This window comes from Diabrotica virgifera, chromosome 1 (genome assembly GCF_917563875.1).
Source record: "Diabrotica virgifera virgifera chromosome 1, PGI_DIABVI_V3a".
NCBI lineage: Eukaryota > Metazoa > Arthropoda > Insecta > Coleoptera > Chrysomelidae > Diabrotica > Diabrotica virgifera.
Window position 1 is genome coordinate 160,023,583 of NC_065443.1, and position 288,358 is coordinate 160,311,940.

The window sequence follows — 288,358 nt, forward strand, 5'->3', positions numbered from 1 at the left end:
TCATTTTTAGGTAAAATTGTGGCTTATTTCCCATTTGAATATACTTGATTATAAAAATGCCACAAGAAAATAGCTTCAGAACAACATTAAGTAATAATAGTTAAATTCTGATAATTTCATATTTATTTCGGTTTACGAGTACACTCTCGTGTACTCTTGGTAGGGATCTATGCAGTGAGTAACATCGAGACGCAAGCTCCTATCTCTTGTCGTAGGTACTGCTCATCTCATCCATAAGTAGATTTACCAGCATATTCTAGTCTACGTAATATATCCATTTAGAGTTTTAAACTAATACGTTAGCTGTTTTCTGACCAGGGCCTTAAGCATCGATCACCAGATCATTCAGAATGAATGCGATGGCTCGCTTAGCTATCTTGCCGACATGATAATTGATCAATAATTCTAAATGACATTTGCAAACACGTTAAACATTTACAATATACCAACCATCTGCAAAATAAACATCAGCAATAATGCGAAGAAACTTTACTTCAAGGAAATTCTACCCATTGTCAGTATTTAAGAGTAAACATTTCAAGAAATCACGTAGCAATTCTCACGGAAAAAAGTTAATTTATAGTCATATGCATTTTAATTATAAAAAAGTTTTCAAGAAAATGGATACCAATTTAAATAAATAAAGTTGAGGAAAATCCGAAAATTCGTCATCTACCAGCAGATGTTTCATCCTAATGAAGGGGGAGTTTATATCATTAGAAGTACCACAGTCAGCATAGTCTACGCCACTGTAATGTGCAGGTCTCTCGTATAAAAATAGTGTGTCTAAAAGTTATATGTTCCATATTACAGATCAAACGAGGGCAATATTACTTATTGTCGGAATAGTTCACGCCATTATCATGTGCAGGTCTCTCAATGTTGTGTTTACAGAGTACATGTTCCATAGTCCAGGCCAATCAAGGATATTGTTACTTTGATCCATTTATATTTTATTCATATTTCATATAATATAGTTATAGTAATATATTAGTAAAAAGTATGTATTCCAATCGATTAGGTGTATTTTTTTCTTTTTTTATATTAAACGGCATATTTGGTATTTGCAACCATGGCATACAACATAAATTTGTCCCAGCGAAAGTAATATACAGAAAATCTAACGTTTCCAAAAAAGGTACTAAGGAATATCGTTTCTTCGTATATTATAGTATGTTGGTGCTCCCTGCAACTGCTCCAATCGATACGGCATGCGCTTTTCTACATATAAACCGCCACCGATTGGAGAACCGAGGCAAAGCGTGCACTGTTGCATCGAGGGGGAAAGCCAACGTATCCACTATGTGGAGCAGTTGCAGGAGCGCGGAGCTCCATTATAGTGGATACGTGCATTTAGACAGACAATACCTAAAAACGCTCGAAACCACGCAGCTAAAGCCCTGTTGAGCTGCCCCCCACCGCATTTGCAGAAATTAAAAGACAAAGAGCGCTGATTTACGAGCTATTTACAAGCTTTCATATCACACAAATTAAAAATTTTACATACATAATGACTTAATATTACCTATTGACCCACTTACCACGTGTGGGAATCATATGTTGCCCTAGGGCCGTAGTCATAGGAATTTTATCCATCCTTTGGATTTTGCCAAGTTGGCATCTATATAAGACTTTTAGTCTGGTTTTGAAAGGCTTTGACCTTTGTATTTTGTGGATGGCTCACCATGTTCTTGTAACACTGATGATGCTCTTGTTACAGAGCGAAAACGTTTTGTTTCTATGTTTGTAGCCACATAGGGGCTTTTTAAACTAATATACCTTTTACCAAGCCAAAATTTTTTATTAAATTTTACTTGTAATTCTAAAATGTTTTTCAAAGCTTCAACTTTGGTAATGATAACTTTTTTGTAAAAACTTACAGTTTTTGAGTTATTTATGAAAAACAGCTTTAGAACATGCATTTTTTCCACGAAAAATTAAAATCTGTGATCTTTAATATCTAAAAAAGTATTGGTTTATTTTAATAAATTTACGTTTTTAAAACCTGTCCCTCTATCGCTTCCTGGGGTTATTTTTAATAAAATAATTTTCACCCCCGAGACGGGGTGGTATCCATTCCCAGAGTAAAATCGCAAGGTGGCACTATGTCTCTTTTGATTCTTGAGGTATCCCCTAACCACTCACCAATTTATGTGAAAATCTATGCAGGTTCACCGAAATCAAAGGTAATAGTTGATTTTTACCTTCCGTGACTGCACTATACAAAAGAAATTGTAATTCAATGATCGAAATGAGCGTATTTTGCGAGCTCATAAATTTTTAAATGATACGTAGTAGCAGAATAGTTCATTTGATTCATTTTATTCTCTCTTAAGCCGGGAAGGTGGGACCGTTTTCTTGCGAAGGGGTTGTAGCTCAATAATCGAAATGCGCGTGTTTTAGCAGTTTATTCTTATAATTTATACGCCAGAGCTAGTCGAATTATATCCGCAATACGATATATTTTAATTTTCCTCATCATTTTTCTCTTAAGTTGTGTCAATTAATGTGTTGTTTTGGGGTGAAGGGGATGAGCTCAACAATCTAAACTACCTATATCACTTACAAAGCTCATTAATAGCTCGTAATTATGCTGCAAAGAAGCAAGCAAGCAAGCAATTTGATTCAACCCGACCTGTGGGAGATGTTCACCATATCGAAAAAGTATATTCGGGTGTAACAATTCATTGGGACGAGGTGTTTTGACCCCAGTAAAAACAGGGATCCCCACCTCGCTCCAATGTCCCAGTCCATCCCTTTCCCCCCATAGCACGCTGATGCGCGATGGGGGCACAACTATCGTAGCCAAATGCTCTTCACAATGGAATCCTGGGTAATAATATTCCAATGTGGTGCCCTAATCGAATTCAAAACTAGGCCAGCTTGAAGCGCTCTATGCCTTTATTTTCTAATTACTTATCCGCGGAACTAAAAATTGCTTGCTTGAGCCCCAAGTCATTGTACCAAGCCCCACTGAGCTCAGTCCAATGGCTTGGTGCTAAAGTATTTTTTTGTTTTTATGTTTTTTTTGTGGCTTGCGTCTTTTTTTGTCTTTTGTATTTTTTTTGGTGGCTTGCGCCTTTTTCTTCTATTTTTTTATGGGCTGACTTTACCTTATCATGGTGTTGGACCTACGCTTGGGTTACGTGTTTCTTCGACACTTGGTGTTTCGAGCTACGAACTATCTGCTATTTTTTATTTTTACTTCTTTATCACTTTACTTTCACTATATTCTTTGTGTTTTTCTTTATTTACTTTATTTATTTCACTTTATTTCCTAAATGGGGCATCAAGACAGATAACGACGCACTTTGTGAATGTGGGGAAATACAGAGCGTGGAGCATCTGAAACAAGGTGAAATTTTGAAACTATGTATAATTTTCGTCAAGACGTTGAATACAAAAAATTTTGAAATTAATACTTTAAAAGGGTATTATTTTGTAAATTAGCTAAATAACGACATCAATTTTCTAAACTAAGTATCAATATATTGGGTTTTGTATTTTTAATATCTTGACGAAATTTAAAAATAATTTCAAAATTCACCTTTTATATTCATAATATACCCTAATATAGTTTGTTAAGATTAGGTTGTAAAGGAGCTTTTAAAAACAGGAATATACAAGTTGTTTCATTAAAAATAAATATGATGGACTATGCTATACTTGCGTGAATCACCCTGTACATTCAAATTTATGTTTAAAAAGCGACTATTTAAATTTAAAAGTTAACGTGGATCGGCGGTTTTAGTATTTTCTATAACAAGCACACAAAGAATAAAATTTCATAAGTTGTTTTCACAGTGTATAATTTCAAAATTTCACCCTGTAATATTCATAATGATATAATGATTCACCCTACATGATATAATTCGTTGAGATCACCTTGTTAAAGAGCTTTAAAAAATATAAAAATATACAGTGTGTTTCATTAAATGGGATATGGGCACAAGTCTCGACGTAATACAACATTTAAATAAAAATATGTATGTCGGTTCGCTAAACATAGACACAACTGGCTAGTGATTTTAGTAAATATTTTTTGTTTTTTGCCAATTTTTCCAAAATTGGCAAAATTACTAACTACTTAGTAATTATTAACTATTTAGTAATTATATTTTTGCCAAATTTATCAAATTGGCAATATTACTTACTAAAATCACTAGCCAGTTATGTCTGAGTTTAGCGAACCGACTATAGGTACAAGCATTGTAAGAAAGTTCTCTATAAAAGTACGCATCCAATACGTGGGTACTCCGTGCTCGGTGTAGCAGCTCCACATAGTGGAGCTCGTCTCCCGGCCACAGCATAATAAACGAGACCAGCAAGGACTCTCCCCGATACCGCCCTTGAAGTTGAAAAGTACAGAGTCGCCATTTTGCGCGTAGTACATCTCAGTGGTGAAGTGATGTGTTCGTTCATCAGTGTTGCCGATGTCACTATATGAAATTATATTAAGCCACTGCTAAAATGATCAGATTTTGCCAAAAATTATGTTAAAATTTTTGATATTGGCAGTTTCTAAGGGTAATAAAAATACATTAAGATAAAAGTTATTTTATTAAACTTGTCAATTCAAAAATACTTGTAACAAAATTATATGTAAGTAATATATAAATTATAAAACTACACCGCTTTCAAATAAAATTTCCTCATACTCATCTTGTGAAAATGAAGACTTTATGTGATTAAAATTATTTAACATTTGTTGTCTGTTTGAAAGGAGTAACATTCTTTTACTCCTTCACTTTTGCTAACACTAATTTAATATTGGCTCACAGATCGCATTTACGTCGACAGACAACGATATCTAAGAAAACGTGATTTTTTTAATTTCTGCATTGCTGCAGTATCAGTTACTGCACTCACTTTATTACACTTGTTTTGAATATTTGAGATTCTTTTTGAATATTTTCTGGAATTTCTGCAAAAGATTAACAATACAATCGCCATTCATCGTCAATATTTTGTGTTATGTCCCAATTATTGACATAATTCCCACAGGCATAGGTATAAAATTATGTTAAAAAATATTTATAATCAGAATGTCGTAAAATTAAGTAAATCTGATAATTATGTACAAATCGGCAACACTGTCGATTTTCTACACTGTCTGGTACTACGCGAAAAATGGCCGACGATCTGCGCAGTAATAGTGCGCGAACTTTTCCCGCCTTCTAGTGTGTCAATGCTGTTGTGTTTTCTATGCTGTGGCCCGGCGCTCACCCTCTTGATTCAACGGGTAACGGGTTTGCGGTTTATATTACATATGTAGCGGAGCGCATGCCATATCCATTTGAGCAGCTACACGGATCCCGGAGCACTAACGTATGGATAGTTGGATACGTACCTTTATTATGTGATCAAGAAAAGTTAGCAAAAATGTGATTGATTATGTGTTAAAAGAAGAAGGAAACCTGTTAAATTTGGAAAAAAAACTTGGATATTCATATTATAATGTCATCAGTACTAATATGAGGAATCATGACTCATCAAGAAGTGAAGATAGTGATTCAGATGCTTTCATGTTTCATGATCTTGGCAAGTACTCTAAAGTGAATTGTGAAGGTACCTACAATTAAAATCATTGGTTAGGTTAGGTTTTCAATAGGCCTTACATGTTTAAAATATTAATATAATGTAAAATTTACGATTTTTCTTAAAATTACAGTGTAATTTAAGTACTTGATTGTATTTATTAAAAATGAAAAAACTGGATTTTAATAATTGTAAATAAATAATTTAATTTTATAATGTTAATTAAAAAAATGTTTTTACAATAATAATGAAAATACAAATTTAAACTAATTTACAAACATAAAAATGTATACCATTTTTATTCAGTTGCAATGCGAAGCCAAAACTGTCTTAATTTTTACTTAGGTTGGAGAGCGCAACCAGCACTCTTATCGACGATTTCACCTCTTGTTAGAGGCTCTTTAGAGAATGCATAGGCTGCTATCAAAGAATACTCCATCCAACAAGAAGCGAAAGCATCGACTATTTCACGATCCAAATTTCTTTGCGCCTTTAAATAAAGAATAAAAACAATTTAAACATAGCTATTTAGTGTTTTATTTAATTTGCAATAGTATTATTTTATTTCCAGTAAACAAACATTTGCTTAATTTTGTTCAGATCAATAAGTATTTGTCTTAGCACCCTATTCAAAATATCTTTTCGTTATCGTACATTTGAAATCTAACAAAATTTAGTGTACGGTTATAGAAATAAAAGTCATTTTGAATTTATGCAAGGCAGGTCAGCTGAGGAAAAAACTTATGAGTGGAAGGGAAAGACTTGCACATAGTGTTTATTAATCTTGAGAAGATATATAGCAAAGTTACCAGAATCCTATTGGTACTAAGTAGGAAAGAGTGCCGGCTGAATATGTGAGAGTGGTACAAGAGATGTATCAGACGGTAACAATTAGAGAGAGCGAATGCAGCTGAAACTGGAAATTTTTGTGTGAAAGCAGAGCTTCATTAGGGTTAGGTTAAGTTCCGTATTAAACCCGTAATTATCAATAACTAGAACTAGCGAATAACTAGAAAAGATAATGTTAGGAATGAGTATATACGAAAAAATTGGGTGTGGATCCTATTGGAAACAAAATAAGAAACAGGTTAAGGGGGCTAGATGCTAGATCTGATGTCTTCTTTCTTTTATATAGGCAGTACTGCCTGTTTTTCTTCAACGGTGCATTTCATTCTGTCCCTAAATTGTCATTCCAGATTTTCCTTGGGCGTCCTATACTTATTCTGACTAACAGTGACTTGTACCTGGCTATTCTTAGTATCCTTGATTCAAACATCCTGCTTATATGTTGATTCCACTCTTCTTTTCTGTTCTTTACCCAGGTATTTATATTGTCTACCCCACATATGCGTCTGATTTCCTCACTTATTACCCTGTCCTGTAGTCCTTTTCCAGCAATCCTTCTTAAGATCTTCATTTCGTGGGTCTCCAGATGTTTCTGTGTTTTGCTTGTATCTGGTCTTGTTTCGGCCGTATCAGTCATAACTGGCCTAATAACTGACTTATATAGTCGGGCCTTTATTTGCACTCTTACGTGTTTGTTTTTCCAAATTGTGTCGTTTAGGCATCCGGCCGTTCTACTGGCTTTAATTATTTGTTCTTTTACCACTTCTTCGAAATCGTTGGCAGCTGATAGATTAATTCCCAGGTATTAGATGCTAGATGTGATGGGATAATTGTTATATATCCAGGCGAATTGAATTTGGTACAGTACAACCAGAGTTTCCAGAAACCTCAGATGTACAGAAAGAAATCGAAGGTGAATAAAGTCATTCTAACCTCAGCCGCAAAGTTTCATCATGCAGCGAGAATATGGTGGTGTTGAAGGTCAATTATTGACATTCAAAGAAATTTCTCAAAAGGAAACAAAAAAGTCATCAACCTAAGACAAAGTTAATAGAAAATTTGAAAGTATAATTCTGTACTAAGTAAAAAGGTCTTGGGTCAAAAATATCTATCTTGACAAGTTTTTTAGTACGAAAAAAAGTAATAGAAATCGATAAAAATTTTCATCTCTGTTTTGAAATTAACTATTAAATTCAACTACAGACGGAAAAATGAAAGATTACCCATAAACGATCATATCAATCACTTATTTTGTATTTGCTGTCTTTTTCTATAAATAACAAACGTTTGTTATAGAAAAAGACAGCAAATACAAAATAAGTGATTGGTATGATCGGTAATAGGTAATCTTCATTTTTCCGACTGTAAGCATTAAAAATCCATCACGTTTACATAGTATAAAAAACTTTCGATATTTTTCTGACATAGTCAAAATCGATATTTTTAACTTAAAACCTTTTTACTTATCAGTACAAAATTGATATATGAGTTATATTAAATTTTACAGAAAAAAATACAATTCGTATTAAATAGATTAACTTACAAACACTATAGTTTTAATTATTACTTTGTTTCTCACTGTAACTCAAATTTCCTACTGTTTTGAACGAATTCCTCATTACTTTTCTTAGTGTAGTGTGCAGTATTACCCCTACCATTCTCCGACCGATATTTCTGTCCCCTGAACATCAAAGGAGCCGACAGGTGCTTTCGCTTCTTGTTGGATGGAGTATTCTTTGCTGCTATCTCTACTCCAGCTAAAAATTTTCGACATTTATTAGTTTCATAGTTTCCCATTGCAACTGACGTGAAGGTAGTTGATTCGTAGCGGCATCTGCTAAATGAAAGTCTAAGTTTTTCAACCTAATAAAAATATTTGTAAAATAAAATACGTTTAAAAGATTTTTAATTGAAAAATTTATTGGACCATTTTCCTGGTGACAACCTCCATGGCTTCTAAAAATTGCAAGCCAGATTGATGCTGCAGTAAAGACAAGAGGGAATTCTAAAAAGTTGCAATTCACAACCCCGTCTACAGCTTGGTAAAGTTCCAACGGAAAATGGACCTAGTTACTCTATAGGAGTAATACTAATATAAAATAAAAATGTATACTATTTTTATTCAGTTACAATGCGAAGCCAAAACTGTCTTAAATTTTACTTAGGTTAGAGAGCGCAACCAGCAATCTTATCGACGATTTCACCTCTTGTTAGAGGCTCTTCTCCAGGTAAAAATTTTCGACATTTATTAGTCCCCCATTGCAACTGATGTGAAGGTAGTAGGTGCGTAGCGGCATCTGCTAAATGAAAGTCTAAGTTTTTCAACCTAATAAAAATATTTGTAAAATAAAATACTTTTATCGCCAACCGTCACTAAAGTCATTCATTATTGTACTCATTTGACGCCATTTGCGGCAGTAAAGTAACACTTTATTGTACTGAAAGAAGAATTTTACTTCACCTGCCGCGATTAATCAAATTAACTGGGATTGAATGTAAGCGGTCGATGGCAGTAATCGATTATTTACTTGAGTGAACTTAAAATTTACTTACTTTAATTACTAAAAATATTGTACAAAATTTAGGTTATTGTTAATTAAATTTATGCCAGAAAATTAAATTCTCTAGTATTTTGCAATTATATTCATAAAACATAAATCGAAATTTTACAGATTTAGTAAATAGGTACTTATTCAATGTTGATTACTTGAATAACTATCGATTAAACATCGAAATCGGCCATCATGCGCATTCTGTCATCGTCGTTACTGTCATACGAAATTTTTATTTCGTCTAAAATTAATAAAATTCTTAAATCTAAGATTTGTACTAATGCAAATAGATTATGAAATGGTGTTTTTGTTAATTCGATTATATATAGGACGGTGACATATATTAATGATATAATTTGTTAGCAAATATATTTATTTAGATTTTCTACTATTCATCAAGGGAAAAGCAAATACGCTGCGGAAGCCTACACTTCATAAACAATAACGTAGCTATTAACGGTATTTTTAATTTTTGGTATTTTATTTTAAATGTTAAAATTGGTTTTATATTTAAATAAAAATAGGTCTAAACTGTTTAAAATATATTTATTTCGTTGAAATTATAATAATAGAAGTATAACGTCTTACGTGCGTACCAAGTACACACACTCTTTTTTCATTAGGATGTAATTAATAAATGTTAATGCTTTTTATGATTGGTGATAAAATTTTGTATGAACCACGTCAGTAAAGACTCTTTATCGAACTCGTCTGTTATTCGCCTCGCTCTCTAACGCTCGCTCTGCTCATAATATCAAACTCGTTCGACAAAGAGTAACTTTTCTGACTTGGTACATAAATAACTATTAAAATATTTTTAATTGAAAAACTTATTGGACCATTATTATGGTCACAACCTCCATGGCTTCTAAAAACTGCGAGCCAGATGGATGCTGCAGTGAAGACAAGAGGGAATTCTAAAAAGTTGCACTTCACAACCTCGTTTACAGCTTGGTAAAGTTCCAACGGAAAATGGACTTAGTTACTCTATAGGAGTAATACTAATATAAAATAAAAATGTATACCATTTTATTCAGTTGCAATGCAAAGCCAAAACTGCAACTGTCTTAATTTTTACTTAGGTTATAGAGCTCAACCAGCACTCTTATTTACTAACATTGGAACTTTACGAAGCTGTAGACGGGGTTGTGAATTGCAACTTTTTAGAGTTTCCTCTGGTCTTCACTGCAGCATCCATCTGGCTTGTAATCTTTAGAAGCCATGGAGGTTGTCACCAGGAAAATGGTCCAATAAGTTTTTCAATTAAAAATCTTTTAAAAGTATTTTATTTTACAAATATTTTTATTAGGTTGAAAAACTTAAACTTTAGTTTACAAAAATTTTACCGGTATACAATATAATACTTAATATAAGACTTATTTAAGAATATCCAAAATCTGAGTTGTAGATTTTAGACTTCAAAATATTAAGATTTAACCCAAATCGCTTAAATAAAATGTGGCTCATTACTGAGTTGCAGGGTTTTTTATTTAAAAATGTTATAACTATTTTTACCCAGTACTTTAAAACTATTTGACATATCCTTGTCATACTTTGCAGACAATGTAATTACCGTAGACCCTAATAAATTATGATAAAAAAAGGTTTCTGGCTACTACTAGAGGCGTACGACAGGGAATAGTGGGTGGTTTACCCTTCCCAAATTCTATGTACGTCACTGACGGAGCGACATTGCTACTTTAGTGCAATTTTTAGATTCTTCAATACTTTCTAAGTAAATAATATATTATTTATTCGTAAAGATAAAGTCATTAGTTTTCGAGATATTTGAAGTTGAAAATGAAACGGCAAAGCTATTTTGATTCATGTATTAATTGCACTCTTTCATTTTTACCTTCAAATATCTCGAAAACTAATGATTTTCACGTTACGAATTAACAGTATATTATTTACATAGAAAGTATTGGAGAATGTGAAAATTATCATAAAATAGCAATTACATCAGTGGCGTTTAACTTGGGAAGGGTCAACCATTCACTTTCCTCCGTACGCCTCTGGTAGGAGCCAGAAACGTTTGGTTAATATAAATTAGTAGGATGTATAGTAACTACACTTTTTGACAGGTACGATAAGGATATTTCAAATACTTTTAAAATATTGAATTGAAATGTGTAAAATTTTAAACAAAACTTCAGTGCAATATACTAAATTTAAATAACAAAAATTTCCGCATATCGTTAAAAAACAGACTCTCTCTTAGGGCAACAGTAGGACAAGTAACTTTTTTTTCAATTATTTTTCACTTTGTTATGAATTAAAATAAATTGTTGTGACGTCTGTAAAGTTATGTACTCAAACAAAATTCCATGTAAATCCATTCAAATATAAAAAAAACTTATTAAGTATTTAAGTTTCGTAAAATTGCGTTTTTCTCGAAACTACATTATTTTACAGGTCCTACTAGTTGCTTTGATACGAGGAAAAGGTCTTTGCCCCGAACATGCGAAAGGCATCTATCTCGACTACCTTCTTCGGTAAGTAAATGATGAGCATCTTACTTAAAACAGATATCAAAGGAGGTAGCCCGTGCCACAGGCATTCCTATCGGCTAGGTCATATACCCAGCGGCAAAGTCGAAATAAAAGGAAAAGAAGTGACAAAGAATCACCCCTGTGATGCGTCAAACACGTTATGAATAACGTGCACGTTATCCTGCATTTACGTTAAATTCTACAAATTGATGTGATGTATGACAAATAACGTTTCTCGAAAAAGTTATCTGGTAATATAACAGGTTCATTTTAACGGGACCTATTTAACCTCTTGTTATAAAATAACGTGTAGTATAAAGAATAAATAAATATAAAAAATGGACAATTTAGTCCAGAATTTTGTCAGATTGTAAACGTCGGGTTATTAAAATAATTAGATGATGCTATTAGAAGGTTTGTTAAAGTTATTTTTTAGAAATAGTGTTATTATTTTTTGAGGTTATGTTATTTGTAAAAAAAACATTTTATTCATATAAATGAAGAAAACATACAGACAATATAGACCGGTTTGGCCAGATTGGGTAAATCCATTTGAATATTCGTTTTGTAGTTTATTTTAATCCTTGTTGAGCCATTTTGTAATATAACAACACGACAAGCAAAAATAAAATAAAATACACAATAGAAAGAACACCTCACGGACTACGGACCGAACCGAGAGCCCGAAATTTCAAATAACATCTTGGTTTTGGTTTTGGTGGCAGTGCCAGCCAGACCAGGATGTGCGAGTGCCATGAAAAGATGCGTACTTCGCTGCACGCTGCATGTTTATGTCTGTCTTCCTCAAACTTATTCAATTTCTGTATACTGTTATTCTTGTCGCACCAGACGATACTTTAACGTTTTGAAAATAAACATGCTGGATAACGTGCACGTTAAAAATATGATACATCATATCTAATTTTGGCCAACACGTTATACAGGCTGTTATAATCAAACGTTATGTTAACATAACGTGTACACGTTATTTATAACGGGTTTGTTACATCACAGGGCTGAATAGCTTTGGCCACAGTGTAATGTGGACGTAGGACGTAGATATTAGCGGTAGTAACTTGGGACTGGGACCAGCCCAGACGAATCCAGGCTGGTCTTAAGATCACAAAATACTAGAGTTCATTACATGACTGAGACAACTCAATTCACTGTATCAAAGTTCAACTCACCAGAATGACAAAATACATTTCTGATTAAATAGGGACGTTAGCTTAGATACGCCACTTTAGTCAACGGTCGTGAGATATATGCAAAAAAGGACCTTATTAACACCGCGGCATATTTGTCCAATGTCTCAGAACTCCAATTCTCAAATGAAATGAGTCATGGCTATTAGTGGATTAAGTATTAATGATTTTTCAGTTCTAGATACCAACTCCCACATTGAGTGTGTGTAGTCGAATACACATGTCGATACAGCACCTGCCTAAATAAGCTATTTAGACGAGACTGGCCTGGAACCTACGTGTATAAAAATAAAAACGTTACAAATATATTTTTTGATAAAATACACAAATTAAAAAATAACACTGCAGCCGCCTCAAAAAATTTATTCGCTTTTCCCAAAAAATTTTTTTTGAGGTTATGTACACTCAACCTAGGATAAAAACATAAATGTTTTGTAAAGTCTCAACCAAGTCTAAAAAATAAAAACTACAAATGACGTTTTTGATGATGGAGGGGGAGGGGAAATGGGGGTGGTGGGTTAAAATTGCGCAGTGTCTTACTTTTTCTTATATTTTAATCATATAGAATGTAAAAATAATAATTCTGGGAACGAGGGCATTTTGCCTATCTTAACGGAGGGTACCTACCCATTAATTTATTTATCTGGTCCATAAGTGGAGAGTTTGATTTTCCACCGTCGACCCATGTGCCACTGAAAATTGACGACATAGTGCTCATACGTTTGCTTTTAGGTTCTATTATTAAAGTTATAGTCTCTTGCAGTGCCTAAAATAATTAGCAATTTTTTCCTATCCGGCTCTTAGTTTATTTGAGTAGCCCGTGCTGTAAATTTACTTACAACTTTAATTAATTACTCGATTTCATCACGATTGCGAAAAGAGTATAGTGATACTGATAATCTAATGCATTTCCAGGTTCGGATTCTTGAATTTCTGTAAAAATAAAGGTATTTTTGATCGACAAACACTTAGTTGACGTATCAAGTCCAGACTTCTGCTTAAAATATTTTTTTCTTTTCTGTTCACTGATATTAATTGTTTGCTCAACATTGTGCCATATATTCAACGAAATGACAGTATTACTCAGAATACGTTTGTGTTGCCTGTTATTTAAAATTTTCTCAGTACCTACTGTTTTTCATTACATTAAAAAAGTAACCTAGTGATGCCAAAAGTAATTCAAATATTTACTTAAATAAAAATTTTAATAAAATACTGCAAAACGTACAAAAGACGTCCCTTGTATCAGGGCCGTAACTACCATTGGGGCAACCGGGGCTGTGCCCCGGGGCCCCTGGCCAAGGGGGGCCCCGCAGGTGCCGCTTTTTTGACGGTTCATAGAGTTTAACGAGGAAAATAAAAATATGTATTTTAAAAGCCGATTCCAACAAAATATTTTCAATTGACACAATTTTAAAAAGACCTTACAGGGGCACCCTAGAACTGAACATAAAGTTTTAATTTTTCACTGGAGAAATTAGTATTTTTGACTAAAATGCAATTGGAATAGAACTCTTAGAAGGGGCCCCTGAGGCCTGAGCTGAGCTGGGGCTCCCGAGACTTTAACATAAAGATTTAAATTTAATACTTTGGAAATTAGTTATTTCGGTGTAATAAAACCTAAAATGCCAGGCCTGAGCTAAACTGGGGCCGTCGAGACCTTTCGTAAAGATATAAATTGTTACTGAGGGAATTAGTTATTTTGATTTAATAAAAATTAAAATGCAACCGGAATAGCGGCCCCCGGTTCCAGCTACTTTGTCTTAACCATCTTACCCCAGACCACATCTTGGTACGTGAACGGAACCTTATGGTACCACATATTGAAAAGAAAGGTAAGGGTAAGATGGAATGAGCACATTGGAATCAGCCCTACCAGTACCACAGCATAATAAATCTAACAGCAGTGACGGTATCCGCCTTCGGGAGTGTCACTGCTGAAGGTACCGGATATCGTTTTCTAATATCTTCGTCAAATAGGATTCTGCTTTCATTAGAGCTGTATACAATTACTTCCCGACGGTCTCCTCCTTTTTGACATTTTCCTATCTCCATCAATGTTTCTTTCACTTTTTCCATATCGATTTTACCGAATTCTTGAATTTTTCTTCCACATTTCAATTTTCTGTATTTCCTCAGCAATCTGAGTTACCTCTTCCTGTATGTTCTTTAAATAAACCTTCATATCTTCATATTTTTCCATTCGGTTTTGAAATTTCAATAAATTTTCATTTCATTGTTTCATTATATTATCTCATTTTGTTTTACTCTCTGTTCATTTTGTTGTTTTTCTTTTAAATTTTTTAAAGCGAATAAAAAATAAGGTGATTTCAAATTTTTTTTGTGTTGGTCAACTAAAATAGCAATATGTAGGTTCAAGAAACTTCAGTCATAGAATCCATTAAAATGCGTTTTCAAAGGGTTAAATATCAAACATTTTCCGGACCCCACCTTCCGCTGGGGGGTAAACTCTCAGACCCTCCGGCATAGGGCCCCCAGACCCCCCGGCATAGGGCCCCCAGATCCCCTTTGCCCCGGCGCCCTTAACATCGTAGTTACGGCCCTGCCTTGTATGCGTGAAAGATATTAGTTGCTTCTGCACAAACAACATAAATAATAAAATTGAATTATCTTAAGATACTGTTGATTTTTAATTTGATTAAAATAACAAATATTGAATATAAGTTTATTCACCCAAATGTGAAGAACATTGTTAACGTTATATGTATATGCATCATGTTCATGTTCGATATAGTAGTGATAGGAATAGTAATTTTTATCTTAGGTTATTTGTGTTTGTTCATAAGACAACGAATGACATTAACTGATCTTCCTGGACCAAAGCCTGATATATTTTTGACACATTTTTTTGACATTAAACTAAGACCCAATCATGGTAAGTACTATATAATTTTAATATGTTATGTAAAAGGTATGGCTTGGAAAAGATATGTTCCAGGTGTAGTTGTTACTATACCTTTTCTGCGGATGAATTTTTATAACGTAGAAATTTGATGGATTTTAGTGGGCTTTATGCCAGTTTGTTACAAATATTACAAGATTAGTTTTTGCATATATTATTAACATGGTTTTTTATTTCGTTCTCTTCCTTTTCTCTCCATGCCGAATTAAAGCGCATTTCATGCAAAAACTAATCTAGTAATATTTGTAACCAATTGACATACAGCCCACTAAAGTCCACCAAATTGCTATGTTTTAATAATGTATTCGCAGAAAAGGTAGATATACAGTGCGTCAATAAAGTAACGCTTAAATTCGTTATTTCGTAAACCGGCGGCTTTGCGTAAAAATCCCGAAGCGTCATAAATATCATACTTTTGACGTCATCCATCTGGGTGTGATGACGTAATCGATACGTAATTTTTTAAATGAGAATAAGGGTCATGTGATAGGGTATTGAATTCTCTATTCACTAATATAAACATTTACATAATTATTTATACAGGGTGTTCAAAAAAACGGTATTTTAATTAAAATAATTAAGACGAAAAGAAGAATTTATGTAATTTATTTAATTCTAAATACATTTAATGCTGTCAGAAAACAGAAAAAAATTTTAGTTGACAAATAAACATCGACTTTCGCCTAAACACAATATTTTAACTGCTAAGAGTCAGGTGGGTGCAGCTTAACATTGAATTTAAGCGAAAAACAATATTTATTTGTCAAATAAACATTTTTTCTCCTGTTTTCTCACAACAGTAAAATGTATTTTAAATTAAATAAATTACATACCTTCTTCTTTTTGTCTTAATTATTTTAATTAAAAAAATGTTTTTTGAATACCCTGAGAATACCCTAGAGTAGAGAATTGAATACTCTTTCAAATGAGCTATCACATGACACCTATTCTCATTTAAAAAAGAAATCATCGATTACGTCATCACGCCCAGATGGATGATGTCACCAGTATGATATATATGCCAAAAATAGGAATTAAAAAAAAAATAAAAATCGACCTCTTTTATGAAACATAATTTTTGGCTATGGGTGTACTTTATACTGTTCTATCTGCAACAGACCATCATTGATCCGGTTCAGTTTAAAGTCTCAAATAATTATTTTAGTGATACAAATTTATTTCAAGTAAGCTTTACCAAAAAAATAAATTACCAAAACTAATAGCTAGATAACTATAAATACCTACTTAGGCCCGCTTGCTCATTCGGAGTTCAACTCTAGTTCAGCGCCATAACCGAGTTCAAGTCAGGAAGTGCTGTGTACGGTGGATACCCACTTCATGCCTTGAACTCGGTAATGGCGCTGAACTAGAGTTGAACTCCGAATGAGCAAGCGGGCCTTAATAGCTTAAATAATGCCGGATTTAAATCTAAATAGATTAGTAGACGGATTGAAATACGACTAAAACATAATGCAAATCACAGTATCAAATATTCTCTTATTTGTGTTATGGAGTGTTTTACAATTGAAATAAATTAAAATCTTATACATCAAAATAATGGATGAATAAAGCTATTATACACAACGTCAATGGTTTTAGACCCCTCTAGGTAATCGTAGAAATATATTTTATTAAAAAATATATAGAGATCTAAAATGCAAAAGCAGTTAAAATGAAGCGGCGTTAAATACAATTTATTTAAAAACAACCTCCAAAACAAAAATATTGATTACTGTGAGAAAAAGTAAAAATACCTACTGTTAACCACTAGTAATCTGTGTTTTCTCCCCTATATCCCATATATTTCCGTTATATATATATATATATATATATATATATATATATATATATATATATATATATATATATATATATATATATATATATATATATATATATATATATATATATATACATCCTACTATCAATTTGGCATCGATACATTATGCATTTACCATCGATTTGGCATCGTCTTGCAAAGTGGCATCTGTATATCGATGCCACTTTACACTACCTTAATAACTTTTTTTCTGCACTTGTTACCAGAAGTCTAATCAACTCGGTAGTTAGAGATTTGATTTCTTGATGTTACTTTAATATATCAGCTTTCTTTGTTTATCCCTTACTAAGTTATATAAGTTTATTCCATAAAATGTTTGAGTCCAAAATGATGGTACAGTGAAAATATTATATACATTTAGTTCAGTGTTTTACCGTTTTGTCGCTGCCGCTATATACATGAAAACGTATATTCCACTTTCATTATCAATCATTTTGGCATCAGAAATTTGGCATCACTGTTGAATATAATATTATCCACACCGAAAAATAGGCAATTTGAAAATGTATATATTATTTCCATCAACAAATCATTCTGGCATCATGTTGTTTTCACCCAATTTTGAAAAAATGTGAAAACTTTGTATTATCCACGTCCGTCTGTCCGTCCGTCTGTCTGTAATCACAACTCCTCCGTCAACATACCAGCTAGAATGACAAATGAGGTGTCAACTGAAAGCTGATAATCCAAGGATGGTACTAAAGATGAGATATTTGACCTTGGCGGTCTGTTTGTCGGTCTGTCCGACCGCGAATATAATTCCTCCATCATTATACCAGGTAGAATGACAAATGAGGTGTCAAATGAAAGCTTATAATCCAAGGATGGTACTAAAGGTGAGATATTTGACCTTGGCGGTCTGTTTGTCGGTCTGTCCGACCGCGAATATAATTCCTCCATCATTATACCAGGTAGAATGACAAATGAGGTGTCAAATGAAAGCTTATAATCCAAGGATGGTACTAAAGGTGAGATATTTGACCTAGGCTGTTTTTCCGTCGGTCCGTACGACCGCGAATATAACTCCTCCGTCATTATACCAGGTAGAATGACAAATGAGGTGTCAAATGAAAGCTTATAATCCAAGGATGGTACTAAAGTTGACATATTTGACTTACGCGGTCTGTGCGTCGGCCCCTCCGACCGCGAATATAACTACCAGCTTGAATGATAAATGAGGTGTCAAATAAAAGATTATAATCCAAGGATGGTACTAAAGGTGAGATATTTGAACTATGCTGTCTTTCCGTCGGTCCGTACGACCGCGAATATAACTTCTCCGTCATTATACCAGATAGAATGACAAATGAGGTGTCAAATGAAAGCTGATAATCCAACGATGGTACTAAAGGTGAGATATTTGACCCAAGCTGTCCTTCCGTCGGTCCGTACGACCGGGAATATAACTCCTCCGTCATTATACCAGGTAGAATGACAAATGAAGTGTCAAATGAAAGCTGATAATCCAAGGATGGTACTAAAGGTGAGATATTTGACCTTGGCTGTCTGTCCGTCGGTCTGTCCGACCGCGAATATAACTCCTCGATCATTATACCAGGTAGAATGACAAATGAGGTGTCAAATGAAAGCTTATAATCCAAGGATGGTACTAAAGGTGAGATATTTGACCTAGGCTGTCTTTCCGTCGGTTCGTACGACCGCGAATATAACTCCTCCATCATTATACCAGCTTGAATGATAAATGAGGTGTCAGATGAAAGCTTATGATCCAAGGATGGTACTAAAGGTGAGATATTTGATCTAGGCTGTCTTTCCTTCGGTCCGTACGACCGCGAATATAACTTCTTTGTCATTATACCAGGTCGAATGACAAATGAGGTGTCAAATGAAAGCTGATAATCCAAGGATGGTACTAAAGGTGAGATATTTGACCTTGGCGGTCTGTCCGACCGCGAATATAACTCCTCCATCATTATACCAGCTTGAATGATAAATGAGGTGTCAGATGAAAGCTTATGATCCAAGGATGGTACTTAAGGTGAGATATTTGACCTAGGCGGTCTGTCCGTCGGTCCGTACGACCGGGAATATAACTCCTCCGTCATTATACCAGGTAGAATGACAAATGAGGTGTCAAATGAAAGCTTATAATTCAAGGATGGTACTAAAGGTGACATATTTTACTTAGGCGGTCTGTGCGTCGGCCCCTCCGACCGCGAATATAACTCCTCCATTATTATATCAGCTTGAATGATAAATGAGGTGTCAAATAAAAGACTATAATCCAAGGATGGTACTAAAGGTGAGATATTTGACCTAGGCTGTCTTTCCGTCGGTCTGTGCGACCGCGAATATAACTCCTCGATCATTATACCAGGTAGAATGACAAATGAGGTGTCAAATGAAAGCTTATAATTCAAGGATGGTACTAAAGGTGACATATTTTACTTAGGCGGTCTGTGCGTCGGCCCCTCCGACCGCGAATATAACTCCTCCATTATTATACCAGCTTGAATGATAAATGAGGTGTCAAATAAAAGATTATAATCCAAGGATGGTACTAAAGGTGAGATATTTGACCTACGCTGTCTTTCCGTCGGTCCGTACGACCGCGAATATAACTTCTCCGTCATTATACCAGGTAGAATGACAAATGAGGTGTCAAATGAAAGCTGATAATCCAAGGATGGTACTAAAGGTGAGATATTTGACCTTGGCGGTCTGTCCGACCGCGAATATAACTCCTCGATCATTATACCAGGTAGAATTACAAATGAGGTGTCAAATGAAAGCTTATAATCCAAGGATGGTACTAAAGGTGACATATTTGACTTAGGCGGTCTGTGCGTCGGCCCCTCCGACCGCGAATATAACTCCTCCTTTATTATACCAGCTTGAATGATAAATGAGGTGTCAAATAAAAGATTATAATCCAAGGATGGTACTAAAGGTGAGATATTTGACCCAGGCTGTCCTTCCGTCGGTCCGTACGACCGGGAATATAACTCCGCCGTCATTATACCAGGTAGAATGACAAATAAGGTGTCAAATGAAAACTGATAATCCAAGGATGGTACTAAAGGTGAGATATTTGACCTTGGCGGTCTGTCCGTCGGTCTGTCCGACCGCGAATATAACTCCTCGATCATTATACCAGGTAGAATGACAAATGAGGTGTCAAATGAAAGCTTATAATCCAAGGATGGTACTAAAGGTGAGATATTTGACCTAGGCAATCTTTCTGTCGGTTCGTACGACCGCCAATATAACTCCTCCGCCATTATACCGGGTAGAATTACAAATGAGGTGACAAATGTCAAAGTTTAGTAAAAATGACTCAAAATTAGTAAATTCGTATATCAATCCACGCAAAGTTACACGTAAAATTCAAATATCGTCTTCCAGTTCTACTTTCGATTACTTTGGGTGAAAACCTAGGACTTACGAAGTCCAATTACTTGTTTTGTTTAAAAATAAGGCATATCATAGACATGCCTTAGGCATCATAGAAGACAATGACACAGAAAAATCAAAACACAGCAGCATGTCAAAAAGGCCTTAGTTATGTATCTTCGGTCCTGTTAGTCCAATCGTGATGTATAGCACCTCAAATGATAGGATTTGACAAACAGAATACAATGACATAGAAAAATCAAATACAACAGCATGTCAAAAGGGCCTTAGTAGCGTATCTTCGGTCCTATTAGTCCAATCGTGACGTACAGCATCTTAAATAATAGGACTTCATAAATAGAATCAAATTTGACACAAACAAATCAAATACAGCAACAAGTCAAAAGGGCCTTTGTTATGTATCTTCGGTCCTATTGGTCCAATCGTGACATACAGCAACTCAAATGATAGGGTTAAACGAACAGAATACAATGGCACAGAATAATCAATTACAGCAACATGCTAAAAGGGCCTTATTTACGTATCTTCGCTCCTATTGGTCCAATCGTGGAGTACAGCACCTCAAATAACTGGATTTGTCAAATAGAATACAATGACATAGAAAAATCAAATACAGCAGCATGTCAAAAGGGCCTTAGTCTTGTATCTACGGTCCTATTGGTCCAATCGTGATGTACAGCACCTCAAATAATAGTATTTGACAAATAATATAAAATGGCACAGAAAAATCAAATACAGCAACATGTTAAAAGGGCCTTAGTCATGCAGCTTCGCTACAATTGATCCAATCGTGACGTACAGCGCCTCAAACGATGGGATTTAACGGGCAGAATGCGACTGTAGACAAATCAAAATGGCGGCATGTAATAGCACCTTAAAATTGTAGAAATAAAATAGATTAACGCACAGAGGTGCATGACATATTATGTGACAGTATTTAACAAATTGAATACGATTACATATAAATGATAAAAATATATTTTTTTATTTAGTACATTCCGTACGTTTTTTAAACATGATCAGGAGAATTTGTTGCCTGAAGTCTATTAAAGAATTTCCTAACAATCCTTGTGTTATGGATAATTTTTGAGAATGTGTTTAAAAGGTAGCTTACATGCTTATTGTTCAATGGTCTTATCACTTTTAAGCGCTTGTCTTTTTGTAGGGCTATTAATTGTGATTTCAACCATTCTTGCGGGACAATGCCTTTTCAGTAAATGAAGTGAATATTGTTATACATTTAATTTTTTTCCTCAATTAATTGGATGCCCCCTACTGGTGTTTGGTCTAAGCTTACAGCTTTTCCCCATTGAAGCTATTTTATAACTAATTATAATTAGGGGTACGGAATTTTCGCAAACAAAAACATGAATTTCGCATTTACTTTTTTTATAATTACAAAATTTCGCATTTATTTTTAACTACGAGTAAAACAACAGAAAACATTAATTAAAAGCTAACATCGTTGTAATTTCGACATTCGACTCTTTAAGAGCTGTTCTTCGATCTGTCACTTCAATATTATATGTGCTGAAGAATCGTTCTGCGTCTACGCTGTTCGTTGGACTCCAAATGCTCTGTAATGCTGCTTTAGCAAATGACGGAAAACTGCACTGTGTAGCAATTGTGTCTTGTGTCACACAGATATAGGTCATCTGTTGCAAATTCTTTGACTCGATCACTCAAAATTGTTTTAGGGCGTCCCATTTTAGGGGATACTTTAAGTAACTTTATGTTACTATGAAAACTTTTTTGATAGACCATGTTCTTAATAAAAATTGACGGAATGAGCACTGATTGTCATGTTTGACTAATTTATATGTTTAGAAAATAAGAATTAGCCGACTTTTATTCCTACTTAGATTTTTACCAATACAAAAGACCGAAATGCAGATAACAACAGTCGGATTATTTATATTTTCTCAAAGAATCAACATTGAAAAATATCATTGAAAAAGCTCTGAAAAATAGTTATTTTTTTCTTCAATTATCTCAGCTGATTTTTTTATTTACGAGTCATTTCTTCAGATTTGGGAACACTTAATAATCGGAGGGGGCCAAGTCAGGAGACTAAGCCGCATGAGAAAGTAATTCGAACCCCAACTCGAATTTTTGCTACTGTGACAACGCTCTTGTGAGTCGATGTATTGTCTTAGGTCTTGAGAACACTTTAAAGAACACTTTTTTCTTCTGCTTATGGAGTCGTTTTTCATTCATCACATACCGGAACTCACCACATAAATTTTGAAGCCCCTGACATCAAAACTGTATTAAATTATATGTGATCTAAGTAAGTTATAGAAAAAGTCAGAATAGATAGAGTAGAACACTTATAAAAAAATTGTAACAAGCAATTGGACATCGTAAGTTCTAATTTTTCACCCAAAGTGACCGGAAGTTGAACCGGCAGTCGATATTTGAACTCTTCGTGTAACTTTTTGTCAGTTGATATGACGGATGAATTTTGTTCACCGACAGACATGGACGAACAGACAGGCATGAAACCGAAAGTATGTATTTGTTCTGGTCTTTCTTAGTCGCGTTGAATAATAGTATGTACTATTTCGACGAATTTAAAACAGTACTTTCGGTTGCAACTCTGGAACCGCCAGTCCGAGGTCAAACTTCTCACATGTAATATCATATTTTGGTTATAGGCTTTCATTTGACACCTTATTTGTCATTCTTTCTGTCCTACTAACAGAGGAGTTGTGTTTATTGACGGACAGACATGGATAATTCTAGGTTTTCACATTTAATAATAAAAACAATAATTATATAATTCAGTTAACCTGACTATGTTATTGTGATAATGACTTCTTATCTAAAAGTGACAACGGCAATCTTTCCATTCACTCACGGTAAAATATCGCAAAACCTCCAGATTTTAAAGAACCGCTTGGATTGACATGAAATTTGGCACACACGTAGCTAAAATGCCAAAGAAAAAAATGAGATTATGCCGATATGTTCTCTTGTCCTGGATGTGACTTTCACCCCTTCTTGGGGGTGAAAAAACATACGTTCAAAATAAGTCCGGGAGTGGATAAACTGACTAATTTTAATTCTAAGCAAATTTTGTTCTATAAAAGTTTTAAACGGCTGAAAATATTATAAGAATTTTTTGCTCTACATTGTGCTTTCTATCTATACCTTTAAGGAACGCACTATTTTCGGGGACACCCTGTATATGATCTGTAAGTTGCATTGGTTAAAAATGCTTATTTTTGAAAGGCGTTTTGTTGAAAGGGTTCGAACGAATCACTAGTCACGAGTATGTATATGCAAATTTTAAACAGCCATATCTTAACCAAGTTTTGTCTTCCAGAAAATCAAAAAATCCCAAATATTTAAAAAAGCAAAACCTACATTTTTTACTCTTTAAGATATTTGGTATCACTAATAATTTTAAAGTTATTTTGAAAAAAGTCTTTTTTTTCAAAATTAAAGATTTAAAATTTACTTTAAAACCAAATTTTTTCACAAATAAGCACTTTGAACTGATGAAACTTACAAACACAAACAATACATAAAGTTACTTGTGAAGTGGTAACGATTAATTCCATTTGGGCTGTTAATTAGAGGGAGATTTTTACGATATTTTTAACCAAAAAATAAGGAACAACTGTATTTTGAGCGTAACTTGCTTACTCTTGCTGCTAGAAACTTTTTAAAAAAATAAAAATAAACGTTTTCTTAAACACTTTAAAAAAGTTGTAATAAGTTTTCCCAGAAAAGTGTTTCATTTTTTTTATTTCACGTTAAAATATTCGATTTGGAATTTGACAAATAAGAGCTTATTTTTCACTATAGTCTGTTTTTAAACCAAGAGGAGTAATTCAAATTTCCCGCGCCGTAAACCTTGTTTGTAATTGGTACAACCTCAGGCAATTTTACTCATATCAAATTTTGACAATAATGACATTTATAAAATTTTAACACTATTGGCATTTCATAGGTTAGTTTATTTATTTTATCAGCGATTTTTGCATTTTCTGCGTTATTCCCTTTATTTTTAGATTTTTAGTCAATATTACCGTCAAAGGCCGATATGATCAACCAAAAAAGAAGATGTATCTGAAGATATTTCTAGTGACTTTCTTGGGTGTGAATCTGTCTTTTTACCCTAATAGCACAAGGACGTCCAATGGACGTCCATAGGACGTCCTTCACGGACTTTAAGGACGTCCGTTTACGTCCGAGGAACGTCCTTTATACGTCCTATTTTGGTCAAAATGTCGCGCTACCGAACGTCCATTGGACGTCCATCTAAGGTCCGAGGGGACGTAAATTGGACTTTAATCGGACGTAAATTGGACCTTAATCGGACGTCCTAGGGGACGTAAATTGGACCTTAACAGGACGTCCTAGTTTGGTCCAAAGCCACATTGCCAAATGTCCAATGGACGTCCACCTAACGTCCGAGGGGACCTAAATTGGACCTTAATCGGACGTAAATTGGACGTTAATCGAACGTAAATTGGACCTTAATCGGACGTAAATTGGACCTTAATCGGACGTCCTAGGGGACGTAAATTGGACCTTAACAGGACGTCCTAGTTTGGTCCAAATGCCTCGTTGCCAAACGTCCAATGGACGTCCATCTAACGTCCAATGGACGTCCACCTAAAGTCCGAGGGGACGTTCGGTGGACGTCAATTGGACCTTCATAGGACGTCCCAGTTTGGTCCAATGTCGTGCTGCCGAACGTCCATCTAACGTCCTGAGAGGACGTTCGGTGGACGTCTAGCGACGATATTTAGACCTGTGGAGAATATATTGTGGGAAATAAAAAATACATTTTTTAAGGAACTTATATTACATCTTATATTAAATTACAATTATTGGATATCACATTATTTACATTAAATTACAATTACACTTCTCCAAGAAATTAACGCACCACCTTAAAATGATGCATTTTTTATGTCTCGAATTTCCTAAACCTGTTGTCCAATCTCAGTGATTTTTTTTATAATATTATAGCCTAGGCTACAGGTTACCTCCTTAAGCTTGTCATGAACGGGGAGCTATACTGTAATATATTATGTATATTATATCATATCACTCCCTATAGAAATGAGTGAGCCTGGAGACACGGAACTAATGGTTCCGTGTGTGCAGGCTCACTCATTACTATAGAGAGCGATGTGATATAATATATATTACAGTATATAGCTCCCCGTGCATGACAAGGTTAAGGAGGTAACCTATAGCCTAGGCTATAATATTATAAAAAAAATCACTTAGATGGGACAACTGGTTTAGGAAATTCGAGACATCAAAAATGCTCAATTTTTAAGGTGGTGCGTAATGGGCTCTATATTATACATATACATATTATTTCAAATCGACACCTTGCTCATTTGGAGATAATGGATAATTTCTTAAAAAGAATATATTCTATCTATGTATACTTATTATACAGAGAGCACGTAAAGGTTGGAATAAATTCATTTTTTTTTGAGAATGGAGGATTTTGGAGAAAAATCCCGAAACAGGTCAATTTTTGTTTTTAAATTACGACTTTTTGGCATATATATCATACTAGTGACGTCACCCATCTGGGCGTTATGACGTCATCGATGATTTTTTTAAATGAGAATAGGAGTCGTGTGATAGCTTATTTGAAAGGTAATTCAATTCTCTATTCAGTAATATAAACATTAACATAATTATTTATACAGGGTGTCCAAAAATTTTTTTTTGATTAAATTAATTGACATGGAAAGAAGAATGTATGTAATTTATTTAATTCAAAATACATTTTACTGCTCTCAGAAAACAAAAAAATGTTTATTTGAAAAATATTCATGGCTTTTCGCTTAAATTAAATATTCAAACTGTCACGAGGCTGGTGGGTGGCTGCTTTAATATTGAATTTAAGCAAAAAACAATATTTATTTGCCAAATAAACATTTTTTGTTGTCTTCTGATAGCAGTAAAATGTATTTTGAATTAAATAAATTACGCACATTCTTCTTTTTATGTCAATTAAATTAATTCAAAAAAATTTTTTTTGGACACCCTGTATAGATAATTATGTTAATGTTTATATTACTGAATAGAGAATTGAATTACCTTTCAAATGAGCTATTATACGATCCCTATTTTCATTTAAAAAATTCATCGATGACGTCATCACGCCCAGATGGGTGACGTCACTAGTATAATATATATGCCAAAAAGTCGTAATTTAAAAATAAAAATTGACATGTTTCAGGATTTTTTTCCAAAATCGTCCATTCTCGAGAAAATGAATTTATTCCAACCTTTACGTGCTCACTGTATAGTGTAATATTATATTATAATATTATAATAATCATTCAACTTTTGTCTAATTTTTTTTCATCCGCCTTCGCTTTCTGTCTTAAGATAATTCAATATTATAAATAGATTATAAAATACTGAGATAAATACTTTTTGCTTACTAGGTACAATAACCAACCCAATCTGTTTGACAAAAGAACTTTATGGGTAGAGGTAATATTAAGACGAACAAAAGGCGACCGCGGTAGCGAAACTTTCCTTTAACAATTGTAATTCAAAATTCAAGGAAGTCTATACTTTATAGAAAATCAAAAAGATTGGCTAGAATACAAATATGTACTTATACAGAGTGTTCGGTAAAGAATAGGCCATAGATTAACCTTAGATTTCGGAGGGTAAAATAGGTCGATTTAAGTTAACTTACGTTAGTACTAAAGTTGATAATAACCGAAATACAAGGTGTCAAATTTAAACTTTTATTTTATTTATTCTTGAATATTTCCTAACAAACATGGGATAATATCACGAAATTTGGTAAGCGGGGTTTTTTTGGGACAAGAAATCTAAATTCAACACCAAAATTGATGTATTGCCCAGGAAATAATCAAGAATAAAATAAAAGTTTAAATTTGACACCCTGTATTTCGGTTATTATCATCTTTCGTACTAAAGTAAGTTAGCTTAAATCGACCTATTTTAAGCTCAGTAATCCAAGGTTAAGCTATGGCCTATTTTTTACCAAACACCCATAATATTGAAAAATGTATGAAAAATATACCAGAAAGAATAAGAAATATATATCAAAGAGCATGAAAAAATATGCAAATGTAATAAAAAACGTAAATAATACCAATGTTTGGATACCAGTTGTCCTGGCTGGTGGTTTTTTCCATCATTCTCGGTGAGTTTGTCCTCTAGGCCATCAGGGATCGATAGGCTATGTCCAGACGGTGGTAGCAGCAGAGTCTGAATGTTTCCTCTTTGGCGTTCACTTACCAAGAAGTGACTGGCTGCAACGTGGAGCTCCAGTAGCTGTCTGGGGTTGATGGCTCCGAAAACTCCTCATCTGATCGAGGAATCAGGAACATAGACTGTTTCGGCACTTCAGAAAAACTCCAGGAGCAGGAATCCTCAGGGTGGTAGATTAAAATGTTGTGCGCCTATGTCAAAGGGGCACATAATAATCCATTGGATGGGCTTATGCATTGATGCTCTAAATGGCCCGATGAGGCGGTCGGACTCTGTGTTATGTTGTGAAACAGCGTCTTCATAGTTTTACGTAATATATAGTATATGTATAAGTATATTATACTTTAATTCATATATAATATAATTTCTTACATTATGAAAATCAGTGGTTAATGAATAAAACTCTACGCGGGAGCCCTAACGACGACAACGACTGAGAGATCAACTCTCCAACTTCGAACTGATATCGGTGGGTGAATCGAAAATCTATCGCCTATCGTTATAGTTTTGTGAACAGAGGAACCAAGTAGTGGGGGTGATTTTCAGACGTCCACAAAAAGTCCGTATTTCGTCCAGTACGGACGTCCAAAGGACGTTCGTATTTATTCCACCATCGGACGTCCACCATCGGAAGTCCGAAGGACGTATATATTTAGTCCACCGTATTCATATTTATTCCACCCGAAGTACGTCCAACGTCGGACGTCCAAAGGACATCCATTTATAGTCCATAGACATTAGGACTAAGACTGGACCTATTTTGGGCACGGCCACGTATATTCAACCTCAAAAAGATGCTCTTAAGATTCATTTTTAGTACAGATACATTGATAAAAATTATATTTTTGCTTACTAGAATTAATTAGCAAACTTATGTCATCTTGGTAACTAGAATAATAAAACATTGTAACAAATAATTTACAAATAAGATTTTCACACTTTACAAAAAAAAGAACAAAAACATGTTTAGAATATTAAACTGTGCAATTTTGAATTAAATATAATTATCTTTTCGATGTAAACTATTTTATTAACATAATTAAGTTAATATTTTATAGAATTATTTTGCTATTTTATCCCGTAATTCGTATAATATGTCGAATATGGACGATCAGCAAACGTCCGTATTTCGTCCAGTACGGACGTCCAAAGGACGTTCATATTTATTCCACCCGAAGAACGTCCAACATCGGACGTCCGAAGGACGTACATATTTAGTCCACCGAAGGACGTCCAACGCCGGACGTCCAAAGAACGTCCATTTATAGTCCATGGACGTTAGGACCAAAAATGGACCTATTTTGGACGTCCAGAGGACGTCGTGTGCTATTAGGGTTAGTTTACCTACTCCTCTTGGTTTTAAAACAAAGCTTAGCAATAACTCTGCTTCTACTGTGTAACACAAAAACAAAATAACACAAAAACGTGTTTTTTTTTGTCGAAAAATGAACATATTCACTCGCAAATATCTCTAAAAGTATTGACTTAGTGAAAAACTCTATAAAATAGAAGTTGCTTAGAATTAGTCAGTTTATCCAATTCCGGACTTATTTGAACGTATTTGTTTTCATCCCCGATAACGGACGAAACTCACCTCCAGATCAAAAGCACATATCGGCACAATATCACTTTTTTTCTTTAACATATTAGCTATGCGTGTCCCAAATTTTATGTCAAACCAAGCGTTTCTTCAAAATTCTGAACAAAAACCGTAAGTAAATTAAATGAAAATGTAAAAGGTACATTCCATGTCAAATCACTCAGGCAAAAAAATTTGGATCTCCGATTTGTCTGAAAATTGGTATATAGCTTCTACGGGACGTAAAAAGAAGATATTTAAGGTCAAAAAATCTTTTTCTTCTTTTTTTCTCAAAATGTTATTTTATGCGATTTTACAGTGATTTGGTGTTTATTTAAACAAATTTGCATTTTCTGTCGTAAAGTATCAATGAAAAACATAATATTTTAATAGAAATGACTCAAAAATGTCATTATATGGCATTATAACAAGTTATTTTGAATCAAAACAAGATTTTGATCAAATTTTATAGTGTAAAAAACGCTAAAATACCGTTTTTTACATTTTCCTCCATTCCCAAAATACATCATCATCGATTTGGCTAAAAATTTGCCCGCAGATAGCTAAAAGATAGGACTTTAAGTGGTTAGAAGGATTTGAATTATATTACAATACCAAAAAAGTTACATGCAGTAATATCATACTCAAAAGTATATATTAGTCCAGTCGGGATAGCATTTGACCTTGAATGCCAAGCTGCACAAAAATTTATTTTTCTGATCTTTAGGGGAGTCAATAGTAGCCTAAATTTAAAATCGCGAATGAATTCCTCCGTTACGTTAGCGGCCATCTTGATTTTAAAGGAGAACCTGTTTTGCTCAATATCTCCGCCATTTTTAACTTTTCGACAAAAATGGAAGGAACTGAAATTGTTCCAAATAAATCGTATTTACAATTATTACAATTTCTTTTTAAAAATTTTTGTCGTGAGGTCGATATTTTCGAGTTAATTTTACTTACAGTAGACGCCTATATTTTTGACTATAATATTGCATGTAACTTTTTGGGTATTGTAATATAATTCAAATCCTTATGACCAGTTAAAGTCCTATGTTTTGTCTATCTGTGGGCAAATTTTCAGCCAAATCGATTATGATGCATTTTGGGAATGGAGAAAAATGTAAAAAAAACGGTATTTTAACGTTTTCTACACTATAAAATTTGATCAAAAGCTTGTTTTGAATCAAAGTAACTTGTTATAATGCCATATAATGACATTTTTGAGTCCCTTATATTAAAATATTATGTTTTCCATTGATACTTTACGAGATAAAATGGAAATTTGTATAAATAAACACCAAATCACTGTAAAATCGAATAAAATAACATTTTGAGAAAAAAAGAAGAAGATTTTTTGACCTTAAATATCTTATTTTTAAGTCCCGCAGAAGCTATATACTAATTTTCAGACAAATCGGAGGTCCAAATTTTTTTTTGCTCCAAAATTGAGCGATTTGAAATGGAATGACACAAAATTAATTTTTCAAACAAATATTTTAAGTCGTTATGAGAAAATTATAATTTAACAGATGAAATAAAATAAACACAATTCAACTCGTAAAATATTTGGACCCTTACCAGCCGAACAGGTAAAGAACCCACCTTTTATATAGTTCATAATATACGTTTTCTACCTGGCCTCAAACGCTCGATATTTTTAACTCGTGGCAACATCGATTGACGGCAAATACACCGCAAATACACATTTTTATGTGGTGGAAGTCAAAATGGCTGTGAAGTGTAAAAATTTTTGTATATAATTTAAATTTTTAAAATCAAAATTTTAGAAAACTGAGAACGATACAGGGCATTAAAAAATGCGCTCAACAAACATACACGAATTAAAATTCGAAAATGATAGTATTTCTTAGTGATGCCAAATGACTGCAACATGAAAAGATGACATAATGATAGCGGAATGTATATATATATATATATATATATATATATATATAACGGATTGATTACGGCTGTCACCGCTTCTCCGCCCCCAATCCATCTTTTTCTGTCATATACAGTGGCCTTTTCTAAGTCTCGTGCCGCCATTGCTTCATCAATATCGTTGCGCCAACTTCTCCGTGGTCGTCCTCTCTTCATTCCAGTACTCTTCTAGGTCATCTGTACTCTGGCATTCTTATAACATGTCCGAACCAGATTTATTGTTTTCTTTCTATGTCATCATTGATATTTCGCTCCATTCTCATTTCGTTTCTTATTTGTTCATTTCTAACTCTCTCCAGTTTCGATCTACCGCAGCTCCGTCTCAGATAATCCATTTCTGTCGTCATAAGTTTGTTTCTATTAGCTTTGGTGACATCCCATACTTCCGAACCGTAAAGTGTAATACTTTGGACTATACTTCCGTAAATGTGTTTTTTGGTTTCTCGTCGAATTGTTTTTTGCCAGAGAAGGGAGTTTAAGGTATTCTCCCCTACTTTTTATTAATCTAGCAACATCTCTGGACATGGAACTTAGAAACCTATCAATTACTGATTGAGCTATTCTGTTCTGCTATTCTACCGCGGCTACACTAGCATATTAAATCGATGTGATTTTGAATGGCGCACACACACAATTCATTAAATTCTCTATCGGAGTCTTACTCTGGGAGTTCGCTTTTCATTCTACTCTGGTGATTTCTTCAGCTTCCTGAACGATTTTAGCTTGATATGACCTGGAATATCATAGCGTAAAGAGCCAGCCCTATTCATATGCGGATCTGCTTGGCTGATATATCCGACGGACAGATCCGTTGTTAGCTATATACAGGCAGATGTGTCTTCAACAAATTCGTTGAGGCTATACATTCACGGACAAATCTCTCGGTTCTACTGATTCCTGTGTTGTGTGTGTTTGTCCATTTTCCAGTGTGCTATGAATAAGAAATAGAAACTAGTAATAATTGAAGGATATATAGTTTTATTTGGTAGAAAAAAAGAAAAGACTATGGTTAAAACGATGGTTATTACAAAGAAGAACGTCCTCCCGTACGAATTTAATTAAAGAACTTGAAACAAGAGAACCGTGTATTTACGTAATTAAACGTAAGACAATTTTTCAACTAATAATTTTTCAGATTACGCTTTTTTCGCAATTGCTTGTTGCAATATTCTTTACTTTTTACATTCCACAAGCACGGCTTCAACCTATACAACAAAATAAAACTTAAACTTCTCTATTAATATACTCTATTATTCACGAATGGTATTTTAATGTAGGTACCTAATTTAATTACACATTTACTACAGTGGTTAAAATAAAAAGTTGGAGAGATCCGCATGTGAATAGGACCCTTAAGACGAAATTCAACTGTATAGCGTTATTAAAGCGTTATTAAAGCGATAAAAAATAGGTCTAATGATATTTTTTGCGTAAATTTCGCTTGTCATAATATGTTGTTGTGTAAGAATTATTGGAATAAACGGGATGACTTCGCAAGTAAAGGCAAGTCGCTGTTGACGTCCATCCTCGTTGACGATTGTCATCAATGGCCAGTCCAAATCGTGTTTCCTCAGAAAAAAGCACCAATTTCCATTGATCTAAAAGCCATTGCCTATGATTTTTCGCCCACTGTTACCCAATCATAATGGAAAATGGAATTCCAAATCCCTTCTGGCTCATAAATTGTAATTATGCGACGGATATCCATTCACAAATTTACAATTTTTTTTTTGTTTTTTGAATAATATAATTGATACAGCTTTTAGAGGGACTAGCAGTAACATTTTCAAGGGCACTGTCAATTCTCATAGAAGCAGTTGTACACCATTTAAATACAAAGTTATTTGTGTATGCGAACACATGAATACGAGTTTTAAATACGTAACATGGTCATTTTTAATGACCATGTTACGAAATAAATACATAACAATACAATATTAATTGTTACTATAAGGAAGAAGGCGTTTGCAACGGCGACACTTCGTAACGGCGACAGTTCGTAACTATACCAAATCGTAACGGACAATTCGTAACGTCCAAATTTAATTATTCTGGTAATTTTTGTTAACGTGGAAACTAACTGTTATTACGGTTACTTATACCTAAATGAAATTATGTTTATCAATTTAACAAATCAATATCAGGATAAACATTGTTAACGCATTTCTTATTTCATTGATTGAATACCCAAAGCTGTAATTAATCACAAGGTTTATTATAATAACAGGTAATTATAATCTTTCCTTTACAAAATGTTTACTTAGAAAGTTGGGAATGTCTAAAGACGGTTGTTGGCTTAAAGATTTCACGAATGACTTCATTATTCCTTTGTCTAGGTCCCAGATACATGCAAATTTAAGGAAAAATAAAAGGGATAAACTTTTAAAAATATTGTTAAAAGTTTATGTCTATTAAATATTTGTTTGCGTTTAAGGAGTTTAAACACAAACTTTGTTTAAATTTAATTTGTTTAAAATATGTAATGTCCTGTAAATTTAAATTTTAAATAGGCTTAGGTAATAAAATTAAAAATAATTGTAAACATATCACACAAAATTGAAAAATGTATTAATGAATATTATAACACACTGTAAATTTAGATTATAAGTAGGCTTAGATGATTAAATTAGTTGTTATTGTAATACCATACAAAAAACAAATAGTCTGGCTAATTGGCTAAGCCAAAACCATTATAAAATAAAAAAAGAGTTTTAATATACCTATTATCAAACACGAAATAAAAAAATTAAATTGATAAATATATTTTCAATTATAACTCTAATAACAGTTAGTTTCGACGTTAACAAAAATAAAAAGAATAATTCAATTTTGACGTTACGAATTCTCCGTGACGAATTTGTATAGTTACGAACTGTCGCCGTTACGAACTGTCGCTGTTACTAGTTGTCCGTTACCACTTGTCCGGTTACGAATTGTCGCGTTACGAGATATCTGGTCACGCAACCAACCACATCTACATCAATCAACTCCATTTCCAACCGAACAACTTATGTCGCTGCCGCACTATACAGACCGCCCGAAACGGGAACAAGCAATTGTGATGCACTCCATTCCAAATACCGTTTTATTTGAATTTATTAAAGCGATTGGTGAAATAGTTTAACCCAAAAATAATTCTTTTGCGTCTCGCATATCGAATAATCGAATATGCATTTTCCTCACATATCGATCGAAATCGTTGATAAACTTCTGAAAACTACTTCTCACGTCACAATTAATTCCAACGTCGTACCTATCCGCAGGCTTATTTCTCCAGCCAAAAGAATTTTCATTTCAAATGTATATCCTTCCATTCCGCATTTACTAATCGAACAGCACCTAAAAGATATTGGCCTACAGCTAGTCGCACCTGTTACTTTTGTAAAACGCGAAACAACGGATGATCAGTATGCACATATCATGAGTTTTCGTAGGGTTACATTTGTTATTCCCGACAAGGAGGACTTTGAAGTGCAATCTTCACTTCTAATAAACCATGAAAATGCTACATCTAGAATATTTTTATCCATCGACAGATTGGAGTGTTTTCTTTTTAACTTACGGGACATACTGCGGAGTCTTGCCCTAAAGTCCCCAGTGAAATAGACCATACACTTATTTCAGCTAATGCTCCTACCAATTCTTTCAGCTGACTTCCTAACTTCAGGAAAAGAACTTCCATCTTCAGAAATTGAGTCCATCTCCGCTAACGACACATCAACCTCGGCTACCTCCTCCAACTAATACTGAGCCCATTTCGACAGTAGGACAAACAAAAGGACACCTTACTGATAGTCCACTTAATACTCCTACCATGCTCTTTCCTTCCATTACTCCGGAGCAATCAACTTCTCAAGACCCGTCGACATTGATGATGCCACCAAAACAGGCCAAAAAAAGGCCAAGTCTGATCCACGACCGAATTATTCAATGGGGCCTAATATTATTTCTGATATAGAATCGGCTTACAAAGAAAATCCGGGTAATTTTACACTCAATTCTACTCAACTCATTGCTTTTCTTGAGAAGTCTTTTGGAATCCCCAACCCTCTACTAGAAGCCCAAAAATTCTCCTCCGACATAAATGGTATTCTGAAGGACTTGTCACAGATTCACACAGGTACTAAGGAAAGGTCACTAAAAAACCCGTATCACCAGAATCTCGAAAAAAAAATAAAACAACAGCCTACTTCCGATGATACACAAGATTATATAAGTGCCTCCTCCGATAACCCCTCTGATGTCGAATCTAATCACAGCACATATTATGAATAGTTCTCTTCGTATATTGTTTCTTTTTTGTATTCAAGTTAATTCAGTGGAATTGCGATGGGTTCTTCCCTCGGCTGGAGAAAATCCAACACTTAATATCACAATTTAGCACATAATGTAACAGTATTGCAAATGATTTAGCATAGGAAATATAATATATCTAATCAAGTTCGCATTACAGCCATAACACAGGTTAGGGCAGTCAGCAACGTTGAGTGTATAACACAAACTCACAATTCCAATTTGCACTACTGCCATATCATAGGTTACAACGAAAAAGATACGTAATATCAATAAAAATGTTAATTCAGACAACAAACGCAATACTTAAAATTTGTCTAATTCTTGGTTTTATTGGAACAAAAAAGTGATGTTCATCAATTCATTATTTTCGTTAGTTGAGCCAATGTATTACGTTTATTGAATGGATGAACATTCATTATGTATACCATAATATCACTTTATTGATATTACGAACTTTGTTCATTGTCAACGAACACTATTCATTGAAACAACAAGGTCGTTAATTGGCCGACGAAGACTATTCGTTGTGTCAATAACAGTGTTATTTCTCCTAACGTATTTCGTTTATTTCTACAATTATGTCCGTTTATTCTTACAATTAATTCCGTTCATTCCCACAATAAATACGGTTATTCTTACAAGCAATTCTATTCATTCTTACAATCAGTTTCGTTCACTCCTACTATGAACGTATTTTATATTAATAATTACTGAATGCATTAGTCCAATGTATAATATTGATTAATAATAATTTTTTAAATCCCCCTCTTTTGTCCTAAACCTAATGGACTTTACACTGTGTGATTTCTCATAATATGAGAAATCATTATGATTTCACTTATACAGTGCGCTGGAATAAGTGTTACACTCCCCCCCCCCTTATTAACTCATTTATTTTTAGCACATAAGCAAAACGCACGAACAGATCGATTTTTAAAATAATTAAAGTATATTATAACATCAATATTTCGAACTTTACACGATCCCTCTTCAGGTGACATGCATAACTTTGATTTTTTTTTAAATGGGAAAGTACATCATGTGACAGCTCATTTAAAAGGGTTTGAAATAGTGATTCCAAAAATGTATACCACTTGAATCCTTTTTGAGAGCGCAGGTGCAAAATGTCGATCGAATTCTTTTTAAACGCATTCATTTTTTTTTAATCCCGAGAAAACTAATAAGTATTTTTGAAAAATTTAAACGCAGAATAAAATATTTCATTATTACAGAGGGCTGAAAGTCCCTTAGAATAAACAAAAAGTTTCTTTTGAATGGTATATTTGAAATTAAAAATCATACTAAATTTTCTCCTTTTCACCACTGTAACTTATTAAAATAATTATAAAAGTTCTCAGGGACTTCAGACCCTCGATAATACTTTTATTCTGCGTTTAAATTTTCAAAAATACTAATTAGTTTTCTCAGGATTCGAAAAAAAATTAAAAAGGATTCGACCGAAGTTTCACGATAATAGACACACGAAAACTTTCTTCTACTACGGACTACACCTGGAAACGAAATGAAATTATTATTCGGCACTTCAGCAGAGGTAACAGCATTGTTTAACAAAGAAATAATTTTTAAACAAAGGTAACACAGAGAAGCTAGGGGTATCACGATAAGGAAAAGCCGTTACATTTCAATTGGTCAAGCAAAACATTTATTGTCTCAACAACTACGTTTATTGTCACCATGAACGCATTGATTGTGGTTATTAATCGCAGTAGTAGATTGATTAATGCATTCGTTGTCACAACAATCAGTTTAGATTTATACAATAATCATATATTACTCTATATTAACAACATTTTTACATTGTTTTAATGAAATCTGTACGTTGTCACGATAAACCAAGGTAATTGCTTGTCATCTACGAAATCGAGAAAATGGGTTGCTACCAGATTCAACATTATTTATTAAATATACGAAACTAAGTTATTGGCTGAATATATTGAGTGTTATTGACTAGTTATTTTACTACGTACTCTAGTTATTTTCACAATTATTATTCAATCATTGTGACAATAACCAAATACATTCGTCAATGTCTAAAAGTTCGTTGAAATAAAAAATTAAATTGTTGTTATAACGAAATACTATTCAATAATCACTGTTAATCAATATTACGAGCTAAATTTTTTTGAGTGTACGGCACTAGAGAAGTTTTATTTGAGTAATTTTTCTTGGTTAACAAATGCATGATCCATGTTAGGGCAATATTGAAAAATGAAAACTACTTACCACACATCTACTCTCGACCACAAGAGTGACCCAAACTGTCTTGTGGCGGGCTTGCTGTCGCTGGGAGCGCCAAAACCGGAAAACGTCATAACGACACAAGCGCAAAATCTTGATTTTAAGATAACTAAATTATATGAAATTATTGCACAATGAACATATTAGGCCAAAAAAACAATTTTCCATTTTTTTAGGGTTAGCTAACACCTAAATGAACATATTAGGCAAAAAAAACAATTTTCCATTTTTTAGGGTTATGGCACTAACGAAGTCGGGGAGCGGAGTGTACCTATAGAGGGTATGGTCTCGTTATGAATTTTTGGTAGAGCATAAAATCTGGGAGCAATTGCGTTGTAAATTTTCAAAGTTTTTCAATCGATTCATCTATATGATTGTTCTTCACCAAATCAGAAACTAATTTGTTAGCCTTTTGTTGCAAAGTGCACACGCGGTTGTTATTTAACTTTTTGTAATATTTAGTGTCTGTGAGTAAATCTTCACATTCTGTATATAATCCCACGTGTACATTGCCACAGTGACAGTGCCTTTATCGCTCTGAACAATCTTAATCTCAGGGTGATTCTTCAAAAAGGTTCTACATTGACAAAATATTTATTTGCAATGATCTGATTAATCTTTGTTAAGATAGCTTGTGACCTTAGAATATTATCGACATTCTCAATTGGTCTTAAAATGTTTTCGATGTCAGTTGAAAAAAGGAAGCTTTGGAATCTTTTTTGTTAGGAAGCAAAGCAAATTTTGGGTCAAAGGCCAATAACTTTTTAACTTCTAAAGGAAATTCCACGTCTGTGAGGTTCTTAAACCAACTCTCCCTGAAATACTATCAAAGCTATATAATCTAAATTTGTGGAACTTATTATTATTCGTTCTTTTGACTTTATAAAAAAGATTGTTGTAAATTACTTGTTGCCTACGTTTAAATTCAACATAAGTGTAATATTTAAGTATAAATTTTGATTTGGCCTGGAGATCTTTTAACTTGTTTTTAAAATGATTAATATTAGCAAAAGTTATCTTAATTTTTATATTAAGTATATTTTTTCCAAACCTTTTACAAGTCCTAGAGCTCGAAAATCTATCTCTCCTCTCCTGTGGTGAAGTAAATTATTAACATTAGTGAGACTGTTCGTGATATAGCTTGGAAAACAATCTGCATTGCGACACTTAATTAAAAAAGTCTTTCTGTTTCTTAACGCTGCCAATTTGGTGTTCACATTCGACCATTCCTTAAGATACGACACAAGTAATAGTAGGTACGTATTGGAGTCTGTCCTTAAAAAAACCCATACTAAAATAGTAAAGAAATTTATTCCAAGTTTTTTGACTAGTTTGGAAAAAATAAAAATACTATTTTCTTTTTGGGTGTGATAGTCAAATGAAAACAGGGGCTTTGCTAAGGCACACTATTTATTCTAATTCCAAGCTTTCGGAGGGGATTGCCTCCTTTTTCAAGGTTCTACAAAGAAATTACTTGCTAAGTATTATGAATGAGGTAGGTACAAAAAGTTTTGAAACTTACCAAAAAGTTAGGTTAAAGCAAAAAACTGGTAAACGTTACAAACGATCTTATAGTGAATATAAGTTAAAACTTATTACCTTCGATTTCGGTGAACTTTGGACACTGGATTTTTAAACTCTAAGATATTCTAGCACTAAAAGATACTCTTGCTTTAAGTCGATATGATTCAACGTTTTCTAGAAAAATCAATCTGAAAATTTTTCGTTTTTTGAATTTAAAACTTAAAAAAGAAGTATTTAGAAAAACGAAAACTGGTACGTTCATTTATCTTCCAGACATAAATCAATTTTATCAATTTCGAATTTCTAGTACCGGTCATAGGCGTACGTTTTGGGTAGGTCAACGGTTATTTTCTCGCTTTATCGGTTTCGTTTTTAATTTTTAAGCATTTTTGATACTAGATTGATAGATACTGAACTTTGAGGTATTCTAGTACTAAAAGCCTTGGAAGTCGATAAAATACACTGTGTTATTTTGAAAATTGTGTTCAAATTTTTTTACAGTTACACATAATTGTAATAAGTGAAAGTTTTTAGCAAGTAGAATAGTAACAACATAAGGGGTCCCATGGGAAATTCTAGTTCCCCGTGATTTGATGGTGTTATTATAGGTTTTTTGGGTCGCTGAACCCAATGAAAGTAGTCTGAAAGCCCAAATATTACCCTGTTAGTTGTTATTAACAAATTATGGTAAAATTAAGTATTTTTCAGGTTTTATTAGAAGCCCTGTAAAAAAATTGATAGTGTTAGGTCTTCTCTGGTGTACTTTTATATGTTCTTATTTTGTTAATAAAAAAATAATGGTTTATTCACCGAAAAGCTTGAAATAATGTGCTATCTACAGCAAGTTTGTAGTCTTTTTTATAGTATTTATACACGTTAAATCATTTGCCACTAGCCGTGATAGCTTAAACTTAGATATATACAAAAGGTATCAAGCAGTAATTAAATTTAAAATAACAGTTCCGTACAATATTTTGTTAAATTATCATAAAATTTGTGCAGGCGCACGCGCTGAAAGGTTAAAGAGGTTTTTCATAAATAACTCAAAAACTATAAGTATTTACACAAAACTTTCCATTACCAAAATTAAAGCTAATAAAAAATAGAATAAATTACTTACTTGAAAAACCTTTAAGTATTAATTTAAAGTGAGATATAGGTAATTGAATATACACTCACAGAAAAAATATTGCATATTTTGAAATTAACTTGTGAAATAAATCTTTTGTGCTGCCCCCAGTGTCATAGGAGTAGGATTTCTTTTCCGAATGTGATGTTTTGAAATATCATATAAATTGTATAATCGGATTTAAATTTAATATGGGCTATTATTGGTGGCCAAGGTAATTTTTAGATTGGACCTCATCAAGGTAAGTATTCACTGTTCTACCGAGATGAAGACCTGCGTCATGGTGCATTAACACGAATTTGTTATCCAATATGGGAGACAACTGGCAAAACATGATCTTCTAAAATGTTTTAATGTGCATGTCAGCTGTCATTCACCCAATCATCTCTTCAATTTCCTATCGAAGAAATACCACTCCATAGAACTATACTGCCACCATCAAAATTAACACTCTGTATGAGGTTAGTCTGGCATAGTATTCATCATATGGAATCAAGATTTATAAAGCTTCGTCTACAGAAGAGTTGGCGAAAATTATGTCAGTTGTAACCTCATACAGAGCGTTAGTTTTGATGGTGGCGGCATAGTGCTACGGAGCGGTGTTGATTTGAAAGGACATACCGAACACGTGGAGATGATTAGGCGAATGCCAACTGATGTGTATGTACATTGAAAACATTTAAGAAGATCATGTTTTGCCATGTGAAAGCCATATTGGAGATGACATATCGGTGTTAATGCACGTCTTCATGTCGCTACCATAGAGAATACTTATCTTAATGAGATTCAATTTAAAAATTATACTGGCCGGCATAAAGCCCAGATCAGATTTAAATCAGATTATAGCATTTATATGATACTTTAAAACATTGCATTCGGAAAAGAAATCCTATTCCTATGATACAGGGGGGCTAAGGATAACAGCACAAAAAATTTCATTCCACATGCATATACAATATTTTTGTCCGTGAGTATATTTTTTTTATCCAGTACTCCAATCTAAGTATTTAAGCTTAAATACCGCTAAATTGATGCATTTTATGACAAATACTTACTAAACAGTTGTCACAGTACTTAGAAATACCTTTTAAACGATCTCCGAAAGAAGTTGATAGCATTAAAATTGATGCTTAAAAATTTTTTCCAAAAAAATGTTATTGGTTTTTTTTAGAATAACTAATATCAAGAGCTATAAAAGTGTATTAAATTTAATCTTTAAAATCCTTTATTTTTTTTTAAGTTAAAGGGTCCCGGTTTCATGATTCTCGCAGTAAAATTTGGGCTTTAAACGTTTCTATCTCGGTTATTTTGTATCCTATAGAAATGTAAAACCTTTGCTTATAAAAAAACTTAAATTTCGTTTTCTATCATTTTTTACGTGTATCTAGTACTTTTGGAATTTTTGGTGTTTACGTGTTTACGTGTATCTAGTATCAAAAGAAAATGTAATTTACGAAAATTTGAAAAATTCTTATTTTTTTGAATCATAAATTTTTTCAAGAATATGTATTCTAAACCGGTCAAAATGTTTAAGGTCATTACTTATGCTAAAGTTAACAAAGTTTCATAGAGATTACTAAGGATTTTAATTTTTGTGGAAATGGCGTATGTTTTATTTTTCACTTTTTCCTAAAAAATTCAAAAGGGTCCTCTTGTTTTCATCATAACTTGCTTATTTTTGCCTCTATCAACTTCTTCCGGAGCTCATTTAATAGGTATTTCTGAGTACTTTGACAAGTGCATTTTAAGTATATTTGATAAAATGCATTGTTTTCCCGTTATTTAAGCTTGAATATTTAGATTTGAGTACTCGCCGAAAAAAATATACATTCAATTACACTGATCTCACTTTGAAATAATGTTTTATGTTAATAAAGGTTTTTCAAGTAAAAAATTTATTCGATGTTTTGTTAGCTTCAATTTTTGTAATGATAATTTTTTTATAAAAACGTACTTGAAAAACTTTTTTTGAGTTATTTATAAACAACCGCTTTAAAACATACATTTTTTCATGAAAAATTAAAAATTTTGATCTTTAATAACTCAAAAAGTATTGATTTATTTTAATAACTTTATCTAACAAATTTGTTTATAATTTGTCCCTCTATCGATTTGGGTTTATTTTTAATAAAGTAATTTTCACCCCTGAAAAAGGAGTGGCATCTACCTCCAGGGTAAAAGTGCCTGTTGGCACCATGTGACTTTTGTTTCTTGAGGTATCCTCCAACCACTTACCAATTTTCGTGAAAATCAATGGAGGTTCACCGAAATTGAAGGTCATTGTTTATTTTTACCTTCAGTGACTGCACTATACAAAAATTGCAACTGAATAATAAGAAATCGGCGTATTTTAATTTGTCTTAACATTTTTCTCTTGAGTTCAATCAATTGCAGGGTTGTTTGGGGGTTAAAGGGATTAGCTCAAAAATCGAGAATGTATAACTTCGAAATCTTATAAACAGCTCGTAATTCTGCTCAATCTATTTAATGGCTCTATTTTTAAGTAGTGGATGGGGGAGGGTTCCTATAATATGAAGTCGCTGCCCAGTGTAACGAGCTCAAAATTTTTAATTTGCGTGTTAGAAGAGCTCATAAATAGCTCGTAAATTAGTGCTTTTTGTGGGTGTTCACAAAGAGGGGAAGAAATTATATAAACTTCTTGCCATACCTAGATATCAGTGCTATTTGTTTTTTAATTTCTGCAAGTGGGAGGGGGGGGGGCAGCGCAACAGGGGTATATTATTTTCTAGTTTCTAAACTAGTATAATTTCTATACCATAATAAAATATATCTACGATTTTAATGTTTATGTTTCTATGAGCAAGAATTAAAAAATGTAAAATGTTATTGCACTTATGTATATAAATCATTCTAGTCTAAATAATGTTTTATCTTTAAGTTTTTTAATTCTATTAATAAGGAAACTTAATAACTATAGTTACAGCTCCAATTTCTTATCTTAATATAAATATCTTTTTTCGCGCATAAAAAATAATACGGGAAATCAATATTATACGAGGCTGTATTGAATAATTGTTAGCCTACCCTTGAAGCTAAGTACATTATTTATTGAAAGCCAATGTATTTCACTATTTAACATAAACTGTTCTTTTATTGCATAGGTATATTTATTGAAACGCACCTGCAACATTTCTAGACCTTAAAAAAAGTTCCATGTTTAGAGAAGCAAAAACGTCTGGATCGTGAATCTACGTAGGTGTATGGGACATGCTATTTATGCGCAGGGACATTTTGATATTCTGATGTAAAAATATTAACTTTGGATAAGTTTCCGCATCTTCCCTCCATATTTTCATTATGTAGAGTGGGCAGTAACATCAAATAGTAATTTAGAGTTATTTGGTGTTTCTATCTTTCTTTCCCCCTTTCCCTAGTTTCGCAACCGTTCTGTGTCAAATTTTGATAGGAACTAGAGGATCATATTATAAGTATTTTCCTATGTTATGTCAAAACGCCTTAGTACCTAGTAGTTTATTTTGTTTTATAATCATCCAGGTTTCTAAGTCGTATGATATTAGTGATTGTTCTACATATTCGGATCGTAGTTGAGTTATGGTGGCGACCAAATTATAACGTTAGGTATAATATATTTTATATTATGTATATAAATTTGTAAGTAGCGAATTTTTAATTAATTATATTAACGTGAACAAACTATTCATCACATTTGTAGCTCCATGATGATGAACATAACCATTAACTATGGCCGAAAGCTTGAAATAAAATTTACAAGAGTGCACGTTTCATTTTTATTGCTGCAAATCCAAAATATAACGTTTATTTCCTGATGTCGCGTCGTCAGCAACAAGTAATAATTATTGTGTAGGAGTGTCCATCATATCGAAGGCTTTTAGTCCGTTCTTTAACGGTAAAATATTGGAAAACCTCTAAATTTTAAAGAACCGCTTGTATTGACATGAAATTTGGCATACACATAGCTAACAAGTCAAAGAAAAAAGTGATATTGTGCCGATATGTGCCTTTGCCCTGAGGGTGGTTTTCACCATATTCTTCCAAAGAAAGTCAGGAAATCAATAAACTGGCTAATTTTAAGTAACTTTTGTTCTATAGAGTTTTTTCACTAAATCAATACTTTTCGAGTTATTTGGCAGAGAATATGTTCATTTTTTCTACAAAATAACCACGCTTTTAGACGGTTTTTCGCAAATAACTCAAATAGTAAATATTTTGTCGAAAAAACATTCTGAGCAAAAATATAGCCAGTAAAAAATTTAAAAAAATGGTGTATATATCACGTCTCTACACCTAGGAGAAGCAGAGTTATGGCTAATGAAAAATAGGTTCATATTCGTCAAATTCCAAATGGAATATTTTAACGTGAAATAACCAAAAATGAAGCATATTTCGGGGAAAACTCATTACAACTTATTTAAAGTGTTTAAAATTTTTTTTTATAAAGAAAAATTCTAGCATCAAAATTAAACAAGTTACGCTCAAAATAAAGTTAGTCCCTTTTGGTTTTGGTAAAAAAATCGAGAAAATCACCCCCTAATTAATATCTTAAATGAACTTAATCGTTACGACTTCACAAGTTTCCTGACTCGTGTATATATTGTTTATATGATCTGTAAGTTTCATCGGTTCAAAGTCCTTATTATTGAAAGGGCTGTAGTTAAAAGGGGTTGAACGAGTCACTGATCACGAATTTATGCAAATTTAGAAACACCAAATCTCAATCAATTGTTGTCTAACAGAAAAACAAAAAAATACATGATATTCAGAAAAGCAAATCTGACTTTTTTTGTTTTTCGAGATTTTTAGTATCTCTAACAATTTTTAAGTTATTTTGAAAAAAAGCATATTTTTCAAAATTTAAATTTTTAAAAATTTTACTTTGAAACCAAATTTTTTCAAAAATAAGCACTTAAAATCGATGAAACTTACAGATCATATAAACACAACATAAGTAAAATAATTTGTGGAGCGGTAACGATTAATTTCATTTAAGTTGCTAATTAGGGGGTGGTCTTCCCGATTTTTTTTTTGCAAAAACAAAAGGGACCAAGTTTATTTTGAGCGTAACTTGCTTAAATTTAAAGCTAGAAACTTTTTGTGAAAACAGAAATAAAGCTTTTTTTAAACACTTTAAACTTTAAAAAAGTTATAATGAGTTTTTCCCAAAAAGTGCTTACTTTTTTGGATATATTTTACGTCGAAATATTCTATTTGAAATTTGGTGAATATGAATCTATTTTTCATTGGCTATAACTCTGATTCTACAAGATCCAGAGACCTAACGCGTACACCATTTTTTTTACTTTTTTATAGGCTATATTTTTGCTAGGAACGTTTTTTTAGACAAGATACTTACTTTTTGAGTTATTTGCGAAAAACCGTCTAAAAATGTGGTTATTTTGTTGAAAAATTAACATATTCACTCGCAAATAACTCCAAAAGTGTTGACTTGGCGAAAAAGCTCTATAGAACAAAAGTTACTTAAAATTAGTCAGTTTACCCATTTCCGGACTTATTTTGGACATATATTTTTTCACCGCCAAGAGGGGTTGAAAGTCACCCCCAGGGCAAAAGCACACATCGGCACAATATTACTTTTTTTCTTTGACATGTAAGCTATACGTATTAGGGTGGGTCGAAAAAAATTTTTATTTTTTTTCTTAATGCTATACCGAAAAAAACTTGTCTCTATTATGGGTTATCAAAATGCAAAAAAGAAAAAAAATATATACCTAACCCCCAGCTAGCGCAACGCATCTGAACTTTCGAAATTTCACTAAATTTGAGTTTTTGTAATTTTTTTTTGAACATCCTAATAACTGCATATTGGGCTGCTATAGTGATATCCCTTTACATTAGAGTTTTAAAAATACAATAAATAATTGGATAAGTATAATTTTATTAATCTGAGGTAGCGCAACGGACACGAAAATGACTCATCTTACAGTCGAGTGCAGATGAGCTGTGCGTTCGGGGAATGGGTTGGCACTGAGCCGAGCTTCCCCCACTTATACTCTCTACACCCACAATGCACTGGAAGCAGCCTCAACGATCATGTTTTTTCATGTTCTCTGTTACTCGGCAGTTTACGTCAGCAGATTCGTTTAAACTTACGTGTATTAGCTGTGAGTTGATAGTGCAAACTGTTTTTATAATTTTTTGAGTGAAGTTTGAGTTTAAATTCACGTGCGTGATGGCTGCCAAGAAAATAACTCGCAGTGATTTTGATTGCCCATTGTTTGGCTACCCGAGGGAATTTCCTGTGAGTAAGCTTCCAACTTTCCAAGATGTCCTTCAGAGCTGTTTCCACGAACAGTACCTTCTAGCATTAGAAAGTAACAAGCCTGTAAGTTTCTCTCAGATATCTAATATTGTCGCTCCAAAAGTAAAAGCCGTCTTTGACAAAGCATCAATACCAACAGTGACGCCCTACAGAATTGTTCAATTAATAAATTCATATCACGTTAGCTACCGTAATCTAATGAAGTCCTTTAAGCGTGACAAGGAAAAAGACAAGTACAAAGAGAAAATTGAGGAATTCAAACAAAAGGCTTTATCACTCTTTGATGTATCTGCATGTAAATGTAAAATAGCATACTCCTGCAACTGCCAAAAGGTCCCGGAGATCTGTGAGTGCCCTATGTCAATTTCATGTAAATGTGAAAAAGATAAAAAAATTCCGGTGCTTGAACTTAAGTTTATGTATTTCCAAAGAAATCTTGGACAAGGAAAAATTGGAAATTTAGACAAGAAGGAGTCGAAAAAAATTACCAAAAGACTGCAACGTAAAGAAAAAAAAATCAGGTTGTGTCGTCTAACATCCCACTAGTTTCACATTCGCAGCCTTCATGCTCTAAGGATGCAACAAAACCAAGAATAGCTTCAGATGGAAGCTCAATGGAAGAGGAAGAGTCTGATAGTTCCGGTGACAACTATATTCCTATTCCGAGCAAACAACCGTGGCAAATGCGGCTACAATTAAAAAATACCGCGTTGGCCAGTGACCGATTTGGTGTTTCGGACAGGGCAACAGCTGCTATTGCCTCCAGTGTAATGCATGACGTTGGTTTTGCAACGAAAGAGGATGATTCCCTCATAATTGATAAGAATAAGGTTAGGAGGGAAAAAAAATTATGCAGATCAAATCTCCAAGATACGATAAAAAAAGAACCAAACTTGATACAAGGGCTATACTTTGATGGTCGAAAGGATAAAACTTTAAAAATTGATGAAGTTAATAACAAGTGTTTCAGAAGAAGTGCAAAAGAGGAACACTTTTCAATTATTAAAGAACCTGGCTCGATTTATGTTGGCCATGTGACGCCATCTACTGGAACTTCGAAGGACATTGCTAGTGCTATATTGGACTACTTGAATGAGCCAAATTTTTCGCTCGATGAGCTTGATGTAATTGGATGCGATGGTACCGTCACAAATACAGGCTGGAAAACCGGTGTAATTCGCACAATCGAGGAAAAAATAAAAAGACCGCTGCAGTGGGGAGTTTGCCTTTTGCATTTGAACGAATTGCCGTTCAGGCACTTGTTTCAAACTTTGGACGGTGAAACGACTGGCCCAAAATCTTTTAGTGGTCCTATTGGCTCACAACTCAGAAATTGTGAAAAACTTCCAGTAGTAAAATTTCAAATCATTGATTGCGAGATTCCAGACATCGATAGCAAAATCTTAAGTAACGACCAACAATATCTCCTGGATGTAAGTTTGGCTATCAAGTCAGGCACCTGCACAATAGACTTCGCAATTCGTGAACCAGGTCCTATCTCCCATTCCCGATGGCTGACAACAGCGAACAGAGTTCTTCGTCTTTATATGAGCGTTGAAAGTCCCTCTGAAGAACATCTTATTTTGGTACAATTTATACTTAAATCTTACATGCCTGTATGGTTTAAGATAAAAAAAGTAAGTACCTTACAGATGGACCAAAACATGTTTTTAATTTAATAAAATCTTCACGATTCCTTCCAGAAAACTTGATAAAGGTGGTTGATCCAGTAATTGAAAGGAATGCGTTTTTCGCGCATCCAGAAAACTTGCTCCTCAGTATGATTGTTGATGAAAGGGCCCATATCAGAGAGTTGGGACTTAGAAGAATCATAAAATCAAGGACCGTAGCTTCCAATAAAAAGCTAGTCCGAACTTTTAAACCCCCAAAACTCAACTTCCAGGCAAACGAATATTATGAAATTATTTATTGGACTACTACTGCTACTTCTCCACCACCGTTGTTGCGAAGAGTATCTGACGAAGAAATGTGGGCCAAAATTTCAACTGCCAACACACCAGAAGAATGGAATTTCCATAAATTTCCGTGTCACACGCAAGCGGTGGAGCGCTGTGTGAAATTGGTAACTGAAGCCTCCTCAAAACTCGTTGGTGCCAAGAACAGAGATGGATTCATAAGAACAACGCTGCTATCAAGAGCTTCAATGCCAAGTTTTTCCGTTTTTCAAACAAGCAAGATTTTAAAGTTCCAAACATTTAACGGACTATTCTGTGAGTCTGGGAATTGACAATTCGTAAATTTTGTAATTTTGTAATTAATAAACTCATTTGGATAAATGTAAATTGCCTATTTACCAACATTATATTTCTAAAAATAACACATGAGTAGTGGGTTTAAAAAAATTAGTTGCTGAACTACACTATAAAAGTGGTTAGCACTCGAAAAGTGATCAATTAACTATATTGAAGACCTTGCGCTACCTAAAATTAAAAAAAAAAGTAATATTTCAATAACTCATTGTGTTTTTATAACTATAATATATATGATTTTCACTATAGCAGTTCAATATCTAGCTGTTTGGATATTTAAAAAAAAAATGGTAAAATCCTGTGATTTTAGTGAAATTTCGAAAGTTCAGATGCGTTGTGCTAGCTGGGGGTTAGATATATACTTTTTTTCTTTTTTGCATTTTGATAACCCATAATAGAGACAAGTTTTTTTCGGTATAGCATTAAGAAAAAAAAAATAAAAATTTTTTTCGGCCCACCCTAATACGTATGCCAAAATTCATATCAATCCAAGCGGTTCTTTAAAATTTAGAGCAAAAACCGTGAAAGAATGGACTATTTCGCGGCCTTAAAATTCTGATTCGTCAATTCTACTTTTATTATAATTTTGAGAACGGTTCCCTTATTGATTGTCAAAATACTGTTTTATATAGGGTGAGGCAGATAAACTGGTGAGAAAGATGGGTGAGAAATATCTTGAGAACTAAAGGTAACTGAATCCTGAAAGTTTGAATTAAGAGGTTTTGAAGAGTGCACTGTTTAATGCAAATATTTTCATCAATTTGTTACTTCCGGGCACACGAGAAGTTGATTATACCTTTGTTTTTTTAAGTAGGACACCCTATATTTTTTTACGTTTCTGGATTCTTCTCGATGCCTTCTTTCTTTAAATATGAGGTATTGTTATATTATACAGAGTGAGTTTTATGTATGGAAACGCTCAGTTATCTCGAAAACGGCTTGCACGATTTTATAGATTTTGGTAGGTAGGAGTTTTCTAGTGCGGCCGGTATTAAAGTGCTAATTACATTATTGTCAGATCTTTCGTTTTTCTGGAAATTTAATGAACTTTCTTATTTCAAATGGAATACCCGTTATATTTTTTGCGTTTTGAAGTCCTTAATAAATACTGAATATTTTTCATGCTATATTCCCTATACCTAAATACCACAATTTCAGAGTTATTGCTACATTTACTTAAAAAAAATTTAAGCAAATTATAAAAATCAATTTTTTCGGCCCGGGTAAATACGGGTAAATATTATTTTAGGTTGTTTCGATCATTGGGAACAAAAAATATCTTCTGTAATTTTTCTCTAAAATTAATCGTTTCCGAGTTATAAACAATTTAAAACTGAGAAAAATCGAATAATGATGGTTAAAAATGATGATATTCAAGGTTAAAAAACGTAAACAAAAAATATAATATTTTTGAAACTGCGAAGTACTCCAATTTAAGTTCAACCCTAATTTTATCAGCTACCGATAAGTAGTTTGAGCTTGTTTCATTTAAAACATTGTAAAACGCAAAAAATATACAGGGTATTATATTTGAAATAAGAAAGTTTATTATATTTCCAGAAAAACGGAAGGTCTGACAACAATGTAATTAGCACTGTGATATCGGCCGCATTAGAAAACTCACACATTCCAAAATCTATAAAAATCGTGCAAGTTGTTTTCAGTAGTAATAACCCAAGGACATTGATAATTGCTCGAAAAAATTTTATAACAGATTTCGAAAGCTTGTTGCTTGGAAAGAGACCGACGCCGTAGGCGGAGGTCTGTTGCCTGTAAGCAACAAGCTTGAGAAAGTTGTTAAAACATTTTTGAGCATTTATCAATGTTCGAGGGTTATTCGGATAGAAAATTTTTTGCTGGTTATGAAAAAAAAAATACAGAGCAGAAACAATTTATTTAAATGTGCAATTAACAAAGGAACAATTAGAAAAATTTAATAAAGATAATTAATAATTTCATTAATATTCTCATCAGTATTACAACCAAATCGTGACATTTTGAAATATTGAATATTTGAAATGTCAAAATCGAAATGAAACGAAATGTAGGTATCCATAGCTACATGATTGAGTGAAAACAGCCCATGGGATCTGTTTTCAGTATAATGTTGGTTTTATTGGTTGTATTCAATCAGATGACCACAAATTAATTGATTTCATTGGATTTCTAATTGAGCAAAAAATTTTCGAGATAATTGAGTGTTTACATAAATAAAACTCACTCTGTGGATAGCTTAAAAGTAATTACGTTTTTTTTAAATTAATTTCGTAGCACTATCCACATTCTGCAGAACTGTACTGACTTGACATCAAAAAATCTATTTATCTTCAAATTATTTTTAATGTAGTCTACTATTGTTAAAAATTATTATTATAGTGAAATGTTTAATTTTACTCTACAGGGTCAGTCAAAACTCGGAATGTGTTTTCTTAAATGGAACACCCTATATTTTAGTATTGTAATGAAATAATATTTTATGGTAATTTTTCATTTTTTTAGGCATTCCCTATACCGAACTGGTTTAATTTGTGAGTTATTTGTGATATTTTAAGCCAAATATTAAATGCAACACGTGAAATTTTATAAGTTGGCCGTGAAAATATTCAATCAAACATAATTTTTAGAAAACAAACACATAAATCTAGACTGATCCTTAATTCATTACTATTGATTAAAATAACAAAATACCTACGTAGTTAAGATTGTTGGTGCGTTCAATATTAATAGAAACATACAATATTGTATCTAGTTGGCTATGACTTTAATTCTAAATTTGCTTAAACATTTGAAGGGTACAGGCAAAGAAACTGTTATGTCAATTTTTGCAGAAAATGAGTTTCTGGTCCCCTCTGTTAGCCAGCGATCTCGACTACTATTCTATAAATCAATCACCGCTATGAACGTATTCAGTCGGGAATAACAAAATATTTTAATTTCTCTAGTCAGGCTAAGAAGGTGGCAAACCCGCGTGGTCCCGGCGAAAAAAGTGCTATGTCATATTGTAAACATAGGCTGATACCATCAGCATAAATTCCAGAAAATTTAGTAAATAAGTGAGTTTTCGGCAGTGCATAAATAATAAACAAACACCAGAGAGTCTTAACTTTTAAAACAATTTTTCTCGAAACTTATTATTTTGACAAAGCACCTTCTTTGCCTGTACCCTTCATTTGCTTTGCTTAAACATTGTACCTACTATTTTGATAGTACAAGTTGCTTTGTTACCATTACTAATATTATATTTTCTAATAAGGAACTGATTAATATGGTATTTGTGCGAGGAAAGTATAAAAAAATGTGCTACTAGCAATAAGAATTTATGATAAGCAATTACCTGATAGATGGCAACCAGGAAGAGAAACTTTTCAAAATTTACTAGAACGGTTTCAACGAACTGAACACTTAGATTACGACAAATCTGATCGAATAAAAACTATTGTAAATTATTAAAATAAAATAAATTTAATCCTTAGTGTCACTGAGAATCTGCATATATTAGTACGAACGATCTCGTAATCTAAGTGTCTGGTCCGTCGAAACTATTCAAGTAGACTTTAAAAAGTTTCTCGTCTTGGTTGTCGTCTATCAGGGAATTGCTGATGATAAATTCTTATTGCTAGTTTCAAATTTTTGTTATACGCTCGTAGGACAAAAACCATACTAATCAATTTTCTATTAGAAAAATTCATGTTAGTAATGGAAACAAAGCAACTGGAACTATAAAATAGTATAATGTCAAAAGTTTAAGCAAGTTTATTGTCAAAGTCATAGCCAACTGGGTAAAATATTTTATGTTTTTATTAATATTTTACGCATCAACAACCTTAACAAGCTAGGCATTTTGGTATATCATTCAATATTATTAAATTAAGGATCAGTCTAGATTAATATGTATTTATTTAAAAAAAATAATTTTGATTTAATATTTTCACGGCCAAGCCTAATAAAATTTCACGTACTTTTTGTTGCAATTATTGTTTCGCTTAAAGAATCACGAATAATTCAAAAATTAAAGCAGCAATTGAGCAGGTATAGGAAATGCTTAAGAAATAAGCAAGTACCATACAATATCATTTCATTATAGTACTAAAATACATAATGTTCCATTTAAGAAAACTCAGAAAATACTCATTCCGAGTTTCGACCAACCCTGTATACTAAAATTAAACATTTCGCTATATTAATAATTTTTAACAATAGTAATCTATATTAAAAATCATTTAAACATAAATAGAGTCTTTTAAAAGACGGCTGCGGATCTACATCCGTACCATTCTCTCAGGTTGCGCAGCCACGATACTCTGCGTCTCCCTATGCTTCTTTTTCCTTGAATCTTTCCCATCGTAATCAAATGGAGCAAGTTGTATTTCTCTCCACGTGTAATAAGTCAAGATAGTCTAATTGGCCAGAATATGGATATTTACCTACTAATTTTGGTTACCAATAAACAAAATTAAACTTATACTACAGAGCTCTTCATTGAATGCAGCATGGAATACAATTAATGGAATATTTTTAAATACTGTATTGCAAGAACAGAATTGTTCAAAGAAGACAAACATTACAAATGAGCTTTTTTCATATATTGGCTTATGAATTAAAATAGCGAAAAACATCTCTTCATTAAATGTTTATTTGTTAATTACCAGCTTAATTACATATCCTCTCCCTCCCCTTTGCACACATAAACAAATAACGTGCATGATATGGGTAACATAATAATCATTAATCATCTTTGTTCCCACAGTAGTCTAGTATTTTACAGACATTAAGATACAGAGAAAATACTTAAATAATCTTCAAAATGGTTGTCAGTATTGGTAATAAGAAAGCATATTAGTGGCTAAACACCCCTTTAGGGGTTACGCCGCTTAAGCTCTGTAAATCTATGTTTTGAGGTAGATCAGTCCTGATGTCCTTTATTTAATTTTCTCGGTTATTTTTGTTTACTCTTTCCTATCTCTGGTTTTTTCTTTCCATTGTCGTATATCCGCCTTGCTAAGATCATTTACTATTTCTTGTAACCATGTAGATCTTGGTCTTCCACGTCTTCGTTTGCCAGCTGTTGTCCATTCCAATATTGAGAATATACCTAATCGTAGTTGATCCTGATCTCCAAACGTGTCGTAGTCATTTTGCTCTTTGCTGTTTTATTTTATTTTATTTTACACACTATATCTTCCTTAATTTCGTCTAGTAGCTCAAGGTTCGTTCTTTGTCTAAATTCATTGTCATTTATTTTTATTGGTCCTAATATTGCTCTTAGCATTTTTCTTTCTTGTATTCTAAGGTTTTGCTCTTGTTTTTTTTTTGTCATGCTAAGGGTTTCGTCTGCATACATCATCGTCGGTGCAATTATTGTTTTGTATACCTTCATTTTCGATTTCTTGCTTAATATCTCATTTTTTAGTAATTTTTTATTTGCATGAAAGCTCTTATTTGCTGTAATAATCCTTTCTTTGATTTCTCTTTCTCTTTCTCTATTGTTTGTTATTAATAGTCCCAAATACTTCTCCTACTCTAACCTTATTGTTTTCAAAGTTTCTGTCAAATCTCATTATTTTGGTATTTCTTGGTTTATTTTTAATCCAATTACCTTTGCTTCTGTTACCATTTCGTTTAACATTCGTTTCATTGTTTTTCTATTTGTTGTTATTAGCACAACATCGTCAGCGTATGCTATTATTTGTTCTTCTCTCGTTCTGAGGGTGCCTTTGTTTGTTGATCTTTCTGACGATGTGTTCCAGGACAAGATTAAACAGAGTTGCTGATAACGAATCTCCTTGTCTAACCCCTTTATTTATGACAAAATTTTCTGTGTCTCCAACTTTAGTTTTTATACTTACTACAGTTCTACTCATTGTCATTTTTATTAATCTTCTTAATTTATTTTGTATTCCCATTTCTTTCAGAGCTACCATTAATTTAGATCTTTTTATTGTATCAAATGCTGAAAATCTATGATAAGCAGTTCAATATCTATTTTGCATCCATGTACTTTTTCTATAATTTGTTTAACCGTTTGTATGGCATCTGTTGTTGACTTTCCATTAATAAATCCGCATTGATACTGTCCTATGATATTTGTCGTAGCTTCGGTCAGTCTTCGTTGTATTAAGGTGGACATTATTTTATATGCTGTGTTTAATAGCGTCAGTCCTCTGTAGTTATTACACATTTGTTGGTCTCCTTTTTTATGTATCATGATAATTTGTCCTTTGTACCATTCTTCCGGCATTTTGCTTCGTCCCATATCATATATCTTTTATTAAATTGTATAGTTTATCTTTTAATTCTTCACCAACATATTTCATAAGCTCCATATTAATACAGTCCGATCCAGAGGGTTTACCATTACGGCTGCTACTTATAATTTGATCAACTTCCTCTTTTTTTGGTCGTTCTAGCTGGTTTCCTAACATCATTGTCTCTTCTTCTACGTTTTCATCATTTTTTCTTGATCTTATTTTTCTGTTAATAATTCTTTAAAATAGCTAGTCCAAATTTCTTTATACTCTTCATCGTTTTCTTATACTTTTCCATTTTTATCTTTTATGCCTGTTATTTTTCCTTTAAAGTTTTTTTTCTGCTCGCTAATTTTCTTATAGAATGCTTTTGTGTTTCTTTTCTTACTTTCTTTTTCTATTTTTTTTATCTTATCATCCAACCAGGCACGCCTAATTTTTCTTGTTTTTTTCTTACATTCATTTCTTATTCTATTGTATTCTTCTCTATAATCCTGTCTATTTGTTCTTATCCACATTTGTCTCAATTGTACCTTCTTTTTGAGCAGTTTATATACAATTATGTCATAACTCTACAAGATCCTTTTATTCTTGTGTTCATCCGTTTATTTTATGTTCTTTTTGTGATTAGATTACATGAAATGAGTTCGTGTCATATCTGGGAGCCAAAAGGCAGCACCCTAATCCTCTTGGCCTTTTGGCATAATAATGTGACCGTTAGTGCAAACCATTGAGTCCTTGGAGAGAATATCTTCTTCTTCAAGTGCCACCTCCGAGACGGAGGTCGGCAATCATCATAGTTATTCGGACTTAAAAGACGGCTGCGGATGTACATCCGTACCCTCCTCTCAGGTTGCGCAGCCACGATACTCTGCGTCTCCCTATGCTTCTTTTTCCTTGAATCTTTCCCCGCGTAATAAATTGGATTAAGTTGTATTTCTCTCCACGTGTAATAAGTCGAGATAGTCTAATTTGCCAGAATATGGATATTTATCTACCAATTTTGTTTACCAATAGACAAAATTAAACTTATACTACGGAGCACTTCATGGAATGCAGCATGGAATACAATTCATGGAATATTTTTAAATACCGCATTGCAGGAATAGAATTGTTCAAAGAAGACAAACATTACAAAAGAATTAATTACAAAAGAACATTAAATGTTTATTTGTCAATTACATTTGTTAATTAACAAATAACGTGCATGTGGGTTACATACTAATCATTAATCATCTTTGTTCCCGCAGTAGTCTATGTATGTTACAAACGTTAGGAAACAGAGAAGATACTTAAATAATCTTCAAAATGGCTGTCAGTATTGGTAATAAGAAAGCATGCTTGTCTCAAATTATTGTTCATAGAGTAAAAATTGTAAAAATTTAATGTTACACTGGTAATGCGTGTTTTATAGCAAAGTGTAAATGGCGTAAAGAGCGATTTTTATAATTTTAGCGCCACATCCCAGGTGACAGGATTGTCCATTGTGAGTATTAATGGTGGCAAATGCCACAATAAAGGCAATACAATTTTAAAACGTTAATTTAATAGAAATAATATAATATTTTCAATTTCAGAGTACCTTGGGACTCTTATGAAATACCATGACCTTTATGGACCAGTTATTAAGGTTTACGACGGTCCTCTTCAAGTTGGTGTTTTAATTAAAGATGCAGAATTAATTGAACGCATATTAAGTTCAAACAAGCTCATAGACAAAGCTGAACGATACGAATTCATCCACAACTGGCTTTCTATGGGATTATTGACCAGTACAGGTAAAATTTGTTTATTTAAAAAAGTAATATATTTTTGTACTATCTTACACTTCCTGGCTATTTGGTTTCTCTTTTATACATTTCTGATTTACTTAAAGATAACCATTAATTTAACAACGCCATATTTTCTTATTTGATATTGTAATTTTCTACTTCAGTGTCTTACTGACGCAAAACAAATTTACCAATTCGTAAATATATTATACAGGGTGTCCAGAAACTCTACCGATAAACGAAGACAGGAGATTTCTCAGATTCTCAAATTCGTCTCTACCTTCTGCTTTTCAGCCAGAATGTTTGTCGTCTACCAGGACCCCTTTTCGTTTGATTTTACCATTCATAATAAGCTGTCACAACTCGTACTTGTCATTTCTAAGTATGTGCCCAAATATGCTGTCTTTCGCCTTTTAATCGTGGTCGAAAGTTTTCTGTCTCTTCCCATTCTGTGCAACACCATTTCGTTCGTAACATGATTTTAAGACAATTTAACCCAATTCACCAAGTCCGAAAATGCTTCCTAAGGGAGCTAGAGCTCTTTGAAGATGGCGTCATGTAATTAGTTTTTCTTAACCTTTAACTACACGCGCTGGCGTACTTTGTACGCCAGATATAAGAATTCTACTGCAAATATATTTAAAAATTTAATTTTTGACCTTGTTTATCTCTCTAACCTATCACTGGAATGTGCTTTACAATTTGGTTTTAGTTTCGTTATAATCGGCTTTCTGGGAAGATCGTAATTTACAGTTTATTATTTGTTGTTTCCGGTGCCGGACAATATACGCCACAATTATATTAATATATGTAGTAACATAAGTACTGAGGCGTTTTACATGTCTGCTCTAATGGGATCAAGGAAAGACTGTCTACTAAGATACTGGGGGGTTGAAATGGGGCTAGTAGAAGGAACAGACACATAAAGCTTCATGCATACGACAGCTCATTTTTTGTGCGGTGGCGGGTCGTAGATTCGTTGGGAGGGGTAGGAGGGTTTAAAGAAGACTAACTACATAACCAAATAAGCAAAGGATACTTACACAGACTTGAGGACTTTCCTACTATTTAAACAAATTGGGACGCCGTTTGAAAAATCCTCAAATTCTCATATCGAGTACTTACTGGAAACCAACTGGGGGACATTCATCGTAGATTCCTCGTTGGGGTTATACTGGGCTATCATTTACCTTTATTGGCTTCTATGCCAAAATATTTTCTTCTGTTCTAAAACTTAATTCACTTGTATTAGTTATCTGGTTAATAATTTTCTTAAAGAAAGAGGTTACAGAAATAAAATTGTGTACATTTTATAATGTTTATTTAAACCTTACTTTGAGAATAAACATATTCTCAAAAAAGAAATGAATAATAAAAAACAAATACATGATTTTACAATTCTTAACCTTATTTTTAGCAGTGTACCAAAACAAAAATTTGACTTATGGCTGTCAAAAGTCACTGCCATTAAATTTACTTTACATAAAACTTTCCATGTTGAAAACAAACTATTTAAATATTTAAAACCTTTACCAAAATAATATCCACTTGTGAATTTATTTAAAATAAACATTATCATACCTTAAAACAAAAATCCATGTCACACGTTCAAACACTTATCCAAAATTTTCCATTCTAAGCGGGGCTGGGAGGGAAGACATTCAATTTTGAACCAAACAGGACACAGGATAAAATTGATACCAAATCAAATATAATCGGGGTACTTCAATACAGGAATGTTACCATAACATCATAAAAAACAGGAAACCAGGAAACCACGCACTCTTTTTTACCGGCAAATCAAACTGCGTAACAATAAAACTGTTTCACAATAATATATCCACTTAAAATGCTGTGAAACTATTGTAATAATATTCCGTGACAAGTTACAAAACCTTTAGTTCTTCTACCACAAGAAGAAAACAATTTTAAAAGCTGGCAAAGTGCGTTTCTTTGTGAGTCTGTTGAGTTCTAACAAAAAAAGATATGTTCTACTCGAACATACTTTCAGAACTGCCTTGCATCGTCACGTCTCTCTCGCGTCCAACGGATGCATTTCTTCCCGATCTTTCGACCAAAACTATTGACCAATCGTCAACTACAACTCAAGGATCTTTCAAAATTCAGACCAATAATATCATAGGATTTTTAGCGCTCAAAACTTAAGGGAAATATACTGGGACTTTTTGAGGATTCATTCTAGAATAATAAATGTTTATACAAGTAAACAGGAAATTTCCTATGATTTTACTATGTTGTGAAACAAACGGTATTACGCATAAGCAGGGACGGTTTAGAAATTTTAAAGATATTTAAACTCACAAAATGAAATAGAAAAATAAATATTTTTCTTGGGATAGGATATAAAATTAATGGATATTTTTTATAAAACATTGTAGTAGAAATCCATCTGCTACAATAGCCTCCTCGGAAGAGAGGAAACTGGATTACCTGTTCAGTTTTCGATAACTACAAAAATCCAACATTGACATTTTGGGTGTGACAGGACAACAATACCAAAATATTTAAATAATGGCTAATGGGGATTAAACAAAAACAAAACATCATTGTTAGGGAGTGGGCTAGCGTGCCATCAATCGCCAGACTCTTTAAAGTCGAATAGACTAAAATGTTTAAAGACTCTACCAAGAACTGTAGGTGACAAGAGTTTCTGTGTCTTGGGAAAGAAATTAATCTTGTGCCCTGTGTGTACCTCGCTGACATCCACTGCAGTAACACAAGTGATATATATATATATATATATATATATATATATATATATATATATATATATATATATATATATATATATATATATATATATATAAGTTAACGACCCACATTCCGCAACATCAGCTAGAACACGATAATGACCGTGAGAAGAGTAAGTCCCTGAACCAGAGAAACGCTGACGAAGACATCATACGTTCATAGTTATCAAAATGTTACATTTTCATTTCTTAGTTTTAGAATTATAATTGTTTAGTTCAGATTTTGCTTTCAAACTGTAAAGACTACTTTCTTGTGTTAAATAAATATTTTTTAAAAAGGGACTTTCGGAAAGATTTTATATTTCTGGCGCAGTCAGTAGGATAGTCAAACGGGCGTTAGCGAATATAACTCTCGGTTCGTTTTTACGATTTTTTGACTATTCGAACAGTTTTCGTGAAGTGAATTCCAGTTGGGCGAATTGAGTAACCTGACGAGAAGATTCGTACCGGAGAGACTTTCAAGCGAATATTGTGAGTGTCTCGACCCAGTTCCGAAGCAGTTCCATGGACAAGATCGCTACATTACTGTAAGTGTTTAATGTCATATAGAGAGCCTAATTTAACACTAGATTCTGATTATTCAGACAGTAGTAACTCAGATACAGATTCTGACTCAAATTTAACTAATTTAGCTAATTTACCTTTTAATAAAAATAATATAAGTTTTTCGAAAATATTAGAATTAAATAATAAATTTAAAATGGCTGTTCCACAAGTTCCTCAACTAAAGAAAGAATACTTAGATATGATTCCAGATTTTGAAGGAAATCATACGTTACTTCCTAGATTTTTAGAAATTTCCGAAAAACTTGTAACCAAATTTTATAATGCTACAGATGTGAATGATTTTCAAAATGAATATTTGATGTCAAGCATAATTGCAAAAATAAAAGGCGAAGCCGCAGTTAATATTTCTTCTTGTAATCTTAGAACTTGGCAAGATTTAAAAAATGCTTTAATTAATTCTTATTCAGACAAAAGAGATATTTATACTTTAAACATAGAAATTTCAGATTTGAAACAAGGCAATAATGAATCCCCATTTGATTTTTATAACCGAATACAAAAATTATTAAATCTTCAAATATCTGTCTTGACCTCAAAAACTGAACATGCTGCTGAAATTAATATTCTTGGTAGCTTCTTCCGAAATTTAGCATTAAGAGTTTTGTTACGTGGGTTAAAAGAACCTCTTGGTACCTTAATGCGTACAAAGAATCCTCCAGATTTAAATTCTGCGTTAGGCATCCTCACAAATGATTTTCAGATATACCTCGACCAAAATAATTCTTCTCAAAGCAAAAATCACAAATCTTATCAAAATAACAATTATTCGTCTAGACCAAAATCCAATTTCCGACAAAACCAACAAAATAATTATCAACCCCAAATTCAATATCAACCCCAAACTCAATATCAACCAAGGAATCAATTTCCAATACAGAGAAATACTATGGATCCTCCGAATCCCCAACCGAATCCTCAAAATATGAGACAAAATAATCAAAATAATTATTTCCAAAATAATCCTAGTACAAGTAGGAATTTTAATCGAAACTCCAATGTATTCCAGCCAAATCCAAACAGAAAATTCTCAAACCCTACTCCAATGACTATCACAACCAATAATACTTTCAGACCATCACAAAACTTCCAAAATAGGACTCGTTTCCGTAACCCCAATAATTTCGCAAGCCAAAATATTATTCCGGAAGAACTGCATAACATAGATAATACAGACTGTCCTGAAAGTTCATCCCAAGAACCTTTTTTAGAAGAGATAGCCTCGGAAGAAAACCAGAGCATGTAGAATTATTAAACTTAACTAACAAAGAATGTGAATTGCCGTACATAATTTTCCCTGAGCATAATTTAAAGGTCCTTATAGATACTGGGAGCACTAAATCTTTTATTACACCAAAAATAGGTGAAAAATATTTTAAAAATTCAATATTTAAAAAACCATTTCAAATTTCCACTGCTCTTGGAACTACTAAGGAAAATTTCTGTACCGTAATTCCTTCTTCCTCTATATTTAGGCATAAAAAGCCAATAAAATTAACTTATCATATTTTTAAGTTTCATGATCATTTTGATTGCTTATTAGGATTAGATAATTTAAAACTATTACAAGCAAATATCGATTTAGTAAATAATTTATTAAGAACACCTTGTTCTTCAATTAAAATTAACTATTATAGTCCGAGCGCTGGCAGCACGAATTGTATAGTAGTGTCTCCACGTTCCGAACAAGTAATTAAATTAAATATAAAAAATATAGAAAATGGTGACGTTATCGTACCTTATACAAAAATAGGGAAATTAGAAATTCCCCAATGTCTTACTAAAGTTGTTAATAAAGAAGCTTTATGCACTATTACTAACTCATCAGAGTCACATTTTAAAGTTGATTTAACTTCACCAATAGAAGTTGAAAAGTTCGATGAATACGAAAAAATAAATCATCCTAATCTTAATTCTATTTATGCCGAACAATTCAAATTTGATATTTCTAAAATCCGCACGGAACATATGAATACCGAAGAGCGGAATTCAATTTTAAAGCTGATAAGAGAATTTTCGGACATTTTTCATATTGAGGGCAACCAATTGTCTTTCACCAATAAAATTAAACATAGTATAAAAACTTCTAATGAGATTCCAGTATATTCTAAATCATATAGATATCCGGAAATATATCGTAAAGAAGTCCAAAATCAAATTCAGGGCATGTTAGATCAAAATATTATCCGACATAGCAATTCTGCCTGGTCCTCGCCTATCTGGGTTGTCCCCAAAAAACTTGATGCCTCCAATAAACGTAAATTTCGTGTTGTAGTCGATTATCGACGTTTAAATGCTATTACTTTAGGAGATAGATACCCCCTTCCAAATATCACTGACCTCTTAGACAAATTAGGGCGTTGTCAGTACTTTACCACGCTAGACTTGGCTTCTGGGTTCCATCAAATAGAAATGGCAGAAGAAGATATCCCAAAAACCGCTTTTAACACCGAAAATGGTCACTATGAGTTTCTTAGAATGCCATTTGGACTTAGAAATGCCCCAGCTACATTCCAGAGAGTAATGGATAACATACTAAGAGGCATACAAAACGAAAAATGCCTTGTCTACCTAGATGATATTATTATATTTAGCACTAGCCTGCAAGAACATATTACAAATTTAAGAGAAGTATTTCAGAGACTACGTGAATCTAACTTTAAAATACAGTTGGACAAATCCGAATTTTTAAAGAAAGAAGTGGCTTACTTAGGTCATATTGTCACTCCAGAAGGAGTAAAGCCCAATCCGGATAAAATAAAGGCTATTAAAAATTTCCCAATACCTGCTACTACCAAACAGTTAAAAGGCTTCCTCGGATTATTAGGATATTATCGAAAATTTATTAAAGATTTTTCAAAAATTACAAAACCCTTAACATTGCGACTAAAAAAAGATAATGAAATAAATATTAAAGACGAAGACTATGTACAGTGTTTTAATATCTGTAAAGATCTTCTTACAAATGAACCAATTCTGCAATATCCTGATTTTACTAAACCATTTAATCTGACAACAGATGCAAGTAACTATGCAATAGGTGCAGTTTTAAGTCAAGGAAAAATTGGTTCTGATCTCCCAATTGCCTACGCGAGTAGAACACTGAATGATTCAGAAATAAACTACTCTACCATTGAAAAAGAACTCCTAGCTATAGTCTGGGCAGTTAAGTATTTCCGACCCTATATTTTTGGACGTCGCGTGACTCTCGTGACAGATCACAAGCCTCTTCAATGGCTATTTTCATTAAAAGATCCCAGCTCAAAATTAGTTCGCTGGAGATTAAAACTCGAAGAATATGATTATGAGATTGTATATAAAAAAGGTGCTCTAAACACAAATAGCGATTGTCTATCAAGAATACGATTAAACGCAAACGAAACTCATGACATAGAACCTGAAACAAATCAAGACTTCTTAGATTATGTAGAAAATTTTGATGAAACTTTATTAGGTACCCCACATAACGTCGACTCAGAGTCTTTGATTGTTGAACCTGACGAAACAATAAATGGCCAAAATGAAGAAGATATCAATGAAAATGACGGTGCTACAATCCACACAAATGAAGAAAATCCCATCACAGGTATACCCATATCAGAAAGATCAGTAAACACTGGAATGAATCAAATTATCATTTCTCAAGTTAATTACGAACCAGCAGAACCATCTATTATAAAACTTTACGATAAAAAACAAAGAACTCTCGTACAATTTTCAAAAAATGACACTGAACGTGACATAGTTAAATTTGTAAAAGACTATATAATACCTAAAGTTAAATATCATCTGTACTTCGAAGATCCTATATACGAAACTTTTAGTAACGTTGTACAAAAATATTTCAAAAATTCGCAAATAAACCTTATTAAATGCACCAAGAAGTTAATCGATATCCCACCAAACGAAATTGAAGAAATAATAAAAAATTATCACGAAGGAAAACAGAACCACAGAGGAGTAGATGAAACAGAAAATAGAATAAAAGCCTTATATTATTGGCCGAATCAAAGAGCATCTATCCAAACTTATATAAACGATTGTGAAATTTGCCAATTAACAAAATACGATAGGAGACCTATCAAACCCTTATTTAATATAACACCTACTGCAACTAGACCCTTCCAAATTGTTCACCTAGATTCAGTCACATTAGAAAAAACAAAATTTTTAACTATAATAGATTCTTTTTCTAAATATGGTCAATTATATAAAATAAATTCAGCCCAAGGTATCGAAGTAGCAAATGCATTAATTCGATATTTTACTCATCACTGCATACCAGAGCAAATAATATCTGATAATGGGACCGAATTAAAAAATTCAGTTGTCAAAGAACTTTTAGAGCTACATAAAGTAAAAGTACATTTTATAAGCTCTCAACATCCAGAATCTAATGGAATTGCTGAGAGATTCCATTCAACCATAATCGAACATATTAGACTACTAAATAATCAAAAAGAGTACAAAAATGACCATATTGAACAAAAAATAAATTACGCTTTACTAGCTTATAATAACAGCATCCATTCAGTAACAAAAATGAAACCACATGAGTTGATTACGGGACATATAGATAGTAATTCTCCTTTTGATATCAATATCGAGCAACAAATTTTAAATAATTATATTTCAAACCATAAAGAAAAAATGAAAATACTTTATTCTAATATCAATAAATCCTTGCAAAACGTAAAAGAAAAAGTAATCTCTAAAGCTAACGAAAATCGAGAAGAATTGCCCGAAACAATCCCTACTAAAGTATTTGTTCGTAATAAGCAATATCAAAGTAAAACAAAAAATAAATACCAAGCTGAAGAAATAAGTAAAATTAATAAAGAAAGAAAAACCGCGAAAATAAAAACTAGACATAAAAATACTGCCGAAAATATTCATTTTTCTAATGTTAAACGACCTAAAAGAAAACCTTACAAATTTTCAGGTACCTCGCAATCGGATGCGCAGCAATCCAAATAAAAGATGTTACCCATAATCTAGGCATATTACCAATCAAATTGGGACCTGCCAAACTTCAAAAATCTAGCCACACTTTTGTCCATTACTATAACTTAAATCCACTTTTAGAAGAGTATGATAACTTAAATATGCAATATGATCACCTAAAAAATAATCTTTCTAATTGTAAATTTTTCAATAATGAAACAAAAAATTATGTTAATTTAGTAGAGTACGTCAAAGATAATATTGAGGAAAAATTTGAAAACCTAAACATACATACCAAGTTACAAAAAAATAAAAGAGGTATTATCAACGGTTTCGGTTCAATTATTAAAGCTATAACAGGAAATTTAGATGCTGAAGACGGCGAAAAAATTAACTCAATACTAGAACACTTAAAGACAAACGAAGCAAACTTGCAAAGCCAAATCAATAATCAATATTCGCTAAGCCATGAAATTATCAGTAACTTTAATGAAACAATTCAAAATATTCAAGAAAATGAAATTAATTTAAAATCCAAAATTTTAGCAATAAAAGATATAGTAGATTTCCAAACAAATCTTGAAAATGTCAATTATTTGAAAGACATGTTTAATGAAATTATAATAACATACAACTTAATACTCGATACAATGGAAAATGTCCAGAATTCGATTACATTTTGCAAATTGAAAACATTACATCTTAGCATAATAAAATCAAACGAATTATTTAACGAACTCCAAAAAATTTCGTCACATTACAAAGCACAGCTACCATTTGAAGTAAAATATGAAAACATTTTAGATTTCGAAGCTATTTTACAAATAACTTGCAAAATAGAAAAGAATCAAATACAATATTTTCTTTCAATCCCTATTGACTATGAATCCAATTTTGATCTTTATCATTTATTGCCAATTCCCACAAAAAGTAAGTCAGAATTTGTCATCATGTTACCAAACTCAAGATATTTATTAAAAAATGAAAAAATTATATTTCCTCTAAATGACATCTGCACACATAGTAAGATCTTCCAATGTCCTGGTTATCTGCAAATTAATCACGAGCACTCATGTGAAGACCAAATTTTATTTTTTGGCAACTCTACAGACTGCCAATACCTAAAAGCGAAAATTCCAGGAAACCATATCGAAATTATTCCAGAAATCAACCAATATTTAGCTGTCTTTCCTAAAGAAGAAAAACTAATCATTAAATGTGCAGAAGAAACGCAAATAAAAATTCTGAACGGCATTTATCTGATAGAGAATGCACCCTGTAAAATTATTTTCCAAAATCAAGAATTAACCTTTCAAGACGTCACATCAGGGCAACCAATGATGATAAACTCACCACAATTAAATTTCGATATAATTAAAATAGCACCAATGGAAATAAAACTAAATTCGCTAAAACTTAAAGATATTCCAAATCACGAAATAAAACCAATATTTCAAAATACGGCTCTGTACCACATTCCAAGTATTTGGACAATTCTGTTGTACATTGGAATAATTACAACACTTATTATTTTACTCAAAAGGAAAATAGCAAAAACAAAGAGAAACGATTCCATAGAGGAAAAAGAAGAAAGTCCTAACCCCGGCATAGAACTCCCTCGCATGGCTTCACTCTTGGGGAAGAGGAGTTAACGACCCACATTCCGCAACATCAGCTAGAACACGATAATGACCGTGAGAAGAGTAAGTCCCTGAACCAGAGAAACGCTGACGAAGACATCATACGTTCATAGTTATCAAAATGTTACATTTTCATTTCTTAGTTTTAGAATTATAATTGTTTAGTTCAGATTTTGCTTTCAAACTGTAAAGACTACTTTCTTGTGTTAAATAAATATTTTTTAAAAAGGGACTTTCGGAAAGATTTTATATTTCTTATATATATATATTATATATAACATATAATATATACCATATAGCAGGGCAGACACAGCCTCATCACCTCGTTGCCTAACCGGGACTGGTTTTCAAAAACTAAAAAGAATTTACGGCAGATAAATATCTGCCCAAACTCTACTAACACCTAGCGAGTTTCACGGGACATTCGGCAACGGTTCTGCAAAAGGAGGATTTAGACAATCCAGTCTAAATACCTCATTGAGATAAAATGTCACAAATAACTTATCTCAACAACTCATTCAAACAAAACCAACAAAGGGGGTGCGTGTGACAAAAACAAAAGACCAAAAAAACTAGTATACTGGATTCAAACGGGATATCAAACCATTTAAATAAGACCAAATAAATAAACGTAACACATGACATAGGAAATACTACATCATTAGTCTTTCATAAAAGCCTTTCATGAAAGTTCACAAGACAACTTTCTCATTTTCAAATCACTAACTGACTTTTCCAAAACATGAGTAGATCTTACTTTTCCAAAACATGAGTAGATCTTACTTTTCCAAAACATAAGTAGACCATATTTTTCCAAAACATAAGTAGACTGGGGTCTCTTCCAAACTGGGGTTAGACTACTTTTTCAAAACAGGGATGAAAGCAACACACAAGAGAAAGACCAAAGGGACATTGGAAAGAATGACAGTTCCGACGAACGACCACTTCCATTTATCCACCGAAAGCAGGCTTCACCTGTACTCAACGCGGCCAGATCCTAAGCTCACCAGCCTTGTCACAGCTTCTGCTCTTGGCCTACTTTCAATGAATAAACACAAGAGAGGTCAACGAACTATTCGCCAAAAAAAATCAAACTCCATCACGGACAGGGGCTTACAGACATTACGGGATAACAGACTCTAAAATTTCCAGACAAAACAGGGATCGACAAACAAAAAGAAAACTACAGACTCAAAGACTTCTAGTCATACTCCATATACATGGGCTTACAAACACAAATAATACTGAAATTTGGTTCTTAGTCATACTCCATATACATGGCCTTACAAACACAAATAAATATTGAAACTTGGTTCCTATATGAGCTTACACAAATAAAACTGTTCTTGCTCCGACTATTAATGGGAGTGTTCCTAGACAACTGAACAACACTTCCTCATCACGAGTATTACACTTGTGATATGCCAGATACAAGAAAACATACATCATTTTTATGAACAAGTGGAGGGGCCTCGCCACGGTTTCCCTCTTCACTTTTTCATGGGGTTACTTTTTCTTCACTTCTCAAACCTTTTTCAACTAATCATTGGTATCCATTTCGACACCTACAAAGGTAGATTAGTCAAAAAAAAACAAGGACAACACAGATAAGTGGAGGGGCCTCACCACAGTTTCCCTCTTCACTTTTTCTTCATCAAAGAGTTTTTTCAAAACAGTGTCGACAGAGAACGCTATCTTCAAATCTAACAGCGATAGCTTTTCTCCTGGCTGCTTGAAAAAACAAGGGGTTTACTTCTTCATCAATAAGTGGAGGGGCCTCGCCACGGTTTCCCTCTTCACTTCATCATGAACAAGTGGAGGGGCCTCGCCACAGTTTCCCTCTTCACTTCTTCATGGGGTTACCTCTTCAAGGATGACTTCTCTAACTAACCTGTGGCATAACATACCCAATATAGATAGGCTTTTCTGGAAAATCACGGGACTTACTCACACAGACCATACCGAATTAGCTCATACACGGACCATACCAACAATATCACACATCTACTCAAACGACCAAATCAATAATCACAAAAAACGTTTATTCTGTAAAAAACTGTTGATCTATAAGAATACATGCAAAAAAATATAACATATTGTTATACTCTATAAGTGGATTCAATATTAAAAACATTTTCCAAAACGTAACTTTTACCAAAATTTTCAAAAAAATTTAAACGTTACTTATACCAAAATTTTCAAAACAAATTTTTTACTCATCTGTTTGTATATATCATTTATCAATATTTTCCAAAAAATTTAACCAATGCTTTCATCATGGGTACAATATCAATACACTATAGTAAGTACGCTACAATATTTAACATACTATTCTGTTGTACGATACATACAATACAATACCAGTATACTACGGTTTACATAATATGGGGTTACAATATAAATACACTATGATGTATGAAATGGTACATACTTATACAATCAACAGTATGACCAAATCAACACCACAATACAAAGTGTACATACTTACACCTCTTTGGAAAAATTATTAACATTCGTAAACAAAAATTACAAAAATGGGCTCTTTTATGGGAACTAAAAGACAAACAGTTTCGGGGGCACTAAAAGATTTGAAACAGTTTCTAGGGGCAAGAGAAGAGAAATCTGGGCAAAACTACTTGGGAAGACTAATGCGATATTTACTCGGGGTCAAACTTCAGGGTAAATGTTACAAGTATTAAAAGTGTAACACCAAGTGGGAGTGGCTAAAGACATTGGGGACTAGTAGATAGGCTAACTACTAGTGCAAATGGTATACAAGCTAAACTTGTAACAGTGGGTATCCAAAACAGAAAAAGAGTCGAGCTTCCATGTTGTCGGAAACACCTGTACCACACACTGAGATTAGGCTGCCCAAGGGGACGGGCACTGCCTTAACAGTTGTAGCACAAACGGGACCGAAAGGAGGCTAACAAGACATGATAGTTGGAGCATATACTACTGGGGTCAGAGGGCTAGAAATAGGCTAAAAAATAAGTCGAGCCCCACACGTTGGGTGCAAGTTGAAGCGTTTTACACGTCTGCTCTAATGGGATCAAGGAAAGACTATCTACTAAGATACTGGGGGTCGAAATGGGGCTAGTAGAAGGAACAGACACATAAAGCTTCATGCATACGACAGCTCATTTTTTGTGCGGTGGCGGGTCGTAGATTCGTTGGGAGGGGAAGGAGGGTTTAAAGAAGACTAACTATATAACCAAATAAGCAAAGGATACTTACACAGACTTGAGGACTTTCCTACTATTTAAACAAATTGGGACGCCGTTTGAAAAATCCTCAAATTCTCATATCGAGTACTTACTGGAACCCAACTGGGGGACATTCATCGTAGATTCCTCGTTGGGGTTATACTGGGCTATCATTTACCTTTATTGGCTTCTATGCCAAAATATTTTCTTCTGTTCTAAAACTTAATTCACTTGTATTAGTTATCTGGTTAATAATTTTCTTAAAGAAAGAGGTTACAGAAATAAAATTGTGTATATTTTATAATGTTTATTTAAACCTTACTTTGAGAATAAACATATTCTCAAAAAAGAAATGAATAATAAAAAACAAATACATGATTTTTCAATTCTTAACCTTATTTTTAGCAGTGTACCAAAACAAAAATTTGACTTATGGGTGTCAAAATTCACTGCCATTAAATTTACTTTACATAAAACTTTCCATGTTGAAAACAAACTATTTAAATATTTAAAACCTTTACCAAAATAATATCCACTTGTGAATTAATTTAAAATAAACATTATCATACCTTAAAACAAAAATCCATGTCACACGTTCAAACACTTATCCAAAATTTTCCATTCTAAGCGGGGCTGGGAGGGAAGACATTCAATTTTGAACCAAACAGGACACAGGATAAAATTGATACCAAATCAAATATAATCGGGGTACTTCAATACAGGATAATCGGGGTACTTCAATACAGGAATGTTACCATAGCATCATAAAAACAGGAAACCAGGAAACCACGCACTCTTTTTTACCGGCAAATCAAACTGCGTAACAATAAAACTGTTTCACAATAATATATCCACTTAAAATGCTGTGAGACTATTGTAATAATATTCCGTGACAAGTTACAAAACCTTTAGTTCTTCTACCACAAGAAGAAAACCATTTTAAAAGCTGGCAAAGTGCGTTTCTTTGTGAGTCTGTTGAGTTCTAACAAAAAAAGATATGTTCTACTCGAACATACTTTCAGAACTGCCTTGCATCGTCACGTCTATCTCGCGTCCAACGGATGCATTTCTTCTCGATCTTTCGACCAAAACTATTGACCAATCGTCAACTACAACTCAAGGATCTTTCAAAATTCAGACCAATAATATCATAGGGTTTTTAGCGCTCAAAACTTAAGGGAAATATACTGGGACTTTTTGAGGATTCATTCTAGAATAATAAATGTTTATACAAGTAAACAGGAAATTTCCTATGATTTTACTATGTTGTGAAACAAACGGTATTACGCATAAGCAGGGACGGTTTAGAAATTTTAAAGATATTTAAACTCACAAAATAAAATAGAAAAATAAATATTTTTCTTGGGATAGGATATAAAATTAATGGATATTTTTTATTAAACATTGTAGTAGAAATCCATCTGCTACAGTACATATTTCAATTGTTTGTAGTCATTATGGCACAAAATATATTTTTCTTTATAAACAATACTTTTTCTCCTGCAAAAAATCACATTTCAAAAAATTTTTTATTAGTAATTTTATTTATCATGGAATCCAGTTATTCCATGATTCCAGTTATAAATCCCAATTGGCTTACTGAGAAGGAACTCCAAGTATTTACTGATGTCGAATAAGGTTTATAACAAACAACTAAGTGTATTTTTTCAAAAAATAATAAACAAATCCGCTGTTTTTAAGTGTATTTTCTTGTGGCGTATAAAGTACGCCACGCGTGTAGTTATGTTATAACTTGATGCGCGGGTAGTTAAAGGTTAAATACCTCCAGAACGCTTCTATTTAGAAAAACGAAAATTGATATGCATATTTACTTTCCAGAAATAAATCGATCCTATCCATTGCGAATCTCTAGTATCGGTCATAGGCGTCCGTTTTGGGTAGGGCGACGGTTATTTTATCGCATAACTTTTTTTCTTTAACCTTTAATTACCCGCGCATCAAGTTATAACATAACTACACGCGTGGCGTACTTTGTACGCCACAAGAAAATACACTTAAAAACAGCGGATTTGTTTAATTTTTTTTGAAAAAATACACTTAGTTGTTTGTTATAAACCTTATTCGGCATCAGTGAATACTTGGAGTTCCTTTTCAGTAAGCCAATTGGGATTTATAACTGGAATCATGGAATAACTGGATTCCATGATAAATAAAATTACTAATAAAAAATTTTTTTAAATGTGATTTTTTACAGGAGAAAAAGTATTGTTTACAAAGAAATAGTATATTACTTTATGACGCGGAGAAGCATGACTTTTCTTGACGCGCCCGATATTACGCGCCGAACGAAGTGAGGCGCGTAATAGAGGGCAAGTCAAGAAAAGTCGCTTCTTTGCCGAATAAAGTATTCTATTTTTTCTTCAAACGTAGCAATTTTCAACCATAAATAGTACAATTCATACGCTATTTTTACTCGAAATTAACTGTGACAACTATCAAAGTCGTCTAGATGTTAGAAATTAAAATAATTAAGTCGTCGGTGGGATTTGCGTCTCCCTGGTTACAGTTGTTTGACAGTTGTTTGCAATTATTAAAGACAGCATATTGTTGTTGCAACCGCAAGCGCAAATTTAGTGCGAAAATGGAAAACCTAAACGAAATTGAGTCCGCGGCTAATGATGCAGTAGCATGTTTGGGGCCCTCCAAGTCCGGAATAAAGTATCGGTTAGCGTACAAGCACTTCCAAGAGTGGTGCAATACAAGAGGAGTACGGCAAGTTACCGAAGACGTTTTACTGGCATATTTTAATATAATGGAAAATGAAAATAAATGGAAATCTTCTACAATGTGGTCACGATACTCTATGATAAAATCCGAGTTAGTTATTAGAAAAAATGTGGATATAAGCAAATTTTTAAAGTTACGTGCCTTTCTGAAAAAGACAAGCGAAGGATATACTGCAAAGAAGTCTAAAGTTTTCACTAAAGACGAGTTTGATAAATTTTTGTTTGAAGCGCCAGATAAGTTGTATTTAGGATTAAAGGTAAAAAAATTATATTGCAAAGCATGTAGTATACTCTACTAAATTATAAAAATATTTCAGATTGTTTTGTTAATTGGGGTTACCGGCGCCTGTCGATACGACGAAATGGTAAAAATGAAGACTGTGGACATTGAGGATAAAGAAAAGTAATAATTATCAAAATCCCAGACAGTAAAACAAGACAAATTAGATCTTTTACGATAATTGGTCAATACTACATTAAACTGTATAAAAAGTATGCATCAATGCGGCCTGAAAATTTCACAGAAAACCGATTTTTTATCAAGTACCAAAATGGAAAGTGTTACCGAAGCGTCATGGGAATACATTCGATCAGCGCAGTAGCCCAAAAAGTAACTAGTTATTTAAATTTAAACGATGCAAGCGCATACACGGGTCACTCTTTACGACGAACTTCAGCAACACTTTTAATTGATGGAGGCGGAAATCTAGAATGCCTCAAACGACATGGGGGCTGGAAATCAAGCACGGTTGCCGAAGGATATATAGAGGATTCAATAAGAAATAAGAACGATAATGCTCAAAAAATTTTAAACCCTCATGATTCGCCAACATCGGGAATGATTGCTGAAACTTGTACTCGACCATCAGTATCATCAACAATTACCAATGCGTATCAAGAGTCGGGAACATTTTTGCACGGTTTCAATTTTGAAAATGCCTCATTAACTAATTGTACTTTGAATGAATGATGTTTGAATGAATGATGTTTAATTGTTGTTAATGACATTTGTATTGGTGCTTTGTGACATGTTTCATATTGTTGCCATGACAACATTTTTCCCTCCGCCGTAAAGAAATGGGAAAAAACTGCTGCCGGCGGAGACATCAAACTTTGACAGGATCAAGTTAGATAAATAATGTCATCATTATTTGACGTTTGAAGAAAAAATATATTTTTTGCCATAATGACTAAAAAACAATTAAAATATGTACTTATATTACGACTTAGAGTAATATAATCCTGGGGTATATTGTCCACCACCGGAAACAACAAATAATAAAATGTAAATTACGATCTTTCCAGAACGCCGATTATAACGAAACTAAAACCAAATTGTAAAGCACATTCCAGTGATATGTTAGGAAAATAAGCAAGGTCAAAAATTAAATTTTTAAATATATTTCCAGTAGAATTCTTATATCTGGCGTACAAAGTACGCCAGCGCATGTAGGTAAAGGTTAACTTTTAAGCATTTTTGGCACTGGATTATTAAATTGTGAGGTATTCTAGTACTAAAAGTTACTCTTGCTTTAAGTCGGTAGGATACACTGTTTTCTAGAAAAGTCGATTTTAAAGTTTTTCGTTTCTGCAATTTGAAAAAAAAAATGAAAAATTTTTTCAGAAAAATGATGTATTTTACTAACTTAAAGCAAGAGTAACTTTTAGTACACGAATACCGCATAATTTAATAATCTAGTGTCAAAAATGCTTAAAAATTAAAGACAAAAAATTTATGCTATAAAATAACTGTTGGCCTACCCAAAACGAATGCCTATGACCTGTACTAGAAATTCGCAATTAATGAGATCGATTCATCTCAGGGATATAAATAAATGTACCAGTTTTCGTCTTTCTAAATAGGTTTTTTTTTGAATTTTTTTTTGAAATTCAAAGAACGAAAAATTTTCAAATCGATTTTTCTAGAAAACGGTGTATCTTATCGACTTGAAGCAAGAATACCTTTTAGTACTAGAATACCTCAAAATTTAATAATTCAGAGTCAAAAATGCTTAAAAATTAAAGACAAAAAAGATATGCGATAAAATAACCGTTACCCTATCCAAAACGGACGCCTATGATCGGTACTAAAAATTCGAAATGGATGGAATAGATTTATCTCTAGAAGATAAATACGCGTACCAATTTTTGTTTTTCTAAACAGAAGCGTTCTGGAGGTATTTAAGAAAAACTCATTACAAAACGCCATCTTCAAAGAGCTCTAGCTCCAGACTAAGTGAATTGGGTTAAATTGTCTTAAAATTATCTGAAAAATCTTCTGTCTTCGTTTGTCTGTAGAGTTTCTGGACACCATGTATAGTGAGGTGCAAAATTATGGAATAAATTCATTTTCTCTAGACCGAAACAGGTCGATTTTTATTTTTAAATTACAATTTTTTGGAATATATGACAAAAAGTGGTATATTCTACTTAATAATACACTTTAATATGGCGTAGAAAAAAAATCATCCCATAAATATTCATCCTTTAGTTACAACCCCTAACTTTTTTTTAATAGCACCCTGTATATTTTTTATAGTTTTGGATGTGGTCTTCTATCGTCTATTCAACACATTTTTTGAAAATAAAATCGGTTCGTAAATAACCTAGAAAATATTAGTTTAGTTTTGTTAATTATGTGTCCCAGACTAATTTATCCAGGCTATATTTCTTAAACGAATAGAGATTTTCGAATGGGACAAAAACTGATCTATTACATTTGTAATACACTTTAATATGGCGTAGAAAAAAATTATCAGCTAAATATTCATCCCTTAGTTACAACCCTAACTTAATTTTTTTTAATAGCACCCTGTAAATTAGGGATAAATATTTAGAGGATGAATTTCTTCTACACCATACAAAAGTGTATTACAAATGTAATAGATTAGTTTTTGTCCCATTCGAAAATCTCTATTCGTTTAAGAAATATAGTCTGGATAAATTAGTCTGGGACACATAATTAACAAAACTAAACTGATATTTTTTTGGTTATTTACAAACCGATTTTATTTTCAAAAGATGTGTTGAATGGACGATAGAAGACCACATCCAAAACTGTAAAAAATATACAGGGTGCTATTAAAAAAATTAGAGTTAGGGGTTGTAACTAAGGGATGAATATTTAGGGGATGATTTTTTCTACGCCATATTAAAGTGTATTACAAGTAGAATATACCGCTTTTTGTCCCATTCGAAAATCTCTATTCGTTTAAGAGATATAGCGTGGGTAAATTAGTATGGAACACCCTGTATATCATACTAGTGACGTCATCATCAGGACGTGATGACGTAATCGATTATTTCTTTAAATGGGAATAGGGGTTGTGTGGTAGCTTATTTGAAAGGTTGTTTAATAGGTTGTTGTATGTTCAAGCTGCCATCCACCCTCTTCTTGAAATAAATAAATTATGCGCATTGTTATTGTGTCATTGTGTCAATTTAATTAAAAAATCTTTTTCTGGACATCTTATATAAATAATTAAGTTAATGTTTATACTACTGAATAGAGAATTGAATTAACTTTCAAATGAGCTAGCACACGACCCCTAATTTCAATAAAAAAATAATCGATTACGTCATCACGACACACCGATGACGTTACTAGCATGATACCTATATAATAGTAAGTCAAAAAATCATAATTTAAAAATAAAAATCAACTTTTTCGGGATTTATTTAGAAAACGCTCATTCACGAAATAATAAATTTATTCCATTTGTCTTTGACACACGGTATATCACTACGGAATAATGTTAAATTATCGGAAATTGCGGTCTATGGCTTAGATTGAAACTACATTTAATTCTGTCGAATTCGATATTTCGATGAATATTTATTATTCATCTTCATCAGGCACAAATTACAAAATTAACTAATAATTAGATACGAACATAACATGTTATTTTTAGTAGTTAAACACATTTCTAAAAAAGTCTTAGTTGTGATTTCCTTCCCTTGCCAATATTTTTACTTGGTAATAGTTTAGAGTGTGCCCCATCGTGACAATGTTAACTTAATGTACAGGCTTGTACTTTGTTAAGGTTAATGTCACTCTTGTACCTTAATCTTGCCGACATATTCCTGGACGTTTCTCCAATATACAGTATGTTGCAAATGAAAGGAATAAATTCGTTATTTCGTAAACCGGTGACATTAAGGAAAAATCCCGAAACAGGTGGATTTTTATTCTTAGATTACGATACCCTAGCATATATATCACACGCATGACGTCATCTATCGGGGCGTGATGACGTAATCGACCTTTTTTAAATGAGAATAGTGGTCCTGTGCTAGCTCATTTGAAAGGTTATTCAGTTCTCTATTCAGTAATGTAAACATTAATATAATTACTTATACAGGGTGTCCAAAAACAATTTTTTAAAATTAAATTAATTGACAAAAAAAAGAAGAATGTATGTAATTTATTTCATACAAAATACTTTTTACTGTTATCGGAAAACAGGAAAAAAGTATTTATTTGAAAAATAAACATTGCTTTTCGCTTAAATTCAATGTTCAAGCCAGCTCCCGCTAGGCACCTGCTTTTTGGAAGTTTGAACAATTAATTTAAGCGAAAAGCAATGTTAATTTTCGAATTTTTCGAATGTTTGAATAAACATTTTTTTTTTCTGTTTTCTGACACTAGTAAATGTATTTTGAATTAAATAAGATACATGCTTTCTTCTATTTTTGTCAATTAATTTAATATAAAATTTAATATAATATTTTTGGACACCCTGTATAAATAACAATGTTAATGTTTATATTGCTGAATAGAGAATTGAATAATTGAATAACCTTTCAGATGAGCTAGCACACGACTCCTATTCTATTCTATTCTCATTTAAAAACATCATCGATTACGTCATAACGCCCAGATGGATGACGACACTTGTGTGATATATATGCAAACATATCATAATTTAAAAATAAAAATCGACCTGTTTCGGGATATTTCCGTAAAGTTGTCGGTTTACGAAATAACGAATTTATTCCTTTCATTTGCACCATACTGTATACTGTGTTGCAATTACTACAGGATAGAAAGTACACAACATTGAAGCTCTCTTTAATACTTAAGGATGTTTTTAGTTTGGTGTGTAATTTATATACCGTTTTTATAGTTCTGGTTCCAATTTTGATGTTCGGTACTTGTCTAAACGTATTTAAAAGTCTATTTGTTAAGACTGAAAAATATGGTATAGAGTGGTTCACCGTTCGTTTGTTGTTTGTTGAGATCTCTCTTTGATATGTCGTTTTGATGTTTGAGACACCAAAAGTAAGTCTGTTCAGAAGGATCCCATTAATTCCCAGCGAATGTTTGTAAATCTCCATAATCTATATTATCTAAGTACATTTTTTGAAGTTAATTTTCTATTCCTGTATCATTTTTATTTTATCATATTATAGTTAAAAGTAATAAAGTAGTAAAAATTGGGTTATGATTGAAAACAAAAATACGATGAAACGTTTGAATGATATCAAAGTATAAGGTAAAGATAAATAAAGGTATTAGAGAAATAATAAACGTCATAGTCGTTAGGTAACAAGCGGCAAAGCTTAAACCTTAAGTGGTCGCTAGCGTATTTTTTACCAAAGTGGTTGCTTGGCGTACTTTTAGGCTATTAATTATGTTCAAAATAAGAGAGCTAAAAGGAACTACAACGTTAAGCAGAAAACTCATGACGAGGTTGAAGCGCGTGTTGATGCGAGCTTTAAGTGTTTAAAAATTTAGACGTCGGCAAAGAGAAATATAATAATATAATAGTGAAAAAAACAGAGAACGCAGTTACCACCTTACAAGACGGTAAAATTAGTAATATTTACTTTGTGATAAAATGGGTCAAAGCATATGTCCCGAAGAGTATGTAAAGGCAACCAAAAAGGTTACAGTCCCCAGTGGTGGAGGTAAAAATATTAGTAGGTTGGTTAATTCTCACAATGATAAAAATTAAAACAAAACGTAGTTTGACCATAACGACACTGATCGTACCCTCGGTTTTGTGACAAAATACGAGACGATCCACAGGACAATAAATTTGAGCATTTGGTATTATCTTAAGGGTCATAAATACCAAATTTTGACAGAAATTTCTCTATTTCACGTTGCGTTTAATCTATTTCACTTTAGGTGGAATCCCGTCTTCAGTTTTTATCTTTTTCTGTTACATTTTTCTATTTCACTCAGAATGTAGCGCCACGTTCCGTCAGTTTTCTCCGTTAACCGGGTTTTATTGTTTCATATGATCAATGGACCTCTAGATATGAAAAAACCGCGGAGTGCTACCATTTAAATGGGAGCGTTTTTGAGAAAGGGATGAATTAGTCTCTAGGCACAGGGTGAATTATGCAATTGTGTAGTTTTATGCACTTTTGGTACAAATACGTCTACAGAAAAATTGTTCCAGGTTACATTTACTAGGAAAATATTACCTTTTAAGGTCAAAATATATTCAAAAAACAGCAAAAAAAAAAACACGAAAGAAAACAATTGTGTTTTTTTAATTCATAACTTTTTCCACGGCGATAAAGGTATAGTCATTGCTTCACAGAAAAAAAACTTCCATCCTCCCTCTTTAAAATTTCCCAGGGCCTCCCCTAGCATCCGCCTCCAAGTATCTCTGTCTCTGGCTGCTCTCCTCCAGTTGTCCACTCTCAATATCTCTTTGGCATCTGTTCTCACTTCGTCTATCCACCTCGTTCTTGGTCTTCCTCCTGGCCGACGTCCCACCATAGTTCCGCTAAGCGTTCTGTTAGGTGTTCTGTCGTTATCCATTCTTATAAGGTGACCATCCCAGCGCAATCTTTGTATTTTTGCATAATTTGTTTTAGAGGGTTCTCTGTAATATTGGTATAGCTCGTGGTTGAGCCTTATTTTCTATATACCATTGTCACAAATGGGTCCCAGTATCCTCCTTAATATCTTTCTTTCAAAAGTATTAATAAGGTTTATTGTCTTTTCTGGTATGATCCATGTTTCTACACCATATGTTGCTGGCCTTATGATGGTTTTAAAAATTTTAAACTTAACTTCCCTATAGATGTCTTTGAATAGAAACACCTGCGACAAAGATAAGTATGCTTTGTTAGCAAGCATTATCCGTTTCCGTATTTCTTCCTCCTCGTTGCCATTCTCTGTTATCTGTACACCCAAGTATGTGAGCTGTTCTACTATTTCTATATTAGCGTCGTTTACTGTTAAAATCTGCAAGTTTCGTTGGTTCCTTGCTTTTATTAGGGATTTAGATTAACTATGTTGACGGCCAGCCCTATTTCTTTCGCATTTTGTTCAAGCTCCATATATAGTTCTGTGACGTCTCTTGCGGTTCTTCCCATCGAATTTACATCATCTGCGTACGCCCCAATCTGCTTAGACTTAATAAACAATAATTTTTTTTTCGTTTATGGACATTTTTCTGATGACATATTCCATACATATATTAAACAGAGTCCCTGTTTTAGCCCTTTAGTCATCTGGAAGGAAGAAGTCTCTAGGTTTCATAATTTCCGAAATATGATTTTTCAAAATTTGTCGCTCACAGCATTCTTGGGCCATTTTCCCCATTATTTCTCAAACATTGCTCTCTAATTTTTTCTACGCATTTCTAGGTATATTCAATGGTACATTTAGTAGAAAGAGAAGTCAATTACGTTTAAAATGGTCTACTGTATAAGGTTGTACAAGTATTTTTAAGTAAGTCTTACACTTTTAATGATTTTTGATATTTTCTACGATTAATTTTTAAATTTCTCATCCTAACTTTTTTCTTGTACATTTAGGTATATAGATTGTGCAATAAAAAAAGAAAGCTTATTTTCTTTACTTTAAAATAGTGTTTTGTAAAAAATTCTAGGACTATTTTCAAACAAGATATCCAAGGGTATCCGTAATTTGAGAAAATTTTTTAAGGTTTTTTATTTTTTTTTCAATTAGAAGAATATAAATACATGTTCTAACATAATTTTTAATTTCAAATAACTTTACTTAATAACACAGCTTTATTTTTTATTACACAATGTATGTACCTACCTAAATGTACAAGAAAAAAAGTTATAACGAGAAAGTTAAAAATAATCATAAAATATATCAAAACCATTGAAAGTATAAAAGTTTGAAAACCCATATCTTGCTTAAAAATAGTCACACAGCCTACTACAGTAGACCATTTTAAAGGTAATTGACATTTCTTCCTATAGTCGGTCGATAAACTCAGAAACAACTGGCTAGTGATTTTAGTAGGTAATTTTTTTTTGTTTCTTGCCGATTTTGACAAAATTGGCAAAATTACTAATTATTTAGTAATTATTAATTATTTAGTAATTTTTTTTTTGACAATTTTGCCAAATTGGCAAAATTACTGACTAAAATCACTAGCCAGTTGTGTCTGAGTTTAGCAAACCGACTATATTAAATGTACCATTACATATACCTAAAGCTGCGTAGAAAAAAGTTAAAGAAAAATGTTTGCGAAATAACAAGGAAAATGAGTAGCGACCTTTGAAAAATCATATTTCGGAAACTATAAATCCTAGGGACTTCTACTAAACGTCGTTTTAAAGAGGAAGGATGTAAATTTTTTTTCTGTGAAGCAATGCCTACACCTATGTCCCCGAGGATAGAAGTTATTGCAAAAAACAAAATTGCTTTCTTTCGTGTTTTTTTTACTTTTTGTTGAATATATTTTTGTAAATATAAATATTTTTGACTTAAAAGTGCATAGAACTCACCCTAATGTATCCTGTGCCTAGGGACTAATTCACCCCTTTCACAAAAACGCACCCCTTTAAATGGTAGTACTCCGCGATTTTTTATCGTATCTAGAAGTCCATTGACCATATGTAACAATAAAATCCCGTTAACGTTGTAGTTCCTTTCTAAAGTATATAATATAATCAATAGCCTATGTGTACGCCAGAAAAAAATATGTGGATATTTAACACTTTACATTTCTTAAATACATAATGTAATGTGTTTATTTATTCATATATTATATGAAGAAATCTGTTACTCCAGTGAATAAGTGGTTAAGTCAATTTTGCATAGTTTTCAGGAGACGACTTACAAGTTTTAACAACATGCCATAAATCGATTATATGGTGGAATGCCATAAACTTTACATAAAATTAAGATAGAACAGAAACGTATTGGATTGCATAAAATTAAGATAGAACAGAAACGGATGGACCCTGAACGTATGGCGCATTGGGCGAAAACACAGAAGCCCAACACCAAGCGACCCATAGGAAGACCCAAAAAACGATGGTACGAGAGTTGGAGCTCCGGATCGCAGCAAAGACTGTAACAGAAGAAACAGGACATAGTCCTATTACAAGAAGAAGAAGAAGAAGAAGAAGAAACGTATTATTGGTCTAATTCTGTAACTACTAAGTGATTAGGTTAATGATATATGCGACTTAACCATTTATTCACCGTCGACTTACCCAGTTATTCACCTCAATATGTTAACAGGAAACAGTAGCGATCAACAGGTAGCGAAAACGCGTTCCAAGATTGCGGCTGTAATTTTGAATATTTTTCGAGATATTTGGCACACGTATTCGTAATATAATAAAGAATGGCGGTAAGTAGAGAGCCCAATTTGAAAAATATGTTAATATGTGGAAATTACTCTGTAATAAATACAATATTAAAAAAACGAGCCTGTACCGCCATTAAGAAGAACAAAAAAATACACTTTCTTCAAATAAACTTTTTTATCCGATGCCTAGATTTTGTGTCATTTTGGAACTACTAAAATTTTTTATTTCATTAGTAGTTCCAAAATGACACAATATCTAGGCATCGGATAAAAAAGTTTATTTGAAGAAAGTGTATTTTTTTGTTCTTCTTAATGGCGGTACAGGCTCGTTTTTTAAGTATTGTATTTAATTACAGAGTAATTTCCACATAATAATGTATTTTTTAAATTGGGCTCTGTACTGCCATTCTTTATTATATTACGAATATGTGTGCCAAATATCTCGAAAAAATATTCAAAATTACAGCCTCTTGGAACGCGTTTTTGCTACCTGTTGATCGCTACTGTTTCCTCTTAATGAAAATAAGGCAATCTATATACATATTTTATTTTTCGGTTTAATGGCTTAAAACTTAAAAAATAATATTTGTTTATAATTTAAAGTTTAACAAAAAAGTTTTACAGTTTAAAAACATTTATTCTGAATTAGATTCGATATCTTGGTCAGGATCCAATTATTCCAGGTCAGGATCATTGGCAACATACTTTTTCTTTTGCAGATTTTGATAAAATGCATGGAATGAAGGATCTATTAAAGGCAATAAAGACAATAAGTCTTCTTTCTTTTCTGTGGCTATCGGCCCTGATTTTTGTTAATGTTAGGTAAAAAAAATTAAAATAGTTGGACGTCATCTATGAGCAAAATTTATTATTTTAAGACGAACTTCTTGTTTTAATGACCATTTAAATTAAATTTGGTCGCCGCTTTTAACATATTTAAGCCATTTGACTGGTTTCCACAGAAACCTTTTGCATCAGTATCAATTTTTTTAATAATCTTAATAATCTACGGGCCATGTTTGTCACAAGTGAATTGAAATCGAAGAAATTATATTTCAACATCCTCACAATTTCAAAAGGATTTTTCTGTTTAGCAATTCTGATTACCTGTACAAAATTCTTAACATGATTGATGATTTATTTACATTGGTTTTTTTCTTGGCTCTTTCAATAACGAAGTGGTCAATATCACACTCCATATGCGTATGACCACTAACCAAAAATTTGTGGTTGATCTTCAGGTTTGCTTTTTGATTAACAACATTAAGAAACATTATTGCAATGACATTATTTTTATTCTGACCACCATAAGTATGATAATAAAATTTTACTTCAGTTTTTTCATAGAGCAAATGTGTTAAAAAATGATTAAGGCATGAGGCGATTTTATTGGCTCCCCTGTCAGATATAGTTTTATCCCACAAATAACAAGTTGCTTTGTCTGTTACCATGTCATGCACCGTGAGTTTAAAGCTCCACAGCTGCTTCTTATGGAAAGAAACTGAGGTTTTAATGTATTGGGTAGGCAGGCACTGTTGCAAGTCAAATGCATAAACTCCTTTCGATTGATTTTCTTTAGCAATTGCCTTGTCCTGACTTTTCTGTTCATAAGCAAATTGGGCCATGTTATGATGTTCGTTTCTTTCGGCTATTAATTGTGTTTTAGATTCTCCTCAGGACAATTTAATTTGTACATTAAAATTGTCACATTTGTGATATGTGAGCTGCTTTGGTTTTCTAAAATCTAAACTTAAATCAGAAAGATTTTAGTGTAAATATTTAGGCAAACAGAAGATGCTCGTCCTTCTTTATACTAATCAAACATTTTGGAAATAGTCAAATTGGACGGTAACAATTTTTTTATTAGTTCGATTTCGATAATAGTGGCTCTCATAAGTGGGGAATGACAAAATATATCTACTTTATATTTTAAATTAGTCATAAAATGTAATTAACTATATTATAGTTAACCAGTTATGTACAGTGGCCAGAGTGGACCAAAGACGTCAACTCGAGTTAACCTGTTAAGCACAGTAAACGATTATTGGTCATAACTGGGCAGGTCAATTTAACCATTTATTTCCTGAGATATTATTTTATTAAATTTTTAGGTAGGTCGACCTAATCTAAATAGTACATAAATTTCAAAGATGGGCAAAGATACACATACGTATAACCTTGGCTAGAGTACGCTCACAGCTTAACTACTTATTCACAACATCTGAGAAGTCATTCTGTACTCATTAGTGCACAACCCGATTTGGCAAAAAATCGACTTAACCACTTATTCACTGGACTAACAGAAATAAACACATATTTAACTAAAAAATATAATAATAGGGTGTAAAATATCAAAATAAAAATAATTCTTAGATGAACATGAAAAGATCCAAAAAGGAAATTCATTTTAAGGATTTTTTTGTTTGATTTTCGGGATGCTTTCATTCCAAATAGAAAAATAGAGTGCGTTTTAGACAAATAGAGTGCGTTCATAAAGTAACGCATAAATTCATTATTTCGTAAATCAGTGACTTTAAGGGAAAATCCCGAAAAAGTTCGATTTTTATATTTAAATTACGATTTTTTGGCATAGTGACGTCATCCATATGGGCGTGATGACGTAATCAATTATTTTTTAAATGAGAATAGGAGTCATGTGATAGCTCATTTGAAAGGGCATTCAATTCTCTATTCTCTAATATAAATATTAACATAATTATTTATACAAGGTGTCAATTTTTTTTTTAAATTAAATTATTTGACACAAAAAGATGTAATTTATTTAATTCTAAATAGATTTTACTGTAGTCAGAAAATAAAAAAAATTTTATCTTAAAAATAAACATTTATTTTATCTTAAACGAAATGTTTCAACTGCCAAGAGGCAGGCGGGGACAGCTTTATCATTGAATTTAAGCAAAAAACAATATTTCTTTTGCAAATAAATATTTTTTCATGTTTTCTGACAACAGCAAAACGTATCTTGAATTAAATAAATTACATACATTCTTCTTTTTTTCTCAGTTAATTTAATTAAAAATAATTTTTTGTACCCTGTATAAATAGTTATGTTATTAACGAAAGATTCACTTCTAATATTAACAATATTAAAAATAAAACTTTATCAGAACTAATCTTCTGGTTACACCATTCGTGGTTTCTAAAATTTGCAAGCCATCGAATCGCCGGAGCAAAGAAGGCCGAGGGAGATCTATCAAGTTGCATCTCACAACTCGCCTGTCCAGCACGGTAAAATTCCAACAAATATTAGTTCCCAATACCCAGAATAGGAGTAAAACCAGGGCCGTGCGGTGCTATGATGCGGTGAGGCGGTCGCATCAGGCGGCATCACAAGGGGGGCGGCATAATTAGTAAAATAAAAATACATCAAAATGGATAACAAAGGGTCTGCAAAATAGAATATTTGAAAAATATCCCATGGCTTGTGAAACTCGAGTTTAAAAAGTAACCATGCCACTTTGCAAACATAGTTTTAAAAGTGAAAGCGTCTTCTTCTACAGAAACAACAAACTTTTTTTGTATTATACAAGAACTTTACACTTTTTTTCTGGTTCCTCAAAGTGTTGTTAAGTTCTGAAAAACCGTGTTTTTCAACTAACTCTAAAACCGTTAAGCGATACTAGATGGTCAAGTCGAATAGATGCATTGAAACCTTTAAGATTTCAATTTTTTGAAATATATGATGCCGTATTCGAAATAATAAAAAAAGTCAACAAAGATACAGAAACTAAAGTCAAAGCACGAGGATTAGCAAAAAATATTAAAAATTATAAATTTATATGCGGTAAAGTCCTTGGGCATGATATTTTTATTTCATATAAATTCAGTCTCAAAGATGTTGCTTCATGTAACTATAAATTTGTCATATTGTGTAAAAAATTTGTCAGATACAATAAAAAAAAATTAAAAGTTACAGACAATCTGACTATGATCATGACCAAACGAAAATTACTGCTAATGAAGTTGTAGAAACTCTTGATATTATCTCCAAATTTCCAGCGGAAAATGAAATTCGAGCAAGGAGAAAAAAACGTCAATTTGATTACGAAAAATCTATGGATGAGCTTTTAACAGAAGAAGATAAATTTAAAATAAATTTTTCATTCTATATTTGAGACATTCCCATTAATTCTTTAATTGGTCGATTTTTGCTTCTAGAAATTCATAAATAAATAAATTTTTAATATTTTTAAATTGAGGGAAATAAATGATAAAACACTAAAAAAATATTGTATTAATCTTCATTCAATACTTTCAATAGGGCTTTTCATCGATTGTCATTTTTTTTCGAGCTTCTGTCATGTGTCACATAATATTAATAGGACCGCGTTATGTAATAGCGGATTAAGCGCCAAAATGTAGTTTTGAGATAAATCGGTTTAAAGATTTTAAATTTGTTTTTGGTACTATTTCTAAAATATAGTACTGACATGCTTCATATTTAATATATTAATGCAAATGTAAATAGACTTTTACATGTGTTTAAAATTTTTTAAAAATAATTTATATTTTAAAAGTTATTCGATCAAATGTCGCTTAATTCGTTAATGATTTTTTAAGATATGCATGAGTTAAGATCCGAATACCGGATTAAGAGACATATTTGGCGCTTAATCTGATGTTACCTTACAAAGGATGTCTTTTAATTCGATATTTTTAACGTTAGTAAATATGTTATGTTTTGTAATAAAGAATTAACCGACTATTCGTGGCGCTTGATTCGTTATTACATTTACAAAGATGCGGATTTTTGTTTATGACAATGGATTATGTACCATTATTGGCGTTTAGTTCGATATTACAAATCCTAGTGTGGGATTTTTTTAAGAAAATAAAAAATGTCGCTTTATACAGGCATTTAAAAACAGCTTTTTTTTAAATTTTTTTACAAAAAACATATTTTTATACATAGATTTGCACCCTAGCTGCAAGATGGCACTATTATCTCGATTTTGGACTTTTGGCGGTTAATCCGTTATTACATAACGCGGTCCAATATATCTACGTCATACGTCTTTGGTTTGTATCATGTTATCATACGATCAGATAAGGTGTGTTCATTTTGTGCAGTTGAATTTAATAAAAAAAGTTAAGTTTTAATTATATTTAGGCCAAGGGCGGCATTTTGAAAACATGCATCATATTGAAAAGATGTACCGCACGGCTCTGAGTAAAACTAATAAAAATAATAAATAATAATCATTTCGCTGTGAATCGAAACAAGAGAAGTCTTATTTTAGTTAATTGGAAAAGACTGCAAGACTTGTACACACTTCTAAATAGGTCAAAACGGCAAACAGGTGTATGTTTTCAAAAAAACTTTTGATAGTGTGTAAAAAAAACACACTATCAAAAGTTTTTTTGAAAACATACACCTGTTTGCCGTTTTGACTTATTCTAGTTAGTTTAGAGAGCGCCAAAAGTGCTTCGTTGGCTTGCAAATTTTAGAAGCCACGAATGGTGTAACCAGAAGATTAGTTCTAATAAAGTTTTATTTTTAAAATGAAGTAAAGAAACACAGACTTACTCACAATCATTTAATTTACTTCGACGACGATCTACAATATACAGATCACCTTCAGGTCGGCGTTACAAATGATTAAATGCTACAATTAAAGAAAGCCGGAGTTAGAACATTGTCTGGTTGTATCAAAATGCAAATAGAAAGCCAAAAATTTGCATTTTGATACAACCAGACAATGTTCTAACTCTGGCTTTCTTTAATTGTAGCATTTAATCACTTGTAACGCCGACCTGAAGATGATCTGTATATTGTAGAGATCGAAACCGATCGTCGAAGTAAATTAAATGATTGTGAGTAAGTCTGTGTTTCTTTACTTCATTTGAAATGAACTCACATATGCAACCCATTCAACATTTTATTTTTAATATTGTTAATATTAGAAGTGAAACTTTCGTTAGCCTTTAGCAGATGCCGCCACGGCATCCATGTCATGATAATCTATCGTTTGTAGATCGAGCTGGCGGCCAGAATTTTAGTGTTTTAGAGAGAATCAAACATGTGCTGTTTAGAACAACAAGAGTTGAAACTAGTTAGAGCACTTTTGTCGCTCTCTAAACTAACTAAAATAAGACTGCTCTTGTTTCGATTCACCAAAAAATTATTATTTTTTATTTGTATTAGTTCTAACCCTATTCTTGTATTGGGAACTAATGCTTCTAGTATTGGGAACTAATATTTGTTGGAATTTTTACCGTGATGGACAGGCGAGTTGTGAGATGCAACCTGATAGATCTCCCTCGGCTTTTTTAGCCCCGGAAATTCGTTGGCTTGCAAAATTTAAAAGCCACGGATAGTGTAACCAGAAGATTAGTTCTAATATAGTTTTCTTTTTAATATTGTTAATATTAGAAATGAAACTTTCGATCGAGCTGGCGGCCAGAATTTTAGTGGTTTAGAGAGAATCAAATATGTGCTCTCTGAAGAAACTCTAACAAGAGTTGAAACTAGTTAGAGCACTTTTGGCGCTCCCTAAACTAACTAAAATAAGACTGCTCTTGTTTCGATTCACAGCGAAATGATTATTTATTATATTAGTTATGTTATTTTTTATAGTATTGAATAGATAATTGAACACCATTTCAAATAAGCTATCACATGACCCCTATTCTCGTTTAAAGAAATCATCGATTACATCATTAAGCCCAGATGCATGACGTCACTAGTTTGATATATATGTCAAAAAATCGTAATTTAAAAATAAAAATTGACCTGTTTCAGGATTTCTCCTGAAAGTCGCCGGTTTACTAAATAATGAATTTATGTGTTACTTTAGACGCACTGTATGTATGAGGATTACAACGTACATTTATATGAGGGTTTATTGCATCTTTGGCACCTTATTGTAGTTAATCTATTTTTTAACTATTTTTAACGTAGGCACTTTTTCTACTTCTCGTTCATTTGATGATTACATTCAATACTCTTTGAAATATTTCGTTATTATCTGTTTAGAAGAGGAATCATGGCCACTGTATTCAATACATTCATCGGACCCATCGGGATCAATACCACCCACGTCCTTATCATCACACACTTCCATCATTTTTCTGACTATTTCCTCTATTTCATCACTAGTAAGTTTTTTCCTATAATTGTGTTATAGACAAGGAAGGATCTGTTTTTAGGTGGATGTGAGAGGTGGCATTCGGATTTTTGTGGATAAAGTTAGGTGATAACTTCGTTAATAATAATTGACTTATGCTCCTTCTCAAATATGCCCGGAACATTAATAAAAAAAAAATAAAATATTTAAAAATTTCAAAAACTTTCGTTTTTTTTTTCTATTTTCTTTGCTTATAACTTTAAAACGATTCATTTTGGAACAAAGTCGTATAGGAATAAAACAAAGATAATTAAATTTTCTATCAGATACTATTAGTTAAAAATGTCTTAGTTTAACACCCTTGTTGCAAAATAGAAATAAATATAAAATAAGGGGGCAAAACAAGTCTGTCCTTATTCAATGTTTTTCCATCACTTAGGTTACAGTTGGAACCTTTCTAATTCGCTTGGAAAATTTTTGTAATGTGCTAAAACCGTCCATTAAATTTCATTAAAATTGACTTTCTAGATTTTGCATAATAATTTTGCAATCTAAAATTTTTTTAAAGAATTAAAATTTTTTAAAATCCTGCACAACAAAAACTAGAACATACAAAGATTTGTCATTTTTTTACATATAAAGAAGCACTCCACCTATCTACTGCACTTCACAGAATTAAAATCAAATTAGTGCTTTGTCCGGGAAGGAGGAAGGGCTACGGGCTCCTTTATTTAGATGTACTTACCCAAGTTTTTTATGTATTTTGACCCGTAGGACAGGAATTTTTTGGGTAACAGTTGATCCGGATGTCGATAAGATTGTTATAAACAAACAATTCGAGGAATTACATAACATCGATTTTTGGCAAAATAAACATGTTTTTGTATTTATTTGGTAATTCTAACCAAAAAATGTTCTTACAAGTTTTTTCGTAGGATGCATAGTTTTCGAGATAAACGCGGTGGACATTCAAAAAATCGAAAAATTTAAATTTTTGAACGAGAATAACTTATGATTAAAAAATAAAATAGCAATTCTGCTGACATCATTTGAAAGTTTAAGTCAAATTTATCGGTTTTAATTATTTGTATTGCTAAAAATTAATTTTTTTATTATTAAACAAAGCTATTTGTTTATAAGCCAAAAAATTGTTTATAATTTTAAAACATTGCTGAGGCCCCTTAAATAATCCGATTTTAATTCAGTAAAGTGTATTAGATAGGTAGAGCACCTCTTTATATGTAAAAAAATTAGCCAACTTCTAAATGGTCTACTTTTTGTTCAGAAGGATTTTAAAAAATTTGAACTATTTTAAAAACATTTATATTGCAAATTTATTATGAAAAATCTATTAGGTTGATTTTAATGAAATTTGGTAGACCATTTAAGTAAGTCATTAAAATTTTCTAAGCGAACTACTAAGGTTCTAAGTGCCACCAAAGTGGTAAAGAAACATTGAATAACAACAGGCGTATTTTGCCCCCTTATTTTGTATTTATTGCTATATTGCAAAAAAGGTAATACCTTAAGACATTTTTGACCAGTCGTATATCATACAAAATTCAATTATCTTTATTTTATTTTTCTACGACTTTGTTCCAAAACGAACCGCTTTTAAGTTATAAGCAAAGAAAGCAGAAAAATATCGATGTTTTTCGAAATTTTTAAATATTTTAATTTTTTTATTAATGTTCCGGGCTTATTTGAGAAGGAGTATAAGTCAATTATTATTACTGAAGGTGTCACTTAACTTTATCTGCAAAAATCCGAATGCCACCTCTCACGTCCAAAATACACGTTTTTTTACAGACCAGTCCTGGTCTATTATACTCTAGACCTAAAATCAAGGATATCGTCATAATTAACTATACTTTCAGTTAATTATTTGACCTGATAATCAAAAAAATATTGTAACTTACATAGTCGCTTGGCGTACTTTATGCACCACCTAGTAACCCGCAGCAATAATGATGAATAATATATAGTATTATATATAGTGGGAAAGAATAAGGTTACGGCCAGACAAGCGACAATTTACAGCGCTGTAAGGGCAGTAAAATTAGCGCGAAAAATGTTTCCTATCCTATGTTACTATGTTGTTGCGCGATATTTTACAGCTGTCTGGATATCCACTAAACTCACCATGGGACCCATTTTCGAGCTTCATTTTACTGCTGTTACAGCGCTGTAAATTGTCGCTTGTCTGGCCGTAGCCTAAAACTAGACTCTAACGTAGAAGAATGTGTAGTAGGAGGATACATGAGTGGCCTTGCCTCTTTAACATCTGGATGTAAAGTTATAACGTTCTAAATAAAAATAGCGTACTTTTTACGCCTTAGCGACCTTTTAAGGGATAAAGAGTGTAGATTATGGGAATAAACGAAAAGAAAATCCTCAAAAACCTCACGCAGAGAGTGGTGATTTTAAAAACCATGCAGGAGCAGCAGTGGATAGAGGCCAGTAGAGGAAGAAAATCACGATGAAATGAAAGAGTTACATTTACCTATATTAATAACGTTTAGTTACAAAATATATGGGCTATTATTTTCTTCGCAAATTCACGTAACATAACTCACAAAATTTACTGTTTCTGTTGGGAATAAACCACACTGACTTCTATTTTAAAATTAAGTTTGTTTATTTCATAAATACATACATTATACAATAATAATAATTATTAATCCGTCAATATTTTTTGCGATTAAAAGATAGATATTTTAAATATATCTTTTTCTAGGTACCAAGTGGAGACAACGTAGAAAACTATTAACACCAGCATTCCATTTTTCAATACTTAACAATTTTGTTGAAATATTTGCTACCGTTGGAGATGTCTTTATTGAAGTATTACAGGAACATATCAACAAACCCAGCGTTGATATCACCCCCTTGGTATCTTTGTGTACATTAGACCTTATTTGCGGTACGTATTATTAAGAAGACGCATATTTTTTAATGTATAATGAAATTAATTTATGCGACTTAATTTGAACTAAAAAGTAATATAAACAAATTAGAATTCCATTTTTAATGATTTTAATTTCAAATCGTGTAGTAAGATTTTTCATCACGTGTTTAATTCTGTCCAATTATATTATTATTATACAGTTAATTTTCTACCTAGATTATTATAGTGGGCATATGTTTAAGTAGATTGTTTCTGTTTATTTACAACGAGTTTCCTAGTTTTGACAACTGTCACATTTAAGAAAATGAACCATAATAAACGTTTAGTTCTGCATCTAATGTCAAATTATCACAAGGACAAAAAAATCGGCAATTTTACGCTCTAGAATTACTTCGGTAAGATTATTTCATGAAAAAAACTGTGTTTATAAACAATTTTAACTAATATTTTATTGAAAACTACGTCTAAATATTTGCTAAGCTGTGCTGTTCACTTTGACAAGCTGAACAATGTGTCTCACATTTAATATAAGATGAGACATCATTGGAAGTCTCTTCTTCATGCCCAAAAACATGGAACAGATTTACTTAATACTCTTTTAATGATGTAGATTGTAAATAAACATAATTACATAAAAAAAAAACATTAATTGGTGGGATGAATGTCACTGAATGTTTTATCACACGATAGTAAGAATAAATGAGGCCCCTAGAACACAAGGGGTGTAAGTGACAATTTTTAGGAAATTGGATTAAATACAAAAATGGACTCCCAAACACATAGAAAACATGCTAAGTAGTACCTAATAGATTTTTAATTTTGTCTAGAACTTTGAACAAAGTTTTCTCAAAATTTATCACTTACACCCCTAGTGTTCTGAAGGCATCAAATAAGAAAATAATGCTCCTATTTTGTTCTCAAACTTGTTTCCATTCGGAAATTGTCGCTTTATTGTCAATTTTCCCAATCTCTTGTGATATTAATGTGGATAATTCCGGGGATTATTTTTTAATGACTTTAATTTCCAATCGTTTAGTGAGATTTTTCATCACGTGTTTAATTCTGTCCAATCAGATTATTAGTATACCGGGAATAAACTACTTACGTTATTATGATAGAGGAGCCCAAGCGGGGATTTTTGTAGTTACTCGAGCGCGAATCACATGGGGAGAAACCTTGTACCCTGTAAATGTACGCTTGCCATATTATGCACTCTTAAGACAAGGGAGTTCGTTAAGAGGGATCCAAAGAAATCTATCCTTAGAAAAACTTGAAATCGTAAGATTAAGATTAGGTAAGTTAAGTACATGCAGAACAGTTTATTTTTCAAATATCTGATGATTTGAACGTCAGATCGTAAGGAAATGAACGTCAGATCGAAAAACTGAAAAATATGTGTTCAACACTTTTTAAAAATCAATCGAGTTACATCAAACACGACCACCCACGGAGGTGGGAGGGGGGATTAATTTAAAATCTTAAATGGGACCACCTTTTTTATTGCATATTTGGATTACTTACGTGCAAATAATTAACTTTTATTCAAGACTTTTTTTGAATTATGGATAGATGGCGCTAAAATCGGAAAACGATTGTTGGAAATGGAAATATTAAATTAAAAAATGGAAAGTCCCCACTTAAAAGTGGAAAACTTAACTTAACTTTTTTTGGTTTTAGTACCTAGTTTTCACAACTCAATAATAGGTCCCCATAACGCTTGAGTAACTGTAAATTTAGCATATTTGCTTCTCCTACTATTATATTGCAAATAAATTTTAAGTATTTTGTTACTGTTGAATTACATTTCCTAGTTTTGACAACTGTCACATCAGTCTATTGCCAGGCAAAAAGTTTTCGAAAAATTGTTGCATTATTGTCAATTTATTCTCACTCTCTTGTGATATTAATGTTGATAATTATATTATGTGAGATACAAATCTGATTTATTATTTTAGTACTGCTCTTAAATATAATAGAAAGTGTCATTTTTGAGACACGATGTCACAGTTTATTTTAAATTTTGTGAGTATCGTTCTATTGGAGTTTCTCCCCAAAATGTGTTTTATGTGCATCTAAATAAAGCACGTGGTATATACCATCGAAAAAGCTCAGAATGCACGAAGAAGAATTAAGGACCCAACAGAAAACGAAAAACTGCTTGGCAAAACCATGCTACTATATGTGAAGGGTACAACAGAGAAAATAGGGAGAGTGCTGAGAAAACACAAAATAAAAACAATATCTAACACGGACAGGAAAACCTCGAATATTTTACCAACAGCAAAAACCAAAATATCGTTATAAAATCAAGGAGTATACGAGATTCCATGTGGGCATTATGAAAAATCGTAAATCGGAGAGACCAACCCAAGAATCCATATTAGACGAGAAGAACACCGAAATGCCATCGAAAGGAGAGAAAAACGTCATTCCTTGCACAACATAACGCAAATACAAGACACAGGTATAGTAGGGGATGCTTAATTTGCAGTTACTCGAACGTTATGGGGACCTATTGGGTCGTGAAGTAGGTCCTAAAAACAAACAAAGTTAAGTTAAGTTTTCAATAAAGTGGGAGACTTTCCATTTTTAATTAAATTTTCCATTTTCAACAATCTTTTTTTCGATTAGAGCGCCATCTATCCATAATTGGAAAAAATATCATAAATAAAAGTTGCTTATTTCTAGGTAAAGGATCCAAATCTACAATAAAAATTGGGGACTCGTATTTAAGATTTTAAAGTACCCCCCCCTTCTATGGAGGTCGTGTTTGGTGCCATTCGATAGATTTTTCAGAAATATTAAATACTTGTATTTTACAGTTTTTCGATATGATGTTCATTTCGCGAAATATCGCGGGGTTCGTATTTAAAATTTAAAATTTATTCCCCACCCCTCTCCGTTGGGGGTCGTGTTTGATATCATTCGGTAGATTTTTAAAAAATATTGAACACGTATTTTCTAGTTTTTCGATCTGACGTTCATTTTGCGAAATATTCGCTTTTTCTGTGAAACTTTGTGACTCACCCATTTCCTTACGGCCCGCTCAAATCGGCAGATTTATTAAAATATACACTCTTTTGCATGTACTTAATTTACCTTATCTTAATCTGGCGATGTCGAGTTTTTCTAAAGACATATTTTTTTGGACCCCCCTTAACAAACTCCCCTGTATTAAGAGCCAATATGGTAGAGGTACATTTACAGGGTACAAGGTTTCTCCCCACGTGATAATTTGACGCGCTCGAGTAACTGCAAAAATCCCCGCTTGGGCTGCCCTACCAATACAATAAACCTGAACCAAACGACGATGAGCTAACACAGAAATCAAAAGAAAACTTAAAATCAGAGAATCGATAGAAACACAAAAAATCCCAACAGTGTAAACCAAACAGATGATGCTCAAAGGCTTCCTACAACATGGAAAACGGAACTGAAGAAAAATACCTAAATAAATCAGGCAACGACGTCGACGAGTATTACCCCTCCTGTTCGTCCAAGCTATACAGGGTCAATAACAAGAGCCAGAAACAGTCCGGGGGAAGCGCGTCAAGGTACAGTATATAATTGACCGTATCGATAAAAAAGAATAAAAGAATAAAAAAGAGTTTTTTTTTACTCGATGCGGGGTCGCTGGTTGTTTTGCTGTGTTGTAGATCTTCTAGTTTGGATAACAGAACAAACCCAATAATAGAAGGGCACTCCAAGACGTAAGAGTTAGAAGGGGATCTGAAATAAGCAGCGACCGGTACTTATTAGAAGCCAAAATAAAAGATAGGATAGAACACCAAACGAGAGCAACAGAAAATAGAAAAAAGATTGAGTTCGAAACAATTAAAAACTACAAGCTTAGAGACAAACAAATAGCTCAAAAATATGAAGAACTGACAAACTTAAAAATAACAAACTTGATGAGACCAATAATACAGGAAAGCAATTTGGAACAAAAATGGCAACTACTTAAAAATATATTAATTGAAACGTGCGGGGTATGCAGACGACGAAAGCAACACTTTCAAGAACTACTAACTAGTAATGAAGTAAACAGAGAAGAAAACAACGAAGAAAATGAAGAAAGAACAGAACTGGAAGAAAACACATAAGAAATAACAAACGACGATATAGAAACAGCAATAAAGAAACTTAAAATGGGAAATCTCCTGGACATGATAGAATAACACCAGAAATGCTGAAGTATATGGGACTGGAAGGTAGGAAACTGCTCAGAGAAATATGTAACGAGGCATGGAAGAAAGAAGAAATACCGTCGGACTGGGAGATGGGTGTAATACTGCCCATACATAAGAAAGGAGATACCAACGAATGTAAAATTCTGTAAAAGCTGAAGAATATAATAGAAATGACACTAGAAGAAGCCCAGAGTGGTTTCCGGAAAGGACGAGGGGTGCAAGATCACATATTCACAGTGAGGCAAATAACAGAAAAAACATTACTGACTAAAACCAAAGCGTGCATGGCCTTCATCGACCTAGAAAAAGCATTCGGCAGATCGAAAAGAGAAACACTATGGAACAGTCTAATTAGAAGAGGGGTAGATAGAAAACTAATAGAAGTCATCAAAAGTATTTCACAAATAAGCATTGCATTTCGTTTCGCATAAATTAAATGTTTAGATTGCCAAGAGGTAGGTGGATGGCAGCTTGACCAATGAATTTAAGCGAAAATCAATGTTTATTTGTTAAATAAACATTTTTTTTTCTGTTTTCTGGCAGCAGTAAAATGTATTTTGAATTAAATAAATTACATGCATTCTTCTTTTTGTGCCAATTAGTTTAATTCAACATTTTTCTTTTAATGATTACAGTAATCTTCATTCTCGGGAGGAAAAGTAGCACTTTCCTCCCTTGTTATACAAATAGCTATTTTTTAGACTTTTCAATATTTCTCAGTGCGAATCGATAGTTTCTGTTTGTGTTTAATTAAATATGATTAAAAAATTGTGTGTTTCTTCCACACGAAAGACGAAAGATTATCCCTACTAATATTATAAAACATAATTGATTTAAAATTTATGTTGAACTTTTTGTGATAATTAATAACTAACGAATATTTTATGACCTCTTAATTATAATAAAAAATTTGGTACACCCTGTATTTTAAATATACACCCTGTATACAGGGTAAGGCAGATAAAAGTCCTATTAGAAATATCTCGAGAACTAAAGGCAACAGGATTATGCAAATCGGAATAAAGGGGTTTTGAAGAGTGATCTATTCAATGAAAATATTTTCATCTATTTGCTACTTCCAGTTATACCGGAAGTTGCTTGTAACTTTGTTTTTTTAAATGGGACACCCTGTATATTTTTACATTTTTCGATTCTCCTTGATGTCTTCTTTCTTAAAATATGAGGTTTTGTAATATTATACAGGGTAGTTTAAAAGATAATTACGTTTTCTTCTTAATTTCCTAGCAATATTCACACCCTGTAGAATTGTATTAGTTTAACATCAAAAACTCTATTTATGTTCAGATGGTTTTTAATATAGTCTATTATTGGTATTAATTGTCAGTATAGCTAATTTTTTAATTTTAGTATACAGGGTTGGTCGAAACTCGGAATGAGTATTTTCTGAGTTTTCTTAAATGGAACACCCTGTATTTTAGTATTGTAAAGAAATGATATTTTATGGTACTTTTTTATTTCTTAAGCATTCCCTATACCTAACTGCTTTAAGTTGTGAGTTATGGGTGATTCAAGCCAAATATTTTTGTAACAAAAAATACGTGAAATTTTATTAGGTTGGCCGTAAAAATATTCAATCACAAATAATTTTTCGGAAATGAATTCATACAATGCGCGTCATAGAAAACGGGCACCCTAAAAAATGGGTCATTTTTGATGTCTCGTATCTCCTTAACCTGTTATCCGATTTAAGTGATTTTTTGAACATGTTATAGCCTTATTCTTTGTCAATAACCCTGTAATAACATTTTTGCTAAACAGGTAAATTTTCATTGTATACCGGGTGTACGAATCAAACTGTGTTTTTTTTTCTCAAAGTTCGCAACACCCTGTGGAATATTGTAGCCTTTATAAAATACTGAAATTAAATCCCAACTATAGCCTCAGGTTTTCTGAACATTCTGTATTTTGATTCATTCTCTTATGTTGGATAATACAAGAGTTATGTACTTTAACAACTAGTCATGTTCTTCATCAGTATAGGTTGTTTGTAAATAAGTGCGACAAACTTTAAGGGGCAATTCTGCATGAAAAAATAATGACCGTTTGCTTTATAAACTTATGTCCGCAAATGCTTCGTTTACGAGATACGGGACGTTGAATTTTTTTACAAACTGACGATTTATTCTATTGCCCTAAAACCGGTTGAGATATGCAAATGAAATTTGGTTGGTTGTAAGAGATAGTTATTGCGAATTTGTTGACTTGCAATTAAGAATTTTATATTCACTATTGGCGTGCATACGGGTAATATGACCGATCATATTACCCGTATGCAAGGCAATGGTGAATATAAAATTCTTAATTGTATGCCAAAAAATGTGCAATAACTACGTCTTAAAACCCACCAAATTTCATTTGTATATCTCAACCGATTTTAAAGCAATAAATAAATCGTCAGTTTGTAAGAAAAAATTTAACATCCCGTATCTTGCAAACGAAGCATTTGCAGACATACGATTATAAAGCAAACTGTCATTATTTTTTAATGCAGAATTGTCCCTTAAAGTTTGTCCCACTTGTTTAGAAAGATCCTGTACTGAAAAAGAACATGGCTAATTGTTATAGTACCTAACTTTTGTATTATCCAATATAAGCGAATGAATCAAAAAACAGAATGTTGAGAAAACCTGAGGATATAGTTGGGTTTTAATTTCAGTATTTTCTAAATGCTAGGATATTTCACAGGGTGTTGCGAACTTTGAGAAAAAACACAATTTGATTCGTACATCCGGTATACAATGAAAGTTTACCTGTTTAGCAAAAATTTTATTACAGAGATATTGACAAAGAGTAAGGCTATAATATATTCAAAAAATCACCTAAATCGGACAACAGGTTTAGGAGATCTTCTTCTTCTTTTGCCACTCCTATCGGAGATTGGAAATCATCAAGGCTACCCTGACTTTGTTTACAGCTGACCTAAAAAGTTCATTAGTGGTGCAGCCAAACCACTCTCTCAAATTCCGCATCCACGACATTCTTCTACGGCCTGGATTCCGTTTTCCTTCTATTTTTCCTTGCATTATATTTTGAAGTAATGCGTATTTATGACCTCTCATCAGGTGACCCAAATACTCGAGTTTTCTTCGTTTTATCGTTAATAAAATTTCTGGGTCTCTTCCTATCCTTCGTATTACTTCAAGATTTGTGATTCTTTCAACCCAACTTATTTTCAGCATTCGACGGTAGCACCACATCTCGAAACTTTCAATATTTTTTATGTTGTTCTGTTTGAGAGTCCAGGCCTCTACACCGTATAATAGCGTGTTAAATACGTAGCCACTTAGCATTCTTAATCGTAGAGGGATGCTTATATCTCTGTTGCAGAAGAATTTTCTCATCTTTATGAAGGTGGCCCTGGCAATTTCGATACGTCTGTTTATTTCATTGTTTTGGTCTCCAGTTTCGTTTATTAAAGTTCCCAAGTATTTATAACTTGATACTTTTTCAATTTGTTTAGGAGATACGCAACCTCAAAAATTATCCATTTTTTAGGGTGCCCGTTTTCTATGACGCGCAGTTTAATAATCTAGACTGATCCTTAAAATTAGCAATAATGGTTGAGCTATCAAAATAACTACGTAATTAAGATTCTTGGTTCAATTAACAATTAAGCACAAATAAAAGAAGTTAGATATAGGATAGGGAATGCTTAAGAAATAAAAAGGTATCATAAAATATCATTTCATTGCAATACTAAAATAAAGGGTGTTATATTTAAGAAAACTCAGAGAATACTCTTTCCGAGTTTCGACCAATCCTGTATGTTAAAATTAAAAAATTAGCTATACTAATAATTCTTAACAATAGTAGACTATATTAAAAACTATTTAAACATAAACAGAGTTTCTGTTGTCAAACTTCTACAATTCTACAGGGTGTGAATATTGCTACGAAATTTAGAAAAAAACGTAATTATCTTTTAAACTACCCTGTATAATATTACAATACCTCATATTTTATGTAAGAAGAGAATCGAAAAATGTAAAAATATACAGGGTGTCCCATTAAAAAAAACGAATTTATAAGCAACTTCCGGTATGACCGGAAGTAGAAAATAGGTGAAAATATTTTCATTAAATAGATCAGCCTTCAAAACCCCTACACTCCAATTTTCATACTTCTGTTGCCTTTATTTCTCGATATATTTCTAATAGGCCAGTTATCTGCCTCACCCTATATAGTAGGGATGGGAAAAACCTACCGGTTTAAACCTAAAACCGGTTTTTTTACTTAGCAATAACCGGTTTTACCGGTTGTTTTTTTGTCCCGGTTATAACCGGTTTTTTCTTTTTAAAGTAAAGACCGGTTTTTAGGTTTTTACGGTGCTTAGGATTAGGTTAGATATTATTTAGGTAAACTACAATGTAGAAAAAACAAAACAAGCAATAGATCAAAATAAGAACATGAAAGTTTTGAAGAAAAGCGTACAAAAACGAAAAATAGAAATCAACAAACTAAGAAACAGAACTGGAAAAGAAACTACAGAGATGAAATATTAACAATAGTCGAAGAGTTCTACACAGAGTTATACAAATCAAGAAAAAAAGATGACAATACGCAATCTCCAATTACAGTAAAAACTGGGGTATTAAATCAAGGATCGGATTTAATGCCCGATATAACAAAATCAGAAATCAAAGAGGCTCTGAAGAAAATGAAAAATAATCGAACCCCAGGTGAAGATGGAATAGTACCAGAAGCACTAAAAATTGGAGGAAATATACTACTTAAAAAAATTAAACTACTTTTCAATATCTGCCTTCACAACGCCAATATTCCAACAGACTGGAAAAACGCTACTATGATTCTATTACACAAAGCAGGAGACAAAGCCAATTTAGAGAATTACAGACCGATTAGCCTCCTTAGCCATTTATATAAGTTATTTACGCGAATAATAGTTAAGAGAATGGAAAGAAAGTTAGAGACTTATCAACCAAGAGAACAGGCAGGATTTCGAAAAAATTACGGAACAAATGACCATCTACAAAGTATAGAAACCCTGATAGAGAAAGTAGTGGAATGCAATAAACCCCTAGTTCTAGTTTTTATCGATTTTCATAAAGCCTTTGACACAGTTGAACTTAGCAAAATATTACAGGCGCTTAAACAGTGCAGGCTAGATTATAGGTATACAAAATTATTACACAAAATATACTTACAGGCAACAACCACTGTCAAATTACATACTAACAGTAATCGCATAAAAATAGAACGGGGGGTTAGACAAGGAGACCCAATGTCACCTAAACTTTTTAATACGGTCTTAGAACATGCTTTCAAGAGTTTGTATTGGATGACAAAGGGAATAAAAATAGATGGAGAATACCTAAACAACTTACGTTTCGCCGATGATATAGTCATAGTAGCTGAGGATCTAGGTATGGCAAGAGAGATGGTACAAGAACTCGTTGTGGCTACAGAATATAGGCTATAGAAGATAGCTAGGTTAAAGTGGAGATGAGCAGGACACATAGTCAGAATGACAGATATGCGATGGACGAAGAGGTTATTGGAATGGAGGCCAAGAGAGGACAAGAGAAGCGTCGGTCGACCGCCTACAAGATGGACTGACGACTTAAAAAAGGTAAATAAAAACTGGATGAGAGCGGCGCAGGATAGATGGGGTTGGAAAAGAAGGAGGCCTATGTTCAGCAGTGGACTTTTGGGGCTGGATGATGATAGGTGTTATTTTGGATCCCAATCATAATTATTATCCTCAAGTAATTATTGCAAACAAAACCATAATTCAAATTTTATTTTATTTTATAAAATACAGAAGCAAACTGAAAGTGCAATCTCACATCAGCCAGAAACAATTATTAAGTTTTATTGTAATATTTCCTTGAAAAGTTATTTTTAATCATAATATTTACATAAGAAGTGATCTGGTTGAATTAGACGCAAACATCATCTATTTTTCACACTTAACTCTTGACATTGAAAGTGGGTGAATAACTTTTTCTGATTACCAAAGTAATGATCTGACTATGAATATCGAATTATTGATTACGAATACGAATCTCCAAGAATTTCGCTACGTTTTTAAAACGATACACTCATACAGGAAGTATTAAATGAGTTAAAATGTACCTATTCTAAAAATATACAAACGTGTTAAAAGTAATACATGTTCTTTCGATAGTACTAATTTTGATCATATTGATATCGAGTCGAATGGAGTATCGCAAAATAAGTGTATTGTAAATGTGACTTTGTAAGCTATTGGATTATAAAAACCGAAAACCGGTTTTTCCAAAAACCGGTTTTTTTGGCCGGTTATAACCGCCAGGTTAAACCGTAAGCAAAAAAAACCGGTATAACCGAAAACCGGTGTTTTGTCAAAAACCGCCATCCCTACTATATAGAAGGAACACGAATTATATAATGCATAAAAATATGAAATCACAACAATTTAAAACATCTGAAGGCTTAATACAAAGAGGAGTCGTGAACCCTACACCATTTAACATCAATGAAAGAATGTATACCACAATTAAAAAAACTAGGTTACCTAGTTTGTAGGTTACCGAAACCTAGAAAGAGTCGGAATATCAGAATGTGCATTTGCTGATGATGTAATTGTTATGGCAGATAAAGAGTAGGATCTAAGAAATAATTTACAAGCATGGAATGAGGTATTAAATAGGCATGGGATGAAAATAAACACACGCGAAACAAAGATTATGGTACTAGCACAAGAACAACCCGTATTAAACATACAAATCAATGGAGAAATAATAGAACAGGTAAACCACTTCCAATACCTGGGAGTAACAGTGGAAAACAACGGAAAACAACACAAAGATATAGAAGGAAGGATATACAAAACGTCTAAGATATTCCACGCAATTAACAACAAATTTTTAAATAAAAACGAAATATCCAGAAAAAACAAAATAACTGTCTTCAACACGATATACAGACCAGTACTTACATAAATATGGGTGCGAGTCTTGGGTATTAACAAGAAAAATGAAGAGTATGATTCAGGCACTGGAAATATTTTGCTGTGTTGTAGATCTTCTGGTTTGGGTAGCAAAACAAACCCAAACCAGAAGATCTACAACACAGAAAACAACCAGCGACCCCACATCGAGTCAAAAAAGAGTCAGTTTACTTCAAGACACAGCGAGAACTACCTAATTTAACAATGGCAAATACCGAAGCGTCGTCTAAATAATGCCGCAAAAAAATATTAAATGAGGAGTAAAACCTGGAAAACCACAGAAAGCAAATATTCTAGCTCCCGCGAAAATTCATACAGTGTGACAAAGCCAAATGGAATAAATTCATTACATCGTAAACCGGCGACTTTAAGGAAAAATCCCGAAACAGGTCGATATTTATTTTTAAATTATGATTTTTTGGCATATATACGACACTATTGTCCTGTAAATGGGAAACTGTTGGGCAATAAAGCTATTATTATTATTATTATTATTATTATTACTATTGACGTCTTCCATCTAGGTGTGATGAAGTAATAGCCTATTTTTTTAAATGAGTATAGCGGTCGTGTGCCAGCTTATTTGAAAGGTTATTCAATTCTATATTCAATAATATAAACATTAACATAATTATTTAAGCAGGGATTCAAAAAATTTGTTTTAAATTAAACTAATTGACACAGAAAGAAGAATGTATGTAATTTATTTAATTCAGAATATATTTTACGGCTCTCAGAAATTAAATGTTTAGATTGCCAAGCGGTAGGTGGATGGCAGCTTGATTAATGAATTTAAGCGAAAATCAATGTTTATTTGTTAAATAAACATTTTATTTCTGTTTTCTGGAAGCAGTAAAATGTATTTTGAATTAAATAAATTACATACATTCTTCTTTCTGTGTCAATTAGTTTAATTCAAATTTTTTAATGATTACAGTAAACTTCATTCTCGGGAAGAAAAGTAGCACTTCCTCCCTTGTTATACAAATATCTATTTTTTAAACATTTCAATATTTTTCATTGCGAATCGATAGTTTCTGTTTGTGTTTAATTAAATATGATTAAAAAATTGTGTGTGTCTTCCACGCGAAAGACGAAAGATTATCCCTACTAACTGAGCCGGATTTGAGGAAGTGGGGGCCCCTGGGCAGAATTGGTGTGGGGCCCTAGCTCCACCATTAAAAACATTGTTGTTATAACTATGGTAGAAAGTCAACTACAAGGTTTTCCCTTTTAGAAATTAAAAAAAAAAATGTTAATCTACTTTTATAATAAATATATTTTTAAATAATAAAAAATATAAGAGTTGTATCTTGTTACAGTAAAATATTAAAAATAAACATAGTAAAATGTATGGTTAAAGTCCGGGTACTTTTTGAGATTTTTTAATTGAAAATTCCTTGATTATGTCGGACATGTCTAGTTGCTTTAACCTTTAACTACCCGCGCATCAAGTTATAACATAACTACACCCGTGGCGTACTTTGTACGCCACAAGAAAATACACTTAAAAACAGCGGATTTGTTTAATTTTTTTTTTTGAAAAATACACTTAGTTGTTTGTTATAAACCTTATTCGGCATCAGTGAATACTTGTAGTTCCTTTTCAGTAAGCCAATTGGGATTTATAACTGGAATCATGAAATAACTGGATTCCATGATAAATAAAATTACTAATAAAAAAATTTTTTAAATGTGATTTTTTACAGGAGAAAAAGTATTGTTTACAAAGAAAAATATATTTTTTGTTATAATGACTAAAAAACAATTAAAATATGTACTTATATTACGACTTATTATAATATAATCCTGGGGTATATTTTCCACCACCGGAAACGACAAATAATAAAATGTAAATTACGATCTTTCCAGAACGCCGATTATAACGAAACTAAAACCAAATTGTAAAGCACATTCCAGTGATAGGTTAGAAAAATAAGCAAGGTCAAAAATTAAATTTTTAAATATATTTCCAGCAGAATTCTTATATCTGGCGTACAAAGTACTCCAGCGCGTGTAGTTAAAGGTTAAAGAGGAAAATTTCCTCATTAATTTAATAAAGATCTATAATAGCGGTAAAATTTTGCGTCCTAAATTTCTCTGATATTGTCATTACAGTCTCTGGGGATGTTGCATAATACAGTGGAGTTAGTCGAATATTTCTTAAAAGAATATAAAAATTTTTTAAGTGATCTAAGTGCCGCTACTCCTGAATTAAGGTCAATTTTTGGATATTGGAGAATACGACTTATGCTGTTTGTCATCTCTAAGATTTCACTTTAAAATATTGCAAATATTCTTGTTTCCAGGAAACACATTCGATTATACAAACCATTTGCATCGCTAGTAGTTTTAAATTGTCTTTTAAATTGTCTTCTGAAATTTTGGATAGTGCTCCTTTAATCTGATTATAACCTTTAACTAGTGCTTTTGCAGCATCACTTCTAGATGACCATCTAGTAGTATTTACTCTTTTAGGAACAATAATATTTCTGCAACCGTCCAGCTTTTAAACATCCGATTAATAAGTTGTATATATATGTAGAGGAAGTGAAAAATACATATAGTTCATATAGTTCTGCTAAGGAATCAAAAAATGCTATGGAAGCAGGACAACCCTCAGCTAGAGCTTTTACAACAAAATTTAGAGAGTGGGCGGCACACGGAATCCACAACGCCAAGATGTTATGTTGTCTAATTTTAGCCTGAACACTATTGTATTTTCCACTCATAACTGATGGATTGTCATAAGACTGTCCACTGCAGTTTTTAAAATCGATATAATGTTCTTGCAAGAATGTCATTAGAGAATTTTTCTGCTTCTGAATATCTTCTGCTTTATGACCGTGATTTGGCAAAAACATGAGAAACCTTTAAACAGCAGTGCAACTTTCCATGTACCGAAATATCACAGTTAATTGATTGACAAAAATTATTATTCTATGTGAATAATGTGCTGATTTTTTTTACGTTTGGGGCTTTGTGGGGGCCCCAGAATGTGGGGTCCCCGGGCAGCTGCCCAGCCTGCCCTCCCTTAAATCCGGCTCTGCCTACTAATATTATAAAACATAATAGATTTAAAATATATTATGTTGAACTTTTTGTGATAACTAATAACTAACTAATATTTTATGACCTCTTAATTATAATAAAAATTTTGGTACACCCTGTATTTTATTCATCATTTGTGTTATTCTTGTAGAGTCTGCCATGGGAGTTAAGTTGAATGCTCAAAAGATGAAGACCTCTAAATACATTGAAGGTGTCAAAACTATGTGCCGAATCGTAGGTGGAAGATTATTTAGTAGTATTAATCCACGTTTGTACAAACTTACTTTTACCTACCTTAGAGAATGGATGACATTGAAGATAGTTCATGGACACACAGATAATATTATCGATCAACGAATTATTGAGAAGGCGAAAAATAAAAATATTGGGAGCTATTCATCTACTAACGAGAAGCCTGTATTTTTGGATATTCTCTTAGATTCTACTATAGATGGAAAATCATTGTCAAGATTGGATATAAGGGAAGAAGTAGACACTTTTATGTTCGAGGTTAGCAATAAATGATTATCGATTTCTTTGTTTCTATCCTTATGTAATATTAACTTCTCGTCCCACCAATTACACCAATCTATATAAATAAAAATGAATGTTTGTATGTATGTATGTATGTATGTTCCGTATAGACTCGCAAACTATGCATTTGATCGTATGATGACCTTAATCAAAGTTGTTGTGCATGAAGCCGGGATGGTTTCTGAAGTGGTACGGTCTACCTAAGTGAAAAGGGGGCTTGCCCCCCCGAATTTTTTTAAAATTTATTTGGCCAAATTTTTTTTTCTTAATTTTATACGATGTAGAACCAAAATGTACATACAATCCTAAATTTTCACTTTTTTATCTTCAACCGTTATTTTTTAATAGCCATTTAAATATTTATACATCTATATATACAAAATTCTCTTTCGCAGTGTTTGTTGTCATACTGCTCCGAAACTACTTTGCCGATTTTTATGAAATTTGGCAATTAGACTCGACTGGACAGGGAGTAGGTTGTTATCTATATTTCATGTCCGTACGTGATAAAGGGGCTTTGGCCCACCTAACATATTTTTTTTATTTTTCGACAAACCGATTTTTCTTAATTTTATATGATGAAGAAGCTAAAGATACACACAATCCTAAATTTTCACTTTTTTATCTCCAACCGTTAATTTTTAATAGCCGTCTAAATATTACCTCTTCTATATAAATAAAAATGAATGTTTGTATGTATGTATGTATGTATGTATGTTCCGTATAGACTCGCAAACTATGCATTTGATCGTATGATGACCTTAATCAAAGTTGTTGTGCATGAAGCCGGGATGGTTTCTGAAGTGGTACGGTCTACCTAAGTGAAAAGGGGGCTTGCCCCCCCGAATTTTTTTAAAATTTATTTGGCCAAATTTTTTTTTCTTAATTTTATACGATGTAGAACCAAAATGTACATACAATCCTAAATTTTCACTTTTTTATCTTCAACCGTTATTTTTTAATAGCCATTTAAATATTTATACATCTATATATACAAAATTCTCTTTCGCAGTGTTTGTTGTCATACTGCTCCGAAACTACTTTGCCGATTTTTATGAAATTTGGCAATTAGACTCGACTGGACAGGGAGTAGGTTGTTATCTATATTTCATGTCCGTACGTGATAAAGGGGCTTTGGCCCACCTAACATATTTTTTTTATTTTTCGACAAACCGATTTTTCTTAATTTTATATGATGAAGAAGCTAAAGATACACACAATCCTAAATTTTCACTTTTTTATCTCCAACCGTTAATTTTTAATAGCCGTCTAAATATTACCTCTTCTATATAAATAAAAATGAATGTTTGTATGTATGTATGTATGTATGTATGTTCCGTATAGACTCGCAAACTATGCATTTGATCGTATGATGACCTTAATCAAAGTTGTTGTGCATGAAGCCGGGATGGTTTCTGAAGTGGTACGGTCTACCTAAGTGAAAAGGGGGCTTGCCCCCCCGAATTTTTTTAAAATTTATTTGGCCAAATTTTTTTTTCTTAATTTTATACGATGTAGAACCAAAATGTACATACAATCCTAAATTTTCACTTTTTTATCTTCAACCGTTATTTTTTAATAGCCATTTAAATATTTATACATCTATATATACAAAATTCTCTTTCGCAGTGTTTGTTGTCATACTGCTCCGAAACTATTTTGCCGATTTTTATGAAATTTGGCAATTAGACTCCTTGCTGAATTCGCTATCCAACGGTATATAAATCGTCTCTCTAGCTCAATTAGTTTCCTAGATAACAAAACGAGCCCGTAGAACAACACGAGAGCACGAGAGACGACATTAAGCACACGAGAAGAATGAGCGAAAATTGTACTAACACCCGTGAAATTATGAAGTTTTAATTTTTCGATTACTATTTTTAATGTACAAAAAATATTTCAAAATTTTGCCGAAGTACCATGTCTCTGGTATAATAATCAAAATTTTGTCGGAGGCGCATATCTGGTATAATCAAAATTTTGGCGGATGCTTTTGGTGGAGGCGTATCTCTGGTATAGTAATCAAAATTCATTCGCAAAAAACTGGCGCAAGAACACTTCTCTCTCTGTCTCAATAGGTCCGTCCGTCAGTTTACTCTTCTTAATGCTTTTAAAATTTTACCAAAATACAGAAGCATAAAATCAAAGGCTATTTATTGTTGATCAAAAAATTTTTCTATAAAATATTTTGTAGAACACCTACTTTTTTAGAGTTTATACAATTATTAAAGAGAAAAGCAACTGCCGAAAGGCCACATTTACTCGAAGTCAATTGCTCGAATAAAAAAGAATATCTAAAATATTTATTCACAATAGTAGAAAATATAGACATAAGAAAGATAGTATAATAGAACAAATTATATTATATTCCACGTGTATAATCGTATATTAATTTATGCTGAAAACATCTTTATTATAAATCTTAAATATGTTTGAGCTTTGGAAATATAAGAAAAATAAGGGCAGAAATTTATTTCCGCTCTAGAACAAGAACAAAAATTAAATAAACTAAAAATTGAACAGTGTGGTCCTTCTCAGAGGCATTTTTCAGTATGTCACAAGTAACCGCAAAAAAGGTCCGTGATAATACACATTTATAACATTTATTATAATCTGACATTTAAGTTAATTGTGACAGTTGTCAGAATCGTAATCAGCCAAATATGAAAAAGGTATTGCAGTTTAACCCTTTAATTTGCAATTTGGTATAAAAACAAATCAATTGTGTTTATTGCATTTATAAAATGGAATTTTCTTTTTCTATTCGTAAATCATTTTTTGTTCGATTATAGCGCCATCTATCAACAATTAGAATAATTTTTATAACAAACTGTGATCACGAACGTACCCTTTTTTCTGTCACTTCCAACTTAATGCGTTAGAAAGAAATCGAAAAACTGTGATGCACTGAAAGATGCCTCTGAGAACGAGTATCTATAAAGTGGCAAACAACCTCAAAATGGTCATAGAAGATATAGAGATAGTGTTGATAGGTTATTGCGTTTAATAAACAATTACCTATTATGAACCACAAATTAATATCTGCGATTATATACGTGGAATATCACATAATTTGTCCTATTAAATGTACCGCTCTTATATACCTACAAATTTTGCATTATTGTGAATAAATATTTGAACATATAATTTTCTTTTTTATTCGAGCAATTCATTTTCGAGCAGTGGATTTTGAGTTATTGATCTCTAGCAATTGCGTTCGACCAATTGATCTAGAATTAAAATTATGACACATTATCTAATTATGACACATTACAGTCGGAAAAATGAAAGAATACCCATGAACGAACATATAAAACACGCTGTATTTTCCTGACACCGTGTCACAAAGAAGATTGCCCAGCGCAAGTACATGTAATATAATTATTACATGTAATTTCGCTGGCCAATTTTTTGTATGATACGGTGACAGGAAAATACAGCGTGTTTTATATGCTCGTTCAGGGGTATTCTTTCATTTTTTCTACTGTATCTAAGGTGCAACGAAGTTCACCGGGTCAGCTAGTTATAGAAATAAACACCATACACTCTATGCCATATAAAACTGATACAACTATTAATATAACAGAAAACCTTTTAAAATAATGTATTATTAAACTAATTTAACGAACATAGTTTTTAGGACAACATTGCCATCAGCACGAACTAAATAAAACTCAATGGAGAGTATAAAACCTCCTGCAACATTAAGAACGTAAACGAAAATTTCGTTCCGACGCTTTTTAAATGCATTTATTTTTTTTAATCCTGGGAAAACTGATAAGTATTTTTGAAAAATTTAAACGCAGAATGAAAGATTAGATCATTAACGAGGGTAGAAATGGTTAAATTCTATTAATTCTCTTCTTGTTTAAAAATATTAAACAAGAAGAGAAAATTGAGTGTGATTTTTAATTTCAAATATCTCATTCAAAAGAAACTTCTTGTTTATTCTAAGGGACTTTTTACCCTCGGCAATGATGTAATCTTTCATTGTGGGTTTATTTTTCAAAAATATTTATTAGTGTTCCCAGGATTCGAAAAAAATGAACACCATGTCTGTGGTGCTATTTTCCAAGTCGAACATTCGCTATTTTTGTCATACAACGCACTCAGTCGAACAGATTGTGTTGTCAAGATAGTTACAAACAAGGCTACTAAATATTTGGCATGGCTTCAGGATTGATAAATAATTTATTTAAGACGTGAAATTAATAAAAAGTTATTTATTGTTTATTATTTATGGAAGATCCAAGCATATAATACACCAGGCCAAGCTGTTCAAAATTCATCTAAGCGTTAAATAATAACAATATATCATTAAAATCACTTTTTTTCTCTTGTCTAGATTTATTAGTCTTTATTGTATAGTATATAAATTATTGTAATTACTAAATACATAGTGAAAAAATCATCGTAATTAACTGAATTAATAATTTAAGCGATTATAAAAGTAATCGATATCCAAGAACATATAAAAACTGAACGAAATCCCTATGTTAATGATGACAATGTCATTATCAACTAATTTTTACATCTCCATACCGGCGAGAATTTTATTGCACGTAATTTGCCGTGTAAAGAAGAAAAAGTAGGGAGGGCAGGAAAATATTTGCGCCTACGCTCTTAATACGAAAAGAGTATAAAATTTAATTTTACAATGAATATTTCTGACATTTAAATACTATTACAATTTAGAAGTAGATAAAATAAACAATTATAATGTTTTCATACCTCCATTAATATTAATTTTCTTCTTCAAGTGCCCTTTGCTTCCAATGTATAGACGATCATCTGCAATTTCTTAATCAACAGTTTTTTGTTAGTCAATAAATGCTATAAAAACCTTTTTTCGTAGGTCCTAATATAAGTAGTCAATCGCATACAGTATAAGGCTTCTTTCGTACTTATTTTGTTTTTAAAACCAAATTAAGTCTACCGTTGACTTTTCTTTTATATACAGGGTGCTTTGTAAAGAATGGGCCATAGCTTAAGCTTAGATTCCTGAGGTTAAAATAGGTCGATTTAAGCTAACTTACCTTTAAGTGTAGGCACTGTACGTACACCCTACTAAAGTATCTTAAATAATCGTTTCTGGCTACTACCAGAGACGTACGACAGGGGAAAGTGAATGGTTGGCCCTTTCCAAATTCTACGCCACTGATGAAACCGTTATAATAACATACTCTCTACAATACCAGCACCACTTACCAAATTTCGTGTTGTTGTTCCATGCCTGTCAGGAAATATTCAAAAATAAATAAAATAAAAGTTTAACTTTACACCCTGTATTTCGGTTATTATCAACTTTTGTAGTAAGGCAAGTTAGCTTAAATCGACCTATTTTAAGCTCAGGAATCTAAGCTTAAGCTATGGCCCATTATTTACCAAACACCCTGTGTTGTATCTTTTTGAATGAAGAATTTTTAAAACTATGTTCAGGGCATGACTTATTGGGTTGATAGATATGTAGTTCTGGTCTTTGAGGATCTACGTCTGAAGATCAAACCGGACACACAATGGAGGTAAAAATACATCACCTGACACGTTGATAGGTAGCAAAGTTACATTTCTGCCTCTCTAATGGCTTGATTACACGTAACGAGTACAGTGGCGAGACAGCAAACTGTTACTAGGCCGAGACAGTGGTGAGGGCGAGAGATGGTTTATACGTATTTTATAATTTTTGAATTTGGAGGCGAGTCAGTTCAGTTTCGATTCACAAAAACAAGGAGTAGTGTACTCAGTGGCGTGCTGGAACTTTTCAAGCGGCCCGGTGATTTTATAGAAAAGCGGCCTCCCATTCTTATTTTACCTTTTACTATCAGAATTTTGTATTATTTTTTTTTGTAATTTAATCGTATTGAAACAGCTTCTTGAATTTGAATTGATTTTTAATATTCTATACTCATTTATTGATTTAATGTTATGTCCAACCTGTTCTCTGTGGTTCATGCAAATATTTCTGTGCTAACCAGACATGATGCGTTACAAGGTCACAATAAGTTATCGACTGATTTTTGTTGTACCATAATATATGATTATATTTAATGACAAACTTTGAGTACTAGATGGCCCGCAGACCGTGTAAGTCCCACGCGCTTTTATATTCCGCATGGTACATACTAGGTATATGTTTGAATTGAAGGAAATTGGAAAACCATAAAAATATACTTGTACCTATGTGTGAAAAAAATTGTTTTCATACTCTTTAGCAATCAAATCGCAAATAAGGTTCTATAAGCTAATTTGCTGCCTGCGGAGCAAAGGGCTCCTGTTGGCTTGGTGAGGTCTTCTCAAGTAACAAGACCACTTTAACCGTTTTTTGCTCAGCTGGCCAGATTTTTTGAGTCCCTATTGCAATTGCCATGATGTTCTAATAGAGGTTGAAGTAGGGGGTTACTGTGTGATTCCGGTCCTTCATGATGCTTGTATTTAGTGATCACATCCTGTATGAACGGGAGTCTTATATCTTCATGAAGCGTTAGGTTTGATACACACCAAAGTGCATAAGTTATCAGTTATCATTCGCAGTATTTTCGATTCTTCTTTGAATTATGGCTGTATTTGAATTGCTCGTACACATCCCCAAAGTTAGATTCCGTACGTCCAGATAGGTTTTATGACAGCTTTGTAGACAAAAACTTTATTTTCTAAGGTCATTTTTGATTTCCTACCTACTAGCCAGTTTAGATCTTTCATTCTTAGGTCATCACTTTCATCACTTGTTTTCGATCCTTAAAAATATGTTCTTTCCAATTGAGTTTTGAGTCAAGATGTATTCCTAGGTGTTTGGTGCGGAGGATTAAAGAAGTTGGATATTATTAAGTAAAACTGGGGGACACTGGTCTCTTCTGAAGGTAAAAGTCAATTGGACTGATTTTGTTTCATTAATTTTAATTTTCCACTTGTTTGACCATGTCTCGATTTCATTCAGTTGTACCTGTTGAATGTTAGATGCTATAATTGTATTTTCATTGGCTGCAAGAATGACAGCATCATCTGCAAATGTACCAGTGATTGTTTCATTATTGTAAGGTAGATCTTCTGTGTATAGCAGGTATACATTTGGTCCAAGAACAATGCATTGTGGGACACGAGATTTAATAGGAAAATTATTGGAATAACTTTCATTCACTCTTGTTCGGAATTCTCTCCTATTTAGATAGGATTTTAACAGTTCCAGCTAGGTGATGGGAAGATATTTCTTGATTTTGAAAATCAGGCCTGTGTACCAAACCTTGTCAAAGGCTTGACTAACATCTAGAAAAGCAGCTGTGCACGTGCAGTACTGTTTGCTTTCCATTGCAGAATTTATCGTGTGTACTATTATATGAGCCTGCTGTATCGTTAAATGTTTTTTTTCAAAAGCCAAATTGGTGGTTGGATATCTATTCCTCCGTGTTGGGGTCTGAGTTCAGTTTTTGTAACAGTAGTCTTTCAAGTATTTTGGATACGATTGTTAGTAGGCTTACTGGCTTATATGATGAAACCTCGTTTAGATTTTTTCCTGTTTTTGGGATTAATATTATTTCAGCCGTTTTAAAGAGCTTTGGCCAGTAGTTTGAGCGTAGAATGGCATTGAAGATGATGAGTTATCAGTGTGATTGCTTTATCTGGTAGTTCCTTTATCAAACTGGGTGTTATTTTATCCAGCTCAGGAGCTTTTCTAGTGTTTAAATATTGAATTTCTTGTTGCACCTCATTTTTGGTTAGTGGTCTATGTATGAAAATAAATATTATCTGTAACAATCATTAAGTCTTATTCATTTACTTAAACTGTTTTTACGATTAAAAAAATTTTAATATTTTTGAATTGTTTTGTTAATATCATTTAATTATAAATTTAAAAAAAATTTGTTACATCTAAATTTTTTGTGAAAAAAACTTATTTGACCGGCCGCAAGAGGCCGCGGCCTCTCGGTGATTGCACCGATTCATTTATATGGCCAGCACGCCACTGAGTGTACTTATGGATCGTAAAGCCAACATTAAAAATATATCAAACGGCTTATACCTCTGCTTATACAAGAATTAACGGATATATTATGAGAAAGAGATAAGCGTCTTTGGACGATAGACAATGGATTTTAAGAAGACCAAATCTCCCTGCTCCCGATTTCTTCGATTCATTAATTTTTTATTTCTTGTCTATATTTATGTCGAATTTAATTTTTTTTTATTTAACTTCTTGAGTTTTAAAACCAACAATATTTATTTCTTTTACAATCGATACATATGCTGCATCACGCTTTTGTTTATTTTTATACTACAAAGATTTGAAATTTCATAAGCACGGGTGTGACTTATCTATACAATTGAAATAAACTTTATTGTCCTATCTGAGTTCCATTTGTTAGCTATTTTTGAGAATCACAAATCACATTGATTAACACAAGTCGTCTCCTCGGATGAAGTGGGAATATGCACAGTTGCACAGCGAGTGTTGTTTACACATACCGAGTGGATTGGCGAGTATACGATTGAAGAGTGGGAGGTCGAAGACTTGGTCTAGTAAATAGAACAAGATCCGAGTGACTGTCTCGCCATATGACTGGGTCGAGTGCTCGGCCAAGTACTCGTTAGTATGTTTATACCAAACGAGCACCCGGCAGAAAACACTGTCTCGCTACAATACTCGTTAGTTGTAATCAAGGTTTTACGCATCCAACGTGATTTTACTAACCTGCTTTTTTCCTTTCCGTGACAGAACCATTACCATTGGGTATTATCATGGACCACAGAAAGCCCCGTCTCATCGCAATTCAACAGCTTTGAGGGAGTAAATTTAGATCTGAATAGCAGTGCTTCATATTTGTTGAAGAAGAGGTACACTTGTAGCTTGTTGAAACTGACAGCTCTTTGAATAATTGTTGACTGTGGTTTTAGCAAAGAAATTTGAAGATGGCAGCTCAAAAATTCATAATAAAACTTGCAATCTTTTAGTCTACTGCAATATTGTTTAATAAATTATTATTATTATTATTATTATTATTAACATTCAATAAGAATAGAGGATTAGAATTTTATTATACTCTAAAAGCTAAACAAATTTTGGTACTTAGCTGTTTTACACTTATGCTGATTTACATATAATTAAATTAAAAATACAATCAATTATTATCGAGTCTATTCTTAAAACTATTTGTACTAGGAGCCATAGCGACATAAGCCGGTAATGAATTCCAAGCATAAACAACCCTATTTGATAAAAAGTTTAACCTGATGTTGGTTCTGCAGAGTTCTCTTCTTAGCTTTCTGGGATGGCCTCTTAACCGCTCATCTGTATTTATTGTAAAGAAATTTCTGAGTGAAGAAGTTTCGTAATGAAATGAATTGAATGTTGTAATTAAGTCGCCTCTAAGTCTGCGGGCGGATAATGGAACTAAATCCATGATCCTTAAACGATCTTCATATGAGGGACGCACCAATGAATACGGGATCCGTGTTACTCGTCGCTGTACATTTTCCAGCATATTTACATCACGCTGAAGAACCGGACACCACACTGAATTAGCAAATTCTAATATAGGTCTCACATAAGTTTTATACAATTTTGCTAAGGTTCGACTGTCACAGGACGAAAAAACTTTACTAATAAGATATACCATGCGATTGGCTTTATTACACTGTTGCAACGTTTGAGGAGTCCAGGACAATTGTGAGTCTATTAACACGCCGAGATCAGAGTGACAATCGGTCTTTTTTAAAACGGTGCCGTTAATAAAATAATTTAACCGAGGGTTATTCTTGCCGAGATGAAGAACGACACATTTTTCTATATTAAGCGGTAGCAACCAGTCAGTACACCATCGAGAAATGCTGTCCAAGTCTTTTTGCAAACACTGAGAGTTTATTTTAGGATTGTTGTACAGCTTTGTGTCATCCGCATAAACCGAAAACTTTGATGAAATGATGTATTTTAGCTCCGATGTAAATATATTAAACAGTAGTGGCCCTAAAACAGATCCTTGGGGGACTCCACTTATCACGTCATATAGGGGGCTACTTGAAGACTGTATTCTTACTGAAAATTTTCTTTCACTTAAGAAGGCTGAAATCCAGTTTAACAGTTGCCCGCGAATTCCAATCCTGTTTAATTTTTTCAAAAGCCTTTCCCTTGGAACTTTATCGAAAGCCTTGCTAAAATCTAAGTAGATAATATCAATATCCTGTCCCATATCTACTTCGGCAGTCCAGTCATTTAGGCAACATAACAAGTTGGTAACAACCGATCTTCCACTGGTAAAGCCATGTTGTTCGTTCGGGATTATTTGATGCTGGTTCAAAAATATGTGTAAATTATCCACAATAATTGATTCCATAACTTTGGATATAACTGGAGTGAGACTAACAGGCCTATAATTTTTGGGGTCGAGTTTATCTCCTTTCTTAAAGATTGGTTTCACCCGTGCTTCTTTCCAAATAAGTGGCAGAGTAGCAGAGTGGAATGATTGTTCCATAAGCAAATGGAGTGGATATTTAAGAGCATTTGCACATGATTTCAAGAAAGTAGGAGAAAGATTATCTGGTCCTGGAGATTTGTTGGTGTCAAGTTCTTTAAGTTTTTTAAAAATATCATCAGGAGAAAATTCTACTGAGGTAATAGAACTATGATTTACGGGTTCATAATGTAAGTCTGGGAGCGGGCCATCAGGTTCTAAAGTAAAAGATCCGTAAAAGCTCCTAGCAAAAGTTGTAGCCACTTTCAAATCATCATTTGTAATATCACCTGAGTCTGTTTTTAATTGAGGAACAGAAACTTTTGTGTTTATGGAAGTTCTAATATACTTATAAAACTTCTTTGGATTATTGCTGTCTATAATATTTTTTTCATAGTTTCTCCTAGCATTGCAAATTTTTGTTTTCAATAGATTGGCAACTTTCCTATGCGTAACAAAATCATTCTCCAAACGTGATCTTTGATACTTTTGCCAAAGAGCTTTCTTTCTCTTAATCAGTCTTTGAATATCCCAATTAATCCAGGGTTTAGAAGGAAATGTAGTTATAAGTCTTGAGCTTGTATTCTTTTTTATGATGTTGCTACATTGTTCATGAAAAATATTCCAGTTTTCCTGTACATTTGGTAACGACAGGGCGGAAGCCCAGTCAACCAGTGACACATCATGATTAATACCTCTATAATCAATAAAATATCTTGATGAGTATAGTTTTTTTGGATCAGTAACAAGAATTAACTGCATTTGGAACTGAAGAATTGCATGATCGGATTTAGCAAAAGGGGGATAGTATTCTAGATTGTTTATTAAATCATTATCAGAAGTAATAATTAAATCCAAGATGGAGGGTTGCTGCCCAGAACGGAAACGAGTTGGTTCAGTAACGATTTGTTGGAGATGTGAATCTTGTACAAAATCAAGAAGAAGTCTAGATGAAGCATTTTGAGGTACAGGATGTGGCCATTTTAAATCTCTATGATTGAAGTCACCGGCAATAATTAGGTTTTTGTAAGTTGAAGCTAGAACGGATAAAAAATTAATAAGTTGAACATAATTATTATAAGCAGTATCAGGCGGTCTGTAAACACAGCAAATCGTAAAAGATAAGTGTTTATTATGAAAGAGAAGACATATTGCCTCGAAGCCAGGAATATTGGAAGGTAAAACAGTTACTGTAAATTGAGAAAAAACAGAATCTAACACATAAATGCATACTCCACCTCCAGTCGAAAGCCGGTCGTTGCGGAATATAGTATAACCTTGTACATCTATGATAGAATTAGGTATATGTGGTTTAAGCCAGGATTCTGTTATAAGCATAATAGCAGGCTTCTCTAAATCCATATAAGGAACAAATTCATTGAGTTTTGCCATTAAAGAATCAATATTAGTATAAGATATAGAGAAATTAAGAAAATTTGACTGTTTCAGTTTTTTGATGGTACAATAGAGGGGGTTCCTCTGATGAACTTTATAGTAATATCAGTCTCGCCTTTAGCCTTTCGATCATTTAGCTCCTTTCTCAACTGATCCAAATACTCCATTTGCTTAGGTGTTTTATCATCTCTAATAATAAATTTATCAAAACGGGTTCCCGTTAATGAGTTCTTGCGTTTAAGAATATCCTTTGCAATTGATGCATTGTTAAATGAAAGTTTCATTAATTTTGGTCTATTGGGTGAAGGTTTGCCAATTCTGGTTATGCTAACAGGAATATGTGGGGTTGAATTCCCACACACTACCCCCAAAATATCGGATGCTAATTCTTCATCATGCTTTTTACGTTGATCGATACTGCCTGTACTTTCTGGAGCACCAACAATAATTATATTCTGAGCTCGCACCATCCTCTCAGTTGCGAATTGGTGCGAAAATTTTAAATGCTCAGCTAACTCAAAAAGGATGAGAAAACTAGAACAGGAATATACAAAGAATGGGATGGAAATAAACCTAAAGAAAACTGAATACATAACAACGGAGAATACAGAAATAAATCAGCTGGAAATAGACGGAACTCAACAAATCAGAGAAACAGATAAGTTACAATTATTTAGGAAGGAACTAAGGTTACAATTATTTAGAAATGGAACAAACAAGAGACTGCGTACGAAAATTGAACCCGGTACTGTGGGATAAAAACATTAGCATAAAAACAAAAAGAAGAATATATAAGACCAATACAAAAAGTATCCTTATTTATGGATGTGAAAATTGGATAATAAATAAGAAAACCAAAAACAAAATATGAGCAACAGAGATGTAATTCTTAAGGAGACGCTGCAGAGTGACAAGAAGAGATTGAATAAATAACATAGAGATTAAGAGAAGAAAGGGAGTGAACTAAGATATAATAGAGTACATCGAACAGAAGAGATTAAGCTAGTAAGGACATGTCAGAAGAGCAGACCAAAATCGTTGTATAAATAGAATGACAGAGTGGAGCCCAATAGGCAGAAAGAAGAGAGGCAGACCCCGACTAGCATTCAAAGATGAAGTGGACAAAGCAATGGAGAGAAGAAATCTACAGGAAGGAGACTGGCAAAACAGAAAGAGCTAGAGAGAGCGGTTGAGTGAAGGAATATAGTGAAAACTGTGGAAATCCGAACTAAAAAGCAAATTTTAAAAACTCTTTTTGTTCATAATCATTTTTGTTGTTTAAACCTATTAAGTGCTTAACTAATTTGGTTTCTAGCTCTTCAGAAAATGTCTTCTTGTAAATGACTCATAAGTGGCTCCATATCCACGTCCTCACCTCCTCATAGCTGTTTGATTCTCTCCGTCAGCGTGTTCTTTTAAACAAAAAAATTAAAAAAACTTGTTTCATAGTCATTTTGTTTTTCAATATTTGCTTGATTGCCATTTTTATGAAGCCTTCTGACCAAACACCCTTTTTTTCTCTTTCGGTATTGTGTTCAATGTATCTGGAAATAATACTACAATATTTAGTATCCGCTACGGACATAAATCTTTACCCGTAATTCGGAATTATTTTGGTATTAAACTTAGCACAATTTTTTTATTTTAGGGCCATGATACAACTGCATCAGCTGTAAGTTTTGCCCTATATTCGTTAGCAGCTAATCCAAAAATACAGGTAATCGGAGTTTTATAATAATTAGACTATGGTTTCTCAAAGTATTTTATAAATAGTAATGAACCACAACCAATTATTATTGTAATAAAAATTATGCTTTTGGTTTTTAAAGTTTTCAAAAAATCCTTGAAATTAAAGTTGTAAATAATTTACGTAGCCTGTAAATGTTATTTTTAATTGACGGTAAGTGAAATCTTCAGCTAACAATGCGTTCATATTGGAGACCATCGCATCGTATCCTAGCCTAGTACTCTTCATTTTCGTGAACGCTCGCATTTAAAATAATGCATCTGGTGATCGATAATATTGTACGAGTAGTACGAGCAATATTAGGTTGGCGCCTCGTAGTGAGCACACCCTCTTGAGAGTAACTCCGCCTAGCTCTTGGAGGCATCAGCCGTGTGTACACTTCTATTTCTGAAAGTCTTAAAAGATTTTATGATACCCTCGAAAGATGTCCAATTATAATCTTTTTGTACTTTTATTTTATTGTTAGTTGCGGATTGTGTTATTGTCAACTAAAGATAATACGTGTCTGCATCATACTGTTGCCTCATTAGTGCTGGTATATTCTTGCTAACAACTTCTTTTAATATCGGTCACCAGAACTTGCTGCATTTTCTGATATCCAATTCGCTTAATTTAGTAAGATGAGGGCTTTCTTTTTATTATTTTCCTGTCCACTATCTATTTAGTTTTAGAAATTTTTCCAATACACTCCTTGTCCCAAATATTTTTCTCTATCTGAGGTCAATCAAATTATCTGTCTTTAATGTAAAACGTATCCTCATTTTACCTGTTTTAATTAAGTTGAGGTTTCAACTAGATAAAAATTGTTACATGCACAAGGTATTTCATAAATGCATTTTTTTTATCTGTCTTGGTCATTGTATGATTTTGGATAAAATAGATCTCAGTCTGTTCGTTATCGTAAATTTTGTTGTTTTTATATATTTCTTATACATATTTTTGAAAAGTCTACTTAAAAAACTGTAATTATACACAAATTTTATAGCGTTTATAACACAAGGTGTAACAAAAATACAGGTCATAAATTAAATCACATATTCTGGGACCAAAAATAGTTCGAATGAACCTAACTTACCTTAGTACAAATATGCACATGAAAAATGTTACAGCCCTTTAAATTTAGAAAATCAAAATCGTTTTTGTCGAATATATCGAAAACTATTGGAGATTTTTTATTGAAAATGAACATGTGGCATTTTTATGGCAGGAGCATCTTAAACAAAAATTATAATGAAATTTGTGCACCCCATAAAATTTTATGGGGATTTATTCCTTAAACCCTCCCAAACTTTTGTGTACGTCTCAATTAAATTATTGTTGTGGTACCATTAGTTAAACTCAATATTCTTAAAACTTTTTTGCCTCTTAGTATTTTCTCGATAAGGCAGTTTTTATCGAGCTGGGGCTTATTTTTTAATATGTTTACATAAAAATTTTATGGGGGTTTTGTTCTTTTAAACCCCCCAAATGTTCGTGTACGTTTTAATTAAAATATTACTGCATTAGTTAAACACAGTGTTTTTAAAATTTTTTGCCTCTGTATTTTTTCGAGAAGGCACCTTTTATCGATATGTGGCTTCTTTTAAATATGGTTCAAAATATACCTAAAAATGTAACTCATAAATAAATTTTCATATTATTACCAAGTCTCCACAATCGTACTTAACCCTATACAAATATGTGGTGGATTTGACAAATATTCAAAATATATCAATAAAAACTGACTTTTCGAAAAAGTACTAGGAGGCAAAAAAGTCTTAAAAGCATTGTGTTTAACTAATGGTACTACAATAATAATTTAATTGGAACGTACACAAAAATTTGGGGAGGTTTAAAGGAACAAAACCCCAATAAAATTTTTATGGGGTGTCCAAATTTCACTACAATTTTTTCTGAAGATGATACTGCCATAAGAATGCCACATTACCATTTTCAATAAAAAATGTCTAATAGTTTTCGATATATTGAAAAAAATCGATTTTAATTTTGTAACTTCAAAGGGCTGTAACTTTTTATGTGCACATTTGTACTAAGGTAAGTAAGGTTCAATCGAACTATTTGTGGTCCCAAAATATGTGATTAAATTTATGACCTGTATTTTTGTTACACCCTGTATATGTAGATATACTAAGAAAAAGCAGTATACCATGTTTCAAGAAGTTATAACTTTTTTTCAATAAAACAAAAACATAGAAATATTAGAAGAAAAAGAAGAACAATAGTTAATCTTAGATTCAGTATGGTTCTTCCTTACATCAAGAGAAACGTTTATACCAAGTGTCAAGACTATATTGCTTTTCCTTGATGAAAAATGAACTCAAATGATAAAAGAGACTGGTAACTTATTAATAACATATATTTGTTTTTCTCAGTAAGTTTATTCGTCTCGGATATGAGCGACCAATCATAGACATACTCAATTAATCAACTGCTGTATGGAATAGTACAGTGGTTTCGCTAGTGTGTACCCATAAAGAGGACATCGCAGTTATACCGTTACGCTCGTATGCCGCCATATCGGTGACATACGAAAACAGCGAATAATTCAAAAACACCGAAAATATTCGGTGTTAAAATTTTAAAGTAAATAATTTCGTCTTCTTCCTAATTCCCTTTAGCAAACTTCTTTACTTTTTTAGCTAAAACTTAGTGGAGCAGACCATATCGCCATCCATCTCTCATATATGACATAACGAATGAATTTCAACTAAGGGCCGGTTTTTCGAACGCTGATCAAAAATGATCATTATCAAATATTTAATTACTGTCAAAACTGTCAATTGCAACTTTGATTGGGTTGCTGAAAACATAATTATTGATTACAATTATGAAATTAGTTAATCAATTATGTTAGTAATTGTTATGTTAATTGATTAACTAATCTCATAATTATAATCAATTATGTTTTCAGCAACCCAACCAAAGTTGACATTGACAGTTGTGACAGTAATTCAATATTTGATAGTGATCATTGTTGATTAGCGTTCGAACAACCGGCCCTTAGTGTTTCAAAGTTCAGCGCAGCTCTCCAGTTTACTAGAAATGCCAATGAAGCCGGCCACTCAAGATACTGCGGCGTCGTTCAATTTTGTCGAATTCGACTAATTGGAAAAAAATTTGATCGTTTATGACCGTACTTCCAACCAAATCGTACCATTTGACCATAGAGAGACTGGCCTGTCTGCTACAGTCCTGCAGAATTGATATCATCGACGATTTTGTCAAACGACATCGCAATACCATGAGTGGCCGGCTTATTAATGATTAACCACTCTTCCCACCAACACTGAACATACAAATATAACGGGTTCAAGTCAGAAGAACGAGCAGGACACTCTACGATTGCTCTACGTCCAATCCATCGATGTGGAAAATTCGCATTCCAAAAATTTCTAACCCGTGGACAATACTAATGAAGCGCTTAATCTTATTGAAACTAAACATTTTCAGTTCAGAGAAATAAGGAAAAAAATATCCTGTTGGTGACACAATCATAGATATAATAACCTGTAGATTGGGCTAGCTATGGGCCGCTCTGTGCATCGAGGTGTAACGCCGATATCAAAGACGCCATTGGTCAATATTCGTTTTGAGTGGTCTAGCCATCTTTGTCCGGTATCGCTTAGTAAAAAGAGATAGATAGACCACCGATCGACTGCCGGGCGTTACGCTTTCTTGCTCAGTATGCCTTCTCTACGGTTAACTTGTCTCTGGACACAACCCCCTCCAGGCCGAAAACAATTTTTTTTAGTAGTATGAACATCTACAATAATGAACTATGTTTCCTGTACGATCTTGATGATATACATAGTTGTTATAAACAAATGAAGATCAAAAAATGGTAAATTTTCGCTTTTTTCATATATGTATTACCAAAAGTGAAGCATTTTAACAACTTTAAGAGTAAGAAACTCATAAATCAATTAAAAAACTTCAATATGGCTTTCGCTGAATATGCATATTCTTATTTGTTGCTCAGAAAATTGCAAAATAAGTAATAAATTTTGACTTTTCACAAATGTTCATAACTTATTTAAAAATTAAGTTGGAACCTTCTTATAGAAGATTTATGCTATTAACTAATTAAAACAAAATGATAAAAACATTTTTTCTACAACCGTGTTAAAATGCAATTTTTAGCACTCCATACAAGCGTTAAAAATGATACTTTAAAGCACTAGTGCTTTAAAAATTTTAAGGCACTGTAGTTCGTATTGACCGTATAGGCAATTTTGATGTAATGTCAAAAAAATATAAAAATGGAATGTCATTCAAGTTCAAGTAAAAGTTTTTGTACATATTGTCCTGTAATTACGTTTGTAGAAAAAATATTGTATGATATGCGTGTTAAAAAGTACATTTTTAAGGCACTCATGTGAATTGCAGAACTCGCTTTCGCTCATTCTGCAAACTTTCACATGCGTGCCTTAAACGTGTACTTTTAACACTTAGATCATAAATAACTATTAAAATATTAAAAAATAATTTTGCATGAACATGTCGATTTTTTGCTTATAAGCAATTGGAATATTTTTTTAACCATTACTCACATAAAAATTATTTTTTCATATTTAGAAAGACTGAATTTTTATATAAATTTAGGGAAAGAAAAAATTGTCCTAGGACAATTAGGGACGAAGTTGGCCTCCCCTTTTTGTTAATTCAGAGCAGCTTTGTTTATAACAACTAAAAAATAAAATTAGCCACTCTTGAAAGGACATACTTCAAAGTTTTAATGTACCAGATATAAAAAAGATTTCCTTTTAAGGAAATCGTCCACAAAGCTTCAAAATGTGGCCCTTAAAATCGGCCGGCCTTGAAACTTGGGAGATCGATGAGAAGGGGGAGCTGTTAGCTGTACGGTTCGCGTCTATGGATTTCGACGTTCCTTTTTTTAATTTGTATGTACGTTTTACGTACATTACGAATATGCCTTATTTAAATAAATAAATTGTTATATACACCATCAAATTTGTTTAAACATTTTTTTTTTTCATTTTTTCTGATAATATTTGAAGTAATTTTAATCACAAAACAAATATTTATGAATAATATAATAAATAGTTCTTCATTAAACTTAATAAACATTAACATTAAATAATTTATTTTTAATAGATTGTATGAAAAAACAAGTTTTCCTATTTGTTTCTAAAAATAGTATAATCTCAAATGCACTATCTCAAATAAACTACCTGCTCTTGAAAAACTGGTTGCACCGAGTATCTGTTAGTACAATGATATTTATAAATATTTTATTGACTTCGATAACCAAAACCTCTATCTTTCTCTATTATCTATTTTGATGTCTCTTTTTTTAATCTGTATGTACTCTTTGCGTACGTTACGAATAAGTTTTTTGTTAATATATATATATTATTGTGTTTCAAATTATCAAAGATAGAATAAAATTTTTTTTTATATAACACGGGCACATAAATTTGATACACCCTGTATATTGATTTGTAAATATTTATTAGAAGTTAGTTTGCATGTAAGTGGATTTCTCCTTTAATGAGTTTTTTAATGAAGGACTGAAGACTTTTGTGAATAATTAAAGTGAAAGGAAGATTTATTTAGGATAATAATGTAAAAAGATTGTTTATTACGGGAAAGGTAATCTAGAGGTAGAGGTAATTATTAGTTTCTAGAAAAATAGTTTAAAGGAAAGTTTGGAATTTTAATCTCTTTTTGTTTAACCCCGAGTAAATGTTGTAGAATTCCCCGAAAGTAATTATGATGGTAGGAATATTTTTGAAAGAATGACTGTTTGTTTTCGAATGAAAAGAGAGGAAGGTGGATAGATAAATGTTTCTGATTGGCTAGGAAATTTGGAATGGGGAAAGAGAAGCTTGAAAATTGAGACAGAGGGAGAAAGAAAAAATTATTATGTTATTGGCATCGCTGAAGAGAAGTCAACGTTTCGTGGATAGTTAGATAGCAAGTACCAGTGGTTGTTTGATAGTGGAGGATAGAGCTGAAAAGTGGCACGAGAGATAGATCAAATTGAGACGAAATACCTCTTTGATTCTGTGTTATTGTGAGAAGGAGAGGAGAAAATTTTTGGAGTTGTTTGAATCGAGTATTGGTTAAAAAGAGGCCTGACCCGTTGTTTTTGTTGGAGAATTGGTGCGGGTGTGCTGCTCGATTGAAACTTGAGAACGGAGAGGGCTTTGATGGGTAGCCTAACATAGTCAACAAGGGAGAGCTGTTTTGGGTCACGAGAAGACATCAGAGTGAGTGAAGCAAAAGGTCAGTCAATTTATGTGAAAGATATTTTTATGTTCGGAAACTAAAATTTTGAGTAAAAGCATATGAATTAAGATTCCAATATTTCAAAAAGTAAATAGGAAATATAGGTAATTTTGCGAATACCTAAATTTGTTTGTTTAGCTTTTTTATCAAAGTCATCGGGAACAAACCGATAAATTGTTTTTAACTAGAATAAATTTAAGTGGTAAAAATTTCATTCGGACAGCTGTGTCCAGAGGTTTTAAATTTGATCCATTTTAAGAGTATTGATTTTGATAATAAAAGACAATTCTGTATGCTTATTTTATATTTCTATTTAATTCCCTTTCCTAATATTTTTTCTCGATTCGAACCAACTAAGAGGTACTGAAACCATGAGAGAAGATAAGTATGACATAAGATAATTTAGATATTTTTTTGTATTAAAAAAGGCACCCTGAGATTTTTTCTTAATTTTTTTGTATGATTTACGAAAATTTTATAATTGATTAAATAATTAATTGGAGTAATCAAATAAAGATTAATTGATATTAAAGTAATAAAAAGTAGATCATAACAACATGGCGCCCAACGTGGCGCGTGAAGGTATCTCTGGTTGTGAATTTGAAGGGATAGGAGCGAAAAAACAGGTGACAAAAAATTTATTTGCCCGTCGGAAAAAGTTGATATATTTAAAATTTATGAAATATTTTGTTTGGCGTTATTTTTATCTAGGTACAGTTTTACATATTTATTTTATTTTTGATTGATTTGAATTTTGATAAATTTAAAAATTTGTGTGATAAATTGATTATATTTGGGGAGAGAAAAATTTTCGTCTCTAAAGCATACAAGGTATTTTCGAATTTCGTATCAGGCGGGGATAAATTTTAGCTACATGTCGATAACAACCAGAAGCAAAAGTAAAGAAAACAAAAAACAAGAAGAACATTTGGAACAAGAAGAGCATATAGAACAAGAAGACATTTTCGAAACAACAATCATGGCATCAGAACAACAGGAATTATCAGGAATAGATAAATTATTACAACTGATGCAACTCCAGTCACAAAAAATGGATGAAACATCAAAGAAAATGGATAAAAATCAGGGAGAAACAAAACGAGCCATGAAGGAAACACAACAAAAAATTGATGACAATCAACAGGAAACAAAACAAGAAATAGAAGAAAACAACAGAAATATAGAGAGTATCAAAAAGGAAATGGTTAAAGAATCGAAGAGATTGCAGAAAAGAGCGAGAAACAGGAGATAGAGATTAAAGAAATCAAAATCAAAATGAAGGAGATTAACAATTGCCAGAAAAATGAACTAGAAAATTTAGAAACCAAATTTGAAAATGCATTACAAGAAGACAGGCGAGAAATAGAAAGAAAAGTGGAAAAAAAATCACAGTAATAGAAAAACAAGTCACCGAAAACAAGACGCAACAGAATTTCGGAGAAAAAAGGGAAACGATTATCCATAGTACAGAGGAAGTGAAAATAATATTTGGCGGAGATGTAAAAAAATTACACCCAGTAATTTTCATAAATAATTTAAAAAAGAAAGTACAATACATCGGTAACTTCGAAACAGCCAAAGAAACGACAAGGAACCAACTTAAAGATGAGGCGAATTTATGGTTTGATAGCAAAGAAGAAGAATTGGACAATGGTCATAAATTCGAACAAAAGTTCCTGAGTTATTTCTGGGGAAAATACAACAGCTAGAAATAAACAATGAGTTGCAAAATGGGAGGTACCATGATAGAATGGGTATTTCAGAAAAAACATATGCACTACAATTATACAACAATGCAAAACATCTACAGTACAATTATTCTTCCGAACAGCTAGTAGAACTGATAGCCAGACATTTTGAAGATACCTTAGAAGATCACATAACGTTACAAAACTAAAAAGATATCGACAGTTTATGCCAATTCTTACAAATACGAGAAGCAAAATTGAGAGAAAGAGAAATAAGATCGCAAGATAATTATGGAAAACGCGACAATCGAGACTATAGAGATAGAAGACAAAACTTTAGGAGAGGTTATACAAGAAGAGAATTTATCCCGAGGAGAGAAAACGAAAATAGAGATAACGGAAGAGGAAACTATGAAGAAAGAAATCGGCAATGGAACGAAGACAGATATCAAGAAAACCAGAATAGAAATAACACCCGCACATATCAAGAAGACAGAAATGATAATAAAAGGAATGAACAGGAAAATCGTGGAAACCGATACGGGTCCGACAGACAAAGAGAAAATAGAAGAGCGGTAAACAATACGCAAATAGGTGAATATGAGGATGAGAGACAAAGCGCCGAAAGAAGAAGCTAAGAAGAACAGCAAGCGTCTTTTCACGAAGGCGCTCACTAAACACAAAGGAACAAACAGGAATTTTTTGTCACCCGAAGGAATTTATTAAATTAGCAGAAAATAATGGTAAAAGAAGTGGAGTAAATTTAAAAATTTGTAGATGGTTTTATCAATGAGAAACCAATTAAAATTATGATTGATACTGTATCGGAAATTACATTGATTAACAGGAAATTAATAGAAGAGGTTGATTTAACGAATTTAATTTACAAAATTCCCAGGGTAAATTTAGTGGGCGCAAATAAACGGACTTTGGCAACAATAAATGAAGGAATACGAATAAGTATACGATTGGGCAAGAAATTTTATGCACTACAATGTGTTATAATGCCGAACATGATGCATGATATGATCGTAGGAGTGGATGACTTGTCAGAAAAACATGTGGTGATAGATTTCAAAAATAACACGATGAAAATCACAAAGAGAAAGAAGAAGAACAGGACATTCTGGAAATGGACAAGGAACATGAGAAACGGAAAAAGGATATTGTAGACAAAAAACAAACGGTGGAAATGAATTTGGCAATGAAGCAAGGACATAAAAGAAAGAGGAGAAAGCAGCAGAAGATAAGTAAAGACAGTGAAGCCTGGGATTCCTCGAAAAAAGAGATGAGCCCAGAAGGAGAAAAAGAAGAAAAAAGATTGACAAAAGAAAATGAAGCTTGGGATTTTTCAAAAGAAGAGATGAGCCCAGAAGAAGAAAAAGGAGAAAAAAGATTCGGACAGCTGTGTCCACAGGTTTTAAATTTGATCGATTTTTAGAGTATTGATTTTGATAATAAAAGACAATTCTGTATGCTTATTTTATATTTCTATTTAATTCCTTTTCCTAATATTTTTTCCCGATTATAACCAACTAAGAGATACTGAAACCACGAGAGAAGATAAGTATAACATAAGATAATTTAGATATTTTTTGTTATGATTTACTTTTCATTACTTTATTATGATTTACTTTCTGACAATTAATCTTTATTTGATTACTCAAATTAATTATTTAATCAATTATCCAATTGTCGCGAATCATACAAAAAAATTAAGAAAAAATCTCAGGGTGCCTTTTTATAATACAAAAAAAATATCTAAATTATCTTATGTTATACTTATCTTCTCTTCAGTTTCTCTTAGTTGGTTCTAATTGGCAAAAAATATTAGGAGAAGGGAATTAAATAGAAATATAAAATAAGCATACAGAATTGTCTTTTATCATGAAAATCAATACTCTAAAAATCGATCAAATTTAAAACCTGTGGACACAGCTGTCCGAATGAAATTTTTACCACTTAAATTTATTCTAGTTAAAAAAACAATTTATCGGTTTGTTCCCGATGGCTTTGATAAAACAAGCTAAACAAACAAATTTAGGTATTCGCAAAATTACCTATACTTCCTATTTACTTTTTGAAATATTGGAATCTTAATTCATATGCTTTTACTCAAAGTTTTAGTTTCCGAACATAAAAATATCTTTCACATAAATTGACTGACCTTTTGCTTCACTCACTCTGATGTCTTCTCTTGGCCCAAAACAGTTCTCCCTCGTTGACTATGTTAGGCTACCTATTAAAGCCCTCTCTGTTCTCAAACTTCAAATCTATCGGCATACCAGCACCAATTCTTCAACGAGCCAGGCCTTTTTTTAACCATTACTCGATTCAAACAGGCTCCATAAATTCTCTCCTCTCCTTCTCACAATAATACAGAATCAAAGAGGTATTTCGTCTCAATTTGATCTGTCTCTCGTTCCACTTTTCAGCTCTATTCACCACTATCAAACAACCACTGGTACTTGCTATCTAACTATCCACGAAAAAGTTGACTGCTCTTCAGCGATGCCAATAACATAATAATCTTTTCTTTCTCCTAACTCTCTCAACTTTCAAGCTTCTCTTTCCCCATTCCAAATTTTCTAGCCAATCAGATACATTTATCTCTCCACCTTCCCCTCTTTTCATTCGAAAACACACAGTCATTCTTTCAAAAATATTCCTACCATCATAATAATTACTTTCGGGGAATTCTACAACATTTACTTGGGGTTAAACAAAAAGAGATTAAAATTCCAAACTTTCTTTTAAACTATTTTTCTAGAAACTAATAATTACCTCTACCTGTAGATTCTACCATTCCCGTAATAAACAATCTTTTTACATTATAATCCTAAATAGTTTTCATTTCACTTTTATTTACAAATATGTTTTTAATTCTTCCTCGAAAAGTAATTAAGGAGAAACCACCTTGCGGGAAAACTAACTTCTAATAAATATTTACAAATCACTATACAGGGTGTATCAAATTTATGTGCCCGCATTATATTAAAAAAATAAATATTTTATTCTATCTTTCATTGATAAATTGAAACACAATAACATCCCCGCCTTGTTTTGAGATAAAATCGTTATTAATAAGTGCAACAAAAAAAAAAAGATTTTCTCTCGACAACAACTCTTTTCTATTGTGTCAAAATATTGAGTCTCACCTGAAAAACAATTGCTTTCTTTTTCCCAGTGTCTGTACTTATGTGGGATAGGGTAAGATTTCGATCGAAAATTTCCTAAGTCTTTAACCTCAAATGACTGTTCATACTTTTTGGCTACTCTGCTTTCTTCATTTTTTAAATTTTCATACTCCCTCAATATTTCACGCAGTTCCTTCTCCTTTTCTTCTCCACATATCAATTTTATTCCTTTTTCCTCTGTGATTCTTTACACATGTTTATTGTGTATTCTGCCTCTTCCATTTTGCATACTTCTTCGTCAAATACCACAGTTTCAATGGTATCTCTTTCGCCTTCTTTTTCTATTCTGATCTCTTCTTCTTCTGGGCTCATCTCTTCTTTTGAGAAATCCCAAGCTTCATTTTCTTTTGTCAATCTTTTTTCTTCTTTTTCTTCTTCTGGGCTCATCTCTTTTTTCGAGGAATCCCAGGCTTCACTGTCTTTACTTATCTTCTGCTGCTTTCTCCTCTTTCTTTTATGTCCTTGCTTCATTGCCAAGTTCATTTCCACCGTTTGTTTTTTGTCTACATTATCTTTTTTCCGTTTCTCATGTTCCTTGTCCATTTCCAGAATGTCCTCTTCTTCTTCTTTTCCCTTTGTGATTTTCAACGTGTTATTTTTGAAATCTATTACCACATGTTTTTCTGACAATTCATCCACTCCTACGATCATATCATGCATCATGTTCGGCACTATAACACATTGTAGTGCATAAAATTTCTTGCCCAATCGTATCCTTATTCGTATTCCTTCATTTATTGTTGCCAAAGTCCGTTTATTTGCGCCCACTAAATTTACCCTGGGAATTTTGTAAATTAAATTCGTTAAATCAACCTCTTCTATTAATTTCCTGTTAATCAATGTAATTTCCGATCCAGTATCAATCATAATTTTAATTGGTTTCTCATTGATAAAACCATCTACAAATTTTAAATTTACTCTACTTCTTTTATCATTATTTCCTGCTAATTTAATAAATTCCTTTGGGTGACAAAAAATTCCTGTTTGTTCCTTTGTGTTTAGTGAGCGCCTTCGTGAAAAGATGCTTGCTGTTCTTCTTCGCTTCTTCTTCGGGCGCTTTGTCTCTCATCCTCATGTTCACCTATTTGCGTATTGTTTACCGCTCTTCTATTTTCTCTTTGTCTGTCGGACCCGTATCGGTTTCCACGATTTTCCTGTTCATTCCTTTTATTATCATTTCTGTCTTCTTGATATGTGCGGGTGTTATTTCTATTCTGGTTTTCTTGATATCTGTCTTCCTTCCATTGCCGATTTCTTTGTTCACAGTTTCCTCTTCCGTTATCTCTATTTTCCTTTTCCCTCCTCGGAATAAATTCTCTTCTTGTATAATCTCTCCTAAAGTTTTGTCTTCTATCTCTATAGTCTCGATTGTCGCGTTGTCTATAATTATCTTGCGATGTTCTTATTTCTCTTTCTCTCAATTTTGCTTCTCGTATTTGTAAGAATTGGGGCATAAACTGTCGATATCTTTGTAGTTTTGTAACGTTATGTGATCTTCTAAGGTATCTTCAAAATGTCTGGCTATCAGTTCTACTAGCTGTTCGGAAGAATAATTATTGTACTGTAGATGTTTTGCATTGTTGTATAATTGTAGTGCATATGTTTTTTCTGAAATACCCATTCTATCATGGTACCTCCCATTTTGCAACTCCTTGTTTATTTCTAGCTGTTGTATTTCCCCAGAAATAACTCAGGAACTTTTGTTCGAATTTATGCCCATTGTACAATTCTTCTTCTTTGCTATCAAACCATAAACTCGCCTCATCTTTAAGTTGGTTCCTTATCGTTTCTTTGGCTGTTTCGAAGTTACCGATGTATTGTACTTTCTTTTTTAAATTATTTATGAAAATTACTGGGTATAATTTTTTTACATCCCCGCCAAATCTTATTTTCACATCCTCTGTACTATGGATAATCGTTTCCATTTTTTCTCCGAAATTCTGTTGCGTCTTGTTTTCGGTGACTTGTCTTTCTATTTCTGTGATTCTTTTTTCCACTTCTTCTCTGTCTACTTGAATAGCATTTTCCAACTTATTTTTTTCTATCTAGTTCCTTTTTCTGGCAATTGTTTATCTCCTCCATTTTGATTTTGATTTCTTTAATCTCTATCTCTTGTTGTCCCATCTCGTTCTTGATCATTGTCTAACATCCTTCTACTTCCTTCTCATATTTTTCTATGCGTTCCTCCATTTTCTTGTTGTTCTCTTCTATTGCTTGTTTCATTTTTTGTTGTGTTTCATCCATTTTTTGATCCAATTTTTGTTGTGTTTCATCCATTTTTGTTGTGTTTCCTTCATGACTCGTTTTGTTTCTTCCTGATTTTTATCCATTTTCTTTGCTGATTCTTCCATTTTTTGATGTGTTTTATCCATTTTTCGTTGTGTTTCCCTTTGATTTTCTTCCATTTTTTATGACTGGAGTTGCATCAGTTGTAATACTTTATCTATTCCTGATAATTCCTGTTTTTCTGATGCCATGATTGTTGTTTCGAAGATGTCTTCTTGTTCTATATGTTCTTCTTGTTCCAAATGTTCTTCTCGTTCTAAATATTCCTCTTGTTTTTTGTTTTCTTTGCTTTTATTTCTGGTGGTCGGCATGTAGTTAGAATTATTCCCGCCTGATATGAAATTGGAAAATACCTTGTATGCTGTAGAAACGAAAATTTTCTCTCCCCAAATATAATCAGTTTATCACACAAATTTTTAAATTTATCAAATTCAAATCAATCAAAAATAAAATAAATATGTAAATTTGTACCTAGATAAAAAATTACTCCAAACAAAATATTTCATAAATTTTAAATATATCAACTTTTTCCGACGGGCAAATAAATTTTCCTTCACCTGTTTTTCCGTTTCCTATCCCTTCAAATTCACAACCAGAGATACCTTCACGCCCACGTTGGGCGCCATGTTGTTATGATTTACTTTTTATTACTTTAATATCAATTAATCTTTATTTGATTACTCCAATTAATTATTTAATCAATTATCCAATTGTCGCAAATCATAGAAAAAAATTAAGAAAAAATCTCAGGGTGCCTTTTTAAAATACAAAAAAAATATCTAAATGATCTTATGTTATACTTATCTTCTCTCGTGGTTTCAGTACCTCTTAATTGGTTCTAATCGGGAAAAATATTAGGAAAAGGGAATTAAACAGAAATATAAAATAAGCATACAGAATTGTGTTTTATTATCAAAATCAATACTCTAACAATCGATCAAATTTAAAACCTGTGGACACAGCTGTCCGAATGAAATTTTTACCACTTAAATTTATTCTAGTTAAAAAAAAACAATTTATCGGTTTGTTCCCGATGACTTTGATAAAACAAGCTAAACAACGCTAAATTACGTTAATAATGAAGTTTATAAAATACCTCCAACAACAAGGGATGAGATGAAAAATAGAATACAAAGTTTATTTCGATGCGTTAATTGACAAATTTTAATGCTCCGTAGAGTAAGTAGCTCATTCAATGATCGTTTTTAGGCGTACATAAATGTGTTAGGAGAGAATTTTGAACAACTTATGTAATTAAATATTAAAAATATTTTGTTAAAAGTAGCTTCTAATTTTTTCAAACATGTTTTTTTTGCAAAATGTATTACTGATAAATTATGTTTCGTTCTTTATTTGTTACATTGTTACATTTACATACAAAAGTAGTGTTTAATTGTCGTCACAAAATATTGTATTTTGTGTTTGTGTGCTTTTTTGTAAAATTTATTACTAATTTTCTTTGTTTATTTGTTGCATTTACATAAAAAGATAGTTTTTAAATGTTTCAAAAGTGTTGCATGTAGTGGTTGTGTTTTTGTTTGTAAAATGTATTACTGATAAATTATTATTTTTTATTTACTTTTATTTAATGTCGTCCCAACCACTGGGGTTATAAACGACAACAATCGAAAATACATTATTAAAAATAAACAGTTATTACAATATTAAGTACATACATATGAACTAACAAAAAGGAGACCTGGAAAATTTGTGGTACAATTAAATGTCCTTTATTCCTATATCCGTTAAAAACTTGATGATGTTGTTTATATTTGTATCGTCTCCAAGAAACTCAGATATATCTCTGGGAAGGTTAAATTTACTTCTCGTTTGCTGGTATTTTTGACAGTCGGATAATATATGTTTAATTGTTACATGTGTTTGACACTGCTGGCAGAATGGAGGATTGTCTCTAGTTATTTTGTAGAGATGTGTATGATGGGTGTGACCAAGTCGGAGCCGAGTAAAGATAACTTGTTTTTTCCTAGGTAAAGAAAAGGCCTGTTTTTGTACAGCGTTGCCTTTAATTTGTTTTAATTTATCGGAACACTGCGACCACTTGTTTTGCCAAGCACAACTAACTACGTTTTTAAGACACAATTTTACATCACCTGGCACATTTATTTATTTTTATTTAGCGTATGGCTTAAGTATATCACAGAATATATTTAGATTTATGCATTATACAATGCATCACAAACAGATGTCCAATTTTTTTATATATTCGATTGACCCTTCGGTTGCCATTACAAAGTCTATAGGGTCGCCTGTGTATGCTCTGCGTGGGCAGTCCTGAACAATGTGACTGATCGTCTGTCTTGCAGCGCCGCAGTCACAAGAAGGCGAGGGGAGTTTACCCCATCTGTGGAGGGAGTCGGCGCATCTTCCACAGTTTGTTCGAATTCGATTAAGGGCTGCCCAAATCTTACGGGGACGTTCAAATTCGCCAGGTTTCCCTATGATGTCCGGTAGACTATGGTATTGCGGATCTGTCCTACTTTCTCAATCTTCTCTCCATCGGGTATTTAAGTCAAAGTTGGATTGCTGCAGCGCTTGAGCAGATTGTAGAGGGGGTAACCTGAATCGGAGACGGTTTCCAAGAATATCGGGGATGTCGTTGTGGACTAGAAGCTGGCGACTGTCCATTATTTTGTTATATTCTTTAACCAATGCATGTTCGCGGCGTAGGTTGGGTGGTGCTATATTACTAAGGGTAGGTAGCCACATTGTAGAGGTGGGCTTAATTGTGCCTGTTATCATACGCATAGTACGGTTTAGTTGGGTGTCGACCAGGTGGGTATGCTTGCTATTTAGCCACACTGGAGCACAGTATTCTGCCACCGGATATATCAGGCCAAGAGCAGAGGATCTTAATGTTGATGCTGTGGACCCCCATGTAGTGCCGCAGAGTTTCTGTATTATATTGTTGCGTGTTTTCAATTTTGCTGCTGTTTTCGTCAGGTGTTCTCTGAATGTGAGCGTTCTGTCTAGAGTAACCCCAAGGTATTTCGGGTATTTATTGTGTTTTAACAGCTTGTTATTAAAATACACTCGCAATTCTCTGTTTGCCAACTTGTTGTTTAGATGAAAAGCTGATACTTCAGTTTTTGTAGTACTTGGCTGTAGTCTCCATTTCTTAAGGTATTCGCTGAGGATGGATAAGTCATTCGTCAGAGTGATTTCTGTAGTTTCTAAAGATTGGTGGCTTGTTGCAAGGGTCCAGTCGTCAGCATATCCAAACTTCCGAGATTCGGTTTCAGGCATGTCAGCAATATAGAGGCTGAAAAGTACAGGGACAAGGACAGAACCCTGTGGAAGACCATTGTTAAGTTTCATCTGTCTACTCGTCTCCTTTCCCATTATAACCTGGAAGGCTCTGTTGGTCAGCATGTTGTCAATGAGGTTAATTATCTTTCTGCAGGGGATAATGCGGGCCAGTTTATATATTAATCCCTGTCTCCAAACAGTATCATATGCTGCTGTTAGATCTATAAATACTGTTGCTGTCTTTTGTTTCTTTTGAAAACTAGCTTCTATAAAAGTTGTTAATGACAGCACTTGGTCCGTACAGCTTCGATGAGGGCGGAAGCCAGCTTGTTCAATGGGGACATTTTCTAGTATCCTGTGACTAATTCTGTTGAGGAGAAGCTTTTCTAATAGTTTATATACCATGCTGAGTAGAGCTATGGGGCGGTAGTTTTCTGGCTTATCGTTTGATTTGCCCGGTTTCGGAATTGCAATTATCTTTGTTCGCTTAAGTGAGAAAGGAATGTTACCTGACTGAAGTATATCATTAAAGAACATTGCAAGCCACTGTTTCGTGTATGCACCACTGTGTATCAAGAACTCTGGATGGATACCATCAAAGCCAGGTGCTTTACCTGATTTCATTTCTTTCAGCGCATGTGTGATTTCAGAAATAAGTATTCTTGCTGAATATTCGGAGTTCGTTCTGTTCATTTGTTTTAATGCCCTTAAGTCGCTTTTCACGTTGGTAGTATGTGTTCGATCTCGTGGAGCTCTGGATAGAGATACTATATGGGAGGCAACCTTGTTAGGAGACTTTTTAGACTCTCTGGATTCCAGCTGGTTAGCTCCTCCAATTTTCCGCAACAAGGACCATGCCTGCCGGCTTGATTTTTTGAAGTCAAGGTTTTCGACAGTCTTTATCCATTTTTGGCGTCTAGCTGTATCGATGTTGTGTAAAAGCTCATCGGCTATTTCTCGGTCACCACTTTCGAGAAACTTCGTGTATAAGTCTTCACATGTTTCAGTCCATCCAGGCACATATTCTTTTCGATACCCCCTAGGGATGGTTTTCTTGGCAGTGCTTATTACTGCGCCCACAAACCTCTCATAATGCTTGCTGGTTGGAGGGACACAGCTCAAGGTCCGGTCTAGTTGTTCAGAGAACTTCTTCCAGTTTGCTTTTCTAAGATTCCACCTGGGTCGAGGATATGATCTAATTATTGGAATTGATATTCCGATGGTGATAAGCACCGGACGATGTTGAGTATGTGGGAAGTCTGCAAGGACACTTCTCGCAGTTGTTAGTGGTCTGTCATTGGTATCTTTTGAGACAAAACATAGGTCTGGGTTATATTCTTTTCTCCATGCAGCTGATTTAAATGTTCCTCTGTCTTTGGCATCAAAAACTAGGTATGTGTTTTGCTCTTCGGACCATTCTACTAGTGCCTCCCCATTTTCATCATTCGTGGTGTACTTCCACATTTCGTGGTGGCTGTTGAAGTCGCCGATGTATATAGTAGGATGTGGATGAGTCTTTAGCACTTCTGGGTTCCATGTAGTGGCTGGAGGTTTGTATATGTTAACTACGGTAATATCTCCAATCTTGGTGACTACTTCATGTATATTATTTTCATTGGAAGCAGAAAGTAGGAAACCATTTTCTATATTGCAGCGAATGTAGGTTGCGACGCCGTAATGTTTATCATAGGTGGCTCCCAGTAAATCGTAGCCAGGTATCTTTCCCCTTAAATCAAGCTGGACTTTGTCTTCAGTATGGGTCTCTTGTATGGCAACCAGGTCAATGTCGTTATCGTGTAGGATTTTTTGCAACACTTGGCATTTTGCCTGGCTTATGCCCTCGATGTTAAGGTGACAGACTCGGATACACGGTCCGAGATCTCTAGTCAGTTGGTTCTGAGAAGAACCTTTATTTGTTCCCATCGTATGTTTACGTATAGATAAGATTTCTGTTTGTGATCTGTGATGTTGGCAGGATATTGTTTTTGTTTTTCGTTCGTCTGCCGCCAAATTTTTGCTAGTTCATTTAGCGTTACCCAGGGTGCACCACATGGCACAATTTAGCGTTACCCAGGGTGCACCACCTGGCACAATTTTATTTAGATGAACTTGATCACTTGTTGCTGCTTCGTGAGCTAGGCCGTCCACAACCTCGTTACCATGTACTCCAATATGGGATGGAACCCAGATTAATACCACGTGTTTGTTTTCCTTTGCAGCTTGTTGAAGTTCTTGGTAAATGTCTTTATGAATAGGGTTGCAGGAATATATGTTTTGAATGTCACCAAGGACGTTCATAGAGCCCGTTATGATTGTGTAATTTCTCTGGTTCGATTTGTTAATGAATTTTAAAGCTTCAAGGATTGCATACAGCTCTGTATTGGAAATAGTCCAGTTGTTATGAAGCTTAAATTTAGCATTATGGTTATTTGGAAAAAATTGCTGCCCCCACTCCGTCCGCTGATTTTGATGCATCTGTGTATATCTGTTGGTAGTTGCTAAATCTATCCATAATCTCTTTGAAATGATTTAATATTATGGTTGTATGGGAATCATGTTTATTAAGTCTTGACAGGTCAGTAATAATTCGTGGTTCATTTACAGTCCATGGAGGAGGAGGGTTTTCGGCAGGATGGTATATGGTCGGGAATGTTATATGATATTTTTGCAGTAATCGGTTGATTCGTTCATAGAAAGGCGGATTGCATTGAGGGTGCGATGAGAAGTACTGATATTAAAACGATTTGTATGCACATTACGATAAACCGGGATATCTGGAGAGGATATAACTTTACAAGCAAACGACAAACTCAAAAAATCTCGTCTAAATTCTAGGGGGGTTTGCCTTGACTCACTACATATACTTAGTATGGGACTTGTTCGAAAAGCGCCCAAAGCGACTCGCAATCCCGTATTTTGAATGACATCTAGTTATTTAAGAACAGATTTCTTAGCTGAGTTATATACCACTGAGCCGTAGTCAATTTTTGATCGAACTAAGGATGAAAAAATTCGTAGGAGAATTGATGTATCACTGCACCAGGAGATGCTCGATAATGTCTTCAAAATATTAATACTTTGTTGGCAAGTACCTTTCAAATTTTTAATGTGACTTTTCCAAACCAATGTTTTGTCAAATGTAAGACCGAGAAATTTTATTTCTTTTACAAAGATAAGATTCTTACCATTCAACGTTAAAACTGGATTATCCTCTTTTCGCTTTTTTGAGAAAAGTAGGCATTTTGTTTTATCGCTAGAGAAGTTGAGTCCTGTTTTATCGGACCATTTCTGTAAATTATTTAATGTGCTTTGAAGGATTCTTTGGGTGGATTCTAGATTTGTTCCTCTTAGTAGGAGAACCAGGTCGTCCGCATATAGTCTACCTTTAACTGGCTGTTGACATTGTTCCAAAATATCGTTGATTGCAACAAGAAATCAACACCGAGCTTTGAGGGTTTCCGTTTTCCTGGATTCGAGTTGATGAGAGTGTTCCATTTGCTCTTACCTTAAATGTTCTGAGTTGAAGAAAATTTTGAATAAATTTTAGAGATTGTCCATTAATACCCCAGGAGTGAAGCTTTTTTATTATACCATATCTAGTGATGTGAGTTGTAAAATTACATAACTTACGTTACATAAATTACACGTAACTTACGGTAATATTACATGATACCCGTAACTTAATGTAATTTATGTAATTTTTGGAATTTACGTAATTTATGAAATTTAACGTAACTTATGATAAATTTACATAAATTACCGTAATTTATGTAATTACTGGTAAAATTACATATATTATGGCAACTTATGCGCGCGCAATTGTCGTAAGTGCGGTGCGCCGGTGCCGGCGCGCGCGAACCAGTGGGTGCTATTACGCTCGTCGCTCGTTAGTCGTTCCTTAGTCTGAGTCAGGCAGGTTATGTTTACATTTCTGTTATTGTATGTGTAATGTGTATGTATAAGTTAGTTTTCGACTGTTCTTTCTCTATTCATTCACGCAGCGTTGGTTACTTTACATTTATTTATAAGGAAGCACAGAAACTATAAGGTAAGAAATATATTATTTCTACAAACAGCAAAACACGTGCCGGTGATGTCCATAGCAACCTTAGATTGGGAAACACAGGGGCGGGCCTATCGCATATCGACTGTACGTTAAATCTAACGCGCGTCATTTTATATGTGGCTACAGTACTTAATTCTGAATTCGGTTTACCAAGTTTTATTCGATTTTTTAGATTAGTTTACTGTACAATAACTATAAGAATGATAGGAGCAACGGGGTACTTGTGCATGTAGCATGTGTAATTGAATTACACTGACATAACTTACTAAATAAAAAATTTTGATAACGTTGAGGGCAAAATAATGTAGTTGTCCGATCCAGTATTCTGCTTATTCGAATTTCATTAAATTGTTACACAGATTCAATTTTAATCTTTCTTCTATTTAAGGATGCCTAACAATTTTTTATGCCCTCGTGCCCATCAAATACTTTGAAAAATAATGTTTTTTCCCTTCTTAATGTTTAAGTCTACCTGAATATTTTTTTTAGGTCATAAAACATGGTGAAACGTAAGACAGATATCTGGCTTTATTTTGAAGTGTTACCTGCGGGTTCTTCTAATCAAAAGACCATAAATGTGAGGTGTAAATTTTGCAAGAGTGTACATGCAAAAAATGCTACAAGAATGAAATCTCATCTTCAACAATGCACTTATGTGCCGCATATGATAAAACTTAAATTCAATATTTTAACTCCAAAGTCAAAGGGGAATCACTCTAAATTTCCATTTGAAACATCCATGAAAAAGATCACATCGGCAAAATTGGATAACGATAACACTGATGCTGCTTGTACATCATCAACGGTTTCCACAGCATCAACATCTGCTTCTGATAACATTCATGTGGAAACACCTGTTTGCACAAAAATCAACAGAATACAATCATTTTGTGATCGAATGACACACGAACAAAATAACGAATTGAATATTTTGCTTGCTAGAGCTATTTACACCAGTTCAGCACCACATTCAATTACCGAGAATGAAGATTGGAAATTGTTTTTTAAAAAAATTAGACCTTCATACACCTTACCATCGAGATATATGTTATCAAATCGTCTCCTGACCGAAGAGTACGAGCGAGTTGAAGTTCAAGTTAATGATAAAATTAAGCAAGCTGACAATTTATCATTGCAATGCGATGGTTGGTCCAACTTGCGAAATGAAAGTGTAATTAATTTCATTGTTACAACACCCGAACCGTTATTTGTCAAATCAGTACTAACAAAAGCAGAGAAGCATACCGCAGAATATATAACAAAATTAATGGTTGAAGTTCTGGAGGAGTATGGACCTAAAAAATTTTTCGCTATTGTGACTGATAACGCAAAGAATATGAGGAAGGCTGTGAGACAATGTGAAGAGATGTATCCCCATCTTGTATCATACGGCTGTTTAGCGCACACATTACATTTATTGTGCAGCGATATTTTGAAATTATCTTCAATAGAGACACATTTGTCACATATTATACATATCGTTAAAACTATTAACCAGTGTCAAGTACTGAGAGCTCAATTCACAGAAATAAGAAATGAGATGAAGTGTGGAGTGTCTCTTAGCCTACCTGTAAAAACAAGATGGGGTTCACATGTAAAATGTCTTCAAGATCTGACTAAATGCAAGTCCGTCCTACAACGTCTAGCAATATCTCCAGATAAAACAATTCAAGATAGAATACGCAGCGCAAAAGCAAATTTACTTGATGAAGGATTCTGGATAAATTCTAGCGCTCTTGTTGAATTGCTTAAGCCAATTACTGAAGCAATAACACGTCTTGAAGGAGATTCTTCGTCAATTCATTTGGTTTGTGAAACTTTCGCGAAAATCGGTAGTAACATATCTACTCATTTAGAATGCGTGAAACTAACGGATTGCGAAAAAACAGAAGCGATGGATAAATTTATATCAAGGAAGGAATACGCCCTTCAACCGATCCATTTTGCCGCAGACTTACTAAACCCTCGGTCTGTTGGTGCAAATTTATCATCAGCCGAAAGGATTGAAGCGATGAAATACATTACTACTATGTCAACCACGACCACGATAGAGATTGGTGATGAAGGAGTGTCAAAGATTACTGAGGATTTAGGAAACTATTTAGCTAAAACAGACTTTTTTGGCGAAACATTTTTATGGAACATACTCGATAATGTCTCTTTGGTTACATGGTGGAAAGGATTTTGTGGACATTCATGCCTCTCCAAAGTTGCAGTCAGGATATTGACAATGCCGTGCACTTCTGCGGCAACAGAGAGAAGCTTTAGCTCCCAGAGCAGCATTCATACGAAGAGAAGAAATCGCCTAACAACTCAAAGGGCAGCAAATTTAAATTATATACAATATAATTCAAAATTGCTGAAACGTTCACGACAACATCACATACAAAGTCAATATCCTATAGAAGAGACTGTACAGAACAACGTTTCGATAGAAGGTAGAAACTTACAGAAGGAGATAGAAGTAATTGAAAACCATATTTCCGAAGAGGAAGAATTAGACGAGGTAATTTTAAATTTAGGCATTTTTTAGATATGTGATATGTGCATGTGATATATGCAGTTTGCTTCTTTTCCGATTTTCCAATGCATTCCACCGTTTTCGAATAAAAAATTATAAATCTTATGTTTTCAGACAATATCATCATGGCATTCAAATACAACAGGAAATGGAAATTCCGACGATGATTTTAATTTTGCTGACTTTGCAATGACCGATGATGAAATTGATCAAAGAATGGAAACTAGGGAACAGAGACCAGCACGCATTTTGAGACAAAGCAAAGTGAACATTTTAGAAAACGTCTTAATGAAATCGGTAAATTAGTGTAAACACATACATATTTATTGTTTATATTCCAAAATTATCAATTTCAGGGTAAAGGCACAGAACAACCCCAAAAAAAAACGGAAGTCGAGAAGGATACTTCAGATGCCGAAAACAAGGTAGTTAGATCTGTATATATTATATTATAAACCCATTATTTTTACTCTCTATGTTTACACTTTCCTATTTAATTTCAGGATGCAGTTCTGGATTTGCCGGAGATAAAAAAAATTACACAAGGCTCATTGGAAGAGCAAACAATTGAAACTTCGACGTTTTATAACAAGAAGGTCTCCAGTTGTCTGCGAAAAAGGAAGTTGTGATTTATAAAAGCCGCTTAAAACAAAACTAAAGAACCTATGTTTTCATTTCTTTATTATTTGTATGTATTTCTTATCCACTTTTCTTTATTTCATAAGTATGTAGTTACTTTGTGTTTATTATATTCAATATGAATGCAAACAATTGATTTTTTAATACAATGAACATAAATTACATAAGTTACATAAATTACATCTGGTTTGTAATTTTTGGGTAATTTTACACGTGTAACTTACAATTTCTGAAATTACACGTAATTTCACATCGCTAACCATATCTCCATGTGAAATCGTAGGCTTTTGTTATATCGCAGAAAATAGCTAGGCAGTGTTGTTTGTTAATGAGTGCTTCGTGAACTTCAGATTCAAGTGAGCGGCCGTGGGTAACGGCATAAACGCTGGCCTCATACGCCAGTAGACGTGGGTTCGATCCCTGCCAAAGACAAACCATTTTCATTTCCAATAATGACACGAGCCGTCTCACCGTGTCTCGGAGAGTACGTTAAGCCGTCGGTCCCCCTGGGCTAGTGTACATCGACACTAGTTACTTGAAACAGGGTTAAAGATGTAATTGGCGCTGGAACTATCCGAAAGGATCTCCCCGGCAAAAATGCCATACGATATTATTATTGTTCAGATTCAAGATCAACTAGGTTATCGGTGGTTGATCTATTTTGACGAAAGCCATACTGCTCCGGGATTAGTAGTTTTTTGTTTTCTAAGAACCATGTAAGGCGCCGGTTTATAACGGTTTTCGAGTAGCTTACAAGTTGATGAGGTTAGGGATATTGGTCTGTATGATTGGGATCTCCAGAGGCTAGGAAAAGACAAAGAAATAATTAACACCGTAAAGAACAGAAAATTGGCTTACTTCGGCCACATTATGCGTAATGAAAAATACCGACTGCTGCAGTTGATTCTACAAGGCAAGATTGAGGGCAGGAGAGGCCCTGGACGTAGACGTATATCCTGGCTGGCCAATCTTAGGAAGTGGACTGGTCTAACGTCAACTGATCTATTTCGAGTTGCCGTAAATAGAATAAGATGGGTCAATGTGGTCGCCAACATCTCCAGAAGATAGGCACTTTTAGAAGAAGATGATTGGGGATCTGTTTTAGGTTTTTGAGGTTTGGGGATTGGTATAATATATGATTCTGACCAGGATTTTGGAAAGTAGTGTTGTTTCCACATTTGATTTAAAATATTAAGAAGGTATGATCTAGCGTTTTTGCTTAGTTTTTGGAGAAACATTATTGTTATATCATCCGATCCTGGAGAAGAGTTTTTCATGACAAACAATGCATCGTTCAGTTCTTCTGGTGAAATTAGAGAGTTCATGTAGTCATCCGTGTTCTCTGCGACGATTAGCTCCTTTTCATTTCCAGATTTGTATTGAGGAAAACTCGGAGAGTAGTTGCTAGTGCTGGAATTTTGTTCGTAAAGGTCAGCAAACATTTCTGTGATTTCTTCCGTTGAGGTAATTAACTTGTCATCATGTTTTAAACAACTAATTTGAGCGTTTTGCTGTTTTCCAGATAGTTGGCGAATTTTTCCCCAAAATGTAGAAAGGGGTGTGGAGTTATTGATGGATGCCACAAAAGATTTCCAGTTTTGTTTTTGGTTTGCTTAATCTTATACCGCGATTCAGTTCTTAGTTTTTTATATTGTATTTGATTTTGTGCAGTTGGACATCGTCTGAATTTGTTAAAAGCCCGCTTGTATTTTTTGATGGCTTCGTCACACTCATTATTCCACCACGGTACTGGTGTGTGACTTTTTAGAGTTTTGGTTCTTCCCACTGCTTTGCACCCTGCTTCCAATAGTACCTCGGAAAATTGTACATAAGTTAGAGCTCTATCGGAGGTACTAGGGTCAGGAAGGTATGACAGCTTTTGGTCTACTTCATCTGAGAATAGTGTCCAATTGGCCTGCTTTAATTTCCATTTTGAGAGAGGGGTTGTTGATGCGGTTTGAAAAGGACGGGTTATAAGGAGAGGAAAGTGATCACTACCGTACAAGTAGGGGTGGACTTCCCAGTTTAAAGATGTTTGTAGGATAGGATCGCACATGCTCAGGTCGATAACTGAATGTTCTCCTGTTTGTATAGTAAATCTTGTGGGTTCCCCTGTATTCAAGATGTTTAGGTTCTTACTGTCAAGTAATTGTTCTAGTGTTTTTCCTTTTGATGATCGAAGTTTGGACCCCCAGTACGGGCTGTGACTATTAAAATCTCCTAAGAGTATACGGGGAGATGGGATCTGTTTTGAATTATTTACTCAATTACGGCCGTTGAAAAATTTTCACTTGGTGGGATATAAATGTTACATATTGAGCAGTGGCGACGCGTGACTTTTTCTGAAGTGTTACCAAAACCAGATGCAAAAAATCTTATTTAAAAAAATAAAGATATGGCTAAATGTATATATACACTCAGCGGCACAAAATTCCGCCACCCAAAATTTTTGATTAAGTTTGACAATCTATAACTTTATTATGCAGCTGCTGCATTTTCTGTGGAAAAATTGGAGTGCTGATTTTGTTTCATACTCCTTTTGTATTATCCTGGAGGTATCACTAAGGTGTTTTTTTTTTAATTATCTGAATATCTCTTTTCTTGTAAGAGCTGTAATTAAAAACACTGCTTTGAAGGTTTATTTAATTAAAAATATCAAACGCACTAAAATTACCAAAACAAAACAAATTTAACAACAAAACAGAACAATTCAATAGCGGTTATGTCCACCTCTTGCAGCAACGACTGCTCGCAATCTGTTTAGCATCTAATAAAGATGTGTTTTCCTTGCCTGGGGAATAGCCCGATATTCCTCTACCAGGGCCGTAACTGTACCAAATTTTCTGGAGGCCTAGGATGACGGCATATTCATCCCATAAATGCTCAATATGATTGAGATCTGGGCTGCATGCGGGCCATTCTAATCTTATCAATCCAACCTCAATTGTATGAGTCAATCAGTGTTTTTATTTACAAAAAATGATACAGCTCTTACAAGAAAAAAGCGGAATGGGACGTTTCGATGCCGCCGGTTCATCGCCGGCCGTTTCGATGCCGCCGGTTCATCGCCAGTCCATTTCATCGCCGTCATATCTCGCATTTCATAGAATTCCTAATTAATACTAAAAATAACTAATAATTGTAACTGTCGAAAATTCGGAAATATATCAGATAGCGATTAATTGACTGCGATGAATCGGCCGGCATCGGCATCGAACTGGCGGCATCGAAACGGCGGCGATGAAACGTCCTAGACCCGAAAAAAGATATTCGGATAATTCAAAAAACAAAATGTTGGTGATTCCTCCGGGAAAATATGACTGGACTATGAAACAAAATCAGATATTCCATTTTTCCACAAAATTTTTTAAAATTAGGAGAAAATACAACGTTTCCTTTCACCCCTGTACAATGACATGCAAGCAAAATTTTTTGTTATCGGAATAATACCAAACAATGTGAATACGTGCACCTACAAACTGGTGTAATAATCTTGAAAATCGGAGCACAAATAATAACGTTATAAATTGTCAAACTTAATCAAAAATTTTGGGTGGCGGAATTTTGTGCCGGTGAGTGTAGCTTCAATAACATCATTTTGTATATCACTTGAAACCCTCGAAAAAACAAATGTTTCTAGATGTTGACAAAATTTTTGATTTTTTTTGGCAACTAATGTTAACAATTCCCTGTAATTGCCTGGATTGTCCGAGTCGTCGCACTCAAAATGACCACGAAACGCTAGTTCTTGTTTGGCCCAAAGACATACAGTATCTATTATAAGTGTACTAAGGATATACCTATCTATTTTTTAACAAACTCATTATGTTTAGCAATATTTGCTTTAAAAGCGTGGTTATGAGAACTTTTGATTTTTGTTCTGCCAAACTGAATCAAATTGGGTATACATCTTACATGTAGGTAACGGAGAAATTTCATGTCTCCTTTTTAAAAATCTAACACTATTTAAATCGTGAACCTGGTCCACCCATTTTTCTGTAGAAACCAGAAGACATGGCCAACAATACAGTATATTTTTCTTGCAACCATAATACAACCAAGGGTTTTCACTGTACCAACTAAATTTAAAATATCGAACTACTTTTTTTGATTCCTTTTTTAAATTGTTTAAAATAGGTCTTTCATTTTTAATCTCATTTTTTTCTTCAAAATTTACAAAAAGAATTACTTTTCAAGTAGTTGATCGATTAAGAAGCGACACTCATCCATGGTTAACTGCACGCACACTCTTTATAGGTACTGTCACCAATTTTTAATCTAGTAACAGCGCTAATGATGCACAGCGCGCTTATGACGTCGCTTCTTCAAAATGTTCAGTCACTAGCCGGTGCCGAGCGCCAGCGTGGGTATATAACCATTGTAACCAGAAATGAGTCTGGTAACAGAGTATAATAAAGTGCAACTGAGTCACATAAACTCGCCAATATTTTCGTGTCTACGAGTAGTTGGCTATTTACTGAGTTAGGTACTATTACCACATAATATAATAATATATTTCTATTGGTAAAAATATGGGTAAATAGAATTATTCATCGTTATAAAATATTTATTTGCAAGATTTTTAACTGTTACCAATGGTAACAGTGGTTACATGAACGCTTTGTCAGTGATATTGAGATTTTTATATCACTATTAATAGTGACTGCAACAGCTTCTAAATATGTATTTAAATGTAATGGTTCTGTTTCGTAAATTTGGTTGATATATATTGCTACTCCACCACTTGCTTTATCTCTATTGGTCCTGTTTTTGTAAAAGCATTTAAAACCTTTTAACCTAGCATGGTAAGAATCTTTGAAATGAGTTTCTTGGAGGCAAATAACTGACGGTTTTTGTTGAGCAATTAGCTTTTGTAACATTTCGCAACGGGTACGGTACCCGTTAAGGTTCCATTGTATTATAGATGTGAATGTTAAGTATTTAAGGATTCTTGTGAAGATGAGAGTTCGTTGTCCATTGGTGTCGGTTTATCGGGTTGATAAATTTGATGGTGTAATTTCCTTTTAATGTTTGTGATTTTTGTTTTCAACTTTCTTGAGCATTGAGGGTATATAGTGTCAAGATAATTGATGCATATGATTGGGAATTTTGTTGGGTTGGGTGTGGTATGGAAAGACTCAGATGGGAATTAGGGACATAGTCCCCTTGTTTTTCGTTATCCATTATTTAAAATCCACATTTATAATATAAGTATTGGGCAAGTACGGTCCTGTCCCTTGAAGAACTTTATATCTCAACTTATCAAGGTTGAGAAATAATGGTTTCGACAACAATTGTTTAAATATATGTAAACAAACTTTGTTTACTTACAGCTTTTGTAGAATCAAACGTTGATCTGGATGAACTTGATTAAATCATTGAAATTATTTTTATTTCTTTATTTGCTACAGTGTTACATTGATTACCGGATTGATAATCGGTAATCTTCAATTGTCAATTCAGTCACGGCTTACTTAAAATTTAGATAAATTTTAACACCTAAAATAATTTGCTCTGAGAAATGAAAATATCTCGAAAACTAATACATTTGGGCATAGGCAATGTTATATAAAAATTAAAGTACGTGAATGTTACTTTTTAATAATGATATAAAATACAGGGTGTTCCATTAAACATTACTGAGAAAATAATGTACTTGCGTTTTGACTCACCCTGTATATGATATAAAGAAAATTAGCAATATCAATAATCCTTAAAAATTTTGACAATAAATAAAAAATATGGCATTAATAAACCATTGCTGTTGTGCTTATTTTTATTTATACATCGAGTTGAACTTGTTACGATTTTCATACAAAATTGGTTATAACTTTGTAAATACCCTGTATGACATTACAAACCTTTATATTTTTGTGATGGAGAAGTTAACAGGATTTTGAATATAAAATAAAATATAGGGTGTTCCATTAAAAAAAAAACATAAGTTAGGTCTGCCACTGTGTTATCGAACACCCTGTAACATTCTAACTAATTTTGTAATGTGAAGCTCAAAGGTGGCTAAAATGTTTGTTATTAACTTATATTGCTATCTATTAGTATAGCGGAGCTATTGAGCTTTACCCTACTAATCAATCACCCTGTATTATTCCCTAATAAATTTACAAAAATTTAAATAATAGAAAAAAACAATATGCTGAAAAATGTTCTACAAATAACTGAGTTCTTTTTGTCATCTATTTAATTTGCCCTCCAATTTTGTTACATTTCATTTTTTGTTTACCTATTAGCAAGTTTATCAAGAAATAAAACCTAGTTTTTTTGAGTTTTTTATTTTCAGTTCAATATTATAAACCAATGTTAGTTTTAGCAAGAATTGAGTAGGAGTAGTATATATTAATTATAAATAATATATACGTTTTACAATAAAAGTTACATCAAATATTATTTAAATTGAAAAAAAGTTGTTTAAACAAATTTGATGGTGTATATAACAATTAATTTATTTAAATAATGCATATTCGTAATGTACGCAAAATACATACAAATTAAAAATATAAACGTCGAAATCCATAAACGACAACCAGAGATACAGTCAACAGCTCCTTCCCCATTCTCATCGCTCTGCCAAGTTTCAAGGCCGGCCGATTTTAAGGGCCACATTTTGAAGCTTTGTGGACAATTTCATTGAAAGGAAATCTATTTTATATTTGGTAAAGCTGCTGTGAATTAAAAGCGGGGGGCAACTTCGTCCCTAATTGTCCTAGGACAATTTTTTCTGTTTCTAAATTTGTAAAAAAAATCAGTCTTTTTAAACATGAAAAAATAATTTTTTCACCTACCTCTACCGAAAGTATACTTTTCCGGACCTGATTGTAGAGAGCAAAGTCGTACCTTTCCTCCCTAGGGAGGAAAAGTAAAAGTGACGTCATGGAATGTCATTGATGAAATAACTTATTGACGCCCTATACAATATTTTATTATCTACTACGTAAGCATCTATATATTTTAACGTTTATTTATAGAGCACCCTATATTTTGCAGAATGGCAAAAACAGTAAATTGTTATTTTGATTTAACGTCTACATTATTAATTTGACTTATATTTGACAGTTGACAGTTATACTGTACCTACTTGTTAGTTTTAGTGCTCTAATAAATTTTGTCAGTTACATAAATAAATTATTTAGAAATGAAAAAATTACGTAATATTTGAGGAAGGTGGAAAAATCATATGTATAACATGGGAGTAAAGTGCCTTTTCCTCCCGAGAATGAAGTTTACTGCCCGACGCGCAGCGGAGGGCAGTAATCATTCGAGGTAAAAGAAGAGAAAGTAGCACTTTCCTCCCTTGTTATACAAATAGGGGAGACCTGGAAGACTTTGGACACGAGGAGACAATGGACGCATTTATGTTTCCCGCTCTATTAGTAGCACGTAAATTTAAGTCCCTTCCTTATACGGCGCATTAGCCGTTACATTGTTGACTGTATGCCGATCGACCGTGCGAAATTAGAGAAATTTGTGAAAAAATAATATCTGTTTTCGGTAAGTCTGATGTAATTCTGGATTTTCATATTGCAAGGCATATTTTGATCATTGATATAGGGAGACGTCTCATATTTTGTATGGTGCTCCTTAAATGTTTACTGTTTGAGGTTATGCGATGATAACGGCTCAAATACCATCACCTTGACTAGTATTTTTGAAGTCATATTTTGTGCATACAAAGTAGACAATGGACAGTGTCCAAAGTCTCCTACGAACTTGCCATTTACCTATTTATTATTTTGTAGATTTAATAATTTCAACATGCCGAACATTTATGTTAAACAAAGAAAAAGAGATTTCGATCCGGAGGTTATGAAACGAGCTGTCAATGATGTAGTAATTAATAACATGAGCATAAGGAGAAACGCAGCGCATAATGAAGTTAAAAAAGCAGACTTGCTATGTATGTAAAAAGGGCAAAAGATGTTGGTACCGAGCACATGGAGAAGAATATTTACTCAAATCTGTAGCAATGTTTTATGGCCTCACGCCCAAATTGGTGAGGCGCCTGGTACTTGAATATGCTTCTATAAACTCGAGAAAATTACCTAAAAAATGGGAAGTGGACAAGATGGCGTCATAGTCTTGGTTCACTAACTTTATGCGCCGACATCCGAAGCTATCTGTGAGAAAGCCCGAGGCAACCAGTTTGGCTCGAATGACCAGTTTTAACAAGACTAATGTGGAAATTTTCCAAAACAAGTTACAAGATGTCCTCATCTTTAGCACGTTAAATGTAGCTCACATGACCGTATTCTGCTAATCATGGACAATCATGAATCGCATGTGTCACTGAAGGCCGTTGAGTTCTGCATGGATAATGGGATTGTCATCCTCACCATCCCACCGCACATATCCAATAAACTCCAACCGTTGGACAGGACAGTTTTTGGCCCATTTAAGACTTTCTTTAACCAAGCAGCAGATTCTTGTCTCATCCAGGACAAACTTTAACTATATACGATTTGCCTCTGATGTGTCTTCAATCATGGGATAGGGCAGCTAATCCAGTGAACATCAAGTCTGGATTTAGGTGCACGGGGATTGTTCCATTTGACCGAAACATATTCCGCGAAAAGGAATTTTTATCTTCTGCAGTTACGGATCGCCCGATATCTGAACCTGTCAATGTACATTCTGCAACTACAGCTATGGATCACTGGACCACCAGGCGACGTTGGACTCGAATGACAGGTCCCTAACTACTTCAGTCCTACTGCGATCAGAAAATGAATCACCCAACGTAACACCGTGTTCTTCAAAGCAAGCCGAACGTACCTTCATATCACCATGGATCATTTAGCCTTTCCCAAAAGCGCCTGCTAGAAAAGGAAATTCGAATAGAGGAAGAAAACCCGGCCCATGCATGATTGCAACGGACAATCCAGAGAAAATTTTACTTGAAGAGAAGATAAAACAAAAAGAAGATAAGATTCAAGCAAAAAAGAGGAAAGTTGTTACAAGGAAAGTTTTGCAGGATGAGTCATCTGAGGATGAAAGCAATCTGTTAGAATCCGCAGATCATTCTTCAGAGGATAATTTCGACTCTAAAGAAGATTGGGAGGATAGAGATATTTCTAAAGGCGACTATATAGTTGCGAATATTTATGGGAAAGCTTGCGTTCGAAAATACGTTGCACTTGTTGATGACATATTTGAGAAGGGATATGAAGTAAGATTTCTTAAGAGAAATATTCCGTCAAATAGATTCAGTTTTACCTCCGAGTCCGCAGCTATATTGGCTTTAAAGAAGTTGTGACTGTACTGCCAAAACCAATTGAGGACAACAGGCCAAGCTTTCAAGGAATGGTCTATTTTAACATTGATTTGACGGAGTTCAGTTTGCAATAACTTGTTTCACTGAATTTTAGGATCAAGATCAATAATATTTTTTACTCAAGATCAATATTTTTTACTTTTATTTATTATATCCTTTTTGAGATCAGGTTTAGTTAATAGAAAAATATATATTTGCTTTAAAACAAAGATTTTTTTATACTTCCACTGTCCATTTTCTCCCCGACTCTAGTCCATTATCTTCTCGGGTGAAGGAGACAATGGACAAGCTGCACGATAGATTTTTTTCTGCAATAATTTTAATTGCTCTTAAGATTTTGGAATGAGGCTATGAAAAGAGGACAGCAGTTAATCAAGGTATACAACGAAATCGTCGTCGTTGTTTAAATAACATTTTTAGGGATTACAGGGCTCATAATGTAAAAAGTGGCCAAAATCTCCCAGGTCTCCCCTAGTAGCTATTTTTACGTGTAATCGTTAAAAAGTTATTTTAATTGTTTATAAGCAAAAATTGACATGTTCTTGCAAAATAGATTTGCAATATTTAAAATTATTTTTTGTCATCTTTTTAAAATAAAATAAATATTATAAATCGTCTTCTTTCATAAACTATCCGTAGTATTACTGTAACTTCATCATTTTCTGACATGTTGTTGCAAACAAAATTAATCTGGAATATACAAATTAAATAACTTTTAAACTATCTGACCAATTGCTTTGAAATTTAGAGTATAATTTAAGCACCAGAAGGCTCAACATTCCATGTAACAAGAAGATTCTAACTTAATTTTTAAATAAGTTATGAACATTTATAAAAACTCAAAATTTATGACTTATTTTGCAATTTTATAAGCAACAAATAAGGATAGATATATCCAGCGAACGCCATATTGAAGTATTTTATGACATGTGATCTATCAATTCCTTACTCTCTTTGTTTAAAATTCTTCACTTTTTGGTAATAGACGAAAAAAGCGAAAATTTACCGTTTATTGTTCTTTATTTGTTTATACACCAAAATCGGAAAACAGGCTGCAGGAAACATATAGGTTATTATCATAGATGTCCATACTACTCAAAAAATTTGTTTTCGGCCTGGAGGGGATTTGTCACGAGAAAAATCTTATTTCTCTGGACTATTTCAGCTAACATGCGATTCTGTTGCAGGAAGTGAAGGAATAATTTGGTTACTTTGTAAATCTAAACACTTATCACCCTGTCTATGAAAATATGGCCTATAAGCATATTTTGGACAACTTTCATCTAGTTTGTTGGATGCTGTTCAAACACGATCACGATAACCGATCATTATTAATATTTCAATACGGTATTTTTCACTTAATAAACAATTTTTATTCTACAACTTATTACTGCGAATTAATTAGTCAACAGTTTTCTATTAGATAGTACTTTATTAGATAGTAGTTTATTTTTTACTATCTGATGAGCGCGCTAATAACCGGCAAAATAGCGCAAAAGATGGAAAACATAATACATTGCGGAACAAAAAGAGATGAAACTAGTGGAGGTGCAAATGATCGTTATAAACGTACAAATTATCATTACATTGCATAGTTTACCACCTTTAGAAGTCTGTGACACGATTATTTTATAAAATTCTGCTGTAACAGTGACAGTTGTCACACTCCTCTTGTACGTTATAAGGTGGGAAACTATGTAATGTAATGTTAATTTATACATTATACGTTTATAACGATCATTTTAATCTCCACTAGTTTCATCTCTTTTTGTTTCGAAATGTATTATGTTTTCCATCTTTGGCGCTATTTTGCCGGATATTAGCACGATCATCACTGTATTGTTTTAATATATAAAAACCTAAGACACCCGTTTAAACTTTTAATCTTATTATGGCCTGTTTCACCAGCAACAAATAAATCAATGAATAGTTATTCGTGGAATAAAATTCGTTAGTTATTTATTATATTTTTATTGTGTTTCAATATAATTTTGATAATTTAAAGTTAAACTGACGAATTATGTTTGGTAGACATTTAAAGCTAGATAATGTCAATTTATTCGAAGAGTAAATATTTATGTGACAAATAAATAAAGTAAGTCTTTTTGACTTTGGTTATTATTAGGCGAGCGGCAGCAACCCCTAAAATCACGTTATACCGACCACCAAAATAAACTTTTAGGTAATGACCAATATTAGCAATTATTTATGTTTTCAAGGTCGCTGAATCCGAATATGAAGTTTATTTTTATCCAGAATTGGTGGGACATGTTCAAAAATCAAATTTTATGCAAAAATGCCAAAAATCAATTTAAAAGATTTTTCAATTTTTACTTGATGTAGGTATCTTTGGTTGCTATAATTATTTTCTTTTTAAAATTGTACTGTATCATCTTTAAAGTATTTGGATAACAACGAAATTTGTCAGAAATGTTTGATCAGATTAAAAAAGGAGTAGTTAATTTTTAAACATTTTGTCGTCGGATTTCATTAGTTTCATGTTTACTTAAAATAGTTGAGTGACGAAATTTTTAGCTTATAATTTTAAACAACACAGCATTAAAATATAAGTCACGGAGAAGTTTTATGGAAAATTTCATGTCAAAATATGCAATAATAAAAAAGTCATGTAACTTTAGAGATCGGCATCGGCCATGCGCATGACGTGCAACACATAACGCGGCAAATCGAAAGTAAATGCTCTATACAGGGTGTCCCAGACTAATTTATCCAGGCTATATCTCTTAAACTAACAGAGATATTCAAATGGGACAAAAGCTGATCTATTCCATTTGTAATAAACTTTAATATGGCGTAGAATAAAATCTCCTTAGTTACAACTCCTAACTTTAATTTTTTTAATAGCCCCTGTACATTTTTCTATAGTTTTGGATGTGGTATTCTATTGTCTATTCAACAGATTTTTTATAAATAAAATCGGTTCGTAAGTAATCAAGAAAATATCAGTATATTTTTGTTAATAATTATGTGTCTCAGACTAATTTAACCGGGCTATATTTCTTAAACCAATAGATGGGACAAAAACTGATATATTTCATTTGTAACACACTTTAATATGGAGTAGAAAAAATCATCCCCTAAATATTCATCCCTTAGTTACAACCCCTAACTTAAATTTTTTTAATATCATCCTTTATATTTTTTATAGTTTTGTATGTCGTCTATCGTCTATTCAACAGATTTTTTTAAAAATAATATGGTTTCATAAGTAATCAAGAAAATATCAGTTTATTTTTTTATTATCAAGACAATTATTAAAAAACAGAATGGAAAAGAAATATGCTTTATTGCCACTGAAAATTTTATAATTTTATGGTCGAAGCTTCCATATATGTAGAGTAACAACCTAACAAAAAGAATAAACTAAATATGCATCCCTTACTTACAACCCCTAACTTTAAAATTTTTAATAACACCCTGTACATTTTTTTATAACTTAGAATGTGGTCTTCCATCGTCTATTCAAAATTTTGTAAGTAGTAATAAAAAAAATATAAGTTTATTTTTTATTTTTGTTAAATTAATCAGGAAAACCTTAAAGTTTAAAGGAACAATAAATTAAATGTAATATAAATTAAGTATATGAAAAAAAAAAGAATGTGTGTGTGTAATTTGTACGCACGTAAGAAGTTATACTTCTATTAAAATTAAAATTCTTTAAATTAAGTTAAAAATCTTGAAGTTAAAACTGATATTTTCTTGATTACTTACGAAACCATTTTATTTTTAAAAAAATCTGTTGAGTACTTGATAGACGACCACGTACAAAACTATAAAAAATATGCAGGGTGCTATTAAAAAAATTAAAGTTAGGGGTTGTAACTAAGGGATGAATATTTAGGAGAAGATTTTTTCTACGTCATATTAAAGTGTATTTCAAATGAAATAGATCAGTTTTAGTCCCATTCGAAAATCTCTATTCGTTTAAGAAATATGCCTGGATAAATTAGTCTGGGACACATAATAACAAAAATAAACTGATATTTTCTAGATTACTTACGAACCGATTTTATTTTTAAAAAATCTGTTGAATAGACGATAGTAGAAGACCACATCCAAAGCTATAAAAAAAATCAAAATACAGGGTGCTATTAAAAAAATTAAAGTTAGGAGTTGTAAATAAGGGATGAATATTAAGGGGATGATGTTTTGTTCACCATATTAAAGTTTGCTACAAATGGAATAGACCAGTTTTTGTCCCATTCGAAAATCTCTATTCGTTTAAGAGATATATCGTGGGTAAATTAGTCTGGACAAAAGTTTTATTTTTCAACTTCTACATCGTTTGTTACTTCTATATCTTGTGTTTTAAGTTTGTTATGGCACGAAATATTACAATTGCAGATATCAAAACATTCTAATTTAATTTCTACGCAGGGACGGACATCATGTTCACACACATTTTTCCCCTGCATGAACAATAGCTATTTGTATAACAAGGGAGGAAAGTGCTACTTTTCCTCCCGAGAATCGGAGGGCAGTAATCATTTAAGGGAGGAAAAGGCACTTTACTCCCATGTTATACATATGGTTTTTCCACCTTTCTCAAACTTTAAAATGTAATTTTTTAATTTACTTAATTTATTTATGTAACTAACCAACACAATTTATTAAAACTAAAACTAACAAGTAGGTACAATATAACTGTCAACTGTCAAATATAAGTCAAATTATTAATGTAAATATCGTTAAATCAAAATAACAATTTACTGTTTTTTACCATTCTGCAAAATACAGGTTGTTTTATAAATAAACGTTAAAATGTATAGATACTCACGTAATAGAGAATAGATCTTTTACAGGGCGTCAATAAGTTATATTTCATGAATGAAATACCATGTCGTCACTAGGAAAAATATTTTCCTCCCTAGGGTGGAAAAGTACAACTTTGCTCCCTACAATCAGGTCCGGAAAAGTATACTTTCGAAAGAGGTAGGTGGAAAAATATTTCTGCAGCAGTTCCATTGACATTTTCATTGCCGTACATCCTTCGTCGTAGTCAGAAGAGATAATTTCATCATTGGTAAACCATTCACATTTATTTAAATCTTTACTAACTCTATTGGAATGTGTAAGTTGATTCCATTCATTAATTTGTCCAAGAGCTCTTAAAATGTGATTTTTAAAGCAGGTTTTGAAGAGGCAGTTTATCTATACGTACATTTTAAGAAAGAGCTATTTGATATCTTAAAGAATTGACATCTGTTTGTGTAACTTTGGAATTTTTTTGTTGACCATAAAGAAAACACACAAAAAGGGTTACTGTTTCTTTGGCTCTTTCATGATGCGGCTCTAATGCCTCTTACGGCTCTAATGCCGTAAAAACAGTATTTTTCCATATTTAAAATAACGATGAAACACAGCCAAGTGAGAGCGTGAGCTGCTAAAAATGACGAAGTTAAAATTTTTCTTAAGTTTCTGGTAATAGGCAAATAGGTAAATATCTGCGCAAATATTTACGAAGTGTCAAATTTTTTTAGTGAAAAACCAAATTTGTGGATTATTTTCAAATTTATGATAGTGACTCAATAGTAAAACAAAAATGTCAGTATTTGGCGACTTGATTATTATTATAATTTGTGTTGGAGTTATTCTACGTTGAACACATTCTGTATCACAAACTAAACACATTGCACACTATGCGCGCAACGAGAGCGCGGCCAATGCCGATCTCTAAAGTCATATAACTTTTTTCTGTTGCATATTTTGACTTGAAATTTTTCAGAAAACTTCTTTATGACTTATATTTTAATGCTGTCTTGGCCAAAATTATAAGAGCTAACAAGTGTGTCAATCAACTTTTTAAATTAAACATGGTACTAATGAAATCGGACGACAACATGTTTAAAAATTAACAAATTTGTTTAAACATTTTGGACATATCTCGTTGTTATCCAAATACATGAAAGATGACGCAGTAAAAGTTTCAAAGGAAAATATTTACAACGTCCAAAGATACAGCGAGTTAAATTTGAAAAATCATTTAAATCGATTTTTCGCAGTTTTGCATAAAATTGGATTTTTTAACATGTTCCTCCAATTCTAGTTAAAAATAAACTTCACATTCGGATTCAGCGACCTCAAAAACATAAAGAATAACCAAAATTTTCCATTCACCTCTCATGGTCGTTTTTCGATTACTAAGCCTTAAATAATTAGGGGTGTGCCGCTCGCCTATATTGAAATGTAGATGTGTCAGATTTATTGGTCGAATAACTTTATTCATCGAATAAACTAGTGCTATCTGTCGTTAGTGATGCCGGCCGCATATTTACAGATACTAGCGTGTGTTGACACCAGGGGTTGAAATAATTTAGGGTTTAGAAAAACAGTACATTTACAAATACTAACAGATTAGGACACCAGAGTGTTGAAACCAGCTAGCTTTTTTAGTGGCGATACATGCATAGATGCTAACGGCTATTGACATTGATTTTATATACCTACTTCTGTGAAAAAATATTTAAGTGATTTAGATACTAATAAATAATTAAACGTTGCGCGTTGTTAGGATATGAACAATATTACAGGGGGATTCATTAAGAATGTCCAATCTCTGAGTTGTAGATTCCAGACCTCAAAATAATAAGATTTAACCCAAATGACTTAGATAATATATGTGGCTCGTTACTGAGTTACAGGGTGTTTTATTTAAAAATTTAATAACCATTTTTACTCAGTACTTTAACACTATTTAACGTATCCTTGACAAACTTGGCAGAAAGTGTAAGTACTGTGTACCCTATTAAATTATGGTAAACAAACGTTTCTGGCTACTACCAGAGGCGTACGACAGAGGAAAGTGAATTGCTGACCCTTCCCAAATTCTACGCCACTGACGGAATTACTATTTTAGGAGAATTTTTATGTTCTCCAATACTTTCCATGTCACAATATGTTCTTCATTCGTAACGATAAAACAATTAGTTTGCGAGATATTTGAACTTAAAAATGAAGGGGCACAAAACATTAATCAAAATAGCTGTACAGTTTCATTTTTGACTTGAAATATTTCGAAAACTTACGACTTTATCGTTACGAATTAAAAGTATATTGTTTACATAAAATAGATTAAAGAATCTAAGCATTGAGCTAAAATAGCAATTCTGCCAGTGGCGTAGAATTTGGGAAGTGTCAATCATTTAATATACCCTGTCGTACGCCTTTGGTAGGAGCCAGAAACGTTTGTTTACCATAATTTAATAGGGTACACAGTACTTACACTTTCTGCCAGGTATGACAAGGATACGTTAACTGGTGTTAAAGTTACATAATTTTTTTTAGTAAAATTGTGGCTTATTTCCCATTAAAAATAGTTAAATAGTGTTAAAGTACTGAGTAAAAATAGTTATTAAATTTTTAAATAAAACACATTCTAACTCAGTGACGGGTCACATTTTATATAAGTGATTTGGGTTAAATCTTATTATTTTGAGGTCTGGAACCTACAACTCAGAGGTTGGACATTCTTAATGAATCACCCTGTATTAACACAAAAGAACAACATAAAAAATATTAAGTTAGTGAGCAGATCCATGCCATTTAGCGTTAGGTTGGTTCTGTGTGATGTTTCTCATCAGGCTTCTACTTCTTTTTCTTCAAACTGGGCGTCCGCGTTCGTCCAAAACCGAGACAACAAAAGGAAAAAAAGAAGAAGAAACTTGATGAGAAACATCACACAGAACCATTCTAACGCTAAAGGGCATGGATCTGCTCATTAACCTAATATTATATGTTGTTCTTTTGTGTTAATACAGGGTGATTCATTAAGAATATCCAACCTCTGTGTTGTAGATTCCATACTTCAAAATAATAAGATTTAACCCAAATCACTTATATAAAATGTGACCCGTCACTGAGTTAGAATGTGTTTGATTTAAAAATTTAATAACTATTTTTACTCAGTACTTTAACACTATTTAACTATTTTTAATGGGAAATAAGCCACAATTTTACTAAAAAAAATTATGTAACTTTAACACCAGTTAACGTATCCTTGTCATACCTGGCAGAAAGTGTAAGTACTGTGTACCCTATTAAATTATGGTAAACAAACGTTTCTGGCTACTACCAAAGGCGTACGACATGGGATAGTAAATTGTTGACCCTTCCCAAATTCTGCGCCACTAGCAGAATCGCTATTTTAGCTCAATGTTTAGAATCTTTAATACATTCTATGTAAATAATATACTCTTCTTTCGTAACGATAAAGTCGTTAGTTTTCGAGATATTTGAAGTTAAATATGAAATGGCACAGCTATTTTGATTAATATTTTGTGCCCGTCCATTTTTAAGTTCAAGTATCTCGCAAACTAATTATTTTACAGTTACGAATGAACAATATATTGTTACATGGGAAGTATTGAAGAATATAAAAATGATCCTAAAATAGCAGTTCCGTCAGTGGCGTAGAATTTGGGAAGGGTCAACAATTCACTTTCCCCTGTCGTACGCCTCTGGTAGTAGCCAGAAACGTTTGTTTACCATAATTCAATAGGGTACAGAGTACATACACTTTCTGCCAAGTATGACAAGGATACGTCAAATAGTGTTAAAGTACTGAGTAAAAATATTTATTAAATTTTTAAATAAAACACCCTGTAAATCAGTAATGAGCCACATTTTATCTGAATCAGTTGGGTTAAATCTTATTATTTTGAGGTTTAGAATCTACAACTCAGATATTGGACATTCTTAATGAATCACCCTGTATATAAAAAAATCCTAACAACGTTTAATTATTTATTAATATCTAAATCACTTAAATATTTTTTCACAGAAGTAGGTGTATAAAATAAATGTCAATAGCCGTTAGCACCTATGCATGTATCGCCACTAAAAAAGCTAGCTGGTTTCAACACTCTGGTGTCCTTAATCTGTTAGTATTTGTAAATGCACTGTGTTTTCAAACCCTAACTGATTTCAACACTCTGGTGTCTACAGACGCTAGCATCTGTAAATGTCCTGTTTTTCCAAACCCTAACTGATTTCAACACCCTGGTGTCTACATACGCTAACATCTGTAAACGTACTGTTTTTCCAAACCCTAACTGATTTCAACACCCTGATGTCTACATACGCTAACATCTGTAAACGTACTGTTTTTCCAAACCCTAACTGATTTCAACACCCTGGTGTCTACACGCGCTAGCATCTGTAAATTGCAAACCCGCTCTTGGACTAGTAAATAAATTAACAGGCTTACACGTTGTAAGAATGAGAACTTTTGCGCGAATTTGGATATTTAAAGTGATTTTTTAAAATTAATATTCTCATTGGTCTTGGGAAATAAATGTACCTATTCTTTAACATTCCGTGACTAACATTCGGTCTGTGAGACGGACTACTAAGAGTTTTTTCGATTATATCCAAATTGTTCGTTATGTATCTTCGCCGTCATCAGTAGCTGCCTGATTCAGGTGCCTCTTTTTATTGTTGAAGTTTGAGTCTTCAGTCTCAAGTCATTATGCAATTATCGGCAAATTTTGTCTCAGACACCGATGTTGGACGTGACATACTCGATGAAAAAACTATTTATATTAACGAAAGAACGTGCGGACAAGTGCTGATAATTTATTAACCCAAATTGCCAGGAGTAAAAGGTGAAGCTAGGTACAAAAAAATAGCAGTGGAAAAATCGAGCTTGTTTTTTACAAAATTTTCTTTGGTATTTTGCTAATGTTTAAGAGGCTTAAAAATTAAAAATAGGTATCATTCTTGTTTACTTTCACTCCTTCATGGAATAAACGCAACCCTACGCTTGAAAGTATGTCAATGGAAATACTTTTTTATGTTGGCCTCTGACACCGATGTTAGCTTTAATGTTCGGAAAATATATTTTAGTTGAGGAAGGTTAACAACTGACTTGTTTCTCGTTGCTTGGTTGCTTTTATTGCTTGGTTTTTTTGTGTATTTATGTTAATTATTCTTAGTTTTTTGTTTGTTGTTTATTTATGTTAATTTTTCAATGTTTTATTTAATGTTTATTTAGGTTTATTTTTCACGGCTTTTCCTTTATGCAACAAGCTTTGGATGAAATTTTGTCATGTAATCAATAACTAAAAACGGGTAGGCTCCTTTTTTTAGATTGGCGCAATTTTGTAAATTGGCGCTAGTGCACCATTTTTAACAGTTTCCTACAGAAAATAGACAAATAGTTTTAATTAATTCATTTTGGGAATTTTTTAGAAAGAAGTATATATTGAACAGCAATCCATTTTTACCGATGATTTAAAAAATGTGCAACCAACTGTGGCACAATTAAATGAAATGAAATATTTGGAGTTGGTCATAAAAGAAACGCTTAGACTGTATCCCTCGGTGCCGTATATAGGAAGAAAATTGTCAGAGGATGTAATGCATAGTAAGATGATGTATTGCTTTTTATCATATGCAGTTTTATAGTATAAGAAAATTAAGATAGTAATATGCATGTTGTGGATAACCAATGTAGAAATGTTTTACATAAATATGTTAAATCTTAATGAGTTGGATGAAGTTGAGAACTTGTCCCTGCAGAATGAGCTGGAGCAACCCACATAACAATTTCATGTTCTTAGTATAATATAGAACATACTTTTCGGAAACAGTATATGCTGAAAATATGCGTTATTACTACTGGGAATATGCACAGTAGATGCTGAGTATATACTACATTACAGTACTTAGACGTTCTATTTATGTACTTAGAAAGTAGTAACGCACTTTAAGGAGGTGCTATAAACCTTCTGTTTATATACTTAAAATGTACTACCGCACATCTTTTTAGTATATGGGAAGAATATACTTCTAAGAATATTCTAAAGTGCTATATTGCTCAGAAATAAGTTTTCAGCATCACCGAAACTCATCCTAGGTTCTACTTTCTACAAAGTATTATATTGTCATATTGCATATGGAAATGTAGTTAGTACATTCTACAATATTACTTAAAGTGTAAGCATAAAATATATAAATTTTAGTTATATAAATATTATATAAATAAAAATGGTGAATATATAAATACCTATAGTACTCAAATATGTATATATTATGTAATATGTATGTAAATAACTAAAATTTATATGTTGTTTATATGTACCTATAATTCCTATAAACCTACATACTTACTATTTAAGTCATATTGAAGTACCAAAATAATTTTTTTATTTTTAAGCTGATCGCAAACAAAATAAAAAGGTTAATTATGTATGTTCCTAGTTCTTGTAAAAATACTTCGTCTTCGTCATAACACAGCGTAGACAGTGTAGACTGTAGACACAAATGTCTAGATGTAACTATTTTGATTTCATATTTTGTATTCAGCCCTTGTTTCCTACCCCCTACCCCTATGCAGGTATGCAGTGGTCAGATCAGAATCAGAATGGCCGTTTCCCGTTTGGTTGTGGGTTAGCCACCTAAAGCTTCTTCTTCTTCTTTAGATGCCGTGTCTGTATTCAGACGTTGGCCGTTATCATGTTTACAATTTCTTGAAATCTCTCTCTATCGGCTGCTGCGCGAAATAATTTTTCTACTGTGCAGACACACCATTGTCTAATATTACGCAGCCATGAAAGTTTCTTTCGACCAATACATCTCTTTCCCTCCACTTTTCCTTGAATTATAAGGAGAATCAAATGGTATGTAGGTCCTCTAATTATATGGCCGAAGTATTCTGTTTTTCTCCTCTCTATGATGCTTATGAACAGACTTTCTGAATTCAGCATTTGAAGAACATCTTCATTGGAAGTGTGCGAAACCCACGATATCTTTAGGATTCGTCGATAGCACCACAATTCGAATGCTTCTATTTTGTTTAGCATTGTGGTTTTTAACGTCCATGTCTCACAACCACACAATAGGATAGACCACACATAACATTTCAGTACCTTCTTTCGAATATTCATTGACAGGTTACTGTTACATAAAACTGGTTTCCAGGTCATAAAAGCCTTCCGTGATATTTCGGTCCTAGTTATTATCTCTTCATCAGAGTCACAATTTACATTTAACCAGCTGCCAAGGTACTTGAAATGATTTACCCGTTCTAACTCCTCTCCATCAAGAGAAAGCTGACCTTGATCTATATTAATCTTTCCAACTGCCATCCACTTTGTCTTTGAAATGTTGATTTTAACGCCTCTCCGATAACTTGCTTCACTGACTAGATTTAGTAGTGTCTGAAGATCTTTTAAATTCTCAGCAAGAATGGCTGTATCGTCAGCGTATCTAATATTGTTGATTACTTCTCCGCCTAGCTTTACTCCCTCTTGTCTGTCATCCAAAGCCTCCCTAAAGATTTCTTCAGAGTACAGATTAAAAAGAGTGGGTGATAAAACACAACCTTGTCGTACTCCAAGTTTTATCGGCAGTTTTTCAGTACGACTGTCTCCAATTTGGATAGAGGCTACTTGATTTTAATATAAGTATTTCAGCAGCCTTATATCGTAGTGGTCAAGTCCTGCTGCCTGCAGGCAATCGAAAAGTGTATCATGTTGTACTCGGTCGAATGCCTTCTCGAAGTCGATGAAACAAAAATAAACGTTCTTTCGGAATTCACAACTTTTTTTTAATAGAACGCGCATACAAAATAGTGCTTCTCTAGTTCCTAGACCACCTAAATCCAAATTGCTTATTACCCATTCTAGTTTCGCACACAAGGAATACTCGGTTTTGTATAATACGTAAAAGTATCTTAAGTGTGTGACTTATCAAACTGATTAGTCTAAAATCGCTGCATTTGGTGGGCCTGCTTTTCTTTGGTAATGTTATAAACAGTGACTCCAACCAATCATCTGGTATTTTTCCTTCGTTGTAAATTTTGTTAAAGAAAGTAGTCAAGTAGGTAATGTTTTCCTCATCTAAAAGTTTAAGTAGCTCAACAGGGATTTGATCTGGTCCAGGTGCTTTATTGATTTTGGCTTGTTGTATTGCTTTTATGACTTCTGACTTCAATATACTGGGACCTCTGTCTAATTGGTTGTCACAGGTAGTATTTGTAGTATTTTCTCGAGAAGCATCGTCAAAAAGGACACTGATGTGTCTCTCCCATTCTTTGCACTGTTGTTCGTTGATCACAATTTTTTCCGTCTGCGGTTTTAAGTACGTGAGCATTTTTCTGTTTTCTAATTCCGGAGGCATATTTAAGTTTCTTGTGGAGGTTGAAACTGTCATGCTTTTTTTGGAGGCCTTCTATTTCTTTACATGAATTCTCGAGCCAGGATTCTTTGGCATGTTTAATTTTTCTTTTTATGAGTTTGTTGATTTCACGGTATTTGATAATATTTCTATTTTTGTAATTTCGTCGAACTTCCATCAGGTCTAGAATTTCTTGGTTCATCCAGTCATTTTTTGCCAACATTGTAGGTGTTTTTAAAGATTCCCTTACGTAATCTAAAATCGAGTTTTGAATATCGTACCAACATTCGTTAATAGTTTTGTTTTCGTTTGATATATTTGATATTCTGTGCATTTTACTATTTATCAGCTGTGATATGTGTTCGCGCGTTTGGGTGTTTTTAAGGGGGTCGAAGTATATCTTACTAGGCTTAGTTGGCTTTTGTTAGTTTCTTTAAATTAATTTGTATTTTGGAGCAGAGTAAATTATGATTTGAGTTTATGTCGGCGCCGGGGTAAGTTTTTACTTCTTTAATATTGTTCCGAAATCGATGGTTTATTAGGATGTAGTCTATTTGATTCCGTACTATTCTACCTTGATGTCCATCTTGAGGGGATTTCCACGTGTAGAGACGCTTTTCTGGAAGTTGAAACCAGGTATTTGTAATTACGAAGTCATTTTATTGGCAGAATTCTATTAGATGCTCACCTCTTTGATTTCTCTCTCCCAAGCCAAACTTTCCGGTGATGTTTTGTGTCATCTTTTGCCCAACTTTAGCGTTAGAGTCTCCCAAAATTATAGTTGTTTCGTGTTTCTTTGTTGTTTTTAGCACTTCTTCTATTTGATGATAGAATTCTTCAATTTTCTGCTCATCTGCATCTGTAGTGGGAACATAAACTTGGATGATATTTATATTTACAGGTTTAGCATTCAGCTGTATTAAAATTACTCTGTCTGACATTGGGATAAATTTAGTCACATATTTACTAATATGCTGTTTCATAATTATTGCTACTCCGTTTTGATGCATATGGTCTTGATTTCCAGAAAAATAAACGGCTTATCCGTGTGCTATGAAATTACCTGTATTTGGCCATCTTGTTTCACTCACCCCCATGATAGTAATGTTTAGTCTGTCCATTTCAGAGAGTAGATTTCTCAGCTTACCGGCTTCATATAAAGTTGTTACATTCCATGTCGCTATTTTATACGGATTCTTCATTTTCATCTTATGTCTGGTGATGTTTTGCTCACAGGGATTTCGCTGGCCCTGTGGTTTAATTTTGTATTCCTTCCCCTGCGGGATCTTGAGTTCCGCAGCCCATGATCAGTAATGTTATTCGTTTCACTAATTGATTTCATGATAACCTAAAGCTTACCTTAATTAATGTAAATTCCATGTACAAATAAAATTCTACGTAAAAATACTTATGGTAAACTTACATCAAAATAGTAAATTCATTTCAATTATGAAAACGAAACCAAAATTCATCCTTTTTCGTTAATATAATTAATTTTTAATTTTTTTACCATACAATTAAGAGGAAACGGTAGCGATCAACAGGTAGCGAAAACGCGTTCCAAGAGTGCGGCTGTAATTTTGAATATTTTTTCGAGATATTTGGCACACGTATCCGTAATATAATAAAGAATGGCGGTACAAAGCCCAATTTGAAAAATATACTAATATGTGGAAATTACTCTGTAATTAAATACAATATTAAAAAACGAGCCTGTACCGCCATTAAGAAGAACAAAAAAAGACACTTTTTGTGAAAAAAATACAAACGTTTTGCGAATATGAATATCAGAAAGAAAAATAATTTGAAGATAACATTAGATAACATAAATCTATTCACTTCTCATCTTTTTTTTTATTAAGAAAAGGTATCTCAACCTCGTGTAATCACGTTATCAGTGTTGACGTTATTTTATTATTTGGTATTATTTAATAAAGCTTAAGGGAAAACGGAATCTTCAGAATTAGATATAACAACGAGCTTTATCAACTTTATAAGGAGACACCTCTGTCAGACTTCACTAGAATAGAAAGATTGCAATGGACCGGACATGTGATAAAAATGGGAGAGGATAGGCTACCAAAAAGAGCACTGAACGCAAGAATGCAGGGAAAGAGACCAGTTGGAAAGCCAAGAAAGCGCTGGGAAGACACAGTAAACAGCGACACACAAGCCCTTTTAAGAGTCCGTGTATGGAGAATAGCAGCCACAGACAAACAAGGGTGGAGACAAAAAATAAAGGAGGCCAAGGCTCAATTTGGGCTGTAGTGCCGTAGAAGAAGAAGAATAAAGCTTAAGATTTAGATTGATATTCCCTATAAAATATCAATTAACTTCTTATTATGAATTTAAAAAACATTACAAAAATAGAAAAAAATTTAAAAAACTGAATATTTGCATTCGCATCCGCATTCGCGAATGTCAGTAGCAGATATTCGCATTCGCACTCGTATTCGCGAATGTTCAAAAAATGACATTCGTTACATCACTAGTAGGTACCTACATACATAAATTTTATTAATTATTTTTAACGAAGTTGATAATCTACAGGCTAACATTATTCTTCCTATACATACATATATTCTTCTTAAGATATTTAAAAAGCACTTATAAGTATGTATGTGTTAAGCATATACTTATATAAAGAATATTCTATTAAGGTATATTCTAAGAATAAACTTCTATGAATATTCCGAGATAATATGTTCACGAATGTGCTCAGTATATTCGGTACGAGAATATTGTTTGAAGTATATGCAAAGAACATGAAATTTAGGATGTTTTTTATGGTACATCTATGCTTGTACTACGCATACATTAAAAAGAATATGCTCCGACGAATGTTTGTAGTATATGCTTTGAACCTGATGCGAACATCATTGTTATGTGAGAAGTTGAGAATTTCAAAAATTTTTAAATTGATTTTTTTTGGGTATTGGAGTATTTTTGAAAAATCAAATAGAATCGTAAAAAAGAAGTTGGAGACAAAAAAGTTGGAGTATTGAGTCAAAAATTTTCCAAAAGTACTGAAAAGAAAAAATATCATGTATAAAAAATATGAAGACAGAGCAAAAACACGTCCATGTCCACAAAGATAATATTATCTTAAATGTGTGCATGTAGTATCCATACTATTAAGGCCCGGTACTTTATGTCTCGATTAACAGCCGGTTAACCGTTAACCGGGGTTTATTCGGGACCTCCTTAGGGTCTCTTGCGTTGTAATAAATGCAATTACAAGTATTATTATAATTATAAATAAGTATAATAATAATTATAATTGCATTTATTACAACGCAAGAGACCCTAAAGAGGTCCCGATTAAACCGCGTTAACTAACCGGCTGTTAATCGAGACATAAAGTACTTGGCCTAAATATTTTATATATTTCAACGATCTTGAAAATCTCAACCATAACTGGAATTAAGAAAAACTTGACAAATAGAGCATAATAAATCACAGAAGTACATATTATATAAAAATAAACAGTACAAGCTGTGTCCTAAAGCCGTACAAAATAGCTCGATATAATTTTCAACCCAACACACACACACACACATAAAAAATAAGATTCCCTTCCTGAAAACTGAGTAAACAGATCCTTTTGTGAGGAGATGGTGACATTGCAGCTGCAACCGTTTTGTAACTGATATCTTTTTGTTGTTTCCAAAAACAAACAAGAAAACCTCTTGATTTGGCCTGATGATGGCACAAAACTTATAAGTCACGAAACCGTTAGCCATTATTTAACACCAATAAAAATAAAAATATTGTGAGTATTGACCATTTTCTTTACCTAACCAATGCGGATATAATTTATCTTGTATTTTTAAAAAGGCGCTTGAACGAAGTTTAAAATGAGATATCACTCAACACTTCCATTAAATATTTTGGGGGTTATGTGTTCACCCCCGCTAGAGGGTTAATGTAATTTATTTGAAAAAAATGTCCCCCTCACAAACAAAATTGACGTGTTTTTGCATATTTTTAGATATTCTATATGGGCCAAATTATAGAGGGTTGTACCTTTTCAAGGGACACAAGAAGCAATATTATGTCTTCAAACTCTGGCACAAAGATGCAAAGATCAGCAAGCAGAACTTTTTGTCTGTTTTATAGATTTTGAAAAAGCGTTCGATAGGGTGCAGCACAAAACCTTGAACGATATCGTTTGAACGATATCGGAGTCGATAAAAATAAAATTATTGAGGCTATTTTTTGGAATCAGACAGCAATCATAAAGACCAATGGTAACACGTCAACGCTAATTGAAAGACAACAAGGTGTTAGACAGGGTTGTGTGCTATCACCAATACTGTTTAACGTCTATGCTCAGGTAATATTTGCGAACGCTTTATCGCACTCTGTAACAAAAAAAAATAACTTCTGTTGGAGTGTAAGTAAAGAGGGTGATAAACTCCAACAGAAGTAAGAAAAAAATAAAGAGGAATTAGATGTGTATCTAAAGGGGAACTAAAATGAAAAAAAACAGAAAATAGCTTCTCATTGGAGAAGCCGAAGTACTAAAAACATTAAGAAAAGCTGAAGTGACCAAAATACTACCTTTTGCAGTAGTATTATGTGGGGGGAAATAATGGTAAGATGTAGAACAGATGGACTGAAATAATAAAAGTATGAACAGACAAATGCAAACTCATTAGAGTTGGCTAGCAAGAGATGCAAGAGAACAACTTGACACTCAAGGATGAATACGGCTCGTTTGCATGCCTCTCGAAGTTAGCTCAAAGTAGATAATGATGATGACTAGAAAAGGTAAAGACTAAGATAAGAATTATGTACTGAAAATAAATAAAGATGAATAACTGCTAAAGACGAACAAATTAAATAAACCTAACAAATTATGGGCGCCAAGAAAATGATCTTCGATCACTCTCCCAGGTATCTTACACTGCTGTCAAATATTAAATATATTAAATCGGTAAACATGAACATAAAGGAATAATAAAAATAAATGATATACAAAATAAGTAAATATTTATTAAAAATTACTACCTAGATTTTTGACAATCTTTGAGTAAAACAATGCATGTAATGTGACTCTAACATAACAAAGTTATACAAAAGTTATCCATCTAAGATAACAACAATAATGTTACCTGTTACAAAAATTAAATACCTCTTACATATATATAGGGTACAACTCACATGAGACTTCTACCAAATGGTTATAGTACGCTTCCTACGTACCACTAAATTGAAACCAAAAAAGATGAAAATAATACAAATAAATAGGCACTAGCCTGAAGAAGAGAGATTACAATAATGAATTAAGCAAAATTAAATATACAAATGAATGAAATAGATTGAAGTTACGATAAATACCTAAACAAAAGACTTGAATTGACCGAACAAACGAAGTAAAGCGAATAGACAACAAAATATCTGGGAACAAGCAATTAATATTACAAAATAAATATCAAACCAATAATAAAGTATAAAACCCTAACTTTCTGGGACTGATTACGTTGTGCACACAAGTAACTTACCATAGATACCGTAGTTTGGGAACTAAATATTAATATACAAATTTAATATGTCACATAAAAAAACACAGGTAAGCTAAATCTGAAAACAAATAAGTAATAAACATAGTGCATTAACCCAAAAGTCTGAAATATAGACCACAATAGTTACTTAAAGTCACCACATTAATTGTTCCCAAACGAATACCTTCATCGAACAAATTCCATACAAAGTTCGACGCTGCAATGAGCACACGGAGAGTGCTAACCTGTCCTATCCGTAGGTGCAGGTGTGAAGACGACAGAAAATGGAGCTAGAATCCAGCTTGTTTGCTCCCCCAAGTGTCTAGCGGTTGGGAATTGTCCTACCTCTCAGATGGCATTTAGAGGTCTAAGTTTTCACGGGAGTGGCTACAAAAACAATTCTCGTTTATCTCAATTTCCCACTGTACGAAAAATTAACGAAAGGAAAGAAGAAAAACTTGGAAAGTGTTTTTAGGATAGATAGTAATGTAAAGAAAAGGCCATTAGTTAGGCACAGAAAATTACTGGATACATGACAAAATATGAACTTCAAGAATTTATGTGATATTTCTAATTACAGACGTTTATTTGGGATTTAAATACCGAATAACTATGATTTCTTTAAAATAATTATAGGATATTTCTTAATGATGGAATAATTCAAAGATAAAAGATACCGCTAAATCCCTAAAAATTAGGGTTAGGATTTTCTCTGAAAGATTTTGGGATAATTAAAGATAACTACTAAATTCGCTGAATAAATTTACACATAAGATTTAATTGGAAAAATTATATAGGTCACCATGAAACAGAGTGACAACAGATTGTTATAAAATATTAATATAAAAATTGTAGTTACCATAAGACTCGATGATGTTATAATAGAAAACCCCATTGGAAGGAAATACTCCTAATATCTTTGGTGATCCATAGTTCGGAATTCACATTTTCTGAAACTAGGTATTAACCTGGACTTGACCTAAATTTGTCCCATACCACTCCGAACAATTCCCAACTAAAAGTGAAAGCTCCCGTTCTTTTCGTCTGTCACACGGACGACCTCAGAACACGAAGTGATATTTCTCGCTGCCAACTCACGAAACGATGTTGAGGTATGGCGTCATACAAGTTAACCAGTGATACCACACATAATTAGGTGTGGCATCGTCGCAATAAATTTTAAATATATAAGATAATAATTATAAATGGTTAATTACGCGAAAATTAGAGAAATTATAATTAAGAATCAAGAGAAAATAGTTATAAAATTATTTAAAGAGCTAATTTCGTAACGTGAGCCGTTACAATGCCCTTCTACTCGGAAAAAAAATTTATCAAAAAAATTTTTTTTTCCTAAACTTCAAAATATTAACAACTAAATTTGCAATACATAGTCTAACAATCCACGTTGATTCGCAAGATGACCACTGAGCATAAACTAAGGATTAAGGAAAAATAAATAAATACATGACTCAACCCATACTAAAATGTTACTATGTTACTCTCTGCTACCAAATATTAACATATTGCTTAAAAGTCAAACAAAACTAAATATTGTACTAAAGTTCATAATCATAATTAAGTGTCGAATTGGGCACTAAAACCAAAATTGAACTATCCACGGACATCAGATTTATAAAGGGTATATCCAAGGACAGAACAACCAGGCAGAGGTGTGAACCAATTCGCACCATATCACAAGTAAATATACCAAAGTGAATAAAAAAAATCAGTAGCTAAAATAAGTAAAGAATTGAACACTTAATCCAAAATTGAACTAACAATGGACACCAGATTCATAATAGTATATCTAGAGAATAACAATCAGGAAGATTTAGGGAACAATTCTCACCAATTCCAAATAATACACATACCAAACATACCAAATGAATCCAAAACTAAATAACCAAAATAAATGTGGAATTGGACACTTAATCCAAAGTCGGACTATCAATGGACACCAGATTCAGAAAGCATATCCAAAGAAGAACAACCAGGAAGAATTATGGACCAATTTACACCAATACTAAATCACATAAACAAATCAGGTCTACGTACACCCACATCCGGTAATACGAGCCTATCAAACCAAATAACAAGATAAGTGAAGAATCGGACACTTATCCAGAATCGGACTATCAATGGACACCAGATTTATATAAGAGCATATCCAAAGAAGAACGATCAGGCAAATTTATGGACCAATTCTTACTAATACTAAATAAACTAAATTATTGGATCCAATGGTAAATAATATTGAATAAAACAAATAAATTAGCTCTACATACACCCTCATCCGGTAATATGAGCCTATCCAAACTAAGTAATCAAAATAAGACAAAATAAAAATTAATGACTGTGTGAGGCAGTGTTCGTCACACTTATACAGACTAAGTAACATAGATGTAACCAAACTAAACCAAAAGTAACATAAATATCTAAAGTCTATTGACTAAAGTATTCTAAAAATTACATAAACTTAATTCGTGCTGGTCTTAGCTAACTATAGCATGTTGCTACAACAGATGTATGAGAATAACCAGACATAGATAACGTACCAATAATTATGTAATAATAAGTAAGAAAGACAAAAGAATAAATGGTGAACTTATAAGTTCTATGACACCATGATAAATGCTAGGAAAAAAATATGACAAGAACGAGCAACCAATTTTCATTAAAACTGCAGATTCATGCGTTCTCACATACATAAAATTATTCAGGAAATATTTCAGAATCTGAATAACAAAACTGATTCCCAAGGAAAGAAGTGGGAATATACCTACTCAAAAGATCAACTCATTTGTACAAACACCTTAAATATTGAATTAACGAACTTACTACCCAGCAAACAGACCGACGTGTTAATTACGTGAATTTTGGGTACATTTGTCACCAATATACGTAAATTGCTTACGTGAATTTCAAGTGAAAATTTAGTTGGAATGTCACATTGAAAATACGTCTTTAAATTACGTGAATAACTCGTCTTAAATAGATGTGTTATTTACCTTAAATAGAAATAAAATGTTTCGGGAAATTCACGTTGTCAATACTTGTTGATTAACGTATCTTTTAGGGAATGTATATATTTAGTATTCACGTGAAAGATACGTCCTCGGTTCACGTAAATAATTCGACTTAACTTATGAATCACGTAATTATTATCCTCACATGATATAAATAAAACAAGCATATAAAGTATTAACAATGTATTTATTTAGTAGAATTTAGAGACTTTAAAACATTTGTGTTGTATCCACAGAGAACGACAGTTCTCACCAGTGGCGCACAACACCCCTACAAGCGACACTATATATACACGAAATTTTCGATTTTCTAAACCTGACTGAATTGAAAGTTGGGCCAAATCCCATCTTAAAGTTTAGGAAAGACTCGTCCATCCATATGTTACCTCTCCATTTTGGTCCAAGGGTGTGGATTTTACGGCCCTTCCCATTTAAAGCCTGTTTTTCGTTCTCGTCCCCAAAACTCCCAAAAATTTCAAAAATTTAAGCCCGACCTTTGCGGCTTCTGATAGCACAGATCATTACCTTTCCAACGCATGTTTAATTTTGAAAATCGGTTATACCATTCAAAAGTTATCGAGCTCAGAAATATGACTCAATTTTTATTTAAAAAATGGAAAATGTTTGTGGATATGTATGTATGTATGTATGTATGTATGTGTGTGGAAAAGTTACACCGATCTGAATTTTTTTTTCTGTGTTTCAAGAAGGGGTGAGGGCCGATTCAGAACCGGTCTAATTTTTGACTTCTGACTACCCGTAAGCCAGCTAGAGGACTAGGTAGATACAAAATAGCATATTTTTTGGGCGTATATATCTTAGGTTCAAGGAAAGACAGGAAAACCGCAAATACACCAAATCAATAGGGTTGAGTTAAGCTTTCAAGTGGCGCCTAAGCGATCAAGCTGAGACATACACACTGCTCGCCATAGCCAAAAAACTGAAAAATTAAACTTTGAAAATTTTGGTTTTTCGACAATTACTCAAAATTTCAACCTACGAATTGCACCAATAACTGAGCGTTTGTAGAAGGACTCAGGACGCGTCTAACGGTGTATACCTCATATCTGGGAAATTTCGAATTTTTAAGTTATAGGCTTCATAAGTATAATCAAATCTATTTCTTACGGGAAAAACGGTTTTTCAAGCTCAATAATTCCTGTAATACGTTCAGTTATCATACTCGATCTTGGATGCTGGTCAGATACTACTTGTCAATACGTTTCAAATTCATGTTTAGTGATCAACATCAGGTAAACCGTTCAGAAGTTATAGAGCTCCAAAAGTATAATTAGTCCAGGAACTGAAATTTTTCACTTCGCAATTTTTACAGAATGGATAGATTTGCTTGAAAATTTGACAATAAGTAGTGGATAGTCCAAGTATCAAAATCTATATGATGCCGAAAGACGCTTTTACCATGGGGTTGTTGCCACCTCATCTCGAGGGTGGAAATTTTTTATTATATTTTGACCGCAAATGCTGGTAAAAATATTAATTATAAGCAAAAAATGTTCATTATACATTTTTTTGATAAAATTAATAGTTTTCGATTTATTGGTTATCGAAGCTGTTAGTTTTATATCGAAAAAATTACCAGAGAACGGCAGTTCTCGCCAGTGGCGCAGAAATACGCCCCCCTACACGCGACACTATTATATACACGAAATTTTCAATTTTCTAAATCTGACTGAATTGAAAATTGTGCCAACTCCCATCTTCAAGTTCAGAAAAAGACTCACCCATTCATATGTCAACCATCCATTTTGGTCTAAGGGTGTCGATTTTACGGCCCTTCCTATTTAGGTCTGTTTTTCGTTCTGGCCCCCAAAACTCCCAAAAACTTCAAAAATTTAAGTCCGACTTTTGCGGCTTCTAACAGTACTGATCATTACCTTTCCAACGCATGTCTAATTTTGAAAATCGGTTATACCATTCAAAAGTTATAGAGCTTAGAAATGTGACTTAATTTTTATTTAAAAAAGGGAAAATGTTTGTGGATATATTATGTATGTGTGTTTGAAAGTTAAACCGATTTGATATTTTTCCTCTGTGTTTGAAGAGGGGGTCAGGGCCGATTTAGAACCGGTGTAGTTTGTGACTTTTGACCACCCATAAGCCAGCTATAGGACTTGGTAGGTACAAAACGGCATATGTTTTGGGGGTATATATATTCGGATCAAGAAGAGCCAGGAGAACCGCAAATACATCAAATTAATAGTGTTGACTTCAGCTTTCAAATGGTGTCTAAGCCGTCAGAATGAGACATACACACGGCTCAGTATAGCCGAAAAACTGAAAAACTAAACTTTGAAAATTTTGGTTTTTCGACAATTACTCAACATTTCAACCTACAAATTGCGCCAATAACTTAGCGTTTATAGAAGTACACCAGACGAATTTAACGGTGTATACCTCATATCCCGGAAAATTTGAATTTTTTAGGTTATAGGCTTCATAAATATGATAAAATCTATTTCCTGTGGGAAAAACGGTTTCTCAAGCTCAATAATTCCTGTAGTAGCTTCAATTTTCATACTTGACCTTAGATCCATCAGATACTACTGGTCAATACGTTTCAAACTCATGTTTACTGATCAAAATCGGTTAAGCCGTTTAGAAGTTTTTAAGCTACAAAATTATAATCCAATTTACGATTATTCCCGAAATGGTTTATGTAGTTTTAGTGGTTACGACGCTAAATTTGATCTGGCAACGGGCAATCCGACTTCATTTACCGGCCATCTCAATTTTTTTTCAATCTATTTCGAAGAAAAAAAAATCTAGTGTACATTCGATGGACACTAGATCATTTGGGAGATAATGCAACAAAGGTGACCATTTATAAAGCTTGACGTGTAATAGAGGAACATTGCATTCAACTTCATACATTTAATTTATAAATAACTTTGAAAAACTCCTGATACAAGAATAAAAAACCGCTAAACGCCGTAAAAATGAGTGGCGCATAAAATATTCCAGCTACAAAAGATCTGATATGAATATTACGTGGCGCGAAAATGGATTTTCATTTGATGCAAAACAAAATTCTAGTTTTATTTTAAAAGATTTTTCCATAATATTTGCTAAATTTGAAGTAAACGCGCCACAAAAGAGTTTCAAAATTCAAACTGTATCAAAGTTACTCTTTTGTGGCGCGTTTACTTCAAATTTAGCAAATATTATGGAAAAATCTTTTAAAATAAAACTAGAATTTTGTTTTGCATCAAATGAAAATCCATTTTCGCGCCACGTAATATTCATATCAGATCTTTTGTAGCTGGAATATTTTATGCGCCACTCATTTTTACGGCGTTTAGCGGTTTTTTATTCTTGTAATTATTATACAAGATAATGAACCAAAAATGGTACCGACCTAAAAACATATTAAAAAATTTGCCAACACAAAATACAAAACACAACACAAGTCACTTTTTATTTCGAGGAGGACACTTTCTTGTTTTTTCTAATTGCATCATCGGCACTTCAACCCTCGAGCAGTGAGGTAAACGTTAATACGAAAGACATTTATTATAAATAAACCCGCCTAAAATAGAACGAGGGAAATAAAGCTCTTCACGTTTCACTTTCACTTTTTGTTGTGAGAAGCTGATATTAGAGGTTATGATCATCGATTATAAAAATCGATTATTTTTAAATTACAGTTAAACTATTCTACTTATTTTAAATTAATATTACGATTTTCTTTTTGTTTTTAAATTTCTCCTACTATTAACTAATTGGTCTTACTAAAAATCTATTTCAATACCAGAATAATATAAAAAATAATCGTACCTATTATTCGATAAATCGATTAGTTTAGTTTTCGAACCAACTATGTTAATCACGTACCGTGGTCACGTGATAGTATTTAAAGGAGGAGAAAGGCTTGGTAGTACGTCATCACCGCGCGGGATTTGAAAATTAGACTCAACATCATTTTAGCTCCTGTGATATTTTTAAAGAAAAAAATAGCAAAAATAGTTTCAAATCAAGGTTGGATTGAAATAGGTATGCTAAATGATTTTAAAAGCGAAATCATAAACTTTTTGTTTAAATATTGCTATTATTTACATTACTTTTACGTGAAATACATCTCATTTTTTGACGTCCATAAAATACAGTAAGTAAAATTCAAGCGATACCGATTTAACCAACACCGTTGTAAAATTTTGTTTTCAAAAATATTTCTCAAAATTTAACCAAAGGAATTTATTTCTGTTTCGTTATTATTACGTGAAATAAACGTACCTTTGCGATGTAACCGACATTCACACCTATTATAAAAAACATGTACTATATTCGTCATTATGACTTTATATTATTCTAACGTCAGACATGTATAAAGGAAGCACTAATATATAGGTGAATGATTTGGCACTGAAATACGTTTTTTGTTCCGTCATAAATCACCGAGTTACGTATTCGTTGAAATTTGCCGTAAATTTAACGTAATCATCACGTAATTGGGCTCAAACCTGTTTGCTGGGTAGGTATAGGGATAGTCAACAAACAGACATACTATGAAATACTAGACATAATATAAACTAAATACTCCCCTATCAAATGGTACAAATGTAACTGGAATATTTGGACTAATTTGGTCTAATTACAGACGTGGATTATGAATAACTATGATTTCTTTAAAATAATTATAGGATATTTCTTAATGATGGAATAATTCAAAGATAAAAAACACCGATAAATTGCTAAAAATTATGGTTAGGATTTTCTCTGAAAGATTTTGGAATAATTAAAGATAACTACTAAATTCGCTGAATAAATTTACACATAAGATTTAATTGGAAAAATTATATAGGTCACCATGAAACAGAGTGACAACAGATTGTTATAAAAAACTAATATAAAAATTGTAGTTACCATAAGACTCGATGATGTTATAATAGAAAACCCCATTGGATGGAAATACTCCTAATATCTTTGGTGGTCCATAGTTCGGAATTCACATTTTCTGAAACTAGGTATTAACCTGGACTTGACCTAAATTTGTCCCATGCCACTCCGAACAATTCCCAACTAAAAGTAAAAGCTCCGGTTCTTTTCGTCTGTCACAAGGACGACCTCAGTACACGAAGTAATATTTCTCGCTGCCAACTGACGAAACGATGTTGAGGTATGGTGTCATACAAGTCAACCAGTGATACCACACATAATTAGGTGTGGCATTGTCGCAAGAAATTTTAAATATAAAAGATAATAATTATAAATGGTTAATTACGCGAAAATTAGGGAAATTAATTAAGAGATCAAGAGAAGATAATTATAAAAATATTTAAAGAGCTAATTTCATAACGTGAACCGTTACAACTCTTCAGAAGGAATCAGGATAAACGGTCAAAGAGTAAATAACATCCGTTATGCAGATGACACGGTATTAATGACTGATTCGGACCATAGTCTGCAGATACTGTTACATAGGGTTACTGAGAATTGTGAAAAAATGGGGATGAAGATCAATACTGCGAAAACCAAAGTTATGAAAATATCAAGGAACAAAAACTTACCCCTTCCAATACATGTGAAACACCAACAGCTTGAATACGTAAACCAATACAAATATCTTGGTTGCTGGTTCAACAATCAACTTGATTATAAACAAGAAGTAAGAGCGAAAATAGAGGTAACCCGACAAGGGTTTATCAAAATGAAAAGCTTATTTTGAAACAGTAGTATTAGTATCAGCCTTAGATGTCGCTTTCTGCATTGTTATGTGTGGTCAATACTTTTGTATGAAACGGAGGCCTGGATACTCAACAAAATACTGATGAACAAGTTAGAAGCTTTTGAACACTGGCTTTATAGAAGAATCTTGAGATTACCTTGGACAACCCACACCACCAACGAAAATGTTCTGAAGAGAATAGGTACAGATAGGGAACTGCTAAAAATCATTAAAGTCAGAAAATTTAGCTATATGGGACACATAATGAGAAACGAAAAGTACCGTCTCGCGCAACTGATCATCCAGGGTAAGATTGAAGGAAAACGGGGTCCCGGTAGGCGCCAGATTTCATGGCTTAGAAATATCAGAGACTGGACCGGCCTTGGAGAAAATTAAACGAAAATATACAATTACGAATAAAATCGAGTACGAATTAATATTGTTTTCACCAATTTTGAAAAAATGTGGAAACGTTAAATTATCCACGTCCGTCTGTCCGTCCGTCTGTCTGTCTGTCCGTGAACTCAACTCCTCCGTCATTATACCAGGTAGAATGACAAATGAGGTGTCAAATGAAAGCTTATAAGCCAAGGATGGTACTAAATAGGGAGAAATTTGACCCAGGCTTACCTGGGTCAAATTCTATCCTACCTGGTAATTTGTAGACACCTTCTCATAAACTCCAATTCAACTGTTCGTATTTTATTTCGTATTTTTGTTGTCACTGGCCATTCTTCCGCTCTTGTAGGGTAATATTCGGCACTATGCACTGAAAATTTTTTTTGTTTTATTTAGTTAGAGTGTTCTTCCATATCACTCCATGGAGTGCTTTCGTGGCTTGTTTTCCCCGTACTATTTTCATTTTTATATCTTTTATACAAGTTCCATCTCGGTTTATTATTTACCCTAAATACTTAAAAGTCTTAAAACTCTTAATAGTGTCTTCTAAACTTGCGTTTAAATAAGCAACTAATCTGTAATCAATTATGTACTTTCGACAAGATTAAATTGGTTTAGACTAGGCTAAACTGATTTATCCTGATATAAAAACATACACTTCAAGATAAACTAGTTTGGCCTGAAGTGTGCGTCTTTATGTCAGGATAAACTAATTTGAAACTAGTTTGGCCTGAAGTGTGTGTATTTATATCAGGATAAACTACTTTCATCATCATCAATGGCGCTACAACTCTTCGTGCGTCTTTGCCGCGTTTACTATTGCCTTCCATGTTTGTTGGTCCTGTGCCACTAATTCCTATTGTCGAACTCCCATTTTCTGTAGATCTTATTTGACTGCATCTTTCTACATTTTTCTAGGCCGCTCTACAGACCTTCTTCCATCTGGCCTTTCCCAGAACACATTGTTTATTGGTAAACTAGTTTTGCCTAGGACAAACTAGTTTGGCCTACGCGCGATAGGACAAACTAGTTTGGCCTAGGCCATACTAGCTTATCCTAACGCGTTTGTCCTGAAATCGGGTTTGGCCAGTAACATATACAATGAACAAATTATTAGTATTATGAAAAATGTCATTGGATCGATAAAACGATTAATTAAGTTAACGATTATATTCATTATTTTTTAATGAATAGAATTACATTGTAATAATAAATATGGTCATTAATTAATGACTACGTATTTATTGTATTAACAAAATTTTCTTTGAATCAATGTAAAAAAAGTCAATGATTGGCGTTCATTGGTACTATGTACAATATTTTCTCAGTGTTTAGATGTAATTGGTTTATTTGATCACGTAGTAGAAACTTTTGCTTATTTATCATTTATTTATTTTCAGACGGAATGCTTATACCAAAGGGAATCGATGTGATGTTATTCATATTTGCTTATCATCGAGATGCAGATGCTTTTCAAGATCCTTTAAAATTCAATCCGAATAGATTTTTAGAAACAAATAGACTAAATCCCTATCAATATACTCCTTTTAGCGCAGGACCTCGAAATTGTATAGGTAATATATTTTTAAAACATTGTTTGAAGCATTTATATTATATCGTACTTCCACTCAAACAGGGCTACAACTCAAAAAAAATAAATAAAAACAGTTTTATCGCACCAACAATTTTATAAAGCTATAAAATCCTATCTCAAAAAGTGTTACGTCTATTATGGTTCAAGTATTTGTCGTTAGATGACGCTAGTGTCATAATATGGTTAACCAAAATCAAAGATGCTCCGAACATAAACAGAGTCCCATGTAGACTTGCGCAAGGAATTTGTCCATCTTGTCGACTTAAGACAATATGTGATTCCTTAATTCAAAACAATCTACGAATGTGCTTAACAAAAGTGACAAATTTTAACAAAAGTGACAAACACTCATCTTCTGATTTACAATCACACCAAGGCGTTATTTGCTTTGCAGCCTATTCAAAAAGAATCTTCTTCTCATCTATGTCAATTAATTAACAATATTTCAAAAAATTTGCGTTCTTTAGAATCCGTCCAGCAACCAGTTCATTCATGGGATACTCTACAAATATTCATGGTAGCCAGCAAATTATACGCTATGGGCCATTCCACGAACATACTCCTGTTTTGGATTACTTCGACAACGAATATTTTACTGTGCAATATAAGAAGTACGAAAGTAAATGGCGCTAATAATTATTCCAATAAACAACAATGTAATTTGCAATTTACTTTCGTTCTTCTTATTTTGCACAGTAAAATATTCGTTGTCGAAATAATCCAAAACAGGCGTATGTTCGTGGAATAGGCTAGATCACTGCGATATAATGGGAATCATACAAGTCTATAGACGATCTTCCTAGTTTTGAGGACATGGTTACGTTCTTGAAAGGCATGGCCGATCTTCTGGAAAAGCTAGATATATCAAAAATTTCACATAAGTCGGACAAACAGTCCAAATTCTCAAGGCAACCGCAGTCTTTTCTTTCATTCAATGAAAAAGCCTGTACATTCTTCGAGGACACAAAATCTTTAATTGCGCTAATTTCTTGGAGTGTTCAACTCAAGAACGAATCAATCATGCTAGAGTAGCTAGAGATTCCAAATTGTGTACAAATTGCCTTTATTCTGGTCATTTTAGCTCCAAGTTTAAGTATGGATCGTGTAAAAGGTACAAGGGCAAACATGATACCGAATTACATTTAGATAGGCATAAATCAATTCAAACCACCGACACTAATCAGCGATTGGAGAATGAACCTGAACATTAAGTGTCTCTTTCGGCTCACCCGAATGGAGGTCAAGCGATTCTGTCTACAGCTGTCATTCAGGTATTCGATAAAAACGGTAGGGCTCATCATCGTAGGACTCTTCTTGATTGTAGCTCTCAATCAAATCTGATAACGAGAGAATTAGCTGAAAAGCTAGCACTATCAAGGTCAGAGGTCAATATCTCTATTGTCGGGATAGGTCACGCGGTTTCAAATATTCTATCTAACTTCACGGCAAAGATTCAATCAAAGCAGTCTTCATTTTCTACATCTCTTTCATGTCCAGTAGTTAATAGGATCTGTGATAGAGTTCCAGCATATAGCTTTAACATTGGAAACTTAGATATTCCACAGCATTTAACCTTCCGATGACCGACTTTGTTACACGGATGACCAAGGGGGGGGGGGGGGGAAATGACCCCAGGTCAAAAATGACAATTAACAAAAAAATAAAGTTTTTTTTTTTAATTTTTTTTTTGGCATGGACTTTATATCATTCAGCCAGTCACAACATGAGTATTAGTGTCATGTGTAGTGTGTATGTTGGTTTCGAACATGTGTCAGGAGGTTTCGAACGCTAGGTTTTACTTAGTAAGGATGGTTCAGAATGATTGTTTTCTGAAAAAATTCGCAATTTGACAAAAAAGGGACCTGTAAGCTAAAAAAGCAAACTCATTTTATTGCAACCATTTCTTGACCCAAATCAAATACTTCGTGTTGGTTGTAGATTAAAAAATTCATCTTACTCTTTTGAAAAGAGATATCCGATTTTGTTGCCACCTAACCATTACTTCCCTTACTTAATTCTTTCAGAGCTGCATGTTTAACTCTGTCATGCAGGTTCTCTTCTTCTTTTATCTTCTGTGCGAAATGAATTTTGGCCTATTCATGGCAAAAATGCGGCCAAGCGTATCGTCCATAAATGTATTAGGTGCTATCGTGCAAATCCACCTAAAAATGTATCTCCAATTATGGGCGATTTACCGAAGGATCGCTTTGATCCATCCCTTCCTTTTTATATCACAGGCGTCGACGATGCGGGTTATTTTCTAGTCAAAGATAGAAAGGAACATGGATGCAAACTTTTAAAGGCATATGTAGCCTTATTCGTGTTTTTCGCAACTCGTGCTGTTCATTTGCAACTCGTATTCGATTTAACTACTCATTCATTTATATCAGCTTTTAAGTGCTTTATAAACAGAAGAGGAAAACCTCTTATCCCGGGAACAGTAGCGCTCTATTCTGTCACGTAATCGGTCGAGGGTTAGATTTTGTCTAACAATGCGAATTTAGATGCGAATTTACAACAAAACTTTATTTTATAGTATTTTTATTTACCTTTAATGTTAGAAATATTATTTCTAACAATTATTAAAGCTAATTTTTTCTCACCAAAGCCATAAATTCCAACGAAGAAGAAGAAGAAAAAAAATAAACCTACGCATTACTACTCCTTTCCTCGAGGCACTTACGAGTGGAAAGTTATGTTGCAAAATTTTTCATCAAGTCATTACGAAAAAGGATAAAATGTTAAATTTTTTCTAACGGCATCCAGCTGCATCCAGGTCCAGACGGAGTTTCCAGGGTGGTGTCCATAAAGACTCTGGGAGGGATCATCAAGAGAGCAATATCTGTTATCTGCCCTCTACCGTGCAGTGAATAGTGCTACCGTTTATTGTAAGGTGTATGTTTATAGAGATTCTTGAACGAATTTACTTATTCTAGAAATTATTGATTTACATTATTTTGAAAGACTTTGGCCTTTCAAGGCGGGCGGCCTGTTCCATTTTACATTTATTTTTGTTTGTACAAATACTCGTTTCATGTCTACACCCAAATATAAGCCTACCAATTCATTTCAAACCTGTTTTATATGTAGCCACTAGGGATGGCGGTTTTTGACAAAACACCGGTTTTCGGTTATACCGGTTTTTTTTGCTTACGGTTTAACCTGGCGGTTATAACCTTCCAAAAAACCGGTTTTTTCAAAAACCGGTTTTTGGTTTTTTTTTTAATCCAATAGGTTACATTTACAATGCACTTTAGTTTGCGATACTCCACTCGAGTCGATACTCGATATCAATATGATCAAAATTAGTACTATCGAAAGAACATAAATATCAATATAAATAAAACACAATTTTTAATAAAACCGTTTTATTCTATTAATTATTATATTTATTTATTATTTTATTTTATTATATATTTATTGATTATGTATTATTAAATATAGAGTAAGATTAATATATACATATTGCAATAATATACAATTTAACCCAACCATTACAACTTATAAAAAATTTCCCAGACTCTTTCAAATGGGATTTAAAAAAAATAATATCAACATAAATATTTTACTTAAAAATAAATTGGATAATGCAATTTATATTTTATCTTTACTACCATCAAATAAAATTTATCATGTATTTCTTTTAACACGTTTGTATATTTGTATAATCGGTACATTTTAACTTATTTAATACTTCCTGTATGGGTGTATCGTTTTGAAAACCTAGGGAAATCCTTGGAGACTCGTATTTGTAATCGGTAATTCGATATTTATAGTCAGAATATTATTTTTGGTAATCAGAAAAAGTCATTCACCCACTTTCAATGTCAAGAGTCAAGTGTGAAAAATAGATGATGTTTGCGTCTACTTCAACCAGATCACTTCTTGTGTAAATATTGTGATTACAAATACCTTTTCAACGAAATATTATAATAAAACTTAATTGTTTCTGGCTGATGTGAGTTTGCACTTTCAGTTTGCTTCGGTATTTATAAAATAAAATTTGAATTATGGTTTTGTTTGGAATAATTACTTGAGAATAATAATTATGATTGTGATCCAAAATAATACCTAACCTAATCCTAATCACCGTAAAAACCTAATAACCGGTTTTTACTTAAAAAAATCGGTTATAACCGAGACAAAAAACAACCTGTAAAACCGGTTATTGTGAAGTAAAAAAACCGTTTTTAGGTTAAAACCGGTAGGTTTTTTCCATCCCTAGTAGCCACCGCCTAGAGCGCGCGAACGGGTCCTGCGAGACACATTATATCATTACAGTCCCAACTTCGAAGCAAAAAGGTTGTGTGTGTAACCGGCATATCGATTCAGTTGTTAATTGTGTTTGAATACGTTAAATAAAAATGTAACCAATAAAATCTCATTTCTTTCCAACACCTTTATATTTATAATAATAAATTTAAATTTTTATATCATATTTTCAAAATTGATTTTGTAGTTCACATTACCTTTTTTAATTAATAAAAAGATATCTGAGAAATCTAAAATATATAATAATTATTTCAATATTTTGAGTCCCAAAAACATGGTTATCGTCAGGTCACGTCATTTTTCCCGAGAGAATCGCTGCGAACGAGGACGCAAACTAGGGATGGGGGTTTTTTACAAAACACCGGTTTTCGGTTATACCGGATTTTTCTACTTACGGTTTAACCTGGCGGTTATAACCGATCAAAAACCCGGTTATTCCAAAAACCAGTGTTTGGTTTTTTTAATCAATAGTCAATAACCATTTGGTTACAAAGTTACTTTTACATTGCACTTTAGTTTAAGATACTTCATTCGAATCGGTATCAATATTACCTATATCAATACTAGTAAAAGAATATATCAATATCATAATATATAAAACGTTCAGTATGACCCTTATTAGAGCATCTCTGGCAGAGCCCCCGCAAGGCTGAGCGGCGCCCACGTGCGGCATATATTTTAGCGCCCTTAAATCTACCATACCTATCCACTTATGAAAGAAATCTATATTTTTTTATTTTTTACTTGTCATAAAACAACAGAAATTGCATGAACTCAAATTTTATTTTTCTTGTAACTTATTTGTTGCGATAATGGCAAAAAACAGATAAAGTATTAATATATTAGTTAACAGCGTAGGCCTAAAATTCCAGGCCAATGCTTTTTAAATGTATTCATTTTTTTCGAATCCTGAGAAAACTATTATGTATGTACCTAAGTATATTACAAAAATTTAAACGCAGAATGAAAGATTACATTATTACCGAGGGCCGAAATTTCCTGAAAACTTCAATAATGGTTATTTTAATAAGTTACAGGGGTGAAAAAAATAGAAAATTTAGTATGATTTATAATTTTAAATATCTCATTCAAAAAAAACTTTTTGTTTATTCTAATGGACTTTCGGCCCTTGGTAATAATGTAATATTTCATTCGGCGTTTAAATTTTTCAAAAATATTAATTAGTTGTCTCAGGATTCGAAAAAAATGAGTACATTTAAAAAAATGGTCCGGAATTTTGCGCCTACGCTCATAAATCTAGAAAGCGATAGCTTAAATCTAAATTGAATTAAATGGGTGTTTTTCTAGATTTTCAGCAAAAGTCAATTCGATTGACGAGCTCTTGCTATATAGGTAATATTGCCAAACCAGATAATCTTTCCTCTACCACAGTAGAACTGAAGTAATTTTTAATAACTTTAATTTTGAAGTGAGGAGGATAATTAACGAAAAACAGTTAGATATTTTCAAATATTGATTATTAAGAGTTGATTATTAGTAGTAAGTACTGTTTTTACTGGATCAGTTAGCTTTTGTTAAAGAGCAAGACAGTTTTTTTTTAAATATCATCATCACTTAATGTAATAATATCACTAAAAAACCAAAAAAATTATCATAACCAAACATCATACCAAATCTACTATTTAACAAACTTAGGACTTGATCAATTATTCTAATACTGTCTAATTTCTATGTTAAAGGTATAATATTCCGCTATATTTGTAAGATTCTCACAAATTTTAATTATATGAAATTTATATGGCTTTATACATACAGGAACATGTAGTTTTATAATATCCCATCTTTTTGTAGAGGAAGAGAAAAATACGTAAAATTCTTGTACAATATTAACCAAGTTTACTATTTTATTTGACATTTTAGCAGCATCATTCATTACTAAATTTAAGCTATTTGCAGCGCCTGGAACAAAAAAGCTCGAGGATTATCCTAACCTTATCATACACGCATATTGGCACCGTTATCATACCGTTGACCTCTCATGTCTTTTATATTTAACTTTTGTAATAGTTCAACTACAAAATTAATTAACCCTTCCCCTGTAGTGTCAAATATTATTCGAGAAGCTAAAAAACTTAACGCAAAATTAGGCTTATTTGCTTAATAAAACTTGAATCTGGGGTACGGTCCATAATTATTGAATAATATTTTTAACTATGCACCATACCCTAAATATTATTTTTTACTTTAACATTAATATTGAAAAACAGATATTCGGATATTACCTATATTGCTTTTAAAAATATAATAATAGTAGTAATTATTGTTTATTAACACCAAATATAAAATAAGATTTTAATTATTTTTTCAATATTGATTTGTGAGATTTCTCTGAGTCCATAAAAAATCAAAATTAAGATTGCATTAAAAAATAATCTCATGTAAAATAAATATTTCTTATTTACCAAACCTTTGGTTTGGCGCCCTTTTGGGGTTGACCCCGTGTGCGTCGCACGCGTTGCACGCTCGGTTACGGGGGCCCTGATATCTGGATTCATTTCTCATAATGTGTCTGAACTATTGTAGCTTTCGAGATTTGGTTGTGATCTCGGTTATTCTTCATTTTTCTTAGGACCTCCTCCTTTACGACTCGTCAGTCCACGAGATCTTAAATATTTTGCGATCAAGCAACATCTCAAATGCTTTCAATATTTTGCACATATCTTCGTTCAAGATCAACGATTCAACATCGTAAAAAGGACAGAAAAGACGTAACATGGTCTCATTCTTTTATATCGAGAGCGAGGTTGTGGCTCTTGAAGAAGGCCCTCATCCGCTTGAAGGTGGATCTACCTTTTTCGATGAGAGCTCTTATATCCTGGTTGTTTGTCCATTCTTCATTCGTTATGGTACTGTCATAGTTGCAGTTTATCACCCTTACTACTGTGGTTTGGTTGATGTAGATTTGACCTTCTGTTATCTTTTCTTTTTAATTATCATGAGCTTTGTGCTCTATATTTACATTTACAATATTCCACAATTTTGGCACACTTATAAAAAGAGAGTCGATCTATACTATCGACCTAATCCATGTTTATCTTCCAGCCAATACTAGGTTTGAAGAATAATAAATATATATCTGTGTCACTTGTGAAAAGGGTATTATGTGCCAAAATCGCATTTTCGAGAAAACGTAATTGAATGATTCACAATTCTTCCAGAATCTAGATATTTAGTCCATGTGGTGAGACCGCTCCCGTCTGGAAAAATTCCTGATTCGGTTTCTTTGTGGATTCCTGTTCAAAAATGTCCCCTTTAAACAAATCTGGAGGGTGCCGAGCGGAATTTTTGGGCAGAAATTGTTTAAACAATTTTTTTAAACAAATACAAAAGATCACGTTTTTTTGCTCCGGAGCATATTAGTCCTGTCGCCAGGGGGGGTACAACGGCCTCGTTAATTCAGATGGACTTACCCAAGTTTTTTTTATGTATTTTGACCCGTAGAACACGAATTTTTTGGGTAACAGTTGATCCGGATGTCGATAAGATTGTTATAGACCAAGAACTTGAGGAATCAAATAACAGCGATTTTTGGCAAAACAAAACAATATTTTGTATTTTTTGGGTCATTTTAAGCAAAAAATATTTCTACAAGTTTTTTAGTAGGATGCACAGTTTTCGAGATAAACGCGGTTGAACTTTCAAAAAATCGAAAAACTGCAATTTTTAAACCCGAATAACTTTTGATTAAAAAATAAAATAGCAATTCTGCTTAGCGCCTTTGAAAGTTCAAGTCAAATTATGTCGGTTTTGATTATTTGCATTGCTAAAAATTTATTGTGTTATTGTTAAACAAAGCTACAAACAACTAGTGCGTGAGTGATGTTTCTATGATTTCTCATTTAAAATCGAACGAGTAGGTAGAATAGGTACTAGTGCAATCAAGACTATTTCTACGTTACATGCGGTAAAACGCATGTAAAAGCACGGGAAACCCTACGTGTTTATAGCTTTGTTAAACAATAAAAAAATAAATTTTTACCAATGCAAATAATCAAAACCGATATAATTTGACTTAAACTTTCAAATGCGGTAAGCAGACTTGCTATTTTATTTTTTAATCAAAAGTTATTCGGGTTCAGAAATTGCAATTTTTCGATTTTTTTAAAGTTCAACCGCGTTTATCTCGAAAACTGTGCATCCTACGAAAAAACTTGTAGAAATATTTTTTACTTAAAATGGCCCAAAAAATACAAAATATTGTTTTGTTTTGCCAAAAATCGCTGTTATTTGATTCCTCAAGTTCTTGGTCTATAACAATCTTATCGACATCCGGATCAACTGTTACCCAAAAAATTCGTGTTCTACGGGTCAAAATACATAAAAAAAACTTGAGTAAGTCCATCTGAATTAACGAGGCCGTTGTACCCCCCCTGGCGACAGGACTATATATTTTTAAGTTTTGTCGGTCATTCTGAACAAGAAAGGTATCTTGTAAATTTTCTCAAAAATTGATAGTTTTCGAGTTATAGGCGATTTTAAATCTGAAAAACTCATATTCTAATTAGTATTTTTGAGGTTGCCAGACAGTTAAATTGAAGACTAAATATTCAGCTTCCAGATTCTGAAGAGTGATCGCGTCTATCTTTAATTTATACCGCTGTTTTTTAATTGTTAAATATGCGTGTTTATCCGATTTTTTGCCGGTGCGGCGCGCTCCGTTTCAAAAATCTCCTACTTTCCTCCGACAGATATTTTTTCTAGATTCTTTGGGATATTATAAATAAAATAAATTTCTTGACATTTTTCTCAAAAGTTAATAGTTTTAAAGTTATAAGCGATTTAAAATCCGAAAATGCGTTTTTTTGTCATTTTTCGGATTTTAAATCGCTTATAACTTAAAAACTATTCACTTTTGAGAAAAATGTCAAGAAACTTATTTTATTTGGAATTTCCCAAAGAATCTAGAAAAAATATTTTTCGGAGGAAAATAGGAGATTTTTGAAATGGAGCGCACCGCACCGGCAAAGAAATCTGGTAAACACGCATATTTAACAGTTAAAAACAACGGTATAAATTAAAGTTAGACCCGATCACTCTTCAGAATCTTGAAGCTGAATGTTCAGTCTTCAATCTAAGTATCTGGCAACCTCAAAAATACTCATTTAAATATGAGTTTTTAAGCCTCGAAAATGCGTATTTTCGCATTTTTCAGATTTTAAATCGCCTATAACTCCAAAACTATAAATTTCTAAGAAAAATTACAAGATACCTTTCTTGTTTAGATTGACCCAAAAAATCTAAAAATATATGTTCCAGAGAAAAAACATGATCTTTTGTATTTGTTTAAAAAAATTGTTTAAACAATTTCTGCCCAAAAATTCCGCCCGGCACCCTTCAGATTTGTTTAAAGGGGACATTTTTGAATAGGAATCCACAAAGAAACCGAATCAGAAATTTTTTTCAGACGGGAGCGGTCTCACCACATGGACTAATTGATGAAATGTCAGTTTTAAAGCGTCAAAATTTGGGCAATACTTTTTTCTTTAATATGGAAATGTTTTTGTTTTGTTTATTAATAATTATAACCTCTATTTTAACAATTTTTTTTTAAATTGTCTGTACTTAGTGCATTTTACGCTAATTCCATTATTGTACAATGTGTTAAGTGTTTTAACAATACCTCAAAATGTTGGCAATGTTTTGCTAATTTGCCCCGTTAGAGCTTAAAAAAATTATTTGTAAACAATAAATTATACCTTTTTCATAAATATTTTTATTAGAACAAAATACATAGGCAAAAATAATATGAAATTAAGAACACAACATAAAATGAATACATACTAAATTACTACAAAATATGTTTTTACAAAAACGAATAAAATATTACTACATACATACATAGGTATGTTGTTCTGAAGAATTTTTTTCCAAGCAACAACATTTTTGTTTAATTTAGTAGTATTTTGTATTTTGACAACGACGCCCGATTTGTCGGGTAATAATAAAAAATTATTTTTTTCAATTTAATTGTGCCTTATTTCCCATCTAAATAGTTAATTAGGTAATACGTAACTTGGATCTTGATCTGAATCATCGGATTCGAAAATTTTTCTGTATTCCTCAGAAATTCTAAAAAATACAGTAGGTACAGTACAGACATTTATCCAAATTTAAATTTCCAAGTTTTACAATTTATTTAGGTAATATTTCAAATAAACTTACCAGAAGAATCATAATTTGAATCATTAGATGAACTAATTTCTGTGGCCTTTGCCATTTGCATAATAAATTTCGTCCATTTAGACAAGTTGACCGTAACGCTGCCGACAAGAGATTAAGAATAAGAACTTAACCGTCGCTGTCGTCACCGTATCGAATTTAGTGGAAAAATACGCAATGGGATTTAGTGACAAAAGAGTTAAAAGTAAATGAATAACCCGAAATATGGATTAATCGCCTGTGAAAAATGTGCTAAGTACAAAAATATGTACATAGCTCACATTACACAAATATTTAAGTGACAGAACATTTTTTTGGAAAGTGGGATAAGAAAACTTGACTCGCTTTTCACAGGTACAAGTTGCATTACTTAGCCCATTAGACACAAATATAGAGAAAAAAATTAGCTTTCTGGTGATTCCCTTAGCTCAAAATTCACAAATTTGCACTTAACACACTTTTCACTGGTGACACAGATATGTACTAGCTGTCTAGCTTATATGTAGATGCTTTTATATAAACTTATAGAGATTTGTGCGTTAATATATAAGGGTGGATTAATATATAGGGTGAGGCAGATAACTGGCCTATTAGAAATATTTAGAGAACTAAAGGCAACAGAATCATGAAAATTGGAATGAAGGGGTTTTGAAGGGTGATCTATTTAATGAAAATATTTTCATCAATTCCAAATTTTAAGCAACTTCCGGTTATACCGGAAATTGCTTAAAATTTCGTTTTTTTTAATGGGACACCCTGTATATTTTTACATTTTTAGATTCTACTCGATGTCTTCTTTCTTCAAATATGCGGTTTTGTAATGTTATACAGGGTAGTTTAAAAGCTGATTACGTTTTTTTATTAATTTCGTAGCAACTTTCACACCCGTAGAATTGTAGTAGTTGAATATCAAAACCTCTATTTATGTTAAAATGATTTTTAATATAGTTTACTATTATCAAAAATTATTAGTATAGCTAAATGTTAAATTTTAGTATACAGGGTTGGTCGAAACCCGGAATGAAGATTTTCTGAATTTTCTTAACCCGCGAGTAGTCGCGCGGTGAGATAGAATCTCAATTTTTATCCTTTTTCGCGATAACTTGACGAAAAATCTTGCAATTTTGAAAAAATTTCGTAAGTGCCTCGAGGAAGGGTGTAGTAATGCGTAGGAATTTTTTTTTTTCTTCTTCTTCTTTTTGTGGAATTTATGGCTTTGGGGAGAGCCAATTAGCTTTAACCCGCGAGTAGTCGCGCCGTTAGATAGAATCTCACATTTCATCCTTTTTCGTAATACAGTAAAACCTGTCAGTAACGGCCACTAAAAATGAAAGAACTATTGGCCGATATAGAAAGGTGGCCGCTATTGCCAGTTTTTGTAGTCTACATATAATTGGTTTGGGAAATTTTTAAACTGGCCGTTAGGACAGGTGGCCGATGTTGGCAGGTGGTCGTTAACACATGTTTTACTGTACAGTAAAATTTGTCAGTAACTGCCACTCAAAATGAAAGAACTATTGGCCGATATAGAAAGGTGGACGGTATTGCCAGTTTTTATAGTCTACATATAATTGGTTTGGGAAATTTTTAAACTGGCCGTTAGGACAGGTGGCCGACGTTGGCAGGTGGCCGTTAACACAGGTTTTTTTAATAAAATTGTTGGAAATATATATTTTCAATATAAAAAGTAGATAAAAATAGTACAAAATAAAAATTTGTTTTAAATTCGTATTTTGAGATAGAATCTCACACGCGACTATCGACGTTACAGAAGTGAGCGCGACTACTCCCGGGTTAAATGGAACACCCTGTATTTTAGTATTGCAATGAAAAGACATTTTATGGTACTTTTTTATTTCTTAAGCATTCCCTATACCTAAATGCTTTCATTTGTGCTTAATTGTTAATCGCGCCAAGAATGTTAACTACGTAGGTATTTTGATAGCTCAACCACTATTGGCAATTTTAAAGATCAGTCTAGATTAATATGTATTTATTTCCGAAAAATTATTTGTGATTGAATATTTTCACGGCCAACCTAATAAAATTTCACGCATTTTTTGTTAAAATTAGTGTTTGGTTTGAATCACCAATAACTCACAAATTAAAGCTGTTAGGTATAGGGAATGCTTAAGAAATAAAAAAGTAGCATAAAATATCATTTCATTACAATAATAAAATATAGGGTGTTCTATTTAAGAAAACTCAGAAAATACTCTTTCCGAGTTTCGACCAACCCTGTATAGTACAATTCAACATTATCTATACTAACAATTTTTAACAATAGTAGACTATATTAAAAATCATTTGAACATAAATAGAGTTTTTGATGTCAAACTACTACAATTCTACAGGGTGTGAATGTTGCTAGGAAATTAAGAAAAGAAACGTAATTAACTCTTAAACTACCCTGTATAACATTACAAATATTACATTATTAATATACATTATATTTTAAGAAAGAAGACATCCAGGAGAATCCAAAAATGTAAGAATATACAGGATGTTCTATTAAAAAAATCGAAGTTATAAGCCACTTCCGGTATAACCGGAAGTAGCAAATCGATGAAAATATTTTCATTAAAGAGACCACTCTTCAAAACCCCTTCATTCCAATTTTCATGATTCTGTTTCTTTTAGTTCTCGAGATATTTCTAATAGGACTTTTATCTGCCTCACCCTGTATATGGACCCATTAATATGTAAAAAAAAACTTCCTCATTTTTTCTCTGAACTGATTATTTTTCCAGAAGTAAATTATCCGGTTTTTCACCGGTTATTACGTTAAAAATAAAAAAACAGTTATAACCGGGACAAGAAAACAACCGAAAAAAACCGATTATTCCGGAGTAAAAAAACCGATTTTAGGTTATAACCGGTAGGTTTTCCTATCCCTAACGCAAGCAGCTATCGATATACGTTCTTTCTCATACTGCAGCTTACCTATAGCGTTCTTTATCCAAATGCACGGGTAATTTTTTTGATTACCTGGCTGGTAGAAAATCTCACCAAAAAAACCTGTCTTTTTAGAATATTCATTTTTATTATTAAAAAATACCCAGTCAAAATAGCAATTGCACATTCCTGTCCGGAAAGAATGTACATAGCCATATATGTATATTTTATACTGGTTAATAGCATGTATAGATTCAAATGCAATCCTCTGAAGTTCAGATGCACCCCTGAAAATAATCCTGCAGCGCTTATGCAAGCATCTTGCATATAGTCTTTACTACAAAAAGAGCAGAATATGCTAAATTTGTAGTCACTCGAGCGTTATGGGGACCTATTGGGTTGTGATTATTAGGTCCTAAAACCAAAAACAGTAAAGGAAACTTTTCTATTTTAGTGGGGACTTCCCATTTTTTAAATTAATTTTCCATTTCCAACAATCGTTTTTTCCGATTATAACGCCATTTCTCCATAATTCGAAAAAATGTTTCGAATAAATGCTGCTTATTTTTACGTAAAGAATCAAAATCTGCAATAAAAATTTGGGGGGTCCCATTTAAGATTTTAAAGTAACTCCCCACCCCACCTCATTGGGGGGTCATGTTTATCACCATTCGATAGATTTTTCAAAAACATTTTAAAAGTGTATTTTGCAGTTTCTCGATCTGATGTTCATTTTGTGAAATATATTGCGAGGTTTATATTTGAAATTTTAAATTTACCCCTCACCTCTCTCCATGGGGGATCATGTATAGTACTATTCGATAGATTTTTCAAAAATATTGAAGACGTATTTTTTAGTTTTTCAATCTTACGTTTATTTCGCGAAAAATTCGCTTTTTTTGTGAAACTTTTTGACTCACCTATTTCCTTACGGCGCGCTCAAATCGTTTGATCTTTGAAATATACACTCTTTTGCATGTATGTACTTAACTTACCTTATCTTAATCTGACAATTTCGAGTATTTTTAAGGATAGATTTTTTTTCGAGCCCCCCTTAACGAACTTCCCTGTCTTAAGAGCCAATATATGGTACAGGTACATCTGCAGGGTACCAGGTTTCTCCCGATATGATAATCTGACGCACTCGAGTAACTGCAAAAATCCCCGCTTGGGCTCTCCTACCATTTTGAATTTTAGCGTTTGCAGTACTTAGTTCTAAAATATTAAATGATCTATTTTAATGATTATACTTACACTATGATAATATTTTTAATGAATATATTTCGGCAAGTAATGAAAACCAATTGACATCATTAATTATTAGAACAAATAATTATAGATATTATTTGTATGGTAAACAAAAACAAAGAAGAATATCTCTGACAAGTATATCATAAACGTGGTCATGATGAAAAGTCACATTCTAATGTCTTGGCAGTGACATCAGAAATCTTGACCTACGTAAGCGTGCTTTTGTAGTAAAAAGACTCTACTTAAAATCACTCTAGAAAAGCCTGGACCTCGATTTTTGACCCTTAGCTTCGTTATCGATCATTCGCTATCTGTACACTCTACAGATACAGATAGTGAATTATCGATAACGAAGCGAGGGGTCAAAAATCGGGATCCTGGCTGTTTATTTTCTTTATACATATTTGAATATATAAATTTACCTTAAAGTCACCTCAAAGCTATTTTTTGTAATAACAGTTTTAACTCTTTTTTTAACTTTGGGGGGGATTTATGTGGAAAATGACCGCTACCCTCCAGCCAGACTGACCCTTTTGTATTAGGCTATCATGGAAGAGCTACCTGAAAAAATTTCAGATTGCGTAAAATCCCTACTCAAAAATGTCCAACAGCTCTCATGCTTTAAGTTGCCCATCTATTCTGATTTCCATTTTTTTGTTTTGGTAGATGTTTTCAATAGTTTTTATGATATCTAGGGGGACTTCTCTATTGTACATAAGATGGATTACATCTTTGAGTCTAAGGCCCGGTCTTTTCACCTCCGAACAAAAGTTATCCGGAGGTTTATTTGACAGATTTACATGTAATCTGCCGTATAAACTTCCCAATAAATAGTTATTCGGAGGTGAAAAGACCGGGCCTAAGTCGTCAAATGCTTTTTTCAAGTTCAAATCAGACATAGAAATGGTGGTCTATTATACTCTAGTGAATTCTCAGTAATTTGCTTTATGACGAATATGGGCATCTGTACACGATCTTCCAGTACGAAAGTCCTGTTGTTCATCTGCTAAACTCTTATCCTCTGGTTCATTGGGTCTTGTAAAATTTTAGTTGTAAGTGTTAGGGTAGAATTTAACAAGTTGATACCTCTGTAGTTTTCTGGCTGCTTTTATCTCCTTTTTTAAACGCTTTTATTTAGTTCAATCGTTTGCATCAAATCTTTAGACGTTAATTTGACTGCCTTTTCTTCAATTGAAATGAATGAAATTTTGCAGATATATGGATTCGCGGGAACAATACACGAATAGTCGATAAATTTTTTTTTATGTTTATGAATTTTTTAAATAAAAAAAAAACGATTTTAATGGAAAATGCTTAAATTTTCTTGTTTTTTACAATGTAGATGCTTGAAACTTTTACAGATTTTAGCTAATTATATGAACTATACATAATGTCACTTTTTACGTTATTTGTTTACGTTATGCTTCATATATGTATAAACAATTAAGTTTCAAATTTATCGATTTTCTGTCCGATTTCTATCCAGTTTTCAGCGAAAAAAAGTTATGGCACCGCAGAGGGACGAATGCTGCCCTTAATATTATTGTCGTGGGCTTCGACTGTCCATAAAACGCAAGGTTCGACTGTTGACTACTCTGCGCTGTCGTGGACTTGGGCTCGAAAGTGTTTGCGTAAGGACAGGCTTAAAAGCCTGCATTTAGCCTGCAAAGCTTACGTTTCATTGAGTCGAGTGCGATCATTAAGGTACGTATCCATACAAGGGTGAACCCCGCTCGGTGTATCTGCTCAAATGGATACAGCGTGCACTCCCTTACATATAAACCGCAAACCGGTTGAAACGAAGAGTGTACGCGCCAAGCGGCGATCACCGACGTATCCACTATGTGGAGCTACTACACCGAGCGAGGTTTACCCTTGTATGGATACGTACCTTTAGACGTCTTGCGCATCGAAGAACTGCATTGCGAGAAATTAACAGAAAAGAATTAAACGTTAAAAACAATTGAACATTAAAAATTAAAAAATTACAGAAAATGTACAATGTATGTATTAAAAGTTAAAATAAATGCAAAAAAGGTATTTGTCATATTCCTAAATCCTTTTTTTTTTAAACATGACGCTATATTTTAATGTTTGAAAAGTGTAAGACTAAAAAGTAAAAAATAAAACAATATGAAAAAAATTTTTTAGGAAACGCTTTTATTTAGTTATGAGTGACTAAAAGTTACAATATAAAAAAATCAACTAAAAAGCAAAAGATAAAAAAAATCAAACTCGACGGATTATTTGAAAAAAAACGTTCGTTAAAAAAATGAAAAAATCTAACATATTAGTTAAAGAAAAGCGTGGGGCGCGTCTTCGTCGAATAAACGGTTTTCGTCCCACGCTTTTTTTTAACGAATGTGTTAGATTTTTTCATTTTTTTAACGAACGTTTTTTTCGAATAATCCGTCGAGTTTGATTTTTTTTGTTTTTTGCTTTTTAGTTGATTTTTTAATTTTGTAACTTTTAGTCACTCATAACTAAATAAAAGCGTTCCATAAATTTTTTTTTTCATATTGTTTTATTTAATAGTAGAATTAGTTCACTCGTTCTCAATTCTTCCGGTATTTTATTGTGTTTTATGATTTTGTTAATTAATGTTGTTAATTGTTCTGTCATTGCTGCTCCACAATATTTCAGATATTTGTTTGGTATTTCATCCTTACATGCAGCTTTTCTGTTCTTCCGTTTTTAATGTTTTTCGAACTTCCTGTGTACTTATATTAACATCTTCATTAATTGTGGTAACTTCTGGTGTTTCCGGTTCTAGCATCATTTGCTCTTCCTCTGCATAGAGCATTTTTAGATAGTCAATCCATGTATCATTTTCTATGTGTTTTGGTTCTATTAGTTCCGTTACCTCCGTTCTTTGGCTTCTTATAAAGCCCCATATTTTCCCTTTTTCCTCTTATAAAGCCCCTATGGTTTTGGAGACCATAAACAGCATGTTCCATTTCTTTCGAAAAATGTTCCCAGTGATAATTTTTTATGCTTCTTACGACTGAACGTGTTTCGTTTCTTATTGTCTTAAAGATATTCTTTAAATATTGAATTCAGAACGTCTGCTCATAAACATCGTAAAGAGGAGAAAAACAGAATACTTAGGCCATATAATTAGAGGACCTAAATACCATCGCAAATACCATAGAAAGTAATTCTAATCGCCAATGAATCATTTACTGTATGAATCAAGTCCTCTTTGAAACGACTTCAGTCGTTTCCCGTCTACCGGGCACCGAAAGTTTTAGCGACTACAGTCGTTTCCCGCCGCGAAAAGGTTAAAAAGTATAACTCTGTTTACCAGATAATAGGTAATTTGTAACTGACTAAAATAGTTATACTAATTTGAACAGTTTTTGAATTAAACTCGGAAAATTTCCAGAACTAATTTTAAACGTCGTTTTCTCAATACTTTGCTTTCTTGACTTATGACACTTGTTGAGCGAAGGTGCGATATATATGTTACCGGCCAAACCCGATTTCAGGACAAACTAGTTTGGCCTAGGCCAAACTAGTTTATCCTAAGCGCGTTAGGATAAACTTGTATAGTCTAGGCCAAACTAGTTTGTCCTAGGCCATACTAGTTTATCCTGATATAAATACATACACTTCAGGCCAAACTAGTTTGACCTAGTTTGACTAGTTTGGCCTAGGCCAAACTAGTTTATCCTGATATAATAAAGTCTCACACTTCAGGATATAGTATGGTATAACTAGACAAAAAACCCAGACATCCAAAGTGAAAGTTATCCTCCAACACCAAATTGTTCTATATGGTCCACATAATGTTCAGAAAAAAGTCACACCATTGTGAGCGTCGGGTTTTCGGTAAAATTGGTAAAATCGTAGTTTTCTAGGTTTTTCGTCAATATTTCTAAAACTATGCGATTTAGCATGAACAACCTTCTATATAAAAATGTTCTACATTAAATTTGAAATAAAAAGGCCCTATGCATAATCCTTCTAAAATGAACGGTTCCAAAGTTACGGAGGTAGTATAGTAAAATTGGTCCAAAAAAAAGGCCTAACCCAGACATCCAAAGTAAAAGTTTTCCTTCAACACTAAATTGTTCTTTATGGTCCACATATTGTTCAGTAAAAAGTTACACCATTTTGAGCGTTCGGTTTGGGGGGGAGATGGGAGAAAAGTCGGTAAATTAGTAGTTTTTTTAAATTTTTCGTCAATATTTTCAAAACTATACTTCAGCGTAATCAATATTCTATACAAAAATGTTCTACATGGAATTTGAAACAAAAAAGATCCTATACATAATTGTTATAAAATCAAAGGTTTCAGACTAACGAAGGGTGAAAAGTGGAGTGGTTTTCGATACTTTTTATATTCTTTGGGCAATTTATAGAAATTTTCTTTAACAAGATTGGGTGTTGTAAATAAAATTTACTATTTCAGTGGTCCATGGTATGTTAGTGATAAGCCCTTGAAGATACGTCAACCTCCCCACCCAAAATCATCATTAATTGCCCAAATAATATAAAATGTATCGAAAACCTCCACTGTTCACCCTCCGTAACTCTGAAACCGTTGATTTTATAGCAATTATGTATAGAACATTTTTTGTTTTAAATTTTATGTAGAACATTTTTGTGTAGAACGTTGTTTACGCTTAAGCATAGTTTTAGAAATATTGACGAAAAACTTAAAAAAACCACTAATTTAGCGATTTCTCCCCCATCTCCACCCCCCCCCAAACTGGACGCTCAAAATGGTGTAACTTTTTACTGAACAATATGTGGACCATATAGAACAATTTGGTGTTGAAGGAAAACTTTTACTTTGGATGTTTGGGTTAGGACTTTTTTGGACCAATTATACTATACTACCTCCGTAACTTTAAAACCGTTTATTTTAGAAGGATTATGCATTATGCATACAACCTTTTTTTATGTCAAATTTAACGTAGAACATTTTTGTAAAGAGGGTTGTTCATGCTAAACCGCATAGTTTTAGAAATATTGACGAAAAACCTAAAAAAATACGAATTTTCCGATTTCTTCCCCCTCTCCCCTCCAAACCCGACGCTCAAAATGGTGTGACTTTTTTCTCAACATTATGTGGACTATACAGAACAATTTGGTGTTGGAGGATAACTTTCACTTTGGATGTTTGGGTTATGCCATTATTTGGATCAATTTTATCATACTAATAAACTAGTACGGCTTAGTCTAAACCAATTTAGCCGAGTCGAAAGTAATTTAGCAAACATATAAGGACTTTTACATGCGGGAAATTCCCAAATCACCATAGGGATGGCAAAAAAAATAATTATACATCGATATATTGTATCACATGATAAATCGAATGAAAATATTGATACATGCTATAAATCAATATATTCTTGTATATTAAATACATAAAAAATAACAAATTAAAGGATGACGTTTTCTCCAAAAATTAAAAGAAAAGATATACTTACGAATTAAATCGAGTACGAATTAAGAGGAAACAGTAGCGATCAACAGGTAGCGAAAACGCGTTCCAAGATTGCGGCTGTAATTTTGAATATGTTTTCGAGATATTTGGCACACCTATTCGTAATATAATAAAGAATGGCAGTACAGAGCCCAATTTGAAAAATATAATAATATGTGGAAATTACTCTGTAATTAAATACAATATTAAAAAAACGAGCCTGTACCGCCATTAAGAACAACAAAAAAATACACTTTCTTCAAATAAACTTTCTTATCCGATGCCTAGATTTTGTGTCATTTTGGAACTACTAAAATTTTTTTATTTTTATTTTTTTTATTTCATTAGTAGTTCCAAAATGACACAAAATCTAGGCATCGCATAAAAAAGTTTATATGAAGAAAGCGTATTTTTTTGTTCTTCTTAATGGCGGTACAGGCTCGTTTTTTTAATATTTTATTTAATTACAGAGTAATTTCCACATATTAATATATTTTTCAAATTGGGCTCTGTACCGCCATTCTTTATTATATTACAAATATGTGTGCCAAATATCTCGAAAAAATATTCAAAATTACAGCCGCAATCTTGGAACGCATTTTGGCTACCTGCTGATCGCTACTGTATCACCTTAATATTGTTTTCACCAATTTTTGAAAAAAAGTAAAAATGTTGAATTATCCACGTCCGTCTGTCCGTGCGTTCGTCCGTCTGTCTGTCTGTACGTGAACTCAACTCCTCCGTCATTATACCAGGTAAAATGACAAATGAGGTGTCAAATGAAAGCTTATAATCCAAGGATGGTACTAAAGGTGAGGAATTTGACCTAGGCTGTCTGTACGTTTGTCCGTCCGACCGCGAATATAACTCAATATTATTGTTTGTTTGTTACGAATAATTATAATTTTAATAAAAATGATTATTTTTCCAATCACAAAGTATTTTATTCAATTGCTTATTTATATTAAGCCGTTCTTCTTGGCTTTTTCCAATTAAGAGATTGCCGTTTTCGTCTTCCATAGCACACTATTCTCCCAGTCACCATCTCTGAGATCTCTATCTATCCTAGTATTTCGTATGTGAGTTTTTCATCTCACAGCAGGTCTTTGTCTCCGTCTTCCTCCCCGCGGATCCCAGTCCAGTAATCTTTTCGGCCACCTGTGCTCCGGCATTCTTTGTACATGCCCGTACCATTTCATCGCTCTACTTTTACTACCACAACTTTTTTGTAATTGAGCATTCTACTTCTATTCTGTTTCATATTTCCTCTGTTCTTATTCTATCCTACCTGGTGATTTTTAGACACCTTCTCATAAACTCCAATTCAACTGTTCGTATTTTATTTCGTATTATTGTTGTCACTTGTCACTGGCCATTCTTCCGCTCTTGTAGGGTAATATTGAGCACTGTGCCCTGAAAAATCCCTTTTTTGTTTTCTTTAGTTAGAGTGTTCTTCCATATCATTCCATGGAGTGCTTTCGTGGCTTCTTTTCCCCGTACTATTTTGATTTTTATATCTTTCCTACAAGTGCCATCTCGGTTTATCATTTATCCTAAATACTTAAAAGTCTTACAACTCTTAATAGTGTCTTCTAAACTTACGTTTAAATCAGCAACCAGTCTGAAATCAATTATTTCGACTAGATTAAATTTCTTTAGACTAGGCTAAATTAGTTTATCCTGATATAAAAACATACACTTAAGGATAAACTAGTTTGGCCTGAAGTGTGTCTCTTTATATCAGGATAAACTAGTTTGGCCTAGGACAAACTAGTTTGGCCTACGTGCGAAAGGAGAAACTAGTTTGGTCTAGGCCATACTAGCTTATCCTAACGCGCTTAGGACAAACTAGTTTGGCCTAGTCCAAACTAGTTTGTCCTGAAATCGGTTTTGGCCGGTAACATATACATGAAATAGAAGAAAAATGGGACGTTTCTGGGATATGTGGCTTTCTATAACTTTTTTAAAATGAAAATAAAAGAACTAAGTGATACTTAATTATTACTATTATTTTTTTTTTGAACTACAGATTCAAAGTGTTGGTTTTTAGTCCATTTGAATAATACATATTTGTACAATATACATGGTGTTAGTAAATAAGTGCAATAGCCTTCATAAACTTATTATCATGAAAAAATAATGACAGATTGCTATATAAACCTATCGCTATTAAATATAAAACCGTAATAAATGTTAGATATTATGAAGATCTCTCCTCTATTCATTTTATGTTTTTTTTATTTCAGGGCAAAAATTTGCGATGCTGGCAATGAAAAGTACATTATCAAAAGTAATAAGGAATTTTGAGTTGTTGCCGTCTACTCCCAACCCTGATCTGCAGTTAGTTCCAGATACAATTCTTAAATCAAAGAACGGTGTCTGCATTTCGCTAAAACTTAGAAATTAGTCTATTAACAATACGTGACAATAATATGTTTATACTTTTTTTTGTGTGAGTAATCCACAATGGTTGTATAATTTTTTTTTTAATAAATTCATTTAAAGTTTAGATATTGTTTTTTTTTAGAAGAGTGTTATTAATTATTACTCTTAAAACCAAGAAGTTCTGGATAAAATAGAGACAATCTTGATAAAATAGAGATCTAGATAATATAGAGACAATCGAAGCCAAAAGACTCAACTGGTATGGACACCTTCAGAGAATGCCTGAAAGTAGATGGCAAAAAAAAATAGAAAAATGGACCCCACCCACAAGAAGAACACGAGGTAGACCAAGACGATCCTGGAGAGAAGATATCGAAGATGCAATGACCGCCAGAGATCTAAAAACTGAAGATTGCTTCGACAGTAAACGCTGGAAATTAGGATGTTAGAAACGGCGTCAGCTGTAGAAGACTCGCTTATTATATACACACACCCAAACTTATATGGAATCATCTGATATCTCTTACTATTTTGTGCGAATTAAAAAAAAAACGAACACACGAAGTCAAACATAATTTATTTAAGACATTTTATAACAAATACGTCACAATTAAATAAAACAATAAAGTGTTTAACAAACAAATTAAAACTAGTGGTTTTAAAGTCAATAGAATAAAACATTTCAATGTAAAACTAATAATGTTTAAATTGTTTTTATTTATTTTTTTTTTTTACTTTTTTTGGTAGTCAGTGTTATCACCTCTAGTCCTATGCAACTTCAGTTTGCGTGGGCACGCTCCTAATCAAATTTCAACATTTTGTTGTAGTAGGTTGCTCCATTCTTCAAAAGCAGCTTATACTAGCCGTGCGGTGTTTTGTGAATTATTCCGGCGAGCTCTAATTTTTCTTTTGTATATCCCACAAATACTCTAGAGGGTTAAGCTCGGGTGAGCAAAAAGTCCACTCCAAACAAGGGATACCTTCTGCTTCAATGATGTCTCTAGTCACTCTAATGGTATGTGGAGGTCCATTATCATGCATGAAAATTAAATTTTCTCCTGTTGCATCTCTCCAGAGCCTAACTATAGGTAATCAACATACCTGTGAGTAATTAACGTTGGATGGATGAAAATTAAAGAGGTTTTTTTACGGATCACAATTCCTCTCCAGAACATTATACTTCTCCTTGTATATTTGTGAACACATCTGACAGTTTTCGTTCTTGCTTGTCTTTTTCGACCTCTAAGTACACGATTTTATGGGTCATCTGATTTTACACCAATACTGACTTTTTCTGAAAATAGCACAATTTGTCAATTTTCCAATTCTTTTTTGTCAATTCCCAATTTCGTCAATTTGTCAATTCCCAATTTTCCAGTTTTGGTGGTGCAGACACCAATTTAGGCGACCAATCCTGTGCTGCCTAGATAACTTGGGAACTCGTAACTGTCTGCTGCTGTATACTTCTTGGCACGAACTCTTCTTCTTATCGTTTCAACTGAAAAAGTTACACCTGTAGCTTCCAAAAGCTGGCTTTTGAGCTGCAGGTGAAAAATGGTTGGGTGATCTCCAGCTGACTTGACAATTAAGCGATCGTGGCAATCCTTTATTAGTTTTTGGCGACTTTTTTGGCTTTATTTTTAAGCTTTCCTAGTTCTTGTTACCTAGCATAGGTTTTGGACAGAACGCCCTGTGTTACGCATGACTTTACAGCTATGTCCCTCTGAGAACATTACTTTCTCCACAAGACCAATATCTTTCCCAGTTGTAAGTTAGTTTCCCACATGAAAAGTTAGTTTATTTATTTTCGTTCAATTTGCAACTCAAGCAAATAACCTACACCATTGTCCTATACCGTACCGAGCTGTACTATCTCATTGTCTTATCGATTTGTTTATTTTCAATAAAAACCTTTATTATTCGCAACAATAATAAGTTTTTTCAAAAGAAATAAATATTGCTTTGAAATACATGGCGATTCCAGATAAGTTTGGGTGTGTGTATATTAGGGTGGGTCACTTGTATATGGGAAAAAAATGTGTGCAATATTGTTTTGTAATACTTATAAAAGAGTGCTAAATGTAATGCTAAATTGACAGTGAAAAATTTATTTTAATTGAAAATTATCTTCTGCCTCCGGATTGACCTTGAAATATCAGAATTATGTGGAAAATCATTCATTTATCGTAAACGCGTAAAAAAATATGTGAAAGTTATCAACTTCTAATAGTGCTAAAATGGCACGGTGTTGTACCTAAAACTCACCTTTAAAAGTTTTTAGTTGTTCGATGTTATCTTCTGCCTCCGGTTTGACATTAAAATTTCATGATATTAACAAAAACGAAGGAAACAATTAAAACCAACATTTTAAAGAAAATGTGTGTATTAATACAAAAAAAGACAGATATTCAAAGAGATACTATAACTAAGTAGTAGCAAAATCCTTTTTGCTATCAAACTGCGGCATTACTCTGCGAGACTCCAACTTCGCCTTAATTAAGCCTTCTCGTTCCGATTTTGTACACAACGTAGTGGATGCTTCTGTTACAGTCTTCACAACTCTCTCTACTGCTTGAGTGTGGCAAGGTAGACGTAAAAACGACAATTCACTTTCCCCTGCTTTTGCAATGAAGGAATTAAGACTTTCATCAGATACTTTTCTTAGTAGTGGGGGTTCAGGTAGTTCTTGTTGCCAGTCAATTAGATCATAATAACATTGTGCATCAAAGTTTATAGTTGGAACTTCGAATAACCTGATTATGTTGTGTTTTACTTTACGAGCCTTCAAAATACGACGTGCAGCTAGTTCCCTAATGTGATTTTGATGATCAGTTAACATTGCCAATAATAAATTTTCCGGATGCGCGAAATAACTATTTCTTTGTATCACAGGATCAATTATGGCTTTCAGTTCAGGTGAGACGTATCTTGACATTTAAATTAAGGCCCATAAGTGTCGTGCTCCATCTTTACATGTGGGATGAGTCTTAATACGAAACCAAGTTGGAGCATAAACTTTCACAATATAAGTGGCTAAAATAACTAGGTTTTCTGAAGGAACCTTTGTCGAAGCATATAGACGAAGAATGCGATTAGCACGAGTCAACCATCTTGCATGGGACATTTTTCCTGGTGATTTATTGGCCAAGTGTTCCGGAAATTCTCCAGTCATAATCGCAGACACAATTCTATGTAGATATAATTGATCAGTACTTAAATCTTTCACTGTTACTGAGGGTAAATTACCACTAATTTTTTGAAATTCAACAATAGGATTTTTTGCACAAGTTTCTAAAGCCTTCCCTATTGTACCTGAAAAAGTCTGTGGTCCCGCTATAGTGCCGTCAATAAATTGAAACAAATGTCGAAGTGGCAACTCGTTCATATGCAACAAACAAATTATCCACTGTAGGGGTTTATTTAACCGCGTTTCAAGTAAACGTACAATGCCACCATTTTTTCCAGTGTTCACGTTTGTTCCATCACAACCAACAGCTATTAAATCGTCAAGAGACATTCCCTCCATTCGAAAATAATTAGCTAACGAATTTTCTATCGCTTTGAACGTACCAGAAGATGGAACAGTATAACCCAAGAACTGGGAATCTGGTTCTTTTATAAGCGAAATATGCTCCTCTTGAATAACGTCTCGGTAGTTTTTGCCTCCTTGTTTTCTGATTACATACGTTTTATCTTTTCGTCCATCGAAGTATAGCGCATGTACTTGTGAAATTTTCTCCTGCGATATAAGATTTTTTCTAGTTTTCTTTCTTTCCCTTCGTAACTTGATCTTATCAATCACTGGCACATTAGATTTGATGTCATGCAAAACTGCTGAAGCAATGGCTGCCGCTGCCCTATCAGACACCCCATATCGGTCACAAGTTTTGGATAATGTAGAATAATGAATAGTTTTTGCAGTTTTTTTCTTAAATAATTATAATGGAGTCGCAATATTTACAGAAGTGGGTTTAAAATCAGAACACACAGATTCATCTGAAGATGACGTTGAAACATCGAGTGTAGACTGGTAGGAAGTTCCGGGCTCATATATGCTTTTTTTCTTTTTAGACAAGGCTTTTTCATTTGTCGCTTTTCTTTTCACAGCTTTTTGCATTTGTTTTGTAGCAACGATATCCAAGTTTCCAATTATCATATTTCGTGTAGTACGTTGATCGATTAAAAAGTTCAACTCTTTTAATGGTACTTTTGTGTCTCTAGAACAGGTACAGTTATTGAGTTCCTTGCATTTACAGCACGAAATATCAAATAGAACTTTGCTGTTGTGACGAAAATCTTCTAACTTTTTCGTTGGAACATTAGGATGTGATTTAAGTATGTTCTGGCACTTTAAGTTATACGTTTTTAACATTTGTGTTACTCTTGTATTTGAAACAATTGGAATATTTGTTTTTGCCCATCTTTCTCGAATTTTTATTGTCACAATGTCTGCTATTTCACAAAAAACTGGCTCTTTTTTAGTACCTTTTTTCGATTTCAGTTGATGTCTTGTCCAGTAGTAAAATTTCATCACGTCTTCATAAGTAGGAAGCATATTGTCTTTCATCTCACCGATTGCACCAAACAACGGACTTTCTAACGCTTTTCGAGTACGTTCCATTTCAGCGAAAACGAAAAGAGATATACATAAAACAACGACTCCTCTGATAAGCAGCAGCTACACTAACTCACTGACTGCGTTGACGACCGAACACAAAGCAAATGCTGTCTAAATTTCAAGACGACGATGGAGGCACGATACACAGAGAACCGGTATGCCGATTGTCGTCGCTAAATTTGATTTCGGCCGCGCAGCACGTCACGTGGGAACCTAACAGATATTTGCTTATTGTTTGGATGCATTATTTCGTAAATGTGGTGGCGTTGAAAGTGAATAGATTGAGCCGGTTTTAAAATATAAAGCTGTTAACGATTGAAGTAATTCTATATTATTTTAGTTACAAATTGTTGTTTATTAGCATAACCGTGTATTTTTAAAACTATTATAATATTAGTTTTATAGTAATTTATTAAAACCGAGACTATAATGCCATTTGAGGTGATATTATGCATGTGCAGAACACGAACATATATTAGAATGAGGGATATTAACAGAAAAAAGTTTTAAAAACTGCCAGAGATCACTTGACAAAAAGATATCTAAATTTTATAATTTAAAAAAATTTTATTTATAGATACTAATTCTAATATTATTAATAAAACTTTTCCCGCAAATTTGTTTTTTTAATAATACATATACATAATGTTACATAACATGTATATACATAATACATTAAAGTTAAACCAGGTAAGGAATCTAAAAATTTAAAGTGCGAACATTTTATACATACATATACAGAGTGGGTCAAAGAAAACAGTCCACCTCGATATTTGGCAGTATTTATTAGATTTTAAGGAAATGAAGAAACAGGCCGATTTTTAATCTAAGGGGCGGGGCATACATTTTTACGGTACATACATCTGTCATTTGTCAACCCCCTCCCTTCCATTTCGCCCACCCCCTAATTTTAAATAGGGAATACGGGTCGTATGCTACCTCATTTGAAATGTTATTAAATTCTTTATTCAGTAATAATAACATTGACATAACTATTTATACAGGGTGTCCAAGAAAAATTATTTTGAATTAAATTAGTCGACACAAAAAGAAGAATGTATGCAATTTATTTAAATCAAAATACATTCTACTACTGACAGAAAACAGAGAAAAATGTTTATTTGATAAATGAATATTGTTTTTCGCTTATATTCAATATTCAACCTACCAAGAGACAGATGGGTGGCAGCTTTAATATTGAAATTAAGCGAAGAGCAATGTTTATTTATCAAAAAATATTTTTTTCTGTTTTGTGACAGCAGTAGAATGTATTTTGAATTAAATAAATTACATACATTCTTCTTTTTGTGTCAATTAATTTAATTAAAATATTTTTTTCTTGAACACCCTGTATACATAATTATGTTTATATTACTGAATAGAGAATCGAGTAACATTTTAAATGGGCTAGCACACGACCCCTATTCCCTATTTAAAAATAGGGGTGGGGGAGTGGAAGGGAGGGGGTTGACAAATGACAAATGTATGTACCGTAAAAATGTGTCCCACTTAGATCAAAAATCGACCTGTTTCGTCATTTCCTTAAAATCTAATAAATACTGCCAAATATCGAGGTGGACTGTTTTCTTTGGCCCACTCTGTATATGTATGTATATTTACAGTCTAATAAAATGTTCGCTCTTGAAATTTTTAGATTGCTAACCTGGTTTAACTTAAAATCAACATTTTTCTATTTTGTAAATAAAATTTGAAAGTCATCAAGTAATTGGTTCTATTCATCTAAAACTTCAAATTTCTTAATTGATTTGTGGTTAAGTTTTTATTTTTAGTCAAATATTTTTCAACAATCTAGAATAACAGTAAGTAGTAACAATTTTATGTGAAACATTTTTACAGACCTAGTAGTAAAGTAAATGTTTATATTATTTCTGTTTTATTTTTTTAATGTTTTACTATGGTGAATGTATATTGGACAACAGATACCTAAAATCTTTATTTTTCAACGGAAATTCATGTTTAAATTAAATGCACATTGGAAAATGACAGTAAAAAGAATATACAATACAATTTCTTATTTAAAAAGCAATGATAGGTACATAATTTTAAAATTCAAACAATATTACCGCTTCATTTAGCATTGCCGGATGAAAATTAAGGTTCCCATATGACGTCACGCGTTCGCCTTCCATGCGTGCGAACATACCGGTTCTCTGTGTACCGTGGATGGAGGGAGGTTGAGAGAGGGAGAGTCTCGCGCTGATGCATTCATTTCAGTACAGTTGTGAACAAAACATCACTTTTGTTTGGTTTTGGGAATACTCTCCAAGGTCTTAACTTTGCACAGATCTATACAAAGTGTAGTGGAGAAAAATTAAAAGCTGTATAAAACACCTTGAAACAAATTTTCATAAGCTCTCATTTTAGCACTGTTTTTCTTGATTTTGTGAATACTGAATGTTATCCCGGAGGCAGAGGATAGTATTCAATTATTACAAAATTTTATAGGGGTTATAAATCAACAGGTACCATCGTTTTATCACTATTAGAACTGACGGATAGTACAACATTTTTTTCTCTCACTTTTTTATTAGTACACTGTTTTTCCCAATTTTTTGAATATTGAACGTCGCTCCGGAGGCAGATAATGATATCCAATTGTTTCCAAATTTTATAGAAGATTATAAAACAACAGGTACCATCGTTTTATCACTATTAGAACTGACGGATAGTACAACATTTTTTTCTCTCACTTTTTTATTAGTACACTGTTTTTCCCAATTTTTTGAATATTGAACGTCGCTCCGGAGGCAGATAATGATATCCAATTGTTTCCAAATTTTATAGAAGATTATAAAACAACAGGTAACATCATTTTATCACTATTAGAACTGACAAATAAAAAAAATATTTTTTTGACCCACCCTAGTGTATATACCAAGAAGTTGGTGAGAGTTGACTTGAAATATATAAATGTAATAAAGAAAGACAGTTTGATATTTAGTTTCAAAGACCATCATCATCGTCCTCTTGGTCTCCTCAGGTGGGGTAAATTAACCGATGGAGAGGACTGTATGATGGCCGCCCGTAAGAGGTTATTTTACACTTGATAGAACTGTGAAGGATGTTAGTGCTAACTAAAATTTTTTGTTGGAGCCATGCCTGACATCATCCAATTTCTGCAATAAGATCAAAGTGCAAGTGTGTTTTCGAACCAGTTGTTACCATAGAGTTAAATATTAGCATAGAGAGAGTGTCATTCAGAGCGAAGTGACGACACCATCTTTTTTATTTGGATTAGTGCTGTTTCACTCTTACGCATAGTAAAGCTGCTACAGTTGTCCTCCTCTTCCGTGCCTATATTCACACTGAAAGTCATTATAGATTCTCGATACAATGTGTTAGAAGGAGATGCAGCAAACCAGTCCTTGAGATCTTGTCGTCAGGAAGCGCGGAAGGTAGGCTCCCTCTATGTTAATATATACCTCTATGGTTGTTACACATTGGACATGGTAATGTCGCTTTTGACACCTCGACCGGATTTATCATATTACCCACAGATTTCTGTTACTTCACAGACTCGAAAGAGGAGCTTATTCATCGTGTTTTTCCAGAAATTTAATATCAGTTTAATAACCATAGTTGGTCTAGCGACCGAGCAATATTGGCGCCAAAAAAAAAATACAAATGTCGATGATTTTCATCTGACAGTAGGGAACTTGAACATTTTTTTTTTACATAATAATGTTCAGTTTTGTTTAAAAATGAGATTTTCAAAATTTCACTACTCAAAAACTCATAATATCTTAGAAATACAAATTTAAAATCTTCTGTGTATTTAAACACAGTCGTGTGTCACATCATTATATTTTTTAATTACATTTATTGCATGTCATTGTAATAATATAAATATATGTTTTAACAGTAACACTAAAATATTAGCCAAAAATATCAGCTATCAAAACATTTATAAAACTGAGTGTCATAACGAATGCCAAACCTAATGAATTAATGGCGAAGACATCAAATACCATAATGATATGACGTCACAACCAATGAGGGCGCGTTTTGGGCTGCCTGTTATAATATGAATTTTCTCTAGAGTTTAATCGTCTTTAGGGGCCAAACGAAAGACGACAAAAAAAACTTTTTTTTGTTTGATATATGTTTTAAATTATGTTCTGTTGTGATTTATAGCATTTTTTCGAATTTAAAATTTTGTGCAAGTTCCCTATTCAGAATTTTCTTCCAGGGAAGTTGATTTCATTAAAATCCGTTGATACCGTTATAAACCAGGATGACGTAGTCAACAAACTAACCTACGGAGTTTTTGAATCCATTAGAATAATTGGACTCCCATCTCACAATTTACAATTAAAAGTGGCATCACTTGTCACCATGTTGGGTATACTGAATCAACCTCAACTGTGTAATGGAACGGGACTGACTATTAAAACGCTTATGAATAATGTCATTGAGACAACAATCATCAAGGAAAAATAAGAAATGAAGGATGTCTTTTTTTTTTTGTTTTTTTTTTTAGCAGAGGTATTTGCCATTCAGCCAGTCACAATTTTTTTAGGGTTCCTATTATAAATTGAGTTAGGTGGGCTGACTAAATGGCCGACAACGATTATAATTCACTCAATTACAGGACAATAGGAAAACATTTTACTTGAACATAAATGACATTATATTTTCTTATTTTCTTGACATTACATTACAACTTCTATATTGTCAATACATAGAATATGTACAACTATAGAATATCTACTTTTAAAGTTGTATATTCTAACACTCACCCTCAACATGAAAAGTAGATAAGCTAAACAATTTTGGTTTCTTTATACACGCATAGGGTAACGCTTAGATTCTTGAACACCATCATCGCTTGTTTCTTCTCTATTCACTTCTTGATTTTCACTCGCACTTTTCATATTATCAGATTTCACAATTTCATTGATACCACTTTTCACTTCTTCGGAGTTTTCATGTACACTAAAACATTCCGACTGATTCTGGTTCACTGATTCGGCTTTAACTACAAAAATTTGCAAATCGCATGTAACTTCAGGTTTAAATCGTACGTCGTGGCTCGATACGATTCTTCTTTCAGATGGAATCCATATTCTAAAACCATCCCTGTCATTCACGTAACCAACTAAATAACCATGTATCGCCTTGTCATCAAATTTACTGCGAAAATTTTTGTTTACGTAAACATAACATTCAGTGCCAAATATTCTTAAATGTTTCAAACTCCCAACTGGCTTTCCATACCACAATCCATGGGGACTTTTATTCTCAATTGATGACTTTCCTGTGCGATTTAGCAGATACACTGCAGTATTGCATGCTTCTGCCCACAATTCTTTGGACAACTTGCATGAGTTTCACATGGAACAAGCACACTCTACAATGGTACGGTTTTCCCTTTCAGCAACACCATTCTGCTGAGGTGTATAGGGTGGAGTGATACAATGCTCTATATCTCTACTCGCAAGAAGTTCAGATACCTTTCTGTTGTAAAACTCTCTCCCTCCATCACATCTCAGTTGCTTTACTACATGGCCATTTGTGTTTGCTTCATTTACAAATTTTTCTAAGAAGGTACATATTTCACTTTTGTGTTTCATAAAGAAAACTTTCCGAAACTTACTAAAGTCATCTTTAAAACATACGTAATAACGTGCTCTTCCTAGTGATTCTATAGACATGGGTCCATTCACATCTGCATGGATCTGCTCACCAGTGACTTGTGGCCGATTGATCCTAGTTTTAAATGGCCATCTATGCATTTTTCCAATTGTACATCCATCGCAAAAGCTTTCTCTGTACCCATTAATGTCTACATTCATTTTCTTCAAGACCTTCTTTACGTGTTGCTTATGCTGATGACCAAATCTTTCATGATACACTTGTAACATATCTGTTGGCTCTACTAAGTTTGCTTGAATGGGATTGGTCTGTTTCATAACACGTATATCAAGTGCATACAGGCCATCACTGAAGCACCCAGTCATTACAGATTCAAAAGTAATTTTATCATGTAGATTTACACCTTTTTCGTCGAGTACTGTAATGAACCCCCTTTGCGTAGCAGCTTTCACAGAAAACAAATGAGCGCTTGCTTCAGGAACATAAAAAACATTCTTCAATTCAGAATATTTCCATTTATTATTCAGACGCTTTTGAATTTTCACCATTCCTTGTCCTTGGGCTAACATAAATATACCCTTCTTACCAAGTGATATCTTTTCGGGTTCAGCAAATTCTGTATAAGATGAGAAATATTGCTTACCTGTAGTGATATGATTTGTGGCTCCACTGTCACAATACCATTTTCCAGCTTCAACACAATTGTTAGATGAGGCACTTAAAACAACGAAAAAAAAAACAGTATCTATACTTTTATTTTTATCTAAATTCTCAGCAGATTTTTTCAATAGACTCTCTCTCGCCCAATGGCCTATTTCTTGCATTTGTGACATGAACATTTCTCTTTTGCCCGATGTACAATGCTCTTTGACTTCGTAGTAGTTGTACTTTGGCTCTGTTTGTATTTCTCTGTCGGGCTATTGCGTGCAACAAACGCAAAAGATTCTGTGGTACTTTGGTCACGTAATTCAATGGCACACAATTCCCCAATCAATAAGTTCAAAGTTTGATTCTTTGATGGTATCGTGTCCCACAAATCTTTAAAATTATCAAAGCCCTTACCCAAAGTTGATAAGATCCGACCATTTAACATTCTTTCGGCTAAAACATTTTCATCATGCTTCTGGAATTCATCATTCAAATCTACAAACAGTTTCTGCAACTTCGTAACATGTGTACTAATATCTTCTTTTTTAACACGCTGGACTCTAAAGTAGGCTTCAATTAACATGTTTAACCGTTGCGTGCTACTACGTTCAAATCGCGCACGTAATTTTTCCCATATTTCACTAGCGTGAGTACATGTCAACACGAGCTCGGCAAAAGTTTTTCATAGCGTACCTGCTAACACACTTGCCGCTTTTGCATCGTCTTTTAACCATTGTTGATGCTTCTCTACTTCCAATGAAGTTGAATTTTCAGTAACCTCGGGACACTTACGCATACCGTTCACAATGTCTTCAAGTGCATACGCTCGTAATAACATCGAAACGTGCCATTTCCATTTTGCCCAGTCTTCAGGAGCCTCAAGTTTGTCGACTTGAATTTTATAATCGTTACTGCTGGTCGCCATATTTTTTCACCTGTTCAGTTCCCACGTGAGTTGGGCCCGTAACCGATTATAATTTGAGTTAGGTGAGCTGACTAAATGACCAACAACGATTATAATTCACTTAATTACAGGACAATAGGAAAACATTTTACTTGAACATAACTGACATTATATTTTTTTATTTTCTTGACATTACATTACAACTTCTATATTGTCAATACATAGAGTATGTACAACTATAGAATAATATCTACTTTTATTTTAAAGTTGTATATTCTAACAGTTCCTAACGAAAAGAAAAGAATAGAAAGTATTTATCACAATACATAATTGGTTATCAGTAAAGAACACTGCCTTGGATAATTGCGGGGTGGATCGAGTAGCTCTGCGGTTACCACAGCCGGTCCCAAGCCCGGATAAATGTGGAGGGTTGATTGGCAAGGTTAGCAACCTACCAATCGAAAAAACGATTACTGCTCAAAGAAACAATGTGAAGCCTAGGAATCGGATTGATCATATGAAGACGACCATGGCGAGAAATAAGGACAAAAGAAAAACAATGATGAGAATTACCACATGAAACATCAGATGATTCAACACTAGAGATCAATAAATCACCCAAGTATTAAAAGAGAAACAAATAGATATATGCGCTCTACAGGAAACAAAAAAGAAAGGAAAAGGACAATCAAGATTAGGCAAATATATACTAATCTACAACAGTGGAGTAGCAAAATAAAACAGGGCCAAAAAAGGTGTAGCGTTACTAATACATCAAAAATACCAAAATGACATCAAAGAGTGTCAATATATATCGGAAAGAATTGTCATAGCAAAAATTAGAATGGAAAAAAGGAGACCTAAATATCATCGGAGTATACGGCCCAGAAAATAACAAGCCTCAAACAACAAGGGTAATCTTTTATGACGAATTACAACAAGTAGCAGATCAAGTTAGAGGAAAGATGATAATACTGGGGGATTTTAACGCTCGAATTGGTAACCAGGTAATACCCGGAATTAAGCAAAAACACAATGAAAATATTAAAGACAAAAATGGAGAACTGATGATAAACTTCTGTACGAATAACGAACTTAGAATAAACAACACATTTTTTGACCACAAACACCAACACAAATATACATTCAACACAAGTTATAACAAGTAATAACACCCGTGGACAAAGATCTATGATATTATTATGTTGTAACCAACAGAGATATACATTCATCAAAAATAATCGACGTAAGCTGCCTCAACTCAGCAGATGTAGGAGATTCAAAGATTCAAAAATTTATTGACTACGTTTACAAAAAAAATTTTTTAATTGTAGCAAGTCAATTTGATATATATAAAATACATGAGACAATGTGTACATATATACAATATAACATATAGAAATATAAATACATTCACGCACATTTACAAAATAAGACATCGGAAAACATAGTGAGTAATATTCATGTCCATGATACTGCTTTAAAATGATCGAAATATTCACTAACAGAGTAAAAAACAAATCTCAGTAGATATTTTTCAGAATGACTTTAAATTTATTGATTGTAAGGTTTTTAAAATCTCTAGGTAGGACATTATATATATTAAAATCAATTGAGTTTTTTTGTGATTTAGTCAAACGATATTTGACTGTTCTGATACTATTTGCACCTCTTGTGCTGTAATTATGCAAGTCAGACTGTTTAACTAAAGTATCTGCAGTTTTGTGTGTTTCCACGAGAACATTGTATAGCCATAGTGTTGGCAAGGGTATTATTTTATATTTAATAAATAATGGTTTGCAAGATTCCAAGTAACCAACTTTTGCAATTATTCTAATTGCTTTTTTTTGCAATTTAAATATTGTTAGTGCATTGCAAGAGTTTCCCCACAAAATAACGCCATAGCTTAAAAACGAATGGAAGAGAGAAAAATAAATTGTTCTTTAGGTATCAACACTTGTAACAAGTTTTAGTTGTCTAAGTAAAAATAAAGTACTGGAAAGTTTGCCTTTGAGATGGTCAATATGGCTATACCAAGTCAATGTGTTGTCAATTGTCATGCCCAGCAATTTTACAGTATTTTTTCCACATGAGCATCGAGTGGATTAGATGAAATGAATAAATTTTGAGTTTTGGTGTCATTTAGTCTAAGTTTATTTGCTGCGAACCATGATTGAGCATTTGAATTTACGTTCGTAGAACTGGTTTCTAAAAGAGGACGATTTCTGTCAGAAAAAATAAAAGTAGTGTCGTCTGCAAATAATACTGTTTTACATGGATCCATAAAATTGGGCAAGTCATTAAAATATATAATAAATAATAGAGGGCCCAAAACAGAACCTTGTGGAACTCCATGCTTAACATGCTTAAATTCAGAGAGACAATTTCCGTATCTGACTGCTTGGTATCTATCACTTAGATAAGATTTAATTAGTTCTAGAGGAGTACCTCTGATACCGTAAAAGTGCATTTTTTTTGTAAAATTTCATGAGAAACACAGTCGAAGGCCTTTGAAAGATCACACAACGTTACAGCAGTTTGGTTATGCTTCTCCAGGCCATCCACTATGCCACTGATCACATCTAAGAGTGCATGAGTTGTGGAACGATCCTTTCTAAACCCATATTGTGGACTGGTAAGAAAGTTATTGGTTTCAAAGTACGATATTATGCGTTGCTTCAGAATTTTTTTCTATTATTTTACTGAATGTGGAAACAATAGAAATTGGTCTATAATTGTCTACAAGATCACGATCGCCCTTCTTAAATACAGGAACAATTTTGGAGTATTTAAATCCAGTTGTAAATATCCCGATTGAAAAAATGTTATTAAAGAGATGTGTTAAAGGATCAGTAATTATTTCACAAGTATTTTTTATAAAAGAAGCGTTTAGCTCATTTGTATCCAAACAATTTGAATTTTTTAATGAATTTATAACCTCCGATACTTCTTGTTGAGTAGTTGGAGATAGAAAGAATGAACTCGATGGAGCTGGGAAGTTTTGATAGTTCAGGATTATGTCGTCTGATGTATTAGGAAGGGTTTTTATAATGTTCTCAGCAATTTCAACAAAAAAGTTATTGAAAGTGTCACAAGATAAATTGGTTGTTATATTATGTGAACTATTTGTTTTGTTACGCTCATAGTTAATTACCTTCCAACAAGTTTTGGATCTGTTCTAAAAGGTTAATTCTATGATGTTAATATTAATTTATCATAAGCCACCTTTTTCGCGTTTTTCAACTCGGAATTATAATGATTTTTGTATTTTTTTATATTCGTTGTAATGTATTGGATTTTTACTAGAATCAGCACGTATTTTAAAAGAGTGCAGATATTTTCTCATATTTTTTAAGTTGTCATTAAACCAATTTACAGGACACTTTTTATTTTTAATAACCAATGTTTTTAGTGGAAAATAATGAGATACTGCGTAATTATAATTATCTATTAAAAACGTTGCTAAGCAATCTACATCAAAATCACTATCAAAAATGTTCCAGTCCAACTCTGATAAAAAGTTTCTCATTTTTAAAATACCTTCCTGTGTAAAGGCTCTAGTGCAAACACTTGATTTTAATTTATTTGATGATTTGATTAAATTAATATACTGTCCGCGATGGTCTGAAAAACAAGGTTCAAGGACATTTGTCTGAAACTGATTTTCTTCAAAATTTGTCATAATATTGTATATACAAGTGGCAGATGTAGCAGTAACTCGAGTATAGTCATAAATTGTTTGTTTTATACCAAAAGATGATGTTATAGAAGCCAATTCACTAATGTTTGGCGTTTTTCCTTTAAAATTGATATTAAAATCTCCCAAAATCACTACATTCAAATTTGGCCTCACAATGTGATCCAATAGATTTTTAAAATTTTTGAAAAAAGACTTAAAATAGTTACATTTACTAGATCTATACACTACCAATACAACAGTGTTAATATCTTGAAGAAAAATTCCACAAAATTCAGATGTTTGTTCAATATTAAAACTATCGCAGTTTATAGCTTCGAATTTTAAAGTGTTTTTAACATAGATTACGGTACCACCGTTCTTTTTATTCTTCTTACAGAAACTGCTAGCAAGTAAATACCTATCGATAGTTATGTATCTGAGATTTGCTTCACTCTGCCAGTGCTCTGAGAAGCAGACAACGTCAAAGTTAAATTCCAACAAAAATAAATTAATCATTTCTATTTTATTTGCTAAACATTGAACATTAACATGGAACACACTCACCAAGTTATCGCCAATTAAAATATTATTATGTTTTTCAGGAACTTCTAAACTTCCTACGTTAACATCAATATTTTTTCCACTTTGTGTTGACTAGTCCTTTTCCAATACGGCTGCACTGTTTTGAAAATTTCGTTTAAATTTAAATCTTCGAACAATTGCCCCTTGTTCATTGTTGAATTATTTATTTCATTAAGTTTTTCTAAGGGATAAGAAACTTTAAAGGATGATGCCGTTTCCGTTTTATGCCATTGAACACATTTAAAATTAATATCTGGAGCAGTCTCTTTTAGAACATTTAAAAGGTCCTCACTTTCCATTTCTACACCCACACGCGACACATGAACGTGACCCATTTTAGGGACGGTCGTAAAATTACTGACTACTTTATTTCCAAAAATTGATTTGTATTTGTCATAGTTTAAACTATTTGGTTTTTGTCTAATAATCGGAACAGTATTATTTGATTTGTTGTTGATGTGGCCAGCTGTCAACTGTTTTGGTGTAAAAGATCTACTGTTTGCTACAATCTCACTGTAGGTTTTATCTACCATCTGTGCATGCCGCATGTTCTGTGATGTCAACCAGGTAGCGACCATAGCCTAGTATTATGTAAAATAGGAATCATAATGAAATAGTTCACACCCACGAGGACAGCACCAACACAAACAAAAATCAAAGTCGAATGACTAAATAGGGAATCCACGGAATACTTATACAGGAAATGGTAGTGGAGCAAAGTATGCTAAACGTGCAGTCACTCGAGCGTTATGGGGACCTATTGGGTTGTGAAGAGTAGGTCCTAAAACCAAAAAAAATTAAGAATAGTTTTCCATTTTAGTAAGGACTTTCCATTTTTAATTTAATTTTCCATTTCCAACAATGTTTTTTTTTAGATTATAGCACCATCTATCCATAATTCGAAAAAATGTTTCGAATAAATGTTACTTACAAAAGTTGTATTTTTATGTAAGGAATCCAAATCTGCAATAAAAAATGGGGGCTCCCATTTAAGATTTTAAAGTAACCCACCACCCCACCTCCGTGGGGGTCGTGTTTGGTGTCATTCGATAGATTTTTCAAAAATATTTAATACGTGTATTTTTCAGTTTTTCGATCTTTTGTTCATTTCGCAAAATATCGCGGGATTCATATTTAAAATTTTAAATTTACCCCCCACCCCTCCCCATGGGAAGTCGTGTTTGGCATCATTCAATAGATTTTTGAAAAATATTGAGCACGTGTTTTTTAGTTTTTCGATCTTACATTCATTTCGTGAAATATTTGCTTCTTTCTTGTGAAATTTTGGGACTCACCCATTTCCTTACACCCCGCTCAAATCGTCAGATTTTTGAAATATACACTGTTTTGCATGTATTTACCTTATCTTAATCTGAGGTACATTTGCAGGGTACAAGGTTTCTCCTCATGTAATCTGACGCGCTCGAGTAACTGCAAAAATACCCACTTGGCTCCCCAACCAAAAATAATATCAGAGAACATTGCTGAGAATGGAATATTAGAAAACGATAACATCTATGAAAGCTGGCAAAAACTCAAAGATAACATAATCAACGCTACAACAGAGTCACTTGGAGAGAGAAAAGTAACGAATACTCACATATTAAAGAATAAAACTCCGTGGTTTAGAGAGGAAATGAAGATAAAATGTGAAGAAAAGAAGAAAGCCTTTTTACAATACAGAACAAAACAAAAACAACAGGCATACAACCACTACAAACAAATTAGAAATGAAACGAATACTTAAGTGAGACAAATAAAAAGGGAGCACTGGCAGAGTTTCTCAAAACATACGGAACGCGACTTCTACAGAAGACAAAAAGAAGTTGGAGAATGATCAGAGGGCAAAGAAAATAGATGAACGAATTATTAAAAGAGAAACACATTCAGAAGGAAACATGGGCAGACTACTTCCGATCTCTATTTGCTAAAGGCGACGATAATGAACCACCAACACCTGAAGTTACGACAAACGAAGAAATAAACATCGAGGAGGGAGAGGCAAAGGAAGAATTAAGAAAATTAAAAATAGAAAATCTCCAGGAAATGACATAATATCGAACGAACTCCTAAAGTACGGAGGACAAGATTTAACTAAGGAACTATTAAAACTAATACAAACACCCGTGTTGAGCTGCCCCCCCCCCCCCACTTGCAAAATTTAAAAAACAAATAGCCCTGATTGTGAGGTGAGTCAGCCCCCCCCCCCACTAAAATATTAAATTCCTGTGGAACGAGCTCAAAATTTTTAATTTGCGTAATATGGAAGCTCATAAATAGCTCATAAATCAGGGCTATTTGTTTTTTAATTTTTGCAAGTGGGGGGGCAGCTCAACACGGGTAATACAAACACTAATAGAACAAAACAAGAAAACAGAATAACACAAGAATGGAGATCAAGCATCCTAATACCTCTCTCCAAAAAAGAAGACAAATCGGACCCGGAGAATTACAAAATTACTTAATATACACAACATTAAAATTAACAACAAAAGTAATATAACAAACCAATTTAATGAAATTATACCATTAGCAGAAGGACAACATGGTTTTAGGTCGGGAAGTTCATGCACTAACGGTATATTTATAATGAGGCAAGTTCAAGGAAAATCGTTGGAATACAACAAACCGGCATATTTATGTTTCGTGGACCTAAAGAAAGCATTTGACAGGGTCAATTAAAGGGCGATATACATTTGTTATACTCGAGAGAGCTACCTCTAGGAGCAATTAAAACGATCGAAAACATCTACCTGAACAACACAATAAAAGTAAAAGTGGAAGAAGAACTAACTGACCCAATTGAAGCCGGCAATGAGATAAGATAGGAGGATTCCTTGAGTCCTTTATTGTTCAACCTGATCGTGGACGAAATAATAAAAAAGTGTACGAAATGAATCGGTTCGAAGGCTCGAAACAGAAGTGGAAGATCAAGTGAATAGAGCAAACAGAGCCGCAGGTTGCCTGAAAGACACAATATGGAGAAATAAAAATATCGGAAAAGAAATGAAAGGCAGAATTTACAAAACAGTCATCAGACCAATATTGACATACGTGGCAGAAACACGACCCGACATAGAGAGGACAAAAATATTGCTCGAAACAGCGGAGATGAAAACCCTTGGAACAATCGATGGTAAGACTCTATGGGACAGAGTTAGAAGTACAGATATACGACGGAGATGCAAGGTGAATAACATTAATAAGTGCGTAAGAAACAGAAGAATAGAATGGAATGACCACATAAGCCGAATGACAACAAATAGGGTAGTCAGAACAGCGAGAGACGGTTCCCCAATAGGAAGACGATCAGTGGGAAGACCACGAAAACGATGGAATGACAACTTACTAGAGGCATATTGAAAAAACAGACAGATATGTTTATAAAAAAAAAGAAGAAGAAGAAGAAGAAGAAGAAAAAGAAGAAGAAAAAGAAGAAGAAGAAGAAGAAGAAGAAGAAGAAGAAGAAGAAGAAGAGTTATCAGTAAACGAACACACATGGTTACTCGCTTCTCGTCAAGGGAGCGATTAAGACATTAAATTAATATACAAACTAGACTGGGTCTCGGAGAGTTGGTAAAAAAAATGGGGTTAACAAAGGATACTAGTTTACCTGCACTTTACAAGTTAAAGTTACTTTTCGAAAGAAATTCTGTTAAATTGTCATATTATACAGTTTTATTATTTAATGACAAAAAGTAGCAAATGATATTATATGGAGGAAGGATTTTATGTTTGATTAAATTTTTTAATAAGTCCGTCAGTTTGTTCTATATATTTAGTATACGTTCACAGAAAATATGGTTTAAATCTGCTTCTTTTTGACAATATTCACTCAAATTTGAATTTACAATTCTAAGTTTTGCTAGATGGGCCGGATGACAGGTGTGTCTAGATTTTATTCTGATAATAATAGATGTAATGTATCTACGTGGGCAGGGGCGTAACAGAGGCCCCCGCAGCATGAAGCTTGCGGGGGAGCCCCAATCGATCAGGGGCCCAATCTTGTCGTCTGATATTATGTAAAAGTCTGTTATTGTTATATTATTTGACGTTGTGTGTTTAAATTTAAAAACGTAAATTTCTAAAGGCGTATTCGGCAAGTGAATCATTTCATATCTAGAAACTTAATCCCTTTCGGTCTCCCGAACTTTTATGGTGACGACAATAAACTGTAATGCTTTGTATGTGACTAATATAAGATTTGAGAATTGAAATATGCCGAATTTTAGAACAATATTTTTAAATCAAGGAATGGGTTTTCTCTTTGATTTTTACCTACGTTTAGTATTTCGATACAATTATCCAGAGGTGTAACAGAGGCCCCCAGCAGAAGAGCAGCATGAAGCTTACGGCGGGGCCCCAATATGTCAGGGGCCCCATCTTGTCGTTTAATATATGTAAAAATGTGTTGTTATATTATTCGCATATATACGTGAATAACTCAAAAGTAAGTATTTTATCGAATTAAATATTAGATATCGAAAAAATATTTGTAGCAAAAATGTAGCTTATAGGATACCAAAAAATGGTGTACTTATTCATGAAGTCTATCGACACAGTACAAGCACAGTCGAAGCTTAAAAAAAATTATTCTTATTCGTTTAATTCCAAATCGAATATTTCAACCGAATAACCAAAAACTTAATCACTTTTCGGGAAAAACTCATTAAAACTTTTTTAAATTTTTCAAAAAAAAAGCTTTATTGTTATTTTTTATAAAATTTTCTAGCACCAAACCTATACGAGTTACGCTAAAAATAAAGTTGGCCCCTTTTTTTGGTAAAAAAAATCGTGAAAATCTCCCACTATGTCGCACCCCAAATAAAATTTACCGTTAGCTTTTTACCATTTAATTAAAATATTTATTGTTTATATGATCTGTAAGTTTGACCGTTTCGAAGTTCTTATTTTTGAAAAAATTTGGTTTCATAGTAAAAAAAGTTTTTAAATGCTATAGCGGGATAAAATGGTAAAATCTGCACTCGGCTGGATTCTTACTTGGGATAGGGCAATCGAAAGTACATACCTAAAAACCTCCCTAACCAAATTGTTAGCTCCCTACGTGGCCCCAGGTGTCCCCTATCGCAAAAATGTGTTTTTCCGAAAAAAAAATTTTTGAGCGATCCTTTGCTTTTAAAACTGTGAAAAAATGTGTGAATGTACATTTTTATGCCCAAAAAGATACTGATTTTTTTCAAATTTTTAGATCAAAATTGAGCTCAGGAAAATTTTTTGAATTGTTCAAAATTTTTTTAGGTTATGTAGATAATTTTTGGCTAGCTGCGAAATAATTATTTTTAGTGTATTTTTTTCCACTCTTTTGAATGGCGGGGATAGATTTGCCATTTTCTCGCCGGAAATTCCTCAAAACTCGAAAAAATCAATTTTTTAGTGTCCCCTTTGTTTTAAAAAATCTGAAAAAAAAATTATGAACATATATTGTTACGTCCAAAAGCATCCTGATTTTATCAGATTTTTTTGGATTTTAATTGACCCAAGGAAAAATTTTTGAATTTTTCAAAAAAAATTTAGGTTAGGTATAAAAGTAACTTTTTGCAAACTTCGAAATAGTTATATTTTCGTAAATATTTTTTTCGTTCTTGTGAGTGACGCGGTTAGATTTGCCATTTTCTCTCCGAAACAATTCTAAAAATAAAAAAAACTGTTTTTATATCTCCCCCTTCCCATATTTTTAGCACATAAACTGTGCTAAACTGATAATTATTTCTAATTTTCTATTATTTTGATATATTTATGTTATTTCTACTGACATGATCAGGTTTGCCATTTTCAAACCAAAACATGCTCAAAACACAACAAAAGCACTTTTTTGATATTTTCTCCCATATTTTAAGCACATAATCTAATTTATACACGACTCTTTTAATACTTTTTACTCCAAAATATTTTCGTAAAATATCTTTTTCAAATGAGTCAATAAACGATTCACAAAAATCTGAAAATTTATTTTATTTTTTGATCGGAAAACAAATGAAATAAGATTATTTGATGATCCAGATCGTAACTTAAATATACATATAACAAATGCTTGTGTAATATCTCTAGAATGCTATGTATTGAATGCATGATTTAATAATCAACCACACTTCAGTTTATGTAAAAAAGCTTTTCAATTGTGAACTTACTTTGATTTTTGATGGGACATATTTACGTCATCAAAAATGTAAACATAATTACCTACCAAAAACGACGCAGTTATTGTGAGAAAAGTAATGGATAATCCAGTTGGCACAAGAACTGTATCATCACTGCTATCATGAAGGAAGGTGATGTTTGCATCGTGGACAGAGGTTTTAGAGATGTGATACCCTACTTAGAAAGTCAAGGATTCAAGGTTCTTATGCCTGCCTTAGAAGGAAAAAGGTCTAATTTAAGTGCGATTGAAGCAAATGAATCTCCCTTCGTCTCAAAACTGACATGGGCTTTAGAGGCAATCCATGGCATCCTTAGCAAAAGGTACCTACAAGTTACTTCACCAGCAATTGGACAATAATTTTATACCAAAAGCTGCTTCATATGCTAAGATTACATGTTTCCTCAATAACACTTTTGGCAAATGCTTATAGTGATAAATATGATGATGGATTGCAGGAGATAATAATTCGAAGAATGTTATACCCGAGATCAAAGGAAAATACATTAGCCTTACAGGTTGAGATAAAGAAATGGTTCAGGCGGCCCTTACTGCGGTAAAACTAACTGATCAAGAAATTGAAGATTTTCCAGAGATAAATGAAAGGGATCTAAAAGTATTTTTTTCGGGGACCTACCAGTTAGGTCAAGCCATTTGCTACTTAGCCGAGCTGATTGATGGCAATACCATTAAATATACTAATAAATTTCAATTTGGAGTATATCAGGACCAAACCTAATATCGTTAAACTTTAATTAGATCAAGGCACAAATAGTAAAACCTACAAATGTTATGTCCAATACCAACCTAATTCAATTAGGCAAGGAGGTAATTTGCGCCATGCTTGTGACTGTGCCAACGGATTAAGAACTGTATGGTCCTGTTCTCACATTGCAGCAATCATTTATTATCTTATTAGCAATGCTAGGTATAAGTCGAAAATTATTAGACCAGCAAAAATGCTTTCAGATTTGTTTATCATATCAGATACTGATCCCGTATTAAAAGGAGATAGTGACAAAGACTCCAACTAGTATTTTAATGTAAATTAGAACATATGTTGTAATTTTGTAATTTTATATTTCATTATTATTAAAAAAATTGAAAAAAAAGGTTCAATATGAAATTAAATATAATATCTATTAATTTAATCCATAAATTATTATATTTAAATGATAGTCACCACTCGAATAAAGGGTGGAGCAAAAATCGTTATTTGTCACGTATTAATGTAATTAATCCGTGACAAATATCAACAAAGAGCGTTTGTTGTATTTTGAACATGTTTTGGTCAGAAAATGGCAAACCTGATCATATCATTAGAAATAACAAACAAAATATCAAAAATTGTTGATTATTGACATGCAGTTAATTAATATGCAGTTTTTGTGCCAAAAATGTGGAGAGTTAGAGACATCAAAACAGTTTTTTTTATTTTTAGACTTGTAGGGAAATTCCGGAGAGAAAATGGCAAATCTAATCGCGTCATTCCAAAGAACGAAAAAAAAAATTACGAAAATATAATTATTTCGAAGTTTGCCAAAAATTATTTACATATTAAAAAAATTTTTCCTGGGCTTAATTTTAATCCAAAAAATCTGAAAAAATTGAAATGTTTTGGGTTAATCAATTCATATATGTTCATAATTTTTTTCAATTTTTTAAAGCAAAGGATCGCTCAGTAAACGCTAAAAATATGAGGGGGGCACTAAAAAATGTTTTTTTTTTTCGAATTTTGAGGAGTTTCCGGCGAGAAAATGGCAAATCCATCCCCACCAATTAAAATAGTGAAAAAACATACACAAAAAATAATTATTTCGCAGCTAGCCAAAAATTATCTACATAACCTAAAAAAATTTTGAAATATTCAAAAATTTTTGCTGACTCAATTTTGATCATAAAAATTTGAAAAAAATTAGTATGTTTTTGGACATAACAATGTATATTCACAAATTTTTTCACAGTTTTTGATGCAAAGGATGGCTCAAAAAAATTTGTTTTCGAAAAAACACGTTTTTTGCGATAGGGGACACCTGAGGTCACGTAGGGAGCGAAAAATTTGGTTAAGGGGGTTTTTAAATATGTACTTTCGACTGTCCTGTCCCAAGTAAGAATCCAGCCGAGTGCAGATTTTGCCATTTTGTCCCGCTATAGCCTTTGGTAAAAATGCCCTTTTTTTAAAATAACTTAAAAAGTATTATTATTCGTAAATAACCCAAAAAGTCTTGAGTTGACCACTTCGGTGGTGACACTGAAAATTACACGGTATCGCCATATTTTACGTTCATTTACTGGGCTGTAATACATATATGTATTTGTTACACATGTCGCATTTAGTAATTTTTAAAGGGGGGCCCGCTTCCAACTCTGCGGAGGGGCCCCGACGGAGTTTGTTACGCCACTGTACGTGGGACAGAGTAATTTTTAAACCAAAATTCACTTGGGATTGTGGGTTGTATGAGCGCCTATTGTGAGTGGGAATGTTGACTGTATTTATAATATTCTTGTTTCCACTGATTGTTTACATCATTATTGATTGTTTTAAATATGTACATCTGGAATGCCAGTCTTATAATCTGTTTTCACACCACAATCAATGGCTTTCTTAGCTAATATATACATAATCATTATACTCAAGCGGACTCAAGCCCTATGTGAACTTTAATCCACAAAAATCTAACTGTTTTTCGTTCATGATGTAATTCAAAAATAACTTTTTGGCTAGAAGGATGTAAATATTTGTGTTTTTACTGGGAAAATACACAGTCTCAATGACTCAATGGCTAGAAGAATCGACAAAGAATCAGACACAATGTTACGGAGCTGTCGTTGGAACTCTTAAAATGCTTTAATGCTTCATAAATTGCTATGGCTTCAGCAGTGAAAATTAAGAAATTATGATCCAGTGTAAACATGTTTCCTATAAGATAGGAGAAAACCCAAGAGACTCCATTTTTAGAGATGCATCAAGTCAAACTAGTTTGATGTTATTCAACAAACTTGACTTGACTTGAAAATCAAACTTTTTTTATAAAAAAGTTTGACGTGACTTGATTTCGATATCTTTAGTTTTGACTTGAAATCAAACTTCTTCAAACTGTTTGAAGTTTGAATATCATACTGGGAACGTGTTTATTTCCAATTCTAATTGAGAGCGTACGGATTTTGTTGTGACTTATTTGGGTAGGTCTGAATCTGTAGGTACTCTGCTACTCCGCAAATTAGTTTGTAGTTCATATTTAGACGTCTATGTTTGGCTTGTTTATTACGTTCGTTTTGAAGTGTGTGGCTTTGGGTGATAATATCTGAATTTGGATATTTTTCAGTTCAGAATAAGTACCAGAACAAATTGAGTCTGATATTGAAGGTATTCCCACTGCAAAAATTAAGAGAAACAATCTGTAGTCGAAGCAGTATTAATTAAGAAAAATAAATAATATACTGATTTATTTGATGTTGCGGCAGGTGATTTCAAAACAATAAAAATTGCATAGTGCATACATAGGTATTTCTATTATGTAAAAATAAAGAACAGCGTTATAAAATCACAAAAAATGAACTAATTCTTTAAAATGACAGGGTTATGCATAACTCCACCAAGCGATATTTCTTTAAAATCGAGATAACAGCGGATTCTGGTGACACATAGCTAAAACTATCTTGTAAAAATCCCTGTTATTGTCACGTTAACGGTTACTAAGAAAAACAAAAATAAACCAAGCGACATTCTCTCTAATAGGGTTTTTAGTTTTGCATAACAAGCATATCCATAACTGCCATTCTTAACTGCCATTCATAACTGCCATATATTAATAACTGCCATTTATAACAGAAAAATAGAAAAGTTGCATACAGTTTCACAAGACATACGTGAGAAATTCTTCAAACCACCAAAAATAAAAAAGAAATCGTGGATGGCAAACGAGATTTTAGATATGATGGAAGAGAGGCGAAAGTCCAAAGATCAGGACATGCCATTATACAAAAGAATAGATAAAGAGATCTCAAAAAAGCAATTAGAATTGCTAAGTATACACGACTTAGACAACAGTGTGCGGAAATCCAGCAATTGCAACATAAACACGATTCATTCAATATGCACAAAAAAGTTAAAAAAGCTGCAGGCTTATACAAACCTAGAAGAGTTGGGTGTTTGACAGATAACCAAGGCAAACCACTGTTAAGTGTGGAAGAAAAACTAGACACGTGGAAGGAATATGTGGAAATAACTTTTGCAGATGAAAGGCAGAATACCATTGAAGACACTGAATGCCAAACAGGACCCCCGATTACCATTGAAGAAGTCACGTCAGCTATTAAAACAACTAAAGATGGTAAAGCTGTAGGACCTGACCAGTTTTATGTAGAATTCCTAAAACTTATGGATGAACAAGGAATAAAATGGATAACAACTGTATTTAACCAAATACACGTAACTGGAAAAATACCCCAAAGCTGGTTAAAGTCGACCTTCGTAACTTTACTCAAAAAATTAAATGCCAAAACATGTGAAGACTACAGAACAATTATTAGCCTAATGAGCCACTTACTTAAAACGTTTCTGAAAGTGATACACGGCAGAATATATAAAAAATGCGAAGAACAGTGCTTATGCAAAGATGCAGGGATATTAACTGTGACGTGTTTATTTGTTTTATCGACTACAAAAAGGCATTTGATAGAGTAAAACATGATAAACTCATAAACATCTTGAAAGAAGCTGGAGTAGATGATAGAGATTTGAGAATCATATATATAATTTGTATTACAAACAAACTGCCAATATTAAAGTGGATGACCAATTGACAGAGGCATCCTCCACAGATAGAGGAGTGAGACAAGGATGCATCTTATCCCTGGTGCTGTTTAATATACATATACTCTGAATGTATCTTCGAGCGAGCGCTGGGAGAACTACAGGAAAGCGTATTAGTCAATGGAGTGCGTCTGAACAACATTAGATATGCCGACGACGCTGTAGTTTTTGCAGACAGTCTAGAGAGTCTGCAAAGAATAATGTCGCGAATATCAGATATAAGTAGAGAATACGGACTTGATCTTAATACGAAAAAAACAAAGTACTTGGTAGTCAGTAAGTGCGAAATATTAAATACACAGCTTTTGGTTAACCAACAACTAATTGACAGGGTCGACAGCTACACATACCTTGGTACCAACATAAACAGCCAGTAAGACCACTCAAGTGAAATAAAACAACGCATAGGAAAAGCGAGATCAGCGTTCATAATGAGGAAGTCTCTTTTCAGAAGCCACGATTTACCACTTGATACCAAAATTTCTACAATCAGATGCTATGCATTTTCTACATTATTATACGGAGTAGAGGCCTGGACACTTTTCGAGGCTTCTTTGAGAAAACTCGAGGCATTCGAGATGTGGTGTTATAGGCGCATTTTAAGAATTTCGTGGGTGGATCGTGTGACTAATGTTGAGGTTCTACGTAGAATAGGCAAGGAATGCGAGATTATTAACACAATCAAAGAGCGCAAACTAAAATATCTTGGCCATGTTATGAGGAATGAACAGCGATATGACTTGTTGCAACTCATTCTTCAAGGCAAGGTATTTGGAAAGAGAGGACCAGGGAGAAGAAGAATATCTTGGCTTCAAAACCTGAGAAAGTGGTTTAATACCTCGACAACCGGACTATTCAGAATAGCAGCAAGCAAAGTTAGGATAGCCATGCTGATCGCCAATATCCGGAACGGATAGGCACCTTAAGAAGGAGAAGAAGATAACAGAAGAAGAAGAAGAAGAAGACTAAGCGCCGACTAACCGTCTTTGGTCTGAGTCTTTGTCTGAGTCTGGTTATGCTAAACTAAGCGTTTAACCAGAATAACATTTTTGTACCCCTTAATGTACACATTAATTTTGAAGTTTCGGTCGAAACATGATCGAATTTTTTTAAAGTGAAAATGTTGTGTTTACATGTGATTAAATTGAAAAATACAAATAATCTATATAAAATCTCTATATTATATCTAACGTGCTATGTACTAAATATAAGTCATAAAATGGACCTTTCGGGATTCTTATATTTGAATGTTTATTAATCATTTCTGTACTAAGAGTATAAGTCAATAGCCTATTTTTCATGTATAAATATTGATTTTATTCCATTTTATTACTGTTAGTAATTTCCGCTTTCACTTACGCAGCTTGACTTATATAATTTTAGTACCCACACCACATGTTATGAGATTCTGGGTCGTTTGTATTGAAAAAATGTAGATAATCCACATTTTACCATAAAATTTCAAGGAATTAACATGCTTAAAAGTGGTTGGTACGAAAACAGATTTTGAAGGTTCTTTGTTCCTATCCTTTTTAACTTTCCAAAACCTTTTTAAGACGGTGCCGGTGTTTATTGTTACTGGTTATAACAGCAGAAAATTATAAAAATAGCTACATATATCCCATTTAACCCAAATACTCTTCATTTAGTATTTTTTTATTTAATTTTGTTGTGCGTGTTTAAAATAGTTTCCTGTGAAATTGTCAGTGTTCTATTGTAGATAATTTGGATAAAACGGAATTTGGCGAAGAAGGTACAACTTTGAACTATACAAAGTATACCAGGATTCGGATATCATAACATTCATTAAAATAGGACGGCTGCGTTGGATGGGACATGTAGAAAGAATGGAAGAAGGCGAAATACCAAACAAAATATTCAAACAGATGCCAGTAGGAAAAAGAACAAGAGGAAGACCGAGGCTGAGATATTTAGAACAAATAGAAAATTATATAATAACCTTAAAAATAAAAAACTGGAAAAAAAAAGCACGAAACAGATCAGAATGGAGAAGAATCCTGGAACAGTCCAAGACCCAGAAAGGGTTGTCGAGCCAATGATGATGATGATGATGAAAGGTAAACAAATACTACTAACATTAGGCCAGGAACTGAAGCTTTTCACCTCGAAATTTTTACAGAATGAGTCGATTTGCTTGAAAATTTGAGAATAAGTAGTGGATAGTCCAGGGATCAAAATCTATATGATTCCGAAAGGCGCTTTTACCATGGGGATGGTTGCCACCCTATCTCGGGGGTGGATTTTTTTTTATTTTGACAGCAAAATTTGATAAAATCATTCATTCTAAGGAAAAAATGTCCTATAATGTTTTTAATAAATTAATAATTTTCGATTTATTCTTTATCGAAAGTGTTAGTTTTGTACCTATAGAAAAATTCAATGTTTTTCGATATACTCATTTACGATTGGCTCAATTTTTGCCGTAGAAAAAATCAAACCAATTTCTTGGGAATTAAATAAACTACAATATTAAAACATTTCTTCGTATCTCTGATGCTAATCTTTCTATTTTGAAGAAAATGGCATTTTTACCAACATACAAAAATTCGTTATTTGCTTCTAAGTCCAGTTTTTTAAAAACTAATCATTCTAAGCCAGTCAAACTTATAGAATCTATTAATAATACATAATAGAATATTATGCAACGAGCATTTAATGACGGTCATTATGATGCGAGTAAGAAGAATAAGAAACGAGCTGCGTAGCGGCGAGTTTCTTATAGATTACGAGCTTCATAATGATAATTAAATGCAAGTTGTATACATGATTTTATCTACGATCATTCACAACAAAAAAATATTCAAGTTTATTAATTTTGTAACTGACAAATTTTTAAATTAGTCAGTTTGTTTACATATTGATAACTGTGAAAGCGTATGTATTTGACTCGACATTGGTCACTACACATGTGCCAGCTTCAACGTGACTGTCATGTCGCGATTCTATTGGTTAAAAATCATAATGAAAATCTGTGTCATAATGAAGTTCATTATGATACAAGTAGTGAAATCATAATTGATGTATTAAAGTATGAGAGTAGATAAATAAATAAAAATGAATAAGGCCAATGACTACAATACACCGTTAACTTACATTATTATGCTTCCAATTGGATTTCTCCTTTTTTTTTGCAAAAAAATATATTGAGTTTTTAACCGTAACTTTTTTATTTTTTATCTTAGAAAGTTTGGTAAAAAATAATTTTGTAGGTGTTTATAAGGTCTATAAGCATATTAATATTAAATGTTTTTAAAATCTTGAGTCGCGAAAAGAGGTGACTGTGAAACTGTTAAATGTGAAATTAAATAAAGTACAATTTCATTTTGAAACATTTTTTCTATTCTCTGATGTTAATCTTGCTATTCTGAAAAAATGGCCATTTTTTTTAAACTGAAAAAATTCGTTATTCGCTTTTAACTCTATTTTTTTAAAACTAATCATTCTAAGCCGGTCAAACTTCGAGAACCTATTAATACTATATAAATAAAAAAGGCCAAATAAGGTCAATGACTAATTTTAATTAGGGAGGTGATTAGGGGGTTGCTGGCGGTAAATTTTTCGCTGAAAAAGATAGGACTGACATTCTTTTCATTATAAGTCCGTTAATTTTTGAGGTAGAGAGTTTTTTGATTTCTGAGGATATATATTTTTAAGTACTTTAAATTAGTTTAAACAAGTTGTCCGCAAAAACGCCTAGTTTTCCCGTTTTTTGACTTTGAAAGTTCAATATTTAGGATTTGACGAAGAAGAGCCAACATATAATAAAGTATATCTCGATTACTATTGGCCTTAAAGAAAATTTAAAAAAACCGTTTTGTTAACTTTTTTAAAAGGTATATTTTTGCTAAGTAAAGTTGTTTTGATAAAACGAAAACTTTTGGAGTTATAAGCAGAAAACATTGATTTTGTCGATATAAAACTAACACTTTTGATAGCGAATAAATCAAAAACTATCAATTTTATCAAAAAAATGTATAGAACATTTTTTGCTTAGAATGAACGTTTTTACTAACTTTTACGATTAAAATATAATAAAAAATTTCCACCCCAAGATGGGGTGGCCACCACCACCATGGCATAAGCGCCTTTCGGCATGATATAGATTTTGATCCTTGGACTATCCACTAATTATTCTCAAATTTTCAAGTAAATCGATCCATTCTGTAAAAATTTCGAGGTTTTGTCCCATTTTAAGCTTCATTACTTGGACTACATTATTGGAACTAGAGGATCATTTAAATGGCACTCAATGTATTATTAAATTTCTTATCTTAAATTGGCAACTAACATATCTATCTCAACAAAAAAAGTATACCTACGAAATAAATTATTTTTCAAACTCATTCAAACTAGTTTGACAAACACTTTGAATTTTCAAACCTGTACGATTGACCAGTTTGACTTGACTTGAATTATTTGTTAGAGGAATTGACTTGAGTTTGACTTGAAATTAAGTCAAACTCAAGTTAAGTTCAAACATTCAAGTCAAACTTGTGCAACTCTAACGATAATACAATCACAATAAAGATGCACTAGAAATAAGCAAACCAAGACCAAGACCCGTTAAATGTTACGAAGAGTACTCTAAAATCATAATGTATACCTATACATTGTAAATCTCAAATCATGATTTACAAAGTTTATACATTGTACATCCTGATTCGGGAGTGTTCCTCGTAACATTCAACGTGTTGGTTTGTTTATTTCTAGTGCCTCTTTATTGTGACTTTGGTATAATCATGTTTATTTTTCATTAATAATATACAAAAATGGTGTATTCAAAATCTTACCGAAAGTTAACAATTTTGAATGTATCTATGGCTTTTTGTATTTGACTTCTTGACGTCGGTTCACTGTTGGTTCTGCGACTGACTCTGAGCTCCGAGATGTGGCCACAAGGTCTACTGCAGTTGGTAGTTGTTACTCATTGGTGCATCGGGATTACATCGCCGGCGGTGGAGGAGACTTCAGGGAGTCTTCCCGAAAGAAGAAAGGTTCCTTTATGATTTTGCCAAAAAAGCTAGTCTATAAACTATGTATTAGTGACATCAAAGAGCATTGAAAAGTCCCTTGCCATTCTTCAAAACATAATAAAAAAACTAGCAGATGGCAAGGATAAAGTAAATAGAATTATTATTACCATTAAGTAGTGTAATTTTGTAAGATTCCTACATATATAGGTACAGGGTGGTGAATCGGAGAACGGGCCATAGGAAACTCAATGTAAAATTCTAAAATGTTGAATTCCTGCTTCCCTAATTATGTTACATCAAAAGTCATGAGAAGTTATTTGTAGAGTATTGAAATCTGTATTAAAAACAGAAGTTACAATTGTTCTACGATTTAAACAGAGTCCAAAATTTTGAAAAATATAATGTATTTACCGCAGTAGGTATGTGTGGGCATGTTAGGTCGCACGTTACTATTTAACTGACAGTGAGCACACTATTGACTAAAGAAAATATCTTTATTATTAATACTTTCTCATTAACTGAGGGTATCTTATCAACTTTATTGCGTTTTAAACAATAAATGATGAAATAAATAAAAAAACTGACAGTTCAAATTGTTAATATAATAACTTCGTTGTCACCAAATGCAACCTTATACACATTATTGCACTGTGTGTTGTCTCACTTTGGCGTATTACTCTGAAAATTGTATTATATTTTTACAAAATTTTACATAATTATTGTTTGTAGAACAAAATTAACAATTGTTTTCAATACAGATTTTAATTCTCTACAAATAGTTTCTTATGACTTTTGATGTAAAATAATTAGGGAAGCAGGAATTCAACAGTTTAGAATTTTACATTGAGTTTCCTATGGCCCGTTTTCCAATTCACCACCCGGTATAAGTAAAGAAAGTATAAAATTATAAAATCGAACATGTGGTTTTGGACAAGTGAGGTTAAATATATATGTATAAAATGATTATAAGAACAACTATGAAATTAAGCTTACTACAACAGAGCGAACAGTAATATGAATTATATTACCAGGCTACATTTTTTTAAATACCTAGCTAAAATAATTCTGCCACTTCCATAGAAGGTTGATGTGGCCGAATGATGGAGATGAAGTTGTTACTGCCATCGAAATGACAGCAAAGCAAATAACATAAAAAATGTCGTATGATAGAATCAGATGTTTCTAATACAAATCGAGGGATAGAGAAAAAAATAGAGAGGGCGCCAATTAATTTTTTAACGAAAACCAGTAAAAATAATAGAAGAAGTTAAGAAAATAATGAATTATTCATTGAATTGGAATAAAATAATTATTTGAAAATAGATTAAGAAACACTTAACGTTTATAGTGTCACACAGTTCTAGTAGAAGTACTTACTAATTAAAAGTAATATGATGTACTATGATCTACTAGCATGTAGAAATATTAAAGATTATTTCATTCATAGGAGATTCTGACCAATAGAAAGCTACAGAAATCTAATTTAAACTGATAATTTTTGATAATTTCCCGTCGTCAAGTATATTACGTCAGATGCCTTTCGTTGCTATGAAAAAATACATTCAGTGACAATAATGACAATTAATGTTTTAAAAATTATAAAAGTGATGAGTTTCAACCGTAAAATATTTATAACAACTGTGTGTTTAATTGTAGATACTAATTTGTACTTACATAAATAAATTACAATAAAACTTTGGTTTTGAACAGTTTTATTCATGAAATAATCGCAACAAATTGCACTCGATGTCTAAAATTAATATAGAATTTTTCCCCCGTGACACCTTGACATAATTAAAACTGTCAAAGTGTCACTCGGGAAAAATTCAATAATTTTAGAGCTCTTGCGCAATTACTACTGATAATTTGAAACTGGAGTATTTGCAGGATGCATACAAGCATAAAAGTAGAGCGTAAAATTTTTAGGAACGAATGCAAAAAATTTAAGATTAATACTAATGTATAGGAAATTATACTAAATTTACAATCAAGATGCAGTAGAAATAAACAAACCAAGACACGTTGAATGCCCCTAATGCTCCCGTTGAGCAATCCCGAATCATAATTTACAATGTATACCTATACATTGTAAATCTAAAATCATGCTTTCCAAAACATTGTAAATTTTGATTCGGGAGTGCTCCTAGTAGCATTTAACGTGTCTTGGTTTGTTTATTTCTACTTCATCTTGATTGTAAATTGAGTATAGTCAATTCTGAAAAACTTAATTAGTTTTTATTGGTGTTAGATTTGTGCTACCGGTTTCAAGGCTTATAATACAGTGATGAGCGCGCGGCAAAATAACTCAAAAGATGGAATAGACATTAACTTGTGAGATAACAAGAAGCGAACCTAGTGATGGTGGGAGATTTAGCGATAAAAACCTATAAATTTACATTCTACTTCTTTCCCACTTTTACACGTATCAGACGAGTTTGGCAACTGCCACTGTGACAGTGACAGTTTTAGTTGACATACGTCTAAAGGTGGAAAACCATAAATATAATGTAAGTATATAATTTTTTAACGCTAAATCTCTCACCTTCATTAGTTTCATTTTTTGTATCTCACAACTTAATATGTTTTTCATCGTTTGCGTTATTTTGCCGGTTATTAGCGAGCTCATCACTGTATACGCCTCTTCATCTAGCACCAGTACAAAAGTATTTGTTTAACAAAAATTACAAGCTGAAAATAACAAAAAAGTAACAATAAATAACTAAATCAAAATTAAAATTAGCAATCAGCTATAGCTATAACATAATATACTATTAATATAACTATAAATATTTAGGTCTTGGCCCCAGGCTTAAAAAAACTGACTATTTTTATTTAGTTATTCATATCGAGTCGGATAACTTTTCTATTTCGGAAATTTTCTAGAGGGGGGCGTTTAGGAAATATTCTAAACTTTGGTGCATCCGACAACTACTGGAGTAGGAACCCTTAAAAATTTTACCAGTTAATTTTAAATATGTTTATCAAACAATCCTGCTTATGATGCTGTGATGGGTGTTGCGTGCTCCCTCCCCCCCACCCCGCATGTAAGGGGCGCACTATGGAGTCATAAATGATGATTTTATTTGTACGAATATTTGATAACAATACTTACAATTTACTGGTAATATTTTCCGACAATTTTTTAAGGGTACCCCAGTTGTAGGATGCACCAAAGTTTAGAATATATTTACGAAACGCCCCTTCCCGAAAATTTTCCAAAATAAAAAATTTGTCCGAATGGACATGAATAACTGAATAATAAAAAAAGTCTCACTAGGAAGGTAATCAATATTTTAAGTATGGGCACAAGGTCTATTAGTTGGGAATAATTCAATTTGTGAAAAGACTAAGTTGAAAATGGTTATTCATTTTTCAATTTGTGACTTATTCCCAAATAAAATAGTAAATTGATATAACGAAACATTAATTTGTAAAATTAAACTAATAATTATTCCTTCTGATTTATGCGTTTTATTTATTTTGTAAAGATTTTCATTATTGTGTGCAAACCCTTCTGAGAAAAAAATTGCGTGTTGTTCAGCAGTAGAGGTATACAATGTCCACAAAAAAATCTTTGCTAAGTAAATAAAACGCATAAATCAGAAAAAAATATTATTTTAATTTTAAAAATTAATACGTTGTAATATCAATTCATTATTTTAGTTGGAAATAAGCCAATTTTTGTGACTTATTCCTAACTAAAATAGTAAATTGTTATAACAAAGTATTAATTTTTAAAATTAAAGTAATATTTTTTTCTGATTTATGCATTTTATTTACTTTGTAATGATTTTCTTTATTGTTAGCCCAGTAAATGAACGGGATATACGGCGATACTGTGTAATTTTCAGGGGCAACTCCGAATTGCATGAAAATTTGGATTTAGGTTCTACTTACCTTCCACTTAAAAGCTGGAATTGTGAGGTTGGTTGCTTTTACTTGGGGGGCGACAGTCACCCCTTCTCGGGGGTGAAAAAACATACATTCAAGATAAGACCGGAAATGAATAAATTGACTGATTTTAAGCAATTTTGGTTACATTGGAGGTGGATTTTTATGTAAGTTAATACTTTTCGGGTTATTTGCGATTGAAAATGTTTATTTTTCGACAAAAAAACTACGTTTTTAGACGGTTTTTCGAAAATAACTCAAAAAGTAAATATTTTATCCAAAAATAGCTTTAGCAAAAGTATAGCTTATAAAAAACCGAAAAAATGGTGTATCAGTAAAATCTATAAATCGAGTAAAAACAAAGTTGTAGCTCATTAAAAATACGTTCTATTTCTTTTAATTCCAAATCGAATATTTCAAGGTGAAATCACCAAAAAATTAAGCACTTTTCGAGAAAACCCCATTTAAACTTTTTTAAACTGTTTAAGAAAAGCTTTATCTAAATTGTTTGTCAAAGTTTATAGCATTAAAAATAAGCGAGTTACGCTCAAAATAAAGTTGGTCCCCTTTTTTTTGTAAAAGCCTCCCCTTTTGTAAAAGAAAATTTTTCAAAAATTTTTAGAAAATTATTTTTTACTTTAAAACCAATTTTTTTTTTAATAAGCACTTTAAACCAATCAACCTTACAGATCATATAAACAATACACATGCAGTTAAAGTAAATGGTAACGCGGTAACGATTAATTTTATTTAGTGCTAAATAGAGGGAGATCTTCATGATTTTTTTTACCAAAAAAAAATGGGCCAACTTATTTTTTTCAGTGTAACTCGTTTATTTTTGATCAAATTTCAAATTTCAAATTTCAAATTTATTCAAAAATATGTGTGTACAACATTTTACATTTAGATCTTATATTATTATTAGTATCGACTGACTCAGCACCATGCCTAGGCAAGAGTTGCCTGTTTTGCACTGTACTATGTCAATCGAAACTGTATCAATTGTACATAAAAGTAGTATTAAGGTTGGAACTAAGAAGTAACATACCTAACTATCGAAGAGATAATGCAACAGAACAAGACGGACGGTAAACCTCTCTAGCTGCTGAATACTTTGTTAATTATAATACCAATATACACCCAAATTCTACTCTGATTATGCTGTCGTTCATACATTAAGACATTGCGTCCAAAAATAATTGTAAGTGGGTTTTTAGATAGGTTTTTATGTATTTTTTAAATTTAAATAATTTAGGTTCTTGTTTGATGTGTATAGGAATTATGTTATAAAATTTAGATCCAAAGAACATTAGGGATCTTTGTGTTACTGATTTTTTGAACTGCTGAATACTAATATCCATATTTGTTACTGATCGAGTTAATCGGTTGCTTTGAAATTTAAATTTTTTTGAGTTTATATAAACATTTAAAACACAGTTGTAGATGTAGAGGGATTTAACACTAAATATCTCGGATTCATCATATAATTTTTTTGTTGGATGCAGTTTTCTTTTTTTAAAAATTATTTTTAATAGAGTATTTTGAACTGTTTCTAAAATGTTAAGAGTTTTGTTAAACGCGCCACCCCATGCTACAATACAATATCTTAAGACTGATTCTGCAAGCGAGTTATAAACCATGATTAATTTTTTCTTGGGTAGAATATCTCTTAAGATATAAAATTTATGCATTAGAGCCCTTATTCGTTTACTGACATGAGTGATATGGTCTGACCAACGTAAATGTTGATCTATGAAGACACCTAAATACTTTATAGAGAAAACTTTTTCTATTGAAGAACAGTCACAATTTTGTCCTTGACATTTTGCGTTATGCAATTTTATATGAAAATTTGTAGGTTGGTCAACAATTGTTGAGCTAAAGGCGATATATTTTGTTTTATTAATATTTAATGTCAGTTTGTTAAATTTTAGCCATAAGTTTAGCTGTTTTAGGTTCATTTCAGAGCTGGTTTTAACCTCCTCCCATGTTTTCCCCATAAATAATATTGCTGTGTCATCGGCATAACAAACAATGTGGCCGTTGAAACTATTAATTCTTGTGATATTGTTCAGATAAATATTAAATAAAAGTGGTCCTAATATTGTTCCCTGTGGTACTCCGAATTTTATTGTAGTTTCAGAACTCAATTCTGTGCCAATTTTTACTCGTTAAGCTCTTTCCGACAAATAATCTGCTATTAGATTTAGTGCAATTTCCCTAACCCCATAATTACTTAGTTTATCTAAGAGAATTTTATGAGAGACCGTGTCAAACGCCTTAGCTAAATCAAGGAAAACCACTACGCATTTCAATGATTCATCCACAGCTCCTATCACTTTCTCCAGTAGGTCAACTACAGCCGTTTCTGTACTTGATTTTTTTACAAAACCAAATTGCTTATCTGAAATAACCTTATTTATATGAAAAAAATCAAGCAACCTTTCTTTTAGGGCCATTTCAAATATTTTAGCAAAATTATTTATTAAAGAAATGGGCCTATAGTTGTTCAGTTTACTCGAATTTTCGGATTTAAAAATGGGGGTGACTGTAGATTCTTTCCATTGTAGTGGTATTTTACCACTTTGAAAACACAAATTTATAATATGAGTTAAAGACTGTGAGATTAGATCATGGATATTTTTTATTGTTTTAGCATACAATTTATCTGGTCCAGGAGCACAGTTATTTTTTAACTTTGATATTAGTATTGTTACTTCATTTTTAGTTACTGGTTTTAAGAATAAGCTAGATTCAACCTTATCATTAGCAATAAAATTATCAGGTATACTTGTCACCGGTATTCTATTTGCCATATCAGCACCAATATTAGAAAAGAAATTATTAAACATATCTGCTTTTTCTTTGTTATTACTTACAGTTATATTGTCATTAACAATTGATATGTGTTCAATGTTTTTAGATTTTTGATTCCGACCAGAGATATCATTTATAATATTCCACATTTTTTTTGTGTTTCCACCAGCTTCATGAATTTTATTTTGATAAAAGTCATTCTTGGTTTTTTTAGTAGACTATTAAGTTTGTTTCTATAATTTTTATATTCAGCATTAAGTGCTGGTGAAAATTGTTTTAATAATTTCTTTTTAAGAAAATCTCGTCGTTTGATTGACGATACCAGCCCCAGCGTTATCCAGGGTTTTATTTTTGATATTTTTTTATTCATACTTTTTACCTCCGTACAGGTTTGTATGTAATTATTTAAGTTATTTATAAATGTATCATATGCAACTTGAGAATCTATTTTGTTTATATAAATATCATTCCAATGTTCATTTTTTAGAAGCTGTTGTAGTTTTCCGATATTAAGGTTTTTAATTATGACTGGAGATTCAGGTGTAGGGTTTTTTTTTAGTTTGATTATTTACCAAAACGGCTGGAGTGAAGTGATCAGTCATGTCAGTGTGAAAAACGAACGGATCAATACTAATTTGCTGTTTTAGATTAGCTTGTGTTTTTGTAAATATATGATCAATGATTGATTTTGTAATTATTGTTACTCTCGTTGGCTTGTTTATATAGGAAACAAAACCATTAGAATTTAATATATTCAAATAACTGTTTGTATAAACTTTATCTCTTTTTTCTAAATCAATGTTAATATCACCTGCAAATATTTCAATATTTTGTTTTTGTATTGTTCCAAAATATTCACCCAAATCCCCTAAAAATTGTTTAATATCTGTTGATGGAAGCCTATAAGAAGCCGTTATACCTATTTTGCAAATTGTATTAGATAATTTTTTACTAGAGAAGGTAACCCTTAAAAATTTACTTTCGTTGATGGGTAATATATTTACCGAGGCACCTAAATTATTCCTAATGTAAACAACAACACCATCACATTTATTAGCTAATGATTCATTATATTGAATAGTAAAACCTGGTATTATATAGTTACTAAGATCAGTTATTTCTCTAGTTTCTGACAAAATTATAACATCGAACATGTTTTTGGACATTTCAATGTACACTAGAAATTCCTGAAAATTTTTTTGTATACTTCTTATATTAAAGTGAACGATGTCCAAAGAGTATCTATCGCCGTCAGTCCTGTTCTGCATGCTATCCTCAAAATTGTTAAACACCATTGTGTTTATCTCATCATTATCTAAATTATCCAAATAATCAATCATCATTCAGATTTCTACGTCTGAACTCCCGAAATAACAAAAAGAGAATAAAAGAAAAATTATCTTACAAGTGCTAAACTGGTTACTGCAATTATGTAGTACGTGAGAGAAAAGCATATAAAATAAAATCAACACAAAAGCAGTTAATACTGAACAGATAGAACACTTCATTCTGGTTCATATTTTGTAGAAATAAGTAGATAAGAACAAAAAAATATATATAAAAATATAAAAAGAAATAAAAACAATAAATTACCACAACCTAATTGAATCAAAATAAATACCTGAACAATATGCAGAGATAACTAATTAACTAATTTTTCAAATTCGTCTTTATTTCTTGCAATCATCACTTTACCGTCCTTAGTAATATGAAGTTTACCATTATCAGACCAAACATTTGTTAAACCAAATTTTTCTATAGCGTGGTTCAGCATCTTGACTCTTAAGGGGGTTAAATCTTCACGTATAACTATACCAGTGCCTTTCAATAACTTTTTTTTTTCCATAAATAAGTTTTTTAGTAGTAAAATAGTTTAATTTTAAGAAAATGCCTCTAACTTTATTCTGTTGCATCTTACCAATTCTATAGCACGACACAATGTCGTTATCTGACAGGGTAATAGACATTTTTTTGCTGAGTATATTTATAATTTCTTGGGACGTATTTTCTTGAGGTTTCTCTTTCATACCAAATATTCTCAGGCTAGTTGCTCGCATGGATTGGTCTATCTGGTCCATTTTCATTTCCATTTTGCTTTCTACTAAATCGGCGTTGGTAAATTTATCTTCCAATTTCAGCATTTTGTTTTCAAAGTTTTCAATTTTCAATTCATATATTCGCTTCAACTCCGCCACTGATTCCTCAATCGTTTTTAGTTTCTGTTCAATTGTGTTTATAACTGACTGAGAAACTTGCTTTGAAATATCACTGATAAGAGTATCGCTTTTTATACACTTACCAATAGCTGAATTTACAGCTTGTTCTATTTCTTCTCGGATTTCTCTGGTAATCACCATTGTTTTTGTTTAAATCTTTCACTCACTAATAATATACGATGTGCTACTTAGTCTTTCAAATTTTAAATAATTAATTTGCTGCGGTTACCACTTTATTTTTAAATTTATCTGGAGCTCAAACAATTAGCGACTATTCAGAACCAACCATGAATGTACTTGATACTAGAAACTTTTGTAAAAAACAAATATAAACTTTTTTTAAATACTTTAAAAATGTTAATAAGCTTTTCCCGAAAAGTGCTTAATTTTTGGGTGATTTCACGTTGAATTTTTCGATTTGGAATTAGACGATAAATAACTTATTTTTAATGAGCGATAACTTAGTTTTTACTCAACTTATAGACTTTATTATTCACTATTTTTTCGTTTTTTTATGAGCTACACTTTTGCTAAGAATACTTTTTTCGATAAAATATTTACTTTTTGAGTTATATGCGAAAAATTGTCTGAAAACGTAGTTTTTTTGTCGAAAAATCAACATTTTCAATCGCGAATAACTCGAAAAGTATTGACTTACATAAAAAACTTTATAGAACGAAAGTTGCTTATAATTTGTCAATTTATCCATTTCCGGGCTTATTTTAAACACGCGGTTTTCACCCTCCGAGAAAAGGTGACTGTCACTCCCCAAGTAAAAGTAACCAACGGCACAAATTCAACTTTAAAGTGGAGGGTGAGTAGAACCTGAATCCAAATTTTCATGCAATTCTGAGTTGTCCCTGAAAATTACACTCCAAAACGGTCATTTATTGGGCTATATGCTATAGCCTTATTCCTTAACAATATCGCTGTAATAATATTGTTGCTAGACAGGTAAATTGTCATTGTATACCAGGTGTACTGTACCAATCAAACTGTGTTTTTTTCTCAAAGTTCCCGTGACCCTGTGCAATATTCTAGCATTTATAAAATACTGAAATTGAAACCCAACTATAGCCTCATGTTTTCTTAACGTTCTGTTCTTTATTCATTCGCTAAGGTTGGATAATAAAAAAGTTAGGTACTTTAACAACTAGCCATGTTTTTCAACAAAACAGGGTCTTTTTAAGTAAATATGGCAAACCTTAAGGGGTAATTCTGCATGAAAAAATAACGACAATTTGCTTTATAAACGTATGTCAACAAAAATGCTTCGCTTCCGAGAAAGAGGGTGTTGAAATTTTGCTTGCATACTGACAATTTATTTGTTGCTCTAAAACCGGTTGAGACATGCAAATAAAATTTAGTGGATTTTAAGAGGCAGTATTGTGCATTTTTTGACAGACAATTAAGAATTTTATGTTCTCTATTGGCGCACATAAGAGTCATAATTGTATATCAAAAAATGAGCAATAACTAACTCTTAAAACCCACCAAATTTTATTTGAATATATTAACCGGTTTTAGAGCAATAAATAAATCGTCAGTTTGTAAGAAAAATTTCAACACCCCCTATTCACGCAAACGAAGCATTTGCGGACATGCGTTTATAAAGCAAACTTTTTTTTTTATAAAGCGTCATTTTTTTATGCAGAATTGCCCATTAAAGTTTGCCAGACTTTTTTAAAAACACCCTGTACTGACGAAAAACAAGGCTAGCTGTTTTAACTTTTTTATTATCAAACATAAGCGAATGAATAAAAAAATACAATGTTAATAAAATATGAGGCTATAGTTGGGTTTTAATTCCAGTATTTTATAAATCCTAGGTCCTAGAGTATTCCACAGGGTCACGCAACCTTTGAGAAAACATGAGTATTTGATTGGTACACACTCGGTAAACAATGATAATTTACCTGTCCAGCAAAAATATTATTACAGCGAGATTGTTAAAGAATGAGGCTATAACATATCATTAAAAAAGTCGCTTAAATCGTACAACAGGTTTAGGACATTCGAGACATCAAAAATTACCCATTTAAGGTGGTGCGTTAATTTCTTGGAGAAGTGTATTTTACTTGGGAAATAAGCCACAATGTCATATAAAAGCAGACTAACCATCTAAATATTAAAGGAATAACTCAGAAAGCACAAAATATCGCCGATATAACTTAATAATTCACCTATGAAATGCCAATAGTGTCAAAATTTCATAAATGTCAATACTGTCAAAATTTTATAACAGATAAGTAAACTTGCTTGATGTTGGACCAATTACAAACAAGCATTACGACGCGGTAAATTTGAATTACCCCTCCTACTTTAAAAACAGAGCATAGTAATCATATAAACAGATCAAATGGAGAAACTAAAAAGGAAGAAAATTAAATAAATATAAAATGCAAAACTACTCAACTGGAAATAGTTACTGCATAGGATTATCTTGGAAGTATAATTACTAAGGATGGAAAAATAGGCCTCGAAATAACAAACAGAACAAAAAATCGAACAAACTATACTACGCACTAGCGCTAGTTGTGAGAAAAGAAGAATTGTCCCAAGAAACAAAAATGAAAAATATACAATATTATGATTGTGGTACCGACGATACTATACAGCGTGTTTGGTAAAGAATGGACCATAGCTTAACCTTAGATTCCTGAGCTTAAAATAGGTCGATTTAAGCTATCTTACCTTAGTAAGAAAGTTGATAATAACCGAAATATAGGGTGTCAAATTTAAACTTTTATTTTATTTATTCTTGAATATTTCCTAACAGGCATGGGATAATAACAGGAAATTTGGTAAGCGGAAGATCAATAGAAAGAAAACTAATATTTATGGTGATCAGTAAAAAGAACATTCAACGTATCGACCTGAATATTGAAGCCGAACGTATTGAAATAGTACACCGATTTAAATATCTGGGATGTACAGTACCTAAAGGATAAGTGGGAACCAGACGTAGAGATTAGGATCCGAATTGAAATAGCAAGATCCAAATTCATAAAAATGAGTCTTAAACTCTTAAGCTCTTAAAAAAGCTCTTAAGCAACCGCAACCTAAGATCGTTAACCTTCGATGGCGCGCCACGAAATGCTACGTACTCTCTACGCTACTTTACGGAGTAGAAGGGTGGACGTTAACAGCAGCAACTATAAAGAAGTTAGCGGCTCTAGAAATGTGGCTGTATCGACGCATACTGAGAATACCTTGGACAGACAGAGTGACCAACACAGAGGTATTGAGACGAATGGTAAAGAGGTGGAATTGTTAACAACGGTTAAAAGGAGGGAAGCGTTATACCTGGGCCAAGTGTTCCGTAACGATAAGTACAGTCTGCTACAGCTTATCGTGGAAGGCAAGATTGAAGGTAGAAGAGGTTTGGGCAGAAAGAAGAAATCCTGGCTGAGGAACTTGAGAGAATGGTTTCAAATATCAGAAGCTGCGAACATAATACATGCGGCACAAACCGGAGAAACCTATCGTTTGATGGTCGCCAACCTTCGGTAGAAGACGGCACATAAAGAAGAAGAAGGAAGTTTTTTGGGACGATAAATCCAAATTAGCCACCAAAAATGATATATTACCCAGAGGGCGCCACATACGCCTTGCAGCGCTCATTTAATAGGTTCAATTTTTTTATTACCCACTTTACATACTTTTTGAATCAAAACTTTTATTTTTTTAATATTTTTACTTAAAAAAGGTATAGGTACTACATTCATCTCGCTAAACTCTGCCGTTTTCGAGATAAACGCATTTTAAATCTGTGAGGCAACATTTTTTTGCATAATATCATTGTAGTTACACCCGAAAAATAACTTAAAACCTTAAAAATTTACAAAAATGTACCGCAAATTTCTTCAAATGGAATTTGCGATGCAATGACATAAATATGAGAACTGGGACAATTATTATGGTTTCAAGTTTATTTTTCGGGTCTAACTACAATGATATTATGCAAAAAATTATGTTGTATTGCAGATTTAAAATGCGTTTACCTATCTCGAAAACAGTTGAGTTTAGCGAGATAAACGTAGTATACTTTTTTTAACTAAAAATATTAAGAGAATACAAATTTTTATTCAAAAATATGTATAGTGGGCGATGAAAAAATTGAACGTTTTAAATGAGCGCCGAAGGACGTATGTGGCGCCCTCTGGGTAATACATAATTTTTGGTGGCGAATTTAGATTTCTCGTCCCAAAAAACCCCCGATTACCAAATTTCGCGTTATTATCCCATGCCTGTTAGGAAATATATTTAAGAATAAATAAAATATAAGTTTAACTTTGACATTATTTCGGTTATTATCAACTTTCGTACTAAGGTAAGTTAGCTAAATCGACCTATTTTAAGCTCAGGAATCTAAGGTTAAGCTATGGTCCATTCTTTACCAAACACCCTGTATATATACCAGTGAACATTGGGCTTTGGAGAAAAGCATAATAGTAGGATAAATTCAATGGGAATGATACATCTACGAGCTATAGTCGGAAAGATCAAATGGGATAGAAATAAGACAATAACAGGGATCCAAAAAGGAAACAATAATGAACAAAATAATATGGAAACAATTAAATTGGTATGGACATCTGATAAGAATAAAACCCAGTAGACTAACGAGAAAAATTCACGATACCTACATCAAATAGTAATGCGCGAAATAAGATTAAGAAAAAACAGAAAACGCTTCCGAAATGGAAGAGATGGGTGAATATGTAGCTAAACTAAACCAAAATCTGATACCTGAAAGGGTATAAGCAAGAGGAAAAAGAAAGCGATATAAATAATTTGTTACAAACGATAAAAGATATTAAAAATATGTTTAATTACATCAAAATGAGTGAAGTAGTTTATGGTTATAGTGGAAAATATGGAAAGAAGTATAATGTTACAAAACATGACGTTGCAAGTGCAGAAATGTAAAATTCAAACTTATTTAAGAAAGACAACATTCAAAAGATGCAGATGCAATACTAGTCAAAAGAAATACAGAAATGCAATTTTCAACTCGAGATAACCTCGAAACTGATTCAGTTTAATATTAATTCTTGTAATCATATTTAGGTATCTTATGGCGCGTCCACATTGGTAAATTTTTCGTGCGTATTGAAAGAATGGTTCGTCGCAAGAATTTGCGTAGCAAGAATCTGCGTCGCAAATTTTGACCAGTGAATACGCGGTGCTCAAATCATTTGATCTTCGCCCGAAAACGATAACCGATAGAGCGTGTACGTTGTGTGCGTTGAAAATTCTTGCGTCCGATTTATGCGACAAACACGTCCACACTAGCACAATTTATTCGAGCACGTAAATATTTGCGAAGAACAGTTGGTATGCACGAAAAATTTACCAATGCGGACGCGGCATTAGTTTAAAAAAGTTGTGCCTAACATATAATAGAATAAATTGTACACCTTAAACATGTTTAATTTGTTCATATGCGCGTATTCTTTCTCTTGATAACAGCCTAAGTAGTTTCAGTAAGTCTTAATCAAGTTACTGAAAGTACTTAAACTGTTACCAAGAGAAAGAATGCTTACATATTATGTACAAGTCAAAAGTCAAAACATGTTTATGGTGTACAATTATAACATATTGTACGTTATCACATCTGGGTTTTAAAACTACAGAAGCCTTTCCGAATATATAGGTATGTAGAGCGCTTGGTTTAAACAGGGTGCCAGTCATGAACTGAGCTCTACATGTTCAAGCACCCCGTTCGATTTTTATCGGTAAAAACGAAATTTCAAAGCAAAAAACCCAAAAAAACGCGAAGGCTACAGCAACTGAATCTTTTGGGAGTAAGCATCAAATGACGCATACTGTAATTATTACACAGTTGAGGTACCTTTTTGTCGGCTACTATTGATTATAACAGTAAGTACCAATTGGTGCATACCTTAATGTAAGATTATGATATTTAAATACAATATTTTTCAAGTAAACGGTACATAAAAAATATGTTAGTAATATAAATCCCTTGACTCATTCCCTATTCACCGGCTACATTATACCATTTGTACTGCAAAAGAAACAAAATAATTTTAATAATTTTATTCCATGGGCATTTAATACATATGTCTTAATACAAAAAATTAAAGTGAAGAAACGCAAACGTGAAGAAAACTACGACCATAAAACAATATAAAAAAAAACTATACTTTCTGAGCAGCATAATTCAAAATTTGTCAATGGAGTCAAAAATTACAGTAATTAACTATTTTTATTGGGAAATAATCCACAATTAAATTGAAAAAATAATTTTATTAACGTTTCGACATCCACATCGGATGTCGTTGTCAAAATACAATAAATATTAATAAGTTAAACAAAAATGTTGTTGCTTAGTAAAAAAATTCTTCTAATAATTTAATTTAATCTGACTCATTTATATTGGCAATTCAGATATACATTTTAAAGTAAAAGACTTTAAAATGATGTTGCCAATATTTATGAGTTGCGTTCCTGGGACGACTTTATTGAAAGATTCGTTTACATAAAATCAATTTTAACTCAAGAATATCCGTCACAAAAATCATAGCATGTGATCTGTCTTTAAAGAAACAACCACATGCAGCGGTGACAGTAAAATTCTCGCGTTAGTGATTCCATAGTAAATCACGAGGAAAAACCAGGAAAAAACTCGTGATACTATCCCGACATTATAAATATTTGTCCTTACATTATTTAGTTTACTCTCAAAACTAACATCAAATTCTGACTTTATATGTATGTTATTTTAAATTATAAATTTTATTAATAATACATATTAGATTAATATTATTTATAATTTAAAATAACATAGATACATATAAAGTCAGAATTTGGTGTTAGTTTTGAGAGTAAACTAAATGTAAGAACAATTACTTACGTACATAAATAACATGTCTGGATAGTATCACCAGTTTTTCCTGGTTTTTCCTCGTGATTTACTATGGAATGAATCACTAACGAGAGAATTTTACTGTCACCGTTGCATGTGGTTGTCTTTTTAAAGACAGATCACATGCTATGATTTTTGTGACGGATATTCTTGATTTAAAGTTGATTTCGTGTAATCGAATGAACTATCTTTCAATTAAGTCGTCCCATGAATGCAACTTATAAATATTGGCAATATCATTTGTCTTCTACTTTAAAATGTGTAATATATGTCTGAATTGTCGATATAAATGAGTCAGATTAAATTAAATTATTAGAAGAATTTTTACTAAGCAACGACATTTTTCAGTCTAATTCGTACCTTTGAATCGATCGCAGGCTATCGTTTACAGAGAGAACCGGATTTATCAATTTTTGTTGAATTATTAAAAACTCGTTAAAAATTTAATACTCGTTAAAAATAACATTTTATAATCCAGTGAATTTTTAAATAAACAAATTAAATTGGTTCCCCCATTATGGGGGAACAAAGTTCATTAGGGACGTCCTCTCAGACGAAAGACATAATGAATAATGAAGATAGTGTCATCCATATGGACGTGATGACGTAATCGATGATTTTTTTAAATTAAACTAGAGTTCGTGTGATAATTCATTTGAAAGGGTATTCAATTATGTATTCAGTAATATAAATATTAACATAATTGTTTATACACAGTGTATAAAATAAATTTAATGTAATGTAATTTATTTAATTCAAAATACATTTTACTATTGTCAGGAAACAGAAAAAAATGTTTATTTTACAAATAAGCATCGTTTTTCGCTTAAATTCAATGTTCAAACTAGCTCCCGCCAACCACCTGCCTCTTGGAAGTTTGAACATTAATTTAAGCGAAAAACAATGCTTATTTGTAAAATAAACATATTTTTCTGTTTCCTGACAATAGTAAAATGTATTTTGAATTAAACAAATTGCATACATTCTTCTTTTTTGTCAATTAATTTAATTAAAAAATTTTTAGACACTCTGTATAAACAATTACATATGTTAATATTTATATTACTGAATACAGAATTAAATACTCTTTCAAATGAGCTGTCACACGACCCCTAGTCTTATTGAAAAAAAAAATCATCGATTACGCCATCACGTCCATATGGATGACGTCACTCGTATGAATTATATGCCAAAATATCGTAATTTAAAAATAAAAATCGACCTGTTTCGGGATTTTTCCTTAAAGTCGCCGATTTACGACATATTGAATTTACTCCAGACATTTGCACCATACTGTATGTATACAGGGTGAGGCAAATAAAGGGGGTATTAGAAATATCTCGAGAACTAAAGGCAACAGAATCATGAAAGTTTGAATTAGGGGGTTTTGAAGAGTCATCTATTTAATGAAAATATTTTTACCTATTTGCTACTTCCGGTTATACTGGAAGTTGCTTATAACTTCGTTTTTTCAAATGGGATACCCTGTATATTTTTACATATTTGGATTCTCTTCGATGTCTTCCTTCTTAAAATATGAGGTTTTTAATGTTATACAGGGTATTTTAAAAGATAATTACGTTTTTTTATTAATTTCGTAGCAATATTCACACCCTGTAGAATTGTAGTAATTTGACATCTAAAACTCTACTTACGTTCAAATGATATTTAATATAGTCTACTATTGTTAAAAATCATTAGTATAGCTAAATTTTTATTTTAGTATAAAGGGTTGGTCGAAACTCGGAATGAGTGTTTTCTGAGTTTTCTTAAATGGAACCCTGTATTTTAGTATTGTAATAAAATTATATTTTATGGTACTTTTTTATTTCTTAAGCATTCCCTATACCTAACTGCTTTAATTTGCGCTTAGTTGTTAATCGCACCAACAACCTTAACTACGTAGGTATTTTGATAGCTAAACCATTATTGGTAATTTTAAGGATCAGTCTGGATTAATATGTATTTATTTCTGAAAAATTATTTCTGATTGAATATTTTAACGGCCAACGTAATAAAATTTTACGTATTTTTTGTTGCAATTAATGTTTAGATTGAATCACCAATAACTCACAAATTAAAGAAGTTAGGTATAGGGAATACTTATAAAATAAAAAAGTATCATGAAATATCATTTCATTACGATACTAAAATACTGGGTGTTCCATTTAAGAAAACTCAGAAAATATTCATTCCGAGTTTCGACCAACACTGTATACTAAAATTTCAAAATTAGCCATACTAATGATTCGTAACAATAATAGACTATATTAGAAATCACTTGAACGTAAGCAGAGTTTTTAATGCTAAACTATTACAATTCTACAGGGTGTGAATGTTGCTAGGAAATTAATAAAAAAACGTAAATATCTCTTAAAATACCCGGAATAATGTTATAAAACCTCATATTTTAAGAAAGAAGATATTGAGGAAAATCCAAAAATGTAAAAATATACAGGGTGTCCCATTAAAAAAACGAAGTTATAAGCAACTTCCGGTATAACCGGGAGTTACAAAGAGATGGCAATATTTTCATTTAATAGATCATCCTTCAAAATCCCTTTATTCCAATTTTCTGTAAATAATATTCTGTAAAAAATGTACTTGTCTCAATAATTTAAAAAGTTGTTTAAACAACTTACTTAACAAAAATTTTTAGTGTACTTTCTTTATATTGTATGTATACATACTGGGTTTTTCTATTTAAATAATAATCTCTCTATCTTATTAGAAATCCACAACCACAAAGGAAATAGCTAAACACAAATTAAGTTACTGATTAACTTTTGCCTACATCTTTTCGTAAAGTTACATAGATGCTTTATATAAAACTAGGTAATATTGAAAAGTAAAAGTATAAAAATATACCAGATATAGATGAAGGTAACAAAGCTTGCTAAATACTAAATATTTACTTACCAATGCGCCTGGAGGATTATTATTGTCGAAACTGCCAGAGGGGAACACTGCAACAGTCCATGGAACTTCATACAAAGACAAAGTAAAGCCTATGTTTAGCTTTACGATAATTCATTATCTTCGTCGTCGACAAATACCACGAAAATATAAAAACTACAAAAAATTACAGAAACCGCTGTTAACACTACCGAAATGAGCAAGCACCGACACCGATAATAGTCAAAGATATATTGAAGTAAGTGACGAATAAAGATAGGTGATAAATAGGTACTGATGATTTTTTGTCTGACAAATATTTTTACTCATAGCATATAAGTAGTGAATCATTTATTTTGATGGTTATTGAATTATCAGGGCTGTCGTGAATATTTTAGTAAATATATTATGTAGGGGAGTAAATGGAGTTTTTACTTACGGAAAAAATCAAACAAGATAGAGCTTTTTATAATTTAAGATTTCATTAAACAACATATCAAAAAGTTTTACTTCAAAAGTGGATGTTTCATTTTTTTATTAGATGAACTGCGCACATTAATTCTTTTTTAAATACCTATGTAAATAAAAATTTTAGAAAAGAACTGACTTTACCATTTAAAAATTCAGAAAATTTTACACAAAAACCATTAGCGAACGGCTACACGAGCGACAAATTGACGCTAGCAGAAGCAATAAAATGAAGCGTGATAAATGAAACCATCAGCCAGTGCCGGATTAAGAATCTTGAGGCCCCTAGGCAACTAAAGCTATGAGGCCCCTTAAGAAAAAGTTACTTTTTATGGTTTTAGATTTTTGGTACCTATCTCTAATAATTTTTAAGTTATTTTGAAAAAAAGCATTTTTTTTCAAAATAAAAAATTCTACTTTAAAACTAAATTGTTTAAAAAATAAGCATTTTGAATATATGAATCTTACAGATCTGATCATATAAACAGAGGCGGTTGCCACCCCTTTTCGAGGAGTGAAAATTATTTTATTAAAAATAACCTCATAAATGGATAGAGGGACAAATTTTTAGCAAAATATGTTATATCAAGTGATCAAAATAAATCAATACTTTTTGAAATATTAAAGAACAAAGATTTGAATTGTTAACTTTATATAACAACATTTTTTATATAAAGTTAACAATTTTTACACTTTTAATAATATAATTTTCAACCCCCAGAGTAAAATTTTACTTTCGTTTCTTGGCGTATCCTCTAACTCCTCACCAATTTGAATGAAACTCGACAGAGTTTCTACGTAATCGGACGTAATGGCAATGGTTGTTATTTACCTTTAATGACTGCTGATGATAACAAGAATAAAAATATTTTTATTGCTATTACAGCCTTCTAAAATTTGTTCCATTTTTTTAGAGCGAAAATTGGTTAAATCCATTGAGTGTATACATCTTTTGTTAACTGGGTAACAATGGATTTAATTTTGAGATTAACTATAAATTATTTTGATTGAATTAGATAATATTGTGACGTCTTATGAAATAATTGTGTCAGATATCTCAATAGATACGTTTCTTTAAAGAATAACGTATATTATTTTTATTTTATTTCGGGCATCATTTAAGCCTACAACCATTTATGATGTTGATCGTGCAGTATTATGGGGGGGGGGCTGGTGAACGATCTTACGGGGGGCCTGCGGGATCTTAAGTTCCACCACTGATTCCTCTGACGAAGTAACGCACAACCGTTATTAGCCTGATTTACGCTAATTACACACATACACCGATTATGGACGGTTGATTTTATATCGGCCTTCCTAATTCCTACAGTGAACCACATGTGAGAATGGGACATTACACACACGCACGGCCGTCGATCACCGTTCGGCGTATGTGCAATGTCTTCTACTCACATGTGGTTCACTATATGAATTTGGAAGGTCGATATAAAAATCGACCGTCCAGAATCGGCGTCTGTAATTAGCGTTACAGGGATTGTATATTAGGCCAGAGTAATAAGACAAAAATATACCCTGTTCGTGATAGAGATGGCGGTTTTTGCCAAAACACCGGTTTTGGGTTATACCGGTTTTTTTTGTTACTGTTTAACCTAGCGGTTATAACCGGCCCAAAAAAACGGTTTTTCGAAAAACCGGTTTTCGGTTTTTTTAATCCAATAGGTTACAAAGTTACATTTACAATACACTTTAGTTTGCGATACTTCATTCGACTTGATATCAATATGATCAAAATTAGTACATACTATCGAGAGAACATGTATTACTTTTAACACGTTTGTATATTTGTAGAATAGGTACATTTTAACTCATTTAATACTTCCTGTATGAGTGAAATATGAGTGAAAACGTAGCGAAATTCTTGGAGATTCGTATTCGTAATCAGTAATTCGATATTCATAGTCAGAGCATTATTTTTGGTAATCAGAAAAAGTCATTCACCCACTTTCAATGTCAAGAGTTAAGTGTGAAAAATAGATGATGATTGCGTCTAATTCGACCAGATCACTTCTTATGTAAATATTATGATTACAAATACGTTTTCAAGGAAATATTATAATAAAACTTTATAATTGTTTCTGGCTGATGTGAGATTGCACTTTCAGTTTGCTTCTGTGTTTTATAAAATAAAATATAATTTGAAATATGGTTTTGTTTGGAATAATTACTTGAGAATAATAATTATGATTGGGATCCAAAATAATACCTAACCTAATCCTAATCACCGTAAAAACCTAATAACCGGTTTTTACTTTAATAATAAAAAATCGGTTATAACCGGGACAAAAACAACCGGTAAAACCGTTTATTGCGAAGTAAAAAAACCGGTTTTAGGTTTAAACCGGTAGGTTTTTTCCATCCCTAGTTCGTGACACTTCAACATCCAAGGTACTAAAGCGTTTTTTCGACAGGTAATAACTATAAGAACAAATTGTAACTATTTCCTGCGTAGAGTCTGGAGGCCATTTTTAGTTATAAATAATTTAGTGTCAAGAAACGCCCTTTTTTCCTTTTTTTTTCAAATCTATAGAAAACATGGTTTTTCTAATATAAACATCTTCGAGAGCATGGCCAAAGCTTTAAAATGGCGTATTACAAAGTTTGATATTAGTATGGTATAGTTAGACCCAAACCCAGACATCCAAAGTGAAAGTTATCCTTCAACACCAAATTGTTCTATATGGTCCACATAATGTTCAGAAAAAAGTCACACCATTTTGAGCGTCGGGTTTGGGGGAAAGAGGGGGGAGAAATCTGCAAATTCGTAGTTTTTTAGGTTTTTCGTCAATATTTCTAAAACTAAGCGGTTTACCAAGTACAACCTTCTACACAAAATTGTTCTAGATTAAATTTGAAATAAAAAAGGCCCTATGCATAACCCTTTTAAAATGAACGGTTCCAAAGTTACGGAGGTAGTATATTATAATTGGTCCAAAAAAAGGCCTAACCCAGACATCCAAAGTAAAAGTTTTCCTTCAACACCAAATTGTTCTATATGGTCCACATATTGTTCAGTAAAAAGTTACACCACTTTGAGCGTCCGGTTTGGGGAGGGGGGGGAGATGGGGGAGATGGGGGAGAAATCGGTATATTAGTAGTTTTTTTAAGTTTTTCGTCAATATTTCTAAAACTCTGCTTTAGCGTAAGGAATGTTCTATAGAAAAATGTTCTACATAAAATTTAAAACATAACTATACATAATTGTTATAAAATCAACGGTTCCACAGTTACGGAGGGTGAAATGTGGAGGTTTTCGATACTTTTTTTATTTACCGATTTCTCCCCCCTCTCCCCCCAAACTCGGCTCTAAAAATGGTGTGACTTTTTTCTGAATATTATGTGGACCATATAGAAAAATTTGGTGTTGGAGGATAACTTTCACTTTGGATGTCTGGGTTTTTGGTATAGTTATATCATACATATTGCCCAAAAAATATAAAAAGTATCGAAAACCTCGACTTTTCATCCTCCGTAACTCTGGAACCGTTGATTTTATAAAAACTATGTATAAAACATTTTTTGTTTTAAATTTCATGTAGAATATTCTTGTTTATAACATTATTTACGCTAATGCATAGTTTTAGAAATATTGAGGAAAAACTTAAAAAAACTACTAATTTACCGGCTTCTCTCCCATCTCCCTCCCAAACCGGACGCTCAAAATGGTGTAACTTTTTACTGAACAATATGTGGACCATATAGAACATTTTGGTGTTGGAGGAAAACTTTTACTTTGGATGTTTGGGTTAGGCCTTTTTTGGACCAGTTATACTATACTACTTCCGTAACTTTGGAACCACTCATTTTATCATTTTAGAAATATTATGCATAGAGCCTTTTTTATTTCAAATTTAATGTAGAACAATTTTGTATAGAGGGTTGTTCATGCTAAACCGCATAGTTTTAGAAATATTGGCGAAAAACTTAAAAAATTACGAATTTACCGATTTCTCCCCCTCTCCCCCCCCCACAAACCCGACGCTCAAAATGGTGTGACTTTTTTCTGGACATGGTGTGGACCATATAGAACAATTTGGTGTTGAAGGATACCTTTCACTTTGGATGTCTGGGTTATGCCATCTTTTGGATCAACTATACTATACTCTATGCTTATTTATTGTTAATATAATTGCGAAAAAAGTCGAAATTGCAAAAAAATTAATTTCACAATAACTATTATAAAAATTAGTGTACAGCTTTAAAAATTTTGTCACATTATGAGGGTTTTTTGGTGCTTAATAGATGATAAAAATTTTACAGGTGTCAAATGAAAGAGCATGAGCTAAACTTTCAAATTGGTTTAAAAACAGTGAATAAAAAATGCATTTATTAGTAATAAATAATTATGGAAAAGTATCGTCAATTTTTCCTTATAAACTTTTTAAATAACTTTTTTTAAAAAATCTATTTTTTACTCTGTTGTAGATGCACAACTAATAAGTAATATTATGGCTAAAGGTTCTAGTTCTAAACCAAAGCCAGAATCAGAGAAAAAAAAGGTAATATTATTTATATATAACCGACAAAAAATTGTAATAATATATATAATTTATTCTATAAAAAATTAAAAGGTTTATAAGGAAAGATTGATGATACTTTTGCATAATTATTTATTACTAATAAATGCATTTTTTATTTACTTTTTTTAAACCAAGTTGAAAATATAGCTCATGTTCTTTAATTGTGGATTGGTTCTAACATCATTTTTTTTTCTGACATGTTATTACAAAAAATTCTCTCTGGGATAAACAATTTGAATAAAAAGATAAAAAAGGGTTCAAGGCAGGTTTTGTTTATATTCGATTCAGAGTTGGACTATCATCTCCATATAGTAACTATTTCAGCATCCTTATGCATCATCAGTGAAGATTATGCAGTCACAACTCTGAAGGGAATACAAACATTCTGCCTCTTTTAAAGCAAACCATCGCGATGCGATGAACCCGCCTTTTGAGACGCAATACAGCGACATCTCTCGTATTACGAGGAAAACGAAAAGCCCTAGATACAAAGTTTACTACTTTTTAAACAATTAGAATAATTGAAATAAAAATACAATAAACAATATTTTAAATCCAAGACTTTTCGTTAATAAACTGCTTTCTGGCTGCATCCCATATCTCCGGATTTTACAATATATAATCACATAGAGACGACGAAATAGGAGAAAGCAAATAAAGGACACTTAGGCCACGCATTTACCTTCTCTTCGTCTAGGAAAAGGACCGAAAGACAGTTTCTAAATACTCACAAATTGAGTAAAAATGAAAAAGATAAAAAAGGGTTCAAGGCAGGTTTTGTTTATATTCGATTCAGAGTTGGACTACCATCTCCATATAGTAACTATTTCAGCATCCTTATGCATCATCAGTGAAGATTATGCAGTCACAACTCTGAAGGGAATACAAACATTCTGCCTCTTTTAAAGCAAACCATCGCGATGCGATGAACCCGCCTTTTGAGACGCAATACAGCGACATCTCTCGTATTACGAGGAAAACGAAAAGCCCTAGATACAAAGTTTACTACTTTTTAAACAATTAGAATAATTGAAATAAAAATACAATAAACAATATTTTAAATCCAAGACTTTTCGTTAATAAACTGCTTTCTGGCTGCATCCCATATCTCCGGATTTTACAATATATAATCACATAGAGACGACGAAATAGGAGAAAGCAAATAGAGGACACTTAGGCCACGCATTTACCTTCTCTTCGTCTAGGAAAAGGACCGAAAGACAGTTTCTAAATACTCACAAATTGAGTAAAAATGAAAAAGATAAAAAAGGGTTTAAGGCAGGTTTTGTTTATATTCGATTCAGAGTTGGACTACCATCTCCATATAGTAACTATTTCAGCATCCTTATGCATCATCAGTGAAGATTATGCAGTCACAACTCTGAAGGGAATACAAACATTCTGCCTCTTTTAAAGCAAACCATCGCGATGCGATGAACCCGCCTTTTGAGACGCAATACAGCGACATCTCTCGTATTACGAGGAAAACGAAAAGCCCTAGATACAAAGTTTACTACTTTTTAAACAATTAGAATAATTGAAATAAAAATACAATAAACAATATTTTAAATCCAAGACTTTTCGTTAATAAACTGCTTTCTGGCTGCATCCCATATCTCCGGATTTTACAATATATAATCACATAGAGACGACGAAATAGGAGAAAGCAAATAAAGGACACTTAGGCCACGCATTTACCTTCTCTTCGTCTAGGAAAAGGACCGAAAGACAGTTTCTAAATACTCACAAATTGAGTAAAAATGAAAAAGATAAAAAAGGGTTCAAGGCAGGTTTTGTTTATATTCGATTCAGAGTTGGACTACCATCTCCATATAGCAACTATTTCAGCATCCTTATGCATCATCAGTGAAGATTATGCAGTCACAAATCTGAAGGGAATACAAACATTCGGCCTTTTTTAAAGCAAACCATCGCGATGCGATGAACCCGCCTTTTGAGACGCAATACAGCGACATCTCTCGTATTACGAGGAAAAAGAAAAGCCCTAGATACAAAGTTTACTACTTTTTAAACAATTAGAATAATTGAAATAAAAATACAATAAACAATATTTTAAATCCAAGACTTTTCGTTATTAAACTGCTTTCTGGCTGCATCCCATATCTCCGGATTTTACAATATATAATCACATAGAGACGACGAAATAGGAGAAAGCAAATAGAGGACACTTAGGCCACGCATTTACCTTCTCTTCGTCTAGGAAAAGGACCGAAAGACAGTTTCTAAATACTCACAAATTGAGTAAAAATGAAAAAGATAAAAAAGGGTTCAAGGCAGGTTTTGTTTATATTCGATTCAGAGTTGGACTACCATCTCCATATAGTAACTATTTCAGCATCCTTATGCATCATCAGTGAAGATTATGCAGTCACAACTCTGAAGGGAATACAAACATTCTGCCTCTTTTAAAGCAAACCATCGCGATGCGATGAACCCGCCTTTTGAGACGCAATACAGCGACATCTCTCGTATTACGAGGAAAACGAAAAGCCCTAGATACAAAGTTTACTACTTTTTAAGCAATTAGAATAATTGAAATAAAAATACAATAAACAATATTTTAAATCCAAGACTTTTCGTTAATAAACTGCTTTCTGGCTGCATCCCATATCTCCGGATTTTACAATATATAATCACATAGAGACGACGAAATAGGAGAAAGCAAATAGAGGACACTTAGGCCACGCATTTACCTTCTCTTCGTCTAGGAAAAGGACCGAAAGACAGTTTCTAAATACTCACAAATTGAGTAAAAATGAAAAAGATAAAAAAGGGTTCAAGGCAGGTTTTGTTTATATTCGATTCAGAGTTGGACTACCACCTCCATATAGTAACTATTTCAGCATCCTTATGCATCATCAGTGAAGATTATGCAGTCACAACTCTGAAGGGAATACAAACATTCTGCCTCTTTTAAAGCAAACCATCGCGATGCGATGAACCCGCCTTTTGAGACGCAATACAGCGACAGCGACAGCAAAATATTGTTTATTGTATTTTATTTCAATTATTCTAATTGTTTAAAAAGGATCTACGAAAAAAGGTCGCCAACAATTGGTCGAGCGAAAAAATGTCGCGCACATTTGAGCGCGTATCAAAAGGTCGCCGGCGAAAAAACAGCGCCGACGAAATAAGGTCGCGTGCAATTGATCGCGCGAAAAAAGATCGCGTCAGAAAATATGTTTTCATTTGCATACTTTAACTTTCCTTCACACTTAATCCAGGCTTAGGTCAGATTTAGATGATGCAATAGAACTAAAGGATTGCTGTTAAATAATGACCCAAACAGTTAAATATTTTCTTATTAGTCATTTTAACCTATTGGTAAAAAATATTTCGTCAACCCAATATTGACTTCTAAATGACTTTAGTTTTATTTTCCACTTTAAATAATAGGAAAATAATTGGAAGTAAATAATCCTATTTGAAATTGATCATGTAAAATGTTCGACCAATTTAATGGTCGAATTAAGGTAATTTTAACTGTAAATGTTGTAGGGAAAGTACCTAGAGGTATTATTTCACGACTTGGCAGTGTCGCAAAATTTACCCTTGGTTATTTAAGAGTAAGTTTTAATATAAGCTTAATATATTTTACAGGGTATATACTACATATAGATAGGGTAGGTTAAGGGCTACCATCTTTATTAAAATAAAATTTCCCAAATAAAATAATGATATTGTGGTTAAAAATTATATAACAGGCACAATTTCATTAATACATTGTCACTGGTGAGTACTTATTGAAGATATCATAGTTAAAGAATACATTTATATTAATAACAGATTTGCATACTTTAACTTTCCTTCACACTTTATCCAGGCTTAGGACTGGCAGTTAGTAACTGGCGTGTTTAAAAGTTTTTTTAATTTTAATTTTTTTATTTTTTCTAATTTTTATTTTTTTTTTTTATTTTTTTGTGTTTTTTTAATTTTTATTTTTTTTTGTTTTTTTTTAAATTTTTTTTTTAATTGTTTTTTAGGTTTTTATACTTGCAGTTGAAAATTTTGGGCAATTCCTCTTAAATATTCTAGATTTGGCCGGTTCCCGTATTGCAAACAAATCGTTTTTATTCGCCGCGCTGTATCTTTATAAATTTTTTTTTGAGGTTGTTGGTTTCCAGCTATGTATTGCTCCACTTTTAATCGATTTAAACTCTCTTCTTTCTTTAGCCCCGTAATAAACTTCCATAGATTTGGGTGTGCTGCATTTAATATCGAGGAGAAGCTGTTGTGCCAACCTTCGACAGCATTATTAGTACGCGGTAGATCTTCCTCTATAAATTCGAAGCAATTCCAAAGATTCCTTGGAAACATTGGCGGTCTTCTTTGTTGTCGTCGATCCAATCTGCCTATCCATACATCCTCAAAGTAGTTTATTAAAGGTGTTAGTAAATTTTCATTTTGAGTGTAAAACTCGCTGTCCAGTAGCTCTCCGAATGTTGCAACAACATCTACTTCAGGTACGAAGGCTAGGGCTGCCAATTGTCGCAGATGTAGAGCAAAATTCGCGTCTTCTGTATAAACTTGTTGCAGTCCTGTACCTTGCATGTTTCTCCACAAACATTGTGTGAAATGAAAGAAACATCCACGGATTCTGACTTCAGGAAACTCTTGTTGTAAAGCATTAATTGCTGCTTTTTCATAATCCACCATTATTGTTGTAGGACGTAAACCTGGTCGTAACGTTTTTAATTCATGGAAGAGTCGAGTGTATGTTGCCTGAGTTTTATTAGGAAGTAGAGCAAAAACAGTTGGAATAACGTTGCTATACTGTACGCCATGTATTGTATACAGCTGACCAAACAATAGAGGAGTACATGTGAATGTTCCATCGGCATACCAGTGTTCACAGCTCGCCATCAAAGTTAAATTTCTTTCAGTGGAAAATATTAAAATTCTCTGTTCGTTTGGACCACTGTCAAATAAAAGAAACGGTTCGCCGTTATTGTTTCTGGTGTATTCTTCCGGAATAATAAGCTCTGTTAAGCTTCTTGGATTTGCCGGAATAGCTTCCACTCTTTGGCGTGTGTTCTGAATAGTTCGCTTTAGGGATGAAATAGAAGGTAGCTGCCCATTTGCACCCACAGACACTTCTTGTGAAACGGTAGCTATGATTCCTTGTGTTGTTAGTTCAACTTGATGAGCCAGTTCTTTCATTCTGTTACAAGCCTTTTTTGCTTCTAATATTGACGCATCGGCAACGTGGTTGTGACTTGTACTTTTCACTACTTCATCTCCCACTGTGTGAACTCTCCCGGTACATTTATGCTTATTGTACTGAGCGCACTTCCAAATTGTCTTTTGATCAATCGTTTTTTCCTTTCTATGGATATATCCATTATACACCAACATATTGGCACCTTTTTGAGTCTTTACGTAAGTTAAGACCATCTTGACAAATCGACAAGCTAATGAATAATGAGATATACGATATTTTTCCCATCTTCTTATACATCCAAAATACATTAAAAAGTAATAAAAGTACGTTTCACGAATATGGAATAATAATTACCACATTAGTGAATAACGCACATTAGACAAAGAACTTTTGTACAATATTTATTTTAGCATTTCCAATAATGTCTTATCGTAATGACTTCATGGAATTCCTAATAAATACCTACACAATAAGGTGCCCTTATCTAAACTACTTATTCTTCACTAATCTGCATAACGACTTTCTACTAAGAACCAATTATGCTAATTACCGGTCTCTGAAAATACCAAAAATAGGTAAACTGGTACCTGGTATTCGTTTGTATGTAATATATACTGTAAATAGAACTATTATTACTGTACATTTTTAACGATATCCGATTAGGAAGAGCAAACACTTTTAAACACGCCAGTTTTTTGCTGACAGTCCTAAGCCTGTAAAAAGTGTGAAGGAAAGTACCTTTCTGAATTTAGATCCATATATTAAAATTATTCACGTAGAACAAAAAAAATACTTTCTTCATGTTAAAAATTGTTCAATTTTCAAGTATATTCACTTGAATAACCTGAAAATACCATATGAAATAATTTCCCATTCTCCTATATTTCCCATCTTCCTACACATCCAAAATACATTAAAAAGTATTTAGATATACGTTATTTTTCCCATCTTCTTATACATCCAAAATACATTAAAAAGTAATTAGATGGAATTCCAAGACTAATCGGCTCATAATGCATAAAGTTAAAGTATGCAAATAGAATTTCTTTAGAACCTTTTTGAAAACCAATTGAATGGTTTTAATAATGTAAAACATGACGCGATCTTTTTTCGCGCGATCAATTGCACGCGACCTTATTTCGTCGGCGCTGTTTTTTCGCCGGCGACCTTTTGATACGCGCTCAAATGTGCGCGACATTTTTTCGCTCGACCAATTGTTGGCGACCTTTTTTCGCGACACCGTTTAAAAAGTAGTAAACTTTGTATCTAGGGCGTTTCGTTTTCCTCGTAATACGAGAGATGTCGCTGTATTGCGTCTCAAAAGGCGGGTTCATCGCATCGCGATGGTTTGCTTTAAAAGAGGCAGAATGTTTGTATTCCCTTCAGAGTTGTGACTGCATAATCTTCACTGATGATGCATAAGGATGCTGAAATAGTTACTATATGGAGATGGTAGTCCAACTCTGAATCGAATATAAACAAAACCTGCCTTGAACCCTTTTTTATCTTTTTCATTTTTACTCAATTTGTGAGTATTTAGAAACTGTCTTTCGGCCCTTTTCCTAGACGAAGAGAAGGTAAATGCGTGGCCTAAGTGTCCTCTATTTGCTTTCTCCTATTTCGTCGTCTCTATGTGATTATATATTGTAAAATCCGGAGATATGGGATGCAGCCAGAAAGCAGTTTATTAACGAAAAGTCTTGGATTTAAAATATTGTTTATTGTATTTTTATTTCAATTATTCTAATTGTTTAAAAAGTAGTAAACTTTGTATCTAGGGCTTTTCGTTTTCCTCGTAATACGAGAGATGTCACTGTATTGCGTCTCAAAAGGCGGGTTCATCGCATCGCGATGGTTTGCTTTAAAAGAGGCAGAATGTTTGTATTCCCTTCAGAGTTGTGACTGCATAATCTTCACTGATGATGCATAAGGATGCTGAAATAGTTACTATATGGAGATGGTAGTCCAACTCTGAATCGAATATAAAAAAAACCTGCCTTGAACCCTTTTTTATCTTTTTCATTTTTACTCAATTTGTGAGTATTTAGAAACTGTCTTTCGGTCCTTTTCCTAGACGAAGAGAAGGTAAATGCGTGGCCTAAGTGTCCTCTATTTGCTTTCTCCTATTTCGTCGTCTCTATGTGATTATATATTGTAAAATCCGGAGATATGGGATGCAGCCAGAAAGCAGTTTATTAACGAAAAGTCTTGGATTTAAAATATTGTTTATTGTATTTCTTTTTTTTTTTTTTTTTTTTTTATTTCAATTATTCTAATTGTTTAAAAAGTAGTAAACTTTGTATCTAGGGCTTTTCGTTATCCTCGTAATACGAGAGATGTCGCTGTATTGCGTCTCAAAAGGCGGGTTCATCGCATCGCGATGGTTTGCTTTAAAAGAGGCAGAATGTTTGTATTCCCTTCAGAGTTGTGACTGCATAATCTTCACTGATGATGCATAAGGATGCTGAAATAGTTACTATATGGAGATGGTAGTCCAACTCTGAATCGAATATAAATAAAACCTGCCTTGAACCCTTTTTTATCTTTTTCATTTTTACTCAATTTGTGAGTATTTAGAAACTGTCTTTCGGTCCTATTCCTAGACGAAGAGAAGGTAAATGCGTGGCCTAAGTGTCCTCTATTTGCTTTCTCCTATTTCGTCGTCTCTATGTGATTATATATTGTAAAATCCGGAGATATGGGATGCAGCCAGAAAGCAGTTTATTAACGAAAAGTCTTGGATTTAAAATATTGTTTATTGTATTTTTATTTCAATTATTCTAATTGTTTAAAAAGTAGTAAACTTTGTATCTAGGGCTTTTCGTTTTCCTCGTAATACGAAATATGTCGCTGTATTGCGTCTCAAAAGGCGGGTTCATCGCATCGCGATGGTTTGCTTTAAAAGAGGCAGAATGTTTGTATTCCCTTCAGAGTTGTGACTGCATAATCTTCACTGATGATGCATAAGGATGCTGAAATAGTTACTATATGGAGATGGTAGTCCAACTCTGAATCGAATATAAACAAAACCTGCCTTGAACCCTTTTTTATCTTTTTCATTTTTTATCTTTTTCATTTTTACTCAATTTGTGAGTATTTAGAAACTGTCTTTCGGTCCTTTTCCTAGACGAAGAGAAGGTAAAAATGCGTGGCCTAAGTGTCCTCTATTTGCTTTCTCCTATTTCGTCGTCTCTATGTGATTATATATTGTAAAATCCGGAGATATGGGATGCAGCCAGAAAGCAGTTTATTAACGAAAAGTCTTGGATTTAAAATATTGTTTATTGTATTTTTATTTCAATTATTCTAATTGTTTAAAAAGTAGTAAACTTTGTATCTAGGGCTTTTCGTTTTCCTCGTAATACGAGAGATGTCGCTGTATTGCGTCTCAAAAGGCGGGTTCATCGCATCGCGATGATTTGCTTTAAAAGAGGCAGAATGTTTGGAATCCCTTCAGAGTTGTGACTGCATAATCTTCACTGATGATGCATAAGGATGCTGAAATAGTTACTATATGGAGATGGTAGTCCAACTCTGAATCGAATATAAACAAAATCTGCCTTGAACCCTTTTTTATCTTTTTCATTTTTACTCAATTTGTGAGTATTTAGAAACTGTTTTCGGTCCTTTTCCTAGACGAAGAGAAGGTAAATGCGTGGCCTAAGTGTCCTCTATTTGCTTTCTCCTATTTCGTCGTCTCTATGTGATTATATATTGTAAAATCCGGAGATATGGGATGCAGCCAGAAAGCAGTTTATTAACGAAAAGTCTTGGATTTAAAATATTGTTTATTGTATTTTTATTTCAATTATTCTAATTGTTTAAAAAGTAGTAAACTTTGTATCTAGGGCTTTTCGTTTTCCTCGTAATACGAGAGATGTCGCTGTATTGCGTCTCAAAAGGCGGGTTCATCGCATCGCGATGGTTTGCTTTAAAAGAGGCAGAATGTTTGTATTCCCTTCAGAGTTGTGACTGCATAATCTTCACTGATGATGCATAAGGATGCTGAAATAGTTACTATATGGAGATGGTAGTCCAACTCTGAATCGAATATAAACAAAACCTGCCTTGAACCCTTTTTTCTTTTTCATTTTTACTCAATTTGTGAGTATTTAGAAACTGTCTTTCGGTCCTTTTCCTAGACGAAGAGAAGGTAAATGCGTGGCCTAAGTGTCCTCTATTTGCTTTCTCCTATTTCGTCGTCTCTATGTGATTATATATTGTAAAATCCGGAGATATGGGATGCAGCCAGAAAGCAGTTTATTAACGAAAATTCTTGGATTTAAAATATTGTTTATTGTATTTTTATTTCAATTATTCTAATTGTTTAAAAAGTAGTAAACTTTGTATCTAGGGCTTTTCGTTTTCCTCGTAATTTGAATAAACTTTAAACAATTTAATGAATCGCTTTGAAATTTTTGTCACATATTAAAGAACCCTCATTTGAAAATAATTTCAAAGCTGTACATTCATTTTTACAATATTTATGCGAAATTATTTTTTTTGCAATTTTGACCTTTTTCGCAATTATGTTAACCTTTGTAATAATCTATTAGTATATCAAACTTTGAGTATCAATTGAGTGTATCAAACTTTGTAATAATCCATTTTAAAGCTTTTTCCATACTCTCGAAGGTGTTTGTACTAAAAACCCATAAGTTTTACTGTTTTCAATTGAAAGGAAAAATGCCGTTTTTCACAAAAAAAAAGGAAAAATGCCGTTTTTTGACACTAAATTGTTTATAAATAAAAATGGCCGTCAGATCATACGCAGGAAATAGTTACAATTTGCTCTTATAGGCATTACTTGTCGAAAAAACGCTTCAGTGTCCTTGCTCTTGAAGTGTCATGGAAAGAACCTTAGGTATTACCCTGGACTATATACATTTATAATACTGGGCGGCTCCACGGAGCTGTAAATTGTCGCTCATGATCGGGAAAAGACGCGTGGTCAAGGTCATATCGCAGACGGATATTTCAATATCTCTAGATAGTACAGTTTTGTCCTTGAATATAAGGGTAAATATATATATACCTAAATTTTATAGTTTATACCTAAATTTTATATAGGGATTGTCACTTCTAAAAATTCCTTTTGTTGTAAGATTAACACGTGCCTTTGCAATTGTAATAAAAATAGGACCTTTAAAGAGTCAAGACCAAGACGCTGTAAATTCTCGCCCTAATGGAGCCATGATTTTACAGCTATGCTGCCGCCCTAATTTTACTGCTACTGCTAGCGTCAATTTGTCGCTCGTGGAGCCACCCACAAAATGGGCCATTCTTGATGTCTTGAATTTCCTAAACCTGCGATTTAAATGATTTTTTAAATATTTTATAGTCTTGTTTTTTAAAAATACTGTTCTAATAATATTGTTGCTGGACAGGTAAATTGTCATTGTATACCGTGTGTACCAATCAAACTGTGTTTTTTTCTCAAAGTTCACTACATCCTGTGAAATATTCTGGTATTTATAAAATACTGAATTTATAACCCAACTATTAGAGTTTGAGGTTTTCGTAACATTCTGTTTTTTTTTATTCATTCGCTTATGTTGGATAACAAAAAAGTTAGGTACTTTAACAACTAGCCATGTTCTTCATCAATAGAGGGTGTTTCTAAATAAGTGCGACAAACTTCAAGGGGTAGTTCTGCATGAAAAAATATGACGGTTTGCCTTATGAATATATGTCCGCAAATGCTTCGTTTACGAGATACGAGATGTTGATTTTTTTCTTACAAACTGACGATTTATTTATTGTTCTAAAACCGGCTGGGATATGAAAATAAAATTTAGTAGGTTTTAATTTAAGAGATAGTTATTGCGCATTTTTTGACATGGAATTAAGAATTTTATATTCTCCATTGGCGTGCGTACAGGTCAAACTTATTACACGCAATTCAAACGGGAAAAACTTTAATACCGATAAAGATAAAATAATTTAACAAACTTCGCTTGAAAGTCTATAAATTAGTCTTTAAAGTGAGATTTTGTAAAGCTTACTTGCGTGCGTAGAAGCCGAGTTACTATCGACAAAGCTTCGAAAAATCTTATTTTCCAATTTTCAATTTGCATTATGCGTTAATGTTACAATATCTGTAGTCCCAATTAAGGGATTTAGGTTTAGTAAACATCATTTTCTTTGTTTTTTATCAAGGAACAAATTTTATTGGAAAGAATTTTTATATCTCTTTTAGTTTGCGAGCTAGAGTGTTATAAAAAATGTATAAACAATTAAATTGTTTATAAGAATCTTTTGGCTACTCGAATTTTAGACTCCTTCTTTTTCAAGTGCCATCTCCGCGAGTTCCGCGACGGAGGTCGGCAATCATCATAGTATTTGGACTTTGGAGACGGCTGCTCTGAAAAGTTCATTTGATGTACTTCTCGAGAATGATACTTCACGACATTCTGCGTCTCCCTATGCTTCTTTTCCTTGAATCCTTCTCTGAATAATGAGTTGTAGCAAGTTGTATCTGTCTCCACGTGTAATAATATATCCGAGTTATTCCAATTTTGTGGTTTTGATTGTATTTAAGACTTACATTTCTTTATTCATCTTTCTCAGAACTTCTTGGTTTGTTACATGTTCTGTCCATCTGTCTGATATTTTCAGAATTCTTCTATACATCCACAACTCAAATGATTCCAGTTTTTTCATTGATGCAGCATTCAAGGTCCAAGATTCCATTCCGTAAAACACAGTCGAGAAAACGTAGCACCTAGCCAACCTCACTCTTAGCTCTGACTTCAAACCTCTTGTACAGAGCACTTTCCTCATGTTGTTAAAATTCGCTATAGCCTTTTCTATTCTAATTTTAACCTACTGGAGGTAATCATTTGTGGGGTTGATTATTGTTCCAAGATATGCTTATTGGCCTTCTCGTTCGACATTGGTTCCGTTTATGAGGAGGTTCTCGTTATTTCATTGCGTTTTAGATATTCTCATAAATTTTGTATTCTTGATGTTCATTGTTAGACCGTATTCTTGGCTATACATCGCTATTCCGTTCACCAGTCTCTGAAGCTGAAGATCTTCAATATTTTCGGTTAAAATGACAGTGTCATCCGCATATCTAATGTTGTTAATCGGAACTGCGTTCACCTTTATTTCAGCTGTTTCACTCTCAAGTCAAGAGCTATTTTTACGATCTCTTCCGAGTAGACATTAACAAGAACTGGCGACAATACGCATCCATGTCTCACCTCACATCCAATTTCAATTTCCTCTGACAGCTGTTCGTTAACACGTACTTTTGCTCGCTGCTTATAGTATAAATTAGATATGATCCTGAGGTCATTGTAGTCTACTTTCTTTAATTTCAGGACATTCATTAATTGTTCATGTCGTACTTTATCAAAATCTTTATTATAGTCAATAAAACAGACATATTATATCTTGATTGACATCTAGGCATCTTTGTATTAGGATATTAAGCGAGAAAAGAGCTTCACGCGTTCCTAGGCCTTGGCGAAACCCGAATTGTGTATCATTAATGTCTATGTTTATCTTATGTCTAATCTTATTACTTAATTCTTTTTAAATATGTCGTTAAAACATTTCTATTTTTACCCCAAAATAAATCATATTTTAAAATTTCCATTTCCCATTCCATCGCCATGCGCCGTGTTATTAGGGTCTAGGACATTTCGGCGTCGCCGTTTCGGCGTGGCCATTTCGGCGTGGCCGTTTGGGCGTAGAGCCGTTTCGGCGTAGGCCGTTTCGGCGTCGGCCATTTCGGCGTCAGAGATTTTATTTTAGTTGACTAAATACCTACATTGGAGTCTATTAGTAAGACATTATTTTGAAAAAAATCTTTTAATATAGTTATTTAAATAGATACATTGGAGTCCATTGATCACAAAATTTTAATATTAATGGTAGATTTGTATATGTCAATTTTATACTTATGTGTGTGTGCTTGTTATTTAGCTCATAGTTAATGTAATATCTGTAATTGGCTTCTAGCTGTAGATATTATATATAAATAAATGAATAAACAAGATTTTGGAAAAATGAATATTTTATTTTAGTTATTATTTACATGTTATAATTAGATATGTGCTAGTCCAATTAAAAATCCTGAAACATTTATATTTACATACAAAACATTTATATTTAACCTACAAAACTTATTCACGAAATATTAATTAAAATAAAGTATTTACATCTAATTAGCTCTGGGACAATTAAGAGAACAGCAATTATTATTAATATGCATTAATAAAAAATCCAATATAGGTATTTGCAGAATAAAATATAACAAAATGTTTATAAAAGAAATATATTTAGTTTATTTTTCTACTTGACCATTAATGTTAAAATTGTGTGACCAATGAACTCCAATGTATTTAAATAACTATATTAAAAGATTTTTTTCCAAAAAATTGCCTGACCAATAAACCTCAATGTAGGTATTTAGTCAACTAAAATAAAATTTCTGACGCCGAAATGGCCGACGCCGAAACGGCCTACGCCGAAACGGCCTACGCCGAAACGGCTCTACGCCCAAACGGCCACGCCGAAATGGCCACGCCGAAACGGCGACGCCGAAACGTCCCATTCCGTGTTATTAGGCTCTGTCGACTGATATTTTTATATAAAAGAAGAATAATAATAATTATTGATGCGCTATTACTGACGGCACTTGTAACACAATTTTCAATTTCAACGTAAAGACTTATTATGTAATTGAAATATCCGTAGTCTGAGCAAGAGCAATATGAGAGGGAAACCGTGCCCTAAGAAATTGGAATTCGTAATACGATTTTTATTAGCTGATTAATTCCTTTGTCATTTAGGTGCGACAGCTTGTGTTATGATAGTGTAAACTTGTATGAAATTGTCTAATTTTGAAAGGATATTGATATGAATATCAGCTGCTAATTTACTACTTTTTAAGTGGTTTCCTGTATAATCCAGGGAAATAAGGAAACAATTAGAGCGTGGCACTTGTGGAGCGCCGATAGAATGAATACTCAAGAGAATATATTATATAGCTCAGATTCACAGGCCTCATGGGCCCAATGCTTCAATGGTTTTCTTCCATTTCTTTCTATGTTGTGCTAGGTTTTTCCAATTTTGCACCCTCAGCGACTTCAGATCTTCTTTTGCAGACTCCAATCATCTTCTTCGGGAGTATCCTCTTTTTCTTTTATTATCAGCATCCTTATTTATTAATTCATTAGAATCTCTTCCTTCTTTCAATTTTGCTATATGCCCGAGCCATCTTAATCTTTAAATTTTGACAAGTCTTGTTAGTTTTGGTTGTCCATATATTTGCATTAGTTCTTTATTCATTCTTCTCCGCCAGATATTCCCCTCTTTAGTTCCCATCTATCTAATTTCACGTCCTTGTCTTTATTTAGTGTCTAGGTCTCGCTAGCGTATAGTACTGTAGGTCGGATAACTGTTGTATATATCAGTTTTTATTTGCTGTTTTGGATATTATCTTCGACATCAGTATCTTAGTCAGATTCCCAGCACTCTTACTACCTTTGGCCATTCTTTTTGCGATTTCTTGGTTTTCTTCATTCCTATTTGTTAGTGTTCCTCTCAAGTAATCGAATTGGCCGACCATTTCGAAGTTACATATTCTTTACTTGGGCATCCCATCTTAAAGGACTGACCCAGATGATTTTCCTTTTCCTTCATCGCTATATATTTCGTTTTTTCCTCGTTTATTTCTAAACCATATTCTTTGGCTATTCTTTCCTGTCTTTTAAAGATTTCTCTTAATTCTGCAGTTCTCCTTGTTATTAAAGTAATTTCATCTGTGTATGCTACACATTGATAACCGTGATGATATATTGTGCCTCTAATATAGATGTTGCATGCTCGTAAAATCTTCTCTAAAATCAAATTGAAGAATTCTGCTGATAATTGGTCATCTTGTCGCAGACCTCTATTGGTGAGAAAGCTATCCGAAACTCAAAACCTGTGCTTCGATCGTAACTTTACTTTTAGAGCCCGTTCACATGAGAGGCGCTTAACGCGCGTTTTGTTAACGCGCGATTACAACTACATACATTTTGCTTGAGACCTTTCACATGCTAACGCGCGTTAAGTCATTAAAATGACTTAATTACTTAAAACGCGTGTTAGCATTTGAATGGTCTCAAGTAAAATGTATGTAGTTATAATCGCGCATTATCAATACGCGCGTTAAGCGCTTCTCTTGAGAACGGGGCCTTATTTGAGACCGTTCACATGCTTACGCGCGTTTTAAGTCATTAAAACGCGCGTTGGCAAGTGCGTTGGCAAGTGAACTGTCTTAAATAAAATGTTTAGTCGGAAAAATGAAAGAATACCCATGAACGATCACATCAATCACTTATTTTGTATTAGCTGTCATTTTCTATAACAAACGTTTGTTATTTATAAAAAAAGACAGCAAATACAAAATAAGTGATTGATATGATCGTTCATGGGTATTCTTTCATTTTTCCGGCTGTATGTAGTTGTAATCGCGCGTTATTAAAACGCGCGTTAAGCGCCTGTCATGTGAACGGGCTCTTAGTGTCACTGAGTATGCATTTAGTCAATCTTACTATTTTTGGTGGAAATTCAAAATATCGTCGGCCTCATATGAAAAGTGCCTAAGTCCCAAAATAAGCAAAAATGAGATTTTTGCGCCATCTGATTAATAATTATGGTACGCATGCATAGCAAGACAAACAAGATAAAATAAGTCAGTAGATGTCGCTAGAACCACAAAAAAGAATTCTACCCAACTCCACGGCGTTCGTGAATCACATGAAACTTGCCAAAGTCCATCATCGCCATTGAGGTTGGATGTACTTTATTTATCTTAGTAACATTTAAGTGACTTGTATGTTTATTTCTACTGCATCTTTATTGTGATTTTAGTATAGTGCATCTTTATTGTGATTGTAGTATAGGTCTTAAAATTCAGGTATCGCATTTTATTTGATGAACTTATTCCCATCTGTTATGTTGGTGGACATCCACGAAAACACTTAAAAACCAGTAAATTAGCTGCTGATATTCCGATCAATATCCATTCAAAATTAGACAATTTCATACAAGTTCACACTACCATAACACAAGCTGGCGCACCTAAATGCCAAAGGAATTAGATTGGTAAGTAGATCGGTAATAGACCAAATTTTTGCAATGAGACAAATTTTATCTAGCTCTTATGAATTCAATCTAGTATCGACTATGATATTTATTGATTTTAGACAGGCATACGATACCATAAATAAAAGTAAAGTATATGAAACAGTAGAATATCGTCGGCCTCATATGATAAGTGCCTAAGTCCAAATTAACAAACTTTACAGGAGACGAAAAAACTTATTTAAAGACTGATTTTGACTTAAAACTGTATCTTATTTGACACAGTTACTTACTTAGAATAGTGTCCATCAGCCTTCTCATAAAGATAGATCTATTTTTAAAATATTATTACTTTAACAATGTAGTTAGGCAACTTTCATTTTGCAAGTAAGGAAAAAATTTGAAATTAATCACATTTAAGAGCGAAAATCATGAAGAAATATGCGTCACTCCATAAAAAGGTTTCCAAAAAGAATCTGCGAAAAATGCTTAAGTCCCACAAGAAAAACAAATGTAGGATTTGGAGGCTACCAATGGTACTTAAATGTAATTGACACAAAATCTATAATAATATGATCAAATTGAACTTACCTTCAATAAGTTTAGACTATTTCCTTAAAGATAATACGTTAGCTTATAATACCTTTCTTGAAGATATAACACAGCAGAGCAGCAAAAGTACATCCAACCTCAATGACAATGATGGACTTTGGCAAGTCTCATGTGATTCACGAACGCCGTGGAGTTGGGTAGAATTCTTTTTTGTAGTTCTAGCGACATCTACTGACTTATTTTAACTTTTTTGTCTTGCTATGCATGCGTACCATAATTATTAATCAGATGGCGCAAACATCTCATTTTTGCTTATTTTGGGACTTAGGCACTTTTCATATGAGGTCGACGATATTTTGAATTTCCACCAAAAATAGTAAGATTGACTAAATGCATACTCAGTGACACTAAGAGCCCGTTCACATGACAGGCGCTTAACGCGCGTTTTGATAACGCGCGATTACAACTACATACAGCCGGAAAAATGAAAGAATACCCATGAACGATCATATCAATCACTTATTTTGTATTTGCTGTCTTTTTTTATAAATAACAAACGTTTGTTATAGAAAATGACAGCTAATACAAAATAAGTGATTGATGTGATCGTTCATGGGTGTTCTTTCATTTTTCCGACTAAACATTTTATTTAAGACAGTTCACTTGCCAACGCGCGTTTTAATGACTTAAAACGCGCGTAAGCATGTGAACGGTCTCAAATAAGGCCCCGTTCTCAAGAGAAGCGCTTAACGCGCGTATTGATAATGCGCGATTATAACTACATACATTTTACTTGAGACCATTCACATGCTAACACGCGTTTTAAGTCATTAAGTCATTTTAATGACTTAAAACGCGCGTTAGCATGTGAAAGGTCTCAAGTAAAATGTATGTAGTTGTAATCGCGCGTTAACAAAACGCGCGTTAAGCGCCTCTCATGTGAACGGGCTCTAAAAGTAAAGTTACGATCGAAGGACAGGTTTCGGGTTTCGGATAGCTTTCTCACCAATAGAGGCCTGCGACAAGATGACCAATTATCAGCAGAATTCTTCAATTTGATTTTAGAGAAGATTTTACGAGTATGCAACATCTATATTAGAGGCACAATATATCATCACGGTCATCAATTGTAGCATACACAGATGATATTACTTTAATAACAAGGAGACCTGCAGAATTAAGAGAAATCTTTAAAAGACAGGAAAGAATAGCCAAAGAATATGGTTTAGAAATAAACGAGGAAAAAACGAAATATATAGCGATGAAGGAAAATGAAAATCATCTGGGACAGTCCTTTAAGATGGGATGCCCAAGTAAAGAATATGTAACTTCGAAATGGTCGGCCAATTCGTTTACTTGAGAGGAACACTAACAAATAGGAATGAAGAAAACCAAGAAATCGCAAAAAGAATGGCCAAAGGTAGTAAGAGTGCTGGGAATCTGACTAAGATACTGATGTCGAAGATAATATCCATAACAGCAAATAAAAACGGATATATACAACAGTTATCCGGCCTACAGTACTATATGCTAGCGAGACCTAGACACTAAATAAAGACAAGGACGTGAAATTAGATAGATGGGAACTAAATATTCTCAGAAGGATATATGGAGGTCTAAAAGAGGGGAATATCTGGCGGAGAAGAATGAATAAAGAACTAATGCAAATATATGGACAACCAAAACTAACAAGACTTGTCAAAATTTAAAGATTAAGATGGCTCGGGCATATAGCAAAAATGAAAGAAGGAAGAGTTTCTAATGAATTAATAAATAAGGAGGCTGATACTAAAAGAAAAAGAGGATACCCCCGAAGAAGATGATTGGAGTCTGCAAAAGAAGATCTGAAGTCGCTGAGGGTACAAAATTGGAAAAACCTAGCACAACATAGAAAGAAATGGAAGAAAACCATTGAAGCATTGGGCCCATGAGGCCTGTGAATCTGAGCTATATAATATATTCTCTTGAGTATTCATTCTATCGGCGCTCCACAAGTTCCACGCTCTAATATTGTTTCCTTATTTCCCTGGATTATACACGAAACCACTTAAAGAGTATTAAATTAGCAGCTGATATTCCCATCAATATCCTTTCAAAATTAGACAATTTCATACAAGTTTACACTATCATAACACAAGCTGTCGCACCTAAATGACAAAGGAATTAATCAGCTAATAAAAATCGTATTACGAATTCCAATTTCTTAGGGCACGGTTTCTCTCTCATATTGCTCTTGCTCAGACTACGGATATTTCAATTACATAAGTCTTTACGTTGAAATTGAAAATTGTGTTACAAGTGCCGTCAGTAATAGCGCATCAATAATTATTATTATTCTTCTTTTATATAAAAATATCAGTCGACAGAGCCTAATAACACTGGCGCATGGCGATGGAATGGGAAATGGAAATTTTAAAATATGATTTATTTTGGGATAAAAATAGAAATGTTTTAACGACATATTTAAAAAGAATTAAGTAATAAGATTAGACATGATAAACATAGACATTAATGATACACAATTCGGGTTTCGCAAAGGCCTAGGGACGCGTGAAGCTCTTTTCTCGCTTAATATCCTAATACAAAGATGCCTAGATGTCAATCAAGATATAATATGTCTGTTTTATTGACTATAATAAAGATTTTGATAAAGTACGACATGAACAATTAATGAATGTCCTGAAATTATAGAAAGTAGACTACAATGACCAATGAAATTGAAATTAGATGTGAGGTGAGACATGGATGCGTATTGTCGCCAGTTCTTTTTAATGTCTACTCGGAAGAGATCGTAAAAAGGGCTCTTGACTTGAGAGTGAAACAGCTGAAATAAAGGTGAACGCAGTTCCGATTAACAACATTAGATATGCGGATGACACTGTCATTTTAACCGAAAATATTGAAAATCTTCAGCTTCAGAGACTGGTGAACAGAATAGCGATGTATAGCCAAGAATACGGTCTAACAATGAACATCAAGAATACAAAATTTATGAGAATATCTAAAACGCAATGAAATAACGAGAACCTCCTCATAAACGGAACCAATGTCGAACGAGAAGACCAATAAGCATATCTTGGAACAATAATCAACTCCACAAATGATTACCTCCAGTAGGTTAAAATTAGAATAGAAAAGGCTACAGCGAAGTTTAACAACATGAGGAAAGTGCTCTGTACAAGAGGTTTGAAGACAGAGCTAAGAGTGAGGTTGGCTAGATGCTACGTTTTCTCGAATTTGTTTTACGGAATGGAATCTTGGACCTTGAATGCTGCATCAATGAAAAACTGGAATCATTTGGGTTGTAGATGTATAGAAGAATTCTGAAAATATCAGACAGATGGACAGAACATGTAACAAACCAAGAAGTTCTGAGAAAGATGAATAAAGAAATGGAAGTCTTAAATACAATCAAAACCACAAAATTGGAATAACTCGGATATATTACACGTGTAGACAGATACAACTTGTTACAACTCATTATTCAGAGAAAGATTCAAGGAAAAAGAAGCATAGGGAGACGGAGGATGTCGTGGCTGCGCAACCTGAGAGAATGGTACGGAAGTACCATTCTCGAGAAATACATCAAATGAACTTTTCAGAGCAGCCGTCTCCAAAGTCCAAATACTGTGATGATTGCCGACCTCCGACGCGGAACTCGCGAAATTGGCACTTGAAAAAGAAGAAGTCCAAAATTCGAGTAGTCAAAAGATTCTTATAAACAATTTAATTGTTTATACATTTTTTATAACACTCTAGCTCGTAAACTAAAAGAGATATAAAAATTCTTTCCAATAAAATTTGTTCCTTGATAAAAAACAAAGAAAATGATATTTACTAAACCTAAAGCCCTTAATTGGGACTACAGATATTGTAACATTAACGCATAATGCAAATTGAAAATTGGAAAATAAGATTTTTCGAAGCTTTGTCGATAGTAACTCGGCTTCTACGCATGCAAGTAAGCTTTACAAAGTCTCACTTTAAAGATTAATTTATAGACTTTCAAGCGAAGTTTGTTAAATTATTTTATCTTTATCGGTATTAAAGTTTTTCCCGTTTGAATTGCATGTAATAGGTTTGACCTGTACGCACGCCAATGGAGAATATAAAATTCTTAATTCCATGTCAAAAAATGCGCAATAACTATCTATTAAAACCTACTAAATTTTATTTTCATATCCCAGCCGGTTTTAGAACAATAAATAAATCGTCAGTTTGTAAGAATAAAATCAACATCTCGTATCTCGTAAACGAAGAATTTGCGGACATATATTTATAAGGCAAACGGTCATATTTTTTCATGCAGAACTACCCCTTGAAGTTTGTCGCACTTATTTAGAAACACCCTGTATTGATGAAGAACATGGCTAGTTGTTAAAGTACCTAACTTTTTTGTTATCCAACATAAGCGAATGAATAAAAAAACAGAATGTTACGAAAACCTCAAACTATAATATTTGGGTTATAATTTCAGTATTTTATAAATGCCAGAATATTTCACAGGATGTAGTGAACTTTGAGAGAAAACACAGTTTGATTGGTACACCCGGTATACAATGACAATTTACCTGTCCAGCAACAATATTATTAAAACAGTATTTTTAAAAAACAAGACTATAAAATATTTAAAAAAATCATTTAAATCGCAGGTTTAGGAAATTCAAGACATCAAGAATGGCCCATTTTGTGGGTGGCTCCACCAGCGACAAATTGACGCTAGCAGTAGCAGTAAAATTAGGGCGGCAGCACAGCTGTAAAATCATAGCTCCATTAGGGCGAGAATTTACAGCGTCTTGGTCTGGACTTTTTGAAGGTCCTATTTTTATTACAATTGCAAAGGCACGTGTTAATCTTACAATAAAAGGAATTTTTAGAAGTGACCATCCCTATATAAAATTTAGGTATAAACTATAAAATTTAGGTATATATATTTACCCTTATATTCAAGGACAAAACTATAATATCTAGAGATATTGAAATATCCGTCTGCGATATGACCTTGACCACGCGTCTTTTCCCGATCTTGAGCGACAATTTACAGCTCGGAAAAAACGGCATTTTTCCTTTAAATTGAAAACAGTGAAACTTATGAGTTTTTAATACAAACATCTTCGAGAGTATGGAAAAAGCTTTAAAATGGATTATTACAAAGTTTGATACACTCAATTGATACTCAAAGTTTGATATACTAATAGATTATTACAAAGGTTAATATAATTGCGAAAAAGGTCAAAATTGCAAAAAAATTAATTTCGCATAAATATTGTAAAAATGAATGTACAGCTTTGATATTATTTTCAAACGAGGATTCTTTAATATGTGACACAAATTTCAAAGCGATTCATTAAATTGTTTAAAGTTTATTCAAATTGTTTATCCCAGAGAGCATTTTTTGCAATAACATGTCAGAAAAAAAATGATGTTAGAACCAATCCACAATTAAAGAACATGAGCTATATTTTCAATTTGGTTTAAAAAAAGTAAATAAAAAATGCATTTATTAGTAATAAATAATTATGTAAAAGTATCATCAATCATTCCTTATAAATCTTTTATTTTTTTATAGAATAACTTATTTATATATATATATATATATATATATATATATATATATATATATATATATATATATATATAAACATAAGATGTAGATCTTTGAAACACACTCAGTGATCAAAAGATCCAAGGCTAATGGTTTAACGACCACTCGTACGAAATCAAACAGGTGAAATAGAGAATGTGGAAAAATCCCCTTACGAACAATTCACACATCCACCATTTCGGGCTGGGAAAAATTTTTCGAATAGAATCAAAGATCCAAACACCAGTTCTTAGAGATGTGTTTCGCCCTCTTCAACCTCTCTGGGCTCATCGGTAAAGATGGGAGGTTGAATATCTTTAGACACATTCCAATCAAAAAACAACATTCGAAACCTAGACATAGAAGGTGCGTAAATCTACTGCAAATCCGACAATGACAGTCTCAAGTTTTAATTCCCTAATTACTTAAACTAAGTAAAATATATGTTTAACAACATAAGATGTAGACCTTTGAAACACACTCAGTGATCAAAAGATCCAAGGCTAATGGTTTAACGACCACTCGTACGAAATCAAACAGATGAAATAGAGAATGTGGAAAAATCCCCTTACGAACAATTCACACATCCACCATTTCGGGCTGGGAAAAATTTTTCGAATAGAATCAAAGATCCAAACACCAGTTCTTAGAAATGTGTTTCGCCCTCTTCAACCTCTCTGGGCTCATCGGTAAAGATGGAAGGTTGAATATCTTTAGACACATTCCAATCAAAAAACAACATTCGAAACCTAGACATAGAAAGTGCGTAAATCTACGACAAATCCGACAATGACAGTCTCAAGTTTTAATCTAATTTAATATATATATATATATATATATATATATATATATATATATATATATATATATATATATATATATATATATATATATATATATATATATATATATATATATATATATATATATATATATATATTGATACATGTATCCATGTGACTTCCAAAGTAGATTCTCGTAATACGTTGTTACTTCATATATACCGTTATGACTTCCGATTTCGGAAGTCACAACGTTTTGCCTATATTTTTACGAATTTGGCTACTAGATGGTATCAGAAGGCTTATATTAAAAATTTCGCTGGAAGTCATATCGTATCTAACATACTCATAAGATCAGATTTTAGTTCGACGGTATATCACCAGCGCTAGTGTCGCTCCCGTGCTACTATACAGGCTATGTACACAACGCGTAGCGTCTTCCGTATACCACACCGCTCGGTGTGACTTCCGTTTTTTGGCAACCCTGTGTAACGGTTTCCAGACATTTATCTGTTGTAGATTCGCGGTCCTAATCGTACGTAGTGTTTTGTGTGCCTTTTGTTTTTAAACATGAATAATAGCAGATCTGCTTTACTTTTAAAGTTAGCCTTAAATGAAGGTACAATAAGTGATTATATATCTCTATAATTATATATTTTCTGTACTTATTTTAATCTATAATATTTACTTACCTATTTACTTATATAAATTCATTTTTCTCGTTTTTTTGTTTACTTCCTTTTTTACAATGAACTTCTAATTTAATCTACACTCACCGGCACGAAAAACGGGCACCCCAAAAAAATGGGTAATTTTTGATGTCTCGTATCTCCCAAACCTGTTGTCCGATTTAAGTAATTTTTTTTAATATGTTATAGCCTTATTCTTTAACAAAATAGCTATGATAATATTGTTGATAAACAGGTAAATTTTCATTGTATACCGGGTGTACCAATCAAACTGGGTTTTTTTTCTCAATTTTCACAACACCCTGTGGAATATTCTAGCCTTTATAAAATATTTAAATCAAAGCCTAACTATAGCTCCAGGTTTTATTAACATTCTGTTTCTTTATTCATTCGCTTACGTTGGATAATAAAAAGTTAAGGACTTTAACAACTAGCCATGTTCTTTATCGATACAGGTGTTTCTAAATATAAGTGCGACAAACTTTAAGGGGTAATTTCTGCATGAAAAAATAATGATCGTTTGGCAAAAGAATTTTATATTTGCAAGCATTTGCGGACATAGCTTTATCAAGTAAACGATCATTATTTTTTCATGCAGAATTACCCCTTGAAGTTTGTCGCACTTATTTAGAAACATCATGTATTGATAAAGAACATGTTTAGTTGTTAAAGTCCCTAACTTTTTTATTATCCAACATAAGCGAATGAATAACAAACAGAACGTTAAAAAAACCTGGGGCTATAGTTGGGTTTTAATTTCAATATTGTATAAAGGCTAGAATATTCCACAGGGTGTTGTGAAAATTGAAAAAAAAACCAGTTTGATTGGTACGCCCAGTATACAATGATAATTTACCTGTCTAGAAACAATGTTATTACAGCGATATAGTTAAAGAATAAGGCTATAGCACAGGGGTGGGCAAAAGCCGGCCCGCGGGGCGGGTCCGGCCCTTTCGCTTACTTTGTCCGGCCCGTTGAAAAACCCCGCAAGTACCTAATCTTTTTAATCCCTTTTATGTGATTTTGTTGAAATCAACAGTAATAGTTTGCATAGTGTTCACATAAATTATTAAATATATAAATAATAGAGAGTATTATAATTACGAACAGCCTTAGCTAACTATATTTTTAAAAACTGTTTAATTGTAACTATTTACTTTAAATTTCTTTTAAAATATAGGGAAATCCCCGGAGATTCATAATTGTTTATTCGGTATTAATAATCGTATTTAACTCTCAAGGTCTCAAGACAAGCACTCGGTGTTTGGGTATCTATTTCAACCATATCACTGACAGTTTATGATCTAAATACCTCAGCACTTTGGTCCCAATAATATGATTCTTTATTTATTAAATCTGAATTAAGTATGGTTGTTTGGAATACCTACTTCAGCATAAAATTCATTGTTACCGATTTTTGCGGAAGTTTTACAACTACTTCGAAAGACGCGTATAAGTTGTATAAGTTTATTTTGATTTTGCACTGGTCGTATTTCCTATTACTCCTCATATTTCTTTTGATACAGTGTGTGTTATTTTGCAAATATATAATAAATTGAAAAAGTGGAGGACATTTTGTAAGTAAAATTTGAAAACATTGTTTTTATTTTATTGTATTAAAATATTTATTTGTAAGCATTTGCAAAATGATACAATCTAAAAAAAGAAAAGTTGATTTGGAATGCAGAAATTTTAATGAAGCATGGACAGAAAAATACCTTTTTACGAACATTGGTAAGAAAGCAATTTGTTTAGTTTGCCATTAAACCATTGCTGTTTTCAAGGAATATAATTTAAAGAGGCATTTTACATCAAAACATCCAAAATATGCATCGTTTTCTTTAGAAGAACTTAAAAATGCTGCAGACAACTTAGCAAAAAACTTAAATAAACAACAAAATATTTTTAGCAAACAAAGTAACATCGAGAAATCTACCACACAAGCAAGTTATGTTATTGCACACAAAATTGCTAAGTTATGTAAACCTTTTTCTGAAGCAGAATTTGTTAAACAGTGCATGGTAGAAGTGTTGGAGATATGTTGTCCTGAAAAAAAAACATATTTTTGAAAATTTAAGCCTGTCAAGGAGAACAATAGTACGACGGATCGAAAATATTTCAGGAAATTTACTCGACCAGCTAAAAACAATAATTGCTGATTTTACATATTGTTCTCTGGCGTTGGATGAGTCCTGCGATATTACTGACACAAGTCAATTATTAATATTTATTCGGGGCATTAACAAAAAATGTGAAATTCGCGAGGAACTTCTTAGTGTGCATCCAATGAAAGATACAACTACCGGTGAAGACTTCTTTAACGCTGTTGAAGAGTGTTTAGTTAAAGTAAATTTACCTTGGAACAAAATAGTAAGCATCACTACGGATGGCTGTCCTAGTTTAACAGGGAAAAATGTGGGCTTACTAAAACGAATCAGCGACAAAGTAAAACAGTTGCAGCCAGAACAAGACATATTATTTTTACACTGCATTATTCATCAAGAAGTGTTATGTAGAAAAGTTTTAAAATTGAATCACGTCGTTACTGTTGTGACAAAAGTTGTAAATTTGATCCGGGAACGTGCCTTAAATCATCGACAGTTTGTTGAATTTTTGAAAGAAATTGAAAGTGACTTTTACGAAATTCCTTACTACACTGAGGTGAGATGGCTTAGCATCGGTAAAGTTTTGGACAGATTTCAATATTTGCTTGATGAAATAGTATCCTTCTTGTCCATAAA

At 32.9% G+C, this 288,358-nt stretch overlaps 1 protein-coding gene across 4 annotated transcripts; it reads left to right on the forward strand.

The window, feature by feature from the left end:
• Window positions 1–15,281: 15,281 nt before the first annotated feature.
• LOC126881332 (cytochrome P450 4d2-like) lies at window positions 15,282–206,136 on the forward strand. 4 transcript variants are annotated; one of them, XM_050645557.1, is made up of 8 exons: window positions 15,282–15,529; window positions 57,111–57,311; window positions 92,545–92,730; window positions 107,081–107,439; window positions 120,946–121,014; window positions 164,456–164,630; window positions 183,402–183,575; window positions 205,874–206,136. In XM_050645557.1, exons 1-8 carry the CDS (start codon window positions 15,370–15,372, stop codon window positions 206,032–206,034), a joined length of 1,485 nt encoding a protein of 494 aa, XP_050501514.1. In that variant the 5' UTR covers window positions 15,282–15,369; the 3' UTR covers window positions 206,035–206,136. The 4 variants fall into 4 exon arrangements, with proteins under 4 accessions (XP_050501514.1, XP_050501527.1, XP_050501521.1 ...); XM_050645570.1 differs by lacking the exon at window positions 183,402–183,575; XM_050645564.1 differs by lacking the exon at window positions 120,946–121,014.
• Window positions 206,137–288,358: the final 82,222 nt, after the last annotated feature.

Bases quoted from the DNA above. Each gene is read 5' to 3' on its own strand.
- LOC126881332 (XM_050645557.1), top strand. From the start codon at position 15,370: ATGTTCATGTTCGATATAGTAGTGATAGGAATAGTAATTTTTATCTTA. The intron at 57,312-92,544 runs GTAAAATTTGTT...ATCTTTTTCTAG, and splicing joins GGGATTATTGACCAGTACAG to GTACCAAGTGGAGACAACGT. The intron at 121,015-164,455 runs GTAATCGGAGTT...GGAATTTTTTAG, and splicing joins CAGCTAATCCAAAAATACAG to AAAGAAGTATATATTGAACA.